The sequence below is a fragment of the Vanessa cardui genome, chromosome 12 (assembly GCF_905220365.1).
Source record: "Vanessa cardui chromosome 12, ilVanCard2.1, whole genome shotgun sequence".
In the NCBI taxonomy this organism is placed as follows: Eukaryota; Metazoa; Arthropoda; class Insecta; order Lepidoptera; family Nymphalidae; genus Vanessa; species Vanessa cardui.
This window is the reverse complement of record NC_061134.1, coordinates 9,641,959-9,918,896: the sequence shown is the minus strand read 5'-3', so window position 1 is coordinate 9,918,896 and position 276,938 is coordinate 9,641,959. Positions and strand designations below refer to the sequence as shown.

At 32.2% G+C, this 276,938-nt stretch overlaps 1 protein-coding gene across 5 annotated transcripts; it reads left to right on the top strand.

Annotated features, from left to right (window-relative positions):
* Positions 1–55,790: 55,790 nt before the first annotated feature.
* LOC124533970 (putative polypeptide N-acetylgalactosaminyltransferase 9) lies at positions 55,791–204,528 on the top strand. 5 transcript variants are annotated; one of them, XM_047109539.1, is made up of 14 exons: positions 55,791–55,990; positions 96,816–96,885; positions 175,547–175,574; positions 193,359–193,392; positions 194,588–195,238; positions 196,063–196,107; positions 197,427–197,619; positions 197,723–197,892; positions 198,840–199,004; positions 199,277–199,740; positions 199,810–199,992; positions 200,840–200,944; positions 202,002–202,130; positions 202,408–204,528. In XM_047109539.1, exons 5-14 carry the CDS (start codon positions 195,004–195,006, stop codon positions 202,567–202,569), a joined length of 1,851 nt encoding a protein of 616 aa, XP_046965495.1. In that variant the 5' UTR covers positions 55,791–55,990; positions 96,816–96,885; positions 175,547–175,574; positions 193,359–193,392; positions 194,588–195,003; the 3' UTR covers positions 202,570–204,528. The 5 variants fall into 5 exon arrangements, with proteins under 5 accessions (XP_046965495.1, XP_046965492.1, XP_046965494.1 ...); XM_047109536.1 differs by lacking the exon at positions 200,840–200,944 and adding an exon at positions 200,183–200,290; XM_047109538.1 differs by lacking the exons at positions 175,547–175,574; positions 200,840–200,944 and adding an exon at positions 200,183–200,290.
* The last annotated feature ends 72,410 nt before the right edge of the window (positions 204,529–276,938 follow it).

The following is a 276,938-nucleotide window of genomic DNA, read 5'->3' as shown; positions in this document are numbered from 1 at the left end:
CGAGTAACAATTGTGTTAACAAATTGGTCGGTTTCAATGGACATATTCAAAGCACAATGCGATAAAATGTGGTTTGTGATAATGATGTAAACACATTGATGGCGCTATTAGGTAAGTGGATGAAATCAAAGTGTAAAAAGAAATAACTCTACCAATTCTTAAGGTCAATTTTAAGAGGTTTTTTTTTAAATATTTTTTAGGAATATGTTGATATGAAAACTGGAATGAAACGGGAACGGTTTCCGATTGCCTGTTATCAATAAAGCCAATTCCTAAAGCGTATAATTATATCCTTCACTCATTCTAATATATCTCATATAAAGATGAAAATGAGTTCAGGCAGAGAATGTAAAACCGGACATGTAAAGAAAACATTGGGCTATTAACAGAACAACGTCAATTTTTGTACACTATAGAAATCTTGTGCAAATCTTTAAATTACAAGCATTGCTATATAATTTCGACAGGTGCACGTTTTATAAAATAATTATAGCCCGTAACATTGAAGATAGATATATGGAAATGTATAACGTATGGCAACATTTTTTATCTGCACTTAATTGCTTTTATAATTATTTATTTATATACGTTAACCCAAGTCAACCAACCAAATCCTTCGAATACCAACGCAGGAAATAACTCAATGGCACTTTAATTAGGGACTTAAGTAATATTTTAGGGAGCAAGAAGCCCCTGACAATGGACCGAATATTTCGACCGGATGACATTACATCGTAAACGTCTTGTTTTCGTTGGTCATATTCTAGCCACGAGCAATAAATAATGCGAACGAACCTCTTTCAGAGTTTTTGCATGCGCAGTGAGCACGGTTCGAGGCTTGACTTTTTGTTACTTTTTAATTACAAATTATGTATTCTGCTCACGAATCAACTATAAAGCCATCAAAAAATACCATGAAAGCTTTTCGTACGAGCGGCAGGCGTAAAAGGCGAAGCACATACCGTTTAGCTAAATGGATGAAAAATCGCCATTTGAAATTTATTACCTACGTACGGCAGGAGTGAGTGTTACATTAATATATTACTAGCTGGGACCTGCGGCGTTGTCTTGGATTTTAGTTTCTGACGAAAATGCTTCAAGAATTTGTATACAAAATTACCACTTAAAAGGGTGAAAAATTAATCGACAGAAAGACTTGTATTTATAATATTATGTCAATCGTCAAATATTGACGATTGGTAACAATCAACAAATCCAAGACTTTAGGTAGAAATTTGAAACGTTTGGTTTGGTTCGTTTCATAATATTACTTCAATCTTGCTTGGTGAATACAGTGGAACTTTTAATTACCTTATATACATAAGTATATGCCTATGCCTGATACTTCAAAATGATTGCCTTTTTCATGTCAATTAAGCTATTCGAAAGATACATAAACCAATATAACCATTATTGTTTTTTTTTATAGTGTAACAGTTATAAATGTAAAATAATAAGATTATTTTAAGAGAGTCTTTATTTTATTAAAATCAGTTAAGTCCGTCAAAAGTTGTAGCAACTAAGATAAGATAACTTATATTTTTTCATTGAATTTAAGACAGTTTAAAATTATTTAAAAACAATTACAAACAGAAAGGTTTTCTTTAACTTCCTTTAATTTTGTAAAGTTTTAGTCTTTTTAATTATAATATGAATAAGAGTGCAACACAGGTAGTATAATAATATACTCGTTCGCGTAATATTCTTCATCAAATATAGGTGCGAATATTACAATTCTAATATATTCATTTTAATATAAAATGTGATGTCACTAAAGACAATATATTACGTCTCTTCTTTTCATTTCAAGATCTTATTATCTTTTAGCTTTCCTACTTCACACGCAATCGGATGAATTGTGTAGGAACGCACACAAAACGAACATGTACATATTTTTATTAATTAAGATTAAAATTGAGTCCAAATACACGTTGGTAGGAGTTTGTGTTAACCAGTCTCCTGTACTTCAGTTAACGTCAGATGAAATCTTATACAGCACATGTAAATTACTTCAAGATGTTTTTCTTTACCTTCGAGTGCAAGATTAATTATAAAGAGGAATTCCAATGATGCTTGTACGGATCTGATCTCGCGATGCTCATTTCAATTCTTCCCACTAGATCATATCGACTCGTTAACAACTTTTCAAGAAAAAGGGGTACTTACCAGATTGGAATGTTTATAGACTTAATGTTTTAATTATTATATGAACACATAAATAAACATGATACTTTAATTAAAAATGTTGTCTAAAAAAGGTGATCATTTACGTACGTTTTAAAGTGTCAAATGATACCTCTAAAAAGGGTCCTGAGATAAAATGAATTACGGGTAATACATAACTTTAAGGTACTTTATATCACAGTTTCGGCAGGAGGCGCTTGTGTCGCTTGCGGCGTTATACTTTTTTTTTTGAACAGAAACTCACATTTTTCGTTATGACGAAGATTTTTCTTAAATGGAAGGGATAGCACGTTGTTGTTTTGTGTTGGAATAAGTATTTTTTTAAATAATAATCTGTTTTTTTTACTGAGTATCTTATTACGAAATTACTGTAATAAATAATGTTTATAGCAACAATTTAGAACACGAGATCAAGGTCGAATCTACGACTAATGTGGAGTACTTAAAACTATAACCTTTAAAAAATCATTAATTTTGTTTCGAATATAATGAATAACAAACAAAATAACACACAGTTGTATTTCCTTCAAATATCCAAGATCATAAACAGACGTCATTTTGAATCGTTAAACGTAGTACAAGAAGTTATTGCGGTCTTTGGAATGGTTCCGAAAACCGACGGGAAACTTGAATGAGTTATTTATACAAAATATGTTAGTAAAAGCGTGATAAATTTTTGCTTTCGATTATTTATAAGCCATTTAAAAAAGACCTTTAAGACGGCGTACTTTTTAACTCGTTCCCTTTAATTTTAATAAAGTACTAGAATGATCTTCTAGATCTACTACTATGAGAATAAGTTAAGTAATATAAGACCACATCACAGTTCACACCAAAAGGACGTAAGTGTGTTCATAACTCATGTAAAGTTGATAGTCCATCAGGACTAAATTTCCTTCTAGTTAATGATATATAAGTAGAAAGGAAAATATCCCAATGTTGAATGACAGCCTTATATTCTGAAGAGGAATTTTATCCACTGTGGTTAGATGCCAAAATCATGATAATGTTCAACCCATCGATTGTGAGCAACACCAAAGTTCCAATTTCTGCCAGACATTTTCAAGTATTGTCGGGTTTCATTAAAATTTAATATTCTTAATCTCATTACAAACGTATGACTTGTATGTTCTACATATAGGCCGTGTCCAGCTAATGCAAGATCCATGTCCGCGTTATTTGAATGTATGGCAAACCGGCATTATTTATGGCGTATGGAAATGCTCCGTGTGGAATGGGATCGTAATGTTTGATCGCTTCCGAGATAAAACCGACGGGTAGGACGGTGTAGGATGGTCATTTCTCTCTTTATTTACTTTTCATTTACATTCACGATGAATAAATAACAGAAAACCTTGTACCTGTAGACGTTAATTCTAGTTAAAGGTGAATGTTTAAATGGTAGATAAAAGTTTTTAAAACATCTTGTATGTTACATCCAGATCAAACCAGTTATAATTGAGATTTTAAAAGATACTATTTGTGTTTTTTTCATATTATATGTATGTACATATCAAGTATACTTTTAAAAATTTCATTAACTTTTATTGGTGTACTTTTTTCCTTAGAAGTTAGAAGTGGAGTATTACTTTAACTTAAATAAATTACCTTAAAGGTTTTTGTTAGAGTTTTGGTATGTCCGATATATATTGTATAGTGATGTTGTTATTGGTTATGTGGTAAACGATTAAATATAAATTATGTGCTAACACACACTCACACACACATACACTCACACACTCATACACAAACCCACACACACACAGAAATAAAAAGCAACTTTAAAAATTCACCATATTCAATGTACATTCTCCATGTCGTAATTACACTAAACCAAATATATTAACTTATGTTTTGCACAAGACTGCGCAAAACGTGATTAGTTTGCGAAAATGAAATTAAAGTTAAAATTCCGCAGGAACCTGCCACCACTGTAAACAAAGCAAATGGATAAAGTTGCTAAGAGCGTTAATGCAATCATAGCGTTGAGTTGCTAACTTGCCGCAACGAGCCGCCGGAGTAGCTCGAAAAATGTTGAAAAATAATACTTTGTTGTCGCATCATGTGATCACATTATGCGGGGCTTAACGCCTTAAAATGTTTGCCATTTTTTTTAATGTAGTTATTCTTTCAAGTTGTTTTAGTACAAAAAGTAAACAAGTAATTACGAACCTAGGTATTTTATTATTATCATTAAATTGTTTTGTGGATGGCTCAGTTATTATAAGACGTAAATCTCAATCAATGATTCCGAGTTCAAATAAAAGAAGCAAGCGCCAATTAATTGATAATTAAAAGTAAAAAAAAAAACGTGAGGAAATCTGCACTTCGTGGAATATAGTTTGCCTCGATGTATATCATTTCAAAGAAAGTATGTACATATATTATACTTAAAGACTGTAATTTTGAAAATATTAACTGAAGATTCTGCCCGTGGCTTCAGTCTCGTAATTTTTAAGATTTAAGGGTCAAAATTCTATGCGCTATTCCGGACTATGATCTATCTCTGTGCTTAACTTCGTACAGATCTGTTTTACTGTTCTGGCGTGATTGAGTAGCAAACATCTATCCAAACTTTCTCATTTTATAATATTAGTATGTAAATTGCATTGCTTTTTTACATTTTAACTAGATAATGGATTGTACTAAAGCAGATGGGCTACATGCTACATGGGCTTTTTTCGTCGAATGCAACATATGTAGTATGTATACCTCATTCTGCTCTATGAGATTCTGGGTTCAAACAGTGTCAGTGAAAGTTGTCTGATATTCTATCGAAAATATTTGTGGGAGGATGAAAGAAAGGAAGAAGTGTGAAAGTCGAGTTTGTCTTCTTTCGTGTCTTGGACAGCACGCAAAGACATTGGTCATGCGCCTAAACTCCCCCTTTCGTGTAGTATTAGTCGTCCCATCGAATTGTGATAGTGAGGTGATCGAGAGTGCATCTCTATTTGCGTACATACTAGAGCACCATAGTACGCATGCGCAGTTGGTTTGGATTCCTTGATATTGGCCGCTTGGGATGAAATCGGCCAGGATGAGATTATCAAGTAACACTATATCTTTGGATTCCATGTAGCTTTATGTGAAATATGAGGTTTCAAATTTGGAAATAGTGTACCGGTTTTAATAATTCTCGAACTGTAAAAGTATTTTGAAAACAAACCTTATCATTACATCGAGTAAAATGAGAAACATTAAAGAAACATACAAAATAGTTTCCGGTGTATTATTAGTAGAAATATTAAAAGAAAGAGCATGTAAAATTTTAGTTGAATTAGAAAAACAATTAAACAATCACTACTATATATATATATGAATCTAAATAGATTATAGTATTACGGTATTATGTTTGTATCTTTATTACGTAAACTATACAACATAATCAAATGATTACCTATTATAAGAGCAAGACTGAGTTTCTTGCTGGTTCTTCTGAGTAGAATCTGCATTTCGAATCTGCGGCACCTTTAAAACATTTCAAACCTTCTAAATTTAAAAGTTCGTGTAATAGCCTTGCTGAATAAAGTTCTTATTTGTAAATGGTTCTTATAACATTTAGGGCAACGTCAAGTTATTTCTTTATGTGGTATATTTCATTTATTATATCAGAATAAAATGAAACATGTCGATAAAATACACATAAAAAAGCCTTATAATTATGTACCAAAATAATTGGTTAATTGATTTTTATTCTATATTTTAACCAAAAAGCATAACGAAAATAATTTAAAACCCTTAAAACCGCAAGTAATCAACGAAACCAATAATTGAATCGACTGAATATATTTTGCCCGAATATATTTAGGGCCGCCGCGTCGGTGCATCCGATTTGTATAGCCAATATGAATATAAATTGAAATTAAATTCCATAAAAAGAGAGATTAAACATTGAAAATTCTAGAAACAGACAGAATTATTCGAACTTTTCGTCGGTATTATAATATTTAAAACTATCACGGGCTCTGGATCGAATATATCGTTCGGAAGCTGTGGTTGCTTTGCATGGAACATTTCATTGTGACGTGTTGCGCCGATTAATTAGTATTCGATATTTCTCAAAGATGTTTCGATTTTTTTTTTCTGAATTTGTTGCCACATGAAAATAGTTTTTAATTATTGAACTTAATATAAAATAATTTCAACCAATTAAACTAGATTAACGCTATCAATGAAATAATTATATTATTAAGAAAAAGGATTTGTTACGAAATTATGGGTTAAATTGAATGAATATTATTGTGATATATTATTCAATAACGATAGATCGAGAGTCATCTAACCGAGCTAACTCGGTATGTAAATCTACAAAAAAGCCGCCGCTGTCGCCGCCGACATCAAACAGTTTTAGTATATATAAAACCTTTTAATAAAAGGCCAATCGAGTTAATTTTCATTTCATTGCTATTTGTTTTGATTTTTTTTTTTCATTTTTAGACTGAATGTTTTTTGTTGTGTTATCAATACGGAAACGGAACAAATGACATATGGATAATAATGCATACTAAATAGTGCATTACGCGGAATATTAATGAAAACTACTAATAATTAAAAAATAATATTATTGACTTATTATTATTTTGTTCCTTAGCACCTAATTGTATTTTTAAATTTTGCACTAATGTTGTACGTACCTCTCGTTCGACTAATGTAGACTACAGCAAGTAACTACAGAAGTACACTGGAGTATATTAGTTTTCAATACGCACAATTTATACTTTTGTTTCATAAGAATGTGACAACAGTATTCGTTACACATTAAATTTTTAATGAATAAATAAATAAATATTGGACAAGTAATGTATGTGAATACATTACTCTGAACCCAATGTAAACAGCTAAAGCACTTGTTTGATGGAAAATCAGTAATAATAAACACTCAGATCCAAGACAACATAGAAAGGTAATGAACTTTTCTACATCGACTCGGCCAGGAATCGAACCCGGGACCCGGGAGTCGCGAACCTATGAAAACCGGTGAACCAACTACTCGACCACAGAGTTCGTCATATTTTAATCTAGTCAGAATATAACGAAGATAGACATTTACATAAACAGCGTTCGTATAACTCTAAATTTGGAGACGGTTCGGTAGTGATATTCGCAGACACTTGAAATCATACAAACTTAAACGACAGCTCGGTTAAAAGCATACGTCTAAAATTAGTCGTGTATTTCATTGCTACACTTAAATCTGACATTATTCAACTGGGTGAAAATAATCGAGAGACGTTAAAAAATGCTCACTCGATCTGAAACCGCAAATAGCTGGCCATATCGATGTTTTGTTCGATACCATTTCATTTTAGCCTATTGTATATTGTATAAGAGCTCTTACATTTAGGTCGAGGATTTAATTATTGGTACGAAAATGTAAGCTAATGTATCGTCGATTAGAGAAGACTCTGGGTTGCATTCTAACACGGCACAAACTCAAAAGCACACACACACAAACGCACGCATATACACAAACGCACACACGGATGGTCCCCAACACACACATACACGCACTTACACGTTTGCTCGTTCGTTTACCTAAAGTATGAGATACTTTTAAGCATGTATATTTTTTTTAATTTTTGAGTTGGAATTTTCACAATAAATAACATAAAATGTACATAAATAGACCATTGCATATAATAATCACAGATAAGTTAGTTTTTAATGATTTGTATAATTACACATTTACATTGTTCAATTAATCGTTTTAAACAGCGTATCCAGATTTTGTTCAAACGACATTTTTATCTCAAATCAGTCTTTTCAAATGTTTTGTAATCTATTTTAATAAGTTAATTAACTTCGAATATAAATTTAAAAGAAAACTATTAAAATGTCTTATTTTATATAACTTTCATATTGTACAGCTAAGTACATAGGACATATTGCTTATAAACTTAAGCCATTCCTCCCATAAATATAGCAGAGTCATTAGCATATTCACTAAACAAACATTATCATGCGATATGGATTATAGTGTCAACAGTTAATCGAAGTTTAACTTTATAAGGTTTCTCATACATAATATTAATTAATTTTCAAATACGATATTACCAAGGTTGATTTGATATAGTTAAGGAATTAAAAGTATAATATTAACAGACCGAGATAGCCCAGTGGTTAGAACGCGTGCATCTTAATCGATGATTTCGGGTTCAAACCCAGGCAAGCACCACTCTATATAGGTATGTGTTTAATTTGCGTTTATAATTCAACTCGTGCTTGGCGGTGAAGAAAAACATCGTGAGGAAACCTGCATTTGTCTAATTTCATGGAAATTCTGCCACATGTGCATTCCACCAACCCGCATTGGAACAGCGTGGTGGAATATGTTCCAAACCCTCTCCTTAATGGGAGAGGAGGCCTTAGCCCAGTAGTGGGAAATTTACAGGATGTTACTTTACTTTACTTTATATCAACGGGGTATGTACAGCCTACTCATCGGACATTCTGACCCAAAACAACAAAAGACATTTCGTATCGTTGTGTCAGTGTAACTTTAGGCACAAGGGACAAAACGTCCTAACTGTCAAGGTTGGTGGCGCATTGACGATGGAAGGAATAATTAATATTTCTTACAAGCACTGTCTATACCGTATGATAATTATTGTTAATGCATGCCTAAGAAAAGCTAAAAAAAAATAATATTTTATTGGTTTTAAGTTCCTGTGATTATCATCTATGATTGCTAAGATAAGTGTGTGAATAGTGTTTGAAAATCGTCTCGTTAAAATTGACATTCGAAATACATGACATTATATAAGAGTAACAAAAATATTTGGAAAATTAAAGTTTATTTTAGGAATTTTTTTTCTGTAGGAATTATTGAAGTTTATTATTATGACTACCTCAATTTATATGTAATTTATTTCGATTTATTATTATTTTCGATTCAACGTAGCATGTGTTTGAAATTCGTCTATGAAGTTTGCTATATTATAAGTTTATATTAATTTTACAGATTATGAATGACATTATTCAGCCTAAATCGTTTATTTTTATCACTAATTGGATGTTAATGTATGTTAATTATTACGGCTCATGTTTTGAAAAATTACCACGAACTACCACTAACTTTATATATATTCAGAAGCGTACATAATATGTTATTTACATTGTTTACATATTTCATTATAATTCGACGTTGCTACACACTAAGTTTATTTCAAATACAATTCTATTCCAAATTCATCTTTTAATCGTATTACGTATTTTTATCAATAATTTAATTAATAAATTAATTAATTCTCGGTGGTTTATTCTGAATCATTTAACCTAAGTGGTTCTCTAATTTACAAAAAGTTGGCAGACAATGTTTTTCTCAACACGATTTGAAGTTCAAGACAAATGCGTGGGTTTGATACATTACTGAATTGTAAATATGAAAATGTGATCAAGCTATATAAAAAACTATTTGTAGGAGATACCTGAATAAAAACGCATTTTTTAATTGGCGTTATTAGTAGCGCTAATTGCTCATCTCAATTAAAAAACGAAGATTAAAGCAAACTGCTCGCTAAATACAAAATGAATGTGGCTGGATTTAATAAACTAAAGGTTAGTTCAGGAGTAAGAAAAATTCACTGATATGGCTCAACTCATAACTGCCTTTCTACTGAGCGTCATTAAATTTTCTACCTTATCTTTAAAGCTTGCCATTTTAGATGTAATCTCATAAACGATTCGGTCCTTATTCCTTTGCACGTCAATGTCGTATACATCTTTTATTATACGGTCTCGTTTTAAGTACCCAATTTTCTAGTTAGCAATTTCGGAGTTTTTTTTTTATTTTATATTCTGTGGTGCTTTTTCTGACGTTCCTTTAAATTTATGATTTCATTCGGTGATTATTGGGATGTATAGGATTATGGAGATGTTCATTTTAAATGAAATTATTTTTTTATTTATTTGACCTTAACCTTTTGAAATATAGTTATCCATTTCGATTCGATTTTCGATTTTTTCTTAAGTTTTTTATTATATTTTCTTAACAGAGATATATACGATAATAATATCATATAATTTACACATAATTATATAGCTAGGAATATAGTAATAGGTATGTTTGAATAAGTCACAACTAATGTGGTTACATTATTTGAAAAAAAAAGTTGCCCGTTATTTTCAAAAATAGAAAATCGTGTTATTTTTTATGCTCTGTTACACTACCGAGTTATTGCTAATGTTTTAGAGTCTTCATAAATTATCTGTATACTGTTGATCGATTGACACTATAAGGGTTACAGAAAGAATTAAATAAACCGTTTTATTGATCCACACTGTGGAACAATACTGAAACTTAAAGCTGTTTAAATTTTATATATATTTGGTACATTTTACCTAGCAAAATAATTATAGCATAGTAATTGCATCGTCATGCATTCTTCAAGATAAGGGAATGGAATTAGTAAATTTCATAGCAGTGTAATTCTTCGGTCAATCAAAAATCAAAATGAAAATATACTTTAATCAAGTAGGCTTTTAGAAGCACTTGTGAATCGCTATTTAACAAACTCTATTAAGCGAAGGTACCACCGATTCGGAATGCAAATTCAACCAAAAAGTAATTTTAATGTAATGTCGTAAATAAAAAAATTTAGTATCAGTATTGCATCCGTGCGAAGCCGAGGTGGATCGCTAGTTTATTATATAAGTTCTCAGCTCCGCTACAAGAGCCGTGCTCGTTATGGTAATCAAAATATTCAATACAACTACTGTGTACGTTCGGTCTAAAAACTTCAATGAAATTAACACAAAATTGAATGAGGATTTAAACGAATTCATTTAAATTGAATAAAATGAACTGTTGAATATAATGAATGAGTGGGAGGCTATTTCGACGGTATAATGGGATCTTTTTACCCACTATATAAGACAGCACTTTAGCGTAATGAAGTGCTATAATTCATTTTGACGCTACTCCTAACTAAATGAATGGCTGCTTTAGTGTCGGCGGACGCCGTAATTAGATCTATGAGATTGTTATAGATTTTAACGTTTTAAACTCCGTAATATGAATTCGTATTAAAAAATTCAAGGATATCTCTTCACCAAAATAAAACTGTAACTAAGTGCCCCACTGCTATTCAAAAGTCTCTGTAAAGGAGTCTCTTCTCTCCGAGTCCATGAACACAAGTTATATAGTTTAATTTGAAACTAAAATAATCCTCATCCAAGATAGCCTAGTGGTTACAATGTGTGCATCTGAAGGGATGATTGCAGGTTCAAAGGCAAGCGCCACTGAATGATTATAATGTATCTTGAGTTCGACGGAGTAGTATCACGAAGAATATCGCGCGGAAACCTGACAGATACGCATTGGCACAACGTGGTGGAATACGCTCCAAAATTTTCTATTCAAAGGAGATGTAGCTTAATATTAATATGTAGATTAACCCTGCAGTAGAACATATAGAGTTGTTTGTTGTTTTCTTACAAATAACATGTCTTGCGATGTTTTTTTAATGTGTTTGATAAGCATTGTTTGTAAAACCGTAAATATTTCATTTCCATAGAAATAATATTATTACTACAATAACTCCGAGTCTACATTTTAGCACTCCAGTAAAACGACAATGTTAATAAAACCTTTTAATAAGTTGCTTATCGGTATAACGTTTAAAAATTGAACCTTGTAAAAAGGTCGTAAAATGCTTACCTTAACAAACTTCGAGATAACGGAGTAATGATAACGAGCGCCCTTTGCACATTTTACAGTATACAAGTGCTAACAGATCTATACTTGAAATGTTAAAAAGTTTCAACGAATCTTAGCCTTATTTTATTTTATTATGTTTAAGATTATTATCGCTTGGATTTATCTTTTTATTGTAATTCCGCTCTGCCTGAGAGTGGCCTTATCTTGGAGAACGAGAAAGATTTAACATTCGAAGTGAAAATGAAAATATATTATCTACGATTTTACGACATTCTTAAATTATACATATATGATTAAGGAAATTATCACCATCTGTAGTAAGTTGTTTCGTATGCTGAAGATCTGGGCCTATATTATGAAATGGGAGTAGTACTCTGTGTTCTGTTCACACAGCTAAAAGCCATTATTAGCAATTAGTTTAATTGATCCGTACGATTGATCCGTAATTCATGTCATATACTAACAATTTACTTTGACCTAAGTATCGATTAATATTTCGTGTTTTAAATTAGATGTATTCTGATTGTATATGATAAATGTTAGTTTTACTAAAGCTGATTAATATATTTTGAATTACCTATATTATTTTTTTGAATATTATAGTAATTACTGTGACAAGTAAGTTAAAAGGAAAATAAGACTTTTGAATTTTCCTTTTACAAGTAAAGGTACAGTCTGCAAATGTCCAATGCTGGGCTAGGCCTTCTCTGCCATTGAGGAGAATGTTTTGGAACTTATTTATATATTATTATACTTATTCCATGGTACTCCGATGAGGAATAGAGTGTTAGATATACTGAAAGATAACTAAAGGGAATATGAAGTCCAAAAAAGGATATGGGGAATAAAAGGTATATACGAGTATGTATGTAAAAATGATATACGAAATTATTATAGTTAGATTTAAATGGAAGAGAACAAATTGGAACGATCCGCAAAAACCATCAATAGATTTTAATATGATGTTATCTAATTGTTATCAGCGTACGCCACATAAGTCCTTTTATATTAAGTATTTAAAACGAAGCCTTACAAATGCTATCGATATCCTCTCGTCGAAATCGAATTTCGTAGTCTGTCAATAGCTGCTGTCACCCATAATTTCGTAAGCGGTAAGTCGAACGTCAACACCGTATGCAATTAGTGAATAAATTGACGTAGCGAGGGGGGGGGGGGGGGAGGACCACGAATATGTAATGAAGCAATTAAGTGCTCGCCTAACGCCGGTACGCCTTTTGTACGTGCGAAATTGCGACAATTGTTTGCTTCGTACATGTTCGAATGTTCATCTGTATTTCGCGGTGATGAATAATGGATCGTTCCATTTTTTTTTGTAATATTCGACCTTAATTTGTGTTTCTTGGAAGAGACATTAGATGTTTCAATAAGTTTCATTGTCATACTATTCATTTATGAGAAATAAATGTAATTAAATAAGATATTTTGTAAGTTATGATATCCTAGTCTGTATGTAAAGTATGTTTATTAATAAAAATGTTTACATTAGGTCATTTTCTGATAGACAGACACAAAAGTCGTTGCGATACTAATATAAAGGGAGCAAATTCTAGTTATTTGTATCGGTTACTATTAGATCCCTGAATATAATAATTTAGATTGGATTGTGATAAAGTGATATTTAAGAGAGATAGCTGACATTACTAGGACGGCTAATAGAACACGTGGTTCTTTACTGCAATGGCAAGTTCCAATCTGGGTTTTGATGTCCTTAATTTCTGTTTATAATAAAGCTGGTACTTGGCGGTAAAGGAAACATTCGTGGAAAAACCTGCTTGTTTCTGGTTAAGTCCTGTCCCACAAATTCGTAGAGGAGTAGCGTTGTAGAATAATTTCCGCTTCTCCTTAAAAGGAAATTAAGCACTAGTCCAGTTGAGGCATATTTACGGACTATATTCATATGAAATTAAGGATTGGGGGGGAGTTTATTTTATACAGTGTACCTTATAGATAGCACAAATATGTACGAGTATATGCAAATTTTGATAATTCGTCTTAGAGGAGAGAAAGATATTCTCAGAATTTGTTGTTATGTTTAAGGAATAAAATCATAATCGTAACTTTTTATTTCATTGCTTGGGGAGACATTTCTATCATTTTTTATATGCCTCATGATATCACATTGATTTAAGAAGTGTTTTTTTTAATAAATAAAGGCATCGCCATCCTGATAACTGTGAAAAAAAAAAACGAATTATATCTAGAACTTTTTAATGCGGAGTGGACACGAAGTCAGGCACCGTAAAAATAAGCAATGTAGAAATAGTAAACACCGAGAGTTATACTGTCAAACAGCGTTTCTGCGATATGTCAAAAGAGTGACGCCTAACGGCTGTATACAAAAAAAGATACCATACAAACTATATTCAACGCTTTGACCAAGATTGCGAAATATTTACGTACATCAAAGGATGTCATTCTGTATCAAAAGTCGGGAGTATATAAGATCAACTAAAGTTGCGGAAATTCGTGTATTGGCCAAAAAGCACGACCAATGAGGAACGGATCAAATAACACATTTCAGTGTTTAAAAATACGAAATTCGCAGTTCCAGAACATCTATTAAAATCGGGAACAAACTACTGGATTCACATTCGTGAATTTTTAAAAAACGCGGATTCGGTAGGTTCTATATAAATTTCATAAACCTAAAGTGCTTCGAACAACATTTGAGCTGTCCAATCATATTAGTGTAAAGCGTTCGCAGCATAATAGAAGGAATAGCGATATATGTAATCGAGGGAAACGAAGTAAACTTGTATTGACAAAGTTTGTGAACACTAAGGTAATAATCCGATTATACTCAATACAAATACTATAAATAAAACCCTTTTTATTACCTATTGAAATTGATAACGATTAAATTGTCACTTATACATTATATGTATTTTGCTTTGTTATTTTAAGTTATTCTATATACATTATTGTTTAATATATTTTATGCAAGTTTTTAATGTGGCAGATTTTGTTGCTCGTCCCAATCCAAGTATAGTGCTGTTGTTGTCATTTAGCTCATTATTCGCCACAATGAATTTAAAATATCTCACAAATAATATCGAATATTTTATTACTTTCGTTTTTAATTTTATGCCATTTGATATATTAGGCTTTTTATAATAAATTTAAAAAAATAATGCGACTCCAGAAATAGCAGAAAATGAAACGAATAAATTGGTCTAGCTATTTTCGAACCGTCAAATATATGACCTCCTTTTTTATATTCAGCTAAAATAGTCCAAAGCCTGTGTACTTTGTCGGTTTTTATTATGCTCGTGCTTTCATTCGTGTCAACATTGTTGATTCTTGCTATATCTAGGGAATCCTTTCATTTCAGATCGTACATATTGATAGACAAATAACATTTCACACTCAAAGTCCCCCTGGGACCCAAACGGTCTTCAGGAACACGCAACTAAAATACAAACATTCAAACAGAACAAACACAAGAATGCCTCGTTCAAATATTTGCGGCAGTGGGGTGTTGTGACAGCCAGTTGCAGCAATATTCGTCAGTTCTTCAAATTATATACGTTATCTATATGATGAGTGTTAGCTATATCTAGATATACGTACTGGACAAAAAAAAGTACGCACTGCTTAGAATATAATATTGGTGCTATTTTACAAATGAAAATAGTTAATAAGTACTTCCACAGATATTTTAATGATAGTTTATAAATTCAGGATAAATTTTTCAGTGTAAAATCAACACAAATATTAGAAATTTATACAAAAAAAAATTAAATCTTTAGGATGCCAATTTTAAGCTGGACAAAAAAAAGTACGCACACCGAGAAAAAAAGAAACTTAAATGTTCACATTCGCTATTAATATTTTGTGTGGCCACCTTTAGCATGGATAACAGCCTGTAAACGCCGAGGCATACTTTCTACTAGGTTTTGGATTTGCTTTTCATCGATTTTTTCCCACGTCTCTTGCAAAGCAGCAAAAAGCTTGTCTTTGTTGGTTACTTCGCCTTTATTAACCTTACGGTCCAAAATCGACCACAGATTCTCTATGGGATTTAAATCTGGGGATTGTGCTGGCCAATCCAGAAGTTTAATCCGCGAAGAACGGAAAAAAGCAGTTGATTTTCGAGCCGTGTGCTTAGGGTCGTTATCTTGTTAAAAGATAAATTCATCCTGCAGACCGACCTTCAGCAGGGATTCTTCCAGATTTTCATTTATTAATCCAATGTAAACATCTGCGGTCATAGTACCATTGATTCGAACCAAATTTCCCACTCCAGACCACGCGAAACACCCCCACACTAACACACTTCCTCCTCCGTGTTTGACAGTCTTTTGAACGTTTCTTTCTAAAAGTTGTTCTCCCGGCTTAAACCAAACGCGTGATCGTTGTTTCTGACCAAATAAATCAAACTTGCTCTCGTCACTCCAAATAACTTGTTTCCAAAACGCAATCGGCTTATCCACGTATTTTTTTGCGAACTCGAGGCGCTTGATTTTATTAATTTTTCGAATTAACGGACGACGTTGGGCAAAATTATTTATTAAGCCTGCTCCTCGAAGTCTCCTGCGGATTGTTCGATCTGAAATGTTTAGTCCTGTATTTTCAAGAATTACACGGCTAGTAACCGTTGGATTTCTTTTTGCCTCTCTGATAATTTTCCGATCATCTGATGCAGTTGTTCTTCTTTTCCTACCGCGTCCAATTTTATCACTAACTATCAGGGCCGCCGTAAGCGGGGGTGCGACGCGTGCACCGCACGCGGGCGGCACGTCCAGGGGGCGGCAAATTGAGCAATACATCACGTACCTAATTCAAGTCATTATTATAATTCCCACAAATCCTTAAGTAAAATAAATTATTCAAAGCATCGAAAAATATCGCACTGAGTCAAGTTAAAAGTCCGTCGTCTGTTATCCTATGAAAAACAATACTGTCGAAGTTACGAGAATCCCCTTTAGCTTCCTTATCAATCGGTAGATTAGGTATCCGTTACTTGTAGTAGGGCGTTGTCGTAGGGCGGCTTGAAGGGTATCGCGCCGTAAGGTATATTGGTGGTCGCTCGAAATAGCAGAGCTACGGGCACCGTTAAACCGGGCGCGGAGGGCATACGTTCGCTGTCGCAGGCGCAGCGTGCTCAACGCAAACTTAGAGGTACACCTGCGGGCTGCACATCGTCAGTTGAAAAAAGAGTTAGAAAAGGTGTTAAGTAAACAGAGAGCAAAGGGGCGCCCCTATCGTGGTTTGCGAGGGAAGCTCCGAAGATACGGCGCTCCTGTTACGGAATAACTACCGCCAGTTCTCCTGCGACTGATCGGGGAGCTATTTCCGGGGAAAAGGGCGAGTCATTCAACCATCGATGCCCTAAAACACCCTGAAGACCCGGACAATGGAGGCGGTGGTCCAAGGGAACGTAGTCCTAACGGTATCACCGGACGTGGCGAACGACTTCAATAGTCTTCCTTTCTTTTTTTCTTAATTTAATTTACGGCATCCACGGGCTCATAGGCCCATGCCTTTTTTATATTTTACATTTGGCGTTTTACACTTTGGCGTTTTACACTTTGGCGTTTTATACTTTATATTTTTACTTAACATCAGCAGATATTCGCTAGACTTCAAGCTCGCCGTCTTCCTTTTGCCTTCCTATCTCAGAAGGCCGTTGGGGCATACCTCCAGGATCAGGTGATCCTTTGGGAGGGGGCGATGGACGACTTGTCCGGCGTTTGAAGTTGGTTTGACTGGCTCCTGCGGGCACCAACCTCGCCCGGGATGGGTGTGTTGTGTCACGGTGACGGGGCGAACCTTTCAGGTGGCGGCCCTAAAGTCGGAGTGTCGCTCACGGTGGTTCGAATCCAGATGCTGGTCTTGATGGTTTCTCTAACTAAAACGGAGGGCCTCCTAATACACGGTCCTTGCTGAGGTCTCCCCGAGGAGCGTCTACCGCCCTCCAAGAGACGGCAATTAAGGCGCAGACACATATGAAGGATCAGGGCCTCATCCTGGATGGAGCTTCGTGCAACATTTTGTCCAACTCAGCTTAAAGCTCATCAATGCCAACGTAGGAGGACCTCCTAAACCAAACACCTTGCTTGCGTGCGCTCTATGGCATTGTATTTTTTATTTATTGTAAATAAATAAATCTAATCCAATCCAGCCCATTTCCGGTCACTGCTGGATATGTCCCGTCCTCTCCAATTGCACGCCACTGAGATCGTTCTTGGGCTCCTCGCATCCAGCTCCTACCAGCCGTCTTGCGTAAGTCGTCACTCCACCGTGCCCGAGGACGTCCTACACTACGTTTGCCGAGACGCGGTCTCCACTCTAGAACACGTTTTCCCCAACGGTTATCGGTTCTGCGACAAATATGGCCCGCCCACTGCCACTTCAGCTTATTAATCCGGTGGGCTATGTCGATGACTTTGGTTCTCTGGCGGGTCGCCTCATTTCTTCTGATGCGATCCCGCAGAGAAACGCCGAGCATAGCCCTTGCCATAGCACGCTGAGCGACTTTAAACTGGTGGACCGGCCTTGCCGTGAGTTTCCACGTTTCGGCTCCGTATGTCATGACGGGTAGGACGCACTGGTTGAAGACTTTCGTCTTAAGGCACTGTGGGATCGACGATGTAAAGATTCGACGTAATTTTCCAAACGCTGCCCAACCCAGCTGAATTCTTCTATTCACCTCGTCCTCAAGGTTGTTTCTACCTAATCGCAAAGTCTGCCCATGGTAGATATATTTTTGAACAACTTCGAGTATTACAATCGATTCCGGTAGAACATGTTCATTGAACATGACCTTCGTTTTATCCAAGTTCATCCGTAGGCCGATACGCATAGAAGAATCAGCAAGCGTCTGCAAATCTTAAGTGAGAGATGTATTCGCCATTGATGTTGATGCCATGTCCTTTCCAGTTCAGCGTCTTGAACATATCCTCCATTGAATTAGTAAACAATTTGGGGGAAATAACGTCCCATCGTTTCACACCTTGATGCAATGGTATGCAATGGGATGGTATGTTTGCTGATTCTGTACTTGGACGGAAAATACACCTATTTGGTTGGACTCCCTTAATGCTCGTAACAAGGTTCTTATCTTACGGGACCGTGGGAACAGTGCTGCTGACCCGCTTCGCCGAAGAAGACCAGTAGAAGGAGTCTTCGCTATGGATGTCTTCTCCTCCCGCCATAAGTGTCCCGGGGTTAAGGGTTTCTGTACCCTGAGAACTCCCTAGGAAGTGGAACTCCGCAGAGGTGAGCCTACCGTTAGGACGTCACGGTAGTATGCACAAAATATTTCGTAACATCCTCCAAAAAGACAGAGTGGGTCGCTAACGTTGGTTTTTTAGCAGGTATACACCCCGCCCCCCCACCTTATGTGGAGGAATAGTGGTATGCGTTTTTGCAGCGAAAAAAAGGGCGGCATAATAGGTATTGCACGCGGGCGACAAAACAGCTAGCGGCGGGCCTGCTAACTATACCAAACTGTTTAAACTTCTCACATATTTTTCTTACAGCGCCTTCACTAATATTATATTTTCGACCAATTTCTCTTTTCGAAAGTCCTTTTTCCTGATCTTTAACTACGAGCTCCCGTACTTGTACCGAAATTTTTGGCATCTTGGATTTGTGGTTACCCTATTTAAAAATTATAAAACTGATAACTGGCCGAAAACTATCTTTATGTTTATAATTCTATTACACTCACAATTCTTGGCTTTGTTAGGAAAATATCGCGTTGTATTCACGTATGAGAATACGAATCCTCAGGTGCGTACTTTTTTTTTCCAGCCTATAATAGACACAATAAGCGCTGACAACGACTTGTTTCTCCAAACGAATATTTAACAAAAGAAAATCATCATATAATTAAAGGCAAAACAATAAACTTTCGTCGGAACTGATCAAAGATTGATTTATTTATAATATTTAGAACGAGAATAGCATATCAATGAAAATTTGAACGATGCGTACCTTTTTTTTGTCCGGTACTGTATTTTAATTTATGTCGGGCTTCGGGCAAACTCTTCGGTATAGTAGCATAAATTAATTAATTCTCGGTGGTTTATTCTGAATCATTTAACCTAAGTGGTTCTCTAATTTACAAAAAGTTGGCAGACAATGTTTTTCTCAACACGATTTGAAGTTCAAGACAAATGCGTGGGTTTGATACATTACTGAATTGTAAATATGAAAATGTGATCAAGCTATATAAAAAACTATTTGTAGGAGATACCTGAATAAAAACGCATTTTTTAATTGGCGTTATTAGTAGCGCTAATTGCTCATCTCAATTAAAAAACGAAGATTAAAGCAAACTGCTCGCTAAATACAAAATGAATGTGGCTGGATTTAATAAACTAAAGGTTAGTTCAGGAGTAAGAAAAATTCACTGATATGGCTCAACTCATAACTGCCTTTCTACTGAGCGTCATTAAATTTTCTACCTTATCTTTAAAGCTTGCCATTTTAGATGTAATCTCATAAACGATTCGGTCCTTATTCCTTTGCACGTCAATGTCGTATACATCTTTTATTATACGGTCTCGTTTTAAGTACCCAATTTTCTAGTTAGCAATTTCGGAGTTTTTTTTTTATTTTATATTCTGTGGTGCTTTTTCTGACGTTCCTTTAAATTTATGATTTCATTCGGTGATTATTGGGATGTATAGGATTATGGAGATGTTCATTTTAAATGAAATTATTTTTTTATTTATTTGACCTTAACCTTTTGAAATATAGTTATCCATTTCGATTCGATTTTCGATTTTTTCTTAAGTTTTTTATTATATTTTCTTAACAGAGATATATACGATAATAATATCATATAATTTACACATAATTATATAGCTAGGAATATAGTAATAGGTATGTTTGAATAAGTCACAACTAATGTGGTTACATTATTTGAAAAAAAAAGTTGCCCGTTATTTTCAAAAATAGAAAATCGTGTTATTTTTTATGCTCTGTTACACTACCGAGTTATTGCTAATGTTTTAGAGTCTTCATAAATTATCTGTATACTGTTGATCGATTGACACTATAAGGGTTACAGAAAGAATTAAATAAACCGTTTTATTGATCCACACTGTGGAACAATACTGAAACTTAAAGCTGTTTAAATTTTATATATATTTGGTACATTTTACCTAGCAAAATAATTATAGCATAGTAATTGCATCGTCATGCATTCTTCAAGATAAGGGAATGGAATTAGTAAATTTCATAGCAGTGTAATTCTTCGGTCAATCAAAAATCAAAATGAAAATATACTTTAATCAAGTAGGCTTTTAGAAGCACTTGTGAATCGCTATTTAACAAACTCTATTAAGCGAAGGTACCACCGATTCGGAATGCAAATTCAACCAAAAAGTAATTTTAATGTAATGTCGTAAATAAAAAAATTTAGTATCAGTATTGCATCCGTGCGAAGCCGAGGTGGATCGCTAGTTTATTATATAAGTTCTCAGCTCCGCTACAAGAGCCGTGCTCGTTATGGTAATCAAAATATTCAATACAACTACTGTGTACGTTCGGTCTAAAAACTTCAATGAAATTAACACAAAATTGAATGAGGATTTAAACGAATTCATTTAAATTGAATAAAATGAACTGTTGAATATAATGAATGAGTGGGAGGCTATTTCGACGGTATAATGGGATCTTTTTACCCACTATATAAGACAGCACTTTAGCGTAATGAAGTGCTATAATTCATTTTGACGCTACTCCTAACTAAATGAATGGCTGCTTTAGTGTCGGCGGACGCCGTAATTAGATCTATGAGATTGTTATAGATTTTAACGTTTTAAACTCCGTAATATGAATTCGTATTAAAAAATTCAAGGATATCTCTTCACCAAAATAAAACTGTAACTAAGTGCCCCACTGCTATTCAAAAGTCTCTGTAAAGGAGTCTCTTCTCTCCGAGTCCATGAACACAAGTTATATAGTTTAATTTGAAACTAAAATAATCCTCATCCAAGATAGCCTAGTGGTTACAATGTGTGCATCTGAAGGGATGATTGCAGGTTCAAAGGCAAGCGCCACTGAATGATTATAATGTATCTTGAGTTCGACGGAGTAGTATCACGAAGAATATCGCGCGGAAACCTGACAGATACGCATTGGCACAACGTGGTGGAATACGCTCCAAAATTTTCTATTCAAAGGAGATGTAGCTTAATATTAATATGTAGATTAACCCTGCAGTAGAACATATAGAGTTGTTTGTTGTTTTCTTACAAATAACATGTCTTGCGATGTTTTTTTAATGTGTTTGATAAGCATTGTTTGTAAAACCGTAAATATTTCATTTCCATAGAAATAATATTATTACTACAATAACTCCGAGTCTACATTTTAGCACTCCAGTAAAACGACAATGTTAATAAAACCTTTTAATAAGTTGCTTATCGGTATAACGTTTAAAAATTGAACCTTGTAAAAAGGTCGTAAAATGCTTACCTTAACAAACTTCGAGATAACGGAGTAATGATAACGAGCGCCCTTTGCACATTTTACAGTATACAAGTGCTAACAGATCTATACTTGAAATGTTAAAAAGTTTCAACGAATCTTAGCCTTATTTTATTTTATTATGTTTAAGATTATTATCGCTTGGATTTATCTTTTTATTGTAATTCCGCTCTGCCTGAGAGTGGCCTTATCTTGGAGAACGAGAAAGATTTAACATTCGAAGTGAAAATGAAAATATATTATCTACGATTTTACGACATTCTTAAATTATACATATATGATTAAGGAAATTATCACCATCTGTAGTAAGTTGTTTCGTATGCTGAAGATCTGGGCCTATATTATGAAATGGGAGTAGTACTCTGTGTTCTGTTCACACAGCTAAAAGCCATTATTAGCAATTAGTTTAATTGATCCGTACGATTGATCCGTAATTCATGTCATATACTAACAATTTACTTTGACCTAAGTATCGATTAATATTTCGTGTTTTAAATTAGATGTATTCTGATTGTATATGATAAATGTTAGTTTTACTAAAGCTGATTAATATATTTTGAATTACCTATATTATTTTTTTGAATATTATAGTAATTACTGTGACAAGTAAGTTAAAAGGAAAATAAGACTTTTGAATTTTCCTTTTACAAGTAAAGGTACAGTCTGCAAATGTCCAATGCTGGGCTAGGCCTTCTCTGCCATTGAGGAGAATGTTTTGGAACTTATTTATATATTATTATACTTATTCCATGGTACTCCGATGAGGAATAGAGTGTTAGATATACTGAAAGATAACTAAAGGGAATATGAAGTCCAAAAAAGGATATGGGGAATAAAAGGTATATACGAGTATGTATGTAAAAATGATATACGAAATTATTATAGTTAGATTTAAATGGAAGAGAACAAATTGGAACGATCCGCAAAAACCATCAATAGATTTTAATATGATGTTATCTAATTGTTATCAGCGTACGCCACATAAGTCCTTTTATATTAAGTATTTAAAACGAAGCCTTACAAATGCTATCGATATCCTCTCGTCGAAATCGAATTTCGTAGTCTGTCAATAGCTGCTGTCACCCATAATTTCGTAAGCGGTAAGTCGAACGTCAACACCGTATGCAATTAGTGAATAAATTGACGTAGGGGGGGGGGGGGGGGGGAGGACCACGAATATGTAATGAAGCAATTAAGTGCTCGCCTAACGCCGGTACGCCTTTTGTACGTGCGAAATTGCGACAATTGTTTGCTTCGTACATGTTCGAATGTTCATCTGTATTTCGCGGTGATGAATAATGGATCGTTCCATTTTTTTTTGTAATATTCGACCTTAATTTGTGTTTCTTGGAAGAGACATTAGATGTTTCAATAAGTTTCATTGTCATACTATTCATTTATGAGAAATAAATGTAATTAAATAAGATATTTTGTAAGTTATGATATCCTAGTCTGTATGTAAAGTATGTTTATTAATAAAAATGTTTACATTAGGTCATTTTCTGATAGACAGACACAAAAGTCGTTGCGATACTAATATAAAGGGAGCAAATTCTAGTTATTTGTATCGGTTACTATTAGATCCCTGAATATAATAATTTAGATTGGATTGTGATAAAGTGATATTTAAGAGAGATAGCTGACATTACTAGGACGGCTAATAGAACACGTGGTTCTTTACTGCAATGGCAAGTTCCAATCTGGGTTTTGATGTCCTTAATTTCTGTTTATAATAAAGCTGGTACTTGGCGGTAAAGGAAACATTCGTGGAAAAACCTGCTTGTTTCTGGTTAAGTCCTGTCCCACAAATTCGTAGAGGAGTAGCGTTGTAGAATAATTTCCGCTTCTCCTTAAAAGGAAATTAAGCACTAGTCCAGTTGAGGCATATTTACGGACTATATTCATATGAAATTAAGGATTGGGGGGGAGTTTATTTTATACAGTGTACCTTATAGATAGCACAAATATGTACGAGTATATGCAAATTTTGATAATTCGTCTTAGAGGAGAGAAAGATATTCTCAGAATTTGTTGTTATGTTTAAGGAATAAAATCATAATCGTAACTTTTTATTTCATTGCTTGGGGAGACATTTCTATCATTTTTTATATGCCTCATGATATCACATTGATTTAAGAAGTGTTTTTTTTAATAAATAAAGGCATCGCCATCCTGATAACTGTGAAAAAAAAAACGAATTATATCTAGAACTTTTTAATGCGGAGTGGACACGAAGTCAGGCACCGTAAAAATAAGCAATGTAGAAATAGTAAACACCGAGAGTTATACTGTCAAACAGCGTTTCTGCGATATGTCAAAAGAGTGACGCCTAACGGCTGTATACAAAAAAAGATACCATACAAACTATATTCAACGCTTTGACCAAGATTGCGAAATATTTACGTACATCAAAGGATGTCATTCTGTATCAAAAGTCGGGAGTATATAAGATCAACTAAAGTTGCGGAAATTCGTGTATTGGCCAAAAAGCACGACCAATGAGGAACGGATCAAATAACACATTTCAGTGTTTAAAAATACGAAATTCGCAGTTCCAGAACATCTATTAAAATCGGGAACAAACTACTGGATTCACATTCGTGAATTTTTAAAAAACGCGGATTCGGTAGGTTCTATATAAATTTCATAAACCTAAAGTGCTTCGAACAACATTTGAGCTGTCCAATCATATTAGTGTAAAGCGTTCGCAGCATAATAGAAGGAATAGCGATATATGTAATCGAGGGAAACGAAGTAAACTTGTATTGACAAAGTTTGTGAACACTAAGGTAATAATCCGATTATACTCAATACAAATACTATAAATAAAACCCTTTTTATTACCTATTGAAATTGATAACGATTAAATTGTCACTTATACATTATATGTATTTTGCTTTGTTATTTTAAGTTATTCTATATACATTATTGTTTAATATATTTTATGCAAGTTTTTAATGTGGCAGATTTTGTTGCTCGTCCCAATCCAAGTATAGTGCTGTTGTTGTCATTTAGCTCATTATTCGCCACAATGAATTTAAAATATCTCACAAATAATATCGAATATTTTATTACTTTCGTTTTTAATTTTATGCCATTTGATATATTAGGCTTTTTATAATAAATTTAAAAAAATAATGCGACTCCAGAAATAGCAGAAAATGAAACGAATAAATTGGTCTAGCTATTTTCGAACCGTCAAATATATGACCTCCTTTTTTATATTCAGCTAAAATAGTCCAAAGCCTGTGTACTTTGTCGGTTTTTATTATGCTCGTGCTTTCATTCGTGTCAACATTGTTGATTCTTGCTATATCTAGGGAATCCTTTCATTTCAGATCGTACATATTGATAGACAAATAACATTTCACACTCAAAGTCCCCCTGGGACCCAAACGGTCTTCAGGAACACGCAACTAAAATACAAACATTCAAACAGAACAAACACAAGAATGCCTCGTTCAAATATTTGCGGCAGTGGGGTGTTGTGACAGCCAGTTGCAGCAATATTCGTCAGTTCTTCAAATTATATACGTTATCTATATGATGAGTGTTAGCTATATCTAGATATACGTACTGGACAAAAAAAAGTACGCACTGCTTAGAATATAATATTGGTGCTATTTTACAAATGAAAATAGTTAATAAGTACTTCCACAGATATTTTAATGATAGTTTATAAATTCAGGATAAATTTTTCAGTGTAAAATCAACACAAATATTAGAAATTTATACAAAAAAAAATTAAATCTTTAGGATGCCAATTTTAAGCTGGACAAAAAAAAGTACGCACACCGAGAAAAAAAGAAACTTAAATGTTCACATTCGCTATTAATATTTTGTGTGGCCACCTTTAGCATGGATAACAGCCTGTAAACGCCGAGGCATACTTTCTACTAGGTTTTGGATTTGCTTTTCATCGATTTTTTCCCACGTCTCTTGCAAAGCAGCAAAAAGCTTGTCTTTGTTGGTTACTTCGCCTTTATTAACCTTACGGTCCAAAATCGACCACAGATTCTCTATGGGATTTAAATCTGGGGATTGTGCTGGCCAATCCAGAAGTTTAATCCGCGAAGAACGGAAAAAAGCAGTTGATTTTCGAGCCGTGTGCTTAGGGTCGTTATCTTGTTAAAAGATAAATTCATCCTGCAGACCGACCTTCAGCAGGGATTCTTCCAGATTTTCATTTATTAATCCAATGTAAACATCTGCGGTCATAGTACCATTGATTCGAACCAAATTTCCCACTCCAGACCACGCGAAACACCCCCACACTAACACACTTCCTCCTCCGTGTTTGACAGTCTTTTGAACGTTTCTTTCTAAAAGTTGTTCTCCCGGCTTAAACCAAACGCGTGATCGTTGTTTCTGACCAAATAAATCAAACTTGCTCTCGTCACTCCAAATAACTTGTTTCCAAAACGCAATCGGCTTATCCACGTATTTTTTTGCGAACTCGAGGCGCTTGATTTTATTAATTTTTCGAATTAACGGACGACGTTGGGCAAAATTATTTATTAAGCCTGCTCCTCGAAGTCTCCTGCGGATTGTTCGATCTGAAATGTTTAGTCCTGTATTTTCAAGAATTACACGGCTAGTAACCGTTGGATTTCTTTTTGCCTCTCTGATAATTTTCCGATCATCTGATGCAGTTGTTCTTCTTTTCCTACCGCGTCCAATTTTATCACTAACTATCAGGGCCGCCGTAAGCGGGGGTGCGACGCGTGCACCGCACGCGGGCGGCACGTCCAGGGGGCGGCAAATTGAGCAATACATCACGTACCTAATTCAAGTCATTATTATAATTCCCACAAATCCTTAAGTAAAATAAATTATTCAAAGCATCGAAAAATATCGCACTGAGTCAAGTTAAAAGTCCGTCGTCTGTTATCCTATGAAAAACAATACTGTCGAAGTTACGAGAATCCCCTTTAGCTTCCTTATCAATCGGTAGATTAGGTATCCGTTACTTGTAGTAGGGCGTTGTCGTAGGGCGGCTTGAAGGGTATCGCGCCGTAAGGTATATTGGTGGTCGCTCGAAATAGCAGAGCTACGGGCACCGTTAAACCGGGCGCGGAGGGCATACGTTCGCTGTCGCAGGCGCAGCGTGCTCAACGCAAACTTAGAGGTACACCTGCGGGCTGCACATCGTCAGTTGAAAAAAGAGTTAGAAAAGGTGTTAAGTAAACAGAGAGCAAAGGGGCGCCCCTATCGTGGTTTGCGAGGGAAGCTCCGAAGATACGGCGCTCCTGTTACGGAATAACTACCGCCAGTTCTCCTGCGACTGATCGGGGAGCTATTTCCGGGGAAAAGGGCGAGTCATTCAACCATCGATGCCCTAAAACACCCTGAAGACCCGGACAATGGAGGCGGTGGTCCAAGGGAACGTAGTCCTAACGGTATCACCGGACGTGGCGAACGACTTCAATAGTCTTCCTTTCTTTTTTTCTTAATTTAATTTACGGCATCCACGGGCTCATAGGCCCATGCCTTTTTTATATTTTACATTTGGCGTTTTACACTTTGGCGTTTTACACTTTGGCGTTTTATACTTTATATTTTTACTTAACATCAGCAGATATTCGCTAGACTTCAAGCTCGCCGTCTTCCTTTTGCCTTCCTATCTCAGAAGGCCGTTGGGGCATACCTCCAGGATCAGGTGATCCTTTGGGAGGGGGCGATGGACGACTTGTCCGGCGTTTGAAGTTGGTTTGACTGGCTCCTGCGGGCACCAACCTCGCCCGGGATGGGTGTGTTGTGTCACGGTGACGGGGCGAACCTTTCAGGTGGCGGCCCTAAAGTCGGAGTGTCGCTCACGGTGGTTCGAATCCAGATGCTGGTCTTGATGGTTTCTCTAACTAAAACGGAGGGCCTCCTAATACACGGTCCTTGCTGAGGTCTCCCCGAGGAGCGTCTACCGCCCTCCAAGAGACGGCAATTAAGGCGCAGACACATATGAAGGATCAGGGCCTCATCCTGGATGGAGCTTCGTGCAACATTTTGTCCAACTCAGCTTAAAGCTCATCAATGCCAACGTAGGAGGACCTCCTAAACCAAACACCTTGCTTGCGTGCGCTCTATGGCATTGTATTTTTTATTTATTGTAAATAAATAAATCTAATCCAATCCAGCCCATTTCCGGTCACTGCTGGATATGTCCCGTCCTCTCCAATTGCACGCCACTGAGATCGTTCTTGGGCTCCTCGCATCCAGCTCCTACCAGCCGTCTTGCGTAAGTCGTCACTCCACCGTGCCCGAGGACGTCCTACACTACGTTTGCCGAGACGCGGTCTCCACTCTAGAACACGTTTTCCCCAACGGTTATCGGTTCTGCGACAAATATGGCCCGCCCACTGCCACTTCAGCTTATTAATCCGGTGGGCTATGTCGATGACTTTGGTTCTCTGGCGGGTCGCCTCATTTCTTCTGATGCGATCCCGCAGAGAAACGCCGAGCATAGCCCTTGCCATAGCACGCTGAGCGACTTTAAACTGGTGGACCGGCCTTGCCGTGAGTTTCCACGTTTCGGCTCCGTATGTCATGACGGGTAGGACGCACTGGTTGAAGACTTTCGTCTTAAGGCACTGTGGGATCGACGATGTAAAGATTCGACGTAATTTTCCAAACGCTGCCCAACCCAGCTGAATTCTTCTATTCACCTCGTCCTCAAGGTTGTTTCTACCTAATCGCAAAGTCTGCCCATGGTAGATATATTTTTGAACAACTTCGAGTATTACAATCGATTCCGGTAGAACATGTTCATTGAACATGACCTTCGTTTTATCCAAGTTCATCCGTAGGCCGATACGCATAGAAGAATCAGCAAGCGTCTGCAAATCTTAAGTGAGAGATGTATTCGCCATTGATGTTGATGCCATGTCCTTTCCAGTTCAGCGTCTTGAACATATCCTCCATTGAATTAGTAAACAATTTGGGGGAAATAACGTCCCATCGTTTCACACCTTGATGCAATGGTATGCAATGGGATGGTATGTTTGCTGATTCTGTACTTGGACGGAAAATACACCTATTTGGTTGGACTCCCTTAATGCTCGTAACAAGGTTCTTATCTTACGGGACCGTGGGAACAGTGCTGCTGACCCGCTTCGCCGAAGAAGACCAGTAGAAGGAGTCTTCGCTATGGATGTCTTCTCCTCCCGCCATAAGTGTCCCGGGGTTAAGGGTTTCTGTACCCTGAGAACTCCCTAGGAAGTGGAACTCCGCAGAGGTGAGCCTACCGTTAGGACGTCACGGTAGTATGCACAAAATATTTCGTAACATCCTCCAAAAAGACAGAGTGGGTCGCTAACGTTGGTTTTTTAGCAGGTATACACCCCGCCCCCCCACCTTATGTGGAGGAATAGTGGTATGCGTTTTTGCAGCGAAAAAAAGGGCGGCATAATAGGTATTGCACGCGGGCGACAAAACAGCTAGCGGCGGGCCTGCTAACTATACCAAACTGTTTAAACTTCTCACATATTTTTCTTACAGCGCCTTCACTAATATTATATTTTCGACCAATTTCTCTTTTCGAAAGTCCTTTTTCCTGATCTTTAACTACGAGCTCCCGTACTTGTACCGAAATTTTTGGCATCTTGGATTTGTGGTTACCCTATTTAAAAATTATAAAACTGATAACTGGCCGAAAACTATCTTTATGTTTATAATTCTATTACACTCACAATTCTTGGCTTTGTTAGGAAAATATCGCGTTGTATTCACGTATGAGAATACGAATCCTCAGGTGCGTACTTTTTTTTTCCAGCCTATAATAGACACAATAAGCGCTGACAACGACTTGTTTCTCCAAACGAATATTTAACAAAAGAAAATCATCATATAATTAAAGGCAAAACAATAAACTTTCGTCGGAACTGATCAAAGATTGATTTATTTATAATATTTAGAACGAGAATAGCATATCAATGAAAATTTGAACGATGCGTACCTTTTTTTTGTCCGGTACTGTATTTTAATTTATGTCGGGCTTCGGGCAAACTCTTCGGTATAGTAGCCACCCATCATCACTAATTCTACCAAGTGATTTAGTCACTGTAATTACGGTAACAAGGGACAATGCCCTTCAGGAATCACGACAGAGCAATATTGACAATGTTAGAATCAGTTTAGTCTTTCTTGCGGTGTTGAAGATTGAAGTGTCTATTTGTAATATTAAAATTACTGCCTTTTACTAAATGAATATGTATGTACACACGGTACATATACCAATATTACATTTTTATTATAATTTTTGTTTGTCTGTCTGTTTCCGACTATTCTCTGGAACACCTGGACTGTTCCTCACGGAACTTTTACCGGCAGATAGCTGATGTAATAAACAGTAACCTAAGAGCTTTTTCTACCATTCTTCTCAAACGGGAGCCGGAGGGTTCATACACGTAAAAGATTTTCATCCGACAAACAAGAATGTACATACGTTCACGATTTATACCCTCACCACCGATGAGATGAAAATCCGCCTATGTACGTTTGACCATCTCTTGTACATGTATAACACACTTTTATATTTATTTTATTATTTTTGCAAATACATAACGGCAATTTATAGCCAGTGCTCTAATGATCAGATTACATACAGTCATAACCCCAACGATAACGTCAAAGATAGCCTTAATACATAAAACGTACATTAATGCCAGCGGTGGAAACATAGCCGAAATTTATCGTTTTGTAAATATTAGATTACCGACAGTACAAACAAGCGGTAACCGATGAAAAGATAAAAAAAACACCTATTGTATTTAGAGATAATATTGTCACTACAATTCGAATTTTTATATGAAAGTTTATTTTTTGTTTTATTTGTTTAGAGAATATCTATTGAAAAGCTATGCTCGTTTGACATTTCATATTTCATTCATCCATTAGCCAGTTTTCGAGGGAGTCTCCAATTTATTATTCAATTTTTTGTTTGGTGTGACAATAGCCTATTGCTTAAGGTCAGCATTGAATTTATGACTTTCAAACCGTAATAGCATACACGGATGTAATATTTATACTCAATAGGTGCTAGGTTTATACTTCCAAATTTAGTGTCGTAACTAATAGTTCTGCAAAACAGCTGGGAAAAGATTATCTTCCGCGCTTATTGCATCACACTAATCTAAATTGTTTTGGATAAATACCCATGCTAAAAAAAATCCCAAGTATCTTGCTTGAGATATCAGTTGTACCTGTGCTAGAATCTTCCAAAATATCATACCCATGTGCTATAATCTTTTGAAAAATATGAAGCCGGGTTTACTTACATACGACGATATATCGTTCGTCCGATCGGATAACCCTTTTATTCGTAGTTCCGTATTCACCTTCGTATCTTACGTGGATACCTTTCAGTTTCCTGCTCCCAGAATAGATGTTTTCCTTTAGAAACCACTCGATTTCCTTTAATTTATTTTTTGTTCATTACAAATCCATAGACGAAACAAATGATAAGTGCCCTTGCAACGCGATCACATCCAAATTGATGTCGTGTCGTATATCTATCGCTACGATATTTGATGGTCGAACAAAAACCGACGCAAGATCTAACGGACCGTATCACATATCGTATCAAAGCGATGTATCAAAACTACATGTCATGATTGCGCTTGTCCACAGTTTTCTCACTTAGTTTTCCATCATCGAGTATTATATACTGAATAATTGATCTAGTAAAGGTTTACATGTTCTAGTATTTATATTTATTTGAAATAAATATAAGAAAGTTAGTATTAAAAATGTCAGTATTGTTTTAATATTTGAAAAATAAAATGAGGATCGTCCGCGAAACTGAGCATTGATTCAATGGATTTTTAGGAATTTTTTAAATCTATGACTAATTATGTTTTCATTTATGTTTATAAATTGACGACGTCTGTGCGCACGTTTTACTTTTTTGTATACAGGCATAGCATCAATCTCTATCCGGCCAGTAATTTTTTTCAGCTATCTAAAATTCATTATTAGTTAAATCGCAACAATTTATTTAATTACAATTTTCTGCATATACGTTTGTTTTTCAAAATAAGACCATAACCGATCTTCTACGTGCAGCCATCGTCCCATAATCACTAGGAACAAAACCGGCTTACGCTATTAATATATGTATATGAGATTGAATGCCATTTCAAATATTATTGCAGCCATTTAAAATGTAATACAAAACTGTTTCTGCGTTCTACATTATATAGTTGTCACTTTCGATGCATTACTTTTTGTTCAATGTAGAACAAATGATAATTTTAGTTTCATTATGTCTTTAAAAAGGTTTCACTCTAATCTCTGCTATATACAAATGAGTTTTAGAATTAATTTATCTAAATAATAATACCATTAATGAATATGAGTTCCCCGTTCAGGTTACGTTGTAGTTATTACGCAGAACAAATAGGTAGTTATTTAAGTAATGAACGTACCACTGCTGCGGTTTCCATAATGCGGCCAACTTTTAAATAGGACGACATGAATTAACGCACAAACTGACTGCGTCATATTAATAAAGTTATAACTGTGATATATGTGTCGGGCGACCGCAGGAGTGGTCACGGTCGGTAGCTCGTATTTTACTTAAGATATATTTTGTTTTAAAATTTACATGTTTAAGTATTTGTCAACATTGTTTTACTTAATGCTCGTAGAAATCTGTTGAGCAGTCTCGAGTATTACTAATCAGGTTTTTATAATTATTGCCGAGAAAAGTAAAAGAAACGTCACTTCTTAGTAGCATCGTTGACAATACACTTCAAATTTTTAACGATATACAAGAGAATGATTGTCTTGATATTTAGTAACAATCTTTGCTTATAGGCACGATTATTTTAAAAAGTATGAGCCATACCCTATATCGAAAATGCACTGCCTATAAATGTCGGAGAATATACCATCTGTTTGGAATTACATTGCCATACTCACCCTTCAAACTGGAGTACTGTTTGGTAGTTAAATAATTGACGAATGGATTATACTTACCCTACACAAAGTTTACTGATAAAGGATGAATATAGAGGATGCGTAATGTGTCGATTAGAATTGATAATTAAGAGCAAATAGGTATATCATCTACATCATCTGATAATAAACAATTGTTAACTATCAGATCAATCTATCTATCACATATATTAATAAAAAGAAAAATGAGGATGATGTAAGTCAAACTATTAATATTAAGAGACTCACGAAACTAAGAAGAGTCTGCAGGTTGTATAATGGTGGCCCTAAAGAAACTCCTCACTTTTCAATGTATTTTATTTTAACTAACATCTTTGTAGATGATGACTTGGCTTAGGAATAAAATGATCGCTCCAGGCTTTTCAAAAAGAAACGTATTATTGTATTCAAGAGGTGATCTTGAAATAAACACACCTTTTGCACTTTGCAAACGCTCGCCGAACCCTACGAAGTAGATCAAGGTAATTTACTGTATTGTACACCTTAAAACAGCTTACAAAAAAATCTACGATATATCTGTATATTTGTGATAACTCAAAATAACCGTTTTTTTATACTTTTACATATAACGGATTATCAACGAAGCGATTTTAACCAATACAGCAGTAATTCTTATCCAATTAAGAACCTTAAATACATTGTGCATTTAATGCAAACCAATATGGCCCCAAAACTTGTTAATAAATCTTGAAAATTTGTATATAAAGATATTCTGTAGTACATATATTTAATATCAGCATTGCATTTGTATGTGCAGTGCAGCGCCAGGGCAGTTTCCTAGTTTATTATATATATCACAGTTGCCACAAATTCAAACACAAATGTCTATTGATACTTGAATGAATCTTGGTGGTTCTGTCCATATTTTGATGGTGTCGGTCTTGGCTGGATCTTTACATGAGAGAACCTACGTCATGCTTTACAGAGTACGATATTCGTTATTTCAGTTTATATTTAAAGGCCTGATGATACTTAGTTTAAAAACTTGCACTTTTTATATTGAAATGGCTACCTTAAAAGCATTTTTTTCTATTTGCTTAAGTAATGCATTTGTTCAATGGTATTCTACTCAGATGCGAGAGGCTGTTTTTTTTGTAAAGTGCTGAATAAATTGAATTTTTCTTTAAAATAAGGTAAAATTTTGTGCATATTAAATAATATATGTGAATCGCTTTAAAGGTTTGGAACATTTCTGAGAATCATATTTTAAAGCATTATTATTGGTCGGCCTCGTGTTAGAAGCTTGTATGGATTCTCTGAACTGTTTGCAATCTGAACTCGATCTTCAATTTTGGATATTATTAAATTTTGGATAACATGGCTAAATATAGGCCATACATAATATTAAACATTCTCATGAATGTATTATATCGTAGTTTCCTGATAAATCTACCCTTAATATTAAAATGTGAATACATTGTCAATTTATAACATAGTAAATAACTATAGATAACCTCCTGTCTGTGTGTAAACCAATTATCATAATTATCGGTTGACCGACATAGAAGTTTATATGCTCAAGCGATAGCTATAATTTGAACAAAGTATGTATGTAAATATACCTACATCTAAAATTGAAAATATTCTATGGGTTACCTTTCACGGTGATCGACAAAACGGTATCGAAATCAGTAACATAAATATCAAACAGATATAAAGTAACAAATCTAATAAAAAAGAAAAACGAGTTCAGCTTAGATTTTTATAGAAATGAGTGTATTAATTTATATTCAATAAATTTTACAGACAAGTCAAGTACAGGATCAAGTAAGTTATGTTTTTTTCAAACACTTAGATATAATTAATAAAATATTTAACTAATATAACATTGATCAGTTTTTCGACGGTTTGTATTCTGGAATTTGGGTTGTTCTCAATGCCAACATCAAAATTTCAATCTTACGATCGGTTATCCGACCATCTGTTTTGCAGCGAAAATTTCTTCTAAAGCATTCATTCGAATGTTATATTGTAAAATACAATTTTAGTCAGTAGATACTGGATGCCCAGAGTAACTATCATTTCATTTCAATCAAAATTAATAATTAATTTGAGAAAATGGAACCTGTTATTAATTTGTAATAAATGAAAATGATTATTGAGTTTAACAATGGTATAGTGGACTTTTCTGTGGGCTTTTTAAGACCTACGGGTTTCTAAGGCTCTCTCTCCAAGTCAGCGATAGCCATGCATAATTAAGAAAATAGTTTTTGAATAAAATACCATTATTAACACTAGAAAATATTTACAAATTATCAACCACACTTATATGTTGTTTATCGCTACTTCTAATATCTATCTAGTGATCGATTCGATTGTACTTAATTGATCAAAAACACTCAAACGTACATGATATGTACATTAATTTATTTTATTGCTTATCAGTTTGTTTATGGTGTGTGGCCATGCATGTGTTTGTGTACGCGTGTGTTTTAACTTCAAGGACTATGCTCATAGTAGATTTGTCGTAATATTTTCAATTATCTAACGAATTTTTGGTGTATGCTATGGATGTGCTAACAAAAGGATAATTTTAATGTATTTATGAACCAGTTTCCTGAATGCTACGTTAGTTCAGACAGCTCAAACAAATTAACTCTCGTCCGTGGATTGGAAATTGTATTGCAAACAGTCTCAATACCGATTACCTGTTAATTTCCCTGCAAATTGCAATCCAATTGTTATCTCGTATTACCATTATCTAGATTCTGTTTGGGAATAATTTATGAGGTATCCGATGGGAATCCTCGATTTGATGGATTTATTCGTTTGTCAATGACCGAAATTTGAATCATATTCAATTCGATTATCTTAAAGCTTAATGTATTATGCGATATATATGCGGTAATATATAATGTGGAATAGTGGTAACAACCGTTTGATGCCCCATTGCTGAGTAAAGGTTCTTTACTCCTAGGAAAAAAGATTCGGTGGTCATTTCATTATGCTTCAGTAGGCACAGTGACATACTTTCAGGTTTTTTCGATACCACCCGCCTAACGCAAAAAAATAATGAAGACAATATTCTAGTTTCATTCTTATTTGATTAAAAAATAAATATTGGAAAATGAGTTTGCAGAATAAATACAAAATTGAAAATAAGTAATTACAACTTGTATATATGTTTTATTTCAATTAACAGATATACCATTATGTTTTCTAAAAATTTATCGAAACTTTTTCAATCCGAGGCGTGAGTGTGAAAAGCTAGTTTCGAAGTTATTTGTACTACATGTGCTCTAACAAAAGATAATCACGGAATTTCCTCGCACACACCGACTCGATCGGGCCTCGAGTCGGACAAAGTTGGACTGCGCTATTGAACGTCGATTCATGCAAACTGTGGGACTGGTGCTTTGTGAGAGTTTCCTAACAGGCGTTCCGAAGTATGTGACTGATTTACGGAATGTATTCCAATTATGCAGGGAAATCAATTAGCTCCTGGTATCCCAATTAGCATAGTGAGCTATTTCAAGAGGTTCCTATATCAAGAATAAATACGAGCTTTCTATGCTAAATTTTATTAAGAGATTTACATGAAAACGATTTTAGAAGTGATTATTTTTAAAGGCATCTGTTTGACCACGAGGTTTAAGTTATTAACGTTTCGTTTAGCTTAATATTTAACGATTTCAAAATAAGTTTAATTGTATTAAGTTCAGTAAATTTTTTAGCCTAGTACAACAACCTACGTGGACCTATTTTTGACAACTATTGTTGATTTAAATTAAAATAGAACAAGAGTATTTCAAAAGCAATTAATTAGCGTTTTCATATTTGATTGAAATAAATGCTCTTGACCCGTTAATAATAATATCGGACCGCATGGATTTTAGCCAATTATTATTTGTTTTAATCCGGTCAAGTACCACTAGATTTTACGCGATTATTTTTCATGTTCGTTGAAAGGAAAATACCGTAAAGAAATGTGAATGTTAGATGGCAGTTCACGGATGTGTGTCCGCTTGTATTGGACCAGCGTGCTAGGATTAGTTCAAACCTTCTTTAAGACGAGAGTTAACTTTTACTTACAATGGATCATTTACAGACTCTTGATTAGATAACAACACAACAACAACAGCCTGTAAATTCCCACTGCTGGGCTAAAGGCCTCCTCTCCCTTTGAGGAGAAGGTTTGGACGATATTCCACCACGCTGTTCCAATGCGGGTTGGTGGAATGCACGTGTGACAGAATTTCTATGAAATTTGTCACGATGTTTTCCTTCACCGCTGAGCACGAGATGAATTATAAAGACAAATTAAGCACATGAAACAGCGGTGCTTGCCTGGGTTTGAACCCGCAATCATCGGTTAAGATGCACGCGTTCTAACCACTGGGCCATCTCGACATTGATTAGATAATTAGGAGCTAATTGTAAAACAGATCAAAAAATTCAGTCAAGTAAAGACTCCTGAATTTTTAAATTTGTATGATATTTTGGATGTTACCCTTTACAGATAGTTGCAATGTAGTTTTATTATGTACCTCGGTTCAGACAAAGTTGAACTACTCAATTTAATAGTGATTCTTGCAAACTATGTGATCGATGTTTTGCTTGAGTTTCCTAACAGGCGTCGTAAAGTGTATGTTTTCCGTTTGGAATTGATTTTGTATTTAATGATGTTATGTGTGGTGTAATAAATAATTTAAATCCTTTGTAATTATATGTATACGTTATTTATTTCATCATAAGTAATCAGATCATTTTCTAATTGATTGTGATTATAGGTATCGATAATGTCGTTAAAGTTTTTAACATATCAAACTTGTAGCAACTGCCGAAATACGTGGGGAATTTATCACGTCCAAATTATCTTTTCTTTTAACTTCCTTTTAATTGATACGTCGTTTTATTTGTTATTGTAAGATTTATTGGGTTCCGTAACTGTGCATATTTTAATGTTGTCTTAAATTTTCGCGATTATTACACATTTCAATAAAACTAGTTATAACGGACGGATCTACCCGTGACCACGAACGCTGTAAAGTGCTCGAAACGTCGGGATGTCCAAAATATTTAATATACGCGATTAAAATCCGTTATAACTAGTTTTATTGAAATGTGCATATTTTTTTTTTGTTCTACGTTTATTCCACCAATCCGTATTGGAACAGCGTGTTGGAATTTGTTCCAAACCTTCTCCTCAAAGGGAGAGGAGGCCTTAACTCAGCAGTGGAGGAAGTACAGGCTGTTGTTGTTGTTGTGTCTCCTTTGATAATAAAAAAAACATATAAAGTAGAAATATAGCAAGCATATGTTCAATTATTATAGATTTTGATAACGAAATGATTGGTCATCATTATAATAATTATCATCGTATGAACACGTTTTGCTGACCTAACATCCAGTAAGCAGTACAATCTTTAGTAGTAAGCTCTTTAATATTCGTCCTCGCATTTAATTGACAAGCTAGAGTCGTATCAAAAATATACTTAATTATACTAAGTTACAGCATAACATATATTTATTAATTGGGTGATTTGTTAAAATGTATATATTGTTTCGAATAACAAATCAATGATAACAGAGAGATAAGTTTAATTTTTGTATTTCTTAAAGATAAAAAATTAAGTAGCGTCGTTGAATTTTGATTTATATTAAGGTAACATTGTAGGGATTTCAAATAAGCAATAGGTAAAAGGTCTCGGATATAGGTCGCACGACCACATCCCTAAATATCCTTATTAATATTAATATTTTCGGAGGTAAGCCTGAGTGCTTACATTAGTAGCACACGGCTTATCTGCTTAAGGAGTCGGTTTGAGTGTTTTACGGATTATAATTTCATGTAGGCTACCTTTGTAATGGTTAATGTTTGATGTATGGTGAAATGAAAATGTATTAATAGTATTATCAACTTATGTCCCTATGTGCTTTTTTGGACCTTTGATAAATTAATTCATAATGATCGGTTGAGTGGTTAAGGCTGAAAAGCCTTACAAACCAACAAACGAGTAGATTAAACTCGTTTGGTTAGGTCTCCTTCACGTTAAATGTGGCTCGGTTTATAGAACTCACTGCAGTATTCTTCCTTTTATTACTATTCGCACTTGGAAGTCCGTATTTAGTTTTAGAATCACTTAAAAAAGCAATTTATTCCGTATGCTAATTTATAATATATGTACGCTTGCATATATTTAGATATGAAATTTGAATATTTGGTTTTTGCTATACGTTTGTGTTTCTGTTATATGGTAATAATTATGTTTTGTTATCACTGCTCGGGTTGGCCCTTGTTATACGGTACAGGTTTACCTAGTATGTATGAGCCGAGATGGCCCAGTGGTTAGAACGCGTGCATCTTAACCGATGATTGCGGGTTCAAACCCAGACAAGCACCGCTGATTCATGTGCTAAATTTGTCTTTATAATTCATCTCGTGCTCAGCGGTGACGGAAAACATCGTGAGGAAACCTAAATATGACAAATTTCATAGAAATTCTGCCACATGTGTATTCCACCAACCCGCATTGGAACAGCGTGGTGGAATATGTTCCAAACCTTCTCCTCAAAGGGAGAAGAGGCCTTTGGCCCAGCAGCGGGAATATACAGGCTGTTGTTGTTGTTGTGTAGTATGCAGTATCTTATTGTTCAGGGTGTCGTTAAGCTAACATACATACACGATTACGTATCTACAAATAATACTTCAATAAAGATTTTATTATTACTCTTATTTTTCTTTTGTGTACAGCAAAAAGTACGAGACTAATATTTCTCTGTGAACATTTATTACTTTTCGGGTGTGGCGTAGAAATCTCTTAAAACGATAATTGCCTTTTATGCTTTTTTTTTGGCGATTTAATTCGTGTTGGGTTTTAATATTAAGTGATAATGTATAATATTATATGTTTTATCTTTTTTGGGATACATTAAATATTCTTAAGTAATTCAAGCATACGTTTTTAAGTAATTTAATTTACTTAAAAAACAGCGTTATATTACTTAACGATTTTTTATTTAAAACGAAAAATTATTATAAGATTCGGAGTCTTAGAATAAAGATATACATCCAAATCAGAATGCGGCCCAAGGAATTAGCAAAGAAATTGTTAATGTGTCAAGCTTTTATTGTGGGATACCTAGTCCACTTAATATCTGAACAAAATGGACCAGGGATACAGACTATTTAATTTATAACCCAGCTTTAATTAGTAATTATGTATCTAAAGTATTGACGTTTGTAATTATTCTGGTCTAGTAGCTAATTAATTATCTATTTCGATTTCATTAAATAGATGTTATAATAATAAATACCGTTATATTTACTTGATACGGAGGTATATTTAACAAGTTTAAAAAAGTTAATTTCGTTTCATAAACTCTACCAGCGCTGTCTCTTTAAAAATGTAACTTAGTTTCGCGACCAGTACCTAAATAAATTGGATTTTAAGTAAAGGTCAGACGTGTGCTACGTAGATTAAACTATTAAGGTCCATGAGTTATTTTTTCAACCCGTATTGGCAATGTGCATGTAGCTACTTAATCTTTGCAAAAAGCGCTACTTTATTGCGAACTGGTGAATAAAGCCTTATTCATTTTTCCTTAATAGAAGAATATGATTTTTTCCATTATTGGGATTTGGTAAATGTAATGAGTCTGCCTCACTTATCCTTCAAACCTGTACATACTAATAATCAGTTTCCGTTGGTTGAACTATCTGATACTGAGATTATTTATACAAAAAAATAATGTTTATGCTTTAAACGTAGAGATCTTTATTAGTCACGAAGTAAATGAGGCAGTCTGCTAGTAGTTACTTAACAAACAATTTGCTTAAAAGATATGCGGTATATTGTCAATTTCACAAAGCAAATTTGACTTAAATAAACTTTGTACGTGCAGCGTAACCACGCAAATCTAATCTGGAAGCGATGTTTCTATTCCTGCGTCTCTCTAGTTTCGTAGTATCCAGAAGTTTGAATCTAATGAAGTTATGTAATCCCGGCTTGTATTACCAACGGTGAATTTATGTGTTCCTTGTGCTGGAACTAAGAACTGCTATTGTACTGAAAATGGCACTCGTGTATTAAAAGGGCACAAATAATGTTGCTATATTTGAAAATATTGATTGATTTTTTTTGTTTCTCACCAAATCTTCTTGACTGCATACGGTTTAATTAAGGCACTTCTTTTAATTTATCTATTAAATAAACGTCGCTCAGTTTCATCAACGGTGAACATCACTGCTTTATCTTAAATGTTTTTTAATAAATATAAAAATTGTTATTCCAATTGCACTAATATCCTCATTCTACTATTTTTCATGCCTTTTTATACGAACTGGTTTCCTGCGCTTGCGCCTTCGCCCGCGCGCGTGGTTTTCTGTACTCTTGCCAACGTGTATGTAAAATTTAATGATAATTGTTTAAGTATTTGTGACGTAAAAGCCTTACAAAGTCAATTTTGAATCTATATACCTCGCATTGAAAACAACGTACATATATGGATGAATATGATAGTGAAATGTTTTGGATTCTCGTGAATGTGAAAGGAAAGATAGACGGGAAGTATTATTAACAGATAATATATAACAAAAACAAAAAATCAAAACCCATGGTCACCAGATATTTGGTTTTTTAAAGATATTATGTGTAAATATATTTTAACGAATAACGCCAGTCTCTTATTTATTTATTTATCACCTTGCATATAAATCATGCATATACGGTTAATATATTAAATAGTAACAATATTCACAGCAGAAACGCATATTTTTTAACAAATCAAATCAAATCAAAATAAACTTTATTCAAGTAGGCTTTTACAAGCACTTTTGAATCAATTAAGTGAAGCTACCACCGTTTCGGAAAGTATATTCTACCGAGAAGAACCGACACGAAACTCAGTAGTTACTCTTGTTCAACATTTAAAAAATACAGTCAAATTAGTTAAATACAATTATATATGTAAGTAATGTATCCTGCCTGGAAGTCAACAGGTATTTTGGTCTTATTAGTAAACGAATCTTATATATTTTGTTATTGTTGTGAGATCATCACCGCCCATAACTTTAATCAATTTTAACCTTTTCTTACATTGCTGATACAACGGAAACCTTGGGTACTAAGGTGCTATGTTCCCTGTGTCTGTAGTTACATCGCCTTACTCATCCTTTCCATCCTCAAACACAATATTTCTGAGTATTCCTGTTTTGCCTTCGAATATCAAATGATTGCGTGGTAACCGATCTTGGTTTGCAAAAAACCTTACCACCAAGGACACAAAATGAAATAAATTAAGTCAGTTAACTTTTGGTATTCCAGTTATAGTGCGACACAACTCCGATGTAGCATTGACAGAATTCGATCTGTGAATATGATACTACACAAACGTCATAACTTGTAATATCATATAACTTTATATATTCGTCAATTTGACTCGTGGATTTACATGCTCTTTTTCTCCGGTTAAACTGACGCTATATATAGCGACGAATAGCGTCGAATAGCGCGATAGGGAGCTATTTGTATTGGTTGTATTTATAAATCGGTAGTAGTCGTTTTTATTGAATTTGCCGATGCAACATCTAAGTTGTGTATTATATTATACCCTGATAGCTAAACATGACGTTTCGCAAATACGTAGAATTAACATTTGATATTGATCGATGCAAACGTCACTCGTTTTATGTTAATGTGTTATTAACTCATTTCCAATAGTCTTTGTTCCGTGAGCAAGACAGTATAAGTTGTAATGAATGGAGCAGTAAACAGGTGTGTTTCCGTTTACGAAGTTTCTAGTTATTGGACTCGAATTTCGTGAACTACCTTGTAGGGGATTAGCTCGTGTACGAAACTTTAACCGCTTGAGTTAAAAATATGTTACAATTATATTAATTAATTATGCATGAGCACATAATAGGTATTGTGTTATATACGAAATCATTCGGCGGCCTTTTTTATTTTTTATGGTATAGGTTGTCGGACGAGCATATGGGCCACCTGATGGTAAGTGGTCACCACTACCCATAGACAATGACGCTGTAAGAAATATTAACTATTCTTTAAATCGTCAATGCGCCACTAACCTTGGGAACTAAGATATTATGTCCTTTGTGCCTGTAGTTACACAGGCTCACTCACCCTTCAAACTGGAACACAACAATACTAAGTACTGGTTTTTGGCGGTAGAATAACCGATGAGTGGGTGGTACCTACCCAGACGGGCTTGCACAAAGCCCTACCACCAAGTAAATATATTAATAACTAATGTAATAAAGCCTTTTAAGATATTAGTAAAGGTATTATTAACTAATGTAATAGAGTTTACAAAATTTTGTATAATGTGGTAAATGTCTTAATATACATATCGAAATTCAAATTCAATAGAACTTAATCGTGTATACGGACAAACGATCGCAGACAATACTCAAAATGAGAGCTCGTGTAGACGTATTAGGATTCTCGTATTGAAATAGTGATTATGATTATTACCATGCGTATAACTATTTCCTATAATATAATATATGATCAATAAGTATTCAATGTTGTTTACACTTTTAAAGACGTATCATATTATCACTTGTTAATTTCAAGTGTTTAGTGTAGTAAATAAGTAAATTACATAGGGTATTTTTCATTTCAAAGTTTCGTACCGGTTCGTATGGTTGTGCGAGAAAAGGTCTTAAATGTGTGTTATGTTTTGGATTTTCAGACATCGGTATTAGTAGCCCGACCTTGACTTGAAGACTGCTTAAGTATTAGAGCTAAAATTATAGGTATATTGTTTCATTCTATACATATCACCAAATCACAGAATATCCTCTCCGTAATGACAAGCAGGGAGATTGATTGATGTTATGTAAGATTATGATTAATTACAATATTTGTAAATATCAATCTACGGGGACAACTTTCATAACAAATAATAATTAATTATATAATAAATAAAATTAATATTATATTACCAATTTTAAATGCTTTGGATATTACCTTATTCAATCATATTACTAGTAATCAGAAAAGCACACTCCATGTTTGAAATTTTTAGAATATAAAAAAAAACTTTTATATGGTTAACATTAAAGCTTCTTGCTAGCAACAGAACAAAGGACTAAAATCGTTAGATAAACAGATTATATAAAGGCAATGAACTGTTTTGTTTCTGCCTATTTATATATAAACATATAGGTATAAAATTATAAATATTATTATCCAGATAAACAAATATCGACGGCATTGGGCTATCAGCTATGTAATAAATGAGATCGTAAAATTTGGAATTATCCTAACATTTGCTTTGTTGTAGACAGATGTTATTACTGCTATAATTTGTAATAAAATAAGGTAGATACATACCTACACCGACAAATACAGAGCACTTCCTTCCCGGCGTCTCGCCAGCTATAAAGTACAAGTAATTAATGTACCATAATATTATACTACCATGGACATTAAATAATTATAATTATGTATTCTAAAAATGATATAATACATTTCACAGGCTATAAAAGTCTCTTTCGCACTAACAATGCCCTATTAAGTTTATTATATTAATAATTCTTCTTCTGAGTTGTTTTGTGGTTGTTTTATACGGCTGCATATCATAAGGTCCTCGATTCGGATCTCTGACAATTAATTCATAGTAGCAGCTAGGTGCTGCAACAGCCTGTAAATTACCCACTGCTGGGTATTCCACCACGCTGTTCCCCTGCGGGGTGGTGGAATGCACTAGGTGCTGGAAGTGTTAGAATCTCATGCAGACTGTCAAGGTTAGGTCAAGATTGGGGATGGCCAACTATTTATTTAAATATAACTGTATAACGGCTGTAAAATAAAAAAAGACATTTACTAAATATTTTTTAATTAAAGTGTGTATATATCATCCTTAACACCAGAAGTATTTTTGCGAAATTTTAGCTTAATCCGTTAGATGAAACATTTTTAAAATACAGTTAAAAGGTATAAATTTTAGATATTACTTCATGAAGCTGTAAAAATACGTAATAATGTAATTCTATATTATTGTCGTCCATTTTATGATTATTATCCCTCAAGTAAAATATAATCAAAAATGTTACATACAGTCACTAATTATTTATTATTATATTTTTATAAGCGTTACTCAAATGTGTAATACTTTATCCCTTTTATCCAATGAAGAACACACATACAAGCCACATGTGTATCTACCAAATCAATTCCCGTTGATGGATTTCTTAGTGGATTTAGCCCAGCATTTTCTATTAGTTCACTAAAATGGACAGATTTTTAATATATAAGCAGCCTACATACAAACACTCCTATAGTCTAACAAAATAAAATAAGTAGCCATACATAATAAGGCCTTGTTATTAGTGTTTAAGAAAACTTAGCAGGAAATAATATAAAGTAACATTAATTGTTGTGTAAAGTCATAGTGCGAACAAAGCTATGGTAGCCCAATTCGACACTACTTCAAACAAATCTGATCCATAACCAAAGTCCATGCTTTTGCAGTGTTTTTCCGGGAATGTCTATCGATCTATTTTCAGCTGAACTGCTACTGAGAAATGAGAATGTCTTGTTTGAAATATCCTGACCGAGATTCGATACTAGAATCTTATGACTTGCGATACGATAACCGAACTATAACAACGCATAAATAAAATTCGATATAACAGTAAGTTACTACTATTACTTTTATCTATACATATAATAAAATTGGAGTGTCTGTTTGTTTTACTCAATGCATATGTATATACACTTGACATATACCAATATAACATTTTTTACAATTTTTTTTGGTCTGTCTGTTTGTTCCGGCTAATCTCTGGAACGGCTGGGCTGATTTTGACGGGACTTTCACTGGCAGATAACTGATATAATAAGGAGCAACTAAATAGTATAGGCTACAATATTATCATTTTTTTTTTGTTAAATTTAACGCGTACAAGGTCGCGGGCACAGCTAGTGTAAAATATAAATCAATTTACCTTTTAAATTGTCTGCGAAAGTCTTTTTATAAATTGCTTTTATAAAATATTAATAAGTATCATACGGAAATGAGTGCATTGTAAGTTTATATTTGATTTAAAATGACCATAAAATACTTGTTATTCTGTAGACTCATTTAAGGAAGCCTTATATTACAAATCAAAATTTGGTTTCCTCAACATTCCAGAACGAGTGCGCGTATTTTCAAGCGAATTTGAACTGTATTTTTTTTAAAAACCGTGTATATATCTGATATCTATAACCGAATTATATATAGAGATATCCCAGTGAGAAAAGATCATGTTTATTCAATAAGGAAATAAGTATTTTTAATGCACTGTTCCTCCACTTGCTGCCAGCCTGCCATTGTATCTCTCACTCTTAGCATTTACTGTCTTCTCATAATAGTAACAAGCTCAGTGATTTTTGAAAGCATTCGAAATCGATGTAGGTACATATATCTACCTTGCTATTTTATCGCACGTGACAACATTCGTGCTTAATAATAAAGTCAGAAAAATAAATAACAGCTATCACAAAATAGCAATAAAGAGAAAAGCCATATACGACTGTGTAAAATATCCTTATGGAAGTTTCTTATAAATTTACCATTTAGGTAAGAAAAATGTATGTACATTATATTACAAAATGCTACGATATTATAACGAAGTACTCTCACTTAAATCCTTATGGCCGTAATTTTGAAGGCGTACCTTAAGACTTTTCCGTCTGCCAAAAAGTTAAATTATTACATGAACATAATTGACACGATACATATAAAAATTAGGGTATTTTGTAATGCAAAAAAAAAAACAAAGAATCGTATGAATTTATATCGTTTTAATTTTCATTTTCCGTTTTCTTTTCGTCTTGTCTTGTTTTCCTCATAAAGTTGGGTCAATATGTAGTATCCACACCAATCCCCATGGGCACATGGGACGATACTCTATTTTCACTGTCCCCTATAATGATTTGTGACCAGCCTATTTCACTACGTGAGATACAACCACCCCTTAATATTGTGTTGGGTTAACACGAATATTATATCGTTTTACTAGAAACGATGTTGTTAGAATGTTTTACCGCAAAACATGCGGTATTTTGTATGAATAAATATTTTAAATGCTCGATGACATCCTAATTACACGACTTTTAGTTTTCAATTGTATATCTGGTTGGCTTTCTCCAAGAGTATCACTTAATTTCCATAGTCAAAGTCAAAGTCAAAAATCTTTATTCAAAATAGAAGTGTTTACACTTTCTTATTGATTGTCGATAATCTACCACCGGTTCGCAATATAATACCTCAGACCTGAGAAGAACCGGCGAAAGAAACTCAGCGGGATTTTTTTTTAACATACGTTAACACATTTAACTAAATGATATACGAGTACGTATATTTCTTATGATAACGCTCATTTAATTTATGTTAGATGTTAAGGGAAAGTAAAATAATTAGCAATAATTATAGTTCTCCAAGTGACACAGCGAACGTTCAACGGAACCGTATCCGAATGGAAATGTTTGCTCTTGTGCGTTTTAACTGTTTTTCTTCGCAGTACATTAATTATATTTCTTCAAGAGATAAGAAATTATAAAGTGATTTGTATGGTGAATACGTTATTTACATTTTTTTTGTTTGAGCAATGTACACTAACAATCTCGTGTTTCTAAGGGAAGTTTTGAGTGTTTTTATTTCAATATATGAACACCATATCAACACGGCTTCTTGTTTTCACATGATCATTTCATACTCGATTCAGTGTCGACGTTCACTGAAAATGTTTTCCATTTATATAAAGATTGAAGTCCTCGTTTGCCTGGAGTACTTTAAGCGATATAATTACTCGTTTCTAAATCCATTTCGAATGTCTTCTCAAACAAAAATCGTTGTTTTCGTCTAGAATCCAATTTGGTCCCTTGATTCTTTGACTTTTTCTGCGATAAAAGCCGATTGGATATCGGCTCAGTATGATATTATTAGAATTGAAAAAAAATCGACTGCTCGAGTCGGATTCAATTATGATCTTACACTTTCATTAACTGTTATCGCTACGCAGAATATTGAATATCACAAGAGAAAATTAATTTCTAATAAATTTCTATCGATTTTCTTATTTATGTTATATTAGAGTTACATTACAAGATTTTAAGATTAACTTTAATGATGATTTAAGCATATTATATTAAATATGATAAAAGGATATTTTATATTTATATCCTATTTCCCTTTGTTACTAAATTACTTAAGTAAAATACAGAGGCTCACTTAAGTTATATGTTTTGAATAAAGTATTAATATAATGTACGTTAAATTTTTTAGCCTTGAAAGCATTGCACGTACCCCTCTTTGTACACGAGCGACCCTAATTTTCTTTTGTTCAAAGGTTAGGCGTAAAGATGCCGAAGTGGGAGCGATAGGGTTATTCCTAAATGTCGTTAGGTGCCAATGGGGACAATTGCCTCTTGATTTAAAGGGTCGCGTTAGAGGCAACAATGAGGCTCCTACCTTTATTATGTGACATGCCGCAGTGACTCCATTTTGAGATAAAATCATAATTGATATAGCATACCGTTTTCGTTATTAACTTACACACACGTTACAAATTTATATTCACATAAAATTTAACTTTTAAATATGTTTTAAAAAATGAATGAAGATGAAAATCCGATAAATTTCTTATGTTTAATTGAGTCGATAACTCATCACAAGTAATTTTTAATTAGTTTTTTAAACAAAACATAATAATCCATAAATCGACGAAACGAACGAAAAGTTTACGGCTACAGCCATAAAATTTCATTACTGACTCGAATGTAATGCGATTGCGTTTTGAATAATTTATCAATATTATTCATTACCTTCAAACCCTTTCGAATAAGCGCGAAGTTCTTCCAAAACTTTTATTGTTTACAGCACTCCGTTGTTAACTTTACACAAATTGTTTGCTCGTCTCGTTCTATTGTTCTCGATTTATCTTCTCTCCCTTTCTCGTCGAATATTGGTTGATGCTTCGAGTACGCTTTTTCTCGTCTTTATTAGATTGATTTGACTGTATTGTTTTTTCTACTTAGCAAATTGTTTGTAGGCTTTTATCGTCTTTTTTCTTAAGTCGTTTGGGAGAACGATGATTTGATCATGTTTCTTGATGTTGTCAATTTTCCATAATTTGAAATTCAATCTCATTTGTATATAACGTGAGTGGGCGATTTTCATAAAAAGTAATATGAATTAATTTAGTAACAATTAAAACAAATCATAGATTGTCAAGGACCATATTGATGTAGCCGAGAGAAATATTTAGGTGATGAAATCCGAAGGTATCTATTACAATAGTTTATTAAAAAACTGTTTCTTTATAATATAAAATATTCGTCCATATACACTTGAAAACTTGTTTCATAAAAAAATATATTCTAAGTTATTTTGTTATTTATTACTAATATATTTTCTCGTTTGTTTAAAGTCAATTATTGTTCGTTATTATTTACATCTTACCTTCAAGTTTATTTATTAAAACCGATTTCTCGTCTTGATTATTTTAGTAATTTATTTTGTCCCGAGTAAAATCATTTTCAGTATCTATTTTACCTTTTTGATAAATAAGATGTTTAGATTTAATCAAGTTTATTATACTCAATAAAGGTTTGTCGAAATTGTTTATTGTTACTTAAAATATTTGCTTATTAATTAGTTTAAATATTATGTTAAAAACCCATAGATAAGGTTTATTGCACGCTAAAATACTATTGGTATAGTCTTTAGATATAAATTACGCGATTTTAATATTTGTTTTACAAAGAAAACATATAGTTGTGTATAGTTTATTGTGTATTTCAGGCCAAAGAAGACAAACTATTGAGTTTTTTGTCAATAGTCTAAATTTCGAACTAGTAGTTTTTTTTTCCATTCATTTTGTTCCTGAAACATGACTTTTAAAAGGACATATAAGATCCGACTTGAAAAAGATTTTTTTTTAATTTTGGTTTTATTTACATACATACCTATAAATGTCAGAAAAGTAAGAGTAAATGTCCCTCTGTTGACCTACACCTCAGCCTCCTCTTCCTGTGATGAGAATATTTGTAATAGATGTTAAGTGGTGCTTGCTTGGATTTGAATCCGCTATCATCGGTTATGATGCTTGCGTTCTAAGCATTGGCCCTTCAATATACGTATCTCGTCTCACGTTGTATGATAAATATAAAACAGAGCGTTCCTGATGGGCTACAATCCTATCGTCGACCTTATCAGTAATTACTATAGATAAACATACAACAATATAACTAATGCAGATAAAACGTATTTCTTTTCTTATTAGCGATATCATTATAAACAGAGTAAAAAATAAAAGTTATTTCTTTACAAATTATGTACGCAGAAAAGAGGCAATAATGCTGTCAGCATATCTCCGTTAAATCACTCGCTCTGGGCGAGAAATGAAACCGGCAACCATACATATAATTTTGAAAAGAAATAGTCTAATGAAGCGAAAATTGAACGAGAATATTCGTGTGCAACTTTAAATTGAAAAACGTGTCAACCAGATTTAACTTTAAACGAGGAAGCTTAAAGGTTTAACTGAAATTGCTCTAATTGAAGGCAATTAACCGCATTGACGTTTAAAAATGTGTCTAAAATTTGGAAAAAAAGGAATTCCAAGTTGTATCACTAATTATAGTACAGCCATTGTTTTAACAATACATACATAGCTATTAAGGGCTATCATACATAAATAGGTGGAGCACAGGCTACTGTGACGTCACATGATTAGCCTGCGACGTCACATGATGTCATTGAAATCAACGTTGCACGTTTTAAAACATCACGTCAAGACATTGTAACGTGCCGCGTTGCACGGTTACACGACGATGTAACGCGTTTATGTGAGTTATCACTAAAATTGACCGAACCAAATCTATTATAGTCCGAGGATGTTACCAAAATTTGAACCTTGTAGCCAGATTTAATTTTAATCGAGTCAGCCGGGAGGTGGTTACGTGAAATGCTCTAATTGAACAAAATTAACCGCAATGGGAGAAGACTGCGATCGACTGAGTGCCACCTAATTGCTGGATTTGAATTGTTATGTGTACAGTTCGTACACTATCTATAGATAATGGGACTCCGTTCGGATTTTGTAATACTGTTTTGTTGAATTTGTAAGTTGGTTAGACTTTGTTAATATTTAATGGAGTTTTTGCATCGGTATTTCTAGTATTGTGTTTTCGAATTATACATATATAGCATCGAGTAAATTTTTATAATGTATTAAATGAGAATGATGATAATTGTGCTTTATTCCAAAAAAAATATTTTAGTCTACTTTGATCAATGAAATTATTATTTGAATTCCATTTATGAAATTTTAACCAATTTTATGTGATCTACTTGTATCATGAAATTAACAATAACAAAGCGATTGCCTCGGTGTACTCTGTAAGCCTCGAGTACTTTGTCAAACACCGTATTTTACCAAATTAAATGAGTGTATTTTCAACGACTTCCATACCTAAGCAAACACAGCGGAAAAAAAAAACAAAACGTCGGTCGCCGACCTAAGTCAATTCACAGTGTAAATAAGGCATGATAATGAACCCCTAACTGACCCGCTGATAGCTTATCGTATGCAATACTGCAATCGGAAGTTGTTGAATGTAAGTATTGTTACTATCAAGATGTTTTCAAATGAGATCGTAATAATAGTGTTATAGCTTAGAAATTAGCATATTTTTTTTTTGGGTCACCAAAAATTTAATATTCGTCTTATAATTCTGACGTCTTTGCCGAGTAGATATGTACTGATATATCCATTCGGAATTACAAGTACATACGAATCAATATCATTCTTACGTACGTACCTAGTCGGATAGTCTGCTTGTTAAAATATTTCAGACGCTGCCTATTTTAGTACCTTACATATACGGAGCACGCCATGTAACAATGTAGATGCACAATTTTATGGCGATTGTAAGGTTATAAAAGCAATTTCTGTTATAAGCCTTAAATTATCTCGGTAAATTTCATCGTGTTTTATCGGGCAACAATAAAACGTATGCATTCAAAAACAAATCGTAGCGAGTGGCGAGCCGGCGATAAGGGAAGTGAACACTTGATAAAACGGATCCGTGCGTTCTAGCGCACTTGCATTTCTAGGTCGGCTGGTTTAGTTTTATTGGTTCGAAAATTGTAGACCTTTTCGTTTGTATAATGATGATATCCTATTCACAATTAACTATATATCGATCGTCAAGTGATGTACTCTAGTATGATGTCAGGCCTCAGTTGTAGTTAATCAAATGCATCGTTTTTTTCCCACACATTCTATGTGGTAAGGTTATGCGTATTCTACATAGTCTTCAATAAATCTTACGCCTATAATACAATAATCTTTAACATTAAAGTTTTTTTTGTAAATTGTTCTAAATTATATGAATAAAAATGGAATTAAATGAAGTAATAATAAACAGAATTAATTAGCCGAATATTTAGAATGTTATATAGTTTTTTGTTCGTTATGTAAGAACGAGAGTTTTTTGTCGTTGTAATTACCTTAAGAAATGTAAATAATTAAAGAAATTAATATAAAAGTGTAACAAATCGGTGTAGCGGTATATGGAGTTCAAATCGAACCACTGATTTGTCAAATGAAGATTCAAAATGCTCTTGAGAGAGTACTTGTATTAAGTACATTTTTATACTCGTTATGTTAAAAAAAAGTAAACGCTATTACGTCTGTCCTACTAGTTGCATCTCTAGTCTGAATGTCGGAGTGCTTAGTCTGTTAGTCGATGTCGTTAACTTAATGGGATCACAACTTAGTAAGGTATACAGTTGGTATACGAAGTTTGCACTTACAAGCATGACGTTTTTTTAAACAAGTATTACCTCTTTTTATATGGAATACAGAAAATGTTGTTCTTAGTTCTTAGATTATTAACACTCCACTAACAATCGACTTTGCTATCGTTTACAAATTATAAGCAACGTGGAGGTTCACATTGCAAGAACAAAAGCGGGAAGTACAGACGGTAAATTGGTTAGAGACACGTATAAACATAATTATGCTGTTATTACATAATCACATAACGCCCCCGCCCCGTATTTGCACGGGTGCAATACTGATACCAAATATTTTACAGATTTATTTTTTACGACCTCACATTAGAAACATCTTAAAGGAACAGTGTTTCAACTTTCCTTTCGAATAACTCAATTTTTTAAAAAATACCGCATCAAAATCCGTTGCATTATTTCAAGGATCTAATCATACATAGCGGTTAGCGACGTTGTTTTACACTATGTAATGACAATGATTTGATTGTTTACTGCGCGTGTGTCTGCCCAGCAAAATGTGCAGACCGAATAAGGTATTGAGTCGACTTCAAAATAAGTTACTTTGTTTGTATACGTCATTTTATATCTTTAATCAATTATACGATTTTCTAATGGCTACCTAGTTACTTGTCAAACTATTTAGTTGCAGTGGAACGTAAAGCAAAATGAGATTATACGTCTGTCGTTTTAAAATTACACGTTAATTTAATTTATAGCGAGCCAATGTTGTCAATGTTAATAATGTTTTAATCAGTTTTCTTAAGAATAAACAGACTAAAAGCCACATAAAAAAAGTTGAATAAACTTGTAAAAGGTTCTTACGTCTCTTTCTTACTGTGAGTAATTAGTACCTATTTAAGGAAATGAAAGAGTTATTAATTAACGGTAGTATTTTTAATTAATTTCATGGAAATAAAAAAATGTTGAACTCACTATTTTATACATGAATAAAAAAGCATTTAGTGCCACAAGGAATTATATAGATATAAAATATATTAAATGTCTTAAATAAGTATACCTACTATGACATAAGTAGGTATAATGTATTGGTGCAAAAAAATTATTTAAATTATTAAGAAAAAGATTGTCTAAAGATTTTTATTGTTCTTTTCAATATATAACATTTCTTAAAAAAAGAAATGTTTCTAACACCTTAATTTTAAGCTTTTAAAGCAGTTTTTCTTTCGTAATGAATTCTAAATTATTCTGTTGTATACTCGGTTTTTCTTTCAACTTTTCTAAGATGTTTAGTAAACAGTTTTCATTGTAGTTTGAAATTAATTTAAAACATTTAAATTAAACAAACAAATAGTTTTAATTAGGTAAATTATATGAGTGTCTTGTTAAATTTGTTTTTTATTAAATTAAACATGTCATCGTAACGCATGATTGCTTTTCACTTAACGACGTATTTAAATTTAAATAAAAGTCACACAGGTATAAACACATATAACTAAAACGAAAAAGCAATCTCTAAAGAAATCAGATAATTTTTTCGTATGAATTTGTAAAATTTAAAAATCATTTAAAAAATAATATATCAAGTCTCATGGATAACATTCAATTAAGGTGTGGCCAATCATTCTACCAATGTTACGTGGGATACTTAACTTAGCTCCTTATTTCCGGATCAATTAGGTCTTAAGATAAACTCTTGATAAATCTTTTGACTTTAATTTGAGCTGGAATATCTTTGACAGGTCCAAACGATGTCGAATTGAATAAAAAAAGGCTGTCCTCGGACGTCCGGCGGATGTTAAACATCGAAATTGATATTTATAGACATAATATAAATAAAATTATTAAAAAATAAAATCTATACTAATGTTACAAATGTGAAAATACCTCTGTCTGTCTGTCGGTCACTCTTTCAATACCAAACCGCTGAAACAAATTTGATGAAATATGGTATGAAGTAAATTTGAACTAAAAGGAAGGACATAGGCTTATTTGCCTAATACATTGACATGTATTGGTTGTCACCAAACCCCTAAAACGCGAGCAAAGCCGCGGGCAGCAATTAGTCTGTATATATATGCCACTTATACACATGGGAGTATAGACTGCCACACAGGTGTATACAGATTGACTATATACGAGAGGATCATATCGTTTGCCGTCGTGGCATGCGACTACCAGTTGACGTCACAATTACATCCAAAGAGCTCCAATAAAAGTTACACATTTAACAAGAATATTTACGACTTCTACTGTACAAACTAATATTTCATACTTCAACCAACATTTTTATCAGTGTATTGAATGAAAGTAATTCATAAAATAAATATTATTTAACTAATCACCCATATTTATCAATCAAATTCCAATAAATATTTCTAATTATTATATCACGTTTAAAGAGGATAGGGTAATACCAACTGTATTATATTTGAGGAAATGTTCATTCAGAAAATATACTCACAAGTGAACAATAATAAAATGACTCATTAGAAGTGTGGGAATGGATTTGGTGAATCATGAAATGCAATAACTATAGTGCTTTAGGTTTCATTTTAACAGACTTGTATTTTTTGTTATTTATGAAATGAAGAGAAAATATAAAAATCAAATCTTTGTATTACGTTATGACAATTAATCTAACTTTAGGAAAGAAATTAAAGCAGACGCGGCGGCAATTACTCAAGTTTTTCCAGTGCGAATTTTATCAAACGCGACGAACGGAAGCCGGGAACGATGCGCGCATCTCGCTGCCGCATCCCGTTTCGCCGTCCTCAGCCAATCGCCTCCGACCTCCGACCAAACGGACCTCCATACCTCGATCCTCCTCAGTCGTACTCAGCGCGTCGTTGCGGACAGACGTGCGTTCAGTCTGCGCGAGTTACGTTACGAGCTTTCGAATTTTACCTGTGGATTTTATGTGGCATGTGCTCTAATTATTGAATATATATAATAACTTTTGTGGCTCTATCTGGATTGGTCCCGCCTGTGTTAAAAAAATCGTCATCTCCATTCAAGGTCAGTGCGTTATATGCTTTGCGAATAGTAATGCTGTTGGATGCATTCGGAATGTCACTTGTCCGGTCTTTATAATGGACACTTGAACTTAATAAATGATCGTTTCTGGTGATTCCAAATTTGTTTCATAAGTTCTTGTATCGGCAGGTTCATTGACTTCTCGATCTTAGAGTTGTTTTTAATTGTTTTTTGTAACACCGGCGCGTATCGTGGAAGGTACACGTTTGATCATTCTTTCGATTCTATACTAAATATAACTCGTTATTAGTGAGGAAATATACAAGGTGTTTCGTTAAAAATAATCATCACAAGTTGTACTGTTCTTTGATACAAGTAACACTCAAAATAATCGAACAGCGTCTTTAATGACTCAATCAACAAAGTTCAATATCCTGTAAACATATGAGCCGTATCTTTTCTTCATAAGCCGTTCATCAAACGTATATGCCCATTTTTTTTAATATAATTCCAACAGAGGAAAGTAATACCTCTTATCACAGTGAAACGCGTATGAAATGTTTATTTGATAAATTACAAAGTGAAATTATATTTGGTTTACAAATAATTTTAGTATCAAGATTCTAAATTATCACAGTTACTGATAATGTTGGTGATAATTTAAATTATCATTTTAGATTAAAAAAAAGTATTGTATTAAATGTTCGAATGACTTGATTTGTAATTTCGTAATCGATTAAATTATACTTGGTTTTATCGAAATTAATCTAAAGGTTTGATATCGTTTGTCATTATTTTGATAATAATCTATAACAGCTATCTTCAGTTGATGTAATCAACGTTATAGATGTATTAATGTAGAATACACTATAGTTTTAAGTTATTAAAAAAAGATATAAATTTTGAGACGTATAAAATTATTAATTATAAAGCAACATTTGCGGTTATATGTGAAGGTAATGAAGAAAAACGATTGTTTGTGTAAGACACGATGCGTTGGCACACGATGAAACATCACTAAGGTTAGCGACATGTCAAGGAGATTTACAAATAAACGGTATTCAATCACGAAATAATCGAAATATTGATTAGACAAAGTTCAATCAAGACGAAACATGAACATTAGGTCACGCTAAAACTGTTCCGATTCTATTTTACAAGTTGTAATGGTAATGGACGGGATGAAAAATACTTCATCTCTTTCTGACGGGAGTGATTAAAAAGGATAGCAGTTCCTACCACATTAGCTTGTGCATTGTAATGTTTATTTTATGCCTGTATCACCTAGTCCTTATAAAAGTCATTGATTAAAATGTTTTAGCGTCGAAAGACCCTAACTAAGCTCTAGATCAAAATGAAATGATCGTTAATCCCGAGTATGGTGCTAGTTCTGAGCTCGAAGATGTATCATTTAAATGCGTAGAAACCGAGTTGAAATTGAAAGATTGGCAGCTCTATTTATGACCAACCCTCGATGTAATCCAGGAGCTTAGTTGAAGTGCTAGCAAAATATCGCCTCAGCATAATAGAATTAGATGTGAATGATTAAGAAGTTAATTTAAAATCATATGAATTGAATCATAATTATTTTGGGTGTTCTAAAATAACGATGAATTTGTTTAGAAATGATTTAAATTGTTTTGAGTGACCTTGCTAAGTTTTTTTGATAATGTGAACGAGAAATTTAATTTAATAGAATACAAAAGTAGGTGTTTGGATATTTATCACTCGTTTTACCTAAAAAAAATTAATAAGTTCGACCAATGTAGTATGCAATATCTCGTTGCCAAACCATTGTCTACGTGAAAAATAATGTTTTGTTAATTTTATTTTCGTTAGGTATATTATTAAAAAGTTGTGCAGTTTTAGTTATATTATGTTAATATAAAAAGTAAAATATAAATAAATTATAATTTATCTTATCTTATGTTAATATAAAAGAAATATTATTAACGGTAACAAATTAAAAATCCATTCTATAGACCCTTAATAACAATTTCCTTAATATTTTTGCTAATTGCTTTTTCATTTTAGGTATAATTTTTTGCTTCTCTAATTCCATGAAACTGTAATTAGATTCTCATCGGCTATAGAAGATAATTAGTTTGACGCTATTTGTGAGAGAATTGCAAATATGTAGGTATCATTAGATCATGTTTTTCACGTCTAATATGGAGTAAGAACTTGAGTGATGTGGGCTTATACATAAATTTCTTGTTAGTTATTAGATTAAAAATGTGTATAAAAACTCGTTTTATTTGATGAGAATGTGAAAAAAGTGTTACGGTGTTATTACATTCAGAGAGGTTGTAGATTTTTGGAAAACAAGTCAATCAAAGATTTCGAAATAATTAACTAGGTTCAAACATTGACCTTTTAAATTTAAAAAGAAAAGTTTCTAGACTAGTCCCCAAATTTCGGTACCTTTAAAGTTAAACTTGATCGGGAGTTAGATACCTTTTAAAAGCTACTTACTAGGGAGTAATCGACTGATTACTCATTCATGTCAATGACATCCGTCGGATGTTACGAACTGACTACTTTGAAGGCTTTCATCAATGTCGTTTTTGTCTATTATAAAAATACCAAGATTGAAAGATAATTGTAGTAGATTCTTAAAATCACTACCGTTAATTGTTATAAATATTTCAAAAGTATTCAATTAAAATAATTGAAGTGGATATATGATGTACTATAATATATTATTCAGCAAGTGACGTGTATAGCTGTTATAAAAATAACTTTAATGTTTATAGGGAATCAAAACTATGGGTATCGGTCACTATATATCAGCCCTGTCAACGCAACACCAGTTAGGATTCAGCTTGAACAGCTGTACTAGAGGTCCTATTACAAACCCGTTTGGTACAATCGTCATAAATCTGCCTTGAACCCTGTCGAGGTGTTTAATTATACTATGCAATGCGTCTTCGGTGCTTTTCTTACGCACGAATTTAAGATGGAAGCTATTTGTGTGTCGGAATAATTTAATCCCGCCAAGTCTGGATTATTGTTTTCAAACAGACATTTATATAGCTCAGGACGATTTAAACGGAACATTGTCGTGATGTGTCATGGTTTGTACTTTTTGAACAATTTGCAATTTATTTTTGGAACACTTAGTTTTGGATTTCAAGATATATGCTGTTCTTTTGTTTGTTTAGCTTTGAAAGTCCAAAATGTCCAAAAGTCCAATATATCTAATATGATTTGTTTTTAATAACAGCGATGAGAGGTAGGAAGGTCGGTGTTGTTAACGACTCCTTTTAAATTTTACAAAAAAAAAAAAATATTACCAAATTTTCGATAATTTGTGCGTAATCGTTGCCCTCTGATTGGACCACACACTCCACACATGTCACAAATCTGCATTGCAGTACAACGAACAAAAGTTTAATGCCCCGTGACGAGTTGTCTTCTGTCACCGCATGAATTAGTTACGTATTTATGGTTTTGTTTTGTTTGCCAAATACACGAGGATTCGTTCATTTTGATAGATCAATTTGTTTGTGTGAAACTAATTCGAGTGGACTAGTTGTTCCCTATAAATATATCAAATACACATTGCAGTAGCATAATTTCATGATCTTCGATTAACATAAAATAGAAAGATCTTAAGCGTCACTTAATAAAATTTTCTTCTTATTTTCGTTTGACTTTTTTAATGCGATTGATCTTGATTACGTATTCCAAAGTTCTACCATAACTTCAATTATACTACTGCTTTTGTTTTTTAGCCTTATTTGCTTATGTGGAAATGAAGATACCGTGATGAGTCTCGTTATATGAATTAGGTGTAATGTGACATAACGTCTTATGTCGTGCTGTGTAGCGGGTAATTATTTCAAACATTTCCGAGCCTTCCGGAACGACGGACGTGGGAATGTTCTGGATAATGAGCTTATTAAGTTTTTGTAGTGCAAACACGTTTAAGTAAAATTGTGCCGCTTATTCGTTCCACTTATTTTTTATTATTCGATAGCAAGCGACGTTGTGTCATGCGAGTTGGCAACATTTAGATGTTCGAGTTTTTTTGGTATAGTTTATTTTTGATTATTGGAAATGTTTGTTTAAGTTAGTATATAAATTGTTTTTGTTCTATTTGTAATAGTTGTTCAAGTACGAAAAGGGACAGATATATTGAATTTATAATTATAATTTATGTTTGGACATTGACACAGGCTGCAATTTAAGTTCATGTAACTAAATTGTAAAAGAGAATTATTATATTAGGATAAAAGTACCAGTATCCTACTTCTTATATCTGCGGCATTTCTTTTCAATCCCATAATAGAATATAGAATGCAATAAAAGTTTTAGGTACTTTATAATTGATTCTAATAAACTAAAAATTACTTATAAAATGTCCAAATCAAAAGTTGTTTTTTCAGTCATCAATATCCTGTAATCATTACAAAATAATCTCCAATAAATAATTATCGAATAAATTATCACGATATTATAAAAGCGAAATGATAATAGCGTTACAGAGTGCGTCGTCGTAGGCGTAACTGAAATATATACATTTTTTTCCTGATAACAGTATTACGTTGATAGGAAGACACAAATAACGTTTCCTGGCATTTCTCATTATTGCTGATAAAATTCAGCTAGACGCGGATGTTATTTTAAATTCCCGATAATTATGTACTAATAGAACGAAATTTAACTTAATATTGACAGTACTTGAAAATCTTAAGTACGACATTTATAATTATTTGATATGTTTTGGTTACAGTTTATGCTTTTCACAAAGATGATTGTAACTGATATAGCATTCATTGGTAAAACTATTTATGTAAGTATAGTGATAGCAAAGTTTTCAAACGGATATTTTAAAAATGTTGGTCAAGTGCGTATATAAAATCTAGTGAGTGGTGACACTAATGAATACGACTGATATACATTAAGGTATAATACATACACAGTCATTGACTGTTGAACATGTGGCTTATATGTATTTAGGTAACAAAACTATACATAGACTAGTAATATAATAATGTAATAAAGTACATAATATCATAGAAACATTCCTCGGCTGGGCTAAAGACTCGGATGTTCTATTATTACATGCTTATGCAGTTTAAGGTAACAACATCAAAAGCACACGATTAAAAAGAAATCTACTCAAACATTTTGGAGCTGTATTTAATTGCATAAAGCCTAATTGTTCAAGTTGTGTCAGTAATTTAAAATACATCATTAGATTTTAATCATTATGGTATATTTATTATATAAATGATTGAATGTGTGTAGGAGATGTATTGATGATAATAGCACATAGAGACTAGAATCGCATGAAACAAATAAATCGCTATTTACAGCGTCAATTCGCTGTACTTATTTGTGCCTGGCTTACTGCCTCTCTCACCCTTCAAACCCGAATATAAAAATACAGATTATACAATATTTGTCGGTAGAATAATGGATGAGTAGGTGGTACACTACACAAAACCTCGAATAATGCAGAGAGCAAAATGTTTTTCACAGAATTTAAGTATTCGTAGGAGTTACTGGAACAGAACAAACAACTATTGTCGTTATATTATTATAGTCACTCGTAGTCATTAGTTGTTAACAACCGATGTAGATTGATGTAGGCATTGCGAAAGGGAAATTGCCCCTACATGATTTTAATTACCTCATTAACCTAATGTACTCTATTTATGCACACCGCTTAAGGGCTATTATTGCAGAACATTGAATTCTGCATACATATGATGCGGGTACTTTTTTATCCATTTCGTTATATACAGTGAAAGTCTTCTGGTGGAAAGTTATTTCGACCTTGAGTCAAATATTTTTCAATCATTGATTAAATATTTTATAGGTATTCAATACGTTTTTTGAATTGTTCGTAACCTTCTTACTAATATTGTATGTGTATTTATTACACCTCACCGGAACTGCTAAACAGACATAAATTAAATTTTACGCAATACAGTCCAGAGCCTCCAAGCAAGTCTCCCCCTTCCCTCAAACACAGGTGAAGCCGCGGTCGGATACTAGTATTTATTAAATCAAGTAGAGCGTGTTGTTCGAGTTGTAACTCGTGTGACTTTCCGATTGATTGCATTTTTACTTATACTTATTCTAGTTTTAGTCTAAATAATGTTTTTTTTTTAACGAATGTTAATGCAATGCGTTCGTATTTATTATATTGACTAAACGCCGTAACAAAACAACCAGTAATTTCAAAAGTACATGTATTATATTAAACTTTATGAGCCGTGAAATTATATTTTTGTGTTATTAGAAATATATGTTTTTTTTTTTCTTTAAGGACGCGAGTACTTTCTTTAGTTTTTAAAATAACTATTTGAATTTATACAAAATTAATATTTCGATGTGAAAAAAGAGTTTTTAAATTTAATTAAAATTCTCTAGGAATTTTATTATTCTTAACTTTATATAGAATTTTTAGATATCTTAATTATTAAGAATATAAAATGAACAAAATATCGTGTTTTTAAATCTATGTAGCTAGCTTTAGTCATTTGTCGACAGTGCAACAGGACAGAATCGTCGTTAAAAGAGTCATATTTAAGTGGCCATAAAACAAGATAAGCAACTACGAAGTATTCAAAGGATTGTTGAAGAATGTTGTGTTTTGTAGAAAGGAAAGTTGAGGAGAAATACAGAACAGCACTTAGCCACGGGGTTATATTATTATACTTTGATAAAAGTTGAAGCATTCCTCAGTGGCTGCTCTGATATGTACCGCTACAGTATTATGCAGGAAATAGTTCCTGTTTTAACCAAAGCGGATTGCTTCTTTGTGAATTAATTTTGGTGTTCAACGTTATAAAGGTATACATCGATATTGGTGTATATGTATGAGTATACATTGACACGATTGGTCGATTATCGTTCAAGTTAGCAAATTGATATGTATCTATATTATGTACTTATACTTTCCACTCTAATAAGTGACAAATGCAGCACATCTAATCTGTACCGTTTGACGTAATGAGATACTGATGACAGATATAGTAATCTTCTAATATATACGTCAAATGAACAAAGATGAATATTGTTAATTTTTAACATCTAATCGATTCATTTAACAAATTTTATCGGAATCGGTCTAAGCGTTTAGGAGTTCAGCTACACACAGATACACATACAAAATTTCTACATAAAGCTGTCTTTTCTACAATCTGTATGTTTAGATCTTTTATACAACGCTACTAATTTTACGTGGTTTTTATCAAGGAATAGATTTATTGTATAAAATATGGATATTATTGCAAAAAAAAGCTGAGAATTTCTAGTTTTCTAGTCAGTTTAAAACAACAAGTTTTCTTTTTATGTTTATTCTACAATTTATGTATTGGAATCTGATTGTGCCCATGTGAAGCCGTGGCCTGGTAGCGATAATTATATAATTGATTAAATACAATCAGACAGGAAAACGGGCTTATTCGTGAACGTTTCTGACATAAGACTATAACTAGACAATCGTATCTTTATCGTGTCAGCAATTACAGCATAGCTGGTCATTCATAAAATAATAAATTGATAATATATTTCGATAAAATTACATATGTATTTATAGCAGTTCGGTTCGGTTCATAAAGTTTTATAGAACGCATTTTGAATGAATTCAATGCAAGTGTAGAACACAATATCAAATAACAAAGTAATAAAGTTCCATTGAACCTATTGCCAGGATTAAAATAACATTCGATAAAAAAACACGAACGAGTTTTCGCTATGAAAATACTTTTTGTATCGGTGTAAAAGAAATCCACACTTTGCTAGTTCTAAAATAAACAAAAATCAATAATGCATTCAACGGCTGGCGCCTCGGACGCCTTTATTTATACTCGTACTTGAGATACAACATGAGTGCTCATTACTTGAAAACCTATTTAAGGTTTTTACACACTGGACTGCTTTTTTATTTGAATTTATTAAACTGCCATTAATTATATGCTATGAAATTATATATTTTAATAAGTTGTTATTTTTTCATCTCCCAGTACATGTCTTGTCTAATTGTGGTGGGCTAGTTGTCTCTTGGGAACCTTGCTTGGGATCAATCTTGTTTCATACCAAATCTCAACGATATCGATTCATTGGTTAGGCCATGAAAGCGTAACAGACAGACAAAAAGACAGACGGATCGTCAGATAGACAGAGTTAGTTTCACGTTTATAATATTAGTATAGATAAATAGGCTGAGTGAATATTATTATAGTAATTGGTCGGCGTCCTCGATAGATATTTGCACTTTCTTACACTATACCTACTTTGATGTAATGAGTCTTCTGCCGGTAATTACATAAGCTAACTCATTCTTTAATATTAAATACAAAAACGGCATACAGTATTTAATATCGACATTACTACGTCACCTTTTAAATAAACCTACTTAGAGTTCTTCCACTATTTTGTATGTTTTTTATATAGTAGATTTTGTCTCGGCGCTTTAGGAAATGATCACCATTTTTATTTTAACAACAAACTTGTTACACGAATATAATAAAAATGCTTAAGTAGTTATAATCAGAAAAGCAACACAATCTGCATAAACAAATTTTTATGACAACAGTAATAAAACTCATCGTGTCTTCTATATAATTATGATGCTGTTTTGTATTCCGTACGCGATTGAATTCGATATAAGACGAGACGGTTTTAAACCTGTTTCGAAGCGCATTGTGTGTAAGCGCTGTAATCGAACCGGTCAACAGATAAATTCGGGACTTGCACTTGGAAACTGGATTAATTTCTATGTTGATCGGATCAGCCCGTTCATTAGTGTAATCTGTTGTTATTAAACACTTTATGATCGCTGGCGGTTATTGATGATACGAGAATTTATTGAAAGGGTACTTATTTAACTCTTTTGGGTACACACAAGGTGTTATCCGCCAGCTAGGCGTAATATTTGTTTTATAGGTACTTGGTTTTTTGACTTTGACTTGTTTTTAAATTTATTTTTTAGTAAATCGCCTTGTGATACAACTTCTCTAAATAAAGATACTATAATGTAAAAGGTTTCAGTACATTTATTTTTACATACCAAAAATTATTTACATGAAGTAAGACCTTCATTATATACAAATAAAAGTTAAAAATAGTAACTTTATTTTTATTAATACATATATATTTTTTTGTGTTTTAGTTGCAATGAAAAAAATCAACCATGATCTTTTAAACACGGTACTTTTGTCGCTATTTATAGATGCATGGTTCGTTTCATTACAAGTGGTATAAGATATTGTTCATTTTTAGGTGGAAATAAATAAATGATTACTTTGAAAATGCAAGGTACGTATATTGTTACCACAAAAGGTTACAAGCTAATGCGTCAATAACCGATTAAGACAAAGGAATAAACATAAAAGTTGTAAACTAATAAACAAATAAAGTTGTTTTCTTAAATGCCAACAAATATACAAGTATGTAGATACTTATTATTATAATGTTATTTTTGTAATGTTTTTATAGATTTTATTTATATATTGACAATTGTAAAATAGAAAACAAATTAAATTTAAAAATACAAATGTAATAGTTTTTTGTAATTATTACTCAAATGAAATTTAATATTCTGAATACAGCGTCGAACGGTTTTTTGTTTGTTAATGATTTGAATTCAAAGTTCACCAAACGGAGAGGCCAATTATTTATGACGTTTTATATATTAATAATCAAAACTTTTCCTCAACTTTATTACCGTAAGTATATTTACTTTACAAGATTTGTTCACAATTGTGATCTATAGAAAAGAATAAGAAGTTACGTGTCCAATTTAAAAATAGATGCTGTATAGATTATTACCGTATGGAATAGCGGCATGAACGCTAGCAGTATTTCCTAATAATATCGGAATATTGGAATTCAAATTGTCCGTCCGATTTGACAGTTATATTGATTCAAGCATATGTATACGGAGGTATATATGTTGCCGGTTAATTTTAAAACCCGTTAGCTTATAATAAATCTGCACAGACTGTAGTGTCGATGAATTATGAACGGCGCGTAATGTGTTTAGAGGGCCAATTATTGTTTAATTATAATCCCAGCAAGCTAAGCTAATTGATTATAAATTATCGATTTTTATGCATAAACAAAAAAAAAAAAACTGATCACAATAAATGTGATTAGTTTTTTTTTGTTTAAATATTTCTGTTAGTTTACGATTTGTAGAGTCTTTTTTATAACTAATAATAATCTATAGTAATGTTATAAATAAAGCAAATGATATATATTATTTAATTAAATTTTATTAGATTATTTTTGTACGGAGATAGTTTGGATCCCAGTGTAAGGACGGGCTACTTATTTATTTACCCTTTGAGGGTTAAAAAGGGGTATTTAGATAAACATAATTTTCTTATAGATTTTATTATGAATTAGAGATATTTCTTTTCCTATTTATTTAAGATTTACCTAATTAAGATCTTTAGATCTTTTCCGTATGTCGGGTTTACTGTTGAAAAGCGGTCACCCAGCGATAATTTCTTACGTCGATGTAATATGTCAAAAAGTATTTAAATATAAACATATTACTTATTACATAAGCTGTTTTAAAATTTACTAAATTTATATGAGACTTCCATAGATGAACGGCCTGAGTACGAAAAAAATAACAACGATAATATACCTTTTTACTATAATAAGTCTAATATATACCTATAGTAAGTGAGAAGTATGATGATTTCCCTTCTCCAAGCACTCTTTTATACTCACCGCCTTTTGTCAGATGTAATCGTATTACATTACCTATCGATACGTACAGGTTTCCTAGTAATGTGATTGTCTTAATACGATATTATTTATAGTAAGGATAGATTTATTACTTAGTGAACCCAAAGATGCGGCTGTGGCTGTGAAACTTGACGAAGCCATCAGAGGCCATTCGTTGGTCAAGAGTACAGGTTTCACTGTAAGGCGATGCATCCTCTGGTAACTTGGCGCGAAATTGTAAGACAGTAATACCATTGTTCATCTGAAGATATATTAGAGTTAATCTGAAAATAAATTTGATTTTTTTTGTATAGTAATATATAAATTCAATTATTCGTAATTAGAAATAGTCGCAAAGAAATGTATATGGGATTCGAATGCGTATCGTTAATATGCGGATGTAGAACTTGCATGATTGTTTTGTTTAAAAATATTGTTGATACTTGCAAATATCAAATATAAGATACACAGAAAGTGAAATGGTTTCAATAAATTAAATATTATTTTGCATTGTTCTCCGTCTGTTTGCTCTGTAATATTGCACGGCTATGACGATACTTTGGCCTATGAGAGTTTTAAAGCATATGTGACCTTCATGTCACTTTTTGACATATATCTTAATATAAATGCATAATGTTTAAGTTATTATTAATAATATTTGTCCGTGCCACGTCTCGTGACGTAATTGTTAAAAAAAACTTTATTTAATTTGTACAGAGATAATGCGCGATATAAAATTTCTTGAAGCAATGTTTCAGTAGATGATAAGCTTTATGTAGTTTGAACTAACCCGCAGGCTCGAATGCCCGACTACAGTAATCTTCGACCGTGAGAGAGTTCAGACTAAGATCTCTGCGAATGTGATTATTTGTAACGTTTGTAGCTTGGGTGGTGTTGAAACGTTTATTTGTTAATGTACCGAGATACAATTTTTTGTATAAAGTTATAATTTCAATATGATAGTTATTTGTTCGCACTAGGGCATAAACAACGTCACATCTATAAAACCTCTTTTGTCAATATTTGTTTTTAATTTAAATATTTTATTTAAAAATGTATTACGTGACTGAGTTTGTATAGTAACAAAACCAAATATTTGTTTTTAAAGCATGTGCTACTCCATAAATACAAATCGAAAAATAATGTCAATATGTGATTTTTTTTTTATTGTAAAACCTTAAATTTTCGTATTATTCCAATGAGTATTTATATTTAAATTGAAACTTCATGGTTAATGACGTCTGCGCCTAGACATTGACCTTCTAAGAACTATTTCCAACTTGGAACCCATTCTTACATTGTCAATGCGCTGTCAACTATGAAATCTTAAGTCCAGGGTTGCCATCAGTCATACAGAAGCTAATTTATATGCATGAAAAATGTTATAAATTCTCATATTATTTGATTTAATCGTTTCTATTACTTTGTTTATTTTTAATTAAAATTTTTCATTCTTGTTTTATAATCTAACTTCTCTTTGAAGGAAGAAAAAAAAACTTGGTGCTAATCACTTTTCATCAAGTGAACCTCCTTCTATACAATCGTGCTCGTATGCCACCTAAAAAAGAAAAATTCTCTTGAATCAAATTTTCCAAAAAAATATTTTATATACACTTTAAAAATCTTTAATAATCTTTTAATAGTTCTAGTGTACAGTTATTACAGCCCTATTTAATTAACACTCATTATAACACAAAAAAAGGTTTTTAATGCAAAACCACATTAGTTTCGGAGTAAGTTGTACTGAAAGGCGACTAAATTGAGTAAATGCGGTGAAACTTATTGTGACATTCAATTTTTATCGCGGATTGAAATTCGCTTTTAGATATTATACGCTTTGAATCATTGCAATGACTATTGCTTATGGGATTGCATCGACTGAATTATATATTGGGTGTTACTAGTACTGGAGCTGAGTACTTTACTTTACTTGGTGGTAGGGCTTTGTGCAAGCCCCTCTGGGTAGTTACCACCCACTCATCAGTTATTCTACCGCCAAATAACAGTACTCAGTATTGCTGTGTTCCGGTTTGAAGGGTGAGCTAGCCAGTGTAACTAGAGGCACAAGGGACATAACATCTTAGTTCTCAAGGCACATTAACGATGTAAGGAAGTTAATATTTCTTACAGCATCATTGTCTATGGGTGATGGTGAGCACTTACCATCAGGTAGCCCATATGCTCGTCCGCCAACCTATACCATAAATAAATTAGACCGTAGACTGTGACCAGAGATCACAGGTTCAAATTTGGAAAAGTTACAAGAACACTTTGAGAAGATACTCGTATCGGTAAAAAATTGTTGCATATGTGTAAGTTGATATTTATTTCAACACTCGTAATGGAACAGCGTTTAAGCTCCTTAATTAAGGATTTTTATTCATAGAATGTTATTGATTTCTGATAGTTGATATTATTCCAACTAATAACCAATTAATAAGTAATAATTGAATTGATACGAGATACGAGAAAAATAAAAGAAGTTTACTTAAGAGCTTTTAATTCCTATATTAATTGGTAACTTTACAAATGAATATAAGGCCAAGTGAGGCCGGCGGTAGGCCCCGTACCTCAAGTGTCCCCAGGGCTATCAGGTTCTTACCGAACATCCCACGCACGATAAATTATCATATATGTGTTGATTATTGTCCTTGCATAACTATGAAACAGTAATTTTAATAATATTAATCATTGTATTATTATATAGTTTTATGAATATTTTTTTTTCAAGTTTAGCAGAAATGTACATTCAAATAAACGCGTTGGTAGGTACATGTAAAATATTTCTATGCATTATGTTTTATGATTATCGTCGAGATAGTATTACTTATGTGTATAGGATAAATGTAATTAACTATTGTGTTGTTTCGAGTCAGTGACACAAAATATTAAATAACACTCTATGCTCCCTTATTTTGCTTCGTTTGTGAGGAAAAAGGCCCTGTGTATGTACAGTCGGGGTAAGAAAAGGTTCGTCACCTTAAGATCTATTTTCGCGTGCTCGGTATGTGGTAGTATGGTAGGATCGAAAATGACTTATTGCGTCGCAATGATTCGATGTTCAGATTCAAAAGGTACTAAGAGTTTAAGACTTGATAAAGAAATGAATTTGAAAAGTGACGAAGGTTTTCTTACTCTGATTGTACCTACTGCTTGGATGGAAAGTGACGACGATACTCTTAAGTATTGACGGTAACACATCTCTTCGATGTTTTTATCGACAAATAAAAGCCTCGTTGTAATATTTTCTATTAAATCTAGATATGATTTTAATAGTTTATTCTGTTTCCACTTTATAATTATCTTAATTAAAATAAACGTTATTTTGATGTCAAGTACGTTTGAAATAAGCATCAATGAATTAATTAGTAAGAAAAACATTAAAGTGATTAGACTCAGTTCATAGTGTGCGTGAATCTTTACCGAAGTATGTCGCTTCGATTCCGAGCCAAAGTAGACTTATTTTGATGGAACAAAACCCGAAAATATAAGTGTACAATTAAATAGATATATACATAGATAGTTCTATGTATATATTTGATGTTGAAATCATACTTGTTAATTATTTAAACGTAAAAACCATATATGATTATTTAACTTAAAATTTTAACATTTTACTATAAATAATATTGATATTATGTAATTTAGTAATGTGTATTATTTAAATAAAGTATGTTCGGTATAGTAGTAAATGCCGCTGGGTTCCGTATTCATGATCGCTCGCAGGTTGGATCCCGGGTCAAATATTTGTAGAGGCCATAAGACTATTTGACGTGGTTTAGGTATTAGTATTGTGTTTCCGGACCCCCGAAACATGTAATCCTAGTCGAGTTGTAGTCTATAAATAATAAGAGTAAAATAATAAGACTTTCATTATAATTGATATAAAATTGCCTTATAAGTTTTTACTATACGTGTTGGGCTTTATAGGTTCGAGAAGTTTTTTTTTTGAATGATACAAACGAAAACATTTCCTATATTGTTGTAATTGAAATAACAAGAACACTGGCAGTTTGTCTTTATATGAAATGTGCTTGTATTTTCCAATTTGTAATAATTGATTTGATATTGATAATAATATTGATTTATAATTAAAGCGTAGTATTATTTTGTTATTTGCGCATAAACAAAAAATAACACATGCATATATTAATTCTTGTTTCCTCAAAAATGCTTTCGAAAACAAAATAATTATCAATAAAGGACACTTTCAAAATAACCTACATAATTGTATTATGTATTTTCTCGAATTAAATAGTTTTATTTTTGCATGATTTTAATGAATTGAAAAATAAATATAATTTTTAATGAAGCCCTTGACTTTTAAGATAGCTCAATCTTTAAAGAACAAACAAGGAAGTGACAGTCCTAGGACCTTGAAAGTAGCGTGTCTATTTTTGAAAATCTTTTTAGCCATATGTATAAAGGGGGCGTTATTCCAATGTGTTAAACGTCACATGACGATAAAAGCGTGTTATCTTATTCCTTATGTCGTTTATCATGAGCAAAGTTTTACAGCTGCATAACAATAGTATCTTGACAAATAACAAAAACAGCGAGCCGATATGACTTGAGCGAGGTTGTTTTAATATTTAGTTTGTTTTGTAAATACCCATATAAATTTTCCATTGATTGGCATAGCAAAGAGCATCTTAACCGATGCGGGTTCAAACCCAGGCAAGCACCGATGATTCATGTGCTTAATTTGTCTTTATAATTCATGTCGTGCTCAGCGGTGAAGGGAAAACATCGTGAAGAAACCTGCGTCATCGTGAAAGTGACAAATTTTATAGAAATTCTGCCACATGTGTATTCCACCAACCCGCATTGGAACAGCGTGGTGGAATATGTTCCAAACCTTCTCCTCAAAAGGAGAGGAGGCCTTTAGCCCAGCAGTGGGAATTTACAGGCTGTTGTTTTGTTGTTGTTGTCATAGCAATACTGTTAAGGAGAGTTGTTGAGTTAGTGGATTGACATATATGTATATGTATTGTGGTTACAATCATACTCATCCCACATATACAACCGATACGAGAGTACTCTTCAGAGAGTGAAAACTCTTCTTGTGCAAACACCACTCGTCTATAGATCGGATCGTTGGATATATTATATATTATATTACAACAGCGCAACATATGTAGATGAACGCAAGAGGTTACGGTGTCGAAAGTCACAGGTTCGATTCTGGGCTATTGTAAATAGAAATATTCCTTATGTTATTGCGACTTGAAAAAAAAATCTATTTTTATACTTTGAGATTTTTTAGCATTTGTTCTATAAAAATAAGTCTTGTTTTTCTTGAATAATATAAACAGCAATGAAAACATTCTTTTATTTAACATGATAATATATATTTTACATAGATTAAGTCATAGTTGTGCACTCAAGTTTTGCCTTGATATTATCTGATGGCTGTGCACGCGACCGTATTCGTATTTAAAGTCGCGTACACAATGCTTAAGACAGCGATAGCTAAAGATTTTTCTGTTTCTGTTTCGTGAACTATTTACATGCATATTGTAAGTGGATGTTTAATTATTGGAGCGAATACTAGAGCGTAAACCGCACGGAGTGTGAACGCGTAGGAACGAGAAATATCATAAGATGGAGAGTGAAATACGTTCGAAATCTGAATAGTAACTCTGTGGTTTGTGTGCGTGAAAGTCTTAGTTTTAAATCAGTCCTAGATCAGCTTTTGAATTAAGCGTTAATTGTATGGAAGAATCGAGATGGCCCAGTGGCCCTTAACCGATAATTGCGGGTTCAAACCCAAACAAGCATCACTGAGTTTTCATGCGCTTAATTTGTGTTTATAATTCATCTCGTTCTCGATGCGTGAGGAAACCCGCATGTGTCTAATTTCGTAGGAATTCTGCGATATGTATATCCACCAACCTGCATTGGAACAAAGTGGTAAAATATGTTCCGAACCTTCTCGTCAAGGGTAGATGAGGCCTTAGGCCGGCATTAGGAATATTTACAGGCTGTTGTTAATTGTAAGCGTCTTCCTTCTCTCTATTGTAAAAACGTTCTTCTGTGCTTTGAGAATTAAAGATTTATTGGCAGGATTTGTTGTGCATGTGGATGTTCCTATTTTACCCTCGTTATGTGAATACATCCTTATGCTCGATAAAAATAAATGCTTACAAATTAAACGTACAGTATCTGTTACCCTATATTAGCTGTTTTTGCACTTTCAATTTCCAGCCGTTGTAATAGTTTCGATCTTCGATAGTCCATTTTGATAATTCGCTTTGTGGTTCATTTTTTTTGCTAGATAATTCAATTTCCTTTAATTGGAATTTTGATTATTTGATTGTGGTTGTGTTGTGTTCATGACGTTTAAAAATAGAATAATATGATTACATATGTTACGTTATTTTAATCACAGGATATTATGGACAGTTCAAACTGGATCCAGGTATTTCCTTCTACAATATTTTCTTTGTAAAGTATAATAGACAGTTCAACTAAGTTGTTAATGAAGATCATTACCATACGAGTATATGCTTGTACACGTGAGACGTAATTAATGAACATGATAAGGAATTCCTCCAATGCGAATCACTACATTGATTGACTTGCTAATGACTATAAAGGATCTGTTTAAATTGCATTGTTGCGTTTCCTTGATCGATATAGAAACGATGACTCGATGTTATTATACATTGAAATTATAATTGTATATATACGCATGTAAATGGTTAAAGTACTTTCTGCGAATTTAAATTAATATAAATGCACTTTTATAATCTTTGTGATGGTTTTTTTATGGTATAGGTTGGTGGTCGAGCATATGGGCCATCTGATGGTAAGTGGTCACTATCACCCATAGACGATGACGCTGTAAGAAATATTAACTATTCTTTACATCGTCAATGTGCCACCAACCTTGGGAACTAAGATGTTATGTCCCTTGTGTCTGTAGTTACACTGGCTCACTCACCCTTCAAACAGGAACACAACAATACTGAGTACTATTATTTGTTATCAGTTCGGCAAATAGATAGCCTGTTTAAAACTGAATTCTTAATTCTGGGCTGCTTCTCAAAATATTTGATTAGCTAAACTCAATATGTATACCACGATTTAGGGTTTGAAGCCTAAATTTCTGAATACATGGCTACTTAAGATTTTAAATTAACATGGTTATTTTTATTATTAAAAGTTTTTATTAAAATTTATTATTAAAAATAAAGAATTCGAGAGAAGACAAGCCGTGAACAAGACATTCGTAGACAGTGTCGTAATATCGAGCTCCACCGAAAAAAAATAAAAAACATGGTAAATATCCCTAAATGAATAACTTTAATACATAGCTACTTATGTCTCATGCGCTAAACACTAAATTAAATTAGGTAGTATAATATACCATCACTTAAATAATTATTCGTAGTAATAATCGACTTATTTTTGTCCCGCTTTTGTTAAGAATACTTGAAATTAGATTTTTCGTTCACTCAGTACTTCAAAGTAATTAATGTCATTAATGATAACTGCGAACGAACGTAGATGCAATCATGGTCTTAAATAATTTCGGAAACAAATTTTGTTCGTACCGACTTGTTGTTTGATAAATTTTGATTATCTTAATCTCAACGTAAATAAATGTTTATAAAACAATCGGAGAAATGAATTATACCAACACTTTTTTAGTTATTTATCACGCGAATTTGTGTTACATTGTACAATTTATAGGTTCTTAATTTAAACTTAAATTAAACATTGCGTATGTTATACATAATTCTCGTACCGGTAAAATATGGAGCTTGTCCCATAAATAAAGGACGCGTGCTTCCACCAACAGTTATCGTGCGGTGAGCGCGTTTCCAACAATATTTTTCTTATCAAATAGATATATTTTATAACGAAGCTGATATTCGGATTTGGTATAAAGGCATTATAAAACTTGACAAATCATTCAGCAAAAATATGATATTCGCAATATACGTTTTCTAATTGTAGATATGATGACATTTGTGAAGTAAATTTAGTGTTACAAAACTATCCGTGTATTATGTTTTATTAAAACTCGTAACATGACGCGTTTCATGACGGCTAAAAGGATGAATATGCGTCGATATAAAACAATTTTTAACTGAAATGGGATTTTATGTGCACTGGAATGCTTATCATTATTTTTTAAAGTTTATTTGTATAAAGTGTGCAACCGTGTCAAGCAAAAATGACCGCGCAGTGGAATTATCTCTTAAGCTCGTGCCACACGTATGCTAGCGAGCGACTGAAGTCAGTATTTTATAATTATCTTGTGAGGCTGCGAAGGTAAGGCTCGGGTTTACCGACGTCGTTGTCACGCTCGTGTTATCGATCCATTTTATGCTTAGAGAAATATCTTAATTAAATTGGTTCCGAAACTTAATTAGTCCTTAATATGTTTTTTATACAACTCTATGAGTGTGAGTACTCGTATGTAAACAGGAAGGCGATCGATTTTCTTAAAATATTATCCGACTTTCAATACAATTTGTGTAAGAGAATGTTTGAATATCTATACTTTAGTTTCAGCTTAAAATCATTTAATTTGCTCAACAAATGTGTAAATAAAGTAACATCTAAAAAGTAAGCGTTCACTGCGAAGAATTATAAAGGTTTTTTAATATGAGACATATTATGTTTTATCGATCGGTTTAGATATTCCAATGAGAATCTGAAAAATCGAGCGAATGAAACTCTTATTAGCTTACTGCACCCAGCGGGTTCATCTCATTATTACTGGATTATACAAAATAAGATAGTTCTAACGATAACAGCTTTTTCAATAAATATTGACTATGATTAATACAATGGTATGTTGAAGAGTTGTATTTATATTATAAAACTATATTTTCGCATTTATTAATAATCATTGCATACAGTGATTTCAGAGATAGTAACCTTATTCTATTATTCAATAAAGTAATTTTACTTTGTTCGCAAAAGCAAATTCATGAATACGATAAATAAATAATAGCAACCCAACAACTAGCAACAAGTAAACTCATTATGTAATAATATAAAATCAATTTTAACTCACACATAACTGCAGCAATTTCTAAATTAAATATAAATTTTTAGATATCGCTTCCAAAGTGTCCTAGCAGAATCGACGACATTATCGGCTAAAACTATTTATGATATAGTTCTGGCACACATGCAGCCTGTCTAAAAGATAAAATTTAAGATTTAGCTAGTTAATAGTCATGTACTTTCTAGATATAAGTTGTATTTATATTGTGTTCGATAAGGCAAATTGTAAGAGAACATTTACATATTTTGTATAAATAAAACTACCCTATTTAAAAAAATAAATAAAAAAGCTCACACATATCAGATTTTTTACATATGTTATGTTAAATACACATGTTTATTTATTTATGATTCAAATCGCTCATAAATTTGTTTGTTAGCGTATTATACTTTACTAGCCACCCGCCCGTCTTCGCACGAGTGCAATGATATGACATCACAGTAGGAACTTTCAAAATTATCAGAGTTTCTTTACTAAATTGTTCATGTATTATATATAAAAACCTTCTTCTCGAATCAAATTTAAATCCGTTGCGTAGTACTAAAGATTTAAGCATATACCATATATATACAGGGATATAGGGACTACATTATAACTACGTAGTAATATTTATGACGTTGGCTGTGCTGAAAAGTAATAGTTGAAACAATGGTTTTATGCGAGATCATTTGTTCGGGTAATCTCAATGAGGCCGTGCGTCGTGTTTTGCAAACATTTGTCGCTGTTACCAAACATATTGTGCGAATCAAACGATATGTATTGTGGATAATATGAAGCGTTACGTTGCCTCGTTTTTCATATAAGGTTTCTTTTAATATTCGTTTAAACGTGGGATAATCGTGTTTACGTATGAATGAATTGTTTTTCTATGTATGTGTGTGTACGCGTTTACGTGTGTGTAAATTATGAACATATTGCATAATTCATGTTTATTTTTATTTATAATAGGAGGACTTGAAAATGGATCACTCAATAAGATATACCCATACCTGTGAAATTGGTGCTGTTTTAAATATTGACTATTCCATACATAGCCGATATGCCAACAAATAAACTTCCGCGTAAAAAGGGTTAACACGAAAATAAGCATTAAGAATACATTGTAATATAACTTGTTATAGTTTATGACTGCTTATTTCTGTTTGTATTGTATAAAAAATGCACCCACACTATTACACACAAACGAATAGAAATATGCATTGAAGTATGTATTTACTTGTATTATTTTCCTACTGCTTAATATATTTTAAAAACAGTCTTTTATTTTATTCCTATGTTGAATCGAAGCAAAACGTATATTCGATTGCATTGCAACAACGCTAGAATATGCATTTATTTTTGATAGGTTGGGTTGAATCGGTTTAAACTGATCAAATTTCTTTATTTGCATGCCAGGGATTGATCTTACAATCATGAAACGAAATTCACGGTCCTTACCGCTGGGCTATCACGTCCAAATGAACTAAAAATAAATGAACAAATAAAAATACGAAATTAACACGGAGTAATTTAAAAAATATTTAAAGTTCGTTTATAAACTTGTATCTATTCAAAAACCGCTGCGCATTTAAATTTTACGATTATCTAGCTGTTTTAAAATGAAACGCGCAGTTGAAATTCTGTTAACACAAAAAAATAAACATTTAAGTAGCAATTTTATGAAACTACTGTAAAACTATAATAGTATGAGTATATTTTTATAAATTAATATATATTTCTGGCTTGCTTTCATTTTTCGTTTTTATATTTTAATTATAACAACTTAAAGGTTGTAGTATGTTATTACGTTCATCTATTTTAATAAAAGTATGATAAACTGATGTTAGTACCAGCCCGTTTTTTGTGGTAAGTATAGGTTACGGATAGGTGCGAGCATATGGGCCACCTGATGGTAAGTGGTCACCATCACCCATAGACAATAACGCTATATGAAATATTAATTATTCCTTACAACGTCAATGTGCCACAAACCTTGGGAACTAAGATGTTATGTCCCTTGTGCCTGTAGTTACACTGGCTCACTCACCCTTCAGACCGGAACATGTTGTGTTCCGTATACTGAGTATTCCGTATACTGAGTACTGTTCTTTGTCGGTAGAGTAACTGATGAGTGGGTGGTACCTACCCAGACGGGCTTGCACAAAGCCCTACCACCAAGTAAAAATGTCATGCTAATCGATAAGTCCTCTTGATTATGAAGTTTGGGACGTATTCAATAATGCTGCTGGATTCCTTTTTGGTGGAAAACAGGTGGAAGAATTTCAATTGAAACTTGGAGATTTTTTGTGCTGTTATCCTACACCACCGAATATGAAATGAATTTTAAGCAATTAAGCAGAAATCATGGACAGTTGCCGGTTAGAACCTGACAGCTCTGATTAAGAATGTCATGTTGTGATTCACGGACATCTCAGCTCTAGAATAGTAACAGTTTCCTAAATTGTGTTGCTATTCTGTTTTGAGTTCATTCTTCAAGGTAGGATCATAGGTCCATATGAGAAGCAGTTTTCACACAACAGACAACACAAATAAAACACGAAATCTTGTTGTTTTTGTTGTTGTACTTTCATCTCCGCTAATCGATCAAGAAATTCGTGAATAAAAAGTTGTATGAAAGAAAAATCCAAAAATATTTTTATATGAATTATATTATTTTTTCTTGCTAGGTCTTACAATATTTTTTTATAAGTTTAATCCTCTTAAATTCACATTAAAAATACAACAGTTATAACACCAGATTGTGTTGACAATACACTAACGCAGATATTTCTTTAAAAAGTAATCGTATTTTGTTTCATGGTTATGGATAAAAATATTTCGGTATTTTTATTAGTTATTACAGAAGTTATTTTTAATCTTATATTTGTATCGATTACCATACGACGCTCTAAAGTCAAATATTCTAATAATGTAATTTTATTTTGTTACAGGTATCAGCTACATACATTACGAGAAAGCACGTTTACGGTAATCTCAAACCTCAGATTAGACCAATACTTTTACAATTCTTTTTTAATTAAACAATTATGTTTTAAATACGACTTCTAAATTGATATAAGATACATGATGATGATATTACCTAAGAAAGAAGTTCATAATTTATGATTAAAAAGAACAGAATAAAAAAAACCGCCTTACTGCATCTCCATATTCCAGCTGAACTCAGCTTTTTTACAAACGCAGTTAGAAAGAGTTAAAGAGTTTGCTATTAGATTCCAAATGTAATTGTATGTAAATGTAAATCATTTTTAAAAATATGTCAGTTATGGCAGAAGGATCAACTTTTTTTATCGATTTTATACATCGATTCAACGGTTTCGATTATTTCTTAAACTCTACTTAAAAAAAAATTACGTATTAATAGGTTACTTTCGTATGAAACCATATTAAAAAACATAATTTTAAAAAATACATGTGTGTCCCTCACGCACAGTGGCGTCGAGTGAGGACTTAATCTCCGTCCCTTTCCTTAAATGGAATAGAATGAATGTCAACTCGTGGGACATTTTAAAACACATGTTTATTATATTTATAGATGACTCATCTGGCGTAATGATGCATATGCGTGAAGATAGACATATTGTCTATTATCTATGATCAGCTGAAATATTTCGAATAAATTGAAATAGACACGCGTACTCGAATTAATGTTTCAAAGATAAATGGAAATGAGTTGATCAATATTGTAAGTTGTTAGCGAGGTATTGGAGCGAATATGTTACGAATTCAATTTCTAATCGAGCGCTCTATTATCTTTGGTGAGGCGGTAAATATTAATCAATTTATAGTAAGTCATTACAAATAGACGAAAGCTTTCTATATGAGAAATTTGTGGATAGCCAAATTACTACATTGATTAATAAAATAAATACGTCTTTATTATATCAGTGACGGTTACCAGTAACTATGGTTTATTTTTTATGTTCCGAACCCGTGATAAGAAGATGGACCAAGTGTGAGATCTATAAGTAGATACATTATGAGCGGATAGTAATCTACAGAGGTAATCCTCGGTTCGATATTCATTGTAATCTGTATTATCTATTTTATTATTAGCAATCTGAATATAACTCTGCTTGTTTGTCTGTCTGTCTCTCTTTCAAAACCAAACTGCTGAACCAAATTTGGTATGAAGCAAACTTGAACTCCTTGAAAAGACATAGGGTACTTTTTAACTGACACTTGAAAACTACTGTCATAATATTTTTTTGATCATTATTTTAAAAGAAAATAATGGTATAAATCGAAGCGTACTGACATGAGTTTATAAATAGAAACACCGTTTTTATAAAATAAAGGTAGGTATTACATAATTAACAAATTTCATAAAAATATTTATAAATTGATTATAAAATACCATTAGTTGCAGCTTACAAGTCATTAAATATAAAAAACGACGTACGTTGTTAAAATTTAAATGGGTGCTTAATTTTATTGTAGAATGGTAATATTTTTACCAGCTTGAGGTTTTATCGTTGTCAAGTGTATTTTTAATAATCATTAATATTATATTAACAAGATTCTTAATTAACTTGTTGTTTTAAAATATTAGTGCTACATAAATATACATATATTCCAATCATATTTATTTTTGAAGCGTTGCTATAAAATAATTCACTGCATTTATTTTATAATACACAATTATGATAAAAAAGTAAATTTACAAGATAATAACGATTTTAAGTAGTTTAAACGAAGATATACTTAGAGAATTATTAATGTCGGTCTCAAAAACTTTGTGTTGGGCATCACAGTAACCCAAAAGTTCTGTATTGAAGATGCAGTTCATATATTCCTAGGCTCGTATACATGTAAAGACATCATTAGCCCTGTCTCGTAAGTGTCTTTTACCCAAACATTTATAATATGCTCATTTCCTGCGGAATGGCCTCTCAGGGGATTCAAACTTCATGCTAAAGTACGACTAACTTCAAAACTTCCGTCTCATCCTCTAATGCAAACAGAAGTTACTTCGTTCATTATTTGGCTACGTAATATTGAAGCAGTGTATTCCATTCAAATGTTAGATGTTATTAATAATTAATTGACCATAACGCTCAATACTTGCAATTAAATTAAATTTCTACATATTCCGGTTCCGTTGGGTTGATAGGTTCTATAATAATGAATTGCTTAGTCTTTCTAATTTTTTTCTTATAGAAATATGTATACATGGGTGTAAAATTCGCTTATTAATAGCTTAAAATATATTTGGGAATATTAGACTGCATTTTAAATTTCAACGAAAAATGCTTTCATAAATGGATACCCTTATAAATTATTTTCCAATTAAAAACAAATGTTCTGAAGCTAAATGTCAGAATACTAAAATTTATGTCATAAACTTTAATAACATAGTAATAATATGTTTTACGAAAGAAACGCGAATGCCTCTATAATGCCTGTAGTCTTTGTCGTCGCTTCTCTTCGATAATATTTAAGTTATTGGCTAATTTCGTCATGTATGGCATTTCTGAGTATTAACTACCAATTATCATCATATACCACTATGTCAAGACTGAGTGCAAAATTCTTTAGTTTTTAGACAACGATGCAACAATATAATTATAATAACTTAATAAAAAATAAAATATTCATAATGTCTTGCTGATTGTGAAATGAAATGCAATAAAAATAAACAACTTTACTGTAAACATTTTGTGTAATAACTTGCGACAGTATCTCACTAATCCAATTTACCATAATTAGGTCCATAACTTTACGCGGTAATCGTCGACGTTGTCGTCGTAGGATTTAGATGTTTAGGGACCAATTACAGACATTATGGGCAAGCCACGAGACCCTTTCCATTGAAATACTGACTCCGAAACCCCATTAGTGACCCATTCCAAATGTTGAACCATCTTAGTGAGGCCCAAGATCCTTAGTTATCCAAGAAATTAAGCAATATTTCTTTATTATAATCATCGAAGAAAGGTGTTAATTTAATTCAACCACGCCCACTATTAGTCTTTACACTATATATGGGGCGTAACGTTTAAGTTCCGTGTTGGAACAAAGTGGTCCCCTTCTAAACGTTTGTAGATTTTCGTTGGATAAAAAATTTAATGGCTATAAAATAACGAACCTAATTTAACTTTTCATAAGTTTCCGGCTAATATTATTTTTTATGTGAAAACTTTGTAATTAACGTAGCTATTTTGGCTACATAGACGCGATTTTTTTCGCAAAGATCTCATTTCGATACAAAATTAATTAGTTAACATTAGCATTGTGGTGCCAAATAAATTTTTGTTAGAAGAAGTTGGTTTTTGAAATCCATAGTCAATCATGTATCTACATCACGATTAGTCCGAGAAATCTGTGTATCTGTGCAATGTCATTACAAATTACCTTCGACTATCATTATACGAGTACATATTACAATCGTCGTTTATCTCGGAGAAATCGTCAAATCTATCATGGACATTTATTATCTCAGATCGTTCATCAAAAAAATCTAAGCAATCGTCTAAACTTTCGTTACTTTCAAATTTTCTCGTGACAAGGAAGTTTAAAGGTCACGTTTCGTCGATCCTCTCGCTTCTGGATAGGGCTATAATTTATTGTTATGACTCGTTTCGACGCGCCAACACTATTGTTTTCTGAATGTTATCGAAGACTGTTTGGAAATAATGAGTCACTTCTATTCATCGTGGAACATCTCTCATTCATTGTGCGAGTCTGCTATTAATTATGATAAGCGTATTTTGGTATATCGCAAGATGACTAATAAATTTGAGTTGTCTGTTAAATAGAAGCTATATTATGTATTTATATAATTTATCCGTGACTTTGTCCTATGAATGATTGCAAAATAATGTTGTGTTATTTATAATCTAAACTTCAATAATTTTGGATGATCTGACAATATTCTCTGAAATTCATTTCTTTAAAACATAAAACAGCAGTTTTGTTTGACAACGCACTTACTTACTGTTCTTAGTATGTATAGAGTACTTTATTGTATTCATCTATTTTCTACAATTGATAAATCGAGACCGAATGCTCTCGCTTCCCTTTCTCAGCGATTGTGCGTCGTTGAATATCTTTGTCGAAATCGAGTGTCGATTCAATGTTCATATTGTTGTCTTCTCGATTACATCAGAACTGGTGCCATTAAATTGTTGGAAAACAAGTTCTTGAAGACGTAATCGTAGATATGTATTATTGTAGTTTTTAATTATACCTTCTTATCATACGATATTGTATTTTTCTAAAACACATACAATTTTAAAAGAATTTAATAGGCTAAATCCATTAGTTGCATCTGAAGTTACGTTGTAATACTTTTACATTATCATCATTACAATAAAGAGTTCTGTTTAATTCTCATATTCCATTCGTATCGTGTCAAATACAATAAGGCGTAACTTTCTAAGCGAGTTTTAACAAAAACGTATACACCGTTATGACCGCAGAATATATAGAATCTCCAGCTTTGACCGAGGCACTCGAACCGTTAGAGTACTTGACCATTCATATGTATTGTTCTTGAATCGAGTGTGTGCGGTTTGAACTGGGAACGTGCGACTTTCGACATAGAAAATGAAATGCTATTTAATATTATTGTGACGTTATTATTTATGCTACAATGGTCATTATCATTCGTTCAAATGCTCGTTTCATTGTTATTACTTGCTTCAAAGAAGTTTAATATCTGATAATATTTTATTTAAATATTAATACAATTATGGCGCATGATATAATTTTCTTATGATTTCGTATGTAATTTCGTTTGTATTACTACTTTTAGTTTTTACGTCTCTTATCTTTTGTAGTTTTTTTATCTCGTGATTATAAGATTTTATCATATATTATGTTAGAATCATTAAAACCTTGGATTACCTTTGAATTATCGTTTATGTTAGGATCTCTATTTATTTCTAGTTGCAACAGAAGCAAATTATACCTTGTATTAGCATCTTATCTTCGTAAACCGAGTGAGTAACACGTCGCATTACAATTATTTTCCTACCGAGAGTTATCGATTCCTATTAGATGTTTGACCCAACGACTTAATGTGATCTCCGATGAATAGTGGGGAGAACCGCAAGGGCAACACGTATACTAAAACGAATATATATTACCATTAGAAATATCTGTTTCAAGCATGTATCAAACTCACTTGGAACAATCGTGTTACAGTAAAATGTTGTATATTTTATTTGTAAATCAGTTCTAAATGGTTTAGTTTGAATGAGTTTAATGCTATAGAAGTTCCTCGTAATAAAACATATCCTTCTCAAGTTAGTTTATAAATGGTGAATGTTTATACATATTTAGATATAGCTATGGGGTTTTTGAAAGAGCCTAAATCAACAATTTATTAGATATATCAGTTTCCTGACTTGTGTACATTAGCTATTCCAACGAGTTCATTGTGTTCCAAATCCTTTCATATGCGAATGATTAAATTTATATGCGAATAAACTTTTGTTCGGTTTGATTCGAATTGAATTTCGCATAGTTTGATGGAAATTTAAACAAATGTTGATTTTACAATATTATCTTCTTATTCAAATTTTATATGGTTCTTATACATCGGTTTCTTTTATGCATAGTGACATTGATCTTTTAATTAAAAAAAATACTTTTATTTTTAATATATAAATTGATTCTTTTGCAATAATTATTTTTCTCATATTTATAAAATATTGGATACATCATACATAATTTGAAGAGAAAATTATACTAAAGATAGCTATTCTTGACTTAAGCTGTAAAATGTATTGCACTAACGAGTTACATAATAGGAACTGCTTGTTTGGTTACTGTAATGGATTCTATGCCTTAGGCTAGTACAAGGTCAGTGCCAATGACCGCTTCACCACGCTATAGTGTTGGCAATAAAGTATATTACGCATTCATTCAATTATATTTGTTTTAGCTTCTAACTGACTTCGTTGAAACCTATATATATATTTTTTTAATTCATATTAAACAAATTCATATGACCTGTACGATTAATATAATATATATACACACGTCTGAAAAGTTATCGATTTTATCAAATTAAGTAAACACTCGTTTCTAGGTTTTGTAATGTGATAGTAACTATTATTATTATTATGTTATAGTATTAGTATTTCTAAATTATTAAAGTGCGTTTAATTGATTCTCGAAACACTTACGTAATTTTTCCTAGAACGCTCGACACATTTTCGTCTTGGGAACTAGGTTTCCTAGTAGTCTTTAAGGAGCAGACACGTCGAAATGATATTGCAAACAAATGCATATTTCCTAATGCGACAGCACACCTGTTTTAATATAAAACAAAAATAGTATGAATCCAATCATAACTGTATAATAGTTTGAGCTATTCGAAATTGAACTTTAACTGCTGCATATAGATCATAATTTGCACTGGCAGATCTTTGAAACACGGGAGGTCCGTGAAGACTGCCTCAGGTCACACCTGAGCTGGCAAACGTTTTTAATCATATGAAAGTCAAATTAACACGAACTTATTACCGTTTATTTTTCGAATTCGTTTTTTTTTCGGTGAAAATTAATACCTCATTATCGCTCTTCGAATTTTAAGATGGCTTCAGGAAAAAGTGCCAATTTATTGCTGCATAATCGCCGAACAGTTTAAGTCTTTTTTCTTTTCTTTAATTTATTAATACTTTATGATATTGAATTATTTGAATCGCCCAATTAACAGCCATGACTCAAAAGATTTGTAGTTGCAAGAGTACTACCGTTAATTAAATATACCATAAATGGACGTGCCACCTACAAATTTTAATTACTGGCTAGTACAGCTACTATTTACCCCAAATAGTTTCTTAAGACAAGCATTTGACTTGTCCATTCTTTTAAGTTATAAATGATTTGACAAAGTGTTTGATAATCCTTTATAATTAAATAATTAAAAACATGTGAAATGCACACAATTTAAACACCAATGAAGTTTATTGACAGCTCCATATATGTAAAATAATCTCAAAACTCGTAAGGCAAAAGTATTCGAAACCTGTTAAATGATACCGTTACCGGAGGTCGTTTGATTAGTGGTATTACTATAATCTCGCTTTTATTGGATAACGTGGCACGGCCGTTGACTTTTATTGTATCTTCATACACTGTTGGTCATAGAACCCATAGATGACATACTTTTAAAGGGCGCCTCCATACATTCTTTATTCGGAACATCTGTTATAACAATTACTATTCAATTTATGATTATGAATATATTTTTTGTAATACCAGTTTCTGTTACAGTTTAGTTTATCTAATTTATATCTACATAGCTATGCCCGTGACTTCGTGCGTTTTTGAATTTAACAGAAAAGTTATTGTTGTATCCTAAGTTGCTTAGATTACATCAGTTATCTGCCAGTAAAGGTTCCGTCAATCACGGTCCAACCGTTCCAGAGTTTAGCCGGAAAAATCTGACAGACAAAAATTTTACATCTGTGTACACAAATTTACATACGCATTTAGTAAAAAGCGGTTATCTTAATAGCACTAACAGACACACTAATTTTATTATATATGTGAACATTTTACATTATAAAGGAGTGGATAATTTTTTTCTAAAAACTAAATGATGAAGAACATGACAAAGCGTCAAGACTAGTAAATACGGTTACAATAAATTGGATTATGTGCGTTCGTCCCACTTGTATAGAATTTCCATCATCGACTACTGGAATTTCATATTTATTGTCATGCATAGATTTATTTCAGCAATCATCTCCAATTGAATAATCGAATAGCGAATAGCCTGGATGTTCTCATTGCGGTTGAATTATGACGAATACATTCATTGTGTGCTACATTCGATCTTTTGTTCGACGAAATTATTGTAGATATTGCGTATGCTATTGTTGCATTTATGATCGCTTGTGTGTTTGCTCTTCGCTCCTGTAAATCCCGTTTGCGTTTTACAACCAAAACAAGAAGTGTTTGTGTTCAATTATTATGAATTTCTTCCGTCTATGCAAGTTCACTTATGATACATATGAATTCTTACAGAATCGCACTGTAATTAGTTTATTATTACACGTTTACGTACATGAGTTAGCTTTAATCTGGTCGCAGTAATCTCTATTATTATTACGTATTCATACAAAGCTAATTAGATATTAAAATATGTTTTTAATTTAGTAACACATTGGAACTTGAAGCAAGGACAATATATAATCTATATATTAAAAGAAATAAAAGATTGTTAATTGTATCGTCACTATCGATTTTGCTAAAATTGTAAGTGTATCGATTAGATGAATTGGTTCATAGTTCATTTGCAAAACTTAAACGTGTAATGTCTGTTCCGTAAGTCAATTTACATATAATAAATAAACAAAGGCTTATCGACGTAATCTCTCATATAGATTGTATCTTATAAAAGATAATTTTATGTATTTTTATTAAAGACAAACTTGAGACATTTTTTATAAAGTTAACAAATGCCTTACTTTTATGTTGCGTGTTTTCAATTTTTTGGAGAAGTTTGAAAGTAAAAGGTAAGTAAATATTATAAATATTTATATGGACATAGTTAATCAATTTTTTGTGCCTATCAATTTGATTTTATCTAAACACACATACTCTTTGTTATTAAAGAACAAATAGGCTCGATTTGTTTTATATTTAATCACCTATTAGCGTTGAATTCATCATCGACGCTATGCACGGTGATGAATGAATTAATTCACGGAGTGCAGAAAGCAATTGCTTTGATCACTTCCAGCTCAATTACCGCCACTACTGGTACAAGTATTTGACCCAATTTCATTAAAATTTCCATGGCATCGCTTTTAAGTAGATTGTGTGTTATCTGTAAATATCAATGAATTTTACGAAATTATAAATTCAACGTTTATCGCTTTCGTTAATAACGTTAATGTCGTTCCCGTGTATTCTGATAATGAAATTAATCGTAAGCCGATTTGATTATTTCAATTAGTCCGTGACAATATTCCGTGTAGTTTTCAATTGTTATTTTATCTGATATCGTTGATATTGATTAACTTATCTAAGAATTTGATGTTTTTTTTTTGACGAATTAGCTTAAATTTCGACACGTGAAAAAAGTTATTTCACTTACTAGCGACCGACCCTGGCTTCGCACGGATGCAATACTGATACTAAATATACTACAGAGTTTGTTTATTTACGACGTTAAAGAAGAAACTTATCAGTGTTTGTTAACTTATATTGTTCATGTATTGTATACAAAAAACCTTACTCGAATAACTCTATCTATTAAAAGAACCGTATCAAAATCCGTTGCGTAATTTTAAAGATCTAAGTAATAGGGACAGACAGCGGTAAGCGACTTTGTTTTATACTATGTAATGATTTAACGTGTATTGATTTTGGAATTTTATCTTTGAAACAAAATATTTGGAAATGTGTGAGAGTAATTGTACTAGTAGGTATGTGATAAGACCTTTTAAAATATTGAGATTGATAAAAATGTACACATAACTAGGATATTGATTATTATTAATTGAGACTCTTAAGGTGGAGTACATATCAATGATACTATGAAGTAATCAGATTCAGTTAGAGATGAGAAATAACATATTAGGAACAAAGTATCCAGGCTCACAACAAATATAAAATGAAATGAAACCATCAAACGGTCGTGTTCGTACTATTATGATGAAAATGATATAGTGACCAACTAACTACATTAGCATGTATCATTATGAATTAAAGTCAATCCAGCTGAAATGTTTTAATTATTTATACTGATCTAGATGCGTTCCAAATTTAAATCCTGGACTTATCCATAGAGTTTTCAGATTGCGTATGTGCAAGACGTATCTATTTCTGCAGCGTTCAAATAGACCAATATGAATACCAATTGCTTTGAAAACCATTCCAGTATAAGTTCTACTGCAGCTAGGCTCATAAATCAATCATCGACGCTTACAATTCCTCTTTGATTTTAAAAATAGAATAGCTCTATAATTGGATTACCAGTGTCTGATTTAAAATATTTTAAAGGTAATAACAGGGCTTCCTTATTGTCTATCACATAGAAACTCTTTTTGAATTTATCAATCATTAATAGCAGAAAATTGGCGTCTCTGGTGGATATGGATATTCTATTAATTTTGAATTTGGAATTTCAACGAGTTGCATCAATATGTTTCAAAGATTTGAAATATGAACAACAGACATGATTTAAAATGTACTTTCTTGAATTATTTTAAATCGTTGTGTTATAAAATAATTTGTTTTGTTATTATATAATATATTTGTATGTATATTAACTTCAATAATTACTATTGGCCCAATGTTTGTAAGGATATATATTTTATATTTTGTAACTTCAAAACCTATAAATCTTTTATTGTATATTTAGAACATATTTATATTTTATCATTAAACTAGAAATAATATCATAAGTTGACCGAGTTCTAATCATCATGTTGAGATACGATAGTACATTAATAGATACTATGCTATATACTTGTTGGTAAGGCTTTGTGCAAGTCCGTCTTTGTAGGTAACACCGACTTATCACATATGGCAAACTGTAGTGCTCAGTATTATTGTCTTCCGGTTTAATTGGTGAGTGAGTCGATGTAACTATATAACATCCTAGTTTCCTACATTAGTGGCACATTGGCGATTTAAGGAATTGTTAATATTTTTTTCAGTGCCATTAATGACGTACCATCAAGTGGTCCTCTTTCTCGTCCATCTATAAATCACAAAAATAAATTAAGATATGTTTTCGCGTGAAGCGAACATAGTCATACTAATATTAAAAGAATCCATGCATAATATTTAAAACAAATACATTAACAGTGCCATTCTAAATTGAAATACTTCCTATTATTGCTTTATTCAATCAGGCTCTTGCAGAAACTTTTGATTCGCCGTTTTATAAATTAAACGCGACGTTGTCATTGGTTCGGAATGTGAGTTCAATCAAGAAGAAACGACAAGAAAATCAGCAGTTATTCTGTTTTATTAATTGCTTACAATTGAATTATATCAATGAATACTAATTATGAAACAATTACTATAATTAATAATAATTCCGAGTTATTCGATTCGGGACATTGTATGTTGATGGTATTATAATCGTTCTCACAGTATTCTAGCAACTAATGCATAAGTTCATCTCAATAGGATGAACGAAGCGTGAATACGTAGAATGCGAGCAAAAACGAGCATTAATATAATATAAGATTTATGACTTTAATTATGTCGAGTATACGGCGGAATATTAACGATCTTTTAATATAAACTTTTAATTTATTGACTTTCAAATGTGACAATGTTTCAATATTATTAAAGTTTTATTGTATTAATATATTTACATGAATTTATGATAAATGTATTCAAGTATTATTAAATAATATTTAGAAATCCAATAAAAACGTCTGAGGTCAAATATTTTGAATAATCACACCTGACCTTAAACTAAGTTAGGATGCGATACAGCGAAATAGCATCTTTGATACTTTCACCCGCAACCTTTAACCTTAAGTCTTAGTCGGGTATGGGTACGTATACTTGATTGACTAATAATAATAGTCTTGACACTGCGGGCGTTTCTGTGGCGTATTGTAAAAGTCTTTTGTTATTAATACTTACACAGTATTAATAACAAAAGACTATTTATTATTTATACGAAATTTACCTTTGATATTTATATATATTTTGTTCATCGATGAAAGGCAAATTATTATTATTTATTTATTTTCATGTTTGCATCGTAAGAGACTAAGCATAGTATTGCTGATGCTGATCTTAACACAAATGTTGTCCGTGCCTCTGGTCAATCTTGGTTTAATTTGTACTTTTTTGTGTGTCTTATTTGTTATACTATATAATATCTTTTATATATATAATGTAATACTATGTAGTATTTTTCATCATTTTTATCGATATAATGAAATTATATGCAATACCAATGAGTGATTGCAAGGTTTTTATACATCTTATATTTTATAAATATAAGTTAGTTTGTAGGTATATATACGCAAGAACGCTCACCCAACATACCGAAATACAAGTGATAGGATGTATTGTGGTTTAGCGGTACAATAGCCGGTGAGTGGCTAGAAGCGTCCCAGGCGAGCCTTCACCGAGTCCTTCTACCATTAAAGTCACCAAACTCGTATGTGGTCTATATAGGAATGTACGTGTGTGACGTTGCGATTACGTGGTATGTATGTATTTAGTGAGGATTGATTTTCTTATGTCTTTTAGATTTTTTTTATGATTGCAACGATTTTAAGTCAAGGCGCATGCTTACAACAATACCAACAACAGCCTGTAAATTTCCCACTGCTGGGCTTAGGCCTCCCTCTGAGTAGAAGGTTCGGAACATATTCGACTACGCTCTTCCAATGCGGGTTGATGAATTGCATGCACGTGTTTCTTTAATATGAAATGTATCATCTACCCTCATTATCATATTTTTCGTCTTTTATAATTTGCTTGGCTAACAGAATATAAAAACATTTTCAAAGGGCAGGAACAAAGTTGGCATGTACTTAACATGCAATAGATCATGCCTAAGTAAATTGTGGCTCAAACTGGCACTTAGCCGACTGTCCACTAGCCTGTTAACATATTTACGAGCCCTCCGCGACCGAAATGTAATAGGCTTACGAAGCAAAACATAGGTGCCTCAGTCGCCAACCGTTTTTTATCGACGCGTTCCACTTGACCCACATTACCTGTGCATAGTTGTTTCGTGACCCAAAAGCGTTAGGTCATTTTCATATCGTTGTGTATATCACGTATAGATGCCTGGATCTTAATAGAGTTGAAATGCTGCGTTTCTTTTGATGTTTCTGCTCAGATTGAGGTATTTCTTCCTGAATGGAGTACAACCTGTGGTAGATTTTCATAAGCAAGTGTAACGGATTATAAATAAAGATTTTGTTATATACTTTGCAGAGGTAACCGACAAACCCAAAACATGCTTTTAAAATAGTTTAATTTGTAGTATCATAAATAAAAAATTCTTAAATTTTTAATCCCATAATTTGTTAGACAAAACTAAGTTACGCTAAAGAGTTGGTATAACTAAAGCTAATTGTGGGAAGAAAAGCGAGGAGTCAGAATCGTATTTGCGACGTTCAAATTACACACTATACATTACATATACTGTTAAACTACATAGGTTTGAAAACAGATGAAATATCTGATGAAAATTCATCCTGTCGCCTTACCTTAATAAGTCAGTACAGTCATAAACAGGCATATTTTTCAAGCGCCTAGTGTAAGTACATAAAAGGGTATTTTTTGCTTAAAAACTACTGAAAACAATCAAACTAAATGGATCTCGTTTCCTTTTTAGATTTATGACCTCAAAGATTCGGACAAATTGGATGTCAAACTAAGATTGAATTGATACCGTCAGGAGTTCAAGATATCTTGTTACCAAGTACCCAATTCAACAAATAGTTTTAAAGGCTCTCTGAGGGTCTTTTGTGATACATTTTGTAAAATACCACTGATTTCTATGCTTTGTGATTTACAAATAAAAGGAACTTCTAGTTTTTTTTTTTGTATTTACTAAAGTAGAGAAAGTAACTAATTCCATTTTAAAATTTAAAAAACTAGAACAGAATAATCGTTGTTTTTTTTTTTTAAAGAAAACCTTGTTGTCTTTGTTTAATTTAATTTGTTATAAATAAATTGTTTTCAAAAATAATTATTAAGATCGCTGGTGCAAATCAGGGCAAGTACAATTGATTTTTTGTGCACAATTCATCTCGTTTTCGCCGAGAAAAACACTAAGAAGTCGGTTGGTCGTATCGGTTTAAAATTAAAAACTGCGTAAAAAAGCTTAAAATGTCATAATTAAGATATAACGTTTCGAGTTTGTGCCAAATATTTATTATTTATATTAAAACTCAATATAACCAACAGCCTAAAAACGATAGTTATATTAATATCATTATTAATTTTCTTTCGGTAAATATATTCGTTATGCAGTACTGTCATATTGTACTATACGATACCCTAATTAAAAAGAAATATATATAAATTAAATTTAATAATATTAGTGGAGAACATATCTTTTCGCAGGTCGTATTAAGCAAGCGTATCTGACAAGTGCCTACGTAAGAATGTAACGAACGTACTGCGCCCACCGTAATGTAGGCAATATTTTTTCCGACTAAGCAATAAATCCCATGAGGCGTGAGATCACGTTCATTCCAACGTTGTACATAAGTAACCATATTATGTAAGAAGAGATTCCACTTCAACATGCGTTTTGTCTTGAACAACGATATATCCTTTTATAATAACGTAAGCAAAAATAAGCGAACTTACTCTTAGAACTTATGTTCGCCTGGTACCGTCACTTGCTACGTCTTTCGTTTTCGTATTTGGAGTGTTACGGTAAGTCAAATGTTGAGTGAGCCAGTGTATTTTATGAGCGATAACTTACCAGATGACTCACTTATCAATAATCCACAACAGCAAAAAATTAAATTAAAATAAAACAATTGTTTTGGTGAATTTTATTTCGATAATGTTAATGACAGTATTGTGGATTTTTTTTTGTTATTTAATCCAGATATGTATATAGAAATGTGGTAAAATAATAATTGTAACGCGTGATTCATTTCTGTAATGAGCGTAACTATAGAAGTGGGAACATCGACGCAATATATCACATAAATTAATAATGTATTCTCATTACCATTGGTAAATTATGAGGTGATTCGTGATACTTAATAATTAAATTCGATAAGCGATATTAATTTGTAAACTTAATTGATACAATCTGTGTTGTACACGGGGATAGCGTGAATATACGCCGTGGTCGTTAAATTAAGTTTGCTATTTCACATACGATTACATACGTTTTGCTGTTCCGTTTGAAGGATTATTAATTTGTAGAAGTACTTTTAGTATATACTAGCGACTCGACCCGCCCTAAAAATGTGTTTATTTACTATGTAACTTTAAAGTGCTTAAGCACTCTAAAATTATCAGTGTTTCTCTACCATATTGTGCAAGTATTATATACATATAAACCATCCCCTCTAATCAGTCTGTCTAGCCTACCGCATCAAAATCCGTTATGTAATTTTAAAGATCTAAGCATATATAGGGGACAGACAGCGGTAAGCTACTTTTGTTTTATACTTTGTAATGAAGTATAAGATAATATGGTTTTTAAATATTACATTCTGTTAAACTTCAATAATGTAATATAGCCTTATTCTCTTAGTAAGTATTATTGCAGACGGCAAATGGGTCTCTTGATAATAAGTTGATACTGCCATGGCACATATTGGCATTGGGCACTGTAAGAATTTTTAATCATTTTCACTTTGTCAATATGAAGGCAACCATCGGAATTAAAACGTTATATTCCTTTTATATCTGTAATAATGTGGAATAATAAGGAATGAATTACGCATATACTTTAAATTTATGGTACAGATAAATTGATAAAGTTAGACTGTGAATGTTATATTTAAGAAGCTGATATCTCTGTGTATAGGTATTGTAATGTGTTCGTAAAATATTTATTTGATTCGTCTAATTTGAGATAAAATTATGACAATTACCATCTTACAATCATAACAAGCCTTCTTAAGTTGTCATTAATTGATCCAGGAGTAATTATAAAAAAAAGAAATGTTTAGGAATTATACTAGTACGAATAATTTTTGTAAGCGTTGTTATAATTTAATACTGGGTACAAAATAAAATGAACCCATTTTTCAACCGACTTCCAAAAGGAGGAGGTTATCAATTCGTCTGTATTTTTTTTTTTTTTTTTTTTTTTTTTTTTTTTTTTTTTTTTTTTTTTATGTTTGTTACCTCATAACTTTTCACTGGGTGGACCGATTTTGATAATTTTTTTTTTGTTTGAAAGGTAGTGCTTCCCGTGGGGTCCCATTTTTTTTATTTTTTTTTCCGATGATGGTATCCATGTGAAAACGACATATGTCTTAAATTTGCGTTATGTATATGCGCGACAAATAGGTGAATAACTGAAAATCACGTTAACCAATTTTGATAATTCTTTTTTTATTATAAAATATATACTTCAAGGGTAATTTGGTGAAAGTTTGGTAAGATTCTGAGCACAGGATCCATGACAAATTAAGGGAACGGAAGGGAACGGAACAATTCTGAGGAACACGTTAGCGATACTCGGTCGAATCTTTTATTTATAGGTTATTTGGATATTTGAGTCACCTTCCGTAATGTGTTTATGTTTATGTAATTATCATAGTCGAATATTATAATCAACTAGCTACCCACCCCGGCTTCGCACGGGTGCAATACTGATACTAAATATACTACAGAATTTGTTTATATACGACATCACATCGCAAACTTCTAAAATTATCAGTGTTTCTTTACTATATTGTTCATGTATTATGTACACAAACCTTCCCCTTAAATCACACTATCTTTTAAAAAAAACCGCATCAAAATCCGTTGCGTAGATTTAAAGATATAGGGACAGAGAAAGCGACTTTGTTTTATACTATGTAGTTATGGAACTCCTATACGGCTCGCAGTTAGGGTGCGATATGGGGCAGAATTTCTTACTATCTTTAATCAAATTTTGTGTATGTGATGTGATGTCATATGATGTACGAAATATAGTTGGTCTTTTTCAAAGTTTTTTTGCTGAGTTCGATTACAACAGCTCTTTCGAGGGATCCTTGTAGTTTACGCCGCGTGACGTATTAAATCCGCATTTTCGAAAGTCTATTTTTGCTTTATTCGCAAGTTTCCTTTGAAATTGTCCTCGAAGTAGTTTCTGATTCATATAAACGGAACGCTTAATCTATCCATATTAAAAAAAAAATAGTTAGTCAACATCAGCTTCACTTAAAATCAAAAAATAAATAAAATTTTAACAAAAAGAAAAACCGACTTCAAACAAAACACTATTTTAAAACAAATGAATATGCACGAAAAAGTAATAAAAATAATTGCGTATTCAACATATTTTTTAGAGTCTTCCTAAGTTAAATGAAATGAAAAATATTAGACTACTTAAAAGTCGATTAACGATTATATCATGTAGTTATAATTATTGTTATATTTGGAGTCGGTGTCAGCCAATAAAACCCTACAGTATATCTATCAAAAAACAATACGAGAATACTTTAACAAATATGTTTTTTACAAATTACCTTTTACACAATAACGTACTGGATCAATCAAGGGGCTCGTATCGCTTCTTTCTTTTGATTGTTGGGGCAAGGGCACCGTGGCTGACACCGGCTCAAAATATACCAATAACTATAACTACATGATATAATCGTTAATCGACTTTTAAGTAGTCTAATATTTTTCATTTCATTTAACTTAGGAAGACTCTAAAAAATATGTTGAATACGCAATTATTTTTATTACTTTTTCGTGCATATTCATTTGTTTTAAAATAGTGTTTTGTTTGAAGTCGGTTTTTCTTTTTGTTAAAATTTTATTTATTATCGATTTGCATCCACTTGCAAGATTTATAAAATAAATTTAAAAGTCAGTTAATAATGAGCGTTTATTTTTTTAATGAACGAAGCATAAATTAGCGTTTTCTCTTTGGTTGTTTAAGTTTTAGACTCTTGCTATTCCGCGAGAGTGAATGTTGAAAATTGTTGAAATGATTCTCTGGAACCAAAATTTCGAGAGCTATGAAATGGGTTATAAAACTTCAGTTGCTACGCGAATATTGCGAAAATAATAAAATTTTGGTAGTTTAATTAATTTTGTCTTTACGTCAAATAATGATGAGCCCAGATGGCTTGAATATGACGTGCCGCCAAGTTCGTCTTAACCGAAGGCTCTAGTTCTAACTCAGGCTATTTGCCTGAGTTTATTAACCTAAAAATATTTTTAGTGCTTGGTCGTGTAGGAAAGAAATTAGATGAAAACATCATGTGTCGGGTGCTTCTCCTGAATACTTTTGTCACAGTCTTACTTTTTAATTTGTTAATTATAAAACTCTTATTTAATCTACTCAGACTGAATTAACATACTTATTTTTATATAATTGAATAAGCTAATATTAGCAAAGATTGTAATAATTTCGTGGAATGTTCCAAATATTTTTATTTAATTTAATAAACAATGTAATAACACAGGAATGTCGTCGAATATCTAATTTTAAAATATTCGATTGATTTATGTAAAGTTATTTTATTCCACGTTTTCATTTCGCAGGCAAATCTTGACAGCCGTTGGTCGAAAATTCTCCGTGACTCCAATCTCTTATATCGGCTGCATTGAAAAGGTAAGCGATATTACATTTCTTTTGTTTTACATTGTCTTAGTCGACAAATCTTAAAATGCGAATTCAAATTTCGTCTTAATATTTATATGTAGGTAGGTAAGATACTCTTTAGTATATATATATTAATGTTTGAAAATATTTTATCTACAAAAACATGGATCCATGTTCATTATTCCTCGATGGTAACATGTTTCTTAATAGGAAAATACTCTATTGTTTGTATTTCGATTTAATTTAATTCAATAATCAAAGAGAGATGTGCGAATATACATACAGCGTACATAACTGTGTTTGTATCTTCTTTCGAATTACAAAACAATGATGTCATATAAGAGAGAAATCAGTGTGTAAGTATACACCCACCAAAAAACGTTTATAAGTGCAGCTGTAAGTAGTTATATAAATAAAATATCTTTTTGGTTTTATTTTTTGGAGGAGTTGCTTTTATAACATAAGTATTTTATAATATAGAAGAATTTATAACGGAAGCATCCGCTAGGAGAAATATTTTAGAAATTCCAACTTTTAAGGAACTGGAATACCAACTCGGTAAGAGTTGAAAATGTTGGTACGAACTATACCAATTGACAAAACTTGTTGACTTTATTCTATGTTTTATGTAAAAACGTTAATTTATTGAATTTATATCAAATTAAATCAAAATATGCTTTGCTAGAGAGTCGAGATGGCCCAGTGTAACCACTGCATCTTAACCGATGATTGCGGGTTCAAGCCCAGGCAAGCACCGCTGATTCATGTGCTTAATTTGTCTTTATAATTCATCTCGTGCTCAGCGGTGAAGGAAAACATCGTGAGGAAACCTGCATGTGACAAATTTCATAGAAATTCTGCCACATGTGTATTCCACCAACCCGAATTGGAACAGCGTGGTGGAAATGTTCCAAACCTTCTCCTCAAAGGGAGATGAGGCCTTTAGCCCAGCAGTGGGAATTTACAGGCTGTTGTTGTATCCTTTGCTCAAGTAGGCTTATACAAGCACTTTTGAACGCAGATTATACCGAGAAGAAACGGCAAGCAAATCAGTATTACTCTTTTAAAAATATTCAATACTCTTAATATACTCTTTGAATTGATTCAGAACTTAATTTTCCGAAAACACAAACATAACTTCAATCATTATAATGTTAGTATAATTCATAGTATAAAGTAATATCATAGGATCTCACAGTCTGTATTGAAACAGATGGCTGTTTTCAATCACGGATGATTGGTCGTAATCATCCAAGATACTCCGGCCAGTAGATCGTTGATGGCTCTCCTCGATACTATCTGATGTTGATACATACCACTATTTCTTGCTAGTCAGGTTTGCTATGGTACTTTTAAATTGATTTATCCAAACGTGCAACGTATAAAATACTAGTTGTCGACCGCGGATTTGTTCGCGCTTCAGCGGTTGATTATCAAAAAGTAGCCTACGTCCTTTCTTGGAGTTCAAGTTTGCCTCATACCATATTTCATCAAATTCGGTTCATTGGTTTGGTCGTTAAAGAGCGACAGACAGACAGTGATACTTTCACATTTATAATATTAATATTGTTGTTAAATTGCAGTTGAAGTTACCTGAAAATTCTTAACATCCTACAAGTATTGTAACGTTCGATTTCACACATTAAGCAGTGTGTAGTAAAGTACAACACGTAGCTAACACTTGACCTTCCCTTCACTCACACGTGGACGGAGCCACTGGTGAACACTAGTATCCCTATATGCCCATAACCAATGATATTGAAATGTAGCTAAGTTTGTAGTGAAACTTCTTTGGTTGCGATTCGATTAAAAGTTCAATGTGATTGAACCGTTTCAATTATGTCACTCTTACTGAGGGTCTATAAAGTCGTATAGTGATTGTAGATTTGTTCGTTAGCTTTGTGGGAATAGCTGATGTATGGAAATAACATTTGTATTAATGATTAATCAAGAAGTGAAGTACTGTATTGAATAGTTTGTACGGAACTAAAATTCGAAATTCCTTCAACAATCTTTTGTCGAATGCACTTTGAATCCCAGTTGCAAGCGACACGACATTCTTGTATTTGTCCCATTTCTGATTTTCAGTCTAAAACAGTTTTACTCAAAATAAATAAATATTGGGACAATATCACATAAAGTACTCTGATTCCAAAGAAAGTAGCTAAAGCACTTGGGTTATGGAAAATGAGAAGTAACGACGGTACCACAAACATTAAGACCCAAGAAAACAGAAAACTAATGAACTTTTTCTACATCGACTCGGCCGGGAATCGAACAAGTCGGAGTGGCGAACCCACAAAAACCGGTGAACAAATTACTCGACCACGGAGGTCGTCAGAAATCAGCAATAATAGTCAAGTAATATTTAATTTAATAAATAGCTACTAACTCTCTAGTATCTTTAGATCACAAATTGAATCGTTAGTCAAAAGGTCACGAGCTTCACAAGGTAGCCATCGGATGCTATAATTGAACTTGTATAGAAAGTACGAATAAAGATATCTAAATATAGACCTTATTCTTAGTGCAAAGAGTTGAAATTACAAAAGCTATAATATTATTATGAATATAATAGGGTCTTAAATTTATTTTTCTCTGCCGTATGGTATTCTCTTAATAAAAATCTTTTCATTGTATGTATATCTGGATAAGGGTTGTATGATTTTATTATTGGATTATAAGTAACTAACTGATTCTGTGGCTTTACCCGCTCGTAATTTTAAAATTATACGTATGTGATGGATGAATGATTAATATTACTAACTAATTGTCCATGAGTTCGTTTGTTTGTAAGCTTTCACTTGTCTATTTAACTGACCATCATGACGTTTGGCGTACACGTTAACAATGGCATATTAAAATATAACGAAAGTATTAAAATTAATAATGTACATTGAGCCTGTATAATATACCTATACAAATATCCTCTTTATACAATTTGGTTATAATATTCATGCTATTTAATCAATATAAAAATATAATTTTAATCTATAATTTAGCTTATAATTTGCTATAAATAGAAATATTTTCTGTATAAATTTTATGGTTGATAAAAAAGTTCCTGTAGTTCGAATAGATAATGATTTGGGAATCATTATTCTAAGTAAGTAAAAATGAACGACATTAAATAAAATTATATGGTATAGACGAGAATATTTTTTTAATTCATTTCACATTCATTCAATAATGTAATTCGAAAATTTTTGTATGTCATTAACAATTTATATTGTTTATTTGATATCGACATTATTTATCGATATCAATATGAATTATAATCACATCACAAGACCATTAAGTAATTAGAGACGTTCTCTTATTAAAATGTGCGAGTTTCTATTGATCGAGGCTAAATCGAAATTATATCATTATATATTGCTCATTAGCAATATGTTGTTGGGGAATCAAAAATAATTTAGGTCGAATAAAGACAGCGGCGTTCTTTGATGTAGTACCTAAATGTAATGTTTTGTGAAGTCTGGAATGACTTCACAAAACATTTACAATACAATACAATTTCCTTTTATAAGCGATAATGTTCTATTTTACTTGATAATAAATTTTGAAATTCGGAAGTTATTTTTCATAGCATAGGTTTGTGGACGGGTAAATGGGCTGCTAGATATTAAGTGGTTACTACTCGCCACAAACTTTAGCATAACAAATAATTATAACGACCTCTTGCATCGTCATTTAAGTATCTTGGTTGCCATTTGTCTTGTGTGTAGCGGTACGTTCCGTCATCTTGAATATCACTTACATAGTATAAAACAAAGTCGCTTTCTCTGTGTATAACCCTATGTATGCCTAAATATTTAAAACTACGCAACGAATTTTGATGCTTTTTTTTAATAGAGAGAGTGATTCGAGAGGAAGGTTTTTGTATGTAATGTAGTAAAGAAACATTGGTAACTTTATAAATTTGTTATGTGTTATCGTAAATAAACAAATTCTGTAGCATATTTAGTATCAGTATTGCACCCGTTTGAAAGCGGTGCCGGGTCGCTAGTACACAATATTTGACGCTTTACATGACTAAGGGCCGCTCAATATTCCGCTTTATAGTAAATTGAGCCATGTTAGAATGAATACCTATTTAAATGAAAAACAATTTAGCGTGTGGCATTGTCAACGTGCAACGTTGTCGGACGATTGACAGCGCTGTTCGTTCCCGCAATTCCCGCCGGAATGATCTGGATGATAAAAAATATCTAATCGTTTATCTCGTTCTATCTTTTACATTTTTAATAGGTAAGTACCATTTTTTTGACAAGGTCCCTCATGTTAATTTCTAATAAACATAATCCACCAAGACTTGTTGTCTATAGTTTCGCTGGCACACTCAACCGTTGATGCACTAGGTTGTAAAATTTATGATGTATGATATACTTATCCTGTCGGTCTCATAAAGCCATACCACTAAGGTAACAGTTAAGAAAATAGCGAGGGTCTTCATTATATATGAGAGTAGTAAAACATTGATCTCTCTCTTTTTGATATCATTGATTTGCCATTTGAAAGGAGACGAAACATTGTTTTCTTAGTCAACAGACCGCCCCCCAATCCCTCCTCTAATCGACGTTTATAAGTGAAGCCGTGGGCTTATAACTCGATTTTCGTTTGTAACAAGGACCTTTGAGTGTATCCAAAGTTGATAATAAAGCAGTTATCTCGTTCATCGCTGTAAAGTCAATACTCTGTATCGTATTGTATCAAGAATTTGTATTCGAAACGAGCAATAAACTCGCTAAAATTACATTTACTTGACATGTCGACGAACGAAATTTAATTACAAGTTGCGGGATACGGTGTAATTTTCCAACGTACAGTAAATTTCAAGCCAATCTTCGTTTTACTGTTATCAAAGTAGAAACATTTTTAATTAGACTAAATTATAAGCTACTTGACCGAGTGGATAGAACGCGTGGACTTCAAAGAAGATGCGCGGATTCAAATTGGGTGACGTGATTCGATGTTGGGTTTTACGGAAGAGGTTACCTGATGCTAATTCTCTTATTATATAACATAGTTATTAATAATATGTGATGTGTTATTTGGTGGTAGAGCTTGATTGTTTTGTTCTTGTTTGAAGGGTCCATTGCTAGTGCAACTACGAGTATACATACGCGGCTGAATAACTTAGTAGGTAGCTGGCGTAATGAAGATGTGAGATCCTAATATGTAGAAACGATTCTGAATGGTTTGCTTTAGCTGTATTTCCTCGTGCCACTATTTCGTGAAAAAAAAACCTGTACCTACTTTCTTATGAACCAATTCTCGCATGGGAGAAATTTTCTCAGTATATACGAAAATTAAAAAAAATATAGAATCATATTACGCGTATAACGGATTCTCAGATCTGTAGCTCGTTTCGTAAGAATATAAATCGTCTTGAAATAGAATATGTTTATCATGAAATAGTTTCACGTTTTCGTTGTTTTGTTTCCGAAACAATTAGATCCGAATCAATTATCTCAGTGGAACAAGTCTAGGTTCCATTCCTGGTGAAAGGTCTTGCGCAACGGCTTGTATAACTGCGCATCTGACCGCATGTGAACGAAAGATTCTCATATACATATTTACACCTTTTATGTCACTTTCTAAGCCAACAGAGAAGACGTCGACGTTTGAATTATCACTGTCTATCGGATTCACTGTTGTGTAAATATTTATTCGTTTTGAAATATTATTCTCTCAATTTGATATTAGTGTATAATAATATCTTGAATAACTCCATGTATTGCGTCATGAGAATTAGTTGAATGCTTTATATTATTTAAAATTTAGAAGTTATGAAATAACATTATTTTTTGAATGCGTGTGATTTGATTGCATTGTTTGCAAAGTCGGACGAAATAGAAAGATAAATATTTACCGTATAGAATATGATGATTACATTTATGCCTATTAATCTGTATTCATATTATAAATGTAAAAGTAACTCTGTCTGTCTGTATGTTGCTCTTTCACGACCAAAGATACTACTGCTAGTACTCTACTTTTTTGCCTGACATATGTATGACAACCAACACGCTAATTAACGTATTACTCGATACAAGATTTTGTAGATGATAAAAAAGCGTGGAATTAATACCTGTTGACTTCCACGCAGGATATGTTAATTTTAATAATTGTATTAACTAACATGACTTTGTATTTTTTAAATGTTGAAAAAGAGTAATTACTGAGTTTCTTGCCGGTTCTTCTCGTTAGAATCTACTTTCCGAACCGGTGGTAGCTTCACTTAATTGTTAATTGACTATTCAAAAGTGCTTGTAAAAGCCCACTTGAATAAAGATTATTTTTATTTTGATTTCTGATTTTAAAACGCGAGCAAAGCCGCGGGCGGCTACTGGTGTTATATAGCGCTGAGAAGGATTTTTTTTTTTTAATTTGAGGTCGCGGATCTTAAGATTTATTCGTCCGATTTGACAAATCTACATTAGATAGTTTAAGTGAGGAAGGTCAAGCTACGATACAGAAGCAACGAGCGCCGCATTAAACGACTGCGTAGTGACATTTAACGCGGGCAAAACCGAAAGGCGCAGCTAGATTATATATGCATGTGAATATTGTGTAATAAAAATACCTTAAAATATTATTACTTGTCATAGTTATGGCAAATTATATGCATGATTTAGATAAAACTGCTGCACAATACAGTGCAATTCGCTTTGCATTAATTGAGATTATACGTAACGAAGTTATAATACACAATTAACTTCTCATTGAAATAATTAAGCGAATAATTATTATATTACATTTTCTTATTATAAATATCTATGAACGATTACCAATAGTTATTAGTGGTAGTTTTAGCCCAAACTCAAACTCCAACTCAAACTCCTGTATTCACTATAGAAGCATTACACTTACATATTGATGGACAAATTAAACAGTACCACCGGTTCGGAAAAAGGAACACCCTGACCTGAGAAGAACTGGCGAAAGAAACTCAGCGGGTCTTTTTCTTTGTCAAATTAATTAGATACATAATTATGTATCTAATTAATTTGTATATGAATAGAAAAATATATACAATTGTATATGAATAGAAAAAAGCCAGGAGGCGATCGTTTCATTTCCAAGGTGTGCTATCAAACATAAACTCACTAATTGTATAGTAACCTTTCGCACGCAAGCGTTCCTTAACATTTTTTTTTAATTTGACAACAGAGGCATTTTGAAAGCTTATTCAATATTAACTCAGTCAAAATGCTTAAATAAATCTAGAGGTTTATAATTATATTTAAAAACCCGTTACATTATTCTACGTCTACTCCTTCGTATATATTAGCACAAGTATCTATAGATCTCATTTGACCCGGATGTAAAGGCACGCGATGCTAAAGGTCGGGTGATGCATCGTTAAGAGCCTTCGCGGTGAAATACTTGTGCAAGATATTGTTGTATATTATTCAGGTTATATGTGTATATCTATACATATAATAAAATTTGAGTGTCTGTTTGTAAAATTAAAATGGCACTTTATTACTCAATGCATATGTATGTATACACGGTACATATAACAAAATATCATTTTTTACAATTTTTGTCTGTCTTTCCGTCTGTTTGTTTCTTCTAATCTCTGGACCGGCTGGACCGATTTTGACGGGACTTTCACTGGCAGATGACTGATATAATAAGAAGTAACTTAGGCTACAATATTTTTTTTAATTCAAACGCGTACACATCAAGGAAAAAATATAATAAATTATTGTAACGTGATCAGTAATAAATAAGAGTGTAGGTTTCATTTACTTGCATTGCATTTAACAATAATTTTGTGAAATGGCGATGGGTGCATACAATTATGCAATAAGCGATTATCACACGGTTATGATTGTCAAGTAGGTAATACTTTGCGCTTTCTTGCATAAACCGGTTTGCGTAATTAAACGTTTGCGTGTAACGGTGCATTGCATACATCTCCGAAAAGAAAGGCTGACACATTTATCAGTATAATGCTAAATACTCATTTATGATTACTGATTTTTTAGCTGTTTTAATGCCACGGGGAAGCTGGCCTTGAATTTAAAGTACGGTACATTTCTAAGACCGGTGCGGTCTTCATCGCAAACTGGATTCCGTATCTTATCCGTAATTCGAGAAGAATGAATGTCGAACTGGTTTCAAACCCTCGATATCTTGCACAGTAAGCCGCTGTTAAAGTAATTAGAATATAATATATACCTTATATTATTAAACTAGCTGTGCCCGCGACCTTGTACGCGTTTGAATTTAACAATAATATATTGTAGCCTAAGCTACTCCTTATTATATCAATTATCTGCCAGTTTAAGTTCCGTCAAAATTGGTCGAACCGTTCCAGAGATTAGCCGGAACAGACAGACAGACAGACAAAAATTGTAAAAATTGTTATTTTGGTATATGTACCATGTACATACATATGCATTGAGTAAAGAAAGGCAATTTAAATATTACATTATATTATATTATATTCCAATTTTATTATATGTATCGATTACCAACTTGTCCGAGCATTTTCTCTGGTATCCAAAAATAACATAACTCGAACATAAGAGTTAGCGATGAAGCTGTATGCATTACATATTCCTCTTTTGTTTTAGACACGTATTGTATTTTATGTACTAATATTTGAAACAATTGTTGAAGTCGAAGTGTAAATTCCAGACATTTGGAATGATTTGATGTTCGCTACCTTATTTAAAATCTAAGATTTCGTTCCTGATTCCTTGTCTGTCTAACGATATTGAACCCTTTATTTAATAGCATAACATATTCGAGAACATTTATAATGAACTGGCATTTCTAGAAGATCGAAAATGAAAGTTCCATTTGCAGTGAGATGGAAAGTAAATAAATGAAAACGTTTACCGTCTCATGTGTTACTGGATAGTCGTCACGATTTCGCACGGGTATATTAATGTTTGTAATGGTGATATATATTTTTTATTATTTTATAAAAAAAATGTTGTAATGTAATCAGTACCGAGCTAAGTTAGCGGTTTCGTTTCAAATTTAATTATTATCAATTATTAAAAAGCAAACGAAGCCTAAACTTTAATATATAAAGTGTTTTAAAAAATAGTTGCATACTCATATAATCTTTAAACGTCGTTTATATTATCGCGTTATAATTTTTATACCTATATTGTTTATAAGTGGCTGTTATTGTTTATAAGGTTGGTCGGCAGAAAGTAGCCTACGGTTTCTTTCAAGCTTGGTTCATTCTAAAATCGAATTTTGTTCAGTGGTTTGGCAAGAGCAACCGACAGGCAGACAGACAGAGAGAGACTTTGTCATTCATAATTAAGCCTAGTTTGTGATTTGGAAAGGTGGAAGAAACAACAGAATTTATAACCTATACCAGCTAAGGAGAATTCCACGTCGATTGGTCATATGCTGATATGTGCAGTTATTTTCGTGTGATTGACGCTTAAAGGAAAAAAGTGATTATAGCATTACATTTTTTTTATAGTTGAGTCTATCCTCACATCTGCCGATAAAAGTGCATCTATTTTGGTCGCGTACTGATAACACGGGGCTACACGTGCAGGTCTTTGTGCAAGCCGGGGTAGGTATCTTGGGTACCAGTCATTCATCGTATATTCTACCGCCAAAAAGCGATTCTTATTATTGGTGCGTTCTAGTTTAAAAGGTGAGTGAGCTAGTATCGCTACAAGCACATGTGACACAACTTCTAATCTTAGTTCCAAAGATTGAAGGCGCATTCGCGATAAGGGATGCTTACTATTTCTTAAATTGTTACATTAGCCCGTCCGCTAAAATATTCTTATCTATATGTATGAATCTGATCTATTATAGATAAGAATATTTATACATCTCTCGTCGCTGATGGTGTATAATTTTATAAGTTCGTGTAAAATATATAAATATACAAAATAAGTTTCTTTTTTTAATTTATTACATTAGATAATTAATAAAACTAATAAACATATTTTTAAATGTCAAATATTGACCTCATATCATGTAATATGGTAATACACTGTGTGAATTTAGATGTGAAACCCAAGACCAATAATAATAACTGCGTCATCTTTTTATAGCCTTATATGTTATTAACTGTTTGAGTTATACACGAAACAATGCCATCTTATTGTTTTACATTGTTTGCTTCAAGCCGCTTAAAGCGATTAGCAGTCACTAGCCTTTTAAGAGTTCAGCATGGTCGCAGGACTTTGTGTGAGTACATATTGCAAGTTTGTGTGGCCAAATAGCTTAAAAGGTAAGTGAGTCAACTACAGGCGCAAGGAACAACGTTCCTAAGTTTGGAGGCGCGTTGTGGTTACCGTTTAATCACGTGGTCCATTAATCAGTCTGCATTCCTAATTAAAAAGGAGCTCAATGCTGCATTTGTCATTAATTTAGTTCGATGTTACCAAATTATTATTTTGTCATTCGAATTCTATATTCAAATTTTTGAATCGAGAAGACAACTGGTTGTTTTTTAAATTCCTAGATTTGTATACATTTTTGGTCAATGTTACATATTGATGAGAAGTTGAATTGTAACATTTACAATTAAAAACTGCTGACTTAATAATTTGATATAGCATTAACAGTTATTGCCTTGATGGATAGAGCAGGTGCGTCTTCAGAGCAACCAAGACTGAGTTTTCATGAAGTAGATTTGTTATTTATAGTTCATCTGGTGTTTAAGAGTGAATTCTGCAACATCCACCATCTCCCTAAGAATAGGAGGGCGCCCATAAATTGATCTCCTTGATTCACCCACATTCAAATTGTATCCAAAAACTTCATCAGGTCCTCAGCGTTCAATAAAGCTGCTTGAATTTGCTCTGCCACTGCTTATTGTGACCCCAGTTTCATCCTCTATGTACAGCTATAAATAACATGGTCAATAATTTCAACACATTACAAATACTCAGTAAGTATTTCGAAACGCACGAAATTAGTAAAACTCTTTCAATGTATGCTTAAGATGGTTTTTATATTATCGTTTTTATGTACACGTTAAGATCTTGTAATTATACGTTCTGTATTACGTTCCCCACATGTACGACTCACCATGACCCGATTGTCGGCCAAAACGATATTTTACAAGTGTTTATTCAATTAAAATTTATATATTTGTTTAGTTATTATTAGTTAATTATCCATATAATTTAGTTTTGCTGCATTTGTATTGTTGTCTGTTGAAATACTAACGGGTGTCATTGAAGATTTTTTTTTAAATTGTGTTGTTCGATTTTTAATTGTTCGGGTATTGCATATATATGTTTAATTTTTAGCGTAAACGTTGCTTAATTAACGACTTTGCATAATTTCATGATAGTGATTGGTGTCGCGTTCTATTTCATCTATACTAATATTATAAATGTGAAAGTAATTGGCTGTGTGTTTGTTGCTCTGTCACGGCCAAACTAGTCAAATGATTTTTATAAAATTTGGTATGCTAACTTATAACTCCAAAGTTATAAGTTTTTAAAGCAAGCAAAGCCGATGATAACAGCTAGTTACATAGAAAAACGTATGACCCAAGAATTAACCCTGATTTATACCGGAACACAACAATGCAAAGAGTAACTGTTTTGCGGTAGAATAACTGGCATTCAGATTATTCTGAGCCCTGCAATCAGTACAGCGTCTAATATCAGACATTATAAGTACTAGTTAATCTGCAAGAAAATAGTTTTAAAGTTGTATATAAAAAAAACTTACTTATTTATACATTTACATTAACAGTATTAAAACAACAGCTAATATGCAATTATTCTTGCTTACAGTATATGATCTAAAGTGCCCATATTACATCGAATCTTACTCTACCTATTAAAAATGGCTTATACCAGAGCCCAGCAATTTTAATATGATTTATATCATTTGATGTGCCACATCTCAGTAAAGTTTAATCGTTATTAATACAATAGATTATTTTTTCTTTTAACTAAACTACCAGATTTTTACTTCTTGCGAAAATATGACGACACACTTTCAAAGGAGGAAAGTCGTGAATTAAAAATATAACAAACAAATATCATAATAGAATCATTAATATGTGATCTTTAATAATATATTTCGTATTGTGAAATATCGATATGTGACCTCGATCTACATTATAATAGATTACCATATAAATCAGGTTGATTGAATTTCGATATAAAACCTGTTTGTCTCGACATCGACGAAGATGACACGAATAAAACGCTTAGTTATGCAAGATGAGGATATAAAAAAAATTGGTGCGATATTAACATTAATGACTTGAATATTAATATATTGACATTTAGCGGTCTAGTCATTTGAAACAGTAATTAAGATTACACAGATATTATAATATTGAAATTTTAAGGTTCGATTCACACAAACGCGTCTAATCGATTGACATGGAACTTTCACATAACTTTCCTTTTCGAATTATCATATAATGCACGGAATATTTATTTGCTAAATCTATCATAATGGTATAATAGTGTAATATGTTTGTTCGTATTAAGAGGGGTTAGCTCCGCCACTTATGATGCGATTCTAATAAGCTTGTAATGCGGAGTTGTTATCATTTGATACCAATTCGATTTGATTCGTTTTTTTTGAGTTCTATCCCGTACAATCAAAAGTTAATTTTTATTTATTTCATATGCATTTGTAATTATTTATTTATGTTCAGTTTCAAAATTCGTCGCTTAAATGTACTTGTATAGAATTAGTGTTATCTCGACCGATCGATGTTAAGACAGCGTGGTGGGTAGGTCCAAACCTTTTCCTTCAATTGATAGGAAACTATTGGACATTTACAGACAGTTATTATGATGTTACACTTTATGAATACAAAGTAATCTGAGTACAAATAGTAGTGGATAAGAATAAAAAAATATTTATTTATGACAGACAAACATTGCAGATATAAAATTGTACAGAAATACCCCAAAAAATGAAACACTTTACTTTAAAATGTAAACAAAAATTTAAAAATGATTAACAATCTTATCTTGCTGCGATGTTATTTTGATAGATATATAGCAGTATATATGATTGTCATGTCAAATCAAATTATATAATCGTACCTGTCCTTTAAATTGTACGCAATTAGCCTTATATATGTACTACCTATGTCCTACTGCATTATATTATTAAACTATCTTTCTGACTATATGTTGCGCTTTAATGGCAAAACTCTCTTAAAAGCAAATCTATAATCGATTTTGACTAAATTTAACATGAAACTTGCTTGAAGCCCAAAGACGAACGTAGGCGTAAACGAACGTCGACTAAAAAAAACTTTTTTCACTTTGAGAACGTAATGTCGAAGATAAAGGGATGCATACCTAAATCAGTTTTGAAAGCATTTTCGAAACAAAGTGAAAAGGCTTCAGTTACTTGTAAAATAATTTCTAAATCATGTACCTACGTGATATGAGTGAAACTAATATTTGTTTCTCTTAGTGTAGCAATTGGCATCGTATATGTTGCAAGTTTTTACAACGAAATGTATTACTAACGTATAATGTGCATCTTGACTTATGCTAAAATGTTCCATACAAATCGAAATTACGAGTCATCAACAAAATTCATACGAAACACATTTATGCTAACGATCTTTGCTTATTGTTGTTTATTAAGTGCACGAGGTGATATTTTCTGTTCATATATATGAATTGTATATGCTAATGCGCAATATAATAATTTAAGTTATTAACAATCTAAAATAAATTCTTTAAATTTAAGATCGATGATATTATTACATAAATAATTGTATTTAACTAGCAGAACTGTATTTTTGAAATGTGGAAAAAGAGTAACTACTGAGTTTTTTGCTGATTCTTCTCGGTTGAATTTACTTTCCGAACCAGTGGTAGCTTCACTTAATTGTAAAATCACGATTTATAAGTGCTCGTAAATGCCTACTTGAATAAAGTTTATTTTGATTTTGTCTAGATATGGAAGGTGTATAACTATAATAATAATATAAGTATAATATAAGTTATACACTAATTGACGTTATTTTATGATGTCGGTGTGTTGCTTAGAAACTAGATTTGCATATCAAGAACCTATCATGTATAGGCAGATTGAAGATCATTCTACCCATAAATACGTAGTACATATATCGGAGCGATCTGAAGCTCAGATTGTACTTGTAATATTAATTGCATCCGTTGGTTTGATGGCCTGACTATATATCTTAGACTTGCATGTAAAATATTGACCTTCTCGTATATAAAATATTAATTGATTGATTTTACTTGATCGTAAATATGAAATATTTATTTGTATCTCTAGCCTAATTAAATCGTAATTTTCATTTTTTAAATTGCTTATTTTTAATTTGTTGAAAAAATATTTTCGTTAAAACGACTTTCTCTTTGCTAGCACACAGACTAAAACTATAAACGATTTATTATTATTAAATCTTCGTAATGATAGTTGAACACCTTGATTCAATATATGAAATGAACAAAAACAAATAAAATACGATATATTTCCAAAAAATATAAATATTAAGAATATTATATAAAAAATCCAGCGGATATATTTGGATTGAAATATTTTTACATATATCTCTCATGAAACATCATATCCCATTATACATACGCCATCACAATGCCACAAGTTACAAAGCTTTACCATTTAAAGGTTGTGGCTTAACGTGAATTTTGAACAATAACGATTCAGCAAAAAAAATATAAGGCACACAATAGAGCGTCCTCAACCGGTAAATCCACTGATTTAAGATAGCAAGGACTTTACATGCGATTTTTATTATTTTAATCGACAGTTACAGTTCTTGTATATCAACGAAACTTTTGTATTTAATAAATAAAACAAGACAAAAGTCGCGGTGTTCTTTTTCGTAATACTTTAACATATTAATATCATTGAAAAAGTAAATTATCTATAAAACTTATTAAAAATAAAATGTGCATCTTTCTTTTTTAGAAATAATATTTTACATAGGTACAAGAAAGCAAAACTGATTTTGTAATATTCTTCCCTAAAACATTTTTATTATCAAACTAGATTTGTTTATTGGATACTTCTCTTGTATTTGGTGTCGTGGGTTCTTTTCATATTAGTTACTAAATATAATTCAAGATGAGTTAATCACCAAGGCACATTAGACATCCAGCGATAAGCTACATAGTACTCAAGATGCGATAGCTTTGTACTAGAGACGTTTATATGTCTGTGAGGGTATCGGGTAGTTTATAAATATTGAGAGTTTTAAAGGAAGGATAAATTTTAATAAAAGGCTAATACTTAGCAGTCAAACAGACAATGCTTGGAAATTACGTCATACATGTTCCATAAGTACATATTGTAATCTTTCTTACATTTGACGGATTTTAAATAAAACTAATTATAACGGGTAGACCCGTGACCACGACCACTGCAAAGTGCTCGAAACGTCGGGATGTTTAAAAATAATTAATATACGCGATTCATCCGTTATAATTAGTTTTATTTAAATGTGTAATAATCGCGAAAATTTAAGACAACATTATTTGACGGATTTCTGAAAATAAAAAGGTTGTGGCTTATTTTCTGGTGCAGACAATCTGTGAGCGATATTTACCGATATTGATTCCAGAACAGAGCTACACAGAACCCCTCAGATGATTATCATCGACATGGATTCAAGAGGAGCCTCCAAATTATTTCCTCATAACTTACTTTCCAGCATTCTCTGACCTATAGGGTGAACGAGTTTTCAGTGTATTGTCAACATTATTTTACGAGCCAGACGAGCGTTCTCATCATTGCCCGTGATACAACTATTTCTTTATCATAATAACACTGACAATGAGGAAGCTATTAACGACATGAAAGATAACACTCAAGTCTCAACTGGAAATAAAATATCCAATTAGCTCCTTAGGTTTCCATTAAACTCAAGCAAGTAGACAATTCCAAACTCTTTAAGATTTGTTATATTAACTAGTCTATAGATAAGGTTAAAGTATTGTAGATATTATGTCGTAAAGTAAATTTGTCATTATTGTCTGTAAGTTAACGAGAAGGTTATTTACCTTGAATTTGTTTTTTTTTGTCATCTGGCGATATTGTCGTGTACAACTTCTCAAAAAAAGATACACGTAGTACGTTTCACAGAATGTATAGTCTTGTCCAAAGGATTACATACAAAATCATTTAATTTCTTTATTACCTCTGCCGATAGTGTCGCTTACAAATTCTCGAAAAAAACAAATCATATATGACTATATTTAAATGATAAGTGAATGCAACTACGTTTCTCAAGTATTTCTTTGTATCCATCGTTTATTGTGCAGGTTCTTTAACGATGACTAACCTTTGCCCAAAACGGCTCAGTCGACGCAATCAGTTGCCTCCTTAACAAAGTACCGTAAGGTCACTTGATAGTTAATGGATGAATTGATATTCATAGAAAAGGTGAAGGCGGTACGAATGTCTTATATAAAATTGAGTTTATGTAAAAAGTATTGCTATAATATAATGCGTAATTATAAGCTTAGTGCTTAGGTCATTGATCTAATTTTTCCTGTCATAAAAGACAAGTATGTCCTTCCTTGCTCACCATTAGCAAATGTAAATACCAACGTCCTGATATTAATAAAGTAATTAATAAACATCTCATATATACGATTTATTCTAAACACAACATTATTATTAGTATTAACAAAGGTTACATACTTAGTTAGCAAAATCTAGGTATCTTTGCACTATCTAATTAGTTTTCTACTTATGGTGTTATTTAGATTTAAATAAGCCATATTTCATTGAAGTCTCCCTCATTTAATATCTCGTGATCTAATCGTTTCCCAAAATGTTCTTATTAATGTATAGAATATAAAAAAGCTTGTAAAAACATATAATTAGTAATCGTTATAAACGACTATATGCAGGATATTCCGTTGAGTCTATCAATTACCTGCATCTAATGTTATTGTTTTTTTTATGCCTTTACTGTACACTTGACCTTAAGAATAAGTACTCAGAATGTAATGCAAACACGATTGTAATACATACATATATTTTTTATCCAATATTTCAATCGTGGATGAATCAACATCACTATTCGTTTGCTCTTATATGCCCTTATAATTATAATAAAAAATAAATGACACACTTTGTAACACCTGTCTGATGCTTGATAGATAAGAATCCATATGAATGCTTTTGTTGTAGATTTTATTACACAATACGGCGCTAATCTATCACGGATTAATAAAAAATGCTTAAGTAAGTTTCCCTTTTATCGATATCGATAAATGTATAACCGCCTGCCACTGGGATAAGTTTCCGGACTGCTGTTGTTAAACCTCTCGTACGCAGTTTTGAAGGTATTAGATTCGTCTGCAATGCGGATAGGCAATAAGTGTGGCTCTTCAACTCTGCCGTATTCACACAGCAAACAATAAAGTATCAATACGTATATGTTAAAATCTAATACACCTAATAATTTCAAAAGGAAATGGAAATGGAAACTAAAACTTAAATGAGTTTAGAACCTCAAAATGTATAAAACGGTAAATCTCACAGATTATACATAATATTACAGATTGTTTTTTTTTTACGAATTAATGCAAACGGCTGTATATCAGAGTCGTATATATTAAAATTCATAAGCGAATTAGTTCCGGACATAACAAATTAAAAACAGTGAAAGCAAATAACTTTCGAGAGAACGAATACATTTAAAAAATAGAAAAGAATGTTCTAGACGTTGAAACATTGAAATTATTCATAGTTTTTATCAAATAAATTGTAAAATACATTCAGCGATCGTTTATTGAAATTTAAAATTATCATATATCCCTCGTTCTCTTTATCAGTGAACTCTTTGAAAGAACCACATTTGGTTACTCGACTGCGGTCTTTTTGATATTTGACTTGCTAAGGGATCACGTACTGAGTTATGCATTTTCTTTGTGCTGATAGCCATCAAAAGAGCAGAGATGGCCCAGTGGTTAGAACGCGTGCATCTTTCCCGATGATTGCGGGTTCAAACCCAGGCAAGCACCGCTGATTCATGTGCTTAATTTGTCTTTATAATTCATCTCGTGCTCAGCGGTGAAGGAAAACATCGTGAGGAAACCTGCATGTGACAAATTTCATAGAAATTCTGCCACATGTGTATTCCACCAACCCGCATTGGAACAGCGTGGTGGAATATGTTCCAAACCTTCTCCTCAAAGGGAGAGGAGGCCTTTAGCCCAACAGTGGGAATTTGCAGGCTGTTGTTGTTGTTTGTTTGTTGTTGATAGCCATCAAAACTAGATATTCTATTCTGATAAGAGTGCTCACTGATTCGGATTATTAATTCAATTTAATGTTCTGATTGCGTGATGCGTAATCTGAGCCTCGCTACGGTGCTGACGATTGCAAATTCAGTCTTGACAAATATTTGCCTTTGACCATAATAAATGTTTGTTATGATCTGGATTTTCGTCTATGAATTTCTGTGAATGTGTCTGTGTGTATTTCCGTAGAAAGTAAGTGCTTACTTCTTTCTTTTATTCCTTAAATAATCAACGTCGACATACCTGTGGTGGTACATTTCCTTGTATGTGTTGTTTATTTTTTAATTACTTTATTTTTTCTAGGTAAAATTATTAAATTAAAAATTTTATTAAGATACTCATATGAAAGTTTAATCTTTTTGTTTTATGGTGTTAATTGTCTTTTATTTGCTGTGTACCAGTTCTGCACTTGTAAGAAAATAAATTATTAAGTTTTAGAAATGTACTTTAAGTAAACAGCTTGAATTATTTCCACTGGTGGAAACATACCACGTGTCTTTGTGTCTTTTACAAATTGTGTTACATCGAACAGCAAATTCTTTATGAAATTTTCCTTCAACGCCGAGCGCGAGATGAATTTTAAATACAATAGTGTAAAAACCCACAAGCGGATTAGTAATGTTAGTATAAATATGACTATTGGTATGAATCAATAACATAAATGTGAATTCGTTTTGATATTGGTTGGTGGATACATTGCAAAATATACTAACGAAATCCTAACTCCAAGATTAATCCATAAAAGTTTAGCAAATTATACTAATATGATAGAAAGATACCGTTTAAGACAGCAGTTGCACTCTTCACTTCAGAATTGTCCACTCAAACGTTGGAGTACGAATGAAATCCACTGAAAGGAATTCAGTTTGATTGTCTCATGAAATAAAAGACAGAAAAAGTACAGTTTTAGAGAAGTTCTTCGAGCCAACGTTATTAAACTTCCTGCCGTGCACCGCAAGGTTTGAAATTAAATTAATACCCGGGATGGATTGTCGGGCTTTAAACTTGATAATAATTTTCGGTGGATCAAGATGACTGATTTTTTGCAACATGCCCAATATCGTTTGTGGATTTGGTCTCGTAAATAATAATACGTAATCTAGCAGTTTCGCAACTTCGTATTTCGTATTTTAAATAGGATTTTTTACTTTTTTATTCAATCTGATAGCGTATTCTATATTCCCTGTTAAAGGAAAATGTTATGTGATTGTAACAAAATGTTATTCTGTGAAATATGAAAGAAATACATCCACTGGATTTACCGATTTAAAATCTCAAAGATTACGTAGTACGGAGATTGCTGTTATGATTTTCTTTGAGCGACTAATCGATACCCAACAAGTGATCCCAACAATATGTCCCGAGCTAATGATCTCCAAGGCTTATCGGTTCGCCCGTCGAATGTCATTTTTACGGATTCCTCGGGATTTATGTAAATTTGTTTTGTCAGCGACCCGCCTTGCCACGCGGCAAATCTGCTACCGTTATTGAGTATATTGATATTGACGTTTTTCGAGTACTCTCCTTTGACATCTATCTCGCAGCGGTCGTGACAAATAGCTACTCGTTCATACGTATATATGTCATTCTAGTCTGTGATTTATCGTGCAGGTTATAAAGTTTCATATCGATATATTGGATGTATTCACTTCTGACCATTTTGAAATTGCATAGGTATGTTTGACTGGTCAAAACGCTATTAATAATATATGCGTATGCTTATTGTTTTATAAATATAGCCCAAGCTATTGTGGTATTTGGTAATATAATACAATCAATTCCAAATACAATACGGCTTGGATCTTATTTAAGCTAATTTATATGTGTGGAAATAGCTCAGTCTTTCAGGCGCTTGGTATTTAATGCTATCATATCATGGCAGAAATAAAAAAAATGTAACAAATCTGAATGTGTTGAGATTAAATTTACCATACGAACTGAACTTAACTGCTCAAATCACGATGATATATCAATAGGAGAGGCTAGGTTAATGACCAGTGGAGGTATTTTATGAATTTTAAATGTTAAATTATGAAGTTCGTCGATAGTAGAAATTGATTTTAATCAAGATCTCGAAGAATTGATCTTAATGCAAGTTCGCTTTATATCAAAACTATTGAGATGGTTTAATTTAGAACATAACGCGTCTAAACTCGACAATGGAGCGTCTCCGCGGATTCAATGAGCGTGCACATGATTGGCTCTGATAGGGATGACGGAGAATGGGACATTATGCCTCAGCGTTTCGCTTACACTGCGAATATGTTCAAGCGAAATTGTTATCTACTTTGTAATAACTATCTTTGAACGTACGATGTCTTAAAATAAGTTTTCTTAACCTTCTCGTTATATAAAGCCTGATAGTAAGGATGGCTGAGCGAATGTTAGTAGAAAGTGGATCTTAGCGGACGCGTTCAAAATCGAGCAATCCAATAAAAAAAGTTCCAAGTGTACATAAATGGGAATATTGTCTTGTTTACTTATCGATAACCTGAAGTGTATTGCATAATAAGCTATTTAGTAGTTAGTAAGTAGTTTCCAGATAAATATGAACAGACAAAGAAAGTCTGGTGGATGATCATGTCATGTCTGTACTTTATGCATTTTTAAAATATTGAAACAGTTTTCATAAATGTTATTCATTCTATCATTTTAAAACGTTTATTAAAAGTCATACACATTAATATTAAAAACAGTTTATAAACGTTTGCTTTGATATTTTCATGCTTTTGACATTGCTTTTTTATGTCAACGCAGCCTTATGTCATAATGCGGTAATTTATTCTGCAAAACTTCACAGTGAGTGTACGTTTCATACGTTCTAGCTGTTAATTCAACCTCGTCCAAATACTTGCATATATTATACATAACGTGTTTATATTATGCATATAAATATACTAAACGTTCTATTGTTCATTGCATATAACTATAGAGATAAAGTTAATTTATATTTATAAGGCTAGATGATAAAAAAAGCGTAGAGTTAATACCTGTTGACTTGCGGGTAGGATAAAATATCCTATATAATTGTATTTAACTTACATGACTGAATTTTTTAAATGTTGAAAAAGAGTAACTACTGAGTTTCTTGCCCGTTTTTCTCGCTAGAATCTACTTTCCGAACCGATGGTAGCTTTGCTTAATTGTTAAATGACGGTTCAAAAAGCAAGCTAAAAGCCACTTGAATGAAGTTTATTTTGATTTTCATTTTGAATTGATGATAGAAGATTTCCGATGACGAATAGTTAATAACAGACATTTATATCGCCAATACCGATATTCTGCACGTTCTATGTGATGTTTTGTTAACATAACACCTGATTGTGATTTCTTACTCTTGATATAAAATAAATATATATTCTGAACAAAGGAATTGCGTTTCCGGACAGAATTATTACGGATGTCAGATAAAAGGGACGAGACGTAACCCACGTACAATATTGTAGCAGCCTTTGGAAAGGAGTAATAATAATTTAATCATCCATCAATCATCATTCGTAAAGGTGGTCTGAAATTGGAATGCGTGGTTAACACGGGGTCAGTGACTGAACTCAGTGGTTCGGTATTTTGGATCCACTAATTGGTTACTTGTAGACAGGATCAGATAGTAAGCGTAAGACAGTCAGTAGACTAAGACTGACTGAACGTGTTCACACAAGCTAGTCGCACTACACTTACTGGTCCAGAAAATAGAATGAGTGCCTGCTCTCTGCAGTGACTTGTGAGTGCGAAGTCAACGCTGTACTGTCTTAAAACTAGGTGTCTACACGAGTCTAGTAGCGAGTCAACGCTGGCTTACTGTTCTGCCTTGTTACTAATCGAGTATCAAAATAGGCTTAAGAGATTTGGGCAATTTAATAAGTTTCTCTTGTTACAACGAACGTTTATTTTGTCATAATTATATTGATTAGGTATGTTTACTTGTCATATATTCTCTGTTCGATTTAAAGTTGTCTGGAGAAAGGCTTTGAGCATTATAATTATATGTCTCAGCATAATCAGTCCTAATAATTTAAAAGTCTATTTTAGGATCATAATTTACAGTACTAGTAAGTTTATTTGTTGGATACACATAAACTTATTCGATTTGTATCAGTTTCTATTATTATTATACCCTTTATTATTCGATAATATAAAACTATATTTGGAAGGATTTGTTTAGGATCGAACTTTACAAAGTAAACCTACTAAATGTTATTTAGGCTGAATAATTAATTTCGACAAAAATTCGAATACGTAACTTATTATTAAACACTCAAGTTACGAGAATAACTTTATCGAATTGTCAATGACGCTGCTTGGTCTAATTTGAAGCTTGTCCATATGCTGTATTTAGGATACACTGATATGTGATTTATGGCTGTAAGGAGTATGTAACTACAGTGGATTTAGGTATATGTAATTGATGTCTTCGTGGCTGAGCGGCATTAATCTGATTTGATACTCGTGTCTGTAGTGGAGCGGAATTGCATTTGATTTCATTGATAAGATATATCGAGAATTTGAAACCTAGACAGGGTACAGTGATATTGGTATACTTTACGGAACTTGCTTTGTTGGTAATAGTATATTTAAATTTTAATAATATGAATATATGCGTCGGTGTCGTTCATACTTTTAAATGTAACATGTTACTTGAGTTAATACAATGAATTTTTAATTGTCATTAACTGGATTTTTTTTCGGAAATATATTGAGTTTGATACCGTTTTCTTTTTCAATTGATGATTATTCATCTGAATGATTTTTCAAATAAGACCAGTGTGGTAAGTGGATTCCAGTGTTGAGGGAGATGTCTGACTACGGTCGCGAAACTGTCAGGAATTAAACTATATTTTCGGAAAACCCTTCTTAATGTATTCGTATTTGTGAGTACAATCGCCATTTGAGACGGTTCGGTAATTTGATTTGAGTAAACGTGACCAATGAAGCTTGTGTCAGGCTGTGTAGCATTTAATTCGATTGATTGATTATAATTAGTAACTTTGTTAAGATTAATGCACGCTATTGGGTTTAATACTTGCCTATAATCCTTGTATTTTATATAATAATTATTCATTAATTTTTTTGTTAATGTGAACACAGTTTAAATATAGTAGAATAGTAAAGATACTTTTTGAAGATATATGTTTTATATTGTTCAAAAGAATTTGGGTGACCGGGTGTTAAATTGATATAGATTTAGGATTTGATGTCGCTAAAATATTCACCCACAGCCCATATTCGTCCAATGCTGGACAAACCTCTCCAATTGTACGCCACTGTAATATTGTTAATTATTATGAATGAAAAATGAAATGAAATTATTTGTTTAAGGGTAGACATAAACAATACACTCTGTAATATATCAATACTAACTAAAGGGAAGCTGTCACGTTAAGATGATTTTAAACGAAACGTAATGTAGACGGGTAATGTAATGCAGCGCGTTCTACGGTTTGATATAAATTAAATATCTGTCAATTGTTTTGTTTGTACCATATCGGATAAGTCCGGAGGGACGTCAACTACAACGGCGGACGCGGATCGTTCTGTTGCCGCATCAGCGTAATGCTGTGGCAATTGTAATTTAACCCGAGCATTATCAAAGCTAGTGGGCGTGAAGAGATAAACGTATCCCGTTTACGGTTTGTTTAACAGAACCATTCGTGATTTTCGTATTATTTTTTTTGACTTATTCGAAAACAACAAATCTTAAGCGGCGTTGTGTGACTTAATATTAATGGAAAATTATTTGATTTTCTTATGTTAAAACATTAATACGTATAGTAACAAAGGCGTCGAATTAATATTCTATAATTTTCATTTTCGAGCCGAGATGGCGCAGTGTCGAACGCGTGCATCTTAACCGATGGTCACGGGTACAAACCCAGGCAAGCACCACTGAATATTCATGTTCTTAATTTGTGTTTATAATTCATCTCGTGCTCGGTGGTGAACAAAAACATCGTGAGGAAACTCGCATGTGTCTAATTTTATAGAAATTCTGCTACATGTATATTCCACCATCCCGCATTGGAACAGCGTGGTAGAATATGTTCCAAACCTTCTCCTCAGATGGAGAGGAGGCCTTAGCCCAGCAGTGGGAAATTTACAGGCTGTTGTTGTTGTTGACTTTCATTTAAAGTGTAGATAATTCATTAATAGTATAAGTATACATATTGGTTTCGTTTAATTGGTCACGTGACGATTCAAAATTTTATTTAAGAGTACTTTAATAAAATATTTTCCAATTAATTGTTTAAGCAAAAACATTTTTTATCATTGTCAATTAATCTTATTTAAATTTAGTAAACAGGATATGGCTAATTTGCACCGATCTCGATTTATTACGGAGTAAAATTGTTTCGATATTAATCTTGCTTTGTAATACCGGATGATGGTCAAATCGAAAACAATTGTTCACAAACGTGAATTTATAGCAGTTACATCACTATCCGATGTTACAATTTGCACCTTTTTAATTGCAAATGCTTTGAACAAAATACATTAATTTATATAAAACGTTTTGTGTTTTGTTATCTGTAATTATTTCAACTAACATAATGCTCTTAAATACATGCACAAATTATTATCTATTATACTTGCTTATTTATCAGTAAAACATTCCCGTCGAATTATAACAACGCTTATCAACTATCTAAAAATAACAGTTGCCTATTAATTGTTTTTTCATTATAATTTAAGCGTTCTGACGATTTTACAGTAAGAAAATTATCTTACTTGTATAATAAATGCGAAAACTCCTTGGTACAGATGAATGAAATGTAATACCTACTGAGGTAAATTATTGTTTGGAATCATCTACAGCCTATATAAAGCAAAGTAATGGTAAATATATAAAACGCATACAAAGTCTTTATATTATAAAAAGTGTAGAAAGAAAATCGGACCAAAAAGGTTTTTTAAGGTTATTCGAATTTAATTTCAAAGAAGCTTTTCAAATAAAACATATTACAAATCTATACGTGTATTTATATAACATATATTACTAATTTGTGTCAATCCACGTACGGTGCTATATCGTTTGTGCTATATAAAATAATCCCTAATTCCTTATAAAAGTGTTATTGGAAGTGACTTTTTTATTTCATGTTGTTTAATAAGTATTAAAGTATAATTGTGCTTGTTTTTAATAATATACAAAGACACAGTATAATAAAAAATATTTAAAATACTAAAACAATCACAGTAATTACATTGAAGTGCATACTATTTGAAGAGAACGCGTAAGTACGCGATATACGCGGCGCTTACGACTTTTTGGGCGCGAGCTTTTATCGAAGAACAAGGTAAATTGAATACGCTGTGTTAACTTATTAAAGCTTACCTACATTTATTTAAAATTGAATAGAATGGAGTGTAAACATTGCTCATGCTTATTGAAAGTTGAAGAATCTATTAAATGTACTGCTTGCTTAAATATATATCATCATGGCTGCGTGGGAATTTCGCTTGCGGACTTTAAAAAGATTCTACCAATGAATAAAGCTAAATGGAAATGTCCAAGTTGTAAACAGACCAAAAAAAATAATAATATAAGTCCCATTACACCTAATGTCGCCAACGAAACCAATTTAGATCTTGCACAGCCCTATTTGAACTTGAATACTAAATCTATAATAGACCACTTTGATGAACGTTTCACTCATTTAAATTCATCTATTGAATCATTTAAAAGTTTCATAACCAATGAGTTTAAAAAAGTTACCGAAACTGTAAACGAATGGACAAAAAAAATTAAGCTCGTTGAATCATCAATTGATATGGTCATGGATCAAGTTAATAATTTTGACAAGGAAGTTACAAAAATACATAACATCGAATTGGAGTTAAATGAGCTAAAGAATTCTATGAAAGATTTAAAAGATAGCCATTACAAGAATGAACAATGGGTTCGACGTTCAAATATCCAAATTAGTGGAGTTCCCCAAAAGAAAGGCGAAAACCTTATACAGTTAATAAAGGTGCTCGCTGATAAGTGCAATTTCCCTTTGGACCCGCTTACTGACATTGACTTTATCACAAGAGTAGCGACTAAGAATGATTCCAATGACATCAGGCCTAAACCAATTATTTTAAAAATGCAAGCTCGTTACAAAAAAGACGATTTTTTGTCATCGCTTCGAAAATTAAAAACTATAAGAGCTTGCGATATAGGATTCTCAGGAATGCAAAATCAAATTTACGTTAATGATCACCTTTCTACTCGCAATAAAAGTTTATTCAATGAGGCAAAGCGAAAGTCGAGGGAGAAGGGTTATTTGTTTTGTTGGGTACGTAACTGCACGATTATGGTTAGACGCACAGAAAGCTCGCCTGTCCTACACATCACTTCTCAAGATTGCTTAAAAAAAATCGTATAAGTGCGAAATTGTTTTATTTAAAACATAAGTTTCAAGTGTCTAATTTTATTTTGTTAGTATTTTTTCATAACTTTACTTTTTTAGTTAATGTCCATTTTCATGACTTTTTTAGTTATTATTTTATTGTTAGTGTTGTATTTTCTTTTATGATTTTATTCGTTTTATCTGAGCAGCGTTCATTGCGGGAATCATTTATTTATGACTTATTAGAAATAGAAACTATGAAGGAATTTTTATTACAGATATGTAATATATACAATTATTATTTGTGTTTTAAGTATTCAACATGTTCTTAAATATTTTTTATCAAAACGTCCGAGGTTTACGGACTAAAACTAATCAATTTTATAAAAATGTGCTTAATTGCGATTATGACATTATATGCCTAACAGAAACTTGGCTTTTACCTGGAATCTTTGACAGTGAATTATTTGATGCTCGATATAATGTTTATCGTAACGACCGAGATTACGAGCAGTTAGAAATGACAAAGGGAGGTGGTACTCTGATAGCGGTCCGTCGCGAAATTGATGTTGATGTGAGAAATGTTCAGTTGCCTAATTTTTCTAGTGCTGAAGTCACTTATATAAAAATTATAACTAAACACGGTATTATTAGGAAAATTTTGTATCTTTTTTGTTGTTACTTTCCACAGAATATTTCTCAAATGGATTCACAGCTTAATTTTTTTGAATTTATATCTGATTTGACTATAGAAAATTCACAAGATGATATAATTATTACAGGTGATTTTAATATACGAGATGCTGTTTGGTCATTAAATAATAATAATTCAATTTATATTTTAAATCCCTCGGAATGTCTCCTTGTACATAACATATTTGTTTTTATGAATTTTACTGGATTAAAACAATTAAATTATATTCTTAACTTAAATAACAGGCTCTTAGACTTAGTACTTTCCAATCTGAATTGTAACATATCTCGTGTGGACCCTTTATCAGAACCTGAAGATGAACATCATCCTTCCCTTTGTATTGAAGTTGATATGAATACCATTGAGCGAAATTTAAATCCAGCTATTCGAGTTGTACGTCGCTTTCACAGCGCTGATTATGATAAAATTAATTCTGAATTAGCAAAAGTTAACTGGCAACACGAATTTAAAAACAAAGATGTTAGTCAGGCAGTTGATACGTTCTATCTCATCGTAAATCACATTATAGAGACATTTGTCCCGTCTAAGTGTATAAATGAGAGCAATAAATATCCACGCTGGTTTACGCGACCCTTGATAAAATTAATTAATAAAAAATTAAAATTCCACAAAAAATGGAAAATTTATGGCCAACAAAGCGATTATAACAAGTTCTCTGAATTGAGACTACAATCAAAAAACTTAGAAGGAACGTGTTATAATGAGTTTTTGGAACGAGCAGAGAATAATATTCGTTTTAGCTCAAAACAGTTTTGGTCCTATATAAAGACTAAAAAAGATCATACATCTGTACCTAATGTAATGTATTTTAACTGTCAAGTTGGATCCAATGGACACGATATAGCAAATATGTTTAATTTTTATTTTCATTCAGTTTTTGAAGATAATAGTGGAAATCAAGCAATGGATCACTATACTACTAGCGCAAATCAGAATATTATCAGCTCCATCGAGATTGTTGACAAAAAAGTAGAACGATATTTATCGAACATAGACACATCCAAAGGTTATGGTCCAGATGGAATACATCCCATTTTCTTAAAAAACTGCAGTAAAGTGTTATGTGTGCCTTTAACCATGCTTTTCAAAAAATCTTTGGACACTGGATTATTACCAACTATTTGGAAAAAATCTTTAATTACGCCGATTTATAAGTCTGGAAATAAAAACGATATAAAAAACTATCGCGGTATTTCTAAATTGTCAGTTATTCCAAAACTTTTTGAAAAGATTGTCTATGATACGATATTTCCATTATTAAGGCCCCTACTTACCTGTAACCAACATGGTTTTATTAATAAGCGATCCACTGAGTCCAATCTGTGTGAGTTCTTGCATACAGTATTGAGTGCTATGGAAGCTGGTTTCCAGGTAGATGTCGTATACACTGATTACTCGAAAGCATTTGATAAGATATCGCATAACTTGTTATTACAAAAACTTAACAACATCGGTATACATGGTGACCTTCTACGTTGGCTTACATCTTATCTCCGCGAAAGATCTCAAGCCGTTGCTATTAAAGGATATACGTCTAGTTTTATTCCTGTAACATCGGGTGTACCGCAAGGTTCTCACCTTGGCCCTTTACTTTTTAACATTTTTATTAATGACGTAACTAATTGTTTCAAAAATTCTCAAGTTTTATTATACGCTGATGACACTAAAATTTTTAAGATAATAAAAAATAATCAAGACTGTTTTCATTTACAAGAGGATTTAAATAAATTAGGACAATATTGCATTGCTAATAATTTGCAGCTTAATGTTGATAAGTGTTGTGTAATTACATTTTCGAGAAAAAAAGAACAAATAATTTTTGACTACTCCATATTTAATACTAAATTAAAAAGGGTAACCGAGGTGAGAGACCTTGGGGTACAACTAGACAACAAACTCATATTCGATAAGCATATTGAGAAAATAGTGATGAAGTCGTATAAAATGCTCGGATTTATCTTTCGGCAAGGGGCAGATTTTAAAAATATTCAAACCTTTGTAATTTTGTACAATGCTTTCGTTAGATCACATTTAGAGTATGCGTCAACTGTTTGGAATCCACAATATGCAAAATACGTCAACTTAATTGAAAATACACAAAACAAATTTATCAGGGGGTTGCGATACAAATTTACTTTTCCTGACTCTGTCTTTTTGCCACTTGAAGAACGTAGAGAACAAAGAGACCAAATGTTTCTTTACAAAATATTAAATAATTTAATTGATTCTCCATATCTGCTCAGTAAGATTTTATTTAAATGTCCTCGTTTTAACGCTCGCTCTCAGGATACTTTTTCAATACCTGTTTGTAAAACTAATTATTTCAAAAATTCTTTTATCCTAAGATCTTGTAATAGTCATAATAGAAAATACAACCACATTGATCTGTTTAAAAATAGTTTAAGTAAATTATAAAATCTTGTGAAAAATACTTATTAGTAATTAACCATAACCATATTTCATCACGTTAAAATTTTTCTTTGTCATAAATAGTTATATTTTATGTAACATCAAAATAAGTCCACTTCCCTGTTAAAACAGTAGTGGAAACTTAACTGGCATAAGTGTTAAAATATGATTATTATATTAAGTTGTAATATACGATATGCTGTATGTTTCCCTAATAAATAAATAAAAAAAAAAATAAAAAAAAAAAATATTAATACGAAATGTCTTTGTTGCTATTATATTATTTTAGAATCTCGTCATTACCATCGTTACATGAAATTGAGTTTTCGAATCTTAGATTGCATTTTAATTGCTGAGCCTCAGCAATCTCTATTTGAACAATTATGGCCCGACATAACGTTAGTTAGTCGAGATAAACATTTGAATTACCGAGATCAAAGTGATTTCACACGACGCCTTCGAGTTCAGACAAATTACTTTTAATGTTGACTTAATCTTGTGTCGCTTAAAATACATCCCTATGGTTGAAATGTTACAATAATAATTATATTTTTTTACTTTGTTGCAGGTAACATATTATGCAGTGAATGGTAAATTTAAATGCTTAAAGGTGAAGGTGAGATTAATGAACAGATTTATAGATTTTTTAGTCTAAAATTACGTAGGTTCTTGGAAGCATTCCAAAGTTAGCTCAGACGGTACCTAAGCGAAACTCATGTGCCGAGAAATTATCTCTAACCACTTAAACTTAAATAAAATTTAGCACAGAATAAAAACGTCTAATACAGATAAGAACGAGAACCGTGAAACATGTAAGTTGAATCGTAGATTTTTGTTTTAGATTTTAATTCGAAGTACGATAAAAGATATGGTTATTTCAAAATTTAATTTAAATAACAGATAAGAATATTTCTTAAGTTGCATCGAATGAGAATCTAATATTTCATTTGGAACTGTCCCGCTTAGATTTTAATTGGAACGGAGTGAATTGGGTGGCGGATGCCAGTATTGTCCCGATTCCACGCCAACAATTTGTACCTAATGCCATTCAATTTACAGCGAATATTCCTTGATTAAGATATCCTCAGGCGGCTTACACCTGGCAACCGGTGCACGATTTAAATTTAACAGATTTCCTTCGAGCCTTACGACTACAAATGTATTATACCAGCAGCTACATATAGCAAAAGGCAATTTGTAAACTATCGGTGAATTTGTTTTAAATGCATTTCTGTGGTTTTGTAAACTATCAACACGTCAAATTTGCGGTTTTTATTTTTGAAAATGTTATCATGAAATTGATTTAAAATAATATTCTAAAATTTTAGTCACATATTTTGAAAGGTAAATATACAAGCTAAATAGCCTTAATATGTTGCGAAATATTGGTCATGCTAATTATTACCTAAGTCACTCGTTTATTAATAAAACAATAAATGGAAGATTGATGATATTGGATTTGTGAGTGACTTTAAGCAAGGAATATTTATTTCATTTACTAAATATAGGTGGATAAACGTCTTTGTGTTCCAAAATAAATGTACCTACATTCCATGTCTGAGCTATTATTGGAATTTTATCAGCCTTATAATTAAATCGATGTCATTTAAAAATATATTTTATAGAAATTGCTAAATTTATTTCTTGATAAATATTAGACCCAAGCAACTCTTCCCATTCGGCAAGATCGCAATGGTGTGAAGCAAATAATGGCGTAATAGCTTTACTTAAAGTTATGGAATTACGACTTTTTCGACTTTTGGAATACAGACAACTGAATAGTTAAATGTAACAAGAAATAATTCTATTTGTTCTTTGTTTCACGTTAATATCGTTACAAAATGTAATAAGTGAAAAATAGTGTCCAGCTTTATCCCCCAAAAGTCTTGGGACATTTGTATAAAAAGAATGATTTCACATAACAATATTTTCAGTCTGGAAGTATCGGTCTGCTATGAGCAAAGATGCATATGTGGAAAGGAAGTGTACTCATTTGGTTTTTCCGGTGTTCGAAAAGAAATTTTCACCACGATTCTTATCATAATGATGCAAAAGTCTCTTACAAATAAATTCCATCTTGTTTTTATTTTATTCTTGCTTTATTGCTCTTTTTCATGTTAACTATCCACTGAAAGTGTTCAATAACAACAACAACAATAGCCTGTAAATTTCTCACTGCTGGGCTAAGGCCTCATCTCCCTTCGAGGAGAAGGTTCTGAACATATTCCATGTCGCCTTTCCAATGCGGGTTGGTGGAATACACATGTGGCAGAATTGCTATGAAATCAGACACATGCATGAAACATATAGCTACATAGATGGAAGTGTTCAAATTGATTGAAAAGGGGCTAACGGGTTAAAATTGCCTGTGTCTTTTGTAGGAAGCTACATGTCTTGACAGGTCACGTCTCATGTAAGAAACACCGTGTCAAAGGGATAGAAAAATGCTGAAACGAACGAGTATCCCAAATATTCGTCTCTAATTCCAATTGATATTTCGGCCGTTTGGCTTTGACCTTGGAGCAATATTTTGTCCCGAGAATCGGAATTGTATTCTACGGGAGAATACCGATAGCGAGAATTTGCTGCCGTTCTCGTTTCATTAATTTATTATATTTATTAATGCGATGTAGTTTTTTTGAATTTACTTTGTATTTTAAGTCGTCGGAATAAATTATTTATATGTAAATATCGGTATATCTAACTTCAAACCGATATTTTTAAATTTGATGATGAATAATTTAGTTTTCTTTTGATAAGTTAAAATTTTAGTCTGTTATCAAATGACATGAATATCGTCAAAATTTACTACATATATACCTACGTGTATTCATAAATATATAAGTGACCTTTACTCACAATTATGATGATTAAATTCGATAAAAATGTCATAAAAATCCTTTTGACATGGACATTAATTTAACTGCCATTTTATAAATGAGCATCGCTCATTCAAATTATAATTATCTGTTTTTATTATGCACTCGTCGTGCTGGCGCGGTGTACGAAATCAAAATGCACCGATGACCGCGGTATCGTGATTAGTAACTACTCACGCATGCTAATTTAATGTTTTAACTTCGATTCAGTTTTATGGTACGTAGTCAATGTTGTTAATTTTAAATAGTAGCCGCCAGCGGTTTCGATCGCTTTTTAGGGTTTTGTCATGTGTTAGGCAAAAAAGTAACCTATGTCCATTATTGGATTTCAAGTTTGCTTCTTACCTAAGTTCATCAAATTCCGTTGAGCACTTTGGTCGTGAAAGAGGGACAGACAGATAGACAGAGTTACTTTCTCATTTGTAATATTAAATATAGATATAGATATTGTTATCATGATTGAGTTTTTTTTGTTTTCCACAAGTAAATAATGTTTACGAAAGCTTTGCTTCTGCTCACACTTTTGTTGCGCCGTTTTTATTGTTAGATTTTCTTTAACTCCATTTCTTTTATTTCAGAGATAAAAATGCTACAATTCCTTAAAATGGATGTAGCCTTATTTGTGAACTGTATATTTGAAACAGATGACTATAGAAACCGAATTTTCTTTATCAAAAATATTCTTTATCTGAGTACATTACGGTTTAATTTTAAATTGCTTGGACAGTATTTAACTTGTAAACGCAAAGTTTTGTAATACGTTTTAATAAAGCAATTACCACTTGATCTCGGCTAACGTTTGCGGTATCTAACAACCCAATTATTAGCAACACGAGTAGTCTCAGGCTTGCTATCATCCAGACGAACTGGAATCATGTCTTATCTAAACGCGGTCTCTAACTATTTTATGGTCTAGATTAATTTAGACAATTCTACTTGATTGTACCATCAAACGGCCGTTAATCTTTAACTCCATATAACTCACAGATATTATAAAAATATAATGAGTAATGATACATAAGTATTTTATTGTGATGATGTTTACTTTTATGTTGGTTTGGATTTATATAGTATACAATTTAAAATATTAGTATTATGACTAATCTATAAATTAAAAGATTCGCATAGTTAAGGATGGCGGATTTGACTCCTGTAAAAATTCTAAGTAGCATTTCAGAAGTTATATGTTTTATGACAGACATTTGTACGTATATACTGTACATATGCGGCTTTATGGCATAAGTATTAGCTCGTAACACAAAAATAATTGGCTGCAATTAAATTACGTAGAATGTAGATTCTGAGTAACTTTAAGTTAAATCATTTAGAGAAACTAAATGTACGCATAAAAGTTACTAATATTTAACTTACCAAAACAACTCGAAACTATACGGATAATTCATGTTGGTAACTTGGAAATATTAATAATGGAAAAAGGCTTGTGGAGTGTGTACTAATACAACAATGAATATTAGTACGAGAATACGGAGTGTATTAGGGCGTTTATATTAAGCTCCCTTGTAGGCAAAATGAGATTGGCTTAGGACACGGTCAACTGACTCACCTACCGAGTTATTAGGCTGCGGACGTCAGATCCTCGAAATGGACTGTCCTTTTCAAAGGCTTTGTCTTACTGTCTTAATTAAAATTGGCCCAGAATTGTATACGTTAATGTTACGAGTATGTTAATGTGATGGAAATAATCGTATTATATTGTTGTTCTGAATTTCTTTATTACATATTTGGATTGAGAAACAAGTGACATTTACAATATCAAATTTTTTCAAGATTTTTTATATTCAAGAAGGCAAGCAAGCATTTTTAACCGATATTTTTAGAACTATTTTAAGTAAAGCTACCACCCGTTTGGAATGTTCATGATAGAATCTCTACCGAGAAGATCCGCCGAGGAAGTCAGTAGTAACGCTGTTTTCCAATATTTAAAATATAAAGTTATGTTTAATACAAAATTGTACATAAAATATTTCCTGGCTGAAAGTCAACGAATATTAGCTTTAACTAGGTAATACTGTGTTGAATAATAGAAATTATTTTTAATTTTTTTTTAAAGATATGATTTCAATTAATGAATCTACAAAGGTAAAAAAACCTTTGCGGAAATTGCCTTAGAAACTAGTACCTGATGCTATTTCATTTTAAAGAATATCTTCCCTATCAGAATATTTTCTAATCATATTCCATGTTTAGTACCTACTACGCTTATAAATAAATTTTGTTATAGTTCAACGTGAGTGATGTTTACTGCGAGTGAAAATATAAGCCCAGCAGGAACATCGCACTAATTAAATCAAACGCCCGTGTATCTAATAATAACATTATTACCGCAGATGGCTGCAACGTTCATCAACACTTTTATGTGCTATTCTCATATCGTGACACTATAATGGGTACCTATTACATGTATATTTCTTGTATAATCTTTTCTTGATATTACGTCGTCTATGACTCGATTGAAGACTCGGATTAATCGTGATAAGGCACGATCACTGTGTAATGTAGACTGAAAATATGTGATTTTGATATATTGCATTTATGTTAAATACTAGTTACCCACTGCGTTTTAAGGTTTGGTTGTCATATGTCAAGCAAAAAACGTAGCCTTGGAGTTCGATTTTGCTTCATAACAAATTTCGTCAAATGCAGTGCGTTGGTTTGGTGGTTAGCGAGCAACAGACAGTCAGACAGTTACTTTCACATTTATAATATTAGTATAGATTTCTATCAAGTGTTAAAGTTTTAAGCCGTATTTTATTTCAAGATCCTTTAGTATAATTTCGTTCGACCAATTTATCTCACCAATTCGTACTAAACCGGAATAACCCATTTATGTAACTGTCAGTAGTTAACTTCGATTATCTGTAACCGCTGTCACTATATACGACGCAAATTGCGAGTCTATAAATTTCACACGATCTGCGAACATAGAGCTCCTACCACAATCCCCAGGCGTTTGGCGTCCGACCAATAACATCAACGGCGACCGCACATGGCATAATAATGCCATTCGGTAAGGAACGCTTTCGGTATTATCAATATGGCCTCGGATGAGAGCCATCGGTTTCGCCAATCGCTTCCAATAATTGCGCACTTACGGCAAGTTGGCCGGCGAACTTCATGCGGGTGTTGTAATTTGTAATCGCTGGCTCCTGCAGCGTGCATGCGATCTACGACCGTTTCTTGTGGAGCCGTGACGGTTTTAACTGCTCAAATGTCATCGTTGTGTGATATCGATATCTGTTTTTAGTATTTCATATCACTTGATGATAAATAAATATTTATATTACTATTATAATATTTTTGTCGTAAAAATAAATATTCATCATTCAGACAAAAGTACTCTCAATTTTAGTTAGTAGTGTTTAATGGTGATCATATTGGATAGACAGAATTCGAAATTTTATTTGAAATCGCTGGTTTTGTTTTTAACGTGATTCTCAAATTGGACATCTCATAATTAATAACTATATAATATATTTACGTGTTGGTAATTAACTGTAGTTTTGGCAGTTCGGCGTTTCTATAGGAAATGTATATCCGACGTTATCTAACAGTTATATTATTATGTATATTTCCAATAACATGCTCTACTAGTTAATAACACAAAAAATGCTCGTAGTCAAAAAGAAATAGCGTAATTAATTACGAAACGATGAAGGAGAGTTCACAGCAAATACAATCAGAGATGATCCAAGACAACGCTCCCACGAGACGCTATTGTAATAGTTAAGTAATTCGGTCTTTACACTAGTTCTAAGCTTTCTGTTAGATTAGATTACTAGTGACTAGAGTGCTTGGATTGTGAATTAATTAAATCTAATTAAGCTTACTAAATATTACACAATAGAACGCGTTTGAATTGAAATAATTGCAGACATATTGTTCTTTCGAATAGGGAAATTACTCACGTTTCGGTTTTTGATTTATGATGATAAAGATGCATAAAAGATTATCGTCGTCGCGTAGATTATATATATATATATATATATATATATATATATATATATATATATATATATATATATATATATATATATATATTTTATTTTAACTTAGGCTCAATCTTCAACTCACTCAAAGTCTTTCATCATCACACATCAGAACATCATCGTTTTACTTGTATTTATTGAATACGTATGAACTTTAACGTGAAAATAAAAAAAAAAACCTACTGGATATTGTTTAAAAGTATCTTCAATTACTGGAGGATATAATAAATGTTTACGAATAAATTTATACGTCTCATACACTGTTATTATATTCATATATATATATATATATATATATATATATATATATATATGTGTAGGGAAATTAAAAAATATTATTACATAGGTACTACACGTTTTTCGAGAAAAATCTTCAAAAATTTGATGGCTAAATTAAAATATGTATAAAAAAACTAAAGTGGTTACCTATACCCAACAAATTCGGTATCCTTTGACATTGATAACGCACAGCGAAGCGTGAAATCTAACATGTATCAAGTCACTATAATTGTACTCGTACGATCTCGCATGACTGAACGAAAAAGATGTGACGGACCACAAAGTAAATATATTTAATGAATATATTCATAAATAAAATAGTTCTTGATCATTAACTGTCCTTGTAGTTAGTAAAGTTATTTTTACCTTACTCGAATTTATTTATTATCTGTTATCACTACATAATATAAAACAAAGACGCTTTCTCTGTCCCTACCCTTAAACCTTTAAAACTACCCAACGGATTTTAATGAGATTTTTTTTAATAGATAGAGTGATTCGTGAAAAAGTTTTTTTATGTATAATACATGGAAAATTTAGTATAGAAACACTGATAATTTTAGAAGTTTCTACTGTGATGTCATATCATTGCACACGCGTCACTAGTTATAAATACAACAACAACGTCTCTAAAGGCGTTTAAGGGTTGTTTAAAAAAGTATTCTTCAACTATTTTGAGATGAAAAGATGAAAAATACACTTGCCGATTGACTGTCGAAAATCGACCACACGTTCTGAAATAATCCCCTCAGACTTGAAAACAATCGGCGCCGTGAGAAACTTTTCGGTACATTTAATTTATCACCATTTTCTAGAAGAAATCATCATTACTAAGTTATACTATGACATATAAAAGCGTTAGGTTTATAATAACAGTCAACATTCCCTATATCTCCTATACCCTCTTCCTTCTATTCTCGTGCATCTATTACTTTTACATTAAAGCACCTCAATCTGCTATATGACCAAAACGAGAAGATTCATTTCTTAGGAGAGGTGGTGTCATCTAGGATGGCTGCCGTTAAAGTAAGAGACTTTAAGACCAAGCATCTTATAGATTACATCAACACCATATTTAAGCTAATGATTATAATCATTGAAAATATTTTAAAACCAACAACACAATTGCCTTAAATCAAGCATAACAGTACCGTTTACATATTAAATAGATTATACAATACGAAACGAACAATAAAAAAACACGAGTTGTCATTTCCTTTTTCATATCACAATCACCTATTTCGGTACTAGTTTCTCAGTTCGTACATGTATGTAAAATATCGCGGGGTAAATGGAGTGTGACGTCATTAGTGTCGCGTAACAACGCGGACTCGTAATAGCATTATCACACGCCGCAACAATTCTTGCTGGAGATACCAGATTTTCCTCCACCTTTGAAATGAAACGATGCGAAAATAACGCCTAATTAACAATGTATGCACTGAGTATAGATTTATATTCAAACGTTGTGTTATTTTTATTTTATTCGTTTGTTAATATTAATGTTTTGAAGATTGCTTATTATATTTTTTTAAAATCATATCTGTATCTGTATATATAAAATGATGTATTATTTTAATGTGAGAACGCAAGCATCTGAACCTATGACTATGGGTTCAAACCCATTTATTTCGTTCAAGGCGGTGTAGGGGAAACCATCGTGAGGAAATCCGCACGTGTCTTATTTCAATAAAATTTTGCCATAAATGTAGAGCAGCGTGCTGGATTTATATTTCCTTCTCTTCAAATGTAAGAAAGGGCTTAGCCCAGCAGTGAGATAATTTATAGGTTTATAAATTTATATACTTTGGAAATACTGAGCGCGAAGTATATTATGTTATTACGATATCATAATGATACCTTCTTAAATTGGAAGAATAATATACTTTTTATTGATAGAATTATTTAATGTCAATATTTAAAAGGATTTCAAACAAAAAATATATATTTTTTTTTTCGTACATTTTGAATACTTTTTTGTACATTTTTTTAAACTTAGTTAAATCACGTCACAATACAAAGTTGAAATGTCTTGTGAAATACAAGTATCATCCGATTATTATACAAAACCTGTGTAAGTATGGCTGAAGGTGTAGTAGGTCAAGGTGTGATACGCGTTGTTACTATGTGTTTTTAATTCGAATGTAACGCACAAGCTTAAGTATATAATGTATGCACGGTACGGGAATGGCGTGTGAAATTATACGATATCCATGAAATATGAGACGTCTGTGCGTTTACACGTTTTTACTTTTGAGTTGTCGCTGCCAATACACAACGATACTTCGTGCCCTAAATAATAAAAAAAGAGTTTTTTTTTATGTGTAGAAATTTAATTAAAATAGGTAGATCTTTAAATGTTCCAAAGCTGAGATAAAACATCATCTCCTTTTTAAGACAAAGTATTCCACCCCGCTGTTCTGACTCAAATTGAAATAAATGTGGCATTTTTATATTTTATACATCCGAGCTACTGTGCGATGTTTATCTTTATGGTCCGGTGATTAGATCGTGTGCATCTTAACCGACGATTGCAGGTTCAAACTCAGGCAAGCACCTCTGAATTTTCATGTGCTTAATTTGTATTTATTAATCGTCTCGAGCTCGGCGACGAAGGAAAACATCGTGAGGAAACTTGCATGTGTCTAATTTCATAGAAATTCTGCCACATGTGTGTTCCACCAACCTCCATTGGAACAGCGTGGTGGAATATGTTCCAAACCTTCTCCTCAAGAGGGAGAGGGGGCCTTAAAATCAAAATAAACTTTATTCAAGTAGGCTTTTATAAGCACTTTTGAATCGTCATTTTACAATTCCAGCTTCCTTTAATCCTTAAGTCCAGCAGAGTATCTATAGGCTGTCGTTGTTTGTTGTTCGTTGTTGTTGTTGTTGTTGTTTATCTTTATGTTTAATAACTAAACACATGATTAATAATAAATAATGTAATAAAATGAAAATACAGTGATTGGAACACCCACCCAATTTTAAACCCCGTAAAATTGAGATGGACCAACATCCAAGGCTCCTCGTTAGTAATAAGCTATTGTTCCAAAATGTTAGCGTATCTTTTTATTTAAACAATACTGTTTCACAATAGCAAATATACTTACCGAAGAAGAAACTATTGTTATTGAAATCATAAAGTATTATTTTAAAGGCGGCTTATTATCAGCTTGTTAATTTTAATTCACGAAGCTACGAAAAGTAATTAATATGATTTATTATTATGAATACGAAATAGTCTTCGTTCAATCTCCATCGTGTCTTGTCCATTGCCGCATTGACGTTATTATCATTAAAAAAGTCTTAATTAAAAGAACAATGTATACGAGACATGACGAATTCCATCATTCATATATAAACTTATCAGCCGTCATATTTGCTAATTCCATCTCACCAGACACGATGTTACACTATGTATATTTAAATAGTAACGTTCGTGTTGTTCGTCAAACTCAAACATTTAATTTGTTAGTTTCAAACTCATAAGTGTCAAAATGTCTTAGTTTACCTTGACGATTTCTAAGTCGTAATGCATTTCATCTTGTTTTAGGCGCTAATTAAATTTGCCTAACTTTGTTTCGAGTTAGAGCGATACAAATAATGTCGAAAAGGGATTAAGAAGTTAGAAGAGATGTTTATGGTAATATTTAACCCAACAAAATCTAAAATGTCATGAGTTTTCGAACTTAAATCCCGTAGGTCTAATATATTCACGGACCGAATCTTAAAGTATTAAGCGAATGTTATCAGTCTTCGTGATAAAGTTTTAAGATAATTTATTATTCTCATTCCATTTGTCAGTTTACACTTATATTTAGGTATTATTAACATACAGCAGAGTGACAGCTAACTGGAAGGTGTGGTGTGACGTCGTGAAGGCTGTAACACAAACTACCACTTCATGGTAACCATGACTGCTTAGCTAAGAGCGTATCTAAAATGGCTGATCTTTTTTATAAATTTTTAGGCCCGAAATTTCTATGAGAAAATTTACCACTTGATGGTAAGTGGTCTCCACGATCCTTAGATACTACTGCCATGAATTTTTTTAATCATTTCTTATGCAACCAACTAACGATCCTCACATAATTATCATCCTATCCATCTTATCTAAAAAAAAAAAAACAAAATCCGTTTCGTAATTTTAAAGATCTAAGCATACAAAAGGGATAGACAGCGGTAAGCGATTATTTTTTTATACTATGTAATGATATTGCACCCATGTGAAGGCGGGGCTAAGAAGCGGAAATAGTTTCAAATCACTTTTGCATTCAAGACTTCGTTTCTTTCGTCGCGTGCAGCTCAATCCGCGCGACGTTAATACTTATAAAAATTCTCGACCATAACTTCAGATACGAGCTAATCCACGTTCGGATTCGAACGTGAATCGTAAAAACCCTTCTCGATCGGAATGACGTGCAGGAAATGCACTGGCCAGTGGAGCGTGACTAAGGGCTCGGATGCCTTCGACCATGATTATGTTATACGACGTTTCCCTCGATTGCTTGCTTGTTATTAATAGTTCCTACTAACAATTTCTATGAAGCGCGTCTTGCATTTATTCATTTTCTGTGATTTTTATTCTAGACTGTAATTGTGTATTTTTATCAAATATATATGTGGTAGGATAACCTTACATAATATTACGGATTTGATTTTAAGCAAATATTGGAGGTGTAAGCAGAAGTAATCTGTTTAGTTTAATGCTCAGATTGGTGACAAAGAAAACACATCCTAAGAAAACTAGCGTTGATAAGACATCTACTTCGAAATTCCATGACTCCCTAACTATTCTCAGAGCAAGATGCCTCTTTTTAGCAGACTGCGGAGACACAGTACCAATTCCATCTTGTGTGCTATATTTGAGGATTCTAGTAATCCTTTCGCGAAATATTGGTCTAGTCTCCACCGTCGCGAGTAATATACCTTCATTTAGATTTTATTTGTCTACTGGTGACAAGTGTGGTGTCTACAGGATAGCTGGTTTTGTTAAAACCACATCATGTTCTTTTCTTTATTGTGCACAGTCATGATGTGTATTTTTTTTAAATAAATACTGGACAACATCACATACATTACTCTGATCCCAATTTTAGTAGCTAAAGCACTTGTGTTATGGAAAATTAGAATCAACGACTCTACCACAAACACCCAGTCCCAAGGCAACATAGAAAACTAATGAATTTTCTACATTGACTCGGCTCGCAATCGAATCCGGGACCTCGGAGTGCCGTACCCATGAAAACCGGTGTACACACTACTCGATAACGGATGTCGCCATTATACTTATTTTTATACGTTTTGTTTATTCATCACTATAATTGAAAGTTTAAATTTAAATGAATATTATGATAAATTTACCCAGTAATTCACAACGCCTTTTCATTCTAATGTATGTACTCGTATACGTGTAACCGCGGTGTCGCTTCTTGTTTATTAATATTTATATAGTAAGATATTCCTTGCGTTCTGAATATGTAAGTGCTCATCTTTTGTTTATTACATAAACTATTCTTGTTGTGTAACTTCTAAGTATTAGTTTTATGAAAAAAGTGTGTTTGGTAGTTTTGTTATTTTATTTTCATGCCAAAATTGTTGAGTAGAAACACAGTTACCAAAGTTAGTAAGTGTGGGAAGAGAAGAGATATACTGTAGTAAAACTTGTTTAGAGTCGTTGTGATTGAAAACTCGATGAAACGAAAATGCGTCGCAACAAAGAGACATTTTTAAAAATAAATAAATTTCCCTTCTACCTTAAATTGTACATAGACTTTTTTTTTTCTAACAGACACTTATAATTATGTTCATATTTTAATTGAGCTATTTCATATAACAATCGGCTGGCAAAAGATAAAGTCTTGGTCCAGAAGTTGGGCGTTTCGTTAATAGCTAGTATAGAATGATTATTATTATTATTTTCTCAATTAAAGCGATACTTGATAATATTAGTCAGATTACAGAAATACCCGAAGCAGGATAAAGTAATTACAAATATAAAATTTTCAAGCTTTATAAGCAGCAGCGCGAACATCAAAGCAGCCCGGACATAAATTCAAATTGTAAAAAAACATATTGGAGGATGGAATTGAGTTTGCAAAAATAGGATTAGCGTAGCGTACATCGCGGTCACGGTAATATCTGTTGGACGAGAGAGCTGGCTTGTAACTCAATTGTGGATAGGATCGATTCAGTATTTCACGTCGAAATTTCGTAGAACCGCGTCGGTAATACGAGCGCTGATCTCGCGTAGGTTTTAAGCATTTCGAATATTAATATCACCCTGAATAATGTAAGTGTACATATCATGCCTATACACGACGATAGTCTTAATTTAAAGCAAAAGGAATCGCGTAACTTATGTAACTTCTTAATAGTAATATATGTAAAACCTTCGAGGTAAGACCTTGCATTATCTAGTCTAAGTTTATTTTGGTTATTGGTTTCGATAGTTTTTTTTTTTTCAGTTTGGCGTTACGAAAAACGTTTCATTATTTATGAAGATTTTTTAGATGAACATTATTTAAATGTTACTGAAGAAGATATTGCTTGTATAATATTGTTAAATCTGGATTAAGATTTTAAACCTTGTTCTAGTAAATCGTCTTCTAGCAGTTGATCAGATTTTATACATATCTTTTTGATAAAAATGATTATGAATGATGAAGTATTCTCGTAAAATTTCGCCAAACATTAAGTATTCATATTTCTCTATTCTGGTTTTGAAGGGTCATTGAACCAATGTTATTACGAGCACGTGGGGTTTTACACCTTACTTAGTACGGTTAGCAGAAAATGATTAGTATTACAAATTGTTTATATTTTAGTACCAACTGTTAAAAAAAAAATATGAAATTATATTTAGATTACTAAATTTTATTTTTAAGTATAATAGTTCTATAAATAAACTCAGATCCAGTTTAACAGCGGAATATTCATTAAAAATAAAAACGATGTAACTAACTATAGCCTGCGTGGGTCGATGAAAAGCAATTAAATACTCGTAATCGTCTATAATTATAGTCAGAATAGTATCAAACCTGTAAGATAATTATTAGTGATATTGACTATTAAAAAAAAAAAGAAAATCATATTGTATATTAATTGGATGGAAAATAATGTCAACATTTTATAGCTATACTAGCGATCCGCCCCACCTTCGCACGGGTGCAATGCTGATACTAAATGTACTACAGAATTTGTTTATTTACATCTCATTAGAAACTTCAAAAATGATCAGTGTTTCTTTACTATACGGTTCATATATATTATTACAAAAACCTTTCACTCATAAAAATCTATCTATTAAAAAAACCTATCTAACCTACCCATATAAACCGCATTAAAATCTCTTGGGTATTTTTAAAGATCTAAGCATACACAGGTACACATAGTAGTAAATGATTTTGTTTTATACTATGTAATAACAATAGTCATATATAGGTAGGTATTTAATGAATAGTTTTTAGTCACAATCAAATTGAACTAAGAAAAACAGGCAAAGAACAAAGATTTTCTTAATATCAAAAACCAAGTCATTAAAGAACTCAAGTCATTGAAGAAATTTATTGAAAAAAATCGTATCAAAATCCGTTGCGTAATTCTAAAGATCTAAGCATATATAGGGACAGACAGGGGTAAGCGACTTTGTTTTATACTATGTAATGATTATAAAATGTTTATTTGTTCGACTTCTTAGGCTAAGTGAACAGTCAACGTAGTGGTGTAAAGGCCCACAACAGGTTGTTAATTGTTTCTTTTCTTGTCTATAGATTAAATACGGTTATTATTTTTGTTTGAGTCAGGTATTTTCTTTATATAGGGGAACTGTTTTGTTAATTACAAAATTGTCCTGATAATAATAGGAAAAACACTGTCGTTGTTCTTAAATGATCGGTATAGTTGTCATTATGAAGCAGTCCCTTTGTTTTGGACGCAATATATTTGTTTTGTTAAAAAAAAATCAGGTCGTTTAATTTTAATTTATGTCTGTCCTACAATATAAATGAATTGGATGATACTTCATATGTTGATGTGCTGGACTGTGTAAGCATATATACGTACTAAATAAGTGTAAATTCATATCATAGATTTGTTCACTTATGAAACCAACCGCCTCCAAGTTCAATTGTCCACATGCATTAAGAATAATTTTTTTGTCGTGTTTATTCCTATATTAGTCACCTTAGGCACTCTGAGTCGAGATGGCCCAGTGGTTAGAACGCGTGCATCTTAACCGATGATTGCGGTTTCAAACCCAGGCAAGCACCGCTAATTCATGTGCTTAATTTGTCTTTATAATTCATCTAGTGCTCAGCGGTGAAGGAAAACATCGTGAGGAAATCTGCATGTGACAAATTTCATAGAAATTTTGCCACATATATATTCCACTAACCCGCATTGGAACAGCGTGGTGGAATATGTTCCAAACCTTCTCCTCGAAGGGAGAGGAGGCCTTTAGTCCAGCAGTGGGAATTTACAGGCTGTTGTTATTGTTGTTGTTGTTGTTGTAGGTACTCTAAGAGATCTTGGAAGCACGAGCGTCTCTCATACTAATGTACACCGATTACGCCGCTATAATTTAACTCGGACGGACGCGATTGCATAAACGGTAGTAAACGGATCTATTCATACACATGTCTATTTATTAAGAGGTAAATAGAGCGCGTGCCAATCTGTACAAACACAAATGTGAATTTACATCCCCTTGAGAAACGTTGTGATCCAATGATAAAAGTGATCATATTGGCCATAGAGTATATCTTCAATAACATTGTGTCTATTTATCATCATCAGCCATTTATTAGTAATATATTTTATTACAGGCTTTCCGTTTTAAGGACCCCTTCTATATGAATAGTTTTATTATCTAATATAATAAAGTTATAAGTAGATTTGATACGTTAAATCACATAAGGAAAAAAGGTGTATTTATACTTTTTTTATCCTTTTTATTTCAAGCAACATAAGAAATGGTTAGCCTCAGAATAAACTATATAGAGATCGAATGGAGGGAGGTAACCACATATAAACACATCGCATGTCCAGCAAACCGACAGGCTGTCCGCAATAAAGTAGTAATATCCACGCTAGAATGTTGTTACCTGCCAGGAATCTAGTCGGATTGCGAACGAGAGATCGTAAACTCGGATGTCATCTCATCACGACAACTCTATACACTGTTGCTACATTTACGCGACTTTCATCTGTCGGCATTTGACCCAAGGGCGATTTTATCGTAAAATTTTGACACGAAATTCCAATACTGATATCACACCGTTATCTGTTTAGCATAATAGTGTTGGCGGTGATGTTTCGTATGATTCGTTTGGCGTGTGACCTCGTTTATGAAGTCTACCGTCGACGTCGGTTCTATATTGACGAAATGACCATTCGAATGTTAATCGATTGTCATAGAAATATTGAGCGTCCTTTTTTTATATTCGGCTGTTTTTTTTCCGTATAGAAAGCGATACTGGATTAAATTTGCATTTTCTTGCGTTTTACGATGTAACTTTTACTTTAGTAATTATTTATTATAAACAGAAAATTCAGTAATATTTAAAAATCAAACGTTCTTTAGAATAGAGTCTGAGAGAGAATATTTGTCAATTTTTGATTTTTGTTTCAATAAAAATCATATCATACTTACGCGTTTAAAGTATAAGATATCGATCTTTGAACCGCTCCGACGGGGTAACGTCAAAAGTTTTGCTGAGTTCCATTCATCCGATTCAATTCAAAGTTTAACAGTAACGTTGTAACTTTCAACGTGTCGGAACTTTTGTGCCTTCGATTTTAGTTTCGTTTACGCGATAAGGTGATACAGAATGACTGCTGGATCATCGTTAGGTTACCTACATTCAGGTCATATCCGTTTTCATGAATGACGTAGGAAGGATTAGCCAATAAGTGAATTATTAGCTGTTATTGTAAATAATACCTCTTAAATATATTATAATATGTGTCGTGTATATTATAGTCGAGAGGTCGGTTGGATGGTTGTTTGTTGTAAATTAACTTTTAATATCTGTTATTATTTTGAATAAATTAAAATATATTTTAGTGTCTTTATTAATACTTGCGTAAGTTTCTAAGCTTAAAAGTGTTAAAAAGATACTTTAGAATTTTAATTGTAGTAATTAGTTTTAAAAAATAACGTTTAAGTGTAAGTATTGTTCCTTTTAATAATAAGAATTGTACTGAATTATTTTTTTATATATATTTGATTAGTCTCGATAAAGCGTGAAATAATCAATAGTATGAACTCGAAATATTTATATAATTAACCTAATTGAAGGTTAACTTAACTTTGTAAAATAATATAAACGTGTTTTCATATTTGTTTTATATCAAATTTAAAATAATATTTACGATAAAACGTTATAACTCTGCCAGCGTAGGTGATCGACCGAATTTCGTTCTCATCATCTAAATTTAGTATAAACATTGAACGGAAACTTCAACAGTTTTAGTTTGTATATCCGTTAACTGGGCTAACCAGCATACAAATACATGGATGAAAATTGACCTACACCACTATTACCGCCAAAGACTATAATTGGAGCACTATTTCAACAGTATATTCCATGAGATAATACACCAACGGTTTGGGATAGCATGCTATGAAATAGTTTGTATTTTGTAAGTAAATTTAGTCATGATATAGGAGTTATTTGGAAGTATAGCGAAGGCAGGACACCCCACGTTAAATTATTATCAGGCTGCATTATTGATACTCGTATCGACAATATATCTTTGTGTGCGTGAGACAAATGAGAGTGAGAGTGAAAATACGGTGAAGAAATAAATGATATTGCATTTGTTTATTTTATATCAATAACAACGATTGTTTAAGCATGTGTGTGCGTCTTCGTGATATGTGTATTGTCTATACACAAATCAAAATTAATTTAGATTGCACTATAAACAGTTTTGAAAATAGAACGTTTATTTTTTTCAAGTAGTATTTTGTTGCAATGAAATAATATAGGTTAAGATAATTTCATCTGATCTAAGAAAATTCGATCAAACGAAAATAGCGTGTATACTTATGTGTAGTATATGTAATTTTAATAACATACGTCATAAAACGTATACGTGGGTGTAAACTCTAAAAGTATAATCTTGTTATCTTCCATACTCAATGTTTTCTTATGTAAGTACTCGGCAACTCTTTAGGGTTTTTCTTTTTATAAGTACAATATAGGGCTCCGTTTGAACAATGTATGCTTCATTGTCTTATACTAGTTATCACCAGTGGCTTCACTCGTCAGGCGTTAGTCCTAAAAAGGAAGCCTACAGTATCCTTTCTTGGAGTTTAAACCTGTTTTGTAACAAACTTCATTAAAATCGAACCAGTTCTTTAGCCCTGAAAGAGCAACAGATAGAAAGAGCTACCTTTGCCTTTATACTTATAAATGCGAATACGATTTTGTGTTTTGGGACGGCTGTTAATATTAATAAAAAAATGACGTTTCAAATTAATTATAAGTTAAATTAAATGAATTATACAGTACAATACGTCCCGTCTTCACCCACCCTTGTGTTATGAGCTAGTTAATAAATATATGAGAGCATACAGTAATTTCGCACTGAAGCGTACTCACAGTTGGGGAACAAGTTTCGTAACTTTGGTAGCGTAAATACGTTGCTTTATACCGAGTTCTAAGAAATTTGTACTTAAGCCTGAACTATTAGTTTTGGTGAGAAGATTTAAAACTTTTCCAATTTGTCTGACTACACCTGCCTTGCTTAGATGTGAATGTCCCGGAGTTTATTTTGATTACTTGTTAAATAATCACGCATTGTCTTCTCGTCTGGGATCTCGTTTGTATAATATTTATTGTTTTGTTTCGAATGTAGGTACTCGATTTTCTGTTTTGATATTTCTTATCTTGTTCGCATAATATATACACTACTACTACATATCTTAGCACACATATGTACAAACAGACTTGAACTAGAGATTAGTTAGTATTATTTGAAAATTATATATTTCAGATACCTTATAATGAATTTCTTAATTAAATTAGACAATTGTCGATCCAAGACAACACCCTTCTTACTTCGTAGTACCTACTATGTGATATTTTAGTAAAAGGATCAAATTTTAAAAACCGTTCTAAATATACCAAAACATGGCATGTTATGGACGCATGTATCAGTGGACGAATATTTAATCTCGTTAGTTCAAATAAAACATTATTTTCCTCGAGCAAAATGCGTATCTACTCAATACAATGGGTGGGTTCGTAAATTGTAAGATAAATATTTTATTAAAATTATTTTTAAGAAACAAAATATATTTTCAAATATAAAATTTAATCTCACGTTCCGAACTATAAGTATCAACTCGTTACTCGCGACCTTCCGTTTCCCAAGACGGGTACCTATATCGGAGAAACGTTTTTAGTTCACCCCTTTCATAAGGCGGATAGTTTGAATTGTTTCCAATACTCTTTCGGGTAACAGATCAAAGTGATCCCTTCGAAAGAAAATTGGTTCGAGAACAAAGAATTATGCAACTTACGTTTCATTAATGTTACCCTCGAAAATTGTTCGAGTGTTAAGGGAGGTTTTTTGATTTCGGTTTGTTTTATACGTGCTTTGTTACTTAAGATGTTTCGTACTTTACGTATCGTGAATTTTTGATATTATTCCTTATTTTTCCTATAAAAATACATTGTGAAACCACATTGGAATTGAGGTTTCAAACCAATAAGAATTCCTTGTTTTTTATTTTGAAACATTTCTTGTGCCTTTTTGTGTCCACCCCGAGAAAGTAATTTTAAAAGTAAAACTTAAAGTAAGGCTTAAAGTTTGGTCTTACTACTGGTCCGGTTTTCGGATTGCTGTCTCATCCAAACCTGAGTTGAGCATCAGTATTCATGCTCACGCTTGTTTTATTAAAATTATATTTGCTATGGATGACATTATTAAGAAAAGATTATTGATGGTAAATTTTTGCGCAAGGCTGTATCCTTAGGTACTACTCACTCATCAGATTTTCTACCACCAAACAGTAATATATAGTATTATTGTTTTCTGATTTGATGGTTGAGTAAGGCAGTGTCAAATGAGAGACATAGCATCTTGTCTCCCATGTTTAGTGGCGCAATGGTGTGATCTATCTAATTTTTATAATATTTCTTTCTCCCGATGTCTATGGATGGTGGTGATCATTTACCATGTCCGACTATCTATTACCTAATTAAAGTTTCATTATCTATTGTATGTTTTGTCGTAACATATTATGACAAGTGTTGGTTAATATCAAACGCAGACTATAATATGTTACGGTTAGCGATCGTCACAGCGCGTCTCGGTAACGCTAACCAATATATTGTGCAGTCGGAACCATGTCAGAACCATTAACACGCACATTGAAGCGCATCTCATTAAATTTTATTGATGCTAATTGTTATAATAATAAAGAGACATAATATAGTTTCAAGCAAAAATGTAATGTAGTATAGGTGTGCACCAACTAGCTGTTAAAGATAGCTTTTATTCCATATAAAAGAAAGAGATAGCAATATCTTTAGAAGTTACATCTAGTAAATGTTCAACTACCGGGCAAAAGCCTTTCCTGGAAATGGTTTGGACGATTTGTTTCCAAGCTTCTCTAAAGCAGGCACGCATAGATACACATGTAACAGAATATCATAAAAATTAAACACAATATTAAGGTTTCCTCACGATGTTTATTTGTACTGTCGAACACATGATGTAAACGAATATACACACAAAATAATGGTGCTTGACCGAGTTTGAACCTGCAATATTTAGTTAAGATTAATGTATTTCCAGTTACTCGTGCGTGATCCATGTTAAAAGAAAGAGCAATATATTTGTACTAATTTGTTTACTTTTATTTTTTTTATTTTATTTGAGATTGTATAAACAGAATTAAGACCCATGTTTTGTTTATCAGCACGTATGCCAACTTTGCTATCTTTATATATACCTAATCAATCTTTAAGTGCTTAGGCACTGGACTCCTTTTTACACAACTGGACCGCTGGTTCACTGTTATATCAAAATAATTCTCAATAAAAAACAATGGAGAAGTGACGTGGGACACTCGGTTGCAATGATTTTGCTCTCGCCTTTATATTATGTATTATTAAATAACAAACGCAACTATGTAAATCAACAACTGAGAATAATTAAATGAAAACAAAAATGTTTTAAAAATCTTATGTGAAATATAAGAATATCATAAGTTGCGTTAAAACCATATAATTTAAAAGAGTGTTTAATAGAAAGAAACGTGGAGGAAGAGATAAACAAGGAAAAGACGTCGGTGTTGGGGAGGGGGGGGGGGGCATGTCGATTGTAAACACTTCCTCACGTGACGATTTCTGCCTGTTCACATTAATGTAAGCTGCGAACAAGAACTTCTTTCAAAAATATTTTTCTTCCGTACGAAGTCGTTACGAGCCTAGTAGTTTAGATTTTTGTATCTCGATATAAGAATTCCAAACTGGATGTGAACGACGTTAGCTTTTTAGTAATATAATAACAATTCTCTACTCTATCGCAGAACTGGCTGTTACTTTACAATAGGCTATTTGACTGGTTTTTAAAATCAATTTTATAATATTTATTAGATGTTAAGGAACTCAGTAAATGATGATATTTTTTTTTTATATCTGGTACATATTTGCCGAAAAATATTATATTAAAAATCCCATATTTAAATAGCGCGCGAAAACGCTACTTGGACAATATGGCGCTGCAATGGCGTCGGTGACGTCACCTGCCTGTATTTTAATCTGTAGTACATATGTATAGTAGGCAAGCAAGTGACTTCATCATAAGCCCAGCCATTCAGGATCGTCACGTGAGAATTTTTTTAAAAAATGCATTTTTATTTATGAATTTTTGAATAAAAGATTTTCATACTTTCATATTTTCAGCTTTTGTTACTAAATAACCATTTTTAAACTCTTAATATATACTGACTACAATAATTAACACTTTATTTTACGCATTGTCAAATAGTCTATTTAACACACATGGAAATATAATGGAAGGAATTGAATCCAATTTGCACGCACCGATCGTTTGAAAATATAATTCTTATTAAAAAAGTATATATATATATATATATATATATATAAGTAGTATAAAAGTGTATATAAAAGTATATAATAGTAAATAAATGTGTCGCTCGTACACAGGGTGCTCTTTAATACATGGCGCATATTTGTCAAACTACGTGTGTGTGACCTCAAACGTCATTTGTCAAAGTGTTTACTGTGTTAGAAAATTTACACATAACAGTTGTTGTTACGTTAAAAATCATTTATACCTAATAGATAAGTTAAATTATTCATACAAAGTATAATTTAATTTTTATATTTAAATCGTGTAATTAATTTGTGTAATTACTCAAATGATTGCATTAAACGATTGAATACCTACAGTGTACACGTAAAATTTGAATAACTAAAATGTAAATTTATTGATAAATAGTTCATTGGCTTCAGTAACACATACATAGCTCTACACACACATACACACCAACCCACACACGCCTAGTTGAATGATAATAAATAAAATTCAACATTCTTCACTTATTTTTTTATATTTTGCTGCAATTGTATTAAAAAAAACATACATAGTGTGATCTATCCATTTCAATGTTTTCATTTCAACATACTTTCAGAGAAAGTTCCAAGCGCTACACGGATTTGTAAAAGGAACGAATAATGAATTCGTCATCGTTACCCACAAAATTATTAGTGCTGTTATTTTTGCAAGATATAAAGATATAAGTTTTCACTATCTTTTATAAAAGATACCCAGATTATAATCCGAGTGTCGCAACCTCTTGTGTTTTTTTGATTGATTAATTGCAAGCAATATTTTACAACCTAATTTATTAAATACAGTATTATATCATACACAGTTTATAGCTAAATGAAATGTATATATAATTTTTATAATGCTTTAATGTATTAAGATAATTGAAAAGAATAAACAAATATCAAGGTCATACTTTAACTACAATTATAAATAAACAAATCATTCAAAAAAAGCGGTACGGCACAGAGTTTCTCGAGTGCTGAAGGACATTACGCGTTCACTTGAGCAAAATGAAGTTTTGCAAAGATTATACCAAGCGGGCTTAGTAATTTTGATGAAATGAGGCAAATTATACATTGCCTCGAGCGTTCGCGCGCTTCGTTGCCGTTTTCTAAGTAGTTATGCTTCGAGTTATTAATTTTCACCCCTAACGCGACGTAGCAATGACGAGATTTGCTCGGCGATATGATTCGATATAAAATCTTATAAATGTTTGATATCGTGTGCACTGGAGGTTACAATTTTGACAGGGAAACAAATTGACGAGCATTGTACTAAATTGGTTGTTAAATTCGTATTATTTATTTGACAAATCCTTACAAAATTGTATTCATACGGTTGAAGTCTATTAATCTCCAACCAATCATGTAATGTGCTACTTTTATCCTTATAGAAAATAAGGCTAACTCTATAAAAGTACATACGTATTTTCTTATAATAACGATTGTTTAAAATTCTCATTAGATCGACAGGGTTCTATTAATATTCAAGTAAATAAAAAAAGCGATTTTAAAAACTCGTCTAAAAAATTGTGACAAAGTTTCAAAATTCTAGGCGCGGACTGTATTGTTTAAGGCCTTACACTCTGCTACTGCTGTTATTCGCGACGTACGCGAAACTTTGATACATGACCGGGCCATAAAACGCAGTATACGCCTTCCGCGTATGCCGAGTGATGTATAGCTGGCCAAAAAATACATATCTAACGAAACGATTTAATGTTGTCACTTCTGACCTACGTTTGATTATCGCGAAACGAATGTTGGCTTTATTTTAATGTCTCTTTTGTTTTTTTGTTGCAGGTATGAAATCATTGCGGTCGATTGAAATTGTGAATTGTATTTAAAGTTTTCTTTTTGGTGAGTATCATATATTAAAGTCTCATACCTATTATAATTTCACACGCGGAAGGGGGGGGGGGAGGTTGTAGTATGTAATACCCTATCTCACTTTCTGCACGAACTGTATTTTTACGATAGTTCATTGAGTAATAAAAACCTGAAAACGTAACAAACAAGCATTTACAATATTACTTACTATTTAAAAATATCATTAACTGGTGGTCGCCCATGTTTTAGGGTATAGGTTATCATGTGTCAGTCAAAGACAGTAAGCCTTGGAGTTTAATTTTGCTTCATACCAAATATCATCAAAGTCGGTTTGGTCGTGAAAGAACGACAGACAGTTACTTTCAAATTTACAATATTAATATAGATTAGGTATTACCTCTTCAGATTCTAAAATTTGTATCCGTTACTTTTATTAAATTTTTGAATGCATATCCTTTATTATGTCCGCGAGTGTAGGCACAGTATCCAATATCAAGCGTCGATGTCACGATGGCGCCGAATTTTATTTCTCAACGAACGGAAGCGCCAGCGCTTTTTACGTACACGGTATGTCGACCGGTCGGTTTTAATTTTATTATTCTCTTTGCACGTATCGGTATCTACTGCCTGCGATAGTTTGCTGATGAAGTTTGCAACTTGTAATGCACTTCGTAAGCCGCGGTAACTCGATGTCCTATCGTACCGTGTGTTTCCAATTGAATGGAAATTTGTTTTTAATTTTTGGCAAATGAATCTTTGATCTCAATAGTGATTGGTCAATTTGAAAATATATTTATAAAACAATTGAACACCTAAAACAACACAAGTAAAAGAATCGAATTAGTTTGGCTTGTCTATATATTAATAGATCTACATCAAGCAGAGCAAATAAATTCTAGACTGTTTCAATCCCTGCAGATTTATGACGGCATAATATTTACAGGGTCCTTGTTAGTACAGCATCAATCACCACCGGCTTCGTCTCCTTAATAACCGCGCTCCCTAACCTTCTACCTATATCAAAATCTTTAGGGTCGACTTAAGCGTAAGTCGCATAATGAAACTTGCAAATGGTTAGATGTGGCAAAATTGTTTTGATAATACAATTTAATTTATATTAAGATCTTTTTTATTGTTCAAGTATGTTTAAATATAAAATATATATATATTAATGAAAAAACATCAATTGATAAATAAAACATTGATATCTATTTATTTATTCCTTTGAAATAACTCTGAAAAATTAAAGAAAAGTAAGTGTAGCACAAAAAACCGCATTATAACTGATTACAAATTTCTGCCAAATATTAACACATTTTTAAAATAAATCATTCTAGACAATTATTAACATACATATGATAATCAATACATGGCATGAAAAGGGATTACTTAAATTACAATTTAAAAATCGTACATTGAACATCAAGGATAATTTAATGTCATTAGTTCTACGCCTAATCATACCCGTTCAATCAGACCTTTCATAGTTAATCGGGTTGATGCTCTTTCAGCCCCTCGTGGCCTTTTGATTAGAGACCTCTTTATAAAGACCTGGTATTATACTAGTCAACTGACTTATCGTAAATTATTGGTCGAATCTGCTAAATCAGGTTATATTTAATTTAATCCCCGCGAATTACAAACGAATTTATTGGTAATTTTAAATACAGTCTCGGTTTAAAATCCGACTTAATAAAATCCACCTCCATAAAGCATGATAATAACTCTTCATAAATTTGACTACAATGTAAAAGAAGTAATATATAATAATTTTAAAGATCCAACGCTTAAGAAGCTATAAAAGTGTCGTTTGAGGGAAATATCCTGTGAAGCTTACGAAAGTCTGGTCACACGACGGATCCTTGTCAAAGGCGGTATGAATCTTTGAGAGTTATTCTAGTTCACATTTCATATCTTCCGTTTATTGGCATGTCAGATTTAGTAAGTACGGATTCATCAAATATCTGCAGTGACTTACAGCCTTTTGATATTATGTAGGATTGTATATTAGTCAAACATAATTTCAAATAAAATTAGCCTTAATGGCCCAGTAGTTAGAACGCGTGCATCTTAACCGATTATTGCGGGTTCAAAACCCATACAAGCATAACTGAATATTCACGTGCTTTATTTGTGTTTATAATTCATCTCGTGCTTGGTTAAAACATCGTGAACCTGCATGTGTCTAATTTCATCGAAAATCTGTGTGAATTATTCGAAATTCCACATGCGTATTACACCAACTGTGGAAAATTTACAGCCTGTTAATGTAATGTAAAAAAAGCTATCATTCGTGTCTAAAATTAATAATGTACGTAGCTTTTAAGTAATATGATTTTAAAGTAGGGATAATGATCAATGAAATTGTATGGAACGTTAGTAGCGATATAGTATGCATTTATTCTCACCCACAACGTCCGATCGGAATTGAGTTCAGTCACGGCAAAATGTAAAGAGTTCACGCGATGTATGGAATATTTTTAATGTATCCGACAGTTGCACCGCTGGCGTGTCATTGACATTTCGTCAAATCGCAATGAAACACGTACGTATGTACGTTACAGAATATCGAACTAAGAATAAAGGAAAGAAACTTATGAGTCAATTTATTGTTTTTTTTAAAGCCATAGGTTTAGTTTAGCGGACAAGCATATGGGCCACCTGATGTTAAGTGGTCGCCAATGCGCCAGCAACTTTGAGAACTAAGATGTTATGTACCTTGTGCCTGTTATTACAATGGCTCACACACACTTCAAACCGGAACACAATACTTCTAAGTACTGTTGTTTGGCGGTGGAATATCAGATTAGTGAGTGGTACCTACCCAGACGGGCTTGCACTTAAAGCCGTACCACCACTACATTTACAACCACCAGTAACTGTTTAATCGATAGATTGACAATATATTAAATTTATTAAACAGTGAATTTTCACTTCCATATATTTCAAATGATGATATTTTTATTGGTAAATTTATTTACGATGGGATATATCACAATAATTTATTATTTACCAATTACTATCCGATAGCTATGTGTCATTGCGATGCCGTTTAAACCATTGCACTTTCGTACTGTTGAAATTAATTCATTTCATTATTACTCCGTTGCGGACTGTAAATTTATTTAATTTGTCGCTCGCCGAGCGTGCGGTCACTGCGGTCTGACCCAGCTTCTTGTTGCAAGAAATAAATGAGCCCCCTACAAGTTAAACCCTTCCTCTCTTATTTAATTTCTTGTTTTATGAGCAACATCAAATGTTAATTTAAGAACGTCCTTATTTTCAAAGGCTACTTCATTTGTTATATACTAAGAGGTTAAACGTTGTATTGCCGGGGCTCATAAGTTTCGCTTTTAGACGTTATTAAATTTTGAAGGAGTCAAGTTTTGTACGAAAGTTGAAATATCGAAGAGCACTCGACTGATCTCATCCCAGTTTAATCATTTCGTGTTAGAAGTACCTACTTATTTAATATTTTCTTAGAAATACGTTTCAAGAGATTTTTTATCAATATTAATATCTGAATATGTACGTAATTCTACTAATAAGTTAATCATTTTCATAATACATATGTTAAAAATAGAAAATTCAATCTCCTTCGAAATAAGTAAAGAATTTTCTGATCAAACGATTCCAAAAATAAAGATGCGAGAGGACAGTACCGAGACGTGAGTTGTTTCCTCAATATCAGTTCACACTAGGAACATTCGCGCCATTAACCGTGAAAAGAGCGATCGCGCAGAAGAGATTCAAGGGACGCGACAAATTATCGAGACGCCTTCGAGAATACTGGTACAACGACGGTTTGGTTCGACGGACGAATCAAATGCTAGTAATTTACACTGACGTTTTTTTTTTGTCTTCTCTATATCTATTGAGTATGTGTGTACCTTTGTTTATATATAAATGTTTTTAAAAATTTGATCTTCAATTGTTATGAATTTATGATTATCTAATCTTCATGTTATCTACTAGCCACCAAACCCGGCTTCGCACAGTTGCATTGCTGATATTAAATTCACTGCAGAATGTCTTAAGATGTTTTTTAGTCATTATCCTCCTGTATTGTGCATGTATTATAAGTATAAATCTTTCAATTGAATCAATCTATGTATTATTAAAAACCGCTTCAAAATCCGGTGCGCAACTTTAAAGATCCAAGTGTACATAGGGAGAGAATGAGGTAATCGATTGTTTTATACCATATAATGGTGATAATGACAATTAAAAAATATCACTGTTTATCAATATGAATTAACTGTTGATTCAGAGTAGTTTTTTTTTTGTTTGCGTGATGTTTATATTCATTCATTCGGTTTATTATATTTATCATTCATTAAGGGTGATTATTGACTTTTATCCAATCGCTGGCTCATTAGGCGTTGAACCTGAGAATCATTTCAATCAGCGTTTCACACTGTAGCCTATATATATGTATAAAGATAGATATGATGGTAAAATACCTATATTAACGCTATGATTACAGCTAGTCATCCATTCAGCTACCGGCTAATGTAAATGTTGTTTAACATGAAACAGCTAGGTATTCGCATATGCAATGTGTTGCCGTAATACTAACATACGCGTTGCAATACCAAAAAGTAATAAAATACCGTAATGGCATAGATTAGAATTAGATTCAAAACGAATATTAAGTACTTCTCCTGAAAAGTTCATCGATAAGTTATCATTACGTACCAACACGAGGCATTCTGCTGAGCCGAGAATACTCGATAAAAACACGTGAATCTTCATCAAAGTACCTACTGAATTTATTGTCGGTTCTTCTCGGTACTAACATCTCAAACCGGTTGTGGTTTCACATTTAATTTAATATTTTTTCATACAATTCAAATGTCCTAAATTGAATAGAGTATATTTGATGAATAGATAATATTTAATTTAAATTTTCTAGGTGTACTGTGCAATGTATTCTGTGACTTTCTATATATGATAAAATGAAGATATTACTTGCATATTCCGGATGAAAATCATTAACCCAACATGTGTATCCACCAACCCTTGGGCAGCATGAATAATTAAGCTTAAAACCTTGTTCTCATAAACGAAAGGAAGACCTAATCCGACCGTCTGAAAGATAATATTTACAATGTATTTAAAATCACTTAAAAGTATATCTATTCACTACGAACAATGTCAGTGAATCATTTTAAAATATTATATGCAGTGAAAATACTTACTGTGTATGATCGCTAATGTTATTGCAATGGTCTCTTAAAATAGCGAACGTGAAATTAACTAAGTAGGTACCTATGCTATGACTCTATTATATTATGTTCAAATAAATAAATAAATAAATATGAGACAACATCACATACATTACTCTGATCCCAATGTAAGTAGTTGAAGCACTTGTGTTATGGAAATCAGAAGTAACGACGGTACCACAAACACCCAGAGCCAAGACAACATAGAAAACTAATGGTAATCTACATCGACTCTGCCGGGAATCGAACCCGGGACCTCAGAGTGGCGTACCCATGAAAACCGGTGTACTCACCACTCGACTATAGAGGTCGTCAAAATAAGAAGTATGTATTTAATTTAATAATATTTAAGCTGTTCCATTTATAAATAAATATTATGAAACAGTACCCTATAGTGACTCTTAATAAAAAACTGTTGTGCCACGCCATGTGGGGACGATATCGCCGAGTAACACAAAATTGGATGTTTTCCGCCAAAGAATACAAATGGGCTTCGGATTAGAGTGTTACGTAAAGGATGAATACAGCAGGTAAAGCAGCCCCCTCGTCAACACGTACATTTGGAATTTATATTACAGAAATATTAAGCGTTAAGTATATGTTGATAGAAATCTTTGTACGCTTTCGGATGACCTCGTTTTTATTACGATTTGATATTATATACGTTTATTAATTTATGTATTTATACTGATGAAAATTATCATAATAAGAATGTTAGTCGCAGTACACATACCGATTGTAAATTGATACTCATATATCTTATAAGTGACAAGGTATGAAATACAAATTTTCCTTGTTTACATCATTGTTTATTTATATTGTAATTCATGTCATTTTCGAATATTGAGTAACTTGAAACAATAGAAAACTAAAAAAGTAATATTATTGAAAAGTTCATATTTATTACCGATAAAACAGAAAATTGAAACGATAAAATTCATATTTGTCGAAGGTATATTCGTTTTTATTGCAAAACCACGTGTCATAAATACGCTATCAACACGCTTAGATTTATTTAAGAGTGTTATTGTTATCAAAATTTATGATAGCTAAACTGGAGTTTCGAAACTAAGACACAAAAAATATTGCCTACTGTAGCGCTTGAATCCTCATAATAAATACACTTATACTGTCACGAAAATTTGTCCTGCTGTGCTGTTGACATTATTCTGGAAACTGCGATGTAATCCAGTGAAAATTCCGCTTGCGTTGGTATTTTACTAAATAATTCTATCAAATTTTAATTAATATCAAAATTTGATATTTCTGGGTTTAGGCTCGTAATTAATGCCTCTCTATTACTACCCATTCTCTCTAGTCTTGTATCAAACTGTCCACTTAGCTTGAATATTAGATTGATTAAAGTAGCAACTTGTAAATGTACCACTTCTGGGCCTCCTCCCCTGTTAACGTTTTGTAGCTTTTTCCACCACGTCGCTCCAATGCACATGTGGCTGAATTTCATTGAAATTCGCCGGTTTGCCGGTTTCTCATGAGATTTTCTTTGCCACTAAGCACGAAATGAATAACAAACACAAATTAAGCACATAAATATTCAGTAGTACACGCATCCTAACTATTGGGCCATCTCGGATTTTAGTATGGCTATTAATTTAATTCGCTACAATATTGTAATTTATTGTTTATTTTTTTAACATTTTTCTAAGAAAATAATATTTTTTACGGAAAAATAGCTACAGTTCTTGATTGTATGAAGATTTATCTAGAAATCATTTATCGTTTCATCTCTTAGAAGTATTGCTCTAGGGTAGAACGTCTTTCTCGAGTTATCCGTTGCGATATTTCCACAAGTTTAGCCGTTCTCCTTTATTTACGAGCCCTTCAAGACTCAGGTGTGTCTCAGCTAAGAACTTCTCACTCGCAATAAAGAGAACTGTATTTTCTTATTTGTTTTTTTGTTTCGATTGTTCTTTGCCGTTTAAATTTATTTTTTCAAATGATGTTTTTTTCTCTTCTTCTTCATTAGCAAGCTAATTCTGAACTGCGTTTTTGAAACTAGTACAATTTTCTGTTACGAAATTGTTTGCCTACCCTTTTTGAAGATAAATAGTGTAACTGCCGAAATCGTAAATGAAAATGCAAACGCTTGTTTGAAAATGCAAGAACGAGAATTTTTCCGTCCATCGTATGCTATCCATTTTGATGTTGAAAAATTGTGAAATATCATGTGTTTCTTTGAAGGAGGATATCTGTATCTAATGCAAACGTGATATTATGATTTTTCTAGCGGGTTCAGTAACACCAATACGTTGCTTTGACGAGTCATTTCTTTGAACGTTGAACCTCTGACGGTTTTCATACGTGATATCAAAGAAGCTCTCTGAAAGCATTACTCTTTGAAATGGTACAGTTTATGCCTCGTAGGTCACGCCCTTATAATAGTTATTATTTATATACACCTGCAATTGTATTGCTATACTTATGTATATGCGTTTAGGTTTAATTGCATGAAAAAATATTCTTATTAATAACTGGTAGTCGCCCGCCTGTTTTGGGGTGTTGATTGTCATGGGTTAGGCAAAATAAGTAGCCTCCTTCCTTGGAGTTCAAGTTTGCTTCATACCAAATTTCATCAAATTCGGATCAACGGTTAAATCGTGAAAGAGCGACAGACAGACAGACAGACAAGAGTTACTTTCACATTTATAATATGAATATATGTAGATAAAATAATGAGAAATCTCATTGATAATTTTGACTATTCATAACTTAATTTTGTAAAGGAATAAACATAGTTAATAAGAGAAGATAATAAATTAAAAAAAATAGTATGGTCAACTAATTTTAATGATTAATTTGTATTGATATTATGCGTGTAAATTAAATACGTTCCATGTAATATATGTAACTGTTGTTTATTTATGAGTAAATCTTTATTCTTCTAATATTATCCGTATAATCGTATTATTCCATAACCTTTTGTTTATTTGCGGTCACTGAAGTCGTTCCGTTTTTCCTCTTTTTGCGAGTTATGTAATCGCTAAGCCAACAGTGAATTATATCCGAAAACTGTATTTGTCGTCGAGTGGAATATGTTCTCGGATGATTTATGTTCTTGTGCGATGTTTATTATTTTTATATTTTTGTTGTTTCGAAAGAAATGTACGTTTGTGAGGGGAAATCCCTTTCGTCTTTTTGTAGACATACGAGCTAATGCGGTTTGCATGATGTATGCCTCCGCGGCCCGTCTTTGAGCTGACGGTGTATGCCCAAGACTTTATTCTTTGTTCAGTCATAATGACAGTAAAATTTTAATACATTATTTACAGTGTTATATTGAGTTATGGAGTTAGTTATCTCATTATTTTGTAATAGTTTAAAACTTGTTTCGATTTTTTTTGTTTTAAGTAATAAAGTTTATAAATGTTGAACATGTACGTAAGTTTGTTAATTAGTTCATTTTTATGACTAAGGGACCCTAACTGAATCTGAATAACTTGATACGAACATGCCTGAATAATATTAATAAAGCATTTGAGTTTCCATCTTACTCTAAATAAAGATAACGAAACGAAACGGAAAAGGCCCGGCTTGTGAAGTATTCAGGGCTGTGGCTCTCACGATCGATAAGAATCGTGTATAAGCATTTGTTTTATTATTTAATATGCAAAAGTGCAAGTGAACGTACTGCACTTAGACCACTTTGTATATTACATCGCATCATTTGATTCAAATTATATACATTAGCCCGGACTATGATTTTCAAACAAAATGCATTTGAAATTATTTGTAATGACTCGGATTGGATAAACATGCTGTCCTTTTCTTTCTGGTGATGACAAAAAGAGAGCAATCAGTATTTGACTAATTATGAGCTAAATAACGTTTATTTATTAAACAAAATTATATGATATTAAAACAAATGAAGAACTGTACTTATAAACTAAATACTATTAATGTAAACGCTTCATTATTATTTGAAATGAATTAACCAGATTATAATCTAGATTTCCCGATGTCTCCTCTGAACGTTATCCGAATTAAAATCTTTGTTATATATTCAGATGGAGTTCTCAATGCGATATGATCTTAACAGAAAGATTGAGCAGAGTTTAGTTAGTTTATTTTTATGAGCATAAACGTAGAATATTGAATGTAATGAAACAATAAAAAAAGCAATTAAAACAGTTATTTAATGTTGATAGCGATTATACTTGGTATAAAACGGTGGTAGGACTTTGTCCAAGCTCGCGTAGATACCAAACACTCAACATATATCCTACTCCCAAACAACAATAGATGCAACATTTAGTATGAGTGAGCCAGTGTAACAAGCATAAGCGTCGTAACATCTTAGTGGTGGGTTACAGTCGGTCTAACAGTCGGTCTTACAGTAAAAATGTCTATGGGTAGTGGTGACAACTTAGGACTTACCATCAGTTTGTTTACTGAAGTGAAATATTAAGATATACATCGTTTTAATTTTTGAAGCATTGGAGGACTAGGATTCATATGAATCTGTTATATTAACATTAGCAGTATCAAAAATGTACTTTTTGAGATTCATTTAGATATCTATATATCTCGTGTAAGCTGGTTCGCAAACGAAAAATAGGTTTTAGCTTTTACCATGAATAAGCTAATAGTTTAATAAAAATAAAATTGAGAATGCATAGCCATTATTTTCTTAGATCGTTCACTCCCTTAACGAGCTCATTTTTCATTTTAAAACAAGACAAGATCAGCTTCCGATAATTATAAAAAGTATTGCAACTTGTTTAGTATTTTGAGCTCGAACGAATAAATTGCCTGTTTACCCCCGAGGCTTGAGTTTTTAAACTTTTTGATATTTTTGTAAGATATTTTATTTGTACGTTTAAAATTAACTCGAACATGAGACATCAATTATAGAGAAGGTTTTGGCATGTGAAAGACTCAAATAGTGTTTTAATATGTTGCATACCAATTTCGTAAAGAGATAAAAGTTCGTAATTTGAAAAATGATTTTATCTCCACCCTCTTAGAAGTTTCTTCCGCTGGGTTATTGAAACATCCGAATAATGGCGGCACTCCTCGAGTCTTGGTGAGCGTCGTTTATTCTAACGACATGAGTCCATTGCGTCTCCAATGCGGCAACTATTCAATTGAGGACTACAAAACGAGGAAGTGCAGTTATCGTTATAATATATTTTCATTTTCGTAATATCCTAAGCATACCATATCCCGACCCTAATGTGTTTTCAGAGGAAGGGATGGAAGCCCGTGGCTAGGTTTTATGTTTTGCTACACTAGAATTTAAAGTATACATATAAGCTTTATCTATATTAATCTATACTATAATATTATAAATGTGAAAAATAGTCTATATGTCAGTAGAAATTTGGTATGAAGTAAACTTGAACTCCAAATAAGTACATCCGTACATAGGCTGAGCATAATAGTAAGAGCTGAGATGGCCCAGTGGTTAGAACGCGTGCATCTTAAATGATGATTACGGGTTCAAACCCAGGCAAGCACCACTATAAATATGTGCTTAATTTATGTTTACAATTCATCTCGTGCTCGGCGGTGAAGGAAAACATCGTGAGGAAACCTGCATGTGTCTAATTTCATCGAAATTCTGCCACATGTGCATTCCACCAACCCGCATTGGAACAGCGTGGTGGAATATGTTCCAAGCCCTCTCCTTAACGGAAGAGGAGGCCTTATCTCAGCAGTGGGAAATTTACAGGCTGTTACTTTACTTTACTTTACTTTATACATAGGCTACTTTTTTTCTAAGCGAAAACAAGATAACCAACCCTTAAAAGGTGATCAAAATCGCGGGCGATAGCTAGTAATGTATAGTTGTTTCTATTTTATGCTCGTACTTAAATTCTTGCCGTATAGTTCTAAGCACCTCACCGACTACATATATATTATATATAAATATTCATTGAGTATTTAAATAATGTATCCCTGTGCTGAAAAGCTTTATGGAACGGATATCCTTCAGTCCACTAATTAACTCTGAATTTTCATAGCAATTTAGACCTTAAAATGATTTAGCTAAGTTTAGTTTTAGAGACACTAGTCTAGAATTCCGGCACAAGTCACAGATTACTAAGACAAATGTGAGCTGTCTAAGTTTTATCATCTATATTAACAATATTTCTTATAATAATAATTTCAAAGAATACCTAAAAATATTTTATGCTGTTAGTCGTAATTAATAATTAGTTCAATAAGGACCTTAATTTACATCAAATTTATAATAATATCGAACGACAATCATGCACATGCTTTTTGTACTTGCAACTACAGTTAGTATGGTGTTTTTTAAGTATATCTAGTTTATTCCGCATTTTTAGATAGTACAATATATAATAATATGTTCTTGGTTCAAATTAATAAATTCAAAGCTATAGTCACAAAAATCTATACACGATAAAATGTAAATAGATTTGAACTAATTTATATTTTATTTCGAAAACCCAACCTTAAAGTTTTTAATTCAGTAGAAGCAATTTGTCATTCAGTGTAATAGAAGACTTAAATAAAGGCGAAAAATAAATTACGATTGCAAATGCAATTCTCTGAAATGTCACACGTGTTAGAAAAATGTCCAGTGTGGATTCAATACATTGCAGGTTTCAATTCGAAATCAGGTACGGTTCGAATGGGGTATACGTAAATCGTCGATCCGGATCGAAATCGAATTTTTAATAGAACACTATCGGTTTGCCCAATAAATCTCAGGCCGAATCCTCGCGAACCCAGATCGGCTGTTTCCGTAGGAACGACATCTGCCGTTGACTGGAAACGGTCCAAGAGCAAGCTATCTGCAGATACGACAAACCGAATAAATTATGTGGGAACGTGGCTACCAACGCGATACCAGGTAATAAGCTCGAATTTCCTTTCGGCAAATTGGACTTTAAAACTTTGATCTCGGTTACGTTACGAATTTTCTAAAAAGTACTATGTATTTATGTAATGGGCTAGTTTCTAGTTCTGTTCATGTACATTAGACATAAAACACAGGCCTTAAGCAGTGCCTTTCAGAGGATAAAATATACTTACATATTCATAGATACAATATCATTCTGATAAAATATATGATAAAATAAAAAAGTACCAATAATTCTCTAATATAGAAAAGTAAAATCACGAATAGTGAGTGTTATTGGCCGAAGGAGGTTTAAATCGGTGGGACCGTTCAAAAGATGAAAGAGCTTACTCGGCGTCGCGTCTTGATTTATTGGCTCCTCAAAACCGCTGCCGGTGAAATCTTCGATTGCTTGCTGTGAACATTAAAAGTCGCTTATGACTATATTTATTTCGATAACGTTAGAGATACTTTAACATGTCTACTTAACGTCTTCCATTCTATGTATCATACGAACAAACAACATTTTTGCTATTTAAAAACTTATATTATCTTTTCTAGGTACTCGATTAAGTAGCAGTAAATAAATAATTAAAATAAAATAAAACTTGAACTTAAAACAGGTTATTTAGGAACGTAGCCGTAAAATCAGCGAATATTAATTTTCAAACCAGTTGGTCGTATTTGTATGCCGGTCAGCGAGCAGTCATTATTAAATCAGCAACTATGTCAGTCAATTATGTACTGTACAGTACATCAGGACTCATCACAGTAAGAGGATTTGTAACGTAGGCACCACATATTAATTGTGGAGTAAATGAACGTTTCCTTTTCATCTACAGTTTCATTTTAAAAATTGCATCGTTCCGAACGTGCGATTCGTACTGACCTAAATATTACGATGGATATGATCGAGCGGTAGAAATATGTGAAATGCAGTTTGATTTTGTGATTTAGTGGTTTTCAATCAGAAAATGTACTTATTTGTCTACAGATCGTAAGTCTGAAACGGGATCGCTGCTGGGTCATGTGTTTGTTTAAAGTAGGCCATTGTCATTGATTTTGATATAATATCTAACAATGGAATAAGAGTTAGTACGTCTTGAAATATTCATTTACCAGCAAATATAAAAATATACTATTAGATTAATTTACGTGAAAGCCATAAGGCCTTTATATATAAAGTATTTTGTAGCCAAAAATGTACACATGAACGAAATTACAGGTCATTATAAATATGAATGTTAATAATGAAAATAATTGACTCATTTATATGTACAGGAGATAATTTTACAAACTCCGCCGTTCCAAATGGCGTAATGGTGCACGAAAAAGGTTTTTTCGTGACCTGTTATGTTGAGTTTCAAGTTTTTGCCGAGTTTTAAGTGAATATCATTGATAAATTTTAGAAAAAAACGTGTTGTAGGAACTTTTAATTTAACTTCCTTATCTCATAAGATAGCTAATACATATAACTAGGATGAAGAAACAAGTGTAGTATTTTAATGTAATAGAATGGGAAAATTATGGTAAGTGGTGAAAATAGCCTTTGTCGCTGTAAAAAAATATTGTGTCAAGGATGACACAGCATCTTCAACGAGTGCCCATGTACCTTAAATGGGCACTCGCCCTTCAAAAGAGGAACACAGAAATACTAATTATTGGTGTTTGGTGGTAGATATTTGTTGAATGCGTGCTCCCTAACACTCAGTAATATTACATATTTCTCTAATCTAACCCGATTACCTCCATAGAAAACATAGATTTTTAACACGATATTGACATAACTATTCCAGAAGTTTGATAGAAGTATTTCTGATTATAATAATCGTTTTCTTTTTGTTACGTTTATAGAACATAATGTTATTACTATCTTCTAAGATATTTACATGACATTTTGCTTTTTAATAAACCTTGATAAAGTAAAAGAAAATATTCGTACCACAGTCTCCGGACTTTATTAAATGCTTACAATAGGAGTGAGGTCAAGGGCTTGAATAAAAATATCTCCATAGTATTGTGCCTTTTTTATCTTTATAAAATCAATCCTAATAAAAATTTACCCTTTTAAGATACTTACGATTATTACGGGTAATGTAAATATAACTTAACAAAACATGACCTAAAATTAAATTACATAAAGAACAATACTTTTTGTATGGATAACAAATCAGATTTTATTTTGTCCGTTATTGAATCAGTATTAAATGTATTTGTAGACTATTATGTGCTATCACGTTGATTTGGCGAGTAAATCAGAGTGAGCGTCCAGTAATTCAAGCGTCTATAGACCGATAATTTACGGGCCGCCTTAATGCATAAACCGCAGTTTTGATCCTGAAACCTTGGACAATGGTCATCCCTACTCCTCCAGCTTTAGGCTTAATTGAAGGTGAAATAATAAATAGAGAATTACTACTCTTCATAAAAAACCTATTATAATGATACATCGTGTTTTTAATTTTATTCTTAAAATAATTTATGCTAGTATGTTTGTTACAACTGTAAAGAATGACACAGATATACATAAACTTTGTGTACGAGATCTACTATTTTATTAATAAATATTTTCATTACTTTTAGCTCGAGTTGTCACTATTTGAGATATTGCATTATCTTATCGTTTAATTCCGTGGAGAATTACACCTATTATTGCTTTAATTATTCACTCGATTTACAATTTAATGCGTTTGAATTTTACCTGAATGAATTTATCTTTTATCATTTTTATCGTTCGTTATTAAAAAAAGTAACAATATCAAATAGCATGATATGTATTATTTTTCTTCGTTTGATCGAATATGATACAAACAATTAAAGTACTTATTGCTTCGTATAATCCTAAAACATTGAATACCTAAATAGGCAAGATTAACTTTAAAGCTCTATTCATCCGCATTAATTAATTCACATCCTAAACGAGCGGTCCGAGCGTCAAATGGTGTGTTAAAAAACTTAATTAAGCGTCGCAAAGACTGACATGAGTATTTGAGAGACTACCGTGAAATCAAGCAGTTATTTTCAACAGTAAATAGAATGGCGTTAGCAAACAGACAATGTACGGACTATTTATGTGATGGATGAACGATTTGCTCAGTGATTAATTATTATCAAGAACTGAATTGTATTTACTAAGGCGTAGTATCAGTCTCTATTATGGTTAAATGTTTACTAGTAATTACACCACTAAATTATGTTGTACATTACTATGTACTGTGTTAGATACAAAGTGACATATCAACTCAAATGGTTAGCAGTGCATTATTTATGTAAGTTATTTAAGTATCTCGTGGTAATTCCTTTGACGTCTTCTACGGTTTATAATATTTCAAAAGGACTTCATGTTTTATCGGCATCCATCTTTATAATTCGATGATTTGAAATTACTTGAAGAAGTTCTAAATATGTTTTATTACTTTCTAATTAAAAAAATCAAATATCTTATCATCCTCCTGCCCTTGTCCCTATTATATGTTAGGGTCGTCACGCATGTCTTCTTCCATACTTCTTAGTCTGACGTCATCTTATAAAGTAACATTCTTTCTAGCCAAATCGTCTTTCACACAATCCATCAATCGTTGCTTTGACCGTTCCCTTCTTTGCATCAAGTAGGTACCTCAAGACCTTCCTCAAAACATGATCTTCATTCCTCCGCATAACATGTTCATACCATAACGACCGGACTCCACTTAGCTTCTCGGTTATCATCTCTACTTATAAAGTTCCTCAAATTAAATAATATATTTCATGACTTAGTAATACAACCTCGTAAAACTTAGTAAAATAATAAAAGGTTTTGAAAATGAAGTGACACATAGCTGTTTATAAGATACTCTCCATCATTTACCATCTAAGACGAAAAGTTCGTGCTTCAAAATTTGAAAGAAACGTAACGAAGCGTTACATGACGGGCAGAAGTTTGGAGAGACAGCCTTGAATTCAAAAAACCGTAACGAAATAAATATAAAACGCACGCACGAAATATTGAAAAAAATATTTTACCTTTTACTTATGAAATTATCACGGATTTTGTACTTATTACGTATAAAAACGTTTTAAAAATATTTAAAAAGTTTTATGTCAGAGTAGTGACCCGCCCGGCTTCGCACGGGTCCAATACTGATACTAAATATACCACAGAATTTGTTTATTTACGACATCACATTAAAAACTTCTAAAATTTATCAGTGTTTCTTTACTATATTGTCCACGTATTATATAGAAAAACCTTCCTCTCGAATCACTCTATCTATTAAAAAAAATACCGTGTTACGTAAGTGGTTCTAAAGATTTAAGCATACAAAGGGACAGGGACAGAGAAAGCGATTTTGTTTTATACTATGTAGTAATTTTTTGACTTTTGAATATCTTTCTAGATTCTTAATGATAAAAAAGTATTTTGCAATGTTGTAAGTTTTATATTATTTTGTTTCGAGCATCATTTAATTGAACAATCGTTCACATGTTATTCCTAATTATTTTGTATAAACTATTTTAATACAATATATTATATTACTCGTTCTGTCCTTTTTTCTTATTAGTTCTTGTAGTTTAAAAAAAAAATCTTTTTGCTATAAGTTCGTCTTAAATCTACAGAACCTGTCGTGTATGACTTCTACTTCTGTTTATCGTAGCGTGTTGCGTGCAAAGAACCCACTGGTTTGTTGACGGCTATTGTTCGCTTTTGATAAACACCCCATTACGTATTATGAGATTGCGCTCAGCGTTTGCTTTATTTTATTTTTTAGATTTTCTTAATACTGTAACGAAAATATTTCAATATTTTTTTTTTTTTTAGGATTTATATATATTTTCACTCATGGGCTTCTTAAGATTATCGAAATGCTTTTAATAAGTTTTTTGTTTTTAATTTTATTTGGTTCTTTTTTTAAATAAGTGACAGTTCTATTATTGTGTCTCTATATAGGTACAAGTTCGTAGATAGAATTCTTAATATTGTAGAAAAAGTGAATTACATATATTTTTTTTTGTTTTTAAATACCAACAAAGAAAACTAAGTGTATTATCTACATATAGCTGCACAAGAAACTATTTATTTAGTTATAGATTGCGTAACACTAATCATTTTAATTTTTAGTAATGCCAAAAATTAATGAGAAAAAGTATGAAATAAATTTTCGTACGGTGTGATACATCACTAAGGCGTTTACATGATACATATTATATAACAAAATAAAGTAACACTACGCTCCTACATTAAAATATCTTTAAAAAAACAACACAAATATGAAAGAACAAAAAAAACTAGCTTGCGTCTTGAAGTTTACATTACGAGCATTAACTTATATAGATCACTTTCTATATAAAATTGTCTTTGTCTTTATATTTTAATATATATTCAAAACATGTTGAATATTTAAAATATTCGTATAAATAAAAGTACATGAGATATAAGGAAAATTATTGCCCATATTCAGCTCATCCACCTTACGTCGCCTTACGGATCGCATTATGCAAATAGGGACAATCACGAAGTAATCTATCAAAATGGCGCCGACATCACATACCCGGTTGCTCATTAACTCTAAGGGGACGAGATAACGAAACGATCTAGCCCGATATGAGATATTTGAACCTTTTCTGAAAAAAAAAAAAATATTGTGTCGAGTAATAACGTGAAGATTGTTTGGGAGGGTTTTTTCTTATCCTCGAATGGAAGTGCACATATGCGAACATATGGTGGATTAAGATATAAAATTGTTATGATTCTTAATAATATATTGAAACGCGATAGGATTAAGCATTATATAAATGAGGACAGATGGATGAATATTTTCGTGTTAGTAATAAAACACAAATTTCTAGCAATAATCATTCTGTATTTTTTTTATAAATTTTGGACAACATAACATACATTATCTGGCCCCTAATGTAAGTAGCTAAAGCCCTTGTGATATGGAAAATCAGAAGTAACGATAGCACCACACTCAGACCCAAGACAACATAGAAAACTAATTAGCTTTTTCTACATCGATTCGCCGGGAATCTAACCCGTGAATCCAGATTGACGTAGCCATGAAAACCGGTGTACACACAGCTCGACCATGGAGGCATCAAAAAGTGTGTTAACGTTCGACTCTCCAATGAAGTATAACATTTTTTAATTATATATTTAGAACATTAATATAAAGACATCTCGATGCAACAAAATGACGGTGAATGAAGTTTCAACTGACCAGCTTCCTTATTTACCCCACTCTACTCTATGCGACTGGAAATGACTATCTCGTTAAGAATAACATTGATCTGTTCAATGTCAAAACACGTTGCGATTGACTGAGCCGAGTCAAGTTTAGTCACATTAGAAAGCCTAGAATTATTGACATTACTCACACATGTCTCCGCACTCTAGTGATGGTGTTATCTCTTAAGCATTTAATATAAAGAATAAAAAAATAAATAAGTATTCGACGACATCACATACATTACTCTGATCCCAATGTAAGTAGCTGTAACACTTGTGTTATGAAAAATCATAAGTAATGACGGTATCACAAACAAACAAACTCAGCCACCACCAAGACAGCATAGAAAATTGACGAACTTTTTCTACATCGACTCGGCCGGGAATCGAACCCGGGACCTCGAAGTGGCATACGCATGAAAATCAGTCTACACCGTCGGCCGGTCGTATCGTATATATATCGTAGTTTACCTAAGAAATAGAGCGTTCTTTCCATATTCACTATTTGATAGTATTATACTTAAAAGTATTTTGTATCCTTATACATTACAAGCCGGATCACAATCCTACGCTTGTCAATTCCGTGAGTCATATCGAATACGTGCATACAGGTGCGTGACCCAAGATATAAACGTTTAAATTACGAAGGTGTTGCGTCAATGAATTAAAATTTATACTTCATTATTTACATATACTAGCGTTCGCTCTGTGCCCTATAATCGACCATAATGATTATTGAATATTAGACGAAAACGGGAATGAATTTGCATGCTTTGAATAAATGTATTTGTACTCCAATTCCCAGTTACTTTTTCATTGATTGAAAATAATATTTGGCAGTATGGTAAAGGTGGTGAACCGATTTGCCTTTGCCTATTTCAAAAATAGAATCTATGTATTCGTATTAAAGAGAATGAAAAGAAAAAATTAAAGCTAAGCTAACGTTAAAATAGAACTACTAATGTAAAGTTTTAATAGAAGCAAGTAAATGTGCCTGAGTATAGAGGATGCTGGTACAAGAGCTGAAAGTATATCCTCAAGAATTAATACCAAGGGAGTCGTTGCTAACTAATATATAAGCTTCAGGTTTACACGTGACCCAAAAATTTTGGCACTACGAACATTACACTGCATAGTTGAATATGAACACGCATTTTAATTAGCTAACGCGGCCTTCCAGCTACAATGGTGTATCTCGTACAATTGCGCCTTTGAAATTGTGTATGCATGTTGAACGTTTTAATTTACAGCATCAAGATTATTTATAAAACGGTACGTTTCGTTCTAAAGTATTATTTCCTTCGTTATTATGAGATGAGACGAAAAGAATTCTCATTTGTCTATTATGCATATAAATAGTCATTTCCTTATAGAATGTCAATGTCTATCACGATAAGAAGGTCACAAGTGACAATCCTTTCGAGGAACAATCGTACGTCCGTTTTCCGTAAAACCAGTAAAAATAGGAAATTGGTTTACAATTTTGTATGAAATTGCGTAACACTTATGATATTTACGTAGGTATGTTTTCTGGCATACATTATTAATTACTTGTGAAATTCCATTTGACATTATATCAACATAAACCTATCGTTTATCAATGATTCACTCGTTTCTTAGTAACGTAAACTCAATTGACATTTGGAATTTATTAGGCAAGTAATAGAATACGTCTAGTAAGATAGATCAGTAACTTTATTACAGCAAGATCTGATTGCTATCGAGATTACTATACGTTGAATCGAAGTGGTCTTGTTTGTAAATGTAACCTAGATTTGTGATAATGGTGGATTCCTTCGAAAGTCCCGGGTTCGAGTGCGGGGTCGCTGAATCTAAAATCTACAATTTATCTCGCGTTCGACATGAGAAGACTCGTGAGCTAATCTGAAATATATATTCCCGCTAACCCTCAGTGGAACAGCTTTGTAAGTTATACTGGATACCTTTTGCTTTGTAGATGAGATAGCCTTCTTTGTAGAGATTTTATTTTATTTAATTCCTGTAATTATATTTAAATCTTATTTTTTAGAGTTCATAATGTTGTTACTAACAATTCTTATTAAAATATCAGTCTTTATAATTTCTACGTTTGTTCTATTCTAGCATTATATTAAATTAATTATATTTATTATGATCGATCCAAATAAAAAATACTACAGAATGTCCGATTGACCTTTTTGAAGAACTTTATAATAAGTACAATAAATTAAAACTAAAATTATCAGTGGTGGTTCTGTTACCCAATAACCCTTCTTCTTGAAACAATCCATCTATTTAAAAAATCAACGGATTGGCATCCGTTGTGTAATTTTAATGATCTAAGCTTGATCTAAGTTTTATACTATGTAATGACTAATATGTAAATCGAGTGGAAAATACGTGTAGTGGAGTAAAGTAACAGCCTGTAAATTACCCACTGCTGGGCTAAGGCCTCCTCTTCCATTATTTGTGTTTATAATTCATCTCGTGCTCGTCGGTGAAGGAAAACATCGTGAGGAAACCTGCATGTGTCTAATTTCATCGAAATTCTGCCACATGTGCATTCCACCAACCCGCATTGGAACAGCGTGCTGGAATATGTTCCAAACCCTCTCCTTATATGGAAGATACGTGTAGTGTAATATTAAAATCAATATCTGCACGAAAGGCTCAAAGTTCGTATCACGAAGGTGGAGATCCGATGTAAAAATTCATTATCCCCAGAGATTACCTCGTACCTGCAAAGATATTAAAAGCTCAAATGTGGGGAAACGAATACGCTATATGATTCTATAGGAACATACTTTCACGTTACAAAGCTAAACTACTTCTAGATGAGATTATTTTCAATTACACATTATGTTTTTATGTGTAATAATAATAATTACTCTTTCTATTGTAATGTTTTTGCACTTGTTCGTTTGATGACTTTTTAAGATTAAAATGAGTATAACCTCAAGAATGTTCTCGGTGCTCGATTCTGTATTTTCTAGACGATTGTTTTTGTTTGTATTATATTTGAATAAGATATGTTTGTGATTCTTTCTCCTATATCTTGATTTCGTACGAATAAGATGATTTAAATAAGAATAAAATAAATAAATTATGGGGAAAATTAGTTAATTAGATACAAGTTTTGATAAATTCCGAATGACTCATTTATATAATAGTTAAGAAAAAGGGTTATGAATATTATGCCAAATGATGTTTTCTTTATTTGTAACTATTTTATAAAACTTTACTATTAATGTAATAAATCACAATTTTAATAAAATGTATATTTTTTAAATATTTAAAATACAAATTTAAAATGTTCTCTTTGAATATCGAAGTAAATTTTTCTAAGCATGTAAGCAGATTAAACTGAAATGTATGATGTACGAAAAATATTTTCCAGTGCACAAAATAAAAGAGGAATAGGGGATCAATTCTACTTCAAAATTGAAAAATTATATCGCAATCGAATTGTCGATAAACGATGTAACCGTTGGCGTATCCTAATCTACTGTCACAGCGAACCCTTTGTGATTCCATCAAAAGTGTATCGGAATAGAATTGAAAATGTATCGTATCTGGATAAATTAGTAGAATTAGCCCCCAGCTACGATTCACTATGGTTTATTTTTGTTAGGAATAGAACCAGGGAAGTACCAGATTGTTACTATCAAGTCGTATCGTTATAGAGAAAAGGAGATATCATCGTATGAAATAACGACCGTTCAAACGTACACAGGCTTATCTCCACTCGTACACATTTAATACGTCTCCTTTAGAAGCAGTTTTGTTCGTACAATTTAATAACCGAGCAATTAAAAAATATCACCGATTCCGAAAGTTAGATCCGTCCGCTTCGGTTTGCAATTTTTATAGCGCACAAATTGAACGATCTCCCAAGGGTACGAACGGGGCAGATTTTATATTGAATTCGAAGTATTTTTTATTGCGTTATATTCAGATACTTGAATGATCCGTAATTTGTTCGGATTTCGGATTCGCGTTTATCTAGACTAATATTATAAATGCAATGCTGTCTGTATTCTCTTCACGCTTAAACCACTCAAACGATTTCGATGAAATTTTGTATCGAGATAGTTTGAATCCCTGGAAAGAACATTTTTATTTTTTAATCAGAGAGTAACGTTTTATAAATTAATCACTGGGAAAGCCCCAGGGTCAGTTAGTTTTGTAGACGTAAGTTTTTATTCACTCAGTAACATTTGACGATGTCCGTAGTCGATTATTGTTTATATCGATTTTCATGAATACGACATTCCGAGGTCAATTAGGTTTATCAATTTTCGATTTTGTCTTAGGGATGGCTTTTTGTGGTACCCTCGTTACTTCTTTTTCACGATTTTCCATAACACAAGTGCTTTAGCTACTTAAAATGGGATCAGAGTAATGTACGTAATGTTGTCCAATATTAAAAAAAAGATTTTATTAATTTATACAAATAAACTGCTGAAGATATTTTGATAAAACATCGTATGTAGATTGAACCACGGAAAATAAAATACACAGCTACTGAATCTATTGAAATTTGTATTATTGATGTCGTAGTTATTAAGTCGCTGTTAAAGGGTAATTTTATATACACTCTCCAATGAATTCCAAGCCTTCCAAAAAGTAGACGAGGCAATATTCGTATCGATCATAATGTTGGGTATATGAGTTCCAAATATATCCAAACTTTACTGAGTAATGTTTATACGGCGAGATATTAACGGAGAGTCAGTCACCTTTACTATAAGTGGTGTGCTGATACTTCAGATACGGTAATTATTTGAAATGTTCAAGCTAAAATTTGTAGCCGTCTCATCCAATACGTTCATAGCGTTTTAAAAGGAAAATAACGCGAATTTCACAGTAATTCCATTAGCAAACATTGACTTGACTACTCAATTAGCGTCGGTAAGTTCATCTTTTATAGTATATTTATATTTGTACGAGATAGACCTTCGAAACGACCTCCGGTAAACATATTTCAACCTTAAACCGTTATTAATCCTATGTTAACTCAATTAGGCGTCGAGTCCCTTATTAAGGGCGGATATAGCGGATACGACGCGGGTTATAAGTGCTTCGGGGCGCGTCGACTCGGAAACTAGAATGGTGGCGCGGTCTAAACTCTTAGGCAAGAAGGATGGCATTGGAACGATGATCGAGAGGAAAAATTTACATTTTATTTTATTTTACATATTATAATCTTCGTGTAGTCAAGAGCTTATGAAAGACATTTAATGTTTTAACGCTGTTATCATTGAAAGTGTATGTTTTGTATTTGATTTATTTTAAAGTACAATTTCAATTGTCTTTAAAGAGTTTTGATAGTTATCTTATTCGACCTATTCCATCATCAGTATTTATTAAAAAAATCGTTAATAATTCAATTTTATACAACAATGTTGAAATGAGGAGGGACAGTTATTGAAAAATTGTTTTAAATTTTGTACATAGTAGGTACTCTGTGCTAATAGAAGATCGTGGAAAGTGTTTCTAGAGGCGCGGAATCGAAGGCGAAATCGTGGCCGGCCGCGGACTAATGCGTCCTCTGTAACGAGCGGCGACGAGCACCCTCGAGGTAGTCAGGGTTGCCAAAATCGCAATTCATTAAGAGAAAATTCAAGAGTTGGCATTCGAACGCTTTTTAATCGATCTTAGTAGATATTGAAATTAAACGACGCTCTCCTATTTTGTCATATTTAATTATAATAATACTTTGATTGGTTCTTATTAACTTACTACTCGAGTAAAGTGATGATGACAGTTACAATTTTAGTTCAGTTTAGATTAGTAGAAAACATCGTGAAGAAACTTGCATATGTCTAATTTGATAGAAATTCTCTCACATGTGTATTCCACCAACGCATTGGAACAGCGTGGTGAAATATGTTCCAAACCTTCTCCTCAAAAGGAGAGGACGCCTTAGGCGTAGTGGGAAATTTATAGGCTGTTGTTGGGTTTGTTGAAATATTATTACTTGGTATTATTTTGACAGCGAAAAATTAAAAGTAACGCACAGCCCTGTCAAACTCGACGCGAACGAACCATTCAAGTACTGGTTTCTAAACGAGTTCAGTACGTCAAGGGCCTTGGCGAGATCCTTTGAGTGTTCTATGATTTTCGGCCACCTGAACTCGTAGCGATCGGGTTAAGCCGAACTCGGGTCTTTTATGTTATTAAATTACGTGTATTTGATTTTCTCGACTGACTCTCCAAAAATGAAAGGATATATTGGGGATGGGGGTATTTACGGGTAGAACGAGGTATGCTTCAACATGTTAACACAATTCCACGAAGAGTTATCTCAATTTGTTATTCGAATATACATACTTATATGTAATATGTATATTCCAACATTTTAATAAATTACAAAAAAAAAATTAAATATTTGTTTTTTGTTTTTTTCATAATAAAAAAATAGTATATAAACGAGTCATCATGATGACAAGTATACTAGTAGAATATTCCCATTAAATTCTGTTTTTCTGCGCTCCAATACGTATACATTTCTCGTTGTTATAGTGTCAAGTATTTTCTTCTTCTTTCTAAACTGTTCTATAATTAATTGTGCAAAGTTGATATAAATATAAATTGTTATAATGCCCCTCTGATAAATGTCTCTCATTGTTCACAGATTCAGTGACGGCAAGATAAACAGAAAGGTAAGAAGCGCTAGCTTTTGTAAATAGAAATCGTAAGAAAACACATTACCGTTCCTAATGGAAAGGGAATGAAAAAATATATGCGGTAGAAAAAACCATTAAACATTTTCAATAAAGGTCGATTGATGTCATCTCGTTCCGCCATTAATTCAGCTATTGTGAGTAACGTTCGACTATCGGGTGCGTTTCAATCAATTGACCGAGAGTCGCGGGTCGGACGTGTGCGGGATCAAAACCGGACTCCGAAATCATTACTTTGACCGTTATTAACGATAGTGTTGAACTTAATGGGGACGATTTGGTTCCGAGATAAATTAAATGGGGGACTATTACGATAAATCCGTTCCGTACGAATGTCTATCTATTAGGGAATGCCACTAAAAACATTTTCCTTGTCACAGCACTTTAACTAGCAAATAAATGAATTTTACTTTCAAAGTACTTTCATAAGAACTTGGCCCTGTTTCTAAAAGCCATTTTTTTTTCGCCATTGATTACCCGATATCACTTCAGTTCAGTGTCAAAGTTATTTGTTTTTTCTTTTCTCTTCCTGTGATTGATATTACTCGCAATCGTAAGGAGACGTTAAAGGAAGGCTCTTATGTCTGTAATTAAAATCGATCAAACAACTTTTAATTCGCAATACAGCAATGAAAAATATGGAGCTCATATACATATTCAAGAATTTATTTAGTGTTAGGATTTTGTACAAAACCGTATTGTTATTATATTACGGCTTGAAGGGTGAGTGAGCCAGTGTAACTAAATGAACAAGGATATGACATTTATATCAGGGATGTCAGGAATGATTAATATTTCGAACAGCGTTAATTGCTTTAGGCGCTGATGACCACTTCTCATTAGGCCCATTTACCCGCCCACGTATCATTAAAAAACGCAATGATAAAAATGATAAATTCGTATATGAAGTATTATAATTTAAACGACTTTCCTCATTATGATACTTGCTTAAACAATTGTTATACGTAAGGTCACTTTCCAGTTCATGATTTGGTTTATACAAATGCCATTTGAGTTTGAAACGATAGCATAGATTGATGTCGGACAAGGTTGCCGGCCTTTGACAGGATGACGGCGTTTATTTCATCATATTGGGTATATAGTTTTATGACTTTTAAACTTAGTCTGATACGATATGTCCGTTGGCGATATTTAGTTGGAAGCTTTTTAAGTGGCCCCGTGACCGTTATAGAAGGATACGGATCCTTAGTTAGTGGGATCAAATACAGCATCAGTGTGATTAAAAATAGTTGGCCTAAGCATTCTATCTAGTCTATGAAGTGCCAGTATGTTAGTTAAATACCAAAATGGATGAGTTTTTTATTACTTCATTAAATAATTATGAACTTTTTTCGAATGCATATGTAAAAACATTTTTATTGTTTATTTAGTTTTATGACCGTTTTAAATAAAATGATTGCTGATCGGACAAAAAAGATCGGTGCGAGAATTTTACATTGACATACTTTAGGAAAAAACTCTTGATGGCATACCTCAATATATAATATTGAAAAACTCGTTTCTCTATGACGTAATGTTCATTTTATCGATATTTTGAAAGTCAGTTCGACTTCAATGTCAAGTTTCATTAAAGTCAAAAAAGCAAACGGCAATTTAAGAATGTCTGACAGTTAGGCACGCATACTCTACCATTTAAAATCTATGATCATACCTTATCAGCGTTTCGTGTTAAAGCGCGAATCAATAGTTCCATTCACATAACATTAACTAAATAAATAAATAAAAAAATAAATATTGGATAACATCACATAGATTACTCTGATCCCAATGTTAGTAGCCAAAGCACTTGTGTTATGGAAAATCATAAGTAACGATAGTACCGCAAACATCCAGACCCAAGACAACATGGAAAACTAATAAATTTTCGTCCGGGAATCGAACGCTACTATACTACTCGACCACGGAGGTCGTAAATATATTTTATAATATAATATGTAGTGACTAATTATATTATCTCCGATCTCTTAGCGGTCGCGTCACGTTGCCGTCTCGTCGGTTTATGGCAGTGACGGATAAGAGAGTGCACTTTGCGCAGACACTTGCACCATAAAGTGTTTGAGAACATATCAATAGTATCAACTATCATCATGCCAACAGTATTTGATTCGGATGAATATCACTTTAGCACAAATCACTAAAGCAATTTAATAGTATTGTGTTTCAAAATGTGTCGACTAAAGTAACGAAACTAAGGCTAGGATTATGAATTTCATATTTTCGTTCACGATGTAGCAAAGGAAATTGCATATATGCGAAATTTCCTACTAGAGCAGTATTTTTTCCAAAAAGGATGTGATTTTTCTTAAAATAATCATAAAGTAATATTTGTAATCATTACGCTTAAATGCGATACTTTATTTAATATTTCATACTTAGATTTATACAATAGTAGTTATAGCCCGCGGCTTCGTTCGCGTTTAAGGGGTTTAGTTGTCATGTGTTAGGCAAAAAAAGCCTACGTCATTCCTTGGAATACAAACTTGCTTCATACCAAATTCCATCAAATTTGGTTCAGCGGTTTGGTCGTAAAATAACGACAAACAAACAGACAGGAATACTTTTATATTTATTATTTATAATATTAGTATAGTTTAAAGTAAATTTACTGGCGTGTTTAAACAATCGTATAATTGTATAAAGAGTTTACTTGTAAATGTACTGGCTGGTGTGTAAGTTGATTCCGTTGCGTATTATTTCTATTTTAAGTTACCTTGCTATTGATTCTATTTAGAGCGTTAGCATGTTTCATAACCGTGATATTGGAAGTGATATTTATTCATTTGTTTTTTTTTTATAATACGAAAATCAATCTCGAATGACAACCTGGTTTAAATATGCACGTATCAATTTTATGACACGGAGCAGGACATTGGATGCATTTTATGCCGAACGATAAAGTAGTTCCCTCGAGAATACAAAGTGCATCTCTATAAAACGATGCATTATATAATGTATGTATGTATGTAAGTTCGTTCCGGACTAAAATTATACTATATCGAAAGATAATTCGAATGTATCGTATAGGTAAGTCAAATATTTATAAGTTATACGCTTTAATACTTGTGTAATTGACAACGAACTTTTTTTTTTATTTATAGATAAGTAGTTGTCCGTGCTTTCATGTGGTTGGTGTTGAGTAAAAAATTAGCCTATGTCTCGAAGCTCAAGTTTGCTTCATACCAAACTTCATCGAATTCGGATCAGCGGTTTTGTAGTGAAAGTGACAGACAAACAGACACTTGGTAGAGGTATTTTTTTAATATATTATTGATGTTTATTTTGTGTTGTATGTAATATATATATACATACATATTTTATATATTTGCAAATACATATAAAGGCTTCGTTTCCCTGCTATTTGTCATACGTACTTAGTACCTTAATTTTCTTGTGCGGCTTAAAGTTTGTTAGGAGAATGCTAAGCCTACTTTTTGTGCGTTTTGTATGATAAATGGTTCGAGAATTTACATGTAAATTTAAAATAAGAATTGTCGTAAAAGTAAACCTGTTCTGTGGGAGATTCTAGACTAGTATTATATAACTTAAAGACTCTGAGGAGAATAGTGAGCAGAAAACATAAACGTCAATCATGTTTGAAAATAACGAGTATTGAGTTATAAATGGTTATGTGTCTACTTATGGTGATTATTTATTTCATCTATAAATATAATAAAATTGGATTGTCTGTTTGTAATATTAAAATAGCCCTTTTTTACTCAATGCATATATGTATGTATAGATTCACGGTACATATACCAAAATATTTTTTTTACAATATTTTCTCTCTGTCTGTCTGTTTGTTCCGGCTAATCTCTGGAACGGTTGGACCGATTTTGACGGGACTTTCACTGGCAGATAACTGATATAATAAGGAGTAACTCAGACTACAATTTTTTTTTGTATAATTCAAACGCGTACAAGGTCGCAGGCAAGCTAGTTACATATATAATCATCATCCATCAATTAATGTAAACTTGAAATCATGCCAAATTCAATGCCAAATATCATTGAAATCTGACAGTTTAAGTCGAAATGAGAGACATAAGTAAACTTACAACATTATTATTAGATACACGCACATCACCTTGTCGGTTGTATAATGTGTAAGATACTTGTTATTTTAATTTTAGCACATCATATCAAGATAAAACTACAATTGTATTCATGCAAAGTTGATGCGATTGACTAGTCTTGGATGTTAACAGTTTATCCCTCGAAATATAAACAGCTGTTGATTTTATATATAAAAAAAAAAAAAAAAACGTTGAACAACTGTATTTATAAGCACAGTGACTATCGCAACGGTCCGCATTGAACCGTTGTACGAGGTGGTCATCTGGTTACACTGGTTTTTATACACTATGTACAGTATTACTGGACCGATATTCTAGATGTACATATATCAGCGTTAAAATTAACGTTATTTAATAAAAAAAGAGATTACTTATTTTAAAATAACGTTCTATTTTTAAACTGAATGAAACGACTTAAATTCGATAGGTTTGTGTATTCTGTTATAACTGCAACTTATATATTATATTATAAAACTATAAACGTTATAATACCGTTCATAAATGATGTAAATATCCAATAATATATATTTAATATATAGTATTAGAATACACCTCACTGTAGATATGATGTCTATCAAATTAAAATTTGAATCAAAGGAATTTTATAGGGTTTCTACTGTGCAAAAATAAGAAAGAAAATAAAATTATGTACCTCGTGTCTGAGATGGCCCAGTTGTTAGAACGCGTGCATCTTAACCAATGATTTCAGGTTCAAACCCTGGCAAGCACCACTTACATATGTGATTGATTTGTGTTTATAATTCAAAGTGAAGGAAAACATTGTAAGGAAACCTGCAGGTGTCCAATTTCATGGAAATTCTCCCACATATGCATTCCACCAACCCGCATTGGAACGGCGTGGTGGAACATGTTCCAAACCCTCTCCTTGGGAGAGGAGGCTCGTGTCTAATTAAATCGACTTATATCGACGAAAACGATCTTGTTACATATCAAATCTTTCTTCTTTGTTGGAACTGGTCATAAGTGTATTTACCAACAGTTTGATGGTAGGCCATCGGTAACTAATTTGGACCAAGGCACTAAGAAATAATTCGTAAAATATAACTAATTATTTCTTTTTATTCAAAAACGTGATGATTTTACAAATTATTCTAATATAACCTGTTTGTAATGATATCACTATAAGAATGTGTTATGTTTAAATAATAACAATAAAACGGTTATTGACTTAGAACCTTGAAACATGTGCAGATAACGTTTAGTGCATGCAACAGGAAGTATTATTTTAGCGTGGTAATAATGATTAATTTCAAATTAAATTGTCTAATTAAACCCAAGCGGATAGTTAAAAAAATATATTTGTGGCGATGATATTTATTCAATCAAAAAATCAAAATCAAAATGTACTTTATTCAAGTAGGCTTTAACGAGCACTTTTGAATCCTCATTTTACAATTAAGTGAAGCTACCACCGGTTCGGAAAGTAGATTCTACCGAGAAGAACCGGCAAGAAACTCAGTTATCAGTCAGAAATTAAATGTTGAAATGGAGTAACCATTTCAACATTTAATAAATACAACTACCTTTAGACATTGGCTTTAAGAAATTTTAACGATTCTGTTAATCGATAATGCGCCACCGCTGTCGGGAACTTAGATGTTATGTCGCTTGTGCCTGTGGTTACATTATTTAATTATCTTATTATTTATATGATACATCTCTCGCACCACCTGTAAATCGAATGTCCTACGTCTGGAGTGTCTGATTATAATATTAAAATAACATTTAATTTTTCTAAATGCTTAATGTATGTATACACGGGACATAAACTAAAAAACTTTTTTTCCATTTTTTGTCTACCACGGCTGGACCGATTTTGATGAGACTGTCACTGGCGATAAGCTGATACTATATAAGAAGTTACTGCAAAAAAATGATTCTGTTAAATTCAATCGCGCACGAACTCGTGGGCACAGCTAGTTAATAATACAAGTCTGCCTGCGTGTGGGAGGATGCAGAGAGAGGTTGATTCGTAGGTTTTAGAGATAATAAGTAGCCCATGTCCTTCCCAGTGGTTCCAGTTTATAACACACCAAACTTCATTAAATTCGGTTCTGTGGCTTAGCCGTGCAAGCGTAACAGGCAGAGTTACTCATTCATGATATTACTCTTGATACGTTATACAAACAAAAATACGAAAAGGAAGCCCCAATACGTCCGTCAAATTGATGCTTATGGAGTGTCAGTAAATTCGTGCATGAATACACCAAATATTGCCCCCCGGGGAGGAAGCGTCGTAACTCCGTACATCCGATATTGTTTGTACACTGAAAATGTATTTTGAACAAACTATTTTCGAACACGGCTTCGTGAATTTCAATAAAACATGTTTTATGTGATTACTCTTTTGGTTTACATCTGGTAAGCTTACCTTTTACAAAAATATGTGATGATTTGATCATATTTGCCCTGTAACAGTCGGGTATAGTGACACACAATATTTATTTCACTCGCGTCAACATCATATCCATATCTGTAAAAAAAAATCGTGCAAAATATAAAACAAAGCTACACGTTCGCGTAAATGAAAAATACTAATTGGATATAACTTTACTTAGTTTAAATAAAGATGATAATTTTAATGGCAAATATTTGGCCCTATTTATTTGGTGTTATGTTGAATAAAATATATATAAAGAATTCGTTAGATTTTTACGACCGGCCGCCTGTCTAACGGCGTCCTTACGAATACTTTTCTACTGAGCTCCGTTCCCGCGAAAAAATATTTCTAATATAAATTCCAGCTTTTTTCTTTTAAATATATAGAAGCATTATATTGTTTTATTTACATGTCCAAATGTAAATACTAAATCAATATGTAGTATAAAACAAAGTCGCTTCTTGCTGTCTGTCTGTTCCTATGTATGCTTAAATATTTTACTGCATATCAGATTAAATCAAAATATACTTTATACAAGTAGGCTTTTACAAGCACTTTTGGATCGTAAATTAACAACTGTATTAAGTGAAGCTACCATCCATAACGGAAGTAGATTCTGCCAAGAAGAATCGGGAAGAAACTCAGTAGTTACTCTTTTTCAGCATTTAAAAAAACAAAGTCATGTTAGTTAATTACAATTATATTTGTATGTAATATATCCTGCTTGGAGGTTAACAAGTATTATTCAATTCAATTATTATTTTTACGAATGAATATTAATTCAAATGAATATTTTAAAAATATTACAGTTTTTAAATGCAGAGACAAAGTGGTTTGTATTGTCTAATGACAAAAAACTTATACACGTTGTACATTGCGTAGTATATTTAGTATCAGCATTACAGCCGTGCGAAGCTGGGGCAGGTGCAAAAAGATTTAATCAAAGTCACTCGAATAAGTAGACCCTCAAGAGATTTTAAAGATAACACACATAAGTATTAAAATACAATCATAATAATAAAGTTGCTAAAGAACAAATGATGAGTTTAATAGAATCGAAACGTCTTAATGCGTATTCGTGATTTGATGAAGACGTAACCTTCGCTATTAAATATCTCAGCACCCGTGAAACACGATCTTTAGTCGTGACAAACCACCGGAACAGCCTAAGTAATCAATTAATACAACTGAGATCATAGCAAAGCTCAATGTAATCGATAACGTAGAAAGTGAAGGTGTTATAGATATAATAGAAACGTGCGTTGGTGAAAACTGTGATGTTTACACACATACATATAAGTAGATATATATGTTATGTATTGTGCCCCTTCCCACATGTTATAAAACTGGACCACTGTCCAAAGGTTCCCTGGAAGAGATAAAACAGCTCACTGCATACATTGCAACTATGTGCATTCGGACTGTTATGTTCCCATATAACTTACATATTTTATCATTTAAATTGCGACAAAGAATCAAAAAAAATAAATATTTTAAGCCTTATTTTAATCTCATATGTGGCTGTATTGTTACGTGGCCTTTCATCCTTCCCTTCTACCATTCTATCCTTTTCTTACATCTGTTAATCAATTGATGATAGAAAGACAGGTATTACTGTGTAACTACTTACAATAAAACTTGATTTATCAATAATGAGTAAACGTAGATCCTGTTTCGTAATTTTTCGATATATAATTATTATAAAGGCTAAATTGTATTATTTCGAGGCTTAATAAGCTTAAACATTGGCCTTATATAATTATTATTCGAAATAAGTGCTATATTCGTGTTTTTTTGCGATCAATTAAGATTTATTTCCTACTACTTAATTTTTTTTTTCTATCTGTGACGTCAAGGTTAAAAACTGCTACAAATCTCAATAATGCATGTTGTTAATCATTGATCGAAGATGATCTCATCTTTTACCTTAAAAAGCTTACATCATTCCATTTATTTACCAATAACATTGAAATCTTGAATATGATATATAATTTTATATAGTAGGTCATAATAATAAAAAGTAATCGAGTTCTATGAGGAGGGATTCTCGGAGGTCGGGAAGTTGGCAAGTTCTATCCCGTGCCCCGATGAGCACGAACAAAGACCAGTCCTGCCTGCGCCTTATCTCTTTTTGGTTAGATGGTACCCCTCCAGACCCTAAGAGAAGAACAATAGAAAGTGCACTTGTATTTGCTCACACATACTTAAACAAAGATATCTCTAGAGACATAAGACTTGTTTATATTATTATACTTATTTATATTTGTTTATATATTTATAAATGTATATTGTAAGCATAATAAATTTAGTACATTCATACAAGTGGGACCTTATTTAATCCATTAGGATTATATAAGGTACGTTAATTTAAAAGAGTGATCTATGGCGGGCAGTAATTGGTTTAAGCTAGAAACACTTTTTTTCGTTAATTAGTCTGTCTGATCTCGCGATACTTGAAAATCACTATGGATTTTAGTAAAACGCGAACTAAACTGAATAACTAAAGCTTTTTACCTTTTGACTGAACAAAAAATTAAAATTTATATGCAATTTAAACTTTATTATCAAATGCAGTCAAACCAAGCATTCAAAAATAATAAATCTAAGTGATAAAACACAATGACCTAAGTAACAAGCAATGGCTATCATGGTAAAATATCCCTTATGTCTTATGTAGGAATGTATATTTATATCATCATAAAGTTGTGTGTGAGGTAAATTCCGATCCATAAACTTGGTCTTATATCTTTAAATAGAATTGAGGAGGCATGTTTTTTTATTCATATGGTGAGAATTTATGCGCAGTGACTTTTATTTAACATTGCTTAGAGTAAAACGGACTGTATATAATAACGAGTAACTGGACACTTTTCTTTATCTGTCTATAAAACTATTTAGATCAACGAGCGCCCCGCCACTTTGTCCAGGTAAAATAAAAGATAGATACACAGAATGCAAAGCAACAGAAGTTATTACCTATATAGATCTAGACAGAAGTTCAGGTTATATATTAAGCACAGTATTACGTCACTGTCGAGATATTATATAATTTAAAATATAATTATTCATTATTTTTTAATATCAAGCGACAACAATAATAAGAATTGAAAAAAGTAATATGGGTTGCAATGAATGAATTTCATATTCATTTCAATGATCACCCAATGCTTAGGCACGAGCAGTAACTTTGTATACAGAGAAGAAGAGGAAAGAAGGAAGAAGAGTAACTTAAAAAATCCTTGCGAACTGTCTAGCACGTAAAAACTAAAGCACGTAAAGGATTCAAAAAGTAATAAAAATACCATCGTGGAAGTAAAATTTTATTACGTAATTACCAAGGCGGATGAAATATTATGATACACAATTATGCCTTGAAAACAATACCGGTCTCTGCTTCCAATGACGATATTAATTACTGACGTTGCAAGGGCTGCGTCTATATATAGAAAATGTAATATTTTTATAATAAGATATACTCATCTAGCAAAATATTTGATCTAAATATCTTTAGAACTAAAATTCGTATAAATGATTATAAAAGTAAACATTAAAGTGTATCTTTTATAATAATTTTAATATTAAACTAAGAATTTAGTTAGTCTTATTCATTATTATAAAAGAGAATTAGTGTAATAACATCATAAATAATCCTCCTAACCTGCAATTAGGAGGATTTAGAGCTTATTTCGCTACGCTCCGTTTCGAGTTGTTTGATATAATACGTGTTATATTATAATGATAATGAAAAACAATGTACCAAAACATATAACTGATGTATCTCAATTTATCTACGACCGCATCGGATGTAATGTGTGTATAAACCCCTTTCATTTAGTGTCGGCTCAATTAAGCACTGCGAATGAGCAGCGATACGCCGAAGCAAAGTTGTGGTCTCATTAAACGATTCAATCCAGTCAATGATGGCGTTTTAAGCACGCTGTATAAATACCACGGTTTTATGTGATTGCGATTGTGTTTTTTTTTTTAATGCATTCGCATTATATTTGCAACGAAATTATACAATTTTGAAGTCGGATTGTTAGTTCGTGTATTGATGTAGTTGTATAGATGATGACTAATCTTGGGAATGAAACGATCGTCTCCAGGTTGATTCAAACATGTCGTTGTTTTCTTATATTATTTACATTGTAAACTATAAATATCATAGGTATATATAACCCGTATTTGCGTTATGTATAAGGCATGCAACAAGAGCCTATAGGAGTGTCTCCTTCATTGGAGTTCAAGGTCACTTCATGGAGAATGTCATCAAATCGTGTGCAATGGCTGGGAAAGAGAAACAGACAGAAAGATAGAATTACTTTCGCTAAATGCGAAAGTATTATTAGTAGTAACAGCCTGGTAATGTAATTTTGTAGCTGACCAGGCTGAACCTGATGTTTATACAACTATTGTATTGTATTTAAGTACTTGAAAGTCCAGCAATCCGTATCACAGCAGTGATTCACATAAGTCATTAATTTAAAATATCATACATGATTGTATTAATATTATTGCTCAACGAAAGACAATCATGTCCATAGTTAGTTCTTTAGTAACTTCGTAATTTCCAATCATAGCTTAATTTCAAGGCAGTATTAAGATAGCCTAATATTTAAAATAAAATAGATTAACTTTTTAATAAGCCGTGTAGAAGTCACATATTGAAAACTCCATAGAGTAATATTCATCTGAAGATCGTCAGAAGATTTTTCGAGTGAAAGTGCTGATATGAAAACGTATACCACGCCTGTCACATAGCACTTTTGTGCAGCAAACAAAGCTTGAACCATTTTTTATTATTCGTCGACTCGATATTAAGTTTGCAAATGAAAAGAGCTGGAAGCCAAGTAATTTAAGTCGCGTCAAAGCCAGTTCTCTGCAGGACATTTATTAGCTACGTAATATTTTTAGTTTATGGCCACATAACCATCGAGATTCTTGTAAAAATCTGCCGCAGGCGTTCACTTACGAGTTTATGTTTTCATTGCGATGAAATTATTTTATGATTACACATCACACAGTAATTGCTTTCATACGATGTTGGTATAACAAGTATTTTTCTTTTTTTTTCTCTTCGAGTCGAGTAAATAGGCCACCGGATGGTACCTAAGTGGCCCCTACCGCCCATCGACTTTATAAAAAAAAATACAAGTATAAACTATTATTTACATCGAAAATGCGCTTCCAAACATGGGTCTTAGATGCTATGTCCCCTGGGTTGCTCTTGCTTGAAGGAAAAAGCAAGTAGCAGTCTAATATATATTTCTCTGATATACATGTAACTTTTATTCGTTTTATGTATCGCTTAGTAAGCGCTTCAATCGCTTTACAGCGTGAAAAAATTGCTATTGCTACTTTCATAACACTCAGCATTATTTTCGTGTTTATAAAATACTAGTTGTGTCCCGGGGCTTCGCTCGCCTTTTCGGGGTTGGTTGTCACGTGTTAGGAAAAATTAGCCGTTGTTATTATTCGTTGGAGTTCGAGTTAACTTCATACCAAATTTCATCAAATTCATTTCATTGGTTTGGTAGTGATAGAACAACAGACAGACAGCCAGAGTTACTTTCCCATTTTTAATATTTAATATAGAATATAGATATAAATACATACGTCACAAGTTAACGAATTAGCGTTCGTAGCTTAATTAGCACGTTTAGTTATTGAAACTAACTTTCTAAAGCTAACAATATTATATGGAGCTCTATTTGTATTATAATCGAATTAATGTTCCTATTTCAATTGCATTAATCAGTCGTTAATTGATCATGGCGTGCGTTCACGCCATTCAATGCGCGACTGAGATTATTATTGACTTATTAGCTATCATTCAGTCGATCCTATAATTATCTAATGAAAGAGCTATTAATATAATTGATAAAAGCGTTTACTGATTAAATACAGTGGGAACATTCATCGTATTTTCTTTTGTGTTCAATAATATTACTTGTATAAGATTGATACAAGTCACCGTTTTACCGTTAGGTCACAAAATTTGCTACAAATTATTATATCGCTTCTCATAGAGAATATTTTCCTACTTTATGATTTGACACTGGGTGTTGCTGTATATTAACTTATATCGTCTAATTTTACAATCTATGTAAGGCAATCTACCTCCAGGTGTTACATCAGGTGAGCCTCCTGCTCGTTTACCACACCTGCCATAAAAAATAAATACATACATTTTTAAAGACCCTATCACGTCTACCAGGTTTTATTAGTACTTATATATACATTGGTCAATATTTATATAAATATACAATAACAATAATATATTTTGCATCGTAAATTACTATCAGACGACTATCAAGATAGTGTGCGTTTCTATTTAAAAAATATATATTACATCGTTTTAAAACAAAAGGGAACTTCGCGTGAAATATGCAAATATTACACAATTCTATTTAAATCGACTTTTAAAATAGCGTAGTGGAAACTACACGCCTGGCATTCTCGAAATATATTTTCAAATGATAGGTGTATAGAAGTTCATAAAAAGTGTTGCAAAAAGTCATTGCATTTGTATCATGCAAGGACGGGTTTAATACCTCACAAATGTCATTAGCAGAATTCTCGGGGGGAGGGAAGCGGGGCGGTCAGCGACCTTTCGTTTTACCTTGCAGTTCGCATTCTAGTTTGTGTGTGCGATATATTATCTGTGCTGTGCGGCTTAGGTTACAAGAACTTTATTGCAATTTATTTCTTTATGTGAAAGGATTTTTAAACGCGAAATGAGCTATTGCCCCGACCGCAACCTGTAGTTTGTCTGTTTTATTTTTTAGTAGCGACTCGGTCCGGCGTCGCACAGGTGCATTACGGATACTAAATATACTACATAAATTATAAAAAAATTCTAATAACATCACATTAGAGTCGTCTAAAATTATCAGTTTTTCTTTATTATATTGTCCATGTAATATATACATAACCATTCCTCTCGAATCACTTTATCTATTAAAAAACACATCACAATCCGTTGCGAAATTTTAAAGATATAAGCATACATAGAGAGAGACAGCGGTAAGCGACTTTGTTTTATACTATGTGATGATTCTAATGTGTTTCTGTTAACTATAAGCTACGAATATAGTTACCATAAACACATTAGATACTATACTGAGAATATCCATTTATGATGATTTTGTAATATATTATAGTAAGAGATACAAATAAAAAGAAAATTAATATCGTTTCAATATAACTGTCTCATAATAAATTGTGTACAGAGTTGACAATGAAATAATTAATCGGATTACTAGTCAGGGAATCGATAGCTCTTAGGTATCGAACTAATGGAATTACACGATTCCGACCCCGCACGCCCAATTACCGGGGATTCTGCGGGTGTGCTGTTACAGATGACCAACATTAAACCAGGTACAATCGACCAATGAGCATTGAGCTGTTCTGATATATCGATAAGAATTTTGAATTATTCGATCATATCATTTAGTATGAGGCGATATTTATTACGATTCCTTTTTCTGATCGTTTTTATTATAACCTATTCGTATCGGAATTAGGTACAATAACGTTTATATGGAATGACAAAAATACTAATGAATATATTCCTGTTTTTGGGTTAGGAACTCTGCTGTCATAAACACTTCGCCAAAGTATCATCAAAATTTGACGACTGCTTTTTTTATTAAGAAGATCTAGTTTACCATTTGTAGTTAATGACCTGAGGAGTTGTATCAAATTGCAGCTTAACAGCTAAATAGCGATGAGTATTTTAGGATTAAAATGGTAACACAATCTTTGATGCTATTTAGAATTAAGTCACTAATTCGCACCAACACATGCATGCACATGTAAATTTACATATAGCCGGTATATGTTTCTACTATTAAGGAGAAGTCTTAATTCGATGAACAAAGGCATCCTCATGGTTTTATTCTTCCCGAGGTTTATTGTAAAAATATAAAAAAGCAATAGTGTATTGAACACAAAATCGTTTATTAAGATTTTCTCGTTTCCTACCTACTGCCATCTCGATTTTCTTATCAAACTGCCATAATACAATAGAGCACTCAAATTTGAGAGTCTTGATTTGCTTTGATTGAAGGCAATTGTTTATCTTTTATATATTAGATAAAATTATAATACTGTAACATAATAAATTTATAATACAATACTTTAAGAAAATTTAAGGTAAACAAATGTCTAATCAAGACATACGTGTAAGATATTGAATAACTTATGAAAGGCATTTATGAAAAGATCTTTTATAACTTTCAACGTAGCGTATTGTTCTAAATTCGTCTGAAATTTCACTGTTAAGAATTTAATGTTATATCAGTATGTTTATTTGTTTTGTGTTGTTATAGGGGAACTAAACTTAAACGTACACATTTTTATTTAAAAATTCAAATACCTATGCGTAGGTATATATTCGTTTTGTGTCTTTATCGCTTTCAATTTTTTCATATTATATCATCAGAATTTACAAAGTTAAGGCATTTATGCCGGGAGTTACCTAACACTCGGCAATTATCCTACCACTAAAAACTAATGCTTTGTAATGCTGTGTTCTCGTGTAGCATGATGAGCTGGAGTGATTGCGGGATCCAGGAACGTAACAACTTAAGTTTCGCCGTTACCGAGAATGACGTCAAACGGCATTTTGTATACCTCATTCTTAATGCTCTTGGCAAGAGATGGCCGAATAGTATTCGGATACTATTATTTTAGTTGTTCTTAAATATTCTCTACCTCAACCTAAATGTTACGCTTAAGATTCTCTCATTGGGATATCAAGGCACGGTTCGTTAAAAGATTAAATTCAATCACAAAGAACAGGAGAAGAAGTACGAAATTAATTGAAGCCTAGAAATATATGTCCTGCTTTGATTCACATTACGTTTTTATTAATAAATAATGCATTTAGATACTTCTTCAATTTCTCCTTTTTTTCCGAACACATTGATTGTCATATGTCCAGGTCTTTCGTCTATGCCTCAGTTTTTAATTCAGAAAGTTTCAATGAAGTGCAAACGTTTTACGGTGTGTTAACTAGTATTTTATAAATAGTAATACATTTCCACTTACTGCAGTTTCGAAGCAGTAATGGAAGTGTACTTCACAACAATAATATCAAGAGACCGAAGTTTATTCCAACTTCATTGTGCATTAACTTCTGCTGCGGATAAATTTTAAATGAATTCACCGAGGAGTAATTTGGTATTTTTCTTGTTTTCGAATTGAATTAAACTTTTGCAAAGATCTTTATTAAATATGTATGCATTATCATTGAATTAAAAAGATATTACCGATTTCAGAAAACTTTTACGTTATATCATCTGAGGTAATGAATTTGTCAGTAGCCTTTTTATCGTTAAAAATTAATCTTGTGAATTTTCATCAATTGGGCAAAGATACATCTGATTCGTTGCTTCCAGGGCTAATCCTAAGCTTTTCTAAGTTTTTGCTGTTAGCCTCGGTACGTTAACAATTAAACATAAGACACTCTTACGTCACTCTGTCCCAAGTCTGATCGTTGGTTCTTCTTTTTCAACCGCCAGCAGTCATTGTGAGGCCAAGCACGTCCTTACTTGTGTTTGCTTTGATATTTATTGTTCTCTCTCCCCTTTCGCATTTTCTGACGATAACGTCCATTACATCTCTGGTCTGGTTTTATGGTTTGTATTTTACAATAACTATTAATAAGACTCATTGGTCGTTTAAAAAATATTGGACAATATATTGGACAACATCACATATGTACATTAGTCTGATCTCAATGTACTAAGCTCTAAGAAGCTAAAGCTCTTGTGTTATTAAAAATGAGAAATGGCGTTACCACAAACACTCCGATCCAAGACAACATAGAAAAGTATGAACTTATTCTATGACGACTCGGCCAGGAATCCAACAATCCAACCCTGGACCTTGGAGTCGCGTATCCATAAAAACCGGTGTACACACTACTCGACCATGGTGGTTATCCATCATTAAATAATTTACTTATAATATGGAATGCGATCCACCCAAGGTGCTCAGAAATGTATCAATGGTACCATATATTTTTAAGAATTATCCTAGCTATCCATCCCGATGTGAAACGGGTAAAGAAGGATTTTTTACCATTCGCTACCGAACTATTCGCCAGTAATTTGTTAATGCATTGTGCAAAATACACAACGTACCTTTTCACGCGTTTATTTAAATATCTCGTAATATTTTTAACTGGTTCGAATTGGAAAGTTTAAAAGGCATTTTTTATCCATATGAAACTTTTACACCAAAAAAATTTAATATTTCCTTTTTTTTTGATACGGATTAATATTTTGTGACAATTAAATAAAACGAAGCTGCCTGCGATTCTTTATTAAATTTATCTGGTTTTACTATACTAAAAGTTAACGATTGTTTTATTATTATATTTTAAGTATATACCAATCCTGACTTGGCAAGTGTAGAATAAGATTTAGAATATTTACATTGAAAGCCGAACATAAAATATATAACTTGTTTAGTTGAACAATTTTGTTTTTTTTTTTTTTAATATGACACAACATCACATACATTACTCTCATCCCAATGTAAGTAGCTAAAGCACTTGTGTTATGAAAAATCAGAAGTAACGATGGTACCACAAACACCCAGACCCGAGACAACATAGAAAACTAATTATAATCTACATCGACTCGGCCGGGAATCGAACCCCTCGGCGTGGCGTGCCCATGAAAACCGGTGTCCACAACACATTTTTTATTTTTATATATTTTGTCATTTACTTACGCTTGTGCCTTTTTTAGTTCTCTTCGTATTGTTTTTATTGATTGATTTTATTATTAATGAAATTAGTTATATATATTAACGCTTATCTAACTATTCATAGGGTCCAGTTTTTTGACTCTTTTTGGATCATACCCAGACCATTTCACAAAAGTTTCATTATAATCGAATAAATGGCTTGGGAATGCATAAAGGGCAAACTCATATTTTTTTTATTAAGTAGAATAAGTTACAGGCAATGTTCTACATTGCTGTATTTATCTATATACTATATACCTTGAATTCGCTGAATATATCCGGCAAAATCAAGTATTTATGAACTTGATAAAATTGTTTACTCATTTCCACAGCTGTGAAGGGCGTTACGCGAAGGGTTTAAACGTTTTAATCTGTAAACGGGTCATTCGGTTCTACGGTAAAACGCTATTTACGTTTTAATCGATACGGTATAGATTCGATCAAATTTATTGCCCCTTAGGCTCTACATACGTGATACTCAAGGTTTTCTTCTCTTTGTTACAGATTCTTCATTGAAGTCACTCGTCTTGCACGTATTGTAAGTTATATTATGCGCATTCTAAACAATCAATCTTTAGAATTTTAATTTTTTAGATATATACATATTTATTGTTAAGATAAATATTTACCTGAAGTATAAGATTAAAATAGAATAAGTTGACTCTTGGTCTGTGTGTTAATTGATTTTAATTTTTTTTTTATGGAATAGCTTGGCGGACGAGGATATGGGCCACCTCATGGTAAGTGGTCACTTTCACCCATAGACAATGATGCCACCAATCTTGGCAACTAAGAGGCTATGTCCCTTGTGCCTGTAGTTACATTATTTTTTTTAATTACTAATTTATATTGATTTCTCAAAGATTTATCCATCTTTCCATCAGGTAGGTTAAATTCCACCATTGAATTGCTTAAGCAAACTTTATGAATAAGTGAATGAACATTGTATATCTGTTTGCGATAATGGTAAAATGTGACTAAGATAATAAAATTCATCGCATAAGCTTCACTTAACAAAATATTTAAATCGCCAATTATATAATTTGTTGATATTATTTTATCTAAAACACTGTCCATTTTATTATTATGCTGATAAATATAAGAGTAGAAATTTATGTTGTGAGAAATATAAACATAAATTTTATGTTTATAAATTAACTTCAGTGTGCTATATTATCATAGTCTATTAAATTTAATGAATATATATAATAAATGTATAAATTTATTCAAAACTACCAAAATATTTGAGATTGTTTAAACAATTTCCTACGACGTGAATGAAATGATAAGGGCTTATTGTATACTTAAAATGCGAAACGTGATTTCACGTAAGATAAATATTTGAATGTAAAATGAAAAAAATATTTATAATATTCATATTTCAAATGAAAATTCAGTGAAATTGATAACATCTATTATGTTTTGCAAAACTAAGAATAATATTATGTAATTGAATACGTGCTATTATAGGAATCGTGTAGTTTTAGTAGAATTCCAATTTCACTTCAAAAAAGAAGAAGTGTTACGTGTTATTCGACGTATTCCTTCATTGATTGAGGGTTGTTTTTAATGATTATTTATTAAAGAGGTTTCATTTAAATAGATTTCCATTTATATAGAGTAATCGCCACTTCTATAGAACCTTAAACCTATAATTCTTAGATTTATTCGTTTTATTGTAACTTCCTCTGTATCGTACTGAGTTATTTGAATGTGTTTTTCTTTTTTTACAGAATCAATCCACCACCATGGTGAACGAAGAATTGAAGCATAAAAAGTTTCAGAAATGACACAGAAAACTAGAAAGAAACACGTTCGTCAGGGCTACCTGAAGGAAGACTTATAGCCTTTAGGCTGCTGATTATGCTTTAGCATGTAGAAAGATTTAATTGATACAACATATCTCCGTATCGTAGGACATATCCTGAACTATATCACCGACAAGCCAATGTCAAACATATCTCATCAATTGATGCTAGTCACCTATATGTGATTATAGATAGTGTTAAAAATTTTGCTCAAATTTTACGTAAACTATTTTCTATCATAAACTTAGATTGTATCTATATTAAAAATAAAGTAAAAATAAATATTTTAGAAATAATAAAAAGAAAAGTTATTGATGATATAAACGCTAGAGAGACATAAGATGAAATACTACACCATGTTTTTTTTAAGAAGAAGGACGTTGATATTGAAAGCTGTTCTGATTCTGACAGCCTTGTGGTTTATGGTTGCGTTACTAACCACAAACGGTGGCACGAGGAACGCTATCGGTGCTCCGCCGATCGAATATGAAGATCCAGAGGCGAAACCGCTTAAAATGGCCAAGCCTACGTCGACGAAAAAGAAAAGCGAGTCGTATGGCAACAACTTATCCGACGGTAAGCATTTTGCAAAAACTAATTATAAATTGCACGAGCTTTGTGGTGTAGGTAACACTTGGTGAACTATTTGAAATAACACATCCGAAACATTCGATAATAATTAACTAATCACTATTTGTTGACGTCTCACTAATTGTTTCTCTCACAGTTTTAAGAGCATGTGTCGTCAATCAGATCACCTGTTTATTTAATAACATTTCATGTGATAATATTTAATGACTAAAAGCAATACGATATTTTATGTTTGAATTTATTTAATTACTATAAATTTCACCTCCTGTGCCATCTCGCTAAGCTTTATCGTCTATCACGATTTTATGACCGCTCTAAATCACGAGTCCATTAGTTCTCTCGCTAGTATTGTCCCGAGTTCCTTAGAAACTGAACTTGCTGCGATTGTCTCTCCGCTTGCCCACGCAATAGAAATGGTAATGAGGGAAGACGTTACAGAGTCGAATGAATGTAAAACGAAACTATCCCAAGAGCTTTGTACTATTTCACTGCCTCTCGGAATTTCGTATTTCTTATTTGCACTAATTCGGTTTCCTTTACAAGAACGATCACTTAAACATTATTACTGCTTTTAAATTAAGTTTCTTTTTGAATTTAGAATCAGAATTCTTTTTTTTTTTAAATCAGATTTCCCTAATTTATACAATGAATAAATATGCTGGAAGCGTCATATCGACCTCTTTAAATTAGATGCTATAAACGATGATTGTGAAATAGGATATTGTAGAGGTGTTGTGGCAGATGTCCAGCATATACGTTGTTTTGGTCCATGTAGATAATGCATGATAATATTCCTTTATCAACTACAGCACCGACGCGAGTCGACTGGATGGGTCGGATCGCAGGCAAAGAAGGTAATACTAATTGCTTTATGCTTTCTTTGTACATATTACGCTATTTATATTTGTGATTGTAAATTATTTGTAAATAATTTTCTTTTTTAAATTATATAATAATGGTAATATTATTAAAAAATAATATACGCATAGTTTAATTATTTTGGTAGCTATTTCAAATCATGCCATCACCTACAATGTGGCTAATTCTTGTTTAAATGTTTTGTCTTGGAAATATCGTGTAAGTCATATCATTTTGGCATATCATCTTATTGAGAGTAAACTAAATAAATTGTTAAAGCTAGTTTAGAAGCTAGGTTTTACTGGGTAGGGTTTTGTGCAAGTCCATCTAGGTGGATACCGCCCACTCATCATATATTCTACAGCCAAGCAGCAATGCTCATTAGTATTGTGTTCCGGTTTGAAGGATGAGCGAGCTAGATTAAGCACAAGGCACATAACATCTTGGCTCCCAAAGTTGGCAGTGCAAGGGTGATAAGTAAGGTCTGTCAACCTGTGTCATTAAAGTAAAGAACATAATTACTATCCTCACAATGAATATGAAATCTTAGATCCAAAGGTTGGCCGCCCGCAAACTTATTTGTAATAAATTTTTATAAATTATATTGCACGTTTTGTATCTCGCCAAAGCCCAATAAAAAATATATGCGACTCTAATTAATTATCAGTTTTTTTTCTATAATAGTTATTTCATTTTTGTCACTTTTATTTCTTATCATTTACTGGATATATGGATGAATAATAAAATAGTATTTATACCCGTATAAGCGACACTCGTAATTTATTGGGAAAGCAAAGCAGCTTTAATAACATAAATTCTCACCACTTGAAGGGTTGCTATTTTTAACATTGGGATAGTGAAATATTTTACACTCGCCGGATGTGACATGCCTACGCTTGATGTCCGATTGAGATCTAGATAGTATTACGTGTTCTCGGCAATATAAATCAGTAAGCTTGTCACAATGAAGATAAAACTAGAAGATCAAGTATCATCGTGACCGCTTAGCTTGACACTCGCCAAACACAATATTATTTTACTAGTGTTGTGAACTTAGTGTCCAATTGTTGGCTATTATTTTTTTTCGATGCGATCTCAATTCCCATTTTCTGTCTAGGCATATAAATAATGCAATTTATAATTTTAGTTATGTTATAAAAAGAGTAAAACGGGGACAGTAATCGATAGAAATAATAACACTTTTTTTTTAAATTGAAAAAAAAAATCACTTTCAGTCGCATTAATCTAGTAGAATCTATCAACGACGCCAAACGTAAACAAGCAAAAAGACTTATTAATCGATTCTATCCTGCAGGGCTCGGCGTAATTGCCGCCCCCGGTTCGGACAACGCACCGGGCGAACTCGGCAAACCGGTCGTTTTGCCGACGAATATGAGCGACGATGCGAAGCTGGCGGTATCGGAGGGTTGGAAAAAGAACGCTTTCAATCAGTACGTGAGCGACTTGATATCGATTAGGCGGAAGTTACCCGACCCCAGGGATGAATGGTAAGATGTGAATCCGATGTCAGACGCAAACAAGATATGAATTGTTTTCATTTCATTTTGGACGAGTATTTTGGTTTTATATTGCCTGATTTATCTTCAATAGGTGCAAGCAACCTGGACGCTATTTGGAAGATCTTCCACAGACGTCGGTAGTCATATGCTTCCACAATGAAGCTTGGTCGGTGTTACTTCGAACCGTTCATTCGGTCATTGACAGATCACCAGCTCATTTGATTAAGGAAATTGTACTCGTCGATGATTTTTCAGATATGCGTAAGTACTCTACCTTTTTTCCTTGTATAAACTAGTTGAATATTTTGTTTGTGTGAATGTATTAAATATTAATAAGTTTTAAGAGAAGATAATAAGTACGGAGTTGGAATTTAGAAAAAATCTATTTTAATTTTAAATGGAAATTAATTTCTGGAATTCTCCATACCACTAAAATATACAATAATATATTGAATGTTGCATTTTGGAGCATCGTTATATTTGTTTAGGCAAATGGAATGACATGTTTCATTAAAATACGTTTCATTGGATTGTACCTGACCGAGTTAGGACAGTGGCTATTATTGTTCCAAAATGTTGAATGATTATTGGAATCAGTAATTATGCAATATTTTAAAATAACACGATTATCTTGATCGGTCAAGTCGTTTTAAAAATAGACGTTATTTACTTTACATTTTCATATATGTGTAATGGGAAAAAAATAATAATCATTAAGCACTATGTGACGCCGAGCAGGAAAATAGAAATATTTTCGGAAAGTTCGTCAAAGGCAGCGATTGGAGCATTCCATGGGTAGCATTAATTTGTTTATCAATACTGGGTCACCAACTCGCAATCAATAAATATATAAAGCCAACCATATCTGAGAATTAAGGCTTCATGGTAAATGTATGTTCCATAAATCTATTTTAAAAACGCCTTTAATATATGATGTGTTATTTAATTTGATAAGCAGTTTCAAGAGAGCACTTTGTGTACAGTCAGAGAAAGAAAACCTTTCAGTTTTCAAATTCATTCTTTTATCAAGTCTTAAACTCTTAGTACCTTTTGAATCTATACATCAAATCATTGCAACGCAATATGTTATTTTCTATCGGTAAAGCAGATTATTATCGCTCATACTGAGCTACACGAAAGTAGATCTTAAAGTGACGAGCCTGTTCTTATCCCTGTGTTTTCGTTTAAATAAAGAGTTTTTGTTTTAGCGCACTTGATGCAACAGCTAGACGATTATATGTCGTCACTTCCTAAAGTGAGGATAGTTCGTGCAACTCGACGCGAAGGCCTTATTAGAGCCAGACTTCTGGGAGCTCGATATGTCACCGCGCCTGTTCTAACGTACCTCGACAGCCACTGCGAGTGCACGGAGGGTGAGTGGAATTTTAATGATATCGACATTTTATATGCGAATCTTAAACACGAATAAGATTTAAGTACGTGTTTTCGTAGAATTTTGTTTTTTATTTACTCAACATTTTATAATTTTGAATGATAATAAAATATAGTACTCGAAATTCTGTAATATTTTTGTTTATCAATCTAAAAGTCATCAAATATTTGTCTGTACACTAGTTTGATAACAAGGCTGGATTGTTTGATGGCTTTATAGTGGCCAATTAAAAACGAGTCAATTTATTTGCAGGATGGTTAGAACCATTACTCGATAGAATCGCTCGTAATAAAACGACAGTCGTGTGTCCAGTTATTGATGTCATTGACGATAACACTCTCGAGTACCACTATAGAGACTCATCATCAGTCAATGTCGGTGGTTTCGATTGGAATCTTCAGTTCAATTGGCACCCGGTACCAGCGAAGGAGCGAGCGAGACATAAGCACACCGCTGAACCTGTATACTCCCCAACCATGGCCGGTGGTCTTTTTGCTATAGATAAAGAATTCTTCGAAAGACTCGGTACCTATGATAGCGGATTCGACATATGGGGTGGCGAAAACTTGGAGCTGTCTTTCAAAACTTGGATGTGTGGTGGCACCCTTGAAATAGTGCCCTGCTCACATGTCGGGCATATATTCAGAAAGAGATCACCCTACAAGTGGAGGACTGGGGTTAATGTCCTCAAGAAAAATTCAGTGAGATTAGCAGAGGTATGTCTCCACTTTTAGTCAAGTAAAATAAAAAAAATTGCATATTGTTATAACAACTTACTATTTTAGGTATGGTTAGACGATTATGCGAAGTACTACTATCAACGTGTCGGCAACGACAAAGGAGATTTCGGTGACATTTCTAGTCGAAAATCATTGAGGCAAAAGCTGGGATGTAAATCATTTGAATGGTATTTGAAGAATATTTATCCAGAACTGTTCATCCCCGGAGAGTCGGTTGCCCACGGCGAGGTTTGTATAAATCAGAAGACACACTTCTATCGTTTCTATCCATATTCCATCCTCGATTTTTTTACTATAATGACTTACTACCATCAACATATGATTGAGTACTACTGCATTGTAAGAGTACCTAGAGTGCAACTGTTTTTATTGTATACATTTACAAATATTGTGCCCTTCAAAATTGTTAATTGTACAGATTCGAAATGTCGCCTTCGAAAAAACATGTCTGGATTCGCCGACGCGCAAGTCGGATCACCATAAGCCTGTCGGACTATACCCGTGTCATCGGCAGGGAGGAAATCAGGTGTTTTGTCGTTTAAAATTGCACCAGTTGCGGCAGTACCACGTTGAAATGTCATTCGAGCAATGTTGTTTCGTCCGATTGTCTCCCTTTTGCACTCTGATTTCCTAGCATGTTTAAGCACGTTTCTCTAGCACGGTCTGGCACTGAATGAAATTTCCTTAGTTTTTGTTATGTCGATTGTTAGATTCGTAACGAAGCAAACGGCCATCCTCATTGTCTCGACGGTGAATCAGTGGAGGAATCCGTTGAAGAAGTAGAAACTATTATGTTACACTCGTGCCACGGTGGTGGTGGCAAACAGGTACCGATATTGGAATGCGATTGTCGTGTTTTGTTTTGGGTTAACTAAATGGCACAAACTGAAACTTATTCCAATATGATGAATAAGTGGATCATTGTTGTTTCGATAATCATTCTCATCTTCATCACAACATTATTACTTGTAGAATAGCAAACATAATAATATCGAATTTGATTGAAACGCTTCAAGTAATAATGTTACCAGCACGCTTGCTTTGGCACGCCTTTTAAAACTGTGGATGACATTAGATCGCGAATCCATCAACGGATATGTGCGTCGACTCCGCCGCGGGACCTGAAGATATGAAAAAGCCAGTCAATCTATGGCCTTGCCACGGCGAGTACGGCAACCAGGTTTGTCAATGAATGCCTTCACTGGATCACTGTTTTCTGTGCTTTTGCTTTAAATTCTTAATGGTTATTGGAGTACATCATCATTAGTAGCAAATAGAATATAATTATGGAATAACTCTTGTAATTGTATATCGCTATTAAATCGCCAATACTAATCAACAAAGCTATTGCGTGCTGGCTGAGCCGTTCGTTATTCATTCCACACGCATACGTTTTGAATATCCTTTTATTTGTATGCTGTACTAATGCGGACGTTACGATCACTCTGAACGTAATAGCTTTTGTCGTATATTCAGTTAATTCTAACAATTTAGGTTTTTAATCTTCATGCCATGTTTGGTCACGCACGAGATCGTATTGACTGAGGGAACTTTCATTCGGTACTTTATTTTATAAATCATCGTGTGACACATTCTAAATGATCCTTTCAAATTTGGTACTGCCGCTACGTTTATTTTATTAGTATGTAAGCTTAGTTATTTACGTCATAATAAAATGTTTGATTATAATACTATATTATATGTATGATAAATTTATTTGTAATCGACGTCCTACATAATCCTATATATTTCTGGTGAAGTCTCATATGTATTATCTGATTATACAAAATTTTAAGGCAACTATATAAATTTATATAATATTTTACTTTGTATATAAATTAAATTTCTGAAACTTTATAAATCCGATAAATATTTAAACTAGTGCATGAAACATAAACATTTATCCCAAGCTAAAGATTCTCGCTATTAACTATATTAAAATATAAGCTCTGCTTTGACTACATTATAATAAAAAGCAAGAATAACAAACTTAATATTTGAAAATGAAACGGCTTCTAGAAATATAATGAATAGAGTATTTCTAGTTTATTTTTACTCATGAATAACATTTGACAGCTTTATATTTATATACATATCATGTGTATATTTATACATAATATGGTGTGGTATTGGGGTAGGTAACATTAATATTTTAATTAAAAATTTTAATTAACAAATTCTGATTACATTGCGTTAGGGTGGATTATGTTAAAGTATGTTCTAAAAATATTTTTCAGTACTGGATGTATTCAAAGAATGGTGAGATTCGTCGTGACGAAACTTGCCTCGACTATTCCGGTCACGAGGTTGTGTTGTACCCTTGTCACGGAGCTAAGGGTAATCAATTATGGCTGTATGACCCTAATGTAAGTAATATATTATGTTTGCATATCCATATGCATATTTCATATGTGTATAATTGTCGGATCAATATTTAATGATAATATCATTATTAATTTCTCTCTATATTTGGTAATATGTTCTCAAATAGTTTAAAGAAATTTATGCATAAATATTACATGTACATGTCTCTTAGTTGTAATAATTACTTCGTAAAAATAACTTTAAGAGTAAATCTTGTATATTTAAATAGCTTATAGTACGACAATGATATTACGAATAATTTTATATATGATATTACAGACAAAGTTACTAAAACACGGTTCGAGTGAAAAGTGCATGGCGATATCACGAAACAAGGATAAAATAGTAATGGAAACGTGCAATGAATCAGAAACGAGGCAGATGTGGAACATGGAGAACTTCAACGCGGACAGGCTCAGTCCGGAGCTCACGGCCGAGTAGCCGGAGGCCTACGACGAAGTGCTGTTCATATAAAAACAGCGAAAAACTTTCAAATGGACAAGATTCTTAAAGTGACTGAAGTGGTGTTTGACGCATTTCGTGCTTTAGAATACGTGAAGTTCAGTGGTGTGCTCGAACTATTAGAACGTTTTATAGTTTAATGTGATGTCCGGACTCACATAGCTTATTAGTCATTCAATTTGAAGCTTAACTCGGCCTAAGGAAATCGGAATTTATATCAATATCTCTTGAATGAAAGTTTTGATAACGCATCGTACAGAGATTTTCAAATTAAACTGTTACGCCTCTTCATCGATTTTTTTTATGAATAGTTTAGTCCAAAATTTTCGTCTACGTTTTAATTTTACAATTCACAATTTTATTTTATATAACGATTATTAATTTTTAATAAAAAAATAAACAAGATAGTATTGTATGTCAAGTATTAAATATAGGTATAGATTTAAACATTTACTGTACATATCTTGCTACATATTATTATGAAATAATAGAATTACATTTTTTGAATACTTGTAATGATACTTATCGCGTCAGTGACGGTATCGCTTCGAAAGATGCTATTGTGATTTCTTCAAATTTTGTATTAGATGTAAATGATGTCCTAGAAGATGGATCTAGTGAAAATATTTATGAAATAAATGTAGGTAGGTATTGTTATAATATCTAATATTTTAGTTACTGTTCGTAGTAAGTGAATATTTTTGTAAAATTTCAAATTTTAAGCGAATTTATTATAAGTCATTTGAACTGATTTTTTTCGTTCTTATTTTAATTGAGAAGTTTTAAATATGTGTTTTTATATTTGTGACAAAGTAATATCCGGTTTTGAGCAAAAATCCATGTTATTAACACATCCATATAAAAGAAATATAGGTTGACCTAAATGTAATCCTTGTAGAACTCTTAGTGTTTTAACACTGTTTTTTTATATAAAACTTTTATGTTTCATTCATACTAATATAGTTTTTTTTTTAGTTTAAATTACAAATTTGTCAATTTATTCTATATCAAGATGTCTATAAATTGAAAACAGGACTTGCATATGACCATAATTAATCCATCAAAATATTTTAATTTCTTGTAATTCGCAGGGATTTTTGATGAAATTAGGTTAAAATTACACGACATTCCCATTTGTGATTTTTATAAGGATTTTTATGCGTAGAAAAATACTGCCAGTTAAATGTATAAATAGTATAGATAGTGTTACAAACAAAAAAAATATCGTAGAATATTTTTCTCAAATTTTATGTAAGTCGACGTAATTTCAATGATTCATATCAATCTAAAAAATGTTGAATTTAAAATAAAACGTGCCAGTATCATTATAGATGTACTACTATTAAAGATTTTAGCTTTCTTTCATGTTTATAATGTTTTAATTTTAGGTATTGACTTTAAAGTCTGACAATTACTGTTTACGTTCTTCTTATGTATTTCTTCTTGTCTTCCTAACATATCATCAATAAGAATCGTTAGAACTTATTTCATTTACATACTTATTTATTTCGGTTAAACTTCCACTTTCTTAACCCTTGTCAAATTTTATGTATTTAGGATATGACTAAACCCATAACGCATTAGTAACTTTGAAGAGTTCAACAAATTTGACTAGTAGTAATAATCAATAAAATTTTGTAAATATTTTTCTGTAACTAGAGTTAATACAATTTGATAGTCGATTACGAAATGTTTCCAATTATCCTAAAATTGACTAAATCAACTCTTTTGTCCTAAAATAGATGCGATGTAAAGACACGTAGATGATAATTATTGTTGGGTTAAGATGTTATAAATGTGCCTTATATCTTTACGTAATTATTGTATTTGAACGTTGAAATTTCTGTATATAATGCGATGTCTCTTGTATAATATTATGGCGTAACTTTAGATGATACAGTAGTATTTGTAAAATAAAGCATTATGTTGGATTTATAATTTGGTGTTTCATTGAAATACGTTTTTTTCGATCTGAATGTTGATATGGAAAAAAATCTGAATTACTCAATTCAATGGAAGTTTAATAACGTCGTTTATCTTTTATGATGTCACATAATAGGTAAACGACGCATTAAAGCAGGCTTTTGTTGATGTAATCACAGTTATTAATATAATAATGTCTGTTTGTATATGGAATTTGGTGAACACGCTGACAATCAAAACAAACATTATGGTAAATCAATGACCTATTTATACTAAAAATAGTCCTCACTTGAAAAGGCAGAAAATCCTTTCAAAAGCTAACAATGGTGACCCATCGATAATGTCCGATATATTATATATTGGCTTAAAAATCTGTATTTATAATTATATTTTCTTATACCTGAGACCAAAATAAAATGGATTTACCCTTTTTTGCAGTATATTAAGTAACGGATTTATGCCTATAAACTATAATAAATTTATACATGAATATAATATTGAAAAGAAAATTGAAAAGCAAATAGCATTCGGTTTTTTATATATTTTAGTTTTTATAGGATCTTGGGTTGTCCATTTTTATTAATTCATGGTTGTTTTATCAATTCACGAATTCCTGTAAAAGGACTATTTAAAAATTCTTGCACGAGAGTACTTAAATAGAACATTTATTAACTTGGACTTAAGATAATGAACTATATACATTACAATATAATTAACTACACGTTACTTATAGTAAATAAAATTAGTAACAAAGATATACTAATAAACTAATTTGAAAAAAAAAATAGTTTTCTGTACGTAAATATGAAAGTCTTAAACTATAAAAATCGTAAAGCGTTTGCGACCAGATGGGAGTATATTCCCCAAGAACTCATAAAGAATCTCATCCAAAGCGTGCCGCGAAGAATTGTAGCAGTTATTCCAGACAGTGGCCTAGCGTGGCCTGCACTCGGTACTGGTTTTTTATTATATTGTTTGTAACTATTAGTAAATAACGGAGAAAGTCAATTGAACTTAGCTTACTATTTTGTCAAATAAACTCATTTCATACAAATGTAAATAAAAAGAAATTAGAATGTTTTTACATCAGTAAATAATATTCATTTTATTTCATTGCATCGAATCCCTTCTACAACTTAAATAAATCAGAAGTGCCTTTTTAAAATAATTTTGCATAGGAGTTTATAATTATTTAGTTTAAAATAGCGCTCATTTTATTTCACTTATATTATTAAGGTAAACATATGTCACACATTTCGTAATTCATCCTTTCATATCCTCGATATCTGCAATTCAATTATAACACGCGCCTGTTATCAAAATAACGATGTCGCCTTTGACACATTAATCCAGAATTTACGTTGTGTATACCAGCCATCGCAAAGGTTCTTTTCAGAACGATATTTAAAGCGAAATATATATATTTTGCTTATTTTTCTACGCCCTAATTGTCAGAAGTAACACGAAGTATGTGATTATGTCCTGTACCTGAGTGTAAACTCAGACACAGGACATAATAAGGACATCATCTTATGCGAATTACTAATGATAAAAACATACAACGATACTATACGTTAGATCTTTTAAGATCTCATCAAAAAAATTAATGAGCCTTTATAGACCATTGATGAAATGATGATCACAAGTACTATATTTATAAACAATTATCATACAAACTTATCATTATTACTAATGTAGTAATAAAGATAAATTTCTAAAAATGTTTTTGCGAGTATCTAATACTAAAAAATCGACTTCATTTAAAAAAAAAGCTTCTGAACTAAAGATCTAAAGAAATATTTTCGAAACTACTAGAACGATTATAATAAAACATACACTTTTACCTGCTCAGATTAAAAATAATCATCTCTATACGACTTTTAGTTTTCGAGAAATTTATGACTTACGAAATTAAGCACACGTGCTGAAGTGTAAATCATCATACTCAAATATAATTAAATTCTAACAATGTTACATACATAAATGTCGAATTAAAATACTCCTTTTTTAGAAGTCGGTTAAAAAACAAGTGCATGCTCTAAGACAAGTGCATCTCTAGCGTATTATTCACACTCGTAGTCTAAGGGATAGAACTGGAAGTAACACTGGGCCACACTCTTTACGTTTCCAAAGGCATATACTGTAACACTTAAAAAAATACACTAGGTATTTATTTTGGGCAACACGAAAGTGTCAGACTGGCCTTCGAATACTTCCTTATCTGTACTTATATACATACACAGCTAAACTGATTCGATTTTGATGAAATTTGTTACAAAGAACTTTTCCAATGTTGGAAAAGTTTTTTACATATCATTTTTTGTAACAAACTGAATTCCAATCGAGCAACACAGCGGGTTTTGATTTTTAATTGTATTGTTACAATTATTCACCACTAGTTATCGCCCGAAGCTTTCTCTGCCGTTTTAGAAGTATGGTTGTCATGTTTTAGGCAAAAAAGTATCCTATGTCCTTACTTGGACTTCAAATTTGCTTCATACCAAATTTCATCAAAATCGGTTCAGCGGTTTGGTAGTGCAAAAGCGGCAGACAGAGAGAGCTACTTTCACATTTATAATATTATAGTATAGTATAGAAATATTGATTTAAATCTTGTGATGTGAAAATTCGTTATAGAATACCATTTATAAAAAGAAAAACTGGGTAGTAACTGGCAAATTTGCGCTTATATAATACGTAACACGGCATAATCATGCAAAAATAAAATCTGAAACTTTTACGTATTTCCTGTAGGAATATAAAAAGTAGGTATTTTCAATTTAACCAACAGTGGTTCCGAGGAGATTAAAATAATACTACTTATTAGTAGCGAACAGGGAATAGTTTTAGCGAAAGAATATAAAAATTATACCAGCTATTTTTGCTTGCGTTATTTTCGTATTTTCTCAAGTTAGTATAGAATGCTAATGTATAAGATTAAAAACTACCTTATTTAATAAATGCATTAATCACACGAATCTGAGAAGTGCTTATTTCATGTCGCCTTTGGTGGTGAAAGAATTCTGGCACATGTCTTATAATATAGTGGAATGTTTTCCAACATAAAAGCTTTTAGTACTGTTTATAATGCTGACTTTTGAACAGCATAATAATTATATTAAATAAATAATAAAAACTACACTACCAATTTAAAAACGTTATTCTTAGTACCTAATATAAAGTGAAAACAAAATAAAACACAAACTTGCAAATTCATCGATGTTTAATTTGCGATAAATATTATATTTTTATAGTATAAAGTAACAGTCTGGAAATGTCTTATTGCTGGGCTAAGGTCTCCCCTCAGAGAAAAGGTTTTGGGGCTTATTCCACCCCCTACAATTCGGCTTGGTGGCTACACATGTAGCAGCATTTCAATATAATTAGATACATGCAGGCTTCATCACGATGTTTTCCTTCACCGCCAAGCACGAGATAAATTACAAACACAAATTGAACTCGTACACACGGTTAAGATGTAAGCACTCTAACCTGTGGGCAATATCGAATATGAAATACAAAACTCGTTAAACAAATTCAAAAATCAATATTAATACTTGATTTACATAAATAAATGATAGACTGTATGATTTTATTCGAAATTGACGTCTAATTACAATTAGCACCAGCAAAGATAGAAACGTAAACATAACACAATGTTAAATAAAAATCCAAACCATTATAATAAAAGTGTCTCCAGAGATAAGAACAGCAAGAACAATGGACGCGATCTCAGCTCGCTCACGGATGGTTACCCCCCTTTGTGGAGTTGTGACTCAGTATTTGCGCTGAAATTTTTGTTCGTTGATATCAAGAATTAGCAACGTCGCCTCTTTGACACATTAATCTAGTATTTACATTTTGTGGTTCTGTTTTATTTGGAATTTTATAACTGTCTCTTTGAAATATTCTAGCTAATATTTAATCTATTGTGCAGTTTATTGAAGTTTCATGATTCGCTTTTTTATACAATGTACTAGTTAACTTAGTTAACTTTTTATGCAGGAACGTAATGTATTATTATATTTTTTATTGAATAATTTATATTAACACTTAATATTAACACTAGTTTATAAAGCCGAAAATTCAGAGTACTTGAGTTTGAGTTCTCCTTTCGAGTAATTCTCTAACATTCCGGAGTCAAAAAGTTTTAGTTAAAGATGTAGTGTTCATGTATATTTCCGCACCTTATGAAGCATTATTATGTACATGCTATTATTTTAAAAAGTTATTAAATAATTAAAAATATTATTTTGTGATACATTTCTTTATTAAAATCGTTTTGGCACGTCAATAGTCAAAATTTAAAAAGAGTTCACTCTCTTTAACTGTAAAGCTTATCTATTTATATAGTGCTAGAAATTTGTGATAGATTGTTATATACTAAGCCCACGACTAAAACGAGTATCTTCTAGTATGACTTTTACACACAGTATATTATGATAAAGACATACATATATTAGAGTATTGATTACGAAATATAATTGATCAGTTATCTACCATATACATTTATTTTAAAAGCAAATTTAGCAGAAAATAAAAACAAAGATAGTTTCAGCACAAATTGTCATATTCCAAACAAAGTTCAGGAGGAAGCGCGCTTGTCGTTAGCTCGTTCTTAGTTTTAATGTCACTCATAGAATTTAACGGGTAACAAGGTATCGTGTTAGACGCCATCCGGATGAAACTTTTTCCAATTACATTGAAAGTGTTTTAATTATATACTTATCTTATAAGGGCAAATTAAAGTTAAGTAAAGTAAAGTAACAGCCTGTAAATTTCCTACTGCTTGGCTAAGGCCTCATCTTTAAGGAGAAGGTTTGGAACATATTCCACCACGCTGTTCCTATGGTTGGTGAAATACACATTTGACAGAATTTCTATGAAATTTGACACATGCATATTTCCTCACGATGTTTTCCTTTACCGCAGAGAACGAGATGAATTATAAACACAAATTAAACATATGATTATTCAGTGGTTTTTGCCTGGGTTTGTATTCGCAGTCATCAGCACGCGTTCTAACCACGGGTCATCTCGCCTCATGAATAAATTTCATATAAATCTTTGAAACAATTCAAAATAAAACTATTGATTGAATTCGTATTAATCAATAAGGATTCTATAGAGAAAGAAGAAATATCCCACATTTTCATATTTATTTCTATAAAGGTTTACATTTGTGAACCAAAATATGTTTTTTTGAACGATAGTTTCGTTATGTAAGAGTTACATTTTATTTGAATAAGTAGCTAGATAATATACAGGCGAACTATTTTTCTTTTAAATATAATATAAGCAAAATATATTTTTAAAAGAGACTTTATCATATTACGATAAAGAATTAATTCCCAAGTGTACAATCGTTTTTATGCGTCGTTGCCATTAATGACAATGAAAAAAATGTGAATATCAGACATGAAAGAGCCGTCACGCTTTTGAGGTTTAAAAAGTTATATTTTAAATAAAAGTAATAATATATATATACTTTGGGTCGTAACATATATGTATGTACAGCTATCTCTCCATTTTTTATTGTTTTTATGTATTTGTAGAACGCCAAATGTTACTTCTACTACACTATATATTAATTACAAATCAAAAATTAAAATACTATATATTTAAATAAATCAGTGGTGAAGAAAATATGTGCCATCAAATTGGCACCTCTGCTGAAAGACTTTTGTTAGATATCAATCGTCCTCTTAGGGTAGATTGTGATAGATCAGATTTTTCTTGAACCTCTTATAACACTGGCTTTTCACTCTTTTGGCAGGGTTTTGAGCGACCCATCAGATATTCTACCATTAAGCAACAATTCTTAGTATTGTTTAAGATCAAGTATTGTTTCTGGCGGTAGAATATGTGATGAGGTGTTGTGTTCCGATTAAAAGGGTGACTGTAAATAAGGGCACAACGGATAACTTCTTAGTTCGGGAGCTTGGTGGTGCATTGGTGACGATGATCACTTACCATCGGAAGTCCCATTGGCTTATACCTGTACTATAAAAAAACGTTTTTTTGCTTAAGCATGAGTGATGACTGGAACCTATTTATTTTCGACTTATTTATTAACCTTCAAGTACCAACGTGCGGTCTATCAGTATTATACTCGACTTGTTAGTTTACACCTTTCCCTGCACAATATCCATTCCAGATTTTCAGTAGCTGCATAGTTAGTGCCCATATTCATATCAGAATAGGCAATGATTTTGTCGCTGGTATATTTGGTAAGTAAAAAGTAAGTTGAAACTCCTGAAATAAAATTCCGAGACATTTGCCGTTTCGTAAATTCAAATCGTAAAGAAAAATACATTGGTAGAAAGAGCATATTATTCGATACACGATTTTATGGATGATAAAAAAGCGTGGAGTTAATACCTGTTGACTTCTAAGCAGGATATATTAATTTCAATAATTGCATTTAACTATCGTGACTTGTATTTTTTAAATGTTAAAAAGGAGTAACTACTGAGTTTCTTGCCGGTTCTTCTCGGTAGAATCTACTCTCCGAGCCGGTGGTAGCTACACTTAATTGTAAAATGACGATTCAAAAGTGCTTGTAAAAGCCTACTTGAATAAAGTTTTTTTTTATAGGAGTAATTTTTGTGTTTTGATTTTTTATATCGAATTGTCAAGAGTTTTTGAAGCCAAATAATATTACTGTGCTATAATTAAATGTTTAATAAAGTAGATTTTCTTTCTTTGCTTAAATTTTCATAAAACTCTTTAAATTTCAAAATAATCCAAGGAAAATTATTCAACTGATAGATTTTATAAGCGACCTCTCAGGCCTCACATCGGTACTAACGTTACAAAAACTGCTCGTCGGTACTTAAAGGTAAAACACATCACTGTGTACTATAAAGACCATCACAAGCATACAATAAATCGTAACAAACGAAATGGTGTTTACAATAGTTATCTGCTTACATATTTATCAAGACAGTCAACAGTATTTACAATTAATATGTTTGCAGACAATATTTACATATCCAATAGATCCATAGACGAATTATGATTATATTATTGAGATGACTCGAAGACAAATCGTCTATTGAATATAGCAACCGGACAATGAACGTGCTTACAGAATGCTATACGAATAGAATTGTTATAACAAGTATTTGTTGTTACAAGTTAATATGCTTATGCATATACAGTAAAGTAAAAAGTAAAGTAACAGCCTGTAAAATACCCTCTGCTAGGATAAGGCCTCATCTTCCAACAAGGAAAGGGTTTGGAACATATTCCACCACGCTGTTCCTGTTAATTCTTATTGGTGGAATGCACATGAGGCAGAATTTCGATGAAATTAGACACATGCAGGTTTCCTCCCAATGTGTTCCTTCACCGCCGAGCACGAGATGAATTATAAACACAAATTATGCACATATACATCGGTGCTTGCCTGGGTTTGAACCCGCAATCATTGGTTAAGATGTAGTGTATCGGTTTAGTTGTATTATTATACAAACAGTTAAAAATATAGAGCGAGTTATTAATGGGACTAACTGCTAAATATAAGTGGATAAAAAATATAACTTTCCACTTTAAACTACTCACTAGTATAACAGCTTTATTTATTTCCATTTGTAAATATTTGATCATTTACTTCACTGAAAGATTCACGTTCCGTTTTACGATGCATCTATAAAGTCGGAATATCTTCGGCGACGCAGTCATCGCGTTAATATTGGATCGCACATAAAGTTTGGCCTACCTCTTGACCGATCCTTTCTGTTGCTCGTAAAAACACTGCCCATGAATTAACTTCGACTTTTATTTTTTAAGGACAGCTAAAAGCTTTTGAGATCCGAGGTGTACATTTTGCGTGAAACATGTACAGACATTAGAAAAATCTTTACGCTCTGAACATTGACAACGTGTTACTGTGTTACTTTTTAAGATAAATTAATTCGTTTAATTTCGGATAAATTAACTATTGGTCTGCATCAGCATTGAAGTGGAAAATTTATTATCATGTTTTACCGAATAAAAATACGTTTAAAGAAATTAGTATTAGGCTGACAAGATGTTCTGTAGTAATTGGTCCTGCATACATTTTCTTAGGCAGTAAACGCGCTGGTAACAACGAGATCTAAGAAGTTATCTTGTGTGTGTACCTGGAAGACTTACTCGCTTTTCATATTCCATCAAAAGAACACACTTGGTAAGATCAAGTGTTGAATAAATGATAGCTTCTCAGCTGAATACATGAGTTTCTATAATGATGACATGATGAACATTAAGAGGTTTGATGATATTAATGCTGATAAGAATCGTGGAATCACTCTGACCAATAATTCCAATAAATCGCATTCGAAGTTAATTGGAGAAGAAGCTTGACGTCAATTCTACGGTCCATTATTATGAGGCGTCATTGAAAAATTTAACAATAATGACGACGAAAAACGCTTTTATTTAAAAGCATCCTCACAAATTGAAGAGCGTTCAAAACAATCCACACGTGCTTTCAGACTAATGAAAATAATTCCCGACGGTCCGCTCATTATCGATTATACTCTTAACTATTAAGTTATGTATTGTCAGACCTCGAAATATCGGTTTATTACATTACAACGACCGGGGAGTTCGATTCATTGAAAATTAATTTTAGTCAGGTCTAAGTGGATTATAAGTTCGGCTTTCTTTTATTACTTTCGTAATTTATTGAATTTCGTTTATTTGGAAGTAAAATAGTTTTAAGCCATGTCAAGATTATCCAATGACTAGAATACTTGAATTTTAGTTCAAAACGATACAAGCACCATTTTATTGCTACAACGATAGCTCGGATTTAAGGAATACTCGGTCGTTAGATAAACTAAGATCCTCTACTTCTATAAACTTCTACCGTTATGAAATATGTAAAATAAAAATGGCAGCTACATTTGGTAATAATATAATTGAAAAACACATTATTAACAATATTATTTGGATATCGTTGGATACATTAAAGTCAATATAGGATCGTCTTACTTTTTTACTTGATGGTAGGAGTTTGTGCAAGTCTGGGTAGGTATCACCCAATCAGCAGATATTCTAAAGTCAAACAGCAGTATTGTTGTGTTCCGGTTTAAAGGGTGAGTGAGTAAGTGTAACTAAAGGCACAAAGGACATAACACTTTAGTTCCCAAGGTTGGTGGCGACGATGTGAATAATTGTTATCATGTAGCACCATTCTCTATGGGCGGTGGTGAGCACTTACCGTCAGGCCGAAATGCTCCTTCACGAAAAATTAAACTCGATATAATACTGCCATATTTCTTACTTTGACAAATTATGTTTATACAGTTCAGGTAAGTTTGAAAATTCATAATCGATCTTTAATTATTTATCAGGAGTATTGTAAACGTGAACCCATTAACAATACTCCTAATAAATACAAACAAGAATTTAACACAGACTTGAGAGTGAGTAGCCTTTGAATTATAAATCAGCCGTGAATGTTTTAATATCGTTAGAGTTTCTCATAGAAAATTAATTCATAAAATGATAAGATTCATTATCTATCATTACGTTTGCCGTTAATGCATTTATTTCAAGTGTATATTAACAATGATAGGCGATTTACCGGCGTCCTCCGTGTGGGCCATTTTTGCGCCAGACTGTCTAGACCAGCGGTCGGCAAAACGGCGAACACCTTCCTTGCGGCCCGCAAATGTTTTGTAAACAAGTTCACAAATATAACAGGTAACATACAAGAAATAGCGTCTCAAATATAACCTCAGACATCACACTAAAATTTGAGTAGTTACTTTCCTATTTAGGTCGTTTGTAGTTTTCATTTCTTATTTTTCTAGCTATAGAGCCCAAACATATAAACATAATGTAAGTATTATGTGTATGAATTAAATTCTGTATCTTTTAAAAAAGGTTAGGTTGTACGCTATTATATATGTTGTTAAGATGCTAAATGTTTTGGTTTTTATGACGTCATCGACCATCGAAAACTTGTACGGCTTGTATTAATGGACCAGCTAGTACAATATATGTCCTCATTCAGCTCCAATGATGTCCGAAGATGAGTACTATAGAAATTCGCAAAGACATTATAAAATAAATTAGGTAGGTACTATAATTTATCATTATCATCATTAACATCACATAGTATAAAACAAAGTCGCTTACCGCTGACTGTAGGGACAGACCTTAAGACCTAAGACTTCTTAAATTACCAGTGTTTCTTACATCCCTATGTATGCTTAGATCTTTCAAATGACGCAACGGATTTTGATGCGGTTTTTTGTAATAGTAGAGTGATTCAAGAATAAGGTTTTTGTATACAATACATGTACACTATAGTAAAGAAACACTGGTAATTTTAGAAGTTTCTAATGTGATATCGTTTATAAACAAATCTCGTAGAATATCTAGTATCAGTATTGCACCCGTGCGAAGCCGGGGCGAATCGCTAGTATACTATAAACTTGTTATGAAACTTTCTGAGAACTGAAAAATACTCGAAAACCCAACAAAAAATTGAAATTAAACAGCGCAAAGAAAATATTATTCTCATAAAATATTGAAATTACAACTTTACGATCGCTAATACTCTTTTGAGATTTTATAGATTCGATACTCCTTTACGTACAAAAGCCTTCCCATTTCCTATAGATTCTCTCCAATTCCCCATCTATATCGATATTCGCACAATTTCCTGTCTCAGACACTAATCTAGTTCGTTTCTAAAACTTTTCAATCGAACGTAACATTTTACCCAATATATTCATGAGGCCGTGATAGGAATGACAATTTATATACACTGAATTTTAGTTGTATTTGCGCTTGACTTGCATTGAATTTTAAACTGAAATAACACTTTAAAACAACCGAAATACGGATTCATTAAATATTTATATATACATATAATAAAATTGGAGCGTCTGTTTGTAATATTAAAATAGCCCTTTTTATTCAATGCATATGTATGCATATGTATACACGCTACATAAAACAAAATAACATTTTTTATAATTTTTGTCTGTCTATCTGTTTGTTCCGGCTAATCTCTGGAACGGCTGGACTGGTTTTGATGGGAATTTCACTGGCAGATAACTGATAAAATAAGGATAATCTTAGGCTACAATAATATTTATTTTTATTAATTCAAAAGCGTAGAAGGTCGCGAGCACAGCTAGTATAAAATGTTTTTTAACACAACGTTGAAAAAGCTTATCTCATAAATGGGTGTGATAACAAGTATGTTACGCGGGTTAACACGAATGATTAAATTCTGGATGTTTTTAAATTATTAATGTTATTAATTTAAACGGTAGACCAATTACCGAGAGCACGAGTGATTTAAAAATAAAAATAAAATTAACCTTATTTTAATTAAAAACTAATAAAATAAACCCATCAGAAGCTCATGCTACAGTCAATTGAATTTATTTTTAGTAAAATATTCACTATAAATATGTTTCCCAACGTATGAGAAGATTCATTTAACTTTTGTAAAATGCTGATTAAGCATTTACTTGTACTGTTCTCACACCTTAGACCAACAATCAGGTTTAAAAATAATATTTAGTATAGTGTTGTTTTATCAAGAATTAAAATTAATCTTCATATGATTGAAGTATATTATTTTATTTTCTTTTTGTTACTTTTGAATTTGATTTCAAAAGTTCTTCTTTAAAGCAAAAGCCTTGTACTGATGGCTACATAAAAAGAGAACATTTAAAGATTAATTTAACAAAAAAAAGTATATCATCTTACAGTCAGAGTAAGAAAACCTTCGTCGGTTTCAAATTCATTCCCTTATCAAGTCTTAAACTCTTAGTACCTTTTGAATCTAAACATCGAATCATTACGACACAATATGTCATTCTCGGAGTCGAGATGGCCCAGTGGTTAGAACGCGTGCATCTTAACCGATGATTGCGGGTTCAAAACCAGGCAAGCACCGCTGATACATGTGCTTAATTTGTCTTTATAATTCATCTCGTGCTCAGAGGTGAAGGAAAACATCGTGAGGAAACCTGCATGTGACAAATTTCATAGAAATTCCGCCACGTGTGCATTCCACACAACCCGCATTGGAACATCGTGGTGGAATATGTTCCAAATCTTCTCCTCAAAGGGAGAGGAGGCCTTTAGCCCAGTTGTGGGAATTTACAGGCTGTTGTTGTTGTTGTTGTGTGATGTCATTCTCGATCGGTAAAGCAGATTATCGCTCATACTAAGCACGCGATAGTAGATCTTAAGGTGACGAACCTTTTCTTACCCCGACTGTACAAGCATAAAAGAATAATACTCTAGCGAAGACAGTACAAAGCCCGTTCATTAAAGTCGATTCAATCGATGTTATAATCGAATAATTTTAAAATAGCATTAAAGGAAATAGTGTTTTGAATTTCTATTTTAGCAGATATCGCATTTCGTAATGTCCGGTCGGAGTCGAACGTAATCGAATTGAAGTAGTCGATGCGGACCGAGCCGGTATAACGAATTTTCCTCGGATACTCGATACGAACATTTCAAGTAGAATTGAGATATTAATTGATATACAAGCCTTGGCTTTTAGAACTTATGACGTCATCGATATTTTTTTTAATTTCATTCCAATTTCAATTCAAAGAGGTATACAATAACAAATTAACTATTTCCTTTATATACCAACTCAATTAGTTTTATTAAATTTTTTATATTTAATTTCTAAAAAACTTGTAGGGTTGCGTTAAACTTGTGTGTTTATTACTATGTTTTGGGCACTATGACTTACAAATCTTGAGAGTAAACATTTTCAATAGATATACAAGTGCACATAACTTTATTCTAAATCGATGATTTTTTTTCATTCATCATTTTAATTTTTTACTGCACTTGATGTGAAAATTATTTGTTTTTTATCAATAATTTTTTAAATTTTTTATGGGGCTGACGTGTATAAAAGTATCAAAAAAAAAATCAAGAAACAAAATTGGCAAGATTCTATAATTTTGTTTGGTTTTAATATTCCTGAACGCATAACGTGTTCCAGATTCTATACATGATTTTGTCCGTGTTTTATGAACTTGTCAAATGTATTTTTTTACAACTTCAGACTTTTTGCGAGTGTTTTGGCGGTGTTCGAATAGTCATTGAACACTGAAACTTTTTCATTTACGGTCTCGGACGCAGACTGAATAATATATGAGGTCCCCGAGCCGCCGAGAATCCTTTCGGCTTTAAGGATTTTTAAGCTTCCCAACTGAATTAATGGCGTCTTACTTTGAAAGATTTTGGATGGAGCCTTATAAAAAAGATTTCTTATCAATATTAAATGAGCTATAAATGCTTGGACGAAGTATTGGTAAAACGATTTTCTTATTTATTTATTTTTTTGATTATTTTCGCTATCCAAAAAATCATCAAATTCGAAATACTTTATTACATTTAAATTAGATTATTATGCATCGGAAAAATGTCATCGGAAAAATCGGAAATTTGTATAAAATATATGTAAATAATATATTTTTAATTTTGTTTAATAATACTGGCAATGCCCCATATTAATTAAGTAGTTACAAATATTCCTATTTACCCCTCCTTTTAAGCTTATCACTTATATAAGGAGGGGCTACAATAGCCCAAGGGGGAATAGATAATGATTTTTACACAGCTAGGCGGCCCGGAAACCTTATTTGACTTATTACAAAAAAAATATAAAAATTTCGAAAAAAAGCGTAACAGCCGGCTATACAACTACTCATAATTAGAACTCATTAACCACTATCGTAATGTAAATTAAACATTTCACATTCTAAATTTGAAATCATTGGTTTTTCCATAAAGAACGAACATCATTCGGTTCGAACATGAATATCGCATGAGGTGCGTACTGGCTTTATTTGAACGACTTAAAATACAGTGCAATTGAAAATGAGCGCTAAAATGCATTATTTAGAACCGGACCTGAATTTAAATTCTATTTTCAAATTTTATATAATCGAATATAAATGTTCATTATCGATTTTTTTGAATAAAGTATGTATATTGTGATTTTGAATCATTCCTATGGCTGTGACTTATGGAAATTATAAATCAATAGTTAATTGCGTATAAATTTTTACTTTATTTTATTTATAACGCAAATATGAAAACGAAACATGTGACTATTGTTGTTTTGCAATAAAATAATCGGATGGATGATATCTTGGTCATTCCAATTTTACCGAAATCTTTACACAAGCAACGATCAACATAAAACTATTATAATCAAATTTAAAATTAAAAATAAACGCTCTAATTCATATAATTAGCACAAGTAACCGCAAATCCAGTCATATTTTTTTTTTTAAATAAAATTATATAAATTACTTGAACAGTTAACATCAATTCAGAAGAATTGACAATAATTCCAACATTCGAAATTTTTTTTCTCGTCAACAAGATCTTCGTAGATAATGTTGAAATGTCAAGCTCTACCGAACAAAAATAAAAAAACATGGTAAATATCCAGAAACCAATAAGTTAAATTCCAATAATTATCTCGTATGTTCGTGCTATTTTCAAGATACGGGAAAGCAGTCACGATCACCATTGACATTAGCACCTTCAGAAATACCATTCTTTATAACACCAATTCAGCTATCACAGACTAAGACGTTATGTCCCTTGGGCCTGTAGTTACTCACCGGTTACAGTCATCGTAAATCGGAACACAATAATACCTTAGTACATACATTTGACGGTAGAATTTATGATAAATGATCGCTGGTGTAAGATATTTTCTCTTTTGCAATACGGTGGAATAGGAAATATCACACGAAGGTAAAAAGTTCAGACGTTCAACCGGAGTTTTTACGTGCTTTCCGGGAACGAAAGCGTAAACACTACCAACTTCTAATACCGGTTTTCTACTAAGAATATATTGATAAAAAAGCCCAATAAATTTTTCCATTAACTCGGACCGAGGTTTGAATCTCAGGACATCGAGAACAGCGGTCTGTGAGCGAGCCACTAAGCCAATGAGGCAATTTAATCCTATCCTACTAATATCATAAATGCGAAAGTTTGTGAGGATGGTTGTATGTATGTTAGTTACTCTATCACAAAAAAACTACAGAACGAATTTAGATGAAATTTTACATTAAGATAGATCATACATTAGAAAAACACATACACATTTTATAATGATATTGTTCGATCATCAATTTATGTAATTGTTAAATACAAATCTTAGTGTCCGTCTTGATATTATTCTAAAACTAAAATCCAAATTGTAACATACAATTAAAATTTTTGGCCATTACTAGACACTATGGCCTGTATTTGCCCAAAACATTTTCCAATTAAATTTTAAAGTATTCGTCAAATACAAAAGAGTAAAAATACAATTCGAAAGTACATTTCCTTGCTGTAAAGGTGGAAATTTAAAAATCACTTTGGTCCAGGATTAGTCCACACCTGCACCAATATTAGTGAAAAGGCTTGAAATACGAGTTAGGATTTTGCTTGAAATAATTGAAATGTCAAGTGAATTATAAATTGATACCGGCTTTTATGATTCATACGCTGCCATTAAAAATAACATAAATTCGGTTTTCCTATCAAATGTTTTGTTTGATGATAGCAAAATTTTAGTTTTGTATTTTGGTCGCTGATATTTTTTGAATTAAAATATTTTCGGATTTCGATTTTTTGCTTGTTATCAAAACCCAAATTTTTCCCGGTATTATATTCGCCATATATGTGTTTAGTGTTTTGATATTGACAAAAAGTTCAAATATCCATAACATTTTTGAAGACTGAGTTGTATTTTCAATTACTGACTGACATTTTCTGTAATGTTGGAAAACTTCCTGCCTTTTTGTCATCATATCTGAGGAATGACCATAGATCTTCAGTGGATTAGATTGCGTGGTAACAATATTTTAATTCTCTTCCCAAAAACGAGGAAGCCTGAGGAATGAAGAAGCCAAACTTAATGTCAATATAACTCTATCGCATTTGAGCCTTAATTGTATTTGTTTGGATTATAATTAACGATCATAATTTAAAATGAATATTTTCCATCTATCAAGTGACCTTCTTATGGTTAAAATATATTTAATATTCTGTATTTTTACCTGTTAGAAGGGCTTTGCGCAAGCCCGGGCCATAACCACCCTCTCATCTCTTAATCTACGTTCCGATTTGAAGTGTCAGTGAGCCAGTGTAACTAAAATAGGAGACTTTAGTTCCCAAGGTTAACATAACATTAATTTAGAAAGTAATAAAATTAATTTATTTTGATATGTCGTTGCTAAATGTAGCTGAATAAAGCTTGACTCCTGAGGGAAGCTAGCCTATAATTTATGAGGGTTCAAATGGTTGGATAAGCAGATTCCCGCTAATCAATTTTGTTTGTAGCAAGGTTTAAGGCCTGAGGGATATCAAAATTTATGTATCGACATTGTTGACCATGCGTTTTATGACAGTACAAACAGATAGAAAACTAATTACTGACATTTCAAGTTTTAGTAATCGTAAGCCTTGATACTAATATAGTTTACAGTGTTAATTATAATTAAAAATCGAGTTGAAGATGTTTTTACAAAATTTATTTTTTTGCGAACGGTATCCAAGGTAGGTATATATTGCATTAAAATATGGTTGTACAGGTTGACGTTGCGGGCATACTATACTAAATTATATTTATTTTATTTTCTTTTTCTCTTCTATTATTTAATCATTTAGATATGTAGGAGAGAGCGTGCTGTGAAGGTTACGTCCAAGCGAAACATTTGGCTTAGTAGTGTTCCATTTAAGGTACAAAACTTAAATTGCCATCCATAATTCATACATATGTATCTAAAGATATAATAAAATTGGAGTATTTGTTTGTTCCGACTAATCTCTGGAATAGTATATATATAATAGAACCTGATGTTATAAGGAGTAACCTTAACTACACCAATATATATTTTTTTGTTAAATACCAAGAGGTAGTGGGCACAGAAAATTTTTAAACATTTCCATTAGTTTTCACTGTTTAATCCAACGAAAAAGTATTCATTGTAAATTTCTTTAATTTTTAGTGTCAACGACCTAGTTAAGTCAGTTAATGTAAAGTTAAGGCATTGAAAGATGTAAGATTCACAGCAACTTCTAAATACAAGATTTCTAAAAGTTTGAAAATCAATCTTGAAAATGGACGATGGTATAGTGACATTGATAATTCCACCTTTAGATTTAAATGCCTTTGATTTCTGCTTACTCTGCTGCTGTGATACTTTCAGAAGCTTCTGTAACTTCGCCTGTCAGTACGAATATATCTGGATTAAATCTTGCAACTGAATTTCAAAAATCATACGATAATTTTGGCGTTGTTGATATTAAAACAAATTTTGTTCCGTTTGGTAAATTGATTAATTAAGTTTGTTACCAGAAATGTTTTTTCATATCACATGACTTGAAAAAGTAATACCCATTAATAATATTATTATTATTAGGGAAAAACCTATTGGTGTCTAAAAGTTTGGTAACGCAACTGTAAATTCTTCGATATTACAGATGTCCACTTTCCATCAAAGCCTTCTGCTTGATTCCTTTATCTTCAATAAAAATAACAGCAATATTATAGATACGTAATGACGGCTCGGTTGTTCATGTAAATATTTTTATTTATAAATTTAAATAGTATATTGAACACAATATATTAAATGGGACAAAAGGCCGACTTAATGCTTGAAGGCATTCTCTGCCAGTCAACCTTTAGGATAAACGGAAAACCAAGAAGGCAGTTATAAAGAATTGACATGAATTTAATTAAAACAATAAAAGAAAATCAATACATACATGTAGTATCCACAAAAAATACATATATATTCTCTAAAGTAAAAACATATAAATATAAATCATGGGGACTAGGGGCTTATGTGCTCACGTTTAATACATGATTGACATATAAAAACTCAGATCATATATTTTCTCAGTTAAAAAATATTTTGAAATTCTATATACCAACAGCTGTTGTTTTTTATTCTTCTGCTCTAGTAAATAAGCTAATTGGATTAGACTGCAACAAACGCAAAAACAGTTTCTACGAAGTAATCCGACTTGCGCTTAGTTCTTACCGATCTTGTTGCTTAATACTTACATTACTGAAGAAAGGGGAAAATTGTTAAAGTCACGTGATCTTCACATGAACAATGAACCACGGAAGAGATGAAAAATAATGTCAATTTATAATAAAACGACCGACACCTGTTTCTTCGCACAGTTGTATAGCTGGCATATTCAATCAGAAATTACACATTTATGAATCAATATTCGAATTCGTAAAACGAAAGAAAAATCCGAATAAAAAAATATACAGTCATGCCGTAAAGCGATAAAATAAAGGATAATGATATTTAAACTATAGTTATGGTTATGCTGACGGTACTTAAGCGTCAGTTGGGAGATTTAATATTACAAAACCGTGGAACACGTAACGTAGATTTAATGGGACAAGAGTGAAAAGTAGGCTATTTTTGATAAGAATGACGTCAGCAGGAATAAATTCAGCCTAAATCTTTAAGATTTCGGTAAACTATATTACTAACTTATAAAACGAAATTTTAATGGTTTTTATAAAACAAAGTTACTTATTTAGTTTATTTTGATGGTTTTTTTTAAATAGATAGAGTGATTCGAGAGGAGTTTTTGTATATAATACATGGCAATAAAAATGAAGAAACACTGATATTTTTAATGTTCTAATATGATGTTGTAAATAAATAAATCCTGTAGAACATTTCGTACTAGCTGTGCCCACGAACTTGTACGCGCTTAAATTTAACAAAAACAAATGTTATTGTAGCCTAAGCTGCTCCTTATTATATTAGTTATCTGCCAGTGAAAGTCCCGTCAAAATCGGTCCAGCCGTTCCAGAGATTAGCCAGAGCAAACAGACAGATAGAGAGACAAAAATTTAAAAAAATGGTATTTTGGTATATGTACCGTGTATACACATATACGCATTGAGTAAAAAAGGTCTATTTTAATTATTACAAACAGACACTCCAATTTTATTTTATCTATAGATAGATTAGCATTGCACCCGTGCTAAGCCTAGTATGATTATAAAATGAAAATTATAAATGTTTATCGTGTTGAAATAAGTTCATAATTTTTTTCTTACTGACGTACATTAAAAAATAATAATAACGCTTTTACTTTTAATTATAATAACGCTTTCAATTTTAATAGAGCTGAGATGGTCCAGTGGTTAGAACACCGATGATTATATGTATATGTGCTTAATTTGTGTTTATAATTCATCTCGTGCTCGGCGGTGAAGTAAAACATCGTGAGGAAACCTGCTTGTGTTTAATTTAATCGAAATTCTGCGATATGTGTATTCCACCAACCTGCATTGGAACAGCGTGGTGGAATAAGTTCCAAAACCCTCTCCTTAATGGAAGAGGAGGCCTTATCTCAGCAGTGGGAAATGTACAGACTGTTACTTTACTTTACGTTTTAATATTACTCTCTCTCTCTGATAAGATTCAAAGAGATACCTTCATAAATATAGGTATAATTGTACAGAATCGAGGTACCCTTAAAACAAATTCGCCAAGAATTTTATTCTGTCCTACCAAAGTTTTCAGCCATATTTCACGTTTAAATGGGACGCATTAGCATTAATTGGGTTATTTACTGACTTTATTCGCAATAAGTACTTTATTTTTGCTTGATATTCAGTATGAGGTATATTTGAAGATTTTATTTAAACGTAAAGTAAATAAAGGAACAGCCCGCAAATTTCCCACTACTGGGATAAGGCCTGATTCTCTATTCTTGCCAAAGTAACGTACTGTGCCTTTCGTCTTTCTTTGGCATGGGTAGAAGGGGTATCTGCATAACAGTTGATCAGAACGATCCTTACTACAACTAAATTATTTATAGTCAATTGTAAAACTATAAAATGTTTTGCTATTTGTAAAGAAAACCAATGCCGTTTATGAGTTCCAAACCCTCTCCTCAATGGGAGAGGCTTTGGAACATATTCCATCACGCTGTTCCAATGACGGTTGATGGGAAACTGCGTTGTATTATATCGATATACATATTTTAATTATTCGACAAAGTTAAGTACCGCCTGATGTTGAGTGACACCTTAGGAAATATTTTCGCCTCAACTTCTTACACGGAAAATAAGCTGTCAATCACGGTATCTAAGATAATATGTCCCTCGCTTCTTTCATTACATTCGCTTACAGACAATTCAAATAGAAATACAGAAATGAATTGTTTGGCGGTAGAATACTTCGCAAGTAACCTTGTGTATATCCACATCCAAAGAAAGCCTTGTCACGGGTGAAATACATTTTAAGGAAAAACAATGGAGGGTGAACTTTATGTCAAACATATCATCATGATAATTAAATTTTGGTGATGGGTGGTTGATTCTCTCTCCTCGCCAGAGTAAGGTACTGTCTTTCGTATTACTCTGGCATGGGAAGAAGAGGTATCTGTATAACTCAATCGAACGAACCTTACCATACCTTTCTTGGTGGTAGGACTTTGTGCAAGCCCGTCTGGGTAGGTACCACCCACTCATCAGTTATTCTACCGCCAAATAACAGTACTCAGTATTGTTGTGTTCCGGTCTGAAGGGTGAGTGAGCCAGTATAACTACAAGCACAAGGGACATAAAATCTTAGTTGTAGTTTGTAGTTAGGCACATTGACGATGTAAGGAAAAGTAAATATTTCTTACAGCGTCATTTTCTATGGGTGCTGGTGACCACTTACCATCAGGTGGCCCATATGCTCGTCCGTCAACCTATACCATAAAAAACCTTAATTAATTATATGCAAGAATAAAATTTAATGTTTTGCTATTGGGTTATACATTGCTTTCAATAGAAAGCAATGTATAACCCAATAGTAATAATGTAAATATATTATGAACATTGTAAAGGAATGTTAGTAATGCCTTTATTTTAGTTATTACTAACATTCCTTTTTAGCCTTCCAATTAAGAACAGCTTGTTAAGAGTTGGGACGAATTGTGGGTATGGGCGAATTGATTGATTAGATAATCGATCCTTTTACACCACAAGGCAGCGTGTCGGCTATTGTAAATATCATGTAAAAATGATCCTAAAAAGTCTTACAGTCAAATCATTACGCATAAGAAACATTTCAGAGATACTTGCATTAAAATATGACTTTGTACTTAAAGTTTCATTGTGCTTAAGAATATAAGGTTACCGTCAATGTAAGTAACGACTTGCCGATCAATAATCACATTTAGTAAGATTGTCTGCTTATAAAAACTATTAATTGAGTATGAGAAAAAATGAAGTAAGAGCCTTAAATAACCTTTTCTCTTAACGTGAGGATTTGGAGTCTATCCGCCATAATACACAAGCGTCAGAGTTTTATCCTCCATATGGAAGTTTCCATAAGATGCTTTCAACAGCGCCGAGAAAGGAATTAGAAGTGAACTGAAGTATATAGATATTCCTGTTTATTAGAATTAAACATTATTTTAACCTTCGTTTATTATTTTTGTCCGGCCGTCTATCTGTTTGTCACGGCTAATTTCTGGAACGCTGAACCGATTTTGACGCGATTTTACAGCCTCATAGCTGATGTACTAAGGAGTAATTTAGGCTTACTTTTATTTTAGAATTGTATGTACAAAAAATAATAATGAAATACAATTAAAATTCAAGCGCGCATTCACGGACACAGCTAGTTATAAATTAAAAAAAAGTCTTACATTTAGTAAGGTAAATCTTTTTTTTCTTATATTGCTATCATATGATACATTCCTTAGAATGTATTTTAAATGATTCATATTAAATAATATTGTATACCTACATTATATTTCTTTAAATGAAATTAAATATATCATAAAAATTAATTATAGAAAAAACTGAAATTGAATTAACCATACCTGTCTCATTTGCATAATACCGTGAAAAAGAACGTCCATTTATACAAAAAGGCGTACCAAGGTTAGGTAAAAACCAAACACTAATGGGGAGAGCTGGCCACTGAATCCGCCGAGGGCATTCCAACTTTTCCTTTGCAGTCATTTGTAACTTCCATTAGTCGATAGAAAAAGAGAAATGCTTGTTACTTTATATACCACGGTCATTTTTATTCTAACAAGAATCTAGTGTTACATTCAATGCTACAGATTTATCTTTTTTTATTATCGACGTGGATAAAGATAGAAATGATTCCGAGTCGAAATAACGATCTCCTTTATTGCAAAGACTTCGATCGGCAGTTTAAAAAAAAATTAAACCCCACAATGCATTAAAAACTCTTTCAAACATTTTTCCTTCAAAATATTATTTCTACAAAAGAAAGCTTTATTAGGAAGGAATTTAGAATCTCGAGTAATACGTAAAAAGGTGAACATTACAAAAGAAACTAAAATAAATGCGCGCTGAAGCTTCCGATGAATAATGTTATTAGTGAAACAAAAAAAAAATGACGAAGGAGACTGCACGTATGAGAAATGTGAAAAATTCAAAGAGACAAGGCACGCCAAGCACTAGTATGAATACACTCGGGAAATAAACATGTCAGAGTAAGTTACATACAGAATGTAAAGGTGCATGCATGCATGACGCGGAATGAGACGCTTTGTGAGCCCGTGATGCACTAAGCTAATGTTGAGCAGATTGTTCATCCATTGTTTTAAATGCAACCACATTATTATCATAATCGGAGCCAGACTCACGGATGACGTTCTTATTTTTCATTTTTATTTCTAACGAAGTACATTGTTTAAGATTTGCTTTGAACAACGTTGGCTCTGTTTTTTTTTTATTTTACGCTGTGAATTTTGTCTTTTGTACTTCTCGAGATTCTAAATTTGTATCTCGTTTATTTTTTATATTAAGGTTACATTTGTATTATCGAATTTATGTTATACTGCCCTCGAAATGAATATATTTTCTAATCTTAATCTTGTTAGTAATCTTTGTTACATTTCTACGGATGTTTGAAATATAAATATAAGAGCTGGTCGATTTACCATTCAGTGTGATCTTACGTTTGTTTTGTCGTTAGAGAAGTTTTTTGTTTTTAATATGCATTGGTGGTGACACCATTTCTTTATTAAAATGGCACGAATTTTTTTTACGTTTTTAAAACGCAATTCTACAAAACTGTTATTATATTTTTTTATGTTGTATATGGCAAACGAGCAGTAGACTCACCTGATGTAAAGTGATTGCCCAGCCGACAACAGACATCTAGATCATGTGGGTGGGCTTGCAGACGCGTTGCCGGCCTTTTAGTAAAGTTTACGCTCTTTTCTTAAAAAATCCCAAGTACCCAGCTTTCATCGGTAGTTTTTCCGAAACGATACCGGTTCACAGAGTGGTTATGCGAAATTATTATTAAAAATAATTATTATATTTATATTAACTGAACGACATATTTTTTGTTTAATTGAAAAGTAAGTCACACTTCTGATACAGTACAATGTGTCAACAGTGGGTACTTTTACACAATTGCCATTAATAATTCTCCTTATTCGTAGTATATGACACTTGCATTAATGTTTCTTGTATTGTACCATCAACGTGGAACAGATAGTGTGCGTCATATCGGATGATTTTTAACGAATGTAGTAACTAGAATTAAATATTGAAATAAATAATTTAATTAAAAAAAATGAATCAGGTTTTTTCTGTATTTTATCCATCGCCGATATTGTATTGTGAAAGTGTAGCACAATGAGACAATACACCATTCAACGGGAACATTTTTGGAAATGGTCGTAACAAGGATTGGACGATAAAATTGCTGCGCAATTTTCATTCGGTTCGTCAGAAACATCTGATATTAGTATTTTACCAACATCGCGTGGGAATTGTGAACTGTGCCATTTTTTCTTTGATAATTTTGTAGGCAAGTGATAAATAACGCGTGCATCTTCACCGATGATTACGGGTTTAAACCCAGGCAATCCACTGAATGTTCATATGCTTAATTTGTGTTTATAATTCATCTCGTACTCGGCGGTGAAAGAAAAAATCGTGAGGAGATCTGCCTGGCTCTAATTTGATAGAAATGTGTAATCCATCGCATTGGAACAGCGTGGTGGAATATGTTCCAACCCTTCTCCTCAAAGGGAGAAGATGTCCAGCAGTGGGAAATTTAAAAAAAGCTGACGATATTCAATAAATAAGTTAATGAATAAAATTGTTTAGGTGTCTTGTTGTCATTGTCAGCACTCCTGAATCTCAGAGATCACTGAAAATTAAGCGAAGCAAAATATTGACTATTTATTACACGAATTTTAAGTTTACACCGCAGCAGATTGTAATAAAAATTAGCACGTATTCTTTGATTTTGGAAAGTAAATATTTTACTGATATTTTATGTAAGGTGCTTTGTCTAATATGTAATATAATAAACCTACGTAATAATTATAGGTAACTCGTTCGTATATATTTTTGAGAACAAGTGACAAATTAACATTGTCGGTAGCTTTTGCTCAAATTGTATGAAAATTCGATCAAATTATTGAAAATATTGATATTTTAAAATATGAAAAAATAATTCAGCTAAAATTTCAATTTTTAAAATGCATCTTTGGTATAACAATTTTGATATCATTTCATATTATTAATCGAAAATTTATTTTATAACATTGAATAGAAAGCTGCGTTTGCAAGACGCTTTATCTTAGGAAATTTATTCAAGTGTTTATTATATGTATGGACAGAAACCGTTGTATTCCTTTCCATCGGATCAAATTTTGTTGATTTTAGTCACGCGGACATTCGCACTGAAAACTTCAGTAGCTAAATTTATATTCACACGGGATCGTTCTTATGTTAAATTATTCAATATTTTTATGTTAACTGTAAAAAGGGCTCAACTGCCAATGTATTACGTAGTTATATATCACCTTTGAGAATTAGTTGTCAAGTTTTAATATCAGTTCAAACTTTTTTTTTAATCAATTCACAGATAAATAATATATGTGTTAATAAAAGATTTCGATAGTCAGATGTAATAAAATTGGTAAATAGCTGATACCAGATGGACTTACGAAAAGTTAATATTTAAAGTATAATATTTTCATTAAAATTTTATTTTATTTATTTATATCATTTTATTCTTTATTATATATCACATAGAGAAATACAACTAAATATAACATCGATTTAGGCTTGATAAAACAGCTGTACAATTTTGGCGACCTTATCGCTTATTATACATAGCGATCTCTACGAGGCAACCAACGGAGTAGGACAGATCATAGAATATGAGATGGGTGGTGTTGTAACAAACTTTAAAGTAAATGTAAATATAGAACACACAAATATCAATATGACATTGTTCCTTTTTTAATTGTAATAACATATATCCAAAGAATTTCGTCCATAGCATTTAAAATGTATCCCAATCTATACATTCTACATATCTATAATCTACTTCATGCTTGCGTTAAGTTGTACGCGAAATAAGATTAAATTATTATTGACCAATACAGTCCTCTGTGTCATTCAAGTTCGGATAAAGAGATTGCACCGTAGCAGGTGTTTGTGTATCAAATACAATTTTCTCTGTATCGTGATATTGGAGTTGCAGCGTCATTGTTACCACACGCACGATAATTACTGCTTGCCTCGTTAGTCCCAACGATGTCCTAGTGACACATCCTCTTTTCTGATATAAAAAAACAATTGTATACTTGTATTCATTTTTTCCCATGCATTAAGTTTTCATCCATGAAAGGACATTTTAATATTTATTTATTTTTGTCAATGATTTCAACAATGATATTTATAAATAAATTACTAACTATTCATTTCTTGACGGTTCTTCTCGGTTGAATCTACTTTCCAAACGGATGGTAGCTTCACTTAAAATTGTTATTAAATGACGATTCAAAAGTGCTTGTGCTTTTGCTCGATGTCAAAAGCCTACTTGAATAAAGTATATTTTGATTTTGATACTATTAGCATACCAATCACCCAAACATTGGAATCAAGAATAAATAATTAAGAGAGAACAATGCTTATGACAAAAATGTGTACTGTAGCAGACATTTCTTTTTTGAGATTTATTTATTTAGGAGACGAACAATTACTCAATTAATAAATTAATACATCTCAAAAATTTTACACAGACTAATTAATTTTCTACATGAATATATTATAGTCCCACACCTCAGTCACTCGAGTAACAACAATTTAATTTATATCTAGACCAAACATTAATTAAATAATAAAACAAATGAGAGTTTTGTTACCTTAAAATTGAAGTTTCAAATATCAATTAAATACATGATTTGTCTAGATTTTTAAAATTTTGTTTCGAAAAAGATAATATTTAACTAAATTTCTCACAATACGTTATAATAATTATTATAAAAGCAATTAATGAAACTATTTTGTGAGTTAGTCACAATTGGTACATTAAAGAGATTCTGTTTGCTTGTAATTAGAAACAAACAGGAAGGAAGGGACACCTGAAATTGATTTTGACAAACAAGGGTGAAATGTGGAATGGGTTCATTAATCAGTTAAATAGGAGTTTGACCCTTTACCAATAAGCGATTATGAATCTTTTATCAGAGCCTATAAGAGCTTGAAAGCATTCGTCTATTCATACAATTATGAATATTCTTGTAACGTCGTACGTATGAGAAACAATAAGGGCCAAGACTTGATCCTTGTGAAACGCCTGACGTGACAAGAACGAACGTAGTACAATAGTCTTTAACAGTTACGATTTATTTTCTGTTATGATGTTAAGTAACCAAGGAAACAGAGTAACCCGTTGAGGGTATACCGGACTTGTCTAGATGAAATAACAAATGTTGCTGGTATAATTTATCGAATGCCTGAGACTATTCATTACACATATTTGCTTGATTTTCTCGACCTTGCATCAGAATTGATTAACAAATATTTAACTTCAATACATTCCAAACAATTCAACCTGAAATTGCTCTTGTATTATGAATTTTGATAATACTTTAAAAAAATTCCTAATTCATCAATGAATATATGCCTAAATATGGATTTAAAATATTAACATTGACAATCATTTCCGTAATAATGAAACTTTCTAGTCTTTGAAAATAAAGACATACTATAAATACAGTTTTATTTCTTCTTTTATTTTATTTACCTCAGAAGACTGCCAGCCACTCAGCCTTCACGAATCGATTTTGTTTTTTTTTTGTTAGGAGGCTATACTTCCCGCTAAATAACTATGAAATGGCTGCTTTTTGTTAAAATGTTCTAAGTAGATGTCTATGAAAATCGTTTTTACTTAACCGAAGTACTAAACCAAATAAGCCATTATAATATATATTGTCACTAGCATCAAAAATGTGTGGAAAATTTCAACTCATTCGGTTGTGCGAAACTCGATTAAAAATTCAGTTGCAAGATTTGACACATTCTAACATGTGAATTCAAATGAAAGCTTGATAAAAAAGGGATTTTTTCGACACACTATTTGCCGTGCGAAATAGTAATTTTTTACAAAATGTCCTATTTTAACACGCCTGTGGTCTTACTTAAATACCTAAAGGGATTTTTTAAAAGGTGTACAAAAAAAAAATTATTGATAAAGTAGGTACGTTATGCATTTTAGTATTGGCTTAATTTAATATTAAGAGTAATCCTTAGGAAAGGGTACTTCTTTATATTAAATAGTAGTTTATAATAATTATTTTAAATAGAAAACGTAGAAGTCTTAAAGATAAAACAATTGAACATGCCTTGGGTCGTTGGTTTCAATATTTACGTACTTAACATGTGTTTATGAATCATATCATGCTCGGTAAGCCTTTATGTATAACCCCATCAACCTATAGTGGCGCAGCGTTGTGGAGTAAGCTCCAAGCTGAGTCCTTAAGCAGATGTTTTAGTTGATAGACATATATATGAAGTACATATATATTGTACATAAATCTATTATTACCTTTGTTGTTGCAATCCTATAATTTTATATAATGGCGTACAATAAGCTGTTAAATTGCTCGTAATAGCTGCCTCCTATTAAGCCCTGTTTAGCCGTAAGCCGCATAATTACCTAATGAACAATAGTAAAACATGCGTGCTAGGCTTACATAATTAGGCTTTAGGTAAATATTCACAAAACGTCTAAAATATCATTAATTCCAATTAATATTGCAGTTTGTATTTTTATCAAATAATTTGCTTGTAATAAATTTAAATTTACGATGATGATCTATTGACTGGTTTCACCAACGATAATTTTCAAGGGAGACTGACTGTGCAGGTCAATAGTGCACTCCATATTCCCTTACATTCGTCTTCCAGTGTTACCACAATTTTAACAATACTGGAATGATTTTGTGTCCCCAAACTCCCTTTTGATTTTGACTTGGTACTTAGATTATCTCGATGAAACACCGATTTTAATTTTATTCCTGGCTGAGGATTTTATCTCAGAATCCTAGCGTAAATTACCTTATATAATAACGCGAAATTCATATGTCTTTCTCGGATATGGAAAAACCTTTCTTGTAATTAATGCTCAAAGTCGTAATTATTGAACAACAGCCATAAGGGATATGACATCATGACACATGAATAATATTTCGCACGTCACCAATGATACGGTAAAACTTGCCAGTGGTTGGCCAATTTTACGCTTTTTTTTATGCTAAAGGTTTGCGATCGAGCGTATGGGCAACCTGATGGTAAGTGGTCACCAGTGGGAAGATTGATGTTATGTCCCTTGTGCCTCTATATACACTGGCTCAGTCACCCTTGAAATCGGAACACAACAATATTAAGTACTGTTGTTTGTAGGTAGAATTTCTGATGAGTGGGTGGTACCTACCCAGACGAGCTTGCACGAAGCCCTACTACCAAGTAAAATTGCCTAATACTTTATGAAAAAGGGCTCAAACTAAATTTGGCGACACAAGGCTCGGAGTCCGCAACCTGACAAGGAGAATGAACAGTACAATCTTATCAAGAATATAAAATCTTTTTTTAAACGAATGTAAAATGTTATTTTTAAATATTTTTTATTTACTACTTTAGATATCCGGTTATAAATCACTACTCTTATTGCAGATATAAAAGGCCGTGTTACACTCTCAATACATTATCATACGATCTAGGAGGATACATCTTTTGTGCTACTCCCTCGGGTCACTCACCCTTCATGCATAAGCATTTTATTGCTATTTGGTGAATGCGAAAAAATCTGTGATACTCATACATGAACATATAATTTCGGTCAAGATTTACGTATTTTAGAATATTTGTTTGTAATAGGTAATTATTCGTATGTATGCTATTGGAGCTGGGATGGCCCAGTGGTTAGAACGCGTGCATCTTAACAGATGATTGGGGGTTCAAACCCAGGCAAGCACCACTATATATCTATATGTACTTAATTTGTGTTTACAATTTATCTCGTGCTCAGCCGTGAAGGAAAACATAGTGAGGACACCTGCATGTGTCTAATTTCATCGAAATTCTGCCACATGTGCATTCCACCAACCCGCATTGGAACAGCGTGGTGAAATATGTTCAAAACCCTCTCCTTAATGGAAGAGGAGGCCTTATCTCAGCAGTGGGAAATGTACAGGCTGTTACTTTACTTTACTTTACTATGTATGCTACATACATACTAACAGATAAATACTACTTACACTACTTCGGTAGTATTAATAATAGTGTTAATAATAGTGTTAATAGTATGCGAGTAATTATTAATAAAAACATAATAATAATTTTAATAAAAAGAAGATAACACACAAAAAAATATCACTATCGAATACTGCAAACTTTAATAATTAAATAGCATCAAGTCAAATCAAAACGGTGTATAGCACGATACAACTTAGAAGTAGAAGATGTGGCATCGGCAAATTCTATAATTAAGGATAGCGTTCCTAATTCAGATGTGATCGGTTTTAACGAATTTTGGCGATGCTACATCTAAGATGTGTCGTACTATACGTGACCTTCATCACGACTCACTCTATATCACCATCGTCTATACCACACCATCGATACCATCGATGACAAACCAAATGTCACGTCACTTCTGACTTATATTTCGTCGAATGGTTAATGGCGATGCATAAGAACTCCTTACATGAAAACTTCTTACAATAATAATTATAATTGTAATAACATAAACATTGTCAAAACGGTGACGAGTTGTCATGTCGAGGGGCTTTGACGGTTGGCGGCTTAGCAAACAACTTTATCATGTAGTTTTTATGTGGAAGGGTGACGAGCGCATCGTAAAAAAATTCACTCACTTTTCATAACACGACAAAATAAATAGAACTTCAAAAGCTTTACAATGACATACCTCATTATTTGTGAAATAATTTCACATTCACTAATAATAATTTATCAATTTTGTTTTCATTACAAGCCATATAAAGAATTATTTACATATTTGATACAACAAAATATGAGTATGAGTCGAGATGGCCCAGTGGTTAGAACGCGTGCATCTTAACCGATGATCACGGGTTCAAACCCAGGCAAGCACCGCTGATTCATGTGCTTAATTTGTCTTTATAATTTCATCTCGTGCTTAGCGGTGAAGGAAAACATCGTGAGGAAACCTGCATGTGACAAATTTCATAGAAATTCTACCACATGAATTTACACCAATCCGCATTGGAACAGCGTGGTGGAATATGTTCCAAACCTTCTCCTCAAAAGGAGAGGAGGCCTTTAGCCCAGCAGTGAGAATTTACAGGCTGTTGTTGTTTGTTGTTGTTAACTTATATACTAGCATCAATATCGAGTCCAGTCTAAGCCATCAAAGTTCTTTGAAAACACGTTCGCTTAACGGACAAAAATATACATCAAAATCTGTTCAGCTGTTTTGGAAGAGTTCAATGACGCTATAACAGTAATCTGACTATTATTATGAATGCGAAATTTTGTAAAGATGGGTGTATGTATATTTGTTACTCTTTCACAAAAAAACTACTTAGTGGATTTGGATGAAATTTTACAGTAACATAGATTGTACATCAGAATAACAGATAGGCTACAATTTATAATGAGTTTATGTAATGTAAGGGTAAGCGTAATAATATAACGATAATATACGATACATATCAAGTACCCGTGCGATGCCGGGGCGGTACACTAGTATTATATAAGGATGTGTACGTGCTATTTTAATTTTATAAGGCATTTTATTACCTGTGACCTTTTTTTGTTAATTAATTTATTTATTTTATATGAGCTTTGAGAAAATAATAACGTGCGACTAACGAACGAATTCACGCTTGTGCGATACAATTAAATAATAAGTTTAATGAAAATTTAAGGCTTGCTGTCCACTGAAAACTATTTCTCAAGCAAAACTTTATTATTCGTGCAAGGCTATTAAACATTACTCTAATGTAGAAAGATGAATGGGGTGACTTTTAGGAAAGGTCCAAGAGAGCAAAATATCGTTATGGCATTTCAGTATTTTATTAAAATGAAAATTATCGAACCATATATAAATCGCGTTATTAATAATTAATAATAGGGTACTTTTGATAATAATATATATGTACATGTGTTTAAAATATACTTAATTATTTTTATTTTATTAGCCATAGAAGCCTTCTTTTTAGTCTTGTATATCACGTGACCTAAAACACGAATAAATGAGGTTTAAAATTAAATTCCTTTAAAACGTTAATTAGTTAATGTTAACGTTTTTATTGTAATGAAATTCAACATTTAGAAGTACTCTTTCAAACAGTAGAATACCCAATTAGCTATTAAATACATAACAAATTATCTTTATATAATATAATTATATAATCGATATGGATGTTTGATTATCATAGATAATTAGTACTGCGTTTTACATGTACTTGTTATTTACACGTGTAGATGATATGTCTATGTGTGTGTGGTATAGTTAAACACTTACTGCCATTTATATTAAAGTTTTCCATCGGATTATCAGCATTATATATTCGTGTTGTAACAATGTTTACACTTCTGATTGTTAAACTTATTAAACAGCTTTAACACGATATAATATTGTACACATGAGTGTTAAATTAATTGTTTTTTAAAATGAAACATCGTTTGATATGTGAACTAAAATTAAATGTAAGTGATTAATAGTTAATTAAATCTATAACAATTTGTTATAGAGATAGTTTATATCCCGGGGAAGGATATAGGCTACTTTTTTAATACATCCCTCTAGAAGGAGAAATGGGAAGTGACGGCGTTATGTGTAAAGATTTTAAATTTCATGTGTCTACATCCGCTATTATTACATATTCTTTAACCTTTATTTACTAAACATTTACATATAGTACATTTAATATCTTAACAGAAAGTAAACGTGCATAATGTTTAATATAGTATTTAATTCGATATAATAAAAAGTCTACGGACATATATCGATACTAGAGTAAAAATAAAGATTTCTAGTGCCTAATCTACAGAGTGTGTGAGTATATCAGCCTCCCTTTATTATTATTCTAAAAGAAGAGAAGAGAGAAAAACCGTTTGAAGGGTGAGTGAGCCAGTGTAACTTCAGGCACAAGGAACATAACATCTTAGTTCCCAAGGTTGTGGCACATTGACGTTGTAAGGAATAGTTAATATTTCTTACAGCGTCATTGTCTATGGGTGATGGTAACCACTTACGATCAGGTGGTCCATATGCTCGTCCGCCAACCTATATCCAAAAAAAAATATATATGTATATATATATAATGTCAAAAGTCAAATATTGTCGGATATTTATTACGGAAAACAATAACTCACCCTAACAATACTAATAACCTCTTACCGCTTAACCCTTGTTGTTAAGGGGGTGATTATTAATATGATGTGATGTCTTCCTCTTTCGAATGTAAAATGAATGATGAGGAAAAGAGAGAAAACAGTGTCGACGTTTATGAGTAATGTCGGATTTTTTGCTTTAATTGCGATTTATTTTTAGCCTATTTATTATTATTATTTAGGCTAAAAATAGCCTATTTCGTAATAATTGTTAATATTGCTCATTCTACATCGTTTTTATACGGAAACGGTTCCATATAAATGTATTTTTTACGATATTATATTAGCAACTGTTATAATTGACAAAAATAATTAGATTTAAAAAATCATTCACGACATTTTGTCACCATTATTCAAGGGGCCTATTCAAAAGTATAAGCTATATGATGTGTCCCATTGTGGTATGACCTGTTGGATTTTTTATTGGACTACTTGCTAACGAGTAGGAGGCTCACTCGAAGGAAAGTGACTATCACTGCCCTTAAGAAATGAATAGGTCCCCAAATTGTATCGGTTCTGATACTGTGTCGAAAGACATTTTTTTAGACTGGATGTTCCGGAGTTTTATAAAAAAAACTTAGCTAAGTCTGATGTGTGTAGAACGCATGCATCTTAACCGATGATTGCGGGTTTAATCCCAGGCGAGCACCACTGTATATTCATGTGCTTAATTGTGTTTATAATTCCTCTCGTTCTCGGCTTTGAAAGAAAACACCGTGAGGAAACCGGCTTGTGTCAAATTTCATAGAAATTCTTCCACATGCGTATTCTTCCACCAACCCACATTGGAACCGCGTGGTGGAATAGCTTCCGAGCCTTCTCCTCAAAAAGAGGGAAATCCTTAGCCCAGCAGTGGGAAATTTACAGGCTGTTGTTGTTGTTTGTTTTTTTGCAGTTTTAACACCTTGAAATCGATTACTTTTATAGCAAAAATTGAGTTTAGTTTTAAAATGGAAAAAAGATTTGGTATACAGATGTATTTTTGGACAGAGTTACAGCCTTCTACGAACACACGATAAACAATCCATCACTTGCTGATGAATTGCTTGCCTTTTTTACTCGGTCAAAAGTCGCTTACAAAAAACATGTTTGAATCACTTTCCAAATATAATTTGGGTATTTCACGTTCTTACAGTATAATTATGGTTGTAGTATATTAACTTTATATTATATATTTGTAATATATAGTAGTGTTAACTACTTGTGTAGCATAGTTAGTTGCTGTGTTGTATTCATATTTTTCTGATTTGACTTAATGTTTTTTTATAAATTTGCACTGGTGCAATTATTATAATCACAAATATAAGAAGATTATTTTTCATCAAATATAATGTTTTGTGACTTTACATACATATTTTTTACTTTACATAGTTGATGGTATATGAGAAATATAATTATTTTGAAATTGTTTAAAATCGTCATTTTATTGAGTAACATTTTTAGTTAATATTTTAGTCAACAGCTTGATATAGATTCTGTGGGGAATTTTAATTGATAAGGTCAATATATTATTGAAACAGCCGGTGGCGGAGAATTTGATTGATTTTTTTTAATTTACGTAATTTGGAATCGCCATTATCGGCGCAAGTATTTATTCAAATGATACAGAGCAAGATTTTTATTATCTATATAGAATACCAAAGGTAACACATTTATCTTAATTACCTATAACGACAATATAAGCTACTTCGCAAGTTATAGTTTGATATATGTAGTATGATATGGATTACATGTTTCAGAAGAAAGACTAAAGATATTATAGACTTCCGCATAAGACATATTCAGATAAATCTCAGTACATTGTTTCAATGTGTTTGTTTAATTATAATTTGTACAACATATTTATACAAATTAGAATTATGATATCTCTGACAGACAAAATTGAATAAAAATGTCGAGATAATCCATTAATTATAAATGAGTAAAATTACTTAAAGTTTGTTACTTACTTAAAGTTATTATTGTCAAGTTAATATTGATTATTATTACTATTTTAATCTCAACGAAATTGATGCATCGATATGGGTAGGCTTTCATCAACGATAGATTGCTTGAAATTTAAATTTAAACCAGTCTACGATTTAGCTTCTCACGAGATCTGGTACCGGAAGTACTCGAACGACCAGACATCGTGACGACCGATTTATTGTTTCAACTTCCCAACGAAATCGTTTCATCACGTCAGTACCTATCACCAGAATATACTTAAATATTTTATTAACATAAGAATTAATGATATTAAATGCATAAATATATAAAAATATGAAATAAACCTGGTTATATATCACCAGAATTGAATAAAGTTAATTAAACGTGATTGCACGAACAAAAAGAAGGAGGAAGCGGCTTTCACTCCTTTTAGATTAGAAAATATGTTCTCAACCTTCTCCTCAAAGTGAGAGGAGACCTTTAGCCCAGTTGTGTGAAATTTACAGGCTCTTGTTGTTATAGACCAGCTAAAGCATGTTTAAGATTTGTGTTTGAACATCTTGATGACAGATATTTTTTTAACTTTGCCTTTTCATAAATTTTAATCATTTGTGAAAAATATATTTATTTATTTAACATTTGTAAAACATACATTACAAAAATACATAAATAAGACATATTATTCAGAACAAGATTGTGCCTCAACATTGTTCACCGATGCAAATTTAAGTCTTATATCGTTTTCTTATGGATACCATCAGAACTGGACTTAATTAAAATAGGACCAAACGGGAAGCAATAGCTTTCAAACAAAAAAAATATCAAAATCGGTCCAACCAGTGAAAAGTTATGAGGTAGCAAACATAAAAAACCAGACGAATTAATAACATCCTTTTTGAAGTCGGTCAAAAAGTATATGCGAGAAATATTGTGCCCACAATAGTGACAGCACTAAGAACAGCGATTTGACAACTATTGATCAATGGATTCCACGAGACCGTTTAAAACCCTAATCAGATTTATGCGAAGCCGATTCGAATCTATAATAAGGGCACGTGGAGGCAATAAACCTTATTAAAAAATGAGCTTCAAATTTTTTCAATAAACCAACCAAAACCAATTATGTTACATTTATCGTTTTTGTTCGAAAAATGGAATGGTTCTTTTCAGTATGTAAACGTACTCTTAAAAATTTGATACAACGATTTTAAAGAAATGAAGTTAATGAACTAAACTGTGGGATTCAATTTTAATTTGTATAAAAAGTTTAATTTCTTGGTTAGAATGTTTGTTTCAAGTGTTTTGACCATTTATGCATTTTATAAGGTAATCAGTGTAAAGCATCCTCATTAGAGCTCATTCTATTAATGAAAACCAATTAAAAATATTTAAAAATATTACCTGAAGTAGGTAGGTATTGGTATATGCAGAAACAGGAGACGACTTTGTTTTATACAAAAAAATATTATTTAATTGTAGTATTTTTTAAAATTCGAATATCGATATTTCTGATGGCGTCAGAATAAAATACAATAAAAGGTTTATGTAATTATTGGTTTTTCTTTGTTGTAAATTTCTGATTTGAAAATTATGATTAAGTAAAAAATGAAATTCAGAAAAGTATTAAGTACATTAGGCATTTCATCATCTTATACCATTTAAAGTTTGATACAGTTGTCACAACAACGATTAAGGGATACCATTAAAAAAATCCATTAAAAAGACAACAACACAAACCTTGTACGATCAAATGAAAGCAATATTCGAAAAGAAAACAAAGTAAACGTACGATATTCGAAAAGTAAAAAGAATAGCGCCGAGGTTCCGAAATTCAAACGTTAAATACGTAAGAGTGTAAAAGAGACGGGAGATTATGTCAGTTAACGATTCCATAAGTTGGGGAGGGAGAGCAAATGTTGGAAGCGAGATATGGCATTCGCACATATCAGTCTACGGCTCACTGCGTTTCGTTTTTCTCTGAATAGACTCCCTCTAGTGGAAATAAGGCGTACGGCTTCAGTGACATGAACTGTTTTTTTTAAGTTAAAACGTGAATGCAATGATATTTGTATTTGTTTATTTCGAAATTTACGTGAACATTTTTAAAGGATTGACGAGAATGTAGGTCGTATACAAAAAGAAATAGATTTCTTTCCGTCGTATGTACAAGTATGATGGCAAAATATATTTATATGTTTAGAAATATTAGTATTATGAATTTTGCATGCTTTTTATGTGTTTTTCTGAAAGCAATAAATAATCTAATAAATAAGAAAGTATTTTAGTAGACGATTTATGTGGTACAGAAAAATTTCGCACAGGTAAAGCCGTAGGTTCATTTAATATTTGTCTACTGTTTCGTATAGAGATAAATATATACAATAATAAAATTAAATGGGCTAACAGATTGAATGCTGAGCAGATATTCTATCTCCAATCAGAAACAATTATAAGAGTATTAGCGATTTAAGGGTGACCGAAATAGTGTAACTACAGGTAAGTAGGTAGGTAGTGTAAGTACAGGTAGATGTTATATGCCTTAGCATATAACATTTAACCTCTTGACAATATTTCTTACAGCATCAAAGTCTACATGAGGCGGTAACGTCATATGCCAGTATCATGAAAAAAATTAGTTCGTAGAAATATGTATCTAGCAACTGGCATTGGAAAAGTGTGATGGAATAATCTCGAAGCTATAACCTTGATCGTATAGAAACTGCCTTCCCAAGTGTGGACTATGTATGGTGAAATATATTATTATGAAAATTCAAAAGCCCGATCTCGTCATAGCTAGTTTAGTAATGCCGTTACACTCTTAATGTCTTATGAAATATTTTCAATTATTTTGGATTTTTAATTTGTGTATATTTGAATTTAACAACCTTCTTATAAAACGACGTGTGTTATCCACTGAGCTATGTCAGTATTTATCATACGTAAGTCCCTGTTATATTATGTTTATCAATAAATCTCACAGCACACCGCGCTTCCGACCGAGATACAAGGAAAGTTGGTTCCGAAGGCGCGCAGTTTCCGAATAAGCTGAAAAGTTGAGCAAAGTTCGTAGTCAGTCGGATTGTTCCCTCTCAAACTCGGCTAACTTCATCGACGTGTTTAATTCCAAATTCAAAAAGTTTGATTCTAAATTTTAAACCCGTTTTCATGGTTTTTTTTTTGTTTTGAATAAGACGAAGGGAGCTGATGGTGCGTGCGATTTAATAAATCAATTATTTATGTATTAATATTATAATAAATAGATAATTAATTTATATAAAAATATGTAATCCTTATTAGCAAAATAAAAAAAAAATGTTATTTAATCTCATTCCCCATTTTAAATTAATCACATTTTGTCTGCAGACCTTGTTTTTCATTATTATAACGTAGGCTGATTTGCAAATACCATTGACGTTAAAATAAATATTAGCACTCGACACATCGTGATGAATTCAATAACAACAATTTCTTGCGATACTATAAAGTAATCATTTAAAAATGTAGCGTGGCTTACAACAAAATGCAACAATAACAGCCTGTAAATTTCCCACTGCTGGGTTAAAGTCTCCTCTCCCTTTGAGAAGGTTTGGTACATATTCCACAACTCTGTTCCAATGCGGGTTGGTGAAATACACATGTGGCAGAATTTCTATCAAATTAGACACAGGTTTCCTCACCACGTTTCCCTTCACCGTCAAACACGTGATGTATAAACACAAATTAAGCACATAAATATTAGGTGGTGCTTGTCTGGGTTCGAACCTGCAATCATCGGTGCACGCGTTCTAACCACTAGGCCATCTCGGCTCGCTCATATTTAATCTTTGATCTTCAAAAAGTCCACAAAGCATATTGGCGGCGGTTTCGCAATATATTATATCAGAATGCTAAGCGGTACGTTACTCCCATACAATCTTAAAGTTACGCAAAGTTCGCGTACGTTTACTCGTTCCAACTTCCTATTTCGTCTACGTGTTGTGAAAAAAAATTAATAACGTATTTCTCAATTTCGTTGTACTAATTAAATTTTCCCACTTCAGTATACTTATGCAGATATAACTCAGTGGTTGAATCTGAGCTGATTATGGGTCCACATTTTGACAAGCACCAATATTTTTTGAGTACTAAATATGTGTATACTATTCATAGCGTGGTGGAATTGGCTGCATAACCTTCCTTCTGTAGGAAGAAGAAGATTAGTTCAGCGTTGGTACAAATATATTCTATTCCTTGTATTTTAGTTTTGTATGATATAATATTAGGGTATACCTTACTCTTGACGACCTCCATGGTCGAGTGGTGTGTACACCGGTTTTCATGGGTATGCCACTCTGAGGTCCCGGGTTCGATTCCTGGCCGAGTCGATGTAGAATACCATTAGTTTTCTATGTTGTCTTGGGTCTGGTTGTTTGTGGTACTGTCTTTACTTCTGATTTTTATAACACAAGTGCTTCAGCTACTTACATTAGGATCGGAGTAATGTATGTGATGTTGTCTCATATTTATTTATTACTCTAGTCGTGCAAGTAAAATTAAATGAAAGTATGTTGCATTCTTTTAAACTGCAGAAGTTCGTTTTGAAAACGAGCAAAATTTCAAACTGACAAGTTTGCGCGATGTTGGCATTAGGTCACAGTTGCACTTTCGCGGAATTCACCGAAGTATTGTTGCAATTTAAAAAAAAGAATTGTGTTATTTTTTAAATAATAAGGAAAAATAGTATAAAGCATTCAGCTTTCACCGATTTAGTTCTACTTATTAAATATTTGACAAAAAATTTAAGAAATAATAAAACATCTTTCTTAATCACATTGATATACTTAGACAGACAAACAAATGGGCCAACTGATGGTAAGTGGTCACCACTATGCATAAATAGTGGCACTAAGATATTACGATATTATGTCGCCGAACTAAGATTATTATGTCCCTTGTGCCTGTAGTTAAACTGGCAGTTTCTTCTTATAGCCCACGAACAATCAATATTGGCTATTGATACATATCGTTTTATATTAATATAAGGGAATTTTAGATTTAAGTTTTATTTTCTATCCCTTTCCTATAATTAACAATTTTGCATATGAATTCAATTGGCATTAAATTTTATTATTATTTAGGATCCTTTAAATATTTTAATAATTGCGTTAACGTATAATTTAAAGTATTTATTAGACCAAATTTACTGAGCATTTCTTAATACGATTGTTTGGAAGGCAAATGATTATTTGTCCGATTTAACTTTTAACTAAATCACTTTGAATGACAACGATGAAGCCCTCAATTCATGTTTATGATAAAGTATTACAAATAATTTTCCATTTCATTCCACTTGAAGATAATCGTAATGTTACCTTGATATTCACGTTCGGTTACAAAGGATAACTTCGTTGGATCATCGCCTTTGTAGAAGAAATCTTATAATACCGCCACCGTTTTCGGCGGCCGATAAGGCTTTGAACCACCAACGATACGCGCTTATACTATACGAACGTTTCTGATATTTATAAGCTTTACAGCTAACGCTTACTCAATTATTCAAAAGGTCTTATGTATATTTCTATCTCTTGTATTAAGGCTTTTTTTCAAATGATCACGATAGAAAACATTTCTTCAAGTAGTCTATACTTGTTGCTGTTCTCTTTTTTGTAATTTCTGTATGTATATTTTTTTCTATTCCTATACTCAAGTGTATTTACAAAGCGTGTATAGGATTCCTCGAGCGTATGAAAGTAAACAGATAAAACGTGTTCTTGATGTCAATTGTAAGAAAAGTATACATTATATTTAGTGGAACTGTTTAGCATTAAGCAGTCTATGAAAAGATAGCCTTTTCATAGGCTGCTTAATGTGTTGCAAATAAAAATAGCTCTCAATGTGTTGGTATTAGCCACTGAACATAACTTGTTGAAATTTGGAATGAAGCGAAGCAACTCCAAGATAGCCTAGCCTATGACTGAGCTAGGCTTTTTAATCCCTAAGACGTGACGATCAACCTCTAAAACGCGAATGATCCCACAGGTGACCACTAGTATATTATCGTCTTTTCATTATTAAACAGACAAAATTGCCAAAACTTTCAAAGACCACTGAGTATTATGAGATTATAATAAATAGTTTTCTGTATAGTATAATTATTATTTTATTACATATTTAAATAGAGTAACTACTGAGTTTCATGCCGATTCTTAGATATTATTCATGACGATTTAAAGTGCTTATAAAAGCCTCGAATAAAGTATATTTGGATTTTGGTTTTAATTACTTAGTTATTCACTACAATAGCTAATGACGCTATAACAATAGCTATCAAATTGTTATTTAATTACAGGGACTAAAATATCATCGATTTACCCTTTAAAGAGCCGTGATTACTCAGTAACTATAAATCTTTCTGAATATCAAGCCAAGCGATAAAATCTGGTGTGTTTAATTTTTGCTAACAGTAGAAGAATAGTCGATAGTAAAAAGAATTCGTCGTGAGGATACCTGCATGCTGTATATTATGACAACATTATGAACACATCTGCTACAGTATACCTACTCATATCATAGGAGCGTGATATGGCAAGCTTCAAAGTCTTCACTTTAGCAAGAAATTCGGTGCACTAGTAGCCTTTATATGTGTTACTTGACGTGTCTTTTACATAGCGCTATTAAGTCGATGGACGACAAGAACTATTTACTTTTCAATAGCAGTTTCAAAGAGAAATGAAGTTTGAGTTGTACTTAATGAAGCGAGCGTCTTAGAATCGAATTTAAGTCTTTAGACAATCGAAACTTTAATATAGTTTTACGAATGTAAATTTAAGATAACTTTATTATACTTTCAGTTTAAGATTTCTTAATTGGTTGAAGTGTCGCTATATAAATTTTTTATATTAAAAACATTAAGGCTGGTGTCCAAACGTCATATAGACATTGAAAATCGAAATCAAAGAATACTTACTGGATTCGAGTACCCTTTTATAAGCATTTTTGAATCGACTCTTTACAGAATTATATTGAGTAATGCTACCACTGGTTTAGAATGTAGACTCTACCGAGAAAAATTTGTAACACAACGGCTATTGTTTATGTTATTTTAGTTAAATTTTTATGTAGATGAAATAAATTTATTTATTACTAGTAATACCTGTTGACTTCCACGCAGGATATATTAATTTAAATAATTGTATTAACAAACATGACTTTGTATTTTTTAAATGTTGAAAAAGAGTAACTACTGAGTTTCTTGCCGGTTCTTCTCGGTAGAATCTTCTTTCCGAACCGGTAGTAGCTTCACTTAATTGTTAATTGACGATTCAAAAGTGCTTGTAAAAGCCCACTTGAATAAAGTTTATTTTGATTTTTTTTGACTGACTATGTCACTAAACGTAGGTAATTGTTCAAGATATTTATTTATCAACAGCTCCGAATTGCATATCAACAATTAAATTGAATATGGCAAAAAAAAAACTGTTGAAATTTTCCGTCTAATGAATAGCCCCTTGTAATCTGGCGTACGCATCTGGGGCACGAAGCAGAAGTGTCGCTCTCTGAAATAAAACAAAAGACAACCGACGGCTATTTTATGAGTAAACTTCTTGTCGTTACCATCGCCGGTTATGAATTAACTATTGTATTTAACTCATTAAATATGCTCCATTTTTAGATAAGTGAATATAATTACATCATAATTGTATGCTTACTATGATGATGGTTCTATTGACCTGATTTATGGAAAGGGGGGAAAAGATACGGATACAAAGGGTGCTAAACATAAATAATAATCTATATCCATACTAATAAAATAAATGCGAATGTGATTCTATCTGTTTGTATTTAAACTCAAGACGCTGAATCTATTTAGAACAATTTTGGAAGATAATTTGAGTCTCGCGAAAGACAAAGCCTACTTTTTTTTTTCATTCATTTAACTAGTAGTTATATAAATACTAAGAAAATGAAAAAGGGAGATATATGACTCGTTGATTTGGAGACATTTCAATTGTATTTAACTTTTATTTTATAATATATGAGATAGACGAGCATATGTCACCTGGAAAGTGGTCACTGTTGTCCACAGACAATGGCGCTATAAGAAATATTAACCCGTCCTTACATCGTAAATGCGCCACCTAGGGAATAACGATGTTTTCACCCTTGGGCTTTATCGAAATTATTAAATTTATGATTCAAAATATTTTGTCAATATTAGACGACGAATTAAATAAACTTTTGATCCATAAATGTACTATACATATGACAATATACTTAAAATAATTTTAAAGTACTAATAACGCCATCTATTAACAGCAAAATAAAGTTATCGTTTTATTAAGGCAAATTTGCACTATGTAAATAAGAAGATAAAAATAGTGCTGGAACTGTTTGATTGCTTTAAGTAGAACTTACTCAGAGTTTTAGTCTAGAAGTATTTATTACTGCTGCATATTTTAGTAGACATTGACAAAGCATACCGAAACAGTATACTGTATTTTTGATCACACAAGACTGAAAGGGATCAAATCCTTGAAGTGCTTTGTTCAGTACCACTAGAAATATTTCGATATATATTATTTTTAATAAAGTGTCCCATCCATGTTTTTAAACAAATATATTTTTTTAATTTCGTTTTTTTTTTGAATAACATTAATGGTGTTGATATTAACTATTTATGTATATGGAACATTTATTAGTAGGTAGTTGGCTGTAAATATCCCAGAGCTTGGCAGTGAACTTCTTTGTGAAGGTTTGGAGACTCCACGCTACTCCAATGAGGGTCTATGAAAATGAATTTCTATGAAATTAGACACATGCAGGTTTCCTCACGATGTCTTCATTCACAATCGAGTACGATGAATTATAAACACAAATTAAGCAAGTGTAATTTCAGTAGTTCGGGATGGTCAAAATAATATTATCGTTTTACAATGATGCTTCTATCTCTCTATCTTTTGTTAGAATGCCCCACGCTATAGTCCAATTGTTTTATAATGACAGCTCAATAATATTTAAAATAAGAAATAGTGTTACATGCCAGTATTAAACGCTATGCCATATAAAATAATATTAATTACAGTTTTACAAATTATTGATCAATTAATTACAATAATAATTGTATATAATAAAGTAAATTCAATAGCTCCTGCTATATTAATAATATGCAATAATAATGTGATATAAATTATGATATAGAATCAAATGTCATAAAACCGTATTGAAGGCTAAGGTTACTCTCGTAACACAAGTGAAAAATTGAATTATGATCATCCGGTCGATCTCGGTTCTGCTAGTATTAAATCAACTAATTATATAATTTTAATTCCAGTAAACTTTTACAGGAAAACCACTTGATCATTCAGGTTCATGTTACAATTTAATTAAATGAATGAATTTCATTGAATAAAATTAAATAGCTCAGGTTTTAAATATACATAATCAGAAGAAATAGCAAGAGATTCACATTCACAATAACTTTAATAGCGACAGGTAGCCAATATCGAATAGCACACGCTTGTACTGAAAGTGGAATCGGTTTTACGTTTGCAATACCCTCAGGCAGCCATTTGTACAGTTCTGTAGTACAGTGCTTAAATGTCTGAGGGAGCTGAAACAATAAGTGTAGTCTTGGGAATGTAGCGTTGAAAGTCTTGTTTACACTATAAGACCCTTTTGAAACGAATGTATTGAGTTTTGCGTGTTCTTTACTCGTGAGGCGTGACTTTGTTCATGTATGTATCGATAATAGAACCTTAATATATAAATCATGTAGTTTTTATGATTACAAATTATTTTTTAAAATATAATTGAAAGGTAGATGGGCTTATGGACTACTTGGTGGTAAGTGGTCACCGTCGCCAATTGACACTAGTGTTGAAAGTTAACTATTAGTTTAAGTTAAATCACGATGATGCTACGAGCTTTGGGGGCTAACATGTTATGTCTCTCGTGATTTTTTATTTAGAAGTTTCATTTAGTGTTTTAAATACTTCATTGACTACCGCAAAGTAAATGGAACAAAAGGTAGACTTAATGCCTGAAGGCATTCTGCCAGTCAACCTGAAGACATAATCACGAAGGCAATCAATCCTTAGTAATATTATAAGTATGTATTTATGTAAGTTAAGTTTTAGTAAGCGATATTTAATTTGTAATGTTTTATATTTATATTAAGGCAACCACAAGCACTTACTATTATTTCATGAAATAAAAAGTTTACGCGTTCGTTTAGTTCTGATAATAATGCAATTAAAAATAATAGAAGTACCCCCTCAAATAGGTAACAACATTTTAATAACAGTCATTTATTCAAAGTACATTTTTACTATTAAATAGTTTTTTTTCTTAAATTTTATTTATGTAGTATGTTATAACCCTTTAGGTATCTTAAATAAATAAATAGAGGTGATCTTTAAGGACTACATGCTACATCTATATTAAAATATTTGTATTGAAAGTTATTATTTATTCCGTGTAATGTAACAAGACTCTCACACAAAATCATTTATTCACAAAGAAAACACATCTGGTCTGATTAGTATGGAAAAAATGCTCACTATTTTTCACGGACTTCCAGAAAATTCTATACTAGATGTATTTTTATTTATTGTGTACCGTTTTGAAAACGGCATTCCTGATTTAACTTACAATGTTATAGGTAGCAGCAAATTTTTTATCATACAACGACAACAACAACAGCCTGTAAATTTCCACTGCTGGACTAAAGGCCTCTCTCTTTGAGGAGAAGATTTGGAACATATTTCAGCACGCTGTTCCAATGCGGGTTGGTGGAATACACATATGGCAGAATTTCTATGAAATTTGTCACATGCAGGTTTCCTCACGATGTTTTCCTTCACCGCTGAGTACGAGATGAATTATAAAGACAAATTAAGCACATGAATCAGCGGTGCTTGCCTGGGTTTGAACCCACGTTCTAACCACTGGGCCATCTCGAATCCTTTATCATAAAAATATATTTATTATAATTATTTATGTTTAATTACATATGTGCATGTGGATATGACAAAAGGCATACAAAATCGTCTATAATAAAGATGAATTAAAAAAGCAACCATTCATCAAAATCGTTGATCATAATTTAATGGCACAAAAAAGTTATGTTACAAAAATAAGTTTATATTATTATATGAGGTTACGTAATAAATATGCCTATAATTCAATATTTTTTTATTGTTCAATCAATCAATCAATCAAAATAAAGTTTGTTCAAGTGGGTTTTTGCAAGCACTTCTGAATCGTCATTTAATAATAAAGTGAAGGTACCACCGGTTCGGAAAGTAGATTCTACCGAGAAGAACCGGCAAGAAGCTCAGTAGTTACTCTTTGTCAACATTTATAAATACAAAGTCATGTTAGTGAATACAATTATTTAAATAAATATATCCTGCCTGGAAGTCAACAGGTATTAATTCCACGCTTTTTCATCATCTACAAAATCTTGTATCGAATAATATGCCTTTTTTACTAATGTATTATTTCAACCGACTTCAAAAAGGAGGAGGTTATCAATTCGTCTGTATTTTTTTTTTATGTTTGTTACCTCATAACTTTTCACTGGGTGGACCGATTTTGATATTTTTTTTTGTTCGAAAGGTAGTGCTTCCCGTGGGGTCCCATTTCTTTTTTATTTTTATCCGATGATGGTATCCGTATGAAAACGACATAAGTCTTTAATTTGCATTATGTATTTGCGCGACAAATAGGTGAATAACTGAAAATCAAGTTAACCAATTTTGATGATTCTTTTTTTATTATAAAAAACATACTTCAAGGATAGTTTGGTGAAAGTTTGGTAAGGTTCTGAGCATAGGATCCATGACAAAGTAACGGAACGGAAGAGAACGGAACAATTCTGAGGAGCACGTTAGCGATACTCGGTCGAATCTTTTATTTATAGGTTATTTGGATATTTGAGTCACCTTCCGTAATGTGGTTATGTTTATGTAATTATCATAGTCGAATATTATAATCAACTAGCTACCCACCCCGGCTTCGCACGGGTGCAATACTGATACTAAATATACTACAGAATTTGTTTATTTACGATATCACATTGCAAACTTCTAAAATTATCAGTGTTTCTTTACTATATTGTTCATGTATTATATACACAAACCTTCCCCTTGAATCACACTATCTATTAAAGAAAACCGCATCAAAATCCGTTGCGTAGATTTAAAGATATAGGGACAGAGAAAGCGACTTTGTTTTATACTATGTAGTGATGGAACTCCTAAACGACTTACAGTTAGGGTGCGATATGGGGCAGTATCACTTACTGTCTTCAATCAAATTTTGTGTATATGATGTGATGCCATATGATTTACGACATATTAGCTCTTTTGCAAAAAAATTTTACTGACGTCGATTACAGCTCTTTCGAAGGTTCCTTGTAGTTTATGCCGCATGACGTATTAAAGCCGCATTTTCGAAAGTCTATTTTTGCTTTATTCGAAAGTTTCTTTTGAAATTGTCCCTGAAATAGTTTCTGATTCATATAAACGGCACGCTTAATCCATCCATATTAAGAAAAATTAGTTAGTCTCCATCAGCTTCACTTAAAATCAAAAAATAAATAAAATTTTAACAAAAAGAAAAACCGACTTGAAACAAAACACCATTTTAAAACAAATAAAAATGCACTAAAAAGTAATAAAAATAATTGCATATTTAACATATTTTTTAGAGTCCTCCTAGATAAAATGAAATGTAAAATATTAGACTACTTAGAAGTCGATTTACGATTATATAATGTAGTTATAATTATTGCTATATTTGGAGTCGGTGTCAGCCAAGAAAACCCTATAGTAAATCTATCAAAAAACAATACGAGAATACTTCAAGAAATATGTTTTTTACAAATTACCTTTAATACGATGATATACTGGGTGAATCAAGGGGCTCGTATCGCTTCTTTCTTTTGATTGTTGAAGCGTGTGCCCGTGGCTGACACCGGCTCCAAATATAACAATAACTATAACTACGTTATATAATCGTAAATCGACTTCTAAGTAGTCTAATATTTTCCATTTCATTTTACCTAGGAGGACTCTAAAAAATATGTTAAATATGCAATTATTTTTATTACTTTTTAGTGCATTTTTATTTGTTTTAAAATAGTGTTTTGTTTGAAGTCGGTTTTTCTTTTTGTTAAAATTTTATTTATATAAACGATTTGAATTTACGAAACGGCAAAGTTAAAAATGTCTGCGAATCTGCTGTTATTAGCTTAGTACTCTGAAAACTAATAGGTATTAAAAATTAGAAAAACAAATTTAAGCTTACAAAAATGTATATCAAAAAGTTTATTATACTACAAACAGACACGTACTCGTTTTTATTATATATATCGAATTTGAAGGTGAAACTGTGGTGAAATTTTATTCACAGGCGCTGCTTGTTCCGTCACGTTTCAATGTATTTGCATATTGAACGTCTTCCTAGTATTTTTCTGATATTTTGTCAAGTTTTTCTTTTCATTTTCCTATACATTGTTTACTATTATCAAACATTGAGAATGTATTTTGAATCTTATATGTAAAGATATAAATTCCAAATTCAATCGATGGAATTGGTAAATAAAAATAACGGTTATTGACTTATGGAAAATTGAGTGACATGAGTGCGTTATGTTTGGAAGTTATTTAATTTCGGAAGAGTGACACCGAGGTCGCCCAGTGGAACACGTGGATCTGGTAAAACCATTGAGTATTCATGTGCATAATTTATTTATATACACCAACATAATTATATACGTCTTAAAAAGATCACGTGTATCCATCATTTTGGATTAGAAAAAAAATTACTTGGTGATAGAGCTTTGTGTAAGCTCGTCTGGGTAGGTACCACCCACTCATCAGTTATTCTACCGCCAAATAACAGTACTCAGTATTGTTGTGTTCCGGTTTGAAGGGTGAGTGAGCCAGTGTAACTACAGGCACAAGGGACATGACATCTTAATTCCCAAGGTTGGTGGCACATTGACGATGTATGAATTGTAATATTTCTAACAGCGTCATTGTCTATGGGTGATGGTGACCACTTACCATTAGGTGGCACATATGCTTCCACTTCCACCAAACTATATCATAAAAAAATATTATTATGTAGGTTTATAAACGTGTTTTTGAGAGGTCGGAGGCTACAGGTCTATCAATGAGATTTACAGGTTGTTACTTAAATGATCACTTTTGAAATTGTGAATTATTTCGCCTAAAGTTTTCAATCCCTGTCGTGACATTTGGAACAGTTAGGTGATAAATGATTTATTGTGTTAGAGAAACAGATTCGTAAGCCGATTAGGCTTTCAGTTTCGAAGTTATTTATATGTTTTGTTTCGAAACACTACATCATCATTTTAGAAGTGAAATATCTTCGAGACTAAAAATGTCACATCTAATGTATGAAATTTATGAATGAGCATGTTCTAAAAAATCCTATGCCATTAAACGTTCAAAGGCTCTTAGCGCTCGATAGCGCTGAGAACATCTCTCTAAGGCTGTGCCTCAGCGGTGTAAATGTAAACAGACGTAAGGGTACATAGTGAAGTCACGACAGACTAAACACTCCACTAAAGTGTTTCATAAAAGTACTTAACATAGTTAAAGATTCATTATAAAAATGTTCTGAGTGGTTATATATTGCATATTAGTGAGGCGAAGTTTCATTTATATTTAGCTTCGTTTTTATTGAGTGATTTTCAAACGTCAATTTCGATGTTTCAAATCGGCCAGGTGTGAGTGCCAAGTTTTATTAACAATACTCGATACAATTATTATTTACTCGATACAATAACAGTTGCGCTCAACCCTTGAACAAGCAATATAATATCTCTAAAATTAATAGATATTAAAATGTGTATTCAGCATTTTAATGGTTAACCCGTTAAATTAAGAAGTTATTTATTTAGATCATATAAATACGTCGTGATAAATAAGTTGCACTAAAAGTATTTGAATTTTTTGACAGGAAAAAGGGACAAAAAGAGAAGATCTTAGTTACAAAGGTTGATAGCGCATTAGTGTAAGGAAAAGTTAACATTTCTTACAGCCACATTGTCCATGGGCAGTGGTGACCATTTATCATAAGGTGGTATCATGGCGTATATGCTCGTCGGCCAAAAAAAATAATACCTAATATTCTAATTTTTTTTTAGTTTTTTTAAAAACAGGCTCGGACATGTTTCTCCATTATATAGGTACAATACTATAATATAATATGCAATACTATATGACCAACCGTTCTGTACCTAGTTTTATATATGGTGATGTACATACGTTATTCTAAAATTAAGTCGTAGTTACTTGAAATGCGTATGTTCATATATAGTTCACCCTGACATCTCCGAAGCGTCCCTGGCTTGCGAGTGATCGAGTGATAATCACGTGATCTATCGCTTTGAACCACAAAGGAATAGATCAATCAAAATTTAGTTGAAATGAACTCTATTAATACAGACATTAAGCACTTAATTCTCTATCAATGTCAAAAGGGTTTTCCGTCATATCTTTACTCCTTATATACATAATAGTGTGATTGAAAGTCAATAAATCTTTCTTGAGGCAAGGTGTCTGTTTCTATAATAAAATTCCGCAGACATTTTTAACTTTACCGTTTCGTAAATTCAAATCGTTTATAAAAAAAAATACATTGGTAAAAAAACATATTAATCGATTTTTTTGTAGATGATAAAAAAGCTTGGAATTAATACATATTGACTTCCAGGCAGGATACATTACATACATATATAATTCTATTTAACTAATATGATTGTATTTTTTAAATGTTGACAAAGAGTAACTACTGTATTTCTTGCCTGTTCTTCTCAGTAGAATCTACTTTCCGAACCGGTGGTATCTTCACTAGACTGTTAAATGACGATTCAAAGTAGAGATATATTGCATTTTGAAGATATATAACGGCAATAGTGACCAATTAATATATGTCCGAACAATTATCTAAAGCCAGTTAATATGTTACTAAAATTAATTTTCTCGTAGAGTATTAAAATGTAACCAATTAAATTCGACTTAAAATTTTAGTCACATCGCGCTCAAGGAGGATTCATTTTAAATATTACAAATAGTGTTGAACTATCTCTAGCTAATACTTGTCATCTTTTGCGTACATTTTATCCTAATTGTTGAATTATATAACTAATCTTAAGATACTTACAAGTTTATTTGCCATATTTTATTATATTTCATTTTTCTTTGATGACTTTGAATTAATTATGCCACTGCTCTTATGAGAAGGCTAAGAATACTACATATTATTTACACCAATATGTGTTCAGATTTTGATCCGATATATGAAGATTTAACAAAATTAATTACGTATATAAATTTAGCACATCAGTATGTAGTACGTGCCCACGTTCGAACCCAGTATCTTGGGTAGAAATTCACGAGTATCACGTGTTCACTATGACATTTCAGTAATTTCCACAGGTATATTATACCATACTGTATATATAAAATGGAAGATATTATTATCCATATAAACATGAAATTTATCGATATACGATAAAACTGATACAACACTATTTTTGTATAACCAATAGTTTTCTTCACATTATTATAACTACAAATGGATATCATTTACCGAAAAATCCAGTTAAATTTTACGATGCAGCATAAAATATTATCCGCCGCACTAAAAGTCTCAAAGCCTTCGTGGAGCCTAAAGTGCGACGTGGAGAGTTAAAAATGCAAAACCTCTTAACTTTAGCAAACAGATGTTTTTTGTGGTTCGCGGTGGACGGTCACGCATGGAGTCGGTACGTGCTACCGATTTCCTTTTGAGAGTGAAATAAAAGTCTCGTAATCATTTTTTAATGATTTAATAATAATGTCATAACGCAATGGTTTAGGGGTTGTGAAATAAGAGGATCGACTCTGACGTTTAGCAGCTTCTAGCTTTAGATGGAGGGGTAAAAGTATAACTAATGAATTTCTTGCCGGTTCTTCTTTGTAGATTCTACTTTTCGAATAGGTGGTAGTTTTGCATTGCATTCAACACTGTAAAATTACTTATCAAAAGATCTTATACAAATCGATATATAATACTTTGATTTTGATTTTGAAATAGGGTCATGAGACGAGATGGCCCAATGGTTAGAAAGCGTGCGTCTTAACCGATGATTATGGTTTCAAACCCAGGCAAGCACCATAGAATATTCATGTGCTTAATTTGTGTTTATAATTCATCTCGTTCTCGGCGGTGAAGGAAAAGGTTAGTAAGGTAACCTTTATGTCTCAAATTTTATAGAAATTCTGTCACATGTGTTTTCCACCAACCCGCATTGGAACAGCGTGTTGGAATATGTTCCAAACCTTGACCTCAAAATCGAGTGGAGGCCTTAGCCCAACAGTCAGATAATTTACAGGCTGTTGTTGTTGTTGTATCATGAACACATATGACTTTTAGGAATTGCTTTGCCTTCGACAAGATCTTCGGTTCATCTTTTTTCTTTATAAATCATATCTTGCTCTCTGTGTGAAAATTATGGGATGAAACTTAACCGTTGGAAGAATTCTGAAACAATGAAATACGTGTTAAGTTGAACAGCGTAGTGGCATGATCTCTACGCCTCGACATGTAAAAGTATGTATCCAACGGTCAGACTTTGGCTTTTATTTATTTTCATAAACTATCAGACGATTTACGATTACAGTATTACATCTATATTAAGATGCTTGAAATAATACGTTAATTTAAATAAATAAATGCGTTAGTTTGAATGACGATACATAAAAAATAAGGTGACAGGGGAAAAACAATATATAGATTTTTATATAGATAATTCTTTAAAAGATCCAGTAATTATAGTTTTTTAGATTAATTGCTTTTTTATTTTTTGCTATTTTGAATTTATTTAAGCTAAAACCTTTATGAATATATTCTAATATTAAAACAAAAACATATGTATTATATGCCTTTTTATTTTCCTGGTTGACATTTGAGTGTATATTTTCAGTCTAAAACATATTGGTATATCCAAATTTTGTAACACGAGTGAACTTTAAAACTGGAGCGAGGTTGGTTCTGATTCTAAGAGAAGTTTATTTTGTTTGTAACTGGGCTGCCAGGCAGGAGCTTCGCCGTCGTGACGTGTATACTTGATGTTATTTCATAGTTTTTATTTGCAACTTACTATATATACTTATTGTTATATTTGAATTGAATTTAGTATGTGATACTGAAAAATCGAAAGCGACAGGGCCTTTACCTGATAGACGAGACGCACCAATGCACCATCAACACTGGTAGCTATGACGTTCTGTGGCTGTGATTACACTGGCTCACTCACCCTTTAAACCGACAACAATACTACTAGTCGCTGTGTCTGTAGAAATGTATATGCTTATAAATCGAACGGTAAAAATGTGCCCTTAAAATAAAGTAAAAGTAAAGAAGCCTGTAAATATACTTTCTTCTTCTTGAGAAGGAAGCTTAGAGCTTAAAAAATTACGCTGTTCCAATGTTCCTTACTTAATTACTGTTTATTTTAATTTTTCATTGCTCACTTAAAACATTACAACATATAATAATACTAGCAACCCGCCCCGCCTTCGCACGGATACTTACATATTTTACGACCAAATTACATAAAATCATTATAACTTGTAGTGTACGTTTTACACTGATGTATAGCCTATATTACTGTAGAAGTTTATCTAAATTCGCTTAGCAAGTTTTTCGTGAAAAAGTAACAAACGAACATACATCAATCCTCACAATTTCGTATTTATAATATCAGTAGGACATTAAACAGAAACAGCAATTAGCTATGATTGAAATAAAAGAGGTTAGAGGTCTTAATTGCTCAGGGACTACGTGGTTCAAATCCCGACTTTTATGTTACGCTTTGAATAATATTCGTGTTCTATTTACATATCGCATCGTACAATACCGAGTGTTGGCTCGTTAGCAGAAAACCATGTGTAGTTTTGTTCGAAATTTTCACTATTTCTGAGCCGTTTTTCATTTTTTTTAATATCTTTTTGTGAAAATCTAGCTATAATAGATATGGAGCGAATTATTACAAGTTTTAAATTGGGTTTTTAACTTTTTATGTAAAGTTTTGGAGTGTTTATCGAATACGAATTGCCGTCCGCGCGATTCTATATTGACTTTTCCAAGGATAATCTGCTTTTACATATATCTGTCTATGTTATAGAATACATATTGATTTGAATTTATGTGGTAGTTTTTCTGTAATATTTATTTTTTAAACAAATAATATTTGTACTATGTTCAAAAATAGAATTAGCCTAGTGTTACCTACAAATAAAAAGTATATACGATTAATAAAATATTATTACACATGACAGAAATATAAATATGAACAATATTAGAATTTTCATGAATTTGGAAAATATCATCCTTCCTCTTTTTTAATTTTTTTTTAAATTATTCATTTGTTTTTTTTTTTATGGATAGACGCAGATGACACATAGCATAATAATATAAAATAACACAAACATCAGAATCCTCAGATAATAATTACACAATCACCATTCCAGACAGACATTAATTATTTTCTCCCTCTTATTATTTTCAGCTTCTTATTTGTATTAGATAGTGGTAGAAAATAGATTGGTTTATGTGTTATTTTTTTTTTGTTCATTATTTCTGTTTTATTATACTTTTTTTTACCAAATATTAAATAAAACGTAATAAAACATAATTTAATTATATTAAAACAACGTAAAGGAATATAGTTTTGGTAAGATTTATATCGCGATACAAAATTATAAAAGTAGAAAACACACGCAGTAAAAGAAAGATTATCACGGTAGGTCCATTTAATGGGTAGATAGATTTCCATCCACTCATCGTATATCCTACGGCCAAAAAGAAATATTCAATATTGTTGTTTCCTTTAGGAAGGATATGTCAATAAAATCAGTTAAAAAGCGTAAGAAATTTTTAAAATTTTATACGTCGAGAATTCCTGTGATTTTTTAAAAGTTGTTAATTTACAATTACAACAGTGAGTTTCGAAGTGAATTCTCACAGAATAGCACTGTCGGTATTTAGTTCAGTAGGTATTCGTCTGTGCAAAGACTGCCTATTATGTCATCGAATATGATTTATGGAGTGAAATTTCTTAGACGAAAACCGCAGCAGACGACACAAAGCTTTTGTGAATGAACAAAGATTATGCAAGCTTGTAAAATTAAACGATATTGGATTTTCTTACTTAAAGACCTTTTGACTTTTGACAACGGCGAATTATTCCGAAAGTCAATTTTCTTAAGATTGCTTTATTTGAGACTAATTTGAGACCGTGGCTTCGTTCGTCTGTGACTTTAGCAGTCTCCGGTACTGTCTATATATTTATGGGAATTGCAAAGGCACATTACACAAGGGATCACCTCTATGGTATAGAATATATTACCACAAAACGATACCCAAATGTTTGAATGTACTAACGAGAAACTTAAAGCAACCAACACAAAGTAATTATAATATTGTCTTATAAATAAAAATGCGACAACGACATCGCTTTTTCTCAATACATAAAAAAAAATGAAGAAACCTCTTCTATTTGCAGTCGATTAAAAAGTAGCACCAACTCTTTAATTAATTGAAAAGGACATACTAGTATAGGATACATGCTGGAAAATAAGCTTGAATCAACACACAATAACTTGGTAGGTAGGAAGGAAGGGCTTTGTGCAAGCCCGCTTGGGTAGGTACCATCCACTCATCAGATATTCTACCGCTAAACAACAGTACGCAGTATTGTTGTGTTTCTGTTTGAAGGGTGAGTGAGCGAGTGTAACTATAGGCACAAGGGACATAGCATCTTAGTTCCCAAGACTAGTGGCGCATTGACGATGTAAGCAATAGTTACTATTTCTTACAGCGTCATTGTTTATGGGTGATGGTGACCACTTACCATGAGGTGGCCTATATGCTCGTCCGCCAACCTATTCCATAAAACAAATACAAGTAACTTCTTCTTGGCGTTTATAACCATGTTTTAAAATTCTTTATATCGAATGAAGGCGGAATATTTTTATCAACAGAACGACAAAATAAAGTTATATTTTAATTAAGTTGTCGCGTACGAAAAAAATCTAACATTTTATTATTCGGAAGTAATACATCACTCGACTAAGCCAGTCTGTGGAAGCGACCTCTATTGATGCGGCCATTAATCATACTCGTCCCGGTAAAAATCTGCAAGGATTTCACTCCATATTTTTAATACTGTCTTCCTACTGAGAGAATATTAAAAATGTTTTTTGACATAGTGTGTTATATATCGTGATGGTAGGACTTTATGCAAGCCCATCTGGGTAGGTACCACCCACTCATCAGTTATTCTACCGCCAAATAACAGTACTCAGTATTGTTGTGTTCCGGTTTGAAGGGTGAGTGAGGGACAGTGTAACTACAAACACAAGGGACATAACATCTTATATATATTTCTTACAGCGTCATTGTCTATTGGTGATGGTGACCACTTACCAGGTGGCCAATATGCTCGTCCGCCAACCTTTAAAAAAATGTGCAATCGTTTTATATAATTTATTGTTTAATTACATTTTACTTTCAAATGAAACAAAATAAAAAAAATTCAATATGTCTATCGTGAGTGAGTTAGCTTTTATCCTTAGATCTAAACTTGCAAATGAACTTTTCTTTTTTTAATATATATTTTTAAATGTTTTGTGAGCTATTAACAACATCAATTAATACTCTCATATTTTTCTTTTCATTTTGATAAATATTTGATAAGATTTTAGATATTCAGAGCAGAGATGGTCTAGTGGTTAGAATGCGTGCATCTTAATCGATTATTTTATTAGCGGGTTCGAACCCAGACAAGCACCACTATATATATGTGCTTAATTTGTGTTTATAATTCAACTCTGTGTGTCTAATTTCATTGAAATTCTGCCCCATGTCTATTCCACCAACTCGCATTGGAACAGCGTGGTGGAATATGTTCCACACCCTCTCATTAATGGAAGAGGAGACCTTATCCTAGCAGTGGGAAATTTACAGGCTATTACTTTATTTTACTAAATATTTAGAGGAGAAGTTTATTATCAATTTAATAATATACAGAATAATTATATTATACAAGGTAAAGCAGATAGACTTGTTGCCGTCGTTAAACATTATTATTTTACTTCGTTATTTACATATATACAAGCAAAATACCACTCTCCGATTAATCAAGAAAACTCAGGAACTACAACCTCTACAAACTTGAAATTTGGCAGGTATTTTCCTCATAGACATGCTAAGAAACTCTACTCTAAGTCCATCTCTAAGGGATTAAAAACTGATGGTGGAAGTTTGTATTTTATAAATTTCGCGCGGGTGAAGCCGCAGTTTCAGATAGTTTAATATATACCGAAAACAACTTCATACAAAGCACCTTTCGTTTTTAATTAATTTTGTTAATCTAAAACATAATACAACTAGTTTTATTACTTCCTTTCGTGACGCGTTCCTGCCACTAGTTCATTTGTGAAAAAAATTGAAATTGTTTTTCAAAGGGAAAATGCTTCATCATCATCACCATGATTATGCAGCAATTATTTCAATTTTAATTTGTCTATATTATTTTTGAATATAAAGAATATTAAATTTGTTTATATGCTATATGATTACATAGTACAAAACAAAGTCGCTTCCCGCTATGCTTATATCTTTAACGCATTTGATATGATTTTATTTAATAGGTAAAATGATTCGAGAGGAAGGGTTTTGTGCATTTTGTATTATGTATAATATACTGGAGAAAAACAGATAATTGACTTTTTATAAATAAGTTGGACTAAGGATTGCATGGTCAGTGGTAACCGCTGCCGAAATATGTTATCGTTGTGAGAAATTTTAATCATGGTGGTGATACTGTATCAGTTCCACTTAGTGTTGTGACTATTTTCACATTCATAATAATAGCAAGGAAAGAAATATGAATTTCGAAATAATTAATAGAGTTCAAAAGGTGACGATTTTCTAAGACGCTTACAATTTAAATACTAGAATTCTTAGAAAGGAGTTCTGCAAAAATAGCATTTCCTTTTTTTCAATTTAAAGTTGGAGAAATGAAAGAAAGAAAGAAAATTGTGTGTGTATGTGCGTGAAATTAAATAATATCAGATAAAAAAATATATCTGTCTGTTTGTTCCATAAATAAAATAGAAAGTTTCCTCTGTTATCTTATGTTCAGACAAATAATAAAATTAGAATGGGTTTTTAAATGGATAATAAATGGTCAAATATTTAGTACAATTTTAAGCAAATTTATGAAAGCATAAAAATATTATCTGACCGTATAAAGTTTTACCACAAAGCCGGATACTGTAAGCGACAGGCTTTGTTAAAAATGTAAAATCTCAACTTGAACAAACGAATGTTTTGTGAGATGCGCCACAAGCTCGTAACGTAATTGGTCATTATAATCTAAATTCATATTATATAGAGGTAAATTTGTGTGTAGGTATTAACCCCTACACACAAATTGATACACTAGCTTAGCTTAGCTTAGCTTCGGGGATTACCCCGAAGCTAGTGTATCAATTCTATGGAGTTTTTATTGATATAATTATATATTAATAGATACCCGCCACGTCTTCACATGGGTATATGATAGATATTGTTATATTATGACAAAATTACATTAAATAATTATAAATTGTTGCTCGTGTTATTCTGATGTATAATCTATATTACTGTAAAATTTCATCCAAATCTGTCCTGTAGTTTTTTCGTGAAAGAATTATAATAAATACATACATACATTCTCACTAACTTTCGTATTTATAATATTAGCATAATTGGTATAAATTGTAATCACATCATACAATTTTCTTCATTAAATATTTTTTGCTCTATTTTTAAATAGACAATGACAAAACAGTTAAAAATTATTCTTCTGTTTGTCAATTGTTTTTTTGGTATTAATTAACTAGCTATCGACGAGCATTAGAGTTGGTAATACAGAAACGAGGGTGGAATACAAAATGTTCAAAATTCTTACTGCATTTATTAATGGCTTGCTGTGCCCGCGACCTTGTACGCGTTTGAATTTAACAAAAAAATATGAATGTAGCCTAAGTTACTCCTTATTATAACAGTTATCTGCCAATGAAAGTCCCGTCAAAATCAGTCCTGTAGTTTTTAGAGATTAGCCAGACCAAACAGACAGACAAAAAATTGTAAAAAATGTTATTTTGGTACATGTACCGTCTATACATATATATATATATATATATGCATTGAATAAAAAGGGCTATTTTAATATTACAAACAGAGACTCCAATTTTATAATACGTGTGTATTTTATGTGATTAATTTGAAATAGTCCTAAAAATATTTCAATGCTAAAGCTTCTTGTAAGAAACAGTAATAGTTGTAAATTGACATAGAACTTTTGGCAAGTGTTTTAAAAATGTATAACTGTACCGCAGCCAAGTTTGAAGATAGCTCGACTCTTGGGATATTATTCTAAAATGTTTGTCTGTATTACATTGGATGTCGACTGTATATATTTTGCTGACGTCACTGCAATACCATTTAAATCAATAATAAATAAGTATTTTTATGATAAGTAGTGTTAAATTGAAAACATAGTAATTGACGTCAATCAACGTATTTTTGTACCATTAAATATTCACAATTTATATAAATATTTTATTGACTGTCCAGCTTAATTGACGCTAAATTTATGAATCTGCAAGTAAATTTGTTTGTTTGTCTGTTTGAATTTGATGATATTTTGTATGAAACAAGCATGAACTCCAACGACATAGGTCATATTTTAACTGACTTCTAAAAAAGGAGGTTATGGTACATGTTTGTATATTTTGATAGAATTTAATTATATACGAGTACTAGCGACCCACCCTGGCTTCGCACGGGTGCAATAATAATACTTAATTTACTACATTTTGTTTACGACATCACGTTACAAACTTTTAAAATTATCAATGTTTATTTATTATATACAAAAACCTTCCTCTTGAATCACTCTATCAATTGACAAAACCGCATCAAAATCCGTTGAGTAGTTTTAAAGATTTAAGCATACTATATATAGGGACAGAGAAAGCGACGTTGTTTTGTACTATGTAGTGATGATAATGATCAATTTAGATTTCCAAGCACGTGTTAATAACACGAAATTTCTCATAAATGTATTAACGTCTAAATAAAAACTAAAAGTCGTATTCAGATGTTTATTTTTAATATAAGCTAGTATAAGTTTCATTAAAATATTAGTTTAAAATTTTAAGATTGGTTTTTTTTTTTTATAATTGCATTTTTATGCATTACACCTGACGCCCAAACCCTTAACGCGAGCGACAAGTTACATACATTTGTAAATTGCTTAATTAAAACTAATAATTAAGGTACACTACAAGCATTAACTAGATTATTATCTACGTAGCTGCAGTTAACAGGAAGCTTAACTAAGGAGTTTATATATTTCAACAGTTGATATTATTAGGTTGGGGAAAAAGTCTTTTCGCATATAGTATGTATGAACTTATAATAAAATCTCTTTGGCTATACCATTTGTATCTGGCTGGTTTTGGTATCATTAAAAAGTTTTAATTTTAAAGAAGGCACTTCCAAATTCAAATTAGGAATTTGTGTGATTTTCATTTGTTTTTGTTGTTGTTAAATGAGTGAATCTAAAGAAGAAATTCGATACATTTTAAAATTTTACTATAAAAAAGGTAAAAATGCAACTCAAGCCGCGAAAAAAATTTGCGATGTTTATGGACCTAATGCAGTATCTGTGAGAGTAGCGCATGTTTGGTTTAAGCGTTTTCAAGCCGGAAATTTTGATATCAAAGATGCATTTCGGTCTAGTCGCCCTGTTACGGACAAAATCGATGCCATTTTTGAAAAAGTGGAGCAAGATCGACATATTAGTAGTTACGATGTAGCTGAAGAACTGGCAATTGACCACAAAACGGTTTTGACTCATTTGAATAAAGCTGGGTACACAAAAAAGCTTGATATATGGGTGCCTCATGAACTCACTGAAAGAAACCTAATGAACCGTGTACTCATTTGTGATTCTTTATTACGACGTATTGAAACCGAACCATTTTTGAAGAAGCTGATAACTGGTGATGAAAAGTGGATCACATACGACAAGAACGTGCGAAAAAGATCGTGGTCAAAGGCCGGTCAAGCTTCACAGACTGTGGCAAAACCCGGATTAACTCGCAACAAGGTAATGCTGTGTGTATGGTGGGATTGGAAGGGCATCATTCATTATGAGCTGTTACCGCCCGGCAGGACCATCGATTCAGAACTGTATTGCGAACAATTGATGAGATTGAAGCAAGAAATTGAGAGAAAGCGGCCAGAACTGATCAACAGAAGGGGTGTGGTTTTTCACCATGACAACGCTAGACCTCACACATATTTAGCCACTCAACAAAAATTACGAGAGTTTGGCTGGGAGGTATTAATGCAACCGCCGTATAGTCCTGACCTTGCACCTTCAGATTTTCATCTGTTTCGGTCTCTGCAGAATTCCTTAGGCAGTGTCAGGTTAAAATCACGAGAGGACTGCCAAAACCACTTGTCGCAGTTTTTCGATCAGAAGCCCCAAAATTTTTACAGCAATGGGATCATGTCACTACCAACAAGATGGCAAAAAGTTATGGAACAAAATGGCACCTACATACTTTAGTCAAATGTAAATAAACTATAAAAAAACTTTTTGAATTTTCATATAAAATACGAAGAAACTTTTTCCCCAACCTATTATATTCGAATTTTAATAGACCGAAATTCAATTTCATAATACCTCATATAATGCTAATTTAATTGAAATAATTATGTATTCCATATAATATTATAAATACATGCTATGTTTTGGAATTACTTTCATTTCATTCAGATAATTATAAATATTATATATTAATATTTATTTGACAATTTTTCGACGGAATTCTAGAACGGCAGCTATTAGTAAGTGATGCTCACGCATCATGGTATTTATATATGTAATAAAATTACGTATACCAAATTACTTTTTTTACAATTTTTGTCAGTCTGTCTGTCCTTCTGTTTGTTCCGACGAATCTCTGGAACTGCTGTACCGATTTTGAAGAGACTTTCAAACAAGTGGTATACTAGGGAGTAACAGCTACTAAGTGTGTTAGGCCACAACAATAACTTTTTGTTAAAATCAATTGAAATCACATGAAGTCGCGGGTCCGGCTAGTATTCTAATATACCCCATATAATGTTAATTTCATTGTAATAATTATGTATTTTATACAGTAATGCGAATACATAACATGTTTTGGTAGTACTAACTTTCATTTCATTCAGACAATTCGTTGAAATTCAACAATTAATCACTGTTAGAAACTATATTAAGTGGAAAGTTCAACACGAATGCATTTAGACAAAATGAAACTCGGATAATTAAAGTAGGAAATACATTGAACTACTTTACTCAGTGTAATGTGGACTCTGTTTTGTTATATTTAGACTTCACAACGTATTCTACGTTAGTCGAGCCTGATTATAATTGGCTAATATTATACATAATATGATATGACATAGCGATAAGTTGAACGGTATATGGCAGAGCAGCGCCATCTGGCGTTGAATTTTAGCAATGAGAATATCAATTGGGTTATTTTTGTGAGAAGTGAGAGAGATTTTTTTTATTTAATCGGTACAGAGTTGCAACAGATAGGTAATAGGTATTTATTTATATTTTATAATGAGCCAAGATGAAGCCTAGTAGGCCTAGGACAGGACATCCCTGAATATTCATGTGCTTCATTTGTGTTTATAATTCATCTCGTGCTCGACGGTGAAGGAAAACATCGTGACGAAACCAACATGAGTCTAATTTGATAGAAATTCTGCCACATGTGTATTTCACTATCCGTATTGGAACAGCGTGGTGGGATATGTTCCGGACCTTCTCCTCAAAGGGAGAAGAGGCCTTAGCCCAGCAATGGGAAATTTACAGGATGCTGTTGTTGTTGCTTGTTGTTGTATATAATATACTAAATACTAATTAATACACCTATCAATTAAACGGTGTCGAAGATGCTTCCATCTGAACTAAACTGTTTACTTCAAACGGATTTATGAAGCAAAATATTGATCACTGAAAACGTAAAATGATGAATCTCTTAAATGATACAAAGGCTTGAATCAGTCTAAAAGCTAACGACATTGATCGTATGATATATCCATGAAATAAATTACAAGTTTTTTTTTATGTTAATAATTTAATGGAAATATTCAGTGATTTTGTTATGCTAACAAGAATAGTAACAGACAAAGGGAGGCAATTTGTGTCAAACGATTTTCAAAAAACAAAACTGCATTTTCATAGCTATTAAATTTTCAGAACAATGGTTTAGGTTATATCAATGTATAACCTCATGCAGATTGTATGGGATTATAAATATTTATGGGTAGGTATAGAAAAAATACGCTCTGAAAATTTGATGTATAGTATAGGAATATACCTATGTTTATTTGTATATGTTATTGTCTGTTTTATTTTTTTGATACTATATCAATATCTAACGTAATCATCATGGTCAATTTATATTACTGCAACATTTGACTTTATTATTATTGACCTCAGTTCTCAAGATTAGTGGCATTGATTATCTAAGATATAGAACTGGCTTAAATTTCATACCCATCACCGTCAGCTGGCCCTATTTCTTGCCCACCTACCGATGGCATAAAACCAGTTAAGCAAAATGAAAAAGCACATAATAAAAATGTATTGAGATAATTTTATTTTTAGGATACTTTTTTTTTACTACCTTTTGTCTTATCTCCAGTATCTACTATTTAATAACGCTTTGTGGTATGTATATTATATATTGAGTACATTCAAATCTGTTTTGTGGCTTTAACCAGATAAAAGTTAGTTTTTATTTTCATTTTCCATTAACATTTAATATTGACATTGAGAGATTTAAATCTTCGCTCTAAGTGCCTGAAAGGTGTCACTCCGAGCTCACTCTTTCACGCTTTTCAAGTCACATCTGAGAATTTATTCTGAATGTCAGTCACTTCTCTTTTAATGAATCGACCATGAGATTAGTTCTATATTTAAAAAAACCTTTTTTTTTTTAAATAAAATTAAATATATTTCATTCAATTAAACCTCACAATGAAGCGTCTTTTGACTCGTCATTAAATTGGGAAAAATGTTTCCACCTACAAGAAACGGCAAGAAACTCGCACAGTTGCATAATCGCAAAGTTTTCAAGCAATGCTGTTATTCACAATAAGCGTTCCTGCGATGGAACTCGAGCCTAAAATCAGGCGTTTTACCTGCAATGCATGAGATTGATTAATTAATTAAGTCTTAATAAAATTTGTTAAAAAGTAAATTGATTATATTTTCCGTTATCTCGTTATTTACCTTTATCGATGTAAATGGAAAGTTACGAGTTCATTAGAACTAATATTGTAAATAATTCGGTTAGCTCGTACTGCTGAATAAATACTATTTCAATATTTACTGCCTTATTTTCGATACTACTTTCTGTAGACATTTGACATGTAATATTACTTAATTATACGACCAATGAACTGTCAATCATACTCTCAGTACACTGAACAATAATACTAAGTACAGGTATTCGTGGTAGAATATACGATGAGTGGATGTTACCTACCCGGAATATACAATGCCCTTCCACCAAATAATATTCACGTTAAGCCGTCTTGTAACTTTTATATGCAAATAGCTCGGATGGCTCAAGTCAGGATCCATTGTGAATATGCAGACTGAATCAGCTTATACCATTCATGGCTACGAATATATTATGTTATAAAGAAATGTATCTTACTTACTCAAGATATGTTATTTTAATTTCTTAACTAAAGAATATTATTTCTAACCTCAAATATTTATATATTATTATTAAAACATTGATGCAACGTTTTTTTTGTATAGATATCAATTCAATGATTTTCCAATTTCATAGACTATTGTTATGCACATTATTAATAAAAATGTTCCAACATAATTCTTTATCTGTATTTCGTTTTAATTTAAACGTCTTTTTTAAAAAAAATATTAATAACTACAATATTGTATGTTCTATTTATAAAAGCAAGAATTGCAATCTGCTTTTTTAAATTAAAATTGTTTTTTTAAGCTTCATTTTTAATTGAAATATTTTAATTTATCTGGAAGTACCTACCTAGTGACCTACTAGTTAAAACACATAAATCTCATTAGAAGCGGATTCGAACCTGTGAAAGCAACATGATCTTTGCCATTCATATTGCACTCAGTTACGATCAGAACATCGTAAGCAAATCTTTTAAATATAACCACCAATCTACAAAAAGGAGCGCGATTGAAACCTTAACCCTGATAATGAGGAAGGTTGCCCAACTGTGGGATATTATCAAGCTGTTACGTTTACGTTTATATCCGTACGTTACGACTGAACATGCGACAGATAGCTTGAACAGTATTAATGTAAGCTATTGGCAACTTGATGCCGGCTTTCAAATGCAAATTACTAGTATGGACAAAGCTATCGAAACCAATGTATATAGACCTTATCAGTTCCAACTGTTTAATTAACAACTTAAAAAGTCAAAAAGCGATTTATTCCAGATTTGATTTTTAAATTATTGATGTTTAATGTTGAGTTTTTTTATTACACAACATTTAAATTTTAGTTTATTTTTAAAAATGAGGCCCTAAGAGCTTAATGCTAAGCCGTTTGTTTTCAATTATTTATTAAATAAACTATAATTTATTATACAAAATAATATTGAGTAATCAATTTTTTGATGAAATTCTAGAAAGGCATCGGTTACTCATAGTCTTACATCACGTTTTATACTAATTAGAAGCATCTAACCTATGCCAACTTGAAGCTAATGAAAAAAAATATAAGCAAATCATAGGTAAACACCGCACGCAAAAAGAATTTATACTAAAACTAACAATTAAATTGAAGAATTCTAGAAAAAAAGTAACAATAAATAGTTCACCTACGTTAAACTTCCTTATAATATAAATTTTTATAAATAAAAAAAAACCGCCTTCAAAAATGAACTAAAAAGAAAAAAATAATCAGTTACATCCATATCCCATTTACGATTTTTTAATCACCTCTCAAAGTCGGTGCCAACATTGCTAATATATGTACATAATACATACATACAAAAACTAAATCTATTTATTGGCACCGACTTCAAAAGGTGATTAATAAATCGTAAATTGGATATGGATGTAACTGATTATTTTTTTCTTTTTAGTTCATTTTTGAAGGCGGTTTTTTTTTATTTATAAAAATTTATTTAATGCTTTTCAGTGTTGTTTTGTTATTTATAATTACAATTGGTAGTGTTTGTCATTCACTTTATTATACTCAGTACATTTCGGCTTTCGACTCTGAACATAACTCAACGCCGTTTCAATACGATGTGGACTGCAACTCAAATTAAGCGTTACCTAAGTTACAATAGCCTAATGTAAACTGCTCATCGCCAATTAGACAATACCATTTTTCCCGATGCAATGCCGTTAAATATTGAGGAATTCTCCTGGTAGTCCACCATCAGCTAGACTTCATCATAGGCATGTTTACTAACATCAATTGCTTGGCGACTATCTTAAAGAAATAGAACTAAACCCGTAAAATAGTTACTTAGGTACTAATAGGTTCTAATTACCAGTTGTGGTCTTCATCATCAGTTCCACTTCATCAAATGTCACTTTTCGTGAGCATATGACCAAGGCACTTTGAATAAAACCGAAATCATTATAGGTGTGCCTATAAAATTTGAGGAGTTCCCTCGATTTCTCCAGGATCCCATCATCAGATCCTGATCTCCTGACAATGGGACCACCTGTAAAAAATGCCCTTTCAAACAAAAAAAGAATTGTCAAAATCGGCCCAGCCATCTTCGAGTAATTCGGTAACATACATAAAAAATAAAAAAAAAAAAAAAAAAAAAAGGCCCCGACGAATTGAGAACCTCCTCCTTTTTTTGAAGTCGGTTAAAAAGTACATATATATATATATATATATTTTAATAAGAAAAAGTGATGAGGATAAGAGGATGATGATGTATCAGGATAGAGTAAAATTTTTATAATATTATTGAAATCGAGATACTCTTTTTTCCACCGATCAGATGAACATAAATTGCTTCATAACTTTAATAAATATCAAAGTGCTGGTATGCTTCATACGCTTAAAGATATTTTTTGAATCATCGATAAGAACACATTGGATCAAGTCAATTTTCAAACAGTTATTCATACGTATTTTTTTAAAAAAAGTTATTCTATTGTGAATAGCTCCCAGGTAGCAGTCAACCTAATAAACTATTTTATACTTCGTATTAACTTTGAAGCAACGAATATACTAGCGACTCGCCCCGGCTTCGAACGAGGCACGAGAACAAAGATATGACATCACAGCAGAAACTATTAAAATTATCAGTGTTTCTTTATTGAATTTTCCATGTGTCATATAAAAAATCGCATCAAAATCCGTTGCGTAATTTTAAAGATCTAAGTATACATAGGGATATAGGGACAGAGAAAACGACTTTGTTTTGTACGATGTAGTGATAAGTTAAATCTATAACACGCCTAGTTTTGCACTATAGGTTATAAATTGAATATATCAAAATCAACTAAATCGGTGTATAAGCGGGTTTGATTGCGTCAAACATTCGGGTACCATGTTCAAAATTCAATGTTCGTGAAAGGATACCGGCATCGCTTTCATATGTAAATGGCATGAAAGATCAAAGTTGATGAAATCACTGAATATCCAATACTAATACATATAACGTTTTTAAGTATGTGGAGATAGTATCTCTATCAATTTGACCAAAAAAAAAAAATTTTATGGTATAGGTCGGAAGACGTGCACATAGGCCACCTGATGGTAAGTGGTCACCATCACCCATAGACAATGACGCTGTAAGAAATATTAACTATTCCTTACATCGTCAATGTGCCACCAACATTGGGAACTAAGATGTTATGTGCCTGTTGTTACACTGGCTCACTCACCCTTCAAACCGGAACACAACAATACTGAGTACCGGTATTTGGCGGTAAAATAACTGATGAGTGGGTGGCCCTACCCAGACGGGCTTGCACAAAGCCCTACCAACAAGTATAATGTATAAATGTTTATATGTGATCTTAAAACTATAACGACTGACAGTTTAATTGAGTTTCAGTTTAAGTTTTATCACCTATCCTTCTGATATGTGTATATACAGTATATTTCGAATGTTAATATAGTTCAGGGACTTATGAATGATATCGCTTCAAACTGCGAGACATGATAATTGACCAACAGAACTATTATGTAAGAACAAATTCGAAACGCACTACGGGGCGAGAGATTATCATTTAATGTCATAAAGTTTTAAAGTGGTAGGGTGTTGCCCAGATGCCCCACTTGTTAGAATGCGTGTATCTTAACCGATTATTGGCTAAGTCGGTGGTGTAACCCAGGCAAGCACCACTGAATTCTTATGTGCTTAATTTTTCTTTATAATTCTTGTCGATGAAGGAAAATATCGTGAGGAAACCTGTATGTGTTTAATTACAATGAAATTCGGCTAAACGTGTATCTCCCAACCCGCGTTGGACCTATCCTAAGTCTTCAACATTTCACGAATGGCATACGAAGTCAGTCTTCTTGGGATACTACAATATTGTGACGACGACTTACACTTCCTAAGTCTCATTCTATTGATTATGTATTTTATGTGAAAACACACTTGTTTGAAGACTACATGATTTTTTTAAAGGACATAAAGTTCAAAGTCTTATGACATAAATAAAAATTTTGACAACAAGAAAAAACGACTTCAAACAAAACACTATTTTAAAACAAATGAATATACACGAAAAAGTAATAAAAATAATTGCGTATTCAACATATTTTTTACTATACCTATAACTGCGTTATATAATCGTAAATCGACTTTTAAGTAGTCTAATATTTTTCATTTCATTTTTCTTAGGAGGACTCTTAAAAATATGTTAAATATGCAATTATTTTTATTACTTTTTAGTGCATTTTAATTTGTTTTAAAATACTGTTTTGTTTGAAGTCGGTTTTTCTTTTTGTTAAAATTTTATTTATTTGATTTTAAGTGAAGCTGATGTAGACTAACATTTTTTTCTTAATATGGATAGATTAAGCGTGCCGTTTATATGAATCAGAAACTACTTTGGGGACAATTTCAAAAGAAACTTTCGAATAAAGCAAAAATAGACTTTCGAAAATGCGGCTTTAATACGTCATACGGCATAAACTACAATATACCACCCTCGAATGAGCTGTAATCGACCTTAGCAAAAAAACTTTGAAAAAGAGCTAATATATGTCGTACATCATATGACGTCACAGCACATACACAAAATTTGATTAAAGATAGTAAGAAATTCTGCCCTACATAGCCGTATAGGAGTTCCATCACTACATAGTATAAAACAAAGTCGCTTTCTCTGTCCCTATATCTTTAAATCTACGCAACGGATTTTGATGCGGTTTTTTTTAAAAGATAGTGTGATTCAAGGGGAAGGTTTGTGTATATAATACATGAACAATATTACTATATTGTATATAATCAATATATAATCAATATTACTATAGTATACTATATTACAATATTACTATATTGTTCATGTATTATATACACAAACCTTCCCCTTAAATGACACTATCTATTAAAAAAAACTGCATCAAAATCCGTTGGGTAGATTTAAAGATACAGGGACAGAGAAAGCGACTTTGTTTTATACTATGTAGTGATGGAACTCATATACGGCTCGCAGTTAGGGTGCGATATGGGGCAGAATTTCTTACTATCTTTAATCAAATTTTGTGTATGTGATGTGATGTCATATGATGTCCGAAATATAGTTGGTCTTTTTCAAAGATTTTTTGCTGAGTCTGATTACAGCTCTTTCGAGGGATCCTTGTAGTTTACGCCGCGTGACGTATTAAATCCGCATTTTCGAAAGTCTATTTTTGCTTTATTCGCAAGTTTCCTTTGAAATTGTCCTCGAAGTAGTTTCTGACTCATATAAACGGAACGCTTAATCTATATATATTAAAAAAAATTAGTTAGTCAACATCACCTTCACTTAAAATCAAAAAATAGGATATAATTATTGTTATATTTGGACACCGACTCCAAATATAACAATAATTATAACTACATGATATAATCGTTAATCGACTTTTAAGTAGTCTAATATTTTTCATTTCATTTAACTTAGGAAGACTCTAAAAAATATGTTGAATACACAATTATTTTTATTACTTTTTCGTGTATATTCATTTGTTTTAAAATAGTGTTTTGTTTGAAGTCGGTTTCTCTTTTTGTTAAAATTTTTATTTTCATACTGATACCATCATCGGAAAAAAATAAAATTAAAATGGGACCCCACGGGAAGCACTACCTTTCAAATAAAAAAAAAATTTATGAAAATCGGTCCACCCAGTGAAAAGTTATGAGGTAACAAAGATAAAAAAAAAAATACAGACGAATTGATAACCTCCTCCTTTTTGAAGTCAGTTGAAAATAAAGGCAACGAAATCATTTCCAATCAATTTATTGTTCAAAAAAGTTTCCATTTCAAACTAACCAACATAGGCACTTATATTCCCGATAATAATTTTAGTGTATAAAAGATCTTGAAAGGTAAATCTTTTCGACTCCATATTTCTTAAAGCTGATATAAAATTTAAATAATACAAACTCGTCCGACTCTTCGTGACCAACAAATCTTCAACTTAAGATTAAGAATCTTTTTAAACTTCCAACAATACCAGTGACTGTAAATTCCAACGGGTGTAAAAAGCGTAAAAGGAACTCTTTACATTGCGCTTCCGTGCTTAGAAGTGGTCTACTGTATTTTAAATGAGCTATTTCCCGCTTTTCTCTATCTCTTAGAAATATCACAGGACACTAGTTCGCTAGACACGTGAATAATACTACTTGAAGATTAAGGCAGCCGGCACGGTCCACTGGTTAGAATATATGAATCTTAAACAAGATTGTGGGTTCTAATTCGGACGAGAACTGTATTTCCAAACCTCAGAATCTTCCCTTTCAAAAGAGAGGAGGCCTTAGTTCAGCTCGGATATTTATGTAACGAGTAGCTACTTTACTAACATTCTACAATTAAGTGATCCTTGTCTCCAATAATTAATTTAAAATAAGTTATTTCAATCAATTCGTTCTTGGGGATTGATTTTCGAAAAGTAAAATTTGAAAAGTTAAAAATTTAGACATGATTAAAGTTATCATGGAAATATCTTGCAAAATCCATACATCCATCATGCTCCTTGAAAATTGTTTAATATTTTAAGAAGCAATTTGGCCTGACAGAACATCTATTTGCTGAAGCAAAAAACATGATAGAATATATATTTATAATCTTTTGTCAAAAATAAAAAGTATTTATTTAATATCAATACAATTGATGGCAGACTTTTATTCAATTCTTTATTGTTTCTTCAATTCGGCTTAAAGTTAATTCAGACGATACAAATCCCTTTCAATTTCAGTGAACGATCTTCGGTCGAGTTTTAGTAGACTGTTCACTTAGGGATATTTTTATAATTAAGTAAAGTCTACTTAATAGAATTTAGAAATGACTGACTGACAGAGCGTACAGCCTAAACCGGTGGATTTGGCGTGATGAAACTTTATCCTAAGGATCTTAGGTGATTGCTAAGAAAGGGTTTCCCAAGATTCATCAACTGAGACGTTAAATTTAGGAAGATTTTTGTTTTCATGTTAGATATGGAAATGGTGTTACAGTTTATGCTTATTATTCATAAACTTTTTACATTAAATTGATAGTGATTTGGATGAATGAAAATGAATTGACTGGATGAATGAATTTTCTCCGATTGTGATTTTAAAAAAATGTGATCATTGTATTCTGGTACTTATAAAATGCATTGAGTGTTTCGTGTTTAATTAACTTTAAATTAGATATCTATATTAATATTGTAAATGTAAAAGTAACTGTGTCTTTCTGTCTGTCTATCGTACTTTGACGACCAAACCACTGAATTGATTTTGATGAAATTTGGTATGAAGCAAACTTAAACTACAAGAAAGGACATAGGGCACTTTTTTGCTTGACACATGACAACCAACAGTCTAAAAGGCGAACAAAGCCGAGTGCGATTACTAGCTACCTCATAAAACTAACATTAATGTAAGCTCGTTTTATTATTTAGGACTACATCGATTGATCGCCAGAATCTCATTAAACCGTCGTATCTTATCTCAATATATACTTCATCTTAGGATGCTTCGAAGGCGAGTTAATATGACTTTATCTGAGGATTAATTTGGCATGACGCCTGCCTTTCCTTTATTAAATAGCTTCTAGGGATCGGTTCTAATATTGTCATGATTTCCAATAAAAATGTGTACATAAATGTTCTGGTATTAATTATACCGAATGAATAGCGAATTGTAAACGCTATTGAATAAATGATTATACATAAGAATAAAGAGTGAAACCATTTCTATTATCACCTTAAGTCTAAGATTGATATTAGGAGAATTTCTTACATCACAGATAAAAAAAAATCATATCTATTGAAATAAAACTAGTTTTATCGGATTTAAATCGCGTATATTAATTATTTTTATCATCCCGACGTTTCACGGGTCTACCCGTGACCACGAACGCTGTAAAGTGCTCGAAACGTCTAAGATAACATTAAATCATATCTATCTCACGTAG

What these genes read in the sequence shown, in the direction of transcription:
- LOC124533970 (XM_047109538.1), top strand. Translation starts at nt 195,004, where the DNA reads ATGAAATACTACACCATGTTTTTTTTAAGAAGAAGGACGTTGATATTG. An exon ending in ATTCAGTGAGATTAGCAGAG is followed by an intron (nt 199,741 to 199,809) that starts GTATGTCTCCAC and finishes TTACTATTTTAG; the next exon opens with GTATGGTTAGACGATTATGC. An exon ending in ATCGGCAGGGAGGAAATCAG is followed by an intron (nt 200,291 to 202,001) that starts GTGTTTTGTCGT and finishes AATATTTTTCAG; the next exon opens with TACTGGATGTATTCAAAGAA.